At 48.6% G+C, this 277892-nt stretch overlaps 1 protein-coding gene across 1 annotated transcript; it reads right to left on the reverse strand.

The window, feature by feature from the left end:
• Positions 1 to 52024: 52024 nt before the first annotated feature.
• Positions 52025 to 159209, reverse strand: col6a1 (collagen, type VI, alpha 1). The gene is made up of 35 exons (XM_085985445.1): positions 158865 to 159209; positions 158247 to 158376; positions 142763 to 142966; positions 140858 to 141017; positions 138771 to 138884; positions 136575 to 136595; positions 136447 to 136467; positions 136293 to 136337; positions 131113 to 131166; positions 127634 to 127678; positions 127503 to 127529; positions 117417 to 117443; positions 117249 to 117293; positions 113816 to 113869; positions 110942 to 111004; positions 105688 to 105750; positions 104750 to 104803; positions 103879 to 103914; positions 101639 to 101701; positions 100798 to 100860; positions 97742 to 97804; positions 96359 to 96421; positions 92191 to 92241; positions 90500 to 90535; positions 88079 to 88141; positions 77920 to 77985; positions 72826 to 72861; positions 72652 to 72688; positions 71680 to 71688; positions 70645 to 70778; positions 66871 to 66980; positions 62468 to 62648; positions 58037 to 58208; positions 57842 to 57871; positions 52025 to 55305 (listed from the first exon to the last, which is right to left on the reverse strand). The coding sequence occupies exons 1-35, from the start codon at positions 158950 to 158952 to the stop codon at positions 54704 to 54706; spliced, it is 3030 nt and encodes a 1009-aa protein (XP_085841571.1). The 5' UTR covers positions 158953 to 159209; the 3' UTR covers positions 52025 to 54703.
• Positions 159210 to 277892: the final 118683 nt, after the last annotated feature.

A 277892-nucleotide genomic window follows, 5' to 3' on the forward strand; every position in this document is an offset into this window, starting at 1 on the left:
AACACGGCAGGCCTAGTGAGGGACAAAACACCCTAACCGCCGAAGAATATAAGGAATGACAGGAATATAAGCGTAGTAGTTGATGTCCGGTGGCCCCCATAAAAGGTAAAAGGGAGGGGAGAATTTATGCGTCTGCACTAGTAGGGGGCCGACAATGTGAAATGCTGGTGGACACAGGCGCATCAGTTTCCGTCACTAACCTCCCCCTCCCCACGACTAGTAAGTCAATACTCCTGCGAGGACTCAATGGCACTAAAGTGCCAGCTCACTTGAGCACCACGCAGCTGGTGGAAATCGATAATGTATACCTCCCCATGAAATTTTATGTGTGTAAAAATAATGAAGGTACAATATTAGGTAATGATATAATGAGGGAGTACAAAGCAATAATTGATTGTGGCAAAGGAAGGTTAACATGGCCAAAGGCGGATGGCCGTAAGGAAAAGATTAGACAACTGGCAAATAACACTGGCACCCTTGGGGTGGCCACCGTAACTACCAAGGACTGGCACGAAGATACGGGAGGATACGGCGCCATTTGTGATTCCGTGATTGGGGTATGGGCTGAAACAAAGTTAGATACAGGAAAAGCTAGTATCGACCCTATTAAGATTCCCGGACCAGAACACAAATCCCACCGCCAGTACCCAATAAAGGCGGAGGCCAGGAAGGCAGTCATGGACATAGTGAAGGGGCTAGTAGAAAGGGGTATCCTGAGGGAAACCACGAGCACTACTAATTCCCCCACATGGCCAGTAGAGAAACCTGATGGGAGCTATAGGTTGACTATAGACTATACGGCCCTCAACAGGGTCACTCCTAAATTACACCCCATCGTTGCCAGCCCCTCAACAATTTTGAATGGGCTATCCCCTGAACAGAAGATATTCACCGTTTTAGACATAGCTAACGGATTCTGGGCACTCCCATTAGATCCGGAATCACAAGAGAAATTTGCATTCACAGTAGGGGATAAACAATATACGTGGACCCGATTGCCACAGGGATTCCATAATAGCCCAGCTATTTTTCACCACGTCATGAGTGATATCCTAAAACAGATAGAAGTACCTAAAGGAAGCACTATTTTGCAGTACGTCGACGACATACTAATAGCCTCGGAAACGAAGGCAGACCATCTGGCAACCCTATATTTAGTACTAAGGGCCCTAGAGACGGCTGGCCTCAAGGTAAGCCCTAAAAAAGCATAGATAGGAAAAACTCAGGTCCTATACCTGGGACATCTAATCTCCCAAGGACTTAAAGAAATGCCACAAGACAGGAAGCACGCTGTCCAGGGCATGCCGAGACCCGTAACAGTACGCGGAGTCAGGAAGGTACTGGGGCTCTTTAATTACAGTCGAAATTTTATCCCGGGGTTCGCTAAATTAGCAGAACCTATACAAAGATTAGTGAAAGGGGGTAAACCCGCGTTGGAACCGATAGATTGGGGACCGGAACAAGAGGAAGCTTATACTCAACTAAAGTCTGAGCTAGTATCAGCCCCAGGGCTAGGACTGCCAGATATGAGTAAGGACTTCCACATACATTGCAACAATGAAGAAAGGTTTTACACAGCAGTAGTAGGAGGAGGGGTGGGCTCTGATGAGGATGTCAGGAGGCTACAGTGCGATTTGGACAGGTTGGGGGAATGGGCGGATACGTGGCAGATGCACTATAATGTGGATAAATGCGAGGTTATCCACTTTGGGGGTAAAAACAGGAGGGTAGATTATTATCTAAATGGCAATAGATTGGGAGATGGGGAAGTGCAGAGGGACCTGGGTGTTCTTGTGCACCAGTCACTGAAGGAGAGCATGCAGGTGCAACAGGCGATTAAGAAGGCAAATGGTATGTTGGCCTTCATATCAAGGGGGTTCGAGTATAGGAATAGGGATACCTTACTACAGCTGTACAAGGTGCTGGTGAGACCGCATCTGGAGTATTGTGTACAGTTTTGGTCGCCCCATCTGCGGAAGGATGTTCTTGCCATGGAAAGAGTGCAACGGCGATTCACCAGGCTGATACCTGGAATGGCGGGAATGACCTACGAAGAGAGATTAAATAGTTTGGGCTTGTACTCACTGGAGTTTAGAAGATTGAGAGGGGATCTCATCGAAACATATAAAATTATGGCAGGCCTGGACAGGCTGAATTCAGAGAGAATGTTTCCAATGGCCAGGGAGCACAGAACCAGGGGCCACAGTCTAAAAATAGCGGGCAAATCATTTAAAACAGAAATGAGGAAGAATTTCTTCACTCAAAGAGTGGTGAGCCTGTGGAATTCCCTGCCACAGAGGGCTGTGAAGGCTAATTCAATAAATATTTTCAAGAGAGAATTGGATATATTTCTGAAGGCTAAGGGGATTAAGGGTTACGGAGAAAAGGCGGGGACGGGGTACTGAACTGGTAAGATCAGCTATGATCTCAGACGAGGATCAGCCATGATCTCATTGAATGGCGGAGCAGGCTCGAAGGGCCGAATGGCCTACTCCTGTTCCTATCTCTATGTTAGTTACACAGGATCATGGGGATAAAAGAAGGCCCGTCGCCTACTATTCCACAGCGGAGGGACCGGTAGTCACAGGGCTCTCCCGGTGCATAGCTGCATTGGATTGTGCGGCTTGGGCAGTAAAGGTTAGTGAGCCGATAGTAATGACAGGAAACATTATATTGCACACTAAACACACTCTGGTAGAGATGCTGAATACCGGGAAATTAAGATCCGTCTCGAACATGAGACGTGCCAAGTGGGAGGCCGTCCTCCTCCCTCCGAGTAAAGCAGTAACCATTGTTAGAGACACAGGGGAGAACCCGGCAGAAGGAATACTGGGAACTGGGGAGCCCCACAACTGTGGGGACGTAGATATGAACCTGGAAGAAGATAGGATAAAAGACACCCCTTTAGCGACAGCGGAAGAGACGTTGTACGTAGATGGTTCACGCAAGTATATAGATGGGCTGCCCCGAACGGGGTGGGCGGTGGTTAATGGCGAATTAAAAACCGTAGAGTCAGGACGGATTGATGGAGGCCTATCGGCCCAAGTAGCAGAGCTAGTGGCTCTCACCAGGGCACTAGAGTTGTCAGAGAATAAAATCATGAACATTTACACAGATAGTAGGTATGCCTTTGGGGTGGTCCATGATTATATGACTGTAGGAGGGGATTCATTACTACGGGAGGCAATCCCATAAAACACCAGCTGAGGATAGAAGCCCTCCTAGAAGCTAGCGACAAACCCCAACAGGTAGCAGTAATTAAGATTAAGGCACATCAGAGGGAACCGGACTGGACTAGCCCGGACTGGTTAAATCACCAGGGGAACCAGGCTGCGGACCAAGCAGCACAAAGGGCGCTAGAGCAAGAAAGGATCGAAGAAGTACCAATAGCCGCTGTGAGCAGCTCAAAGGACGAGATAAGTATTGACGAACTCCATGAGGACACCCCCGACGTCGAAAAAGGTACGTGGGAAGAACAAGGCGCAAAGCGGGGAAGCGATAATGTCTGGCGAAAGGATAACAGGGTAATGGCCCCCAAGTGCATTCAAAATACGTAATTAGAACTCCACCATGGGCTTGTACACTCAGGGAGAGAAGCGATGATGGGAAGCCTCAGCAAAGAATGGTGGTGGAAGGGGATGGGAAGAGATATCGCGAGATACTGCCATCGATGTATCACCTGTGCGCAGTATAACCCCGGGCGACCCATAAAGGTCAAAATGGGACATCAACCAAGGCCACGAGGGCCCTGGGAGCATATACAAATAGACTTCACAGGTCCCCTTCCACCGTCACACGGCAAAGCATACTGCCTCGTGGTCACAGACCAATTCACCCGCTGGGTAGAGGCTTTCCCCACGCGAAATTGCACCGCTTTGACGGTTGCCAGAGTCTTAGCTGAAGAAGTAATCCCCAGGTGGGGAATACCAATTCAAATGGACTCTGATCAAGGTACCCACTTTACCGGGAGTGTCATAAAAACGGTATGCCAATTAATGGGAATTAAACAAAAATTCCACATCCCATACCACCCTCAAAGTTCGGGCATGGTGGAACGAATGAACCGAACCCTTAAAAATGCATTGGCAAAGGCAATGCAGACGTCGGGGAAAACCTGGACTGAAGTATTGCCCATTATCCTAATGAAGCTGCAAGCCACTGAAAACCGAACGACAGGCTTGACCCCTTATGAATTGATGACAGGAAGGGCGATGCAATTGCCAGAAGGCATCATAACAGGTGGGGCCGATGTAGGCCCTTTAAAAGATAGACTAAAACGATACGTTCTGGAACTTAGCACTCAATTAAAGGAGATGCGAAAGAATGTCCGCGATAATCAGGAGGACAAGGATCGGGCACAAGAGCTCACAATGACGGCTTATGTTCCCTCAGCGGGTAGCAAAGTCATGGTGAAAACTCTGCCCAGCAAACCAGGGTTCGCCCCAAAATGGAGTGGGCCATATGAAACCATAATCAGTGGGGATACCTGTGCCTGTCTAGACATAAGGGGTAAAGGAGTATGGAAGCATTGGACACAATTGAAAGTATATAAAGACAACTGACTGGCTACTTTCTGAATCTGTTTTACAGGTGATCTGCATACCCTTTGTCATAAAATTCCTGTAAAGACTGGACTGTAGTGATATATTAATCATGTTTAGAGTATTATGGGTAATGGTGTTATTTCATATTGTCACGGGAAGCGCGGTACCCCATTTACGTAAAGGGAGAGGATTGCATGTAAATACCTTTCTGTATATGTCATATGTCTATGCGAAAAAAATGGGCCAAGGCTCCTGCTGGGTGTGCGCCCATGTGCCCACCCATACGGGGGGAGGAATCCCATTAAGGCCTATCCCCTTTAAGGTAGAGGAGATGGTAGGGTGGTTATTATACTCTAATACCACCTGGAATAAGGAGGATACCATACAAACCCAAAATAGCTTGAATCCAGATCAGCTGGAACATGAGTGGAAACAGGCAGGGTATAACCCCACGAACTTTAAAGGATGGTTTCATCCCCAGTACGATAATCAAAGGTATCCAGAAGAGCTATTAGTCAGCGCAGGGGGAAAACTAAACAATGCAGAGGGGGAAGTCTGCTTGGTAAACTATGACAAGACAGGGTCAGTGGTTGGATGGAGCAAGTATAATTACACTTTAACCAAAACCAGTACTAAACCACCAGGTGCCCTAGAATGGCCCTACGTGGGAACGTTTAATTTATCCGAAGTGCTAAACCGGACTAGCAATCTACCCTGGAGGGGAATACCTGGGATCATGTACCAACTTTGGAACAAATTTGAGGCCTATAATAATACCTATTTCATTTGCGGATATAAGGCGTATCCATGGCTTCCACGAACCTGGACTGGGTCATGCTATATAGGATACGTAGTACCATACATCCATTATTTATCCTCCCTGGCCCACCACTACGGGTACCAGTCGTTATGGCAACCAGCCAAGCGTGTTAAGAGAGCTATTACGGAAACCGAAAGATTCTGGGCTATAGCATTCCCCTGGTACGGAACAGGAAAAATAGCAAGGGAATCCATAAACATGGCAGCAGTGCTCGAACAAATAGCCAACGATACGGCTGAGTCCCTGAGAGACATGAGTGCCGAAATGGTGGCGATCCGGACCACCGCCTTACAGAATAGGATAGCCCTAGATTATCTGTTGGCGGCGCAAGGAGGCACCTGTGCCCTGATCGGGACAGACTGCTGTACATATGTCCCAGATAGCTCCGAGAATATCACGAGCCTAGCAAATCATATCCAAGAAGAAATAAAGAAGCTCCATCAACCCACAAGCACAGGGTGGCTTGATTGGTTGCTAGGGAAAACCGGGTGGGGAGCGTGGATGATGCAAGGGATAATAATAATAGTTGTAATTTGTATGTTGATGTGTTGTGCGCTGAGCCTTATAAAGTTGTGTTGCCAAACTGCTATGAAAACCGTGATGCCGATCGCCTCTATCGAGGAGGAACACACCAACCTGCTACCAAGGGACGAAGAACACCAATACGACACTGTCGAAGGAACAACCGAACCCCCGGACATAAGCCAGTGGCTGTAAGCACCGACGAAAGGGGGACCGAGGGTGGTAATCTGGGAGCAAATGAATCGTGCTCCAGGACCAAGAGGAGGGATTGTTAGAATAAAATTTTGCTGGACAAGATTGCTGGACAAGATTTTGCTGGAAAAGACACAAACAACAAATTCGCTGACTGGGACTAATTGAATCACTGCACAGTGAGACATGCCACGCTTATGCATAGCTGGAACAAAGTTCGTCTCGTGTCCTGACTGGGACTAATTGGATCACTGAGGACTAACAAGGTTCACTGGTATCCTATCATCGAACTAATCACTTGTATCCTATTATCGAACTAATCACATTCCGCTGGGGAACAAGACGGAACGAAGACCTGAAGAGGCAGAATTGGCAACACAAGTGTGTAAACTCCTGACTGGAGGAAAATAACGATATGCGCTAATAAACGAATTGATTGGATGAATGTAAATGATCTAAAACCAACTTCTTGGAATTGTATATAAGCTCGGCACGTACTACAATCGGGGAGAAGGTGCTCTCGCAGACCGTGTGGTTGCAGACTCTTCTCCCAGAGCTCTGTCATTTAATAAAGTCTAGTTTCCGAGGAATCATTTTTCCTACAACACCTGTTTTTTAGGCACTGTGCGGACACCTAAAGCCCCAAAATGGCAACCAGAAGTGCACCGACCGCCATATTGGGTAAGGATCAACAAGAGGCTTCCTTTACCCACGCCTGAAGCAGGCGTTAGTCCCTTTGCATATGCAAATAAGGGACCTAACACTGTTTGAAGCCTCCACTCCAACATTGGTTTGAGGCAGCAAGTGCCATCGTGAGCGGCACTCAAGGAAACCAGCGCTAGGGATCCACTGTAACACATAAGGTAATTAACTTACATGAATATAAATACTGCTGCTCCTCCTGACCCTTAATCCTCCCCTCCCGATTGGCGTCACTCCCGAACCCCGAACTACCCTACCCCCTGCACCCACCCACCCCCAATTGTGGATGCCCCGGCCTCCTCTCCTGGCCTCCGATCACCCTCCCCCAAGGCCCAGACCCCCGATCTCCCTCCCCACTGATCTCCCTCTCCCACGGTCCTGATCACCCAACCCTGAACCCCTAATCTCCCTCTGCCTCTCAGCCCCGACCCCCAATTTCCCAGGCTCCCGGCCCCCCTGACCCCTGTCCCCGTATTGTCTCGCTCCGCCTTACCTACCATGATCGCAGGACCCACTTACCCGAGGGCCATTGCGCCGCACAGGCTCCGTGACAATGAGGTCCGAGGCCCAATAACCCAGGAGCCTTGGAGTTCACCACATTTGCACCGTGTACTTGCCCTTTGCCCCGAGTGTCCATAAATGGCCCTTGCAAATATCTGTGCCATTGCTTCTGCTGAATATAAATTCCTGTTGGAATTCATTCTTGAGACACTTTCATTGCTGTAATTGGAGTTACATAGGCAATGGCTTAGCATTTTTGTTCGAATATATTACTGTAAATTTATAATATAGCTGGAACTCTCTCCTCATTTGCCTGCGCAGAAACTGTCTTCCCCTGGGGATGGGGAGCAGGGAAAGAGAAAAATTAATCTCAGCCAAGCTGTCACAAGTGTAATGGGTGATGATCGGACCTTTAACCATGCTTAGTGAGCCAGACCCTACATCTCTCTCTCTCTCTCTGTTAAAATTGAGGCATTGCTCAACTGGGAGCCAATGTAGATCAACGAGCACAGGGTTGAAGTTTGACTGAGACTTGGATATGGGCAGCAGAGTTTTGGTAAATTGAATTAGGTCTTGGCTGATCTGCACCTCAACTCCATTTTAATCAGTAGCTAATCCAAGTTTGAATCATACTTCCAAATTGAGCCAAGTCTTCATACCTTAACATAATCTTAAACATCTCCTTGGGTGTAAGAGGTAACATTCTAGAGCTTTTTTAAGAAACTGGTTTCATTTCAATCGTGACTGTTGGGTGAGCAGTTTATCTGTATCTAGGTTTATGAAACAACCACCAGTGGGACCTCCTGAAGCAAGGAGCCCCCATAGAACAGAGGCCTAAAACTGGCCCCTTAGCAGCAAGTTATTTTCTGGAAAGAAACGAGTTTGTACTGACAGCTTCACACCTCCCAGTGCTGCTTGGCTGACACACAGTTAACATTGTCTGGCTCCATTGCATTCTATGTCATTCCTGGCAGCCCAGTGTGCCATGAAAATACATAGGCTGTCGCCGGGGATTCTGCCAACATCCCGCTTTGGATTTGGCAAAAGTGACAAACCAAGCAAAGAGATTTAGGAACATGAATAAAAATTAATGCTGTAAACGTGTCTTTACCTTACCAAGCTTATCTGAGGGCCAAGTTAAATAGTACAGCTCCATGAAGCACATACCTGAACATAATCTGCACCTGACCTAATCCAGTAAACGGTGTCTTCCATTCAATAATGGATCTGTGTTACAAAGACACCTTCCTGATTTCGCTCATGAACAAGCTAGCTCTAATTTTAAGATTGTAGGCCTAGAAATTCAATAACGCTAAAAAACGGCCGCAGGTACCACGATACGAGATATGCCTGCGCCCGTTCAAAAAGCACAGACAGCACGTCAACTTTGTGCTGCCTGTTAATTATCATGATTGCAGCATAGAAAAATAGAAACATAAACATAGAAGATTGGAGCAGGAGTAGGCCATTCGGCCCCTCGAGCCTGCTCCGCCATTCAATGCGATCATGGCTGATCATCCAAGTTCAGTACTAGGTACCTGCTTTCTCACCATACCCCTTGATCCCTTTAGCCTAAAAGGGCTACCACTTATCCTTAGACTGTGACCCCTGGTTCTGGATTCCCCGACCATCGGGAACATCCTCCCAGCATCCAGTCTGTCCAGTCCTGCCAGAATTTTATAAGTTTCAATGAGATCCCCTCTCATTCTTCTAAACTCCAGCGAGTACAAGCCCAATCGACCCAATCTCTCCTCATACGTCATTCCTGCCATACCAGGTATAAGCTTGGTGAATCTTCGCTGAACTCCTTCCATGGCAAGAATATCCTTCCTCAGATAAGGCGACCAAAACTGCACACAATACTCAAGATGTGGTCTCACCAAGGCCCTGTACAACTGTAGCAAGACATCCTTGTTCCTATACTCAAACCCTCTCTCTATGAAGGCCAACATACCATTTGCCTTCTCAACCGCCTGCTGCACCTGCATGCTTACCTTCAGCGACTGGTGCACAAGGACACCCAGGTCTCGTTGCACTTCCCCTTCTCCCAATCTATTGCCATTCAGATAATAATCTATCTTCCTGTTTTTGACACGAAAGTGGATAACCTCACATTTATCCACGTTATATTGCATCTGCCATGCTTCTGCCCAATCACCCAACCTGTCCAAATCATCCTGTAGTTTCTTGGCATCCTCCTCACAGCACACATGTCAACCCAGCTTTGTGTCATCTGCAAATTTGGAGATATTGCATCTAGTTCCCTTGTCCAGATCATTAATATATATTGTGAATAGCTGGGGTCCAAGGACCGATCCCTGCGGCACCCCACTAGTCACTGCCTGCCACTCGGAAAAAGACCCGTTTATTCCAACTCTTTGCTTTCTATCTGCCAACCAGTTCTCTATCCAAGTCAATACCTTGCCCCCAATCACATGTGCCTTAACTTTACACGCTAATCTCTTATGTGGGACCTTATCGAAAGCCTTCTGAAAGTCCAAATACACCACATCCACTGGTTCTCCCTTATCTATTTTACTAGTTACATCCTCAAAAAATTCCAGTAGATTAGTCAAGCACGATTTACCTTTTGTAAATCCATGTTGACTTTGTCTGATCCTGTCACTGTTTTCCAAGTGATCTGCTATTACATCTTTTATAATGGACTCTAGCATTTTCCCCACTACCGATGTCAGGTTTACTGGTCTGTAATTCCCCGTTTTCTCTCTACCACCTTTTTTGAACAGTGGGGTAACATTAGCTACCCTCCAATCCATGGGTACTGTTCCAGATTCCATCGAATGTTGGAAGATGATCAGCAATGCATCTACTATTTCTAGGGCCACTTCCTTAAGTACCCTAGGATGTAGATTATCAGGCCCTGGGGATTTATCGGCCTTCAATCCCATCAATTTCCCTAACACCATTTCCCTACAAATACTGATTTCTTTCAGTTCCTCCTTTTCATCAGACCCTATGTTCCCCGACATTTCTGGGAGGTTATTTGTGTCCTCCTTTGTGAAGACAGAACCAAAATATGTATTTAATTGGTCTGCCATTACTTTGTTCCCCATTATAAATTCCCCTGATTCTGACTGCAAGGGACCTATGCTTGACTTCACCAATCTTTTTCTCTTCACATATCTATAAAAGCTTTTACAGTCAGTTTTTATGCTCCCTGCAAGCTTAATCTCATATTCTATTTTCCCTTTCTTAATTAATCCCTTTGTCCTCCTTTGTTGAATCCTAAACTGCTCCCAATCCTCTGGATTACTGCTTTTTCTGGCCAATTTATATGTCCTCTCCTTGGATCTTATGCTATCCCTAATTTCCCTCATTAGCCACGGTTGAGTCACCTTTTTTGTTTTATTTTTATGCCAAACTGGGATGAACAAATTCTGTAGTTCATCCATGCGGTCTTTGAATGTTTACCATTGCCTATCCACCGTTAAACCTTTGAGTGACATTCCCCAATCAATCCTACCTAATTCGCGCCTCAGACCATTGTAGTTTCCTTTATTTAAATTCAGGAACCTAGTCTCTGAGTCAACTACTTCATTCTCCATCTTAATGAAGAATTCGACCATAATATGATCGCTCCGACCCAAGGGGTCTCGTACAACAAGATTGCTAAATAATCCTTTCTCGTTACATAATACCCAGTCTAAGATGGCCTGATCTCTGGTTGGTTCCTCGACATATTGGTCCAGGAAACCATCCCGTAAACACTCCAGGAATTCCTCCACCACAGTATTGTTACTAATTTGGTTAGCCCAATCTATATGTAGATTAAAGTCACCCATGATGACTACTGTGCCCTTTTTGCACGCTTCTCTAATTTCCCTTTTAATGCCATCCCCAACCTCCGCATTACTGTTTGGAGGGCTATATACCACTCCCACGAACGTTTTCTGCCCCTTGGTATTTCTCAGTTCTACCCATACAGATTCCACATCATCAGAGGTAATATCCTTCCTTACAATTGTGTTAATCCCTTCTTTAACCAGTAATGCTACCCCACGTCCCTTTCCTTTTTGCCTATCTTTCCTGAATATTGAATACCCCTGGATGTTGAGTTCCCAGCCTTCGCCACCCTGGAGCCATGTTTCCATAATCCCAATCAAATCATGTTCGTTTACCTCTATTTGCGCAGCTAATTCATCCACCTTATTACGAATGCTCCTCGCATTAAGACACAAAGCCTTCAGGCTTGTTTTTTGAACGCTCTTAGACCTATTAGAATTATTATTTACTGTGGCCATGTTTGATTTAAACCATTGATTTCTCTGACTGCCACTTTTGTTTTTCTCCTTCCTATCTTTTGCTTTTATCCTCATTTCCCTTTTCTCTGTCCCCCTGCTCAGGTTCCCAAACCCCTGCCATTTTAGTTTAAACCCTCCCCCAGAGCACTAGCAAACACTCCCCCCAGGACATCAGGCCCAGCCCTGCCCAGGTGCAAACCTTCCGGTTTGAACTGGTCCCACCTCCCCCAGAACCGGTTCCAATGTCCCAGGAATATAAATCCCTCCCCCTGGCACCATTCCTCTAGCCACGTATTCATCTGAAATATTCTTCTATTTCTACTCTGACTAGTACGTGGCACTGGTAGCAATCCTGAGATTACTACCTTTGAGGTCCTATTTTTTAATTTACCTCCAAACTCCCTATACTCAGCTTTTAGGACCTCATCCCTGTAATGTATGTACCTTTAAGGGGGGGAACTACTTTTTACAGCTCATGTATACTGTAGTACTGGCAGTGACCACACCTGTATATAATGTTGAGTAGTAATCTGTACAGATCAGTTGCAGTCTGAGCCACGTTGAGTAAACACTGTTTGTACCATTCTCCGCAGTCTGTGTCTCATTATACACGGACGTAACATTGGCGACGAGGCAAGTTCGAACCTACCTGCAACTCTGCATCACCTCCCGGGGATTCCTTCCTGAAGATCAGTGGATTGGAGGTCAAGCCCAGAGACTCGGGCGTCGACCACGGGCAACCTCCCAGTCATCCAGCAGAGACTCGAGCATTGCGGGGGAGGCTGTCGAGAGCCAGGCTTGGCTTTCCAGTCGAGGTGGTCCAGCGAAACGGGCTGGCAACAGGTAGTGCGCAGACCCTTCCCAGACAGCGGTGGGTTAGACCCCGACCGAGTGGCACAGCAAAGGGCCGAGCAGCGTCGACGGGGGAGAGAGAGAGAGGGCAGAGCGCACAGGGCACAGCCGGTGTTCAGGGGCCGAGCAGCGTCGGAGAGAGGGAGAGAGAGATGTGCAGAAACCCGCGAGGTGCCCCCATTGCCACGAGGACCGCCGAGAGCGGCGTTGGCAGCAGCGCAGGAGAAGCGCGCGAAACCTACAGGGTGCCGCCATTGCCATGAGAACCAGCAGCAGCGGGGGAGGAAGGAAAGCGCGGGAGACGCCATTTTAAACCACACCCAAAATGCCGAAGAGTGGCAGTATCACCGCATTTGACAATGAAGTCGAAGATTGGACTACATATGTCGAACGAATAGAGGTGTACTGCAAGGCAAAAGAGGTGTTAGATGACAAGAAAGCGTCGGTATTGTTGAATTTAATGGGTGCAAAGATGTATGGGTTATTGCGAAATCTAGTAACACCAACGAAGCCAATGGAAAAGAGTTTTGAAGACATAGTAACGATACTAAAGGAACATTTAAACCCCACACCGCTGCTGATAGCAGAAAGGTTCAAGTTTCACAAACAGAACCAGCATAAAGATGAAAGCAATGCTGATTATTTAACAGAACTGCGCAAACTATCGAAACACTGCCAGTTTGGAGTGGGACTGGCAGATACCTTAAGGGACAAGTTTGTGTGTGGGCTCCAAAGTGAAGGAACCCAGCAACGGCTTTTAACTGAAAAGGACCTTACGCTGGAAAAGGCTTTCAGCATTGCGGTATCATATGAAGCAGCAGCACGGGGCGCTGCAGAGATACAACAGAGACCGCAAGAATATGGCACAAACGAAATGTCATATGGAACAGAGAAGTGCTATCTCTGCGGCAGAACAATACATGACCAGAATGATTGCTGGTACAAAGACAAAGTGTGCAGACAGTGTGGAAAAGTAGAACACATAGCACGAGTCTGCAGGTCGGGAAAGAAAACCAGCAATAAGAAACCGACCAAAGGAAAGTACAAGAAGGTACATAAGATAACGGAGAATAGTTCAGATGAACAAAAGAGTGGTAACGAATCCGAAAGCAGGGAACTGAGTTGTCTGAAACTACATAATGTGATCACAACAGAGGATCACCGAACCATTTGGGTCACTCTCAAGATAGCAGGAGTTCAGGTAAAGTTGGAATTGGACACAGGATCAGCCCTAACAGTCATAAACCGACGGGGCTACGAGCGGCTATTCTCACACATACACTTGAGAGACACAAAAATAATTTTGAAGACGTACACGGGGCAAAAAGTCTACCCCAAAGGAAAAATAAGGGTGACCGTTATATATAACGGTAAGGAAACACCAAAACTAGATCTGTATGTATTGCAAGATGGAGGACCACCATTACTGGGACGTGGATGGATCCGGAAAATACAACTGGATTGGCATTCCATACAGGCACTGACTGTGGCTGACAAAAAGGATGACAACGTCACACCTGGGCGACTGTCAAAGATCCTAACTGACGCGAAAGAAGTGTTCCAGCAAGGACTCGGAACATTAAAAGGCATGACAGCGACGATTAAAATTGAAGAAAACGCAAGTACAAAATTTTTTAAGGCCAGACCGTCGAAGCAGAGCTGGAGAGTCTGGAACGTTCAGGTGTACTGTCCAAGGTAGACTGGAGCGAGTGGGCTACACCCATCGTCCCTGTGATGAAAAAGTCGTTGAGCAGCACGCCTGGGGAACCAAGGATGGTTCGCATCTGTGGGGACTTTAAGGTAACAGTGAACCCGGTCCTTCACACTGTACAATATCCACTTCCGCGGATTGAAGATATTTTCGCCTCGCTATCTGGAGGGAAACGCTTCACTAAGATTGATTTGGCCCAGGCGTATCTGCAAATGGAGGTAGAAGAAGCATCAAAAAAACTACCTCACAATCAACACCCATAAAGGTCTCTACCAATACAACCGGCTGGTATTCGGGGTAGCATCAACTCCGGCTATTTGGCAGAGGGCAATGGAACAAGTCCTGCAAGGGATCCCAGGGACCCAGTGTTATTTGGACGACATCCTGGTCACGGGCGAAAATGACAGTGGTCACCTTGCCAACCTGGAGCAGGTGCTCACTAGATTGCAGGAATATGGGCTCCGAGCTAACCGCCCCAAATGCGAGTTTTTTAGAAAACAGATCTCGTATTGTGGCCACGTGATCGATAAAGAGGGGTTACATAAGTCCCCAGAGAAGATTGAGGCAGTAATCAAGGCTCCAGCACCAGAAAATGTGTCAAAACTGAGGTCGTTCCTCGGGCTGGTAAACTACTACTATAAGTTCTTGCCAAATTTGTCTACAATACTACACCCACTGAACACCCTACTGCAAACTGGGGTGCCATGGAAGTGGAGTGACGAATGTAGACGAGCTTTCCAGAAGAGCAAAACACTAATCACATCGAAAGAGGTATTGGCCCATTACAACCCAGCATTACCAATTCGGTTGGCATGTGATGCGTCACCCTACGGCATTGGAGCGGTGCTGTCGCACAAATTCTTGGACGGCTCAGAGAGGCCAATAGCCTTTGCGTCACAATCACTAACCTCAGCCTAGTGTGGGGAGTGAAAAAGTTCAATCACTATCTGCACGGGCAGAAATTCACCTTGCTGACTGATCACCAGCCTCTTGTCTCCATTTTTAATCCAAAGAAGGGCGTTCCGGTGATGACTGCGCAACGACTACAAAGATGGTCACTTTTTCTAGGGGCGCACCACTATGAGATTGAATATAAGGGCACAAAACAGCATGGAAATGCCGATGGGCTATCACGCCTGCCACTGCCTACTGCGGAGGAAGCACCAGCAGTGGATCCTGTCGAAATATTCCATTCGACTATAGTTGAATACCTACCGGTAACTAACGCTTGTATCGAAAAGGAAACCCGAAATGACCCGACATTGTCTCGGGTATATGATTTGATGGTGAAGGGATGGCCAGCACACGGCGACTCACTGTTGCCAGCATTCTCGACAAGGAGAGAACAGCTGTCAGTGTGCCGGGGGACCTTGATGTGTGGATCCCGAGTGGTAATTCCACCCAAGTTAAGGGATAGAGTGCTCAATGAGCTTCATGAGGGTCATCTGGGAGGGGTAAAAATGAAAAGCCTAGCCAGGGCTTATGTGTGGTGGCCGGGAGTCGATAAATAAATCGAGGACCTGACCAAGAGCTGCTCAGGATGCCAGAAAGTCCAAAATGCACCACCACAGGCCCCTCTACACCCATGGGAGTGGCCCTCATCTCCATGGCAACGGGTGCATATTGATTTTGCTGGTCCATTCATGGACTCAATGTTTTTAATAGCCGTGGATGCGCACTCGAAATGGCCTGAGGTCATCAAAATATCCTCCACCACCACGGAGAAAACTATTGCAGTCCTATGGACCATTTTTGCCAGGAATGGCTTGCCAGAACAGATTTGCTCCGACAACGGACCACAGTTTGTGTCTGAAGAGTTCCGGAGGTTCTTGAAAAAGAATAGGGTAAGGCATTACACATCCGCCCCGTATCATCCAGCCACAAATGGATTGGCTGAGAGGTTCGTACAAACCTTTAAGAAGGCAATAAAGGCTATGTACAATGACAACATTCCGCTGCAGCACAAGGTGGACAATTTCCTGTTCGCCTACCGGAATGTGACACATGCAGTCACCAACCAGGCCCCAGCCATGATGTTCTTTAACTGAAGGTTAAGATCTCGCCTGGATTTGCTAAGACCAAATGTACGAAGAGATGTTGAGAGTAAGCAATTCCAGCACATCCATGAGAAGCCAACAAGGAGCTTCAATGTAGGGCAACCAGACTTGGCCCGCGACTACCGAACAGAAAAATGGCAGCCAGGAACAATATGCACACGGCAGGGCCCACTAATGTACACAGTGGACGTTGGGGAGAGCATCGTGAGATGCCATGTTGACCAGATCCTAGAGTCACAGGAACAAGTCAACCCCATGCCTTGCCCATACGTACCTGGTGATGAACCCGATGTACAGGTAGCATCTACCCCAGAAACAGTAGCATCGGAAGCTGATGAACCAACCGACGACAGGGGGCCAGAATCGCCTCCACACCAAGAGCAAGACACTTGGGCAAGGCGCTATCCAGAAAGGATCAGGAAGCCTCCCCAAAGACTGAATTTATAAATAGACTATTTTCAGCTAATGTTGCATGTTAAGCGTGTTAATTGTAATTAGTTTGATATTTAATTGTCAAATGAGTGTTTTGGTACTGTTAATCTAAAAGGGGAGGAATTGTAATGTATGTACTTTTAAGGGGGGGAACTACTTTTTACAGCTCATGTATACTGTAGTACCGGCAGTGACCACACCTGTATATAACGTTGAGTAGTAATCTGTACAGATCAGTTGCAGTCTGAGCCACGTTGAGTAAACACCGTTTGTACCGTTCTCCGCAGTCTGTGTCTGATTATACACGGACGTAACAATCCCGTTTTTCACCTATATCGTTGGTAGCTATATGCACCATGATAACTGGCTGTTCACCCTCCCCTTCCAAGATGTTTGCAGCCACTCTGAGACATCCTTGACCCTTGCACCAGGGAGGCAACACACCATCCTGGAGCCTCGTTTGTGGCCGCAGAAACGCCTATCTATTCCCCTTACAATAGAATCCCCTATTACTATAGCTCTACCCCTCTTTTTTCTCCCGTCCTGTGCAGCAGAGCCACCCCTGGTGCCAGGAAGTTGGCTGCTGCTGCCTTACCCTGGTAAGCCACCCCCCCCATCAGTATCCAAAGCGGTATATCTGTTTGAGAGGGGGATGGCCACAGGGGACCTCTGCACTACCTGCCTGCACCTACTACTCTGCCTGTTGGTCACCCATTCCCTTTCTGCCTGTGCCACCTTTACCTGCAGTGTGACCAACTGTTTAAATGTGCTATTCACGACATCCTCAGCATCGCGAATGGTCCAGTATGTATCCACTCGCTGCTCCAGCACCGCAATGCGGTCTGCCAGTAGCTGCAACTGGACACACTTCCTGCACACGCAGTTGTGAGGGACACAGGAAGTGTCCCTGAGTTCCCACATAGCGCAGGAGGAGCATACCACGGCATCAGGCTGTCCTGCCATGACTTACCCTTTAATTAATTTAAATTAAATCAAATCAATCCCACCAATTACACTACAGTTAAATTATATACTTAAGGGCCCTGGTTTACAAAGAGTCCCTGCTACACCACAGAGACTTTAGAAATTATAAATCACAGAGTTAAGGTTTAAAAAGAGAGAAATTGACCCTTAGTGTTAGGGGGGATTAAATATGTGGGGTTACGGGGATAGGGCTTGGGTGGGATGGCTGTCGGTGTAGGAACCGGGTGCTAGGGTTTGGATGATCAACCATGATCTCGTTGAATGGCGGAGCAGGCTCGAAGGGCCGAATGGCCTACTCCTGCTCCTATCTTCTATGTTTCTATGTTTCTAAACACTCACCAGCCAATCACTTACCTGCTTTCTGGTGACGTCACACTTCGATTACTTTTTACTTCTCTCCTTCCCTCTGAGTTCCAAGATTGGAGACTGGTAAACTGTAAAGTCTGTGGGTTGTTTAGTTAATTAATACACAGACTCCAAGAGTAACTTAAAACAGGACTTTACTATTCGAAGGTCAGGGCGAATCTGCCCAATAAATCCTGACACAGCACTTATATACCGGTGTGGTCACCGTCGGTATTACAGTATACAGAAGCCAACAAAGCAGTGCAACACCTAAAGTAGTTCTATTAAAGGTGGACGGTTACATACAATAGTTCTCTTAAAGGTAGACGGGTACATACACTACAATCCTCCCTTTTTAGCTTACAACATACTGATTCCCCATTAAACATACATTATAACATATATACAACTTTATGCAAGACAGTTCACAGATTCAGTCTCTCTGGAGGTTTCCGGACTCTGTCCGGATAACGCCTCGGTGGTGTCGTAACTTCCGGCGGGGTAGTAGGTGCTTCTGGCAAGGTCGATTTGGCTTGAAGGACAGTGTCAGGTTCATCTGATTCCAGTATTACCAGATCGGAGGTAGGTGTTCTGGGTATCTCTGTCTCAACATTAACCGTGTAAGGTGGTGGAGTAGGTTGGCCATTTGTGGCTGACCCTATGATCTGGTCAACAAGGCGCCTTATTATACTGTCCCCAATGTCCACCGTATACATCAACGGTCCTAGCCTTTTTCCAATAGTTCCAGGCTGCCATTTCTCGGTACGGTAGTCCCGGGCCAAAACTTGTTGACCTATCTGAAAAGATCTAGTTGGCCTTTCATTCATGCCCTGGAATTGTCGGTTCTCTACGTCCCTTCTGACGTTTGGCTCAAGCAAATCCAGCCGGCATCTTAGTCGTCTATTAAAAAACATCATGGCGGGAGTTTGATTTGTGACCGCATGTGTTGCATTCCTGTACGCCAACAAGAAGCTATCCACCTTATGTTGTAAGTTAATGGCTTCATTACCCATGGCCTTTATGGCCTTCTTGAAGGTCTGGACAAACCTTTCAGCCAATCCATTGGAGGCGGGATGGTATGGGGCTGACGTGTAGTGCTTAACCCCATTGCTCTTTAAGAATTTCTTGAATTCTTCGGACACAAATTGCGGTCCATTATCAGAACAGATCTGTTCCGGCAGCCCATTCCTAGCAAACATGGTCCTTAACACTGTGATGGTTTTTTCCGTGGTGGTGGTGGACATCTTTATTACCTCCGGCCACTTGGAGTGTGCATCCACCGCTATTAGAAACATTGAGTCCATAAATGGACCAGCAAAGTCGATGTGTACCCTTTGCCAAGGAGATGAGGGCCACTCCCATGGATGCAGAGGAGCCTGTGGTGGCGCGTTTTGGACCTTCTGGCATCCTAGACAGCTCTTAGTGATTTCTTCGATGTCCCCATCAATGCCTGGCCACCACACAAACGCTCTTGCTAGGTTCTTCATTTTTACTCCACCCAGATGTCCCTCGTGCAGCTCCTTTAACACCTTCTGTTGAAGTTTGGGTGGAATCACCACTCTAGATCCACACATCAGGGTTCCTCGACACACTGACAGCTGTTCTTTTCTCTGCGAAAATGCTGGCAGCGTTGGTTCGCCCTGTGCTGGCCATCCCTCCACCGTTAAATCATAGACTCGTGAGAGAGTCGGGTCATTTCTTGTTTCGTTTTCGATCATCGAATTTGTTACTGGTAGACATTCCACTATGGATGAGTGGAACATCTCTACCGGGTCCACTGTAGTCGCTTCTTCTACTATCGGCAATGGCAAGCGCGATAACCCATCAGCATTTCCATGCTGTTTGGACCTTTTGTATTCGATGTCATATTGGTGTGCCCCAAGTAACACGGACCACCTCTGTAACCTTTGCGCTGTCATGGTGGAAACAGCCTTGTTAGGGTTGAATATGGACACCAACAGCTGGTGGTCTGTCAGTAATGTGAACTTCTTGCCCTGCAGGTAATGATTGAATTTCTTTATGCCCCACACAAGGCTGAGGGCCTCCCTATCTATTTGAGCATAATTTCGCTCCGCGGAGGTCAATGATCGGGACGCGAATGCCACTGGCCTTTCCGAGCCATTTGGTAACTTGTGTGAAAGTACTGCTCCAATTCCATAGGGGGAAGCATCACAAGCTAGACGAAGAGGTAATGTTGGGTTGAAATGAGCCAACACTTCTTCAGAGGTAATCAGCGCCTTGCTTCTGCGAAAGGCCTTTTTACATTCCTCACTCCACTTCCATGGTACTTCTTTCCGCAACAGAGCATTCAGCGGATGCAGCACCGTGGATAGATTCGGCAGAAACTTGTGATAATAATTAATCAACCCCAAGAATGATCTTAACTGTGATACGTTTTCCGGAGCGGGGGCCTTCACGACAGCTTCTATCTTGTCAGGTGACTTGTGCAGCCCCTCTCGGTCAATGACATGACCGCAGTACGAGATCCGTTTTTGGAAGAACTCACATTTCTTGCGATTAACTCGAAGGCCATATTCCTTCAACCTAGTGAGCACCAGTTTCAAATTTGTGAGGTGTTCTTCCTCGTCTTGTCCCGTAATCAGGATATCGTCTAAGTAACACTGCGTGCTTGGAATTCCTTGTAATACCTGCTCCATGGCCCTCTGCCAAATTGCTGGAGCCGAAGCTACCCCAAAAACCAGTCTATTATAACGATACAAGCCTCTGTGTGTGTTGATGGTGAGGTACTGACGCGACTCTTCCTCGACTTCCATTTGTAAGTATGCCTGTGCCAGGTCTATCTTGGTGAAGTGTTTCCCTCCAGCCAACGAAGCAAAGATGTCTTCAATCCACGGAAGCGGGTATTGTACCGTGTGAAGCACCGGATTCACTGTGATCTTGAAGTCTCCGCAGATGCGGACCTTCCCCGGTCCCCCTGGCTTGTTACTTGGTGAAGACTTCATGACGGGAACAATGGGCGTGGCCCACTCACTCCAGTCCACTTTTGACAGTACCCCTGATCGTTCAAGTTCTTCCAGTTCTGCCTCCACAGCAGGTCGTATCGCGTAAGGTACCGATCTGGCTTTGAAAAATTTTGGGCTTGCATGTCCTGCAATCTTAACCTTTGCTTTAATTCCTCGCAGTGTTCCCAGTCCTTGCTGGAATACCTCTTTAGCTTTGTCCAATATTCTGGACAACCGTTCAGGTTTGACATCTTCCTTTCCGGAATCTACCATCATGGTGTTTAGTGAATGCCAGTCTATCTTTATTTTCCTGATCCACTCCCGTCCCAGAAGTGGTGGACCTCCCTCAGGCAACACATACAGGTCCATCCTTTGGTGATCTTTGTCCTTGTATCTCACCTTGACTTCTATCTTTCCGATGGGGTATACTTTGTGCCCCGTGTATGTCTGCAATACTAGTTCCGTATCCCGTAGGGGAAAATGCTTGAATAACTTTTTATAATCATGCTTATTCATGACCGTCAACGCTGATCCGGTGTCCACTTCCATTTTCACTTCGACTTTTGCAATCTGTAGTGTGATCCAGATAGCTTGTCGGTCAGCTTCTTTACTCACATTATGACTCCTCAGACTACCCAGTGCCTTGCTGTTGGAGTCTGAGTCCGAATTCTGTTCATCTGGACTCTTCCTAGTCACCTCATGTACCTTCCTGTACCTCTTTTGTGGTGACTCATTATTGTTGGTCTTCTTTCCTGACCGGCATACCTTAGCTATGTGACCCAGTTTGCCACATTTCCTACATTCCTGGTTCTTAAACCAGCATTGGTTCTGGTCGTGTGTTGTCTTCCCACAACGATAGCATTTTGTTGTTGTCGAGGTAATTTGATCCTCACTGAGTGCCGCTGTCTTTAGCTGCATTTCCGCAGTTCCCTTCGCTGCGGCTTCGTGCGATGCTGCAATAAGGACAGCCCTGTCAAGTGTAAGGTCGTTCTCTTCGAGTAGTCGCTTTTGCGTTCCTTCCTTTGCCAATCCGCACACGAACTTGTCTCGCAATGCCTCTGTCAGATTCCCTCCAAACTGGCAGTATTTCGCTAGTCTACGCAGTTCGACCAAGTATTCTGCGTTGCTTTTGTCTTTCCGTTGCGTTCTCGCATAGAATTTGAATCGTTCCGCCAACATCAACGGTGTGGGGTTCAAGTGATCCTTCAGAACAGCCACAATATCATCGAAAGTCTGATCCGCCAGTTTAGCTGGTGCTAGTAGATGCTTCAAGAGCCCGTATGTCTTCGCGCCCATCGAGTTTAGCAAGGTTATAGCTTTGTCATCTTCTTCTATTTTATTGGCCTCACCATAGATCTCAATGCGTTCCACATACGTGGCCCAGTCTTCTACCTCGGAATTAAAATCGTTGATGTTACCACGCTTAGGCATCTTCCTCTCTTCCTGATAACACCACGGATTATTTCTTTAAATTTTCTTTTTTTTTCAAGATGGCGGTTCCCGCGAAAATGGCGGTTTCCCGCGCTTATCTCCTCTCCCCGCCCACTTCAATGGCGGTTCCCCGCTTCTGTCTTCTTCTCCGCCTAATGGCGGCTTCCCACGTTTCTTCCCCTGGCGGGAGGGGTACACTTTCCCCACGGGCGACGGCCGCTGGCTTTCAGGTTCACAGCCTGCGCGTCGGCTTCAGTGCTTTCCCTTTTCTCGGCAGGGCAACCGGCGCTGGGTACACCCCGTTGACGGCGAACAGTTTCAGCCGCTGGGCTGGCTCTCGCTCAGTTCCCCTTGCTCGGGCTCTGTCTCTCTCCCGCTCGCTCGGCTCTACCGGCGCTGGGTACACCCCGTTGACGGAGAACAGTTTCAGCCGCTGGACTGGCTCTCGCTCAGTCTCCCTTGCTCGGGCTCTGTCTCTCTCCCGCTCGCTCGGCTCTACCGGCGCTGGGTACACCCCGTTGACGGAGAACAGTTTCAGCCGCTGGGCTGGCTCTCGCTCAGTTCCCCTTGCTCGGGCTCTGTCTCTCTCCCGCTCGCTCGGCTCTACCGGCGCTGGGTACACCCCGTTGACGGAGAACAGTTTCAGCCGCTGGACTGGCTCTCGCTCAGTCTCCCTTGGTCGGCTCTGCCTCTCCCGCTCGCTCGGCTCCCAATCGCGCCTCCCAGCCCTCTCGCAGTCCGGTGCTTCCCTCCCCGGCTGCGGCTGAGTTTATCTCTTCCCGCGCCTACGCTCCCAGTCGCAGCGCTTCGTGGCTTCGGTCGCTGCCTGGCCTTTTTCGCCGGTCGCGGTCTAGCTGTCTCACGACGCCGTTGCGTCCCCCAGCCTGTCTGTACCGCGGCTTCCTTGCTCCACGCTGCCCCAGTCTCAGCGCCTCTGGACCCAACTTCTGTCCGGCTCCTTTCCCCCTCGATCGTGGTCGAGTGCACCGCCCTTATCCTCCGGTTATTCTTTTTACTTTCCCTTACTCACAGTCACCGTGGCCGCCTTGCTTCTCGTGCTGATCGGCTCACTCCTCACCGTGGCAGAAGGGACAGTCAGTGCCTGTTGCTGATGGAAGTCTTTGTCTCTAAATTCTTCCTCCTTTCTAGTTCTGCAGCCTCGAGTTTTCTCCCAGCAGAACGACGAGGGTGGTTGCCTCTTCTCGACGCTCGTTAACTGCTTCGGAAGTATTGTTGCCGCAGGGTACGATCAGACTCGTCGCCACTGTAAAGTCTGTGGGTTGTTTAGTTAATTAATACACAGACTCCAAGAGTAACTTAAAACAGGACTTTACTATTCGAAGGTCAGGGCGAATCTGCCCAATAAATCCTGACACAGCACTTATATACCGGTGTGGTCACCGTCGGTATTACAGTATACAGAAGCCAACAAAGTAGTGCAACACCTAAAGTAGTTCTCTTAAAGGTGGACGGTTACATACAATAGTTCTCTTAAAGGTAGACAGGTACATACACTACATAAACCTACCTGGTCTCTTGGAGCCTTTTATACTCGCCGCTCCTCTCCGCGATTCCCGCCGACTCTCGCTCTGCACTGAGGCCTACCTGGTCTCTTGGAGCCTTTTATACTCATTCCACCGCTCCGAGATTCCCTCTGACTCGCGCGCCGCACTGAGGCCTACCTGGTCTCTTGGAGCCTTTTATACAGCTGCCGCTCCGCGATTCCCGCCGACTCTCACGCCGCTGACAGGCTGTGTGCTCAGCAGTGGGCCAAAGTTTGCGTTGCTCGAGCGAGGCTAGCTTTACTTAAAACTAGCCTGCTCCTCTTAAAGGCAGTCTGCACCTCTTAAAGGTGAACTGCCTTCTGCAGATGAAAATTTTAAAAGTGATTCAGCGCTAACAAAATGGCTCAACAGGCCAGGGTCTCAGACGTAGCACTCGAGCTTTGTGCAAGGGGTGAACCCTGGAACCACAGGAGGTGAGGAAGCCCTCCAGAAAGAAGGATGTGGGACCAGATCGCCGAGGCGGTCCCTGCCAGCAGTGTCGCCCCCAGGACCTGGCTCCAGTGCCCAATGATGTTTCATGCACCACTAGCCTCACACACTGCTCAATACACGACCCCACCCCATCACCCACCTACCAACAATCTCTACCAAACATGAGGCACTCCTCACATTCCTAGCTTCGCCTCACCCCCTTGGAGGAGACGGTGCTGGCCATTCTTGGCAGGGGCATGACTGAGCCCTTGGTCCATGGCAGGGCTGAAATAATACAAGATGCCGGTATCCTCATATGTTTTCCTCCTTCTCACATCGCACTTCCCCTTCTCACATCGCACTTCCCCCTCATCCCACAATTTCTTATGATTTACAAGCTGCACATGGTGTAAACATGCACATCTTGCTTTACCCCCCTCCCCTCACCACAACTCTCCCCTTGTGCCTTCCTCATTTCAGATACCCAAGAAATCCAACCTGCCCAGCCAGTGGGTGACCAAGAAGAGGCAGAGGAGAGTGAAGAAGAAGAAGAAATACCATTACTCGATTTCACACTCCCAGCCACCAGCTCTTCAAGGTCGACCAGCAAGGCCATTTGTAGCATCCCCCACTGAAAATCAGCAGCCTTCCATCAGACATGCTGCAGCCACTGAGGTAGCACAGTGTGACATCAGTAGGAGAGGCAAAGGCACACACAAAACAATCACTAAGGGAATGCATAAGGGTGATGAGTTAATTTCTTGATGTCATATTGGATGGATGGATGTATAAAGTTGGATTGGAAAGTTTGCTTTGTATTTCAGCATTGTGACCAAGAGGATGCTGTGATGGTCAATAACAGAGGGAAGGTAAGGTGTGGGACAAATGTTGAAAGAGGAATTGGAGTTGTGGTCACTGGTACCGCAGGTGGATGATTCCATCTCAGATATCCCGGCCAGAAAGGAGCTGTCTGGGTTTCATCCTTCCTTCCGCTTCCTCCTCTTCTGCTTCTTCCTCTTCCTCCTCTTCCCCTTCCTCCTTCTCCTCCTCCCTCTGTGAGCAGCTTGTCCCCTTTGCTGTCTCTGCTCCATCTCCATTTGATGTTGCAGCCCAAGGGGAACTGCAACTAGAGCCCCCAGGATTGGGAGCAAGTGGTCTTCTCAGAGGCTTTCCTTTAAGAGCCAGAACCTTACAAACGTCCAGTAGCACTCCCTGCACACTTTAACAACTTTTAAATGTATTGCACCAAGCCACTACTCCAATAAAATGTAAAGAAACCAGTACAAAAGCAAAAATCTAAACTTACCTGAAAGTTGCGTTTGTCCCTTTATGAAGTGCTGGCAACAGGTCTGTCATACTGCTGCACGCACGTTCTGCCATGCGTGCTTAGGGGAGGCATTAATAAGAGCGGTGACTTCCTAAATAGTAGATCATGTGTCAATTCAGCATTGCACGTCGATTGATGTCACGATCTGGCTCATCTAAATATGTAAAGTGAGTGCAGGCAGCGGCAGTGCTGCTGACCTGCCCAAAATGGTGGCCATCGCATTCCGTGCCCAAAGCAGGTGGAAGCGAGGCTGCCACTATTCCCCAGTCTCCCTCTCTCCCCAAGCCCTCATCCCCAGTCTCCATCCCTCTCTCTCTGAGCTCCCATTCCCCAGTCTCCATCTCTCCAGAGCCCTCATTCCCCAGTCTCCATCCCTCTCTCTCTGAGCTCCCATTTCCCGGTCTCCTTCTCTCTCCCCGAGCCCCCATTCCCCAGTCTCCATCTCTCCCGAGCCCCCATTCTCCAGTCTCCATCTCTCCCATGCCCCCATTCCCCAGTCTCCATCTCTCCCGAGCCCCCATTCCCCAGTCTCCATCTCTCCCCGAGCCCCCATTCCCCAGTCTCCATCTCTCCCATGCCCCCATTCCCCAGTCTCCATCTCTCCCGAGCCCCCATTCCCCAGTCTCTATCTCTCCCGTGCCCCCATTCTCCAGTCTCCATCTCTCCCGAGCCCCCATTCCCCAGTCTCCATCTCTCCCGTGCCCCCATTCCCCAGTCTCCATCTCTCCTGAGCCCCCATTTCCCAGTCTCCATCGCTCCCGTGCCCCCATTCCCCAGTCACCAGCTCTCCCGAGCCCCCATTCCCCAGTCTCATCCCTCTCTCCCTAAGCCCCCATTCCTCAGTCTCCATCCCTCTCTCCCCGAGCCCCCATTCCCCAGTCTCCATCCCTCTCTCCCTAAGCCCCCATTCCTCAGTCTCCATCCCCCTCTCCCTGAGCCCCCATTCCCCAGTCTCCATCCCTCTCTCCCCAAGCCCCCATTCCCCAGTCTCCATCCCTCTCTCCCCAAGCCCCCATTCCCCAGTCTCCCTCTCTCCCCAAGCCCCCATTCCCCAGTCTCCCTCTCTCCCCAAGCCCCCATTTCCCAGTCTCCATCCCTCTCTCCCAAGCCCCCATTCCCCAGCTTCCATCCCTCTCTCCCCAAGCCCCCATTCCCCAGTCTCTCTCCCCAAGACCCATTCCCCAGTTTATAGCTCTCTCTCCCCGAGCCCCCATTCCCCAGTCTCCCACTCTCCCCAAGCCCCCATTCCCCAGTCTCCCTCTCTCCCCGAGCCCCCATTCCCCAGTTTCCATCCCACTCTCCCCAAGCCCCCATTCCCCAGTTTCCATCCCTCTCTCCCCGAGCCCCCATTCCCCAGTCTCCCACTCTCCCCAAGCCCCCATTCCCCAGTTTCCATCCCTCTCTCCCCGAGCCCCCATTCCCCAGTCTCCCACTCTCCCCAAGCCCCCATTCCCCAGTTTCCATCCCTCTCTCCCCGAGCCCCCATTCCCCAGTCTCCCACTCTCCCCAAGCCCCCATTCCCCAGTTTCCATCCCTCTCTCCCCGAGCCCCCATTCCCCAGTCTCCCACTCTCCCCAAGCCCCCATTACCCAGTCTCCACCCCTCTCTCCCCAAGCCCCCATTCCCCAGTCTCCCACTCTCCCCAAGCCCCCATTCCCCAGTTTCCATCCCACTCTCCCCAAGCCCACATTACCCAGTCTCCACCCCTCTCTCCCCAAGCCCCCATTACCCAGTCTCCACCCCTCTCTCCCCAAGCCCCCATTACCCAGTCTCCATCCCTCTCTTCCTGTGCCCCCATTCTCCAGTCTCCATCCCTCTCTCCCCAAGCCCCCATTCCCCAGACTCCATCCCTCTCTCCCCGAGCCCCCATTCCCCAGTCTCTATCCCCCCCGAACCCCCATTCCCCAGTCTCCATCCCTCTCCTTGTGCCCCCATTCCTCAGACTCCATCCCTCCCCCCGTGCCCCATTCCCCAGCCTCTATCTTTCCCCGAGCCCACATTCCCCATCTATTCCCCCATTCCCCAGTCTCTATCTTTCCCCGAGCCTCCATTCCCCATCTATTCCCCCATTACCCAGTCTCTATCTCTGCCCGAGCCCCCTTTCCCCATTCTGCATCTAATCCCCCATTCCCCAGTCTTTATCTCTCCCCGAGCCCCCATTCTTCATCTATTCCCCCATTCCCCAGTCTTTATCTCTCCCCAAGCCCCCATTCCTCAGTCTCCCTCTACTCAAGCCCCCATTCCCCCTCCCTTCCCCCATTCCCCAGTCTCTCTCCCCAAGCCCCCATTCCCCTGAGCCCCCATCTCTCTCCCCGAGCCCCCATTCCCCAGTCTCCATCTCTCCCGTGCCCCCATTCCCCAATCTCCATCTCTCCCAAGCCCTCATTCCCCAGTCTCATCCCTCTCTCCCCAAGTCCCCATTTCCCAGTTTCCATCCCTCTCTCCCCGAGCCACCATTCCCCAGTCTCCATCCCTCTCTCCCCAAGCCCTCATTCCCCAGTCTCATCCCTCTCTCCCCAAGCCCCTATTCCCCAGTTTCCATCCCTCTCTCCCAAAGCCCACATTTCCCAATTTCCATCCCTCTCTTCCTGTGCCCCCATTACCCAGTCTCCATCCCTCTCTCCCAAAGCCCCCATTTCCCAGTCTCCATCGCTCTCTTCCCGTGCCCCCATTTCCCAGTCTCCATCCCTCTCTCCCTAAGCCCCCATTCCCCAGTCTCTATCTTTCCCCGAGCCCCCATTCCCCATCTATTCCCCCATTCCCCAGTCTTTATCTCTCCCCGAGCCACCATTCCCCATTCTTAATCTATTCCCCCATTCCCCAGTCTCTATCTCTCCCCAAGCCCCCATTCCCCATTCCCCATCTATTCCCCCATTCCCCAGTCTCTATCTTTCCCCGAGCCCCCATTCCCCATCTATTCCCCCATTCCCCAGTCTCTATCTTTCCCCAAGCCCCCATTCCCCATCTATTCCCCCATTCCCCAGTCTCTATCTTTCCCCGAGCCCCCATTCCCCATCTATTCCCCCATTCCCCAGTCTCTAACTTTCCCAAGCCCCTATTCCCCATCTATTCCCCCATTCCCCAGTCTCTAACTTTCCCAAGCCCCTATTCCCCATCTATTCCCCCATTCCCCAGTCTCTATCTTTCCCCGAGCCCCCATTCCCCATCTATTCCCCCATTCCCCAGTCTCTATCTTTCCCCGAGCCCCCATTCCCCATTCTTCATCTATTCCCCCATTCCCCAGTCTTCCTCTACTCAAGCCCCCATTCCCCCTCCCTTCCCCCATTCCCCAGTCTCTCTCCCCAAGCCCCCATTCCCCTGAGCCCCCATCTCTCTCCCCGAGCCCCCATTCCCCAGTCTCTCTTTCCCTGAGCCCCCATTCCTCAGTCTCCCTCTACCCAAGCCCCCATTCCCCATTCTCCATCCCTTTCTCAATTCCCCAGTCTCGCTCTCGCCAAGCCCCCATTCCCCTGAGCCCCCATCCCTCTCTACGAGCCCCCATTCCCCAGTCTCTATCTTTCCCTAAGCCCCCATTCCCCAGTCTCCAGACTCTCTCCAAGCCCCCATTCCCCAGTCTCCAGACTCTCCCCGATTGCTGAGCCAGACTGCTAGAGGAAGTGTTCGGGAGAACCGTACTGCAGTCAGTGCTCCTCCGCTCCACAGCAGCTCCACACCGTGCTGTAATGTGTCAGTGCCCATGACCTTACACACTTGGCACACCCAGGCAGCCGCTCCACACCGTGCTGTAATGTGTCAGTGCCCATCACTTTGCACACTTGGCACACCCAGGCAGCCGCTCCACACCGTGCTGTAATGTGTCAGTGCCCATGACCTTGCACACTCAGCACACCCAGGCAGCAGCTCCACACCGTGCTGTAATGTGTCAGTGCCCATCACTTTGCACACTTGGCACACCCAGGCAGCCACTCCACACCGTGCTGCAATTGTGTCAGTGCCCATGACCTTGCACACTTGGCACACCCAGGCAGCCGCTCCACACTGTGCTGTAATGTGTCAGTGCCCATGACCTTGCACACTCAGCACACCCAGGCAGCCGTTCCTTCCAATACAAACTTCTGGAAGTGTGGCAAACAGCGGTGGGGAGGTGCTGATTTGTTGCAGCGCCGATGCGCCTAGGTGACTTGGTGTTGCGACGAACTTTTATCCCGAGTTGCCAACAACAGAGCTAGAGAGACAATTCACCGATTCTAGTAGACTCCCGCCAAAACTGGGAGGGTTAGGAACCCTATAGAAGCTAACGAAAAATATTTCTCTGAATATCTGACTGAGTGGTTCAGATGCTTCCTGGAAAATTGGTTTCGATTGCACAATCCAAATTCAGCTCAAACATCACAGTACTGGGCAAAAATATCAACTCCAAGCTCAGGCTTTTGGAAGGTGCTGAGGCCTTCAAATAAAAAAACCTTAATGAAGACATTAAAAGATACAAAATACAATCTGATGGATAACATTAATCACCTTTTTGTAAAATACATAATTTTTTAATTTTGGTTAAGTTGCTATGGAAAAAAATGTCTGGAAATAAAAATTCAGATATCATTTGGTGAGAATTCTGGGAACCCAGTGGACAATCAAAGTGATGGATTTATGTAAGTGTTTTCCGTCATCAATGTGGGCATAGGAACTCATAATAGAAATTTGGCACAAACAATGCGGGCTGGATTTTGCCAATGGGGAGTTTTTGGAGGTGGGACTCCCACTTGTTGGGTTTTAGTCCCACCTCCATCAACTTCTGGCCAACCCTCACTATTTTCCCTTGATTGACCTTGTTAAGCCCGCCCAGTGGGAAGCCCACTTAAGGGAAAGCTGGTTACAGAGAATGTCAACGTATGGGGCAGGATTTTCATTGGGCCGTGGAGGCGGGATTGGAGGCGTGTGGGGGGTTAAAATCCTGAAATCGGGGGGCACGAACCCATCCCACCCCCTACCCGCCTCCATGCCAGTTTCAAAGGAGGCGGGTACCCGACCTGTGCTGGGACCCGCCTCCCCGAGGCAGGAAGGGGATTAGTGCCAATTAACTGCCTGTTAACAGGTAGTTAACAGGCAGTTTTTAGCCTAACCCCTATTTTCATTCTTGAAGTGTGGGATTCCCGATGGCTCCAAACCATGCCAAGTTAGCGAGGCGGGTCGTCAGGCTGAAGGGCTTGAAGGGGTCGAGATGTTCGGTGTTCAGATGAGTGATGGGTGCATGAGTGCAGAGGTAAGTGTGTTTGGTGTGTTTAAAGCGTTTAAAGAAGTTTTACTTACCTTTACAGCCTTCCTTCCTTCAGGTCTCAGGAGTCCCTCATCTCACCGGCACAGAAAGCAGAATGGCCGCGATCTGTCAAAAATTGCGGCATTCAGCTTTCTGCTCTGGAGAGATCTCTAAATCATCCTCAGTGGAAGGAATTAACTTAGAGTACAGATTGTCAGTGTTTGCTGTCAAATGCTGATAGTTCATCTGTCAAAAGGTCTTGACAGATGAAATATCAATCTGTGGCATCACCTGTTGCCGGGTGGCCCTTAATTGGCCTGCTGAGCCCGCTGGGCGGACTCAACAAGGTCAGTCAAGTCAAAATCGCGTGGGCTGGCTACAACTCGATGGAGGCTGGACTACAACCCCGAAAGTTGTAGTCCCGCCTCCTATCCGCCCCCTCAATGAAAATCCAGCCCATGATGTTTCATCTGTCAAAAATTTTTGACAGATTGACTGTCATCGCTTGACAGCTCTGTGAAGCTGTCAAACACTGACATTCTCTGTTGTTTGATGAGGTCTTGAATTCAAGACCTCATCAAACCTCTTTCTTTTGCAGAAATTAGATGGTTGCTGCATTGGAGAATGCAACGGCCATCTGTCATCTTTGTCGTGGAGGTGCGAGACTCTCCGCATACCCACCGACTGAAGCCTGCAGGAAGAAACAAAGGTAAGTAAACTTTTTCTAACACTTTCCACTTACCTCACATACTCACCTCTCCACACTTGCACCCATCACCTACCTTCACATCGCACATTTGCACCCTTCCGACCCCCGCAGACCCACTACTCGCCTCGGTAGCCCTGGTGGGGTTCGGAGCCTTCAGGAAGCCCACACTTGTGTGGGCAAAATGGGGATAATCCTCTTATCTGCCTGTTAACTACCTGTTAACAGGCAGATAAGTGGCACTAATCCCCTTCCCGCCTCCAAGGAGACAGGACCTGGCGTGGGTCGGCTACCCGCCTCCTGGCAAGATTGTATGGAGGCGGGTTGGGCACCCACCCCCAGATTCTGCCATTTTCCCGGCAATCCCGCCTCCAAAGCTGCCTCCCCAGGGCTGGCAAGATCACACCCTTGGACACAAATGTGGCAACAGGAAGTCAAGTGGTGCAGACAGGAAGTGCGTGCAGGTATAACATTTTTAATGCATTATACATTAATATACCTCGATGAAGTATAAACTATTCCATTTCTAATCTGTAGAAATTGAAGTTTAAACTTCCCTTACAGCTCATCCCCTTACACTTGAGATCATTCTTGCTGATCTTCTCCAGGCCCACTCTATCCCTTTTTTCGTACGGTGACATTCTCTACTACTACCCATGTCAAATCTCTCTTTTAATATTAGATCTTGCATATCTGCCATCTCCTCTCCACTCACAAACTGACTGGATTTAGTTCTTCTCTTACTTCTCGGCCAGCTGAGTCTACTCTTCCCTCCTACTATCGGTTAATGTTTTTGGTGGTTATTGTAAGTACATAGTTTATTGGTTAGTTGTTGCATCCGTGTGTTAATGGAGACACGGAATGCAGGAGTTGGTTTAACAGGTGTTTACTGAACAAAGTCTGGAGGTGAACTAAAAGATACAAGACGCTATACAGGCTTATATACCCAAGTGGTCACTACTGGTATTACAGTACACAGGGGCTCTTAAAGGTACATACACTACAATTCCTCCCCTTTTAGATAATTAGTACATAACATTTTAAGTAATTATTAATTAACATGTTTACAAGAACAATAATCTACACATTTGCTGCAGTTAATCAATTATAAGTCAGTCTCTCTGGAGGCTTCCTGACTCGGTCCGGATAACGCCTCGGTGGTGTAGTAGTTTTCGGTGGTGTAGTAGACTCTTTTGGCAAGGTCGATTCGGCTTGAATGCCAGTGTCGGGTTCATCTGGTTCCAGTATCACCGGATCGGAGGTAGATACTATGGGTATCTCTGCTTCATCATTAGGCGTATAGAGTTGTGGTGTAGGTTGTCCCTTTTCGGATGACTCTATGATCTGGTCAGCATGGCGCCTTATTATGCTTTCACCAATGTCCACGGTATACATCAGCGGTCCTAGTCGTGTGCAAATAGTTCCAGGCTGCCATTTCTCGGTATGGTAGTCCCGGGCCAAAACTTGTTGACCTATCTGGAAGGTTCTAGTTGGCCTTTCATTCATGCCTTGAAATTGCCGGTTCTCTACGTCCCTTCTGATGTTTGGCTTGATCAAATCCAGCCGGCATCTTAGTCTTCTATTGAAAAACATCATGGCGGGAGTTTGGTTTGTAACCACATGTGTTGCATTCCTGTATGCAAACAAGAAGTTATCTACCTTATGTTGTAGATTTATGTCTTCATTACCCATGGCCTTTATGGCCTTCTTGAAGGTCTGGACAAACCTTTCAGCTAATTCATTGGTGGCGGGATGGTATGGGGCGGACGTGTAGTGCTTAACCCCATTGTTTTTAAGAACTTCCTGAATTCTTCGGACACAAATTGCGGTCCATTATCAGAACAGATCTGTTCAGGCAGCCCATTCCTGGCAAATATGGTCCTTAATACTGTGATGGTTTTTTCCGTGGTGGTGGAGGACATCTTTATTACCTCCGGCCACTTGGAGTGTGCATCAACCGCGATTAAGAACATTGAGTCCATAAATGGACCAGCAAAGTCGATATGTACCCTTTGCCATGGAGATGAGGGCCACTCCCATGGATGTAGAGGGGCTTGTGGTGGGGCGTTTTGGACCTTCTGGCATCCTAGACAGCTCTTGGTCATTTCTTTGATGTCTCCATCGATACCTGGCCACCACACAAACGCTCTGGCTAGGTTCTTCATTTTCACTCCACCCAGATGCCCCTCGTGAAGCTCCTTTAGCACTTTATCCTGGAGTTTGGGTGGAATCACCACTCTGGATCCACACATCAATGTTCCTCGGCACACTGACAGCTGTTCTCTTCTTTGCGAGAATGCTGGCAACAGTGGTTCGCCATGTGCTGGCCATCCCTTCACCGTTAAATCGTAGACTCGTGAGAGAGTCAGGTCATTTCTCGTTTCCTTTTCAATGGTAGAATTTGTTACTGGTAGACATTCTACTATGGTTGAGTGGAACATCTCTACTGGGTCCACTGTAGGTGCCTCTTCTACCGTTGGCAACGGTAGGCGCGATAAACCGTCAGCATTCCCATGCTGTTTTGATCCTTTGTATTCTATGTCATATTAGTATGCCCCTAGGAAAAGGGACCACCTCTGTAGCCTTTGCGCTGTCATAATGGGAACGCCCTTTTTAGGGTTGAATATGGAGACGAGGAGTTGATGGTCAGTCAACAAGGTAAATTTTTGTCCGTGTAGGTAATGGTTGAATTTCTTCACTCCCCACATCAGGCTGAGTGCTTCCCTGTCGATCTGGGCATAGTTACGCTCAGCTGAGTTCAATGAGCGTGACGCAAAAGCTATCGGCCGCTCCGAGCCATCAGGGAATCTATGCGATAATACTGCTCCTACGCCGTAAGGGGATGCATCACACGTCAGTCTGATTGGCAGTGATGGGTTGTAATGAGCCAACACTTCCTTGGACGTGATCAAGCCTTTGCATTTATGGAAGGCACGTTTACAGTCTTCACTCCATTTCCAAATTACTCCCGTTTGTAGCAGTGCGTTAAGAGGGTGCAGAACAGTTGACAAGTTCGGTGAAAATTTATGATAGTAATTTATCAATCCCAGGAACGACCTTAATTGTGAGACATTTTCAGGTGCTGGGGCTTTTATGACCACTTCAATTTTTTCAGCTGACTTATGCAACCCTTCTTCGTTAATTATGTGACCACAATATGATATTTGTTTCTGGAAAAATTCGCACTTGGGGCGATTTGCTCGTAGGCCCCATTCTCTCAGCCTAGTGAGCACCTGCTCCAAATTGGCAAGGTGCTCGTTGTCGTTTTCTCTTGTTACAAGGATGTCGTCTAGGTAGCATTGAGTCCCCGGAATCCCTTGCAGGACTTGCTCCATAGCTCTTTGCCAGATAGCTGGAGCTGATGCCACTCCGAAAACCAGTCGATTGTACTGGTACAGGCCTTTGTGTGTGTTTATCGTGAGATACTTTTTAGAGGCCTCTTCAACCTCCATCTGTAGATATGCCTGTGCCAAGTCAATTTTGGTGAAACGATTCCCTCCGGATAGTGAGGCGAAAATATCTTCTATCCTCGGAAGAGGATACTGTACCATGTGAAGGACCAGGTTTACAGTCACCTTGAAGTCCCCACAGATGCGAATTTTTCTCTGTTCTTCAGATTTATCATTATTCAACGTTTTCTTCATGACCGGGACGATGGGTGTTGCCCACTCGCTCCAATCTACCTTGGATAACACGCCTGCTTTTTCCAAATTCTCCAGCTCTGCCTCGGCTGCTGGACGAATTGCGTATGGCACCGGCCTTCCCTTAAAAAACTTGGGAATTGCCGCATCTTCCACTTTTATTGAGGTGGTGACGTCTTTCAAGGTTCCTAGTTCCTGTTGAAACACTTCTTTGGCATTAGCCAAGATGTCTTTCAATCGTTCAGGTATGACATCATCATCATTTTTTTTCTTACTGGTCACCGTCAGTGCCTGAATGGAGTGCCAGTCTAAACGTATCTTCCTGTTCCATTCACGTCCCAACAACGGTGGACCACCATCTTGCAGAACGTATAAATACAACTTCTGTATTTCCTTGCCGTTGTATACAACAGGCATCTTTATTTTCCCTCTGGGGTATACTTTCTGCCCCGTACATGTCTTCAAGATAATGGATGTGTCTTTCAAAGGTATATGCGGAAATAGCCGCTCGTAATCCCGTCGACTTATGACGGTCAGAGCTGATCCTGTATCTAGCTCCATTTTAATTGGGGACCCCGCTATCGTGAGGGTAACCCAAATGGTCTGGTAATCTTCTTTGGCAATTACATTATGTAATTTGAGACAGCTTAGTCTCTTGTTTCCGGAGTCGCTATCGCTCTTCTGGTCTTCGGAGCTACTGTCCGTCATCATTTGTACCTTTCTGTACTTTTCCTTATTGATTTTTTTTCTGTCAGTTGATTTTTTGTTTCCAGATCGGCATACACGTGCAATGTGTCCCATCTTTCCGCATTGCCTGCATGATTTGTCCTTGAACCAGCAGTCCCTCTGGTCGTGGGTGGATCTGCCACAGCGATAACATCTCTCGAAACCCGTGTCATTTCATGGGTGCCGAAGTCCTGTGGCTTTTGCTGTATCTCTGCAGCTCCTCTTGCTGCTGCTTTGTATGATACAGCCACACTGAAAGCCTTGTCCAGTGTCAAATCTTTCTCAGAAAGTAGCCTTTTCTGTGTTCCTTCGCTTAGGAGACCGCAGATGAATTTGTCTCGTAGAGAATCTGCCAGTCCTGCCCCGAATTGGCAGTGCTTTGACAGCTTTCTTAATTCGGTGAGGTAATCAGCGTTACTTTCATTCTTGTGCTGATTCCTCCTGAAGAATTTGAATCGCTCCGCTATCAGCAGCGGTGTTGGGTTTAAGTGCTCCTGTAGGGTATCAACAATCCCATTCTCGTCATCACTGTTGTATCCGTGTGTTAATGGAGACACGGAATGCAAGAGTTGGTTTAACAGGTGTTTACTGAACAAAGTCTGGAGGTGAACTAAAAGATACAAGATGCTATACAGGCTTATAGACCCGAGTGGTCACTACCGGTATTACAGTACACAGGGGCTCTTAAAGGTACATACACTACATTAGTGTTTTTAGTGGTTAGCATGTTTTTTAGTGGTTAGAGGTTTAGCCTTAAACTGTTAAATAGCCTTAAAGCAAAAACAATATGTGACAGGACAGCTGGGACCTGTTGCATGTATATCCTGTGCCATGTGGGAGCTCTAGAACACATCATGTATCCTGGAAAACCACATATGCAGAGTTAATACTCAGAGAGTTTCTGAGCTTGAGGGGCGGGTGGCATCACTACAGTACATACAGGAAGTTGAGAGTTTTGTGGATAGCACGAAAGAAAAGAAAGAAAGAATTGCATTTATGTAACTAATTTCACGACCTCAGGATGTCCCAAAGCGCTTTACAGCCAATTAAGTACTTTTTTTTAAAGTGTACTCACTGTTGTAATGCAGGAAATGCAGCAGCCAATCTGCTCACAGCAAGGTCTCACAAACAGCTGAGATAATGTCCAAATAATCTGTTTTAGTGATGTTTACATAGGATTACATAGGATATACGGCACAGAAACAGGCCATTCGACCCAACCAGTCCATGCCGGCGTTTGTGCTCCACTCGAGCCTCCTCCCATCTTTCCTCATCTAAATCTATCAGCATAACCCTCTATTCCCTTCTCCCTCATATGCTTGTCTAGCCGCCCCTTAAATGCATCTATACTTTTTGCTTCAACCACTCCCTGTGGTAGCGAGTTCCACATTCTCACCACTTTTTGGGTAAAGAAGTTTCTTCTGAATTCCTAGTTGGATTTCTTGGTGACTTTCTTATATTGATGGCCTCTAGTTATGCTCTTCCCCACAAGTGGGAACATTCTCTTTGTATCCACTCTATCAAAACCTTTCATAATTTTAAAGATCTCGATTAGGTCACCCCTCAGCCTTCTTTTTTCAAGAGAAAAGAGACCCAGCCTGTTCATCCTTTCCTGATATGCATTTCTGCTATCATCCTTGTAAATCTTCTCTGCAGCCTCTCCAGTGCTTCTATATCCTTTTTATAATATGGCGACCAGAACTGCATGCAATACTCTAAGTGTGGTCTAACCAAGGTTTGATACAGGTTTAGCATAACTTCCCTACTTTTCAATTCTATCCCTCTAGAAATAAACCCTAGTGCTTGATTTGCTTTTTTATGACCTTGCTAACCTGTGGCGCAACATTTAGTGATTTGTGTATTTGTACTTTGAGATCCCTTTGTTCCTCTACCCCACCTAGACTCACACCCTCCAAGTGATAAGTCTTGACAAAGGGTTTGATTCAAAACGTTGACTCTATTTTCTCTCCACGGATGTTGCCTGGCCTGCTGAGTTTTTCCAGCATTTTCTGTTGTTATTTTGGATTTCCAGCATCCGCAGTTTTTTGCTATCGATAAGTGACCTCCCTATTCTTCCTACCAAAATGTAATACCTCACATTTATCTGTGTTTAACTTCATTTGCCAATTATATGCTCATTCTGCAAGTTTATTAATGCCCTCCTGTAATTTGTTGCAGTCCTCCTCAGTATTGACTATCCCCCCCAATTTGGTGTCATTCGCAAATTTAGAAAGTGTTTTTGATTCCAAAGTCTAAATTGTTAATATAAATTGTGAACAACAGTGGTCCCAGCACTGATTCTTGTGGAACACCACTACCTATCTTCTACCACTGCGAATAGCTACCTTTTACCCCTACTCTCTGCTCTCTGTCATGAACCCAGCTAGCTATCCATTCTGCTACTTGTCCCCTGACTCCGCATTCTCTGACTTCGTTCATTAGTCTATTATGGGGTACCTTATTGAAGGCCTTTTGAAAATCTAGATATATTACATCTACTGCATTACCATTGTCTACTCTCTGTTACCTCTTCAAAAAATTCAATGAGGTTGGTCAAGCAAGACTTTCCCTTTTGAAATCCATGCTGACTATTCATTATTATGTTTTTGGTTTCTAGATGTTCTTCTATTTTCTCCTTTAGTAGGGATTCCATTATTTTTCCTACCACCGATGTTAAGCTGACTGGTCTATCTCCCTTCTTAAATATAGGTATTATGTTAGCTGTCCACCAGTCCTCTGGCACTACACCTTTTTCTAACAAATTATTAAATATGTGTAGTAATGCCTCTGCTATCTCTTCCCTAGATTCTTTTAATATGCGTGGAAGCAATCCATCCGGACCGGGGGTTTTATCCTCTTTGAATTTGATTAGTTTATTTAATATATCCCCTCTTTTTATTTTAAATGCACTTATCTCATTACTAATCTCATGATCCAATGTCATGTCCACCTGTTCTATCTCCCTGGTAAATACTGAAGCAAAATAATGATTTAATATTTCTGCCATCTCCCTATCGTTACCTGTGGTATTGTCCTGTCTATCGCTTAATGGCCCTATTCCCATTGCAACCTTCCTTTCTTTATTGCTGTGCCTGTAAAATATTTTACTATTTTGTTTTATGTTCCTTGATAATTTAATTTCATAGTTCCTCTTTGCATCCCTATTCGTTGATTGAGAGATAAATATTCGCCAGGATACCAGGGATAAATCCCTTGCTCTACTTTGAAACGGTGCCATAGGAGTGCAGATGGGTCCTCATTTTAATGCCTCATTCAAAAGACTATGCAGCACTCCACTGGAGTGGTAGCCTCGATTCTTGTGCTCAAGTCACTGGAGTGGGACTTGAACCCACAACCTTTTAATTCAGAGGTAAGGGTGCTACCAACTGAGCCATGGCTGACACTTAGGTGGGCACCCTGTAGCTACAGAGAGTTCAGGGGTTGAGGGAGTGAGTGACCACCAGTCAGATTAGGAGGTGTTGTGTATGTACCTTTAAGAGAATAACTGGTCTCAGACTGCAGTACCGGCAGTGACCACCCCTGTATAAAAGGCACTAGTAAGCCTCTGTAGTTTCAGTTTCCCGATTGACTTCATTCAGTAAAGACTTGTTTTGTTCAACTCCTGCTGTCCGTGTCTCAATCATACACGGACATAATACTGGCGACGAGCAGATACGAACTTACCTACAGTCTGCACCACCTCCTGGGATCCATTCCTGAAGCGAAGTGAGCAGAGGTCGAGGCCAGAAGGAAGAAAGAAGCAGTAGAAATGGGCGTCGACCGTGGGCATTCGCCCCTGAGTCAGCAGAGTTGAAGGTTGCTGGAGAAGCTGTCGAAAGCGGGGCCTGGTTCCTGTCGACGGTGCTTCAGCTAATCGGGCTGGTGGCAGGTAGTACACTGATCCTTCCTGGGCTGCGGCGGTCACGAACTCGAGTGGGTGGCTTGCAACGGGGCCGAGCAGCATTGTCGGGAAGAGGAGCGAGAGAGAGTGGAGCACAAAGGGCGCGGCCGGTGCTACGAAGCCGGGCTGCGTACAGACCCGAGAAGAGGGAGGCAAGAGTCCCACAGGGTTGTTCCATGATGGGAAAATAATAAAAAAAGAATTATTAAACGCGCAGGAAACCGCGAGGAGCTGCAGGTTACAACGGAAACCACGGAAAGCAGCGCTAGCAACAGCAGGGAAGAAGGCAAAGCGCGGGAGGCGCCATCTTAATCAGCGGGGAAGAAGGCAAAGCGCGGGAGGCGCCATTTTGTTAAATCAGGGAAGAAGGCAAAGCGCGGGACGCGCCATTTTAGATTTTCAAGATGCCGAAGACTGGCTGTATCACTGCCTTTGATAATACAATAGAGGACTGGACCACGTATGTGGAAAGAGTCGAGGTATATTGCGAGGCAAACGAAATAGCCGATGAGAAAAAGGCATCGGTATTGCTAAACTTAATGGGCGCTAGAACGTACGGCCTATTGCGGGACCTGATTACTCCAGCCAAACCGAAGGCGGAGAGTTTTAACGAAATTGTTGCTATCCTACAGGAACACCTAAATCCTACACCGCTGCTGATAGCAGAAAGATTTAAATTCCACAGGAGAACTCAGCATAAAGATGAGAGCAATGCCGAGTACCTTACGGAACTACGCAAGCTATCAAAGCACTGCCAGTTCGGAGCAGGACTGGCAGATACCCTATGGGACAAATTTGTCTGTGGACTCCTGAGTGAAGGAACACAGAAGAAGTTACTCTCAGATAAAGAGCTGACGCTAGATAAAGCTTTCAGCATGGCAGTAGCGTACGAAGCAGCAGCCAGGGGAGCTGCGGAAATACAACAAAAGCCACAGGAATACGGCACCCACGCAATGACACGGGGATTTGCAAAATGTTATCGCTGCGGCAGAACAAACCATGACCAGAAGGACTGCTGGTCCAAGGGCAAAATATGCAGGCAATGCGGAAAGATGGGACACATTGCACGAGTTTGCAGGTCTGGGAAGAAGACCAGCGACAACAAAAAGGCTACTAAGGAACCGTACAAGAAAGTACAAAAGATGACGGACAGTAGTTCCGAAGACCAGATGAGCGATAGTGAATCCGGGAACAAGAGACTAAGCTGTCTCAAACTTCACAATGTAATCGCAAAAGAGGATCACCGAACCATTTGGGTCACCCTCACGATAGCAGGGTCCCAAGTTAAAATGGAATTGGATACAGGATCAGCGCTAACCGTCATGAATCGACGAGACTACGAGCGGCTATTCTCACACATACCCTTGAGGGAGACATCCATCGTCTTGACGACGTATACGGGGCAAAAAGTATACCCCAGAGGAAAAATAAGGGTGCCTGTCGAATACAACGGCAAGAAAATACGGAAATTGTATCTCTACATACTGCCAAATGGTGGACCACCATTATTGGGATGTGAATGGATCAGGAAGATAAACTTAGATTAGCACTCCATTCATGCAATGACGGTGGACGGTAAAAAAGATGAAGACGTCACTCCTGGACGATTGTCAACAATCTTAGCTAACGCCAAAGAGGTATTTCAACAAGAACTGGGCACGCTTAAAGGCGTAACCGCCTCGATAAAAATAGAAGAGAATGCAATTCCCAAGTTTTTCAAAGCAAGGCCGGTACCATATGCAATTCGCCCAGCCATCGAGGCAGAGCTGGAGAATCTGGAGAAGGCAGGCGTGTTGTCCAAGGTTGACTGGAGCGAGTGGGCGACACCCATCGTTCCTGTCATGAAGAAAACGTTGAGCAATAAGTCTGGGGAGCCAAGGAAGGTTCGCATCTGTGGGGATTTCAAGGTGATGGTGAACCCAGTCCTTCACACAGTACAATATCCTCTTCCAAGGATAGAAGGCATCTTCGCCTCACTGTCTGGAGGGAAGCGTTTTACAAAAATTGACCTAGCACAAGCACATTTGCAGATGGAGGTTGAAGAATCCTCTAGGAAGTATCTCACGATAAACACTCACAAAGGTCTTTACCAGTATCATCGATTGGCATTCGGAGTAGCATCGGCTCCGGCGATATGGCAAAGAGCGATGGAACAAGTCCTGCAAGGGATTCCGGGGACTCAGTGTTACTTGGACGACATCCTTGTGACAGGTGAAGATGACAGTGAACACCTTAACAACCTAGAACAGGTGCACACTAGACTACGGGAAAATGGGCTGCGAGCCAACCGCCCCAAGTGCGAGTTTTTTAAGAAACAGATATCGTATTGTGGCCACGTGATTGATGAAGAGGGGTTACATAAGTCCCCTGACAAAATTGAAGCGGTTGTTAAGGCCCCAGCGCCTGAAAATGTGTCGCAACTGAGGTCATTCCTCGGATTGGTGAATTACTACCATAAGTTTTTGCCGAATTTGTCGACAATTCTGCACCCACTGAACGCCCTGCTGCGAACGGGAGTAGCATGGAAATGGAGCAATGACTGTAAGCGGGCCTTTCAGAAGAGTAAGGACTTAATCACTTCAAGAGAAGTATTGGCTCACCACAACCCAGCACTATCGATCAGACTGGCGTGTGATGCGTCTCCCTACGGCATTGGGGCGGTACTGTCACATAAATTCCTTGATGGTTTAGAGAGGCCGATAGCTTTTGCGTCACGCTCGTTAACTTCTGCCGAGCGTAACTACGCCCAGATTGACAGAGAGGCCCTCAGCCTAGTGTGGGGGGTGAAGAAGTTCAATCACTACCTGCACGGTCAAAAATTTACTCTACTAACCGATCATCAACCTCTTGTCTCCATTTTCAACCCTCAGAAGGGCGTACCGATAATGACAGCGCAACGGCTGCAGAGGTGGTCCCTTTTCCTAGGGGCACACCAATATGACATCGAGTACAAAGGAACTAAACAGCATGGGAATGCTGATGGATGTCACGCCTACCGTTGCCGACGGTGGAAGAAAAAGACCTTGCAGTGGATCCAATGGAGTTATTCCACTCGACCATAGTCGAATGTCTCCCTGTGACGAATGCAAACATAGAAAAGGAAACACGGAATGACCCGACACTATCACGAGTCTATGATTTAACGGTGAAGGGATGGCCAGCCCATGGCGAACCACTGCTGCCAGCATTCTCGCCGAGAAGAGAACAGCTGTCAGTGTGCAGAGGAACCTTGATGTGTGGATCCAGAGTAGTAATTCCACCTAAGTTGATGGATAGAGTGCTCAATGAGCTTCATGAGGGTCATCTGGGTGGGGTAAAAATTAAGAACTTAGCCAGAGCGTTTGTGTGGTGGCCGGGAATCGATAGAGAAATCGAAGAGATGACCAAGAGCTGTGCAGGATGCCAGAAGGTCCAAAACGCCCCACCACAAGCTCCTCTACATCCATGGGAGTGGCCCTCATCTCCATGGCAAAGGGTGCACATTGATTTTGCTGGTCCCTTCATGGACTCAATGTTTTTATTTGCGGTGGATGCACATTCAAAGTGGCCAGAGGTAATAAAAATGTCCTCAACCACCACAGAAAAAACTATCACAGTTTTACGAACCATATTCGCCAGGAATGGGCTGCCTGAACAGATTTGCTCTGACAATGGACCACAGTTTGCGTCTGAAGAGTTCCGGAGGTTCTTAAAGAACAATGGTGTTAAGCATTACACATCTGCCCCATATCATCCAGCCACTAATGGATTGGCCGAGAGGTTTGTCCAAACATTCAAGAAGGCTATCAAGGCAATGTGTAATGAAGATTTACCCCTACAACACAAGGTGGACAACTTCTTGTTTGCCTACCAGAATGCGACACATGCGGTTACCAACCAAACTCCAGCCATGATGTTCTTCAATCGAAGACTACGATGCCGCTTGGATTTGGTTAAGCCAAACGTCCGAAGAGATGTGGAGAACAGGCAGTTTCAGGATATGCATGAAAGGCCGACCAGGAGTTTTAAGATAGGTCAACCAGTTTTGGCCCGGGACTACCGCACTGAGAAATGGCAGCCAGGAACGATTTGTACACGGCAAGGACCTCTCATGTATACCGTGGACGTTGGAGAGAGCATTGTAAGACGCCATGCTGACCAGATTCTAGAGTCACTGGAAAACGTCAACTCCACACCACGATCTGATACACCTGACAATGAAATCGACGTACCAATTGCAGCTACCGCAGAATCGGTGATATTGGAAGCAGATGAACCAAACAACGACATTGATCCCAACTCAACCTTGCCAGAAGAACCTGATACCCCAAAGAGGCGTTATCCAGACAGAATCAGGAAGCCTCCTCAAAGACTGAACTTATAATTGCTTAAACTCAACCAATGTATCTAGCAACCGTAATTGTGATTGCAATTAGTTATCATTTAGTTGTTAAATGAATGTTATGTACTGTTTATCTAAAAGGGGAGGAATTGTTGTGTATGTACCTTTAAGAGAATAGCTGGTCTCAGACTGCAGTACTGGCAGTGACCACCCCTGTATAAAAGGCACTAGTAAGCCTCTGTAGTTTCAGTTTCCCGATTGACTTCATTCAGGAAAGACTTGTTTTGTTCAACTCCTGCTGTCCGTATCTCAATCATACACGGACATAATAGGAGGAACAGGCAGGCAGTGCAGGAATCCCCTTGGAGTGTGGCACTCAGTGCTAAATACCAGTGACTTGAGGTACTGAATGAGTACTTTGCACCTGTCTTCACAAAAGAAAATGAATTTAACATGTGATTAGAGGAAGAAGGAGCAGAGATATTGGACAGGATAAAAATAGATAGAAAGGAGCTGTTAAATAAGTTAGCTTCACTCAAAGTTAACAAGTCCTAGGTTGCATCCTAGGTTGCTAAGGGAAGCTAGGGTGGAGATAGCAGAAACTCTGGCCACAACTTTTCAATTCTCTTTGGACATGGGAGTGGTGACAGAGGACTGGAGGATTGCAAATGTTACATCTTTATTCAGAAACCGGAAGCGAGATGAACCTGGTAACTACAGGCCAATCTAACCAAGGACCATTGTCAAGGACATAATTGTTGTGTATGTACCTTTAAGGCAATAACTGGTCTTTGACTGCAGTACCGGCAGTGACCACCCCTGTATAAAAGGCCCTAGCAGGCTTCTGTAGTTTCAGTTTCAAGCTGCCTCTTGTTCAGTAAAGTACCTGTTAAACTGTTCTCCCGAAGTCCGTGTATTATTGAGGCGCGGACTTTACAGTGGCGACGAGTAAGTTCGAACTCACCTGCAGTGTGGCATCATCTCACGGGGATCTCGCCTGAAAGGAAGGTCCTGGAAGGTCGTAGTCTGAGCAACGGGCGTCAACCGAGGGCAACCGCCCAAAGAATCCATTGGTGTTTGGAGAATTGCGGGAGAGACTGTGGTTCCAGCGAATCGTGCTGGTAGCAGGTAGCTCGCTGACCCTTCCGGACTGCGGCGGGCTCAAGCTCGATCGAGCGGCTCTACAAATCGGGCCGCGCAGCGTCGCCGGGAAAAGAAAACAAGAGACAAAGGGTGGAACGCACAGGGCGTGGTCGGTGCTCGAGAACAGGACAGCGGAGAGAAACTAAACGGGGGGCAAGGAAAGCGAGACGCGCCAAAGCTGCGGGTCGCCGCCATTACCCCGTAGAACGCTAGGAGCAGCGTGGCAGTAAGGGGAAGAAGCAAAAGCGTGGGAGGCGCCATTTTATCCCATTGGGGAAGAAGCAAAAGCGCGGGAGGCGCCATTTTAAATCACCCAAGATGCCGAAAAGTGGCAGTATCACTGCTTTCGACAACGAGGTAGAAGACTGGACCACATATGTGGAAAGAATTGAAGTGTACTGCAAGGCAAATGAGGTGGCTGATGGAAAGAGGGCGTCGGTATTATTAAATCTGATGGGTGCGAGTACGTACGGCCTATTGCGGAATTTAATTACCCCAGCTAAACCAATGGAGAAAACTTTTGAGGAGATTGTTCATATATTACAGGAACACCTAAGCCCTACACCACTGCTGATAGCAGAAAGATTCAAGTTCCATAAAAGAAACCAGCACAAAGATGAGAGCAATGCTGACTATCTTACGGAACTACGCAAGTTATCGAAGCACTGCCAGTTCGGAGCAGGACTGGCAGACACCTTACGGGATAAGTTTGTCCGCGGGCTCCAGAGTGAAGGAACCCAGAAACGACTACTTTCAAAAAAGGACCTGATGCTAGAACAGGCTTTCAGCGTGGCAGTATCCTACGAAGCAGCAGCACGGGGAGCTGCAGAAATACAACAGAAACCACAAGAATATAGCGCTAACGAAATGGCGTATGGAGCCGAAAAGTGCTATCGCTGCAGCAGAACAACCCATGAGCAGAAGGACTGCTGGTTTAAAGACAAAATATGCAGGCAATGCGGGAAAATGGGACATCTAGCAAGAGTCTGCAGGTCGGGAAAGAAGACCAACACGACAAGAACTGCTAAGGAACAGTACAGGAAAGTAAAGAAACTGACAGATAGTAGTTCAGAAGATCAGGAGAGTGATAAGGACTCCGGGAGCAGGCGACTAAGTTGTTTAAAGTTACACAACGTGATCACAAAAGAAGATCACCGAACCATTTGGGTCACCCTCATGATAGCAGGGTCCCCAGTGAAGATGGAATTGGACACAGGATCAGCCCTAACTGTCATGAATCGACGAGACTATGAGCGGCTATTCTCACACATACCCTTAAAGGACATGTCCATTGTATTGAAGACATACACGGGGCAAAAGGTCTACCCCAGAGGAAAAATAAGGGTGCCAGTTGAATATAACGGAAAGGAAACACAGAAACTATACATGTGTATACTACGAGATGGAGGACCACCATTATTGGGACGTGAATGGATCTGAAGACTACAATTGGATTGGCATTCCATTCTGGCACTAACTGTGACTAACAAAAAAGATGATGGCGTCGCACCTGGATGTCTGTCACATATTCTATCTGACGCGGAAGAGGTGTTCCACCAAGCACTTGGGACTCTAAAAGGAGTAAAGGCAACCATAAAGATTGAGGATAACGCAACCCCAAAATTTTTAAAGGCCAGACCGGTGCCATACGCGATACGCCCAGCTGTGGAAGCTGAACTGGAGAGTCTGGAGCATTCGGGGGTGCTGTCTAAGGTGGACTTGAGCGAGTGGGCCACACCCATCGATCCTGTAATGAAGAAAGCATTGAGCAGCACGCCTGGGGAGCCAAGGAAGGTTCGCATCTGTGGGGACTTCAAGGTGACTGTGAACCCAGTCCTGCACACAGTACAGTATCCGCTTCCGCGGATAGAAGATATTTTCGCCTCACTATCTGGAGGGAAACGTTTTACAAAGATTGACCTGGCTCAAGCGTATCTACAAATGGAGGTGGAAGAAGCACCTAGGAAATACCTCACGATAAACACTCACAAAGGCCTTTACCAGTACAATCGACTGGTATTTGGGGTAGTATCGGCCCCGGCTATGTGGCAGAGGGCAATGGAACAAGTCCTGCAAGGGATCCCGGGGACCCAGTGTTATTTGGACGACATCCTGGTTATGGGCGAAAATGACAATGAACACCTTGCCAACCTGGAACAGGTGCTCACGAGATTGCAGGAATATGGGCTACGAGCCAACCGTCCCAAATGCGAGTTCTTCAGGAGACAAATCTCGTATTGTGGCCACATGATTGATGAGGAAGGGTTGCATAAGTCGCCAGACAAGATTGAGGCTGTAGTCAAGGCTCCAGCACCAGAAAATGTGGCGCAACTGAAGTCGTTCCTCGGGTTGGTGAACTACTACCATAAGTTCTTGCCGAATTTATCTACAATTCTGCACCCACTGAACGCCCTCCTTCAAACTGGTGTAACATGGAAATGGAGTGATGAGTGTAAGCGTGCCTTTCAGGAATGTAAATGCCAAATCACTTCAAAAGAAGTATTGGCCCACTACAATCCAACACTACCAATTCGGTTGGCATGTGATGCGTCACCTTACGGCATTGGAGCGGTGCTGTCACACAAATTCCGTGACGGTTCAGAGAGGCCAATAGCCTTTGCATCGCGCTCGCTAACCTCAGCCGAGCGTAACTATGTTCAGATTGACAGGGAGGCCCTCAGCCTGGTGTGGAGGGTGAAGAAGTTCAATCACTATCTGCACGGGCAGAAATTCACCCTACTGACTGATCATCAGCCCCTGGTCTCAATTTTTAACCCAAAGAAGGGTGTTCCGGTGATGACGGCGCAACGGCTGCAAAGATGGTCACTTTTTCTAGGGGCACATCAGTATGACATAGAGTACAAAGGTACAAAACAACATGGAAATGCTGATGGGCTGTCGCGCCTACCGTTGCCTACGGTGGAAGAAGCACCTGCAGTGGACCCTGTGGAGATATTCCATGCGACCATAGTTGAATGTTTGCCTGTTGCAAACGCAAGTATTGAGAAGGAAACCCGAAATGACCCGACACTCTCTCCGGTCTATGATTTGACGGTAAAGGGATGGCCAGCATATGGCGACTCACTGTTGCCAGCATTCTCGCCAAGGAGGGAACAGCTGTCAGTGTGCCAGGGAACCTTGATGTGTGGATCCCGAGTGGTAATTCCACCCAAGTTGAGAGATAGAATACTCAATGAGCCTCACGAGGGTCATCTGGGAGGGGTAAAAATGAAGAGCCTAGCCAGGGCGTTTGTGTGGTGGCCGGGAATCGATAAAGAAATCGAGGATATGACCAAGAGATGCACAGGATGCCAGAAGGTCCAAAACGCTCCACCACAGGCCCCGCTACATCCATGGGAGTGGCCCTCATCTCCATGGCAACGGGTACACATTGATTTCGCTGGTCCATTTATGGACTCAATGTTTCTAATCGCTGTGGACGCCCATTCGAAATAGCCAGAGGTCGTTAAAATGTCCTCCACCACCACGGAGAAAACTATTGCAGTCCTAAGGACCATCTTCGCCAGGAATGGGTTGCCAGAACAGATCTGTTCCGACAATGGCCCACAGTTTGTGTCTGAGGATTTCCGGAGGTTCCTGAAGAATAATGGGGTGAAACATTACACATCTGCCCCATATCATCCAGCCACAAATGGATTGGCTGAGAGGTTTGTTCAGACCTTTAAAAAGGCCATAAAGGCAATGTATAATGACGACATACCACTGCAACACAAGGTGGATAACTTCCTGTTTGCTTACCGGAATGCAACACATGCAGTAACCAACCAAACTTCAGCCGTACTGTTTTTTAACCAGAGACTAAGATGTCGCTTGGATTTGCTCAAACCAAACATAAGACGAGATGTTGAGGATAAGCAGTTCCAGCACATAAATGAGAAGCCAACCAGGAGCTTCAAGATAGGGCAACCAGTCTTGGCCCACGGCTACCGAACAGAAAAATGGCAGCCAGGCACGATATGCACACAGCAGGGACCACTAATGTACACAGTAGACTTTGGAGAGAGCATCGTGAGACGCCATGCTGATGTGCACCTGGTAATGAGCCCGAAGTACAGATTGCGTCTACCTCAGAAGCAGGGGTATTGGAAGCTGACGAACCAACCAGTGACAATGAGCCAGAATTGACTCCACCGCCAGAACAGGATACTCGAGAAAGGCGCTATCCAATCCGGATCAGGAAGCCTCCTCAAAGACTGAACTTATAAATGACTATTTCAGTTGATGTATATATTACTGAGAAAATTGTAATTAGTTATTATTTAGTTGTTAAATGAATGTTATGTACTGTTTATCTAAAAGGGGAGGAATTGTTGTGTATGTACCTTTAAGGGAATAACTGGTCTTAGACTGCAGTACCGGCAGTGACCACCCCTGTATAAAAGGCCCTAGCAGGCTTCTGTAGTTTCAGTTTCAAGCTGCCTCTTGTTCAGTAAAGTACCTGTTAAACTGTTCTCCCGAAGTCCGTGTATTATTGAGGCGTGGACTTTACAATAATTACTTCATCAAAGAACTCAATTAGGTCAGTCGGACATGATTTGCCTTTAACAAATCCAAACTGGCTATCCCTTATTGACCGATCCTTCTCCATGTGAGAATTAATTATATCTGCACTTATGTCCAGAGAGGCTTGATGAAGGTAGTGCAGTAGATGATGTAGATATGGACTTTCAAAAGGCATCTGATAAAGCACCATATAACAGACTTATTCGGAAAATAGAAGTGCATGGTATTAAAGAGACAGTGGTAACTTGGGTACCTAATTGGCTAAGGTATAGGAGGCAAAGAGTAGTGGATAAATGGTTGTTTTTCTGACTGGAGAGTGATATGCAGTCGGGTCCCCCAGGGGTCGGTATAAGGACCATTGCTTTTCTTGTTATATTGGACTTGGGTATAGGAAGTACAATTTTGAAGATTGTGGATGATGCAAAACTTGGCAATGTAGTAAATAGTCAGCAGGGTAGTCGCAGACTTCAGGAGGACATATGGGTAAACTAGTGAAATGGGTAAACACATCTCAGATGCAATTTAATGTGGATAAGTGTGAAGCAATGCACTTTCGGAGAAACAACATGGAGAGGCAGTATAATCTAAATGGTACTATTTGGAGGGCGGTGGGGGTGGCGGTGGAGGAGGCGAGGGTGCAAGAGCAGAGCGACCTGAGGGTGCACATTCACAAATCATTGAAGATGGCAGGGCAAGTTGATAAGGCTTCTGGGACACTTTTGAAGTAGGGTCATTGAATATAAAAACAAGGAAGTCCTGCTGAACCTTTAAAAATCACTGGCTAGGCCTCAGCTGGAGTATTGTGTATAATTCTGGGTACCACACTTTAGGAAGGATGTGAAGAGCCTTGCAGAGGGTACAGAGGAGGATTATCAGGATGATACCAGGGATAAGGGACTTCAGTTATGTGGAGTGATTGGAGAAGCTAGGATTGGTCTCCTTAAAGCAGAGAAGGTTAAGGGGGGAGTATGGAAGTATTCAAAATAATGGGGGGTTTTGATTGAACAAGTAGGGAGAAAGTGTTTCCTCTGGCAAATGGGTCGGTAACCACAGGACATAGATTTAAAATAATTGGCAAAGGAACTAGAGGGGAAATGAGGAGAAATGTTTTCATACATGGTGTTATTATGATCTGGAATGCACTAGCTGAAAGGATGGTGGAATCCGATTCCATGGGAACTTTCAAAAGGCAATTGGACATGCATTTGAAGTTATGGGAAAAAAGCTAGGGTGTAGAACTAAATTAGATAGCTCTTTCAAAGAGCCAGCATAGGCACAACGGGCTGAATGGCCCCCTTCTGTGCTGTAACGTTCTATACTTTCCAGCACCAAGAAGCAGCAGATGTGGATAACTTCCACCTCTGTAATATCGCCCATCTCCACCCCTGCCTCAGCCCATCTGCTCCTAAAATCCCCATCCATGCCTTTGTTACCTCCAGACTCGACTGTTCCAATGCTCTCTTGGCCAGCCTCCCATCTTCCACCCTGCGTAAACTTCAGCTCATCCAAAACTCTGCTGCCCGTATCCTGACTCACACCAAGTCCCGTTCACCCATCACCCCTGTGCTCGCTGACCTACATTGGTTCCTGGTCTGGCAATGCCTTGATTTTAAAAATCACATCCTTGTTTTCAAATCCCTCCATGACCTCGCTCCTCCCTATTTCTGTAACCTCCTTCAGCTCCACAACCCCCCAGAGATCTCTGTGTGCTCCTCCAATTCTGGCCTCTTGCGCATCCCCGATTTCCTTTGCCCCCTCCATTGGCGGCCGTGTCTTCAGCTGTCTTGGCCCTATCCTCTGGAATTCCCTCCCTAAACCTCTCTGCCTCTCTCCTCCTTTAAAACACTCTTTGCAAACTCTTTTGCCCAAATATCTCATGTGGCTCGGTGTCAATTTTTGTCTGATAATACTCCTGTGAAGCACCTTGGGACGTTTTATTACATTAAAGGCGCTATATAGATGTAAGTTGTTGTTGTTGTGGTAAGAACATGAAGAATAATTTGTTCCAAGGAGCATTGGGTTGGCAGCAATCTGCTGGGTTAAGATGGATGCTCAACCATCTTATTCATGAGGACAACAGTCAGTTGAGCAATAAGTCCGCAACGAATGACTTAACACAAAGGATTGCTCCGTTAAAATACCGCCGACAGTATTTTAACACGGATGTGTTAAAAAAGCACAAGGAGAAATTTAAATGCCAAAGGAAAGTGCAAGACAGTAACATAATGGCGGTGAACGTGAAAACCTTTTATTTAGTGCTGATGACCCAATCCATATATGATCCCCAATTGTGTCATCACAAATGCGATTGCAAACATGATACAGATCACGTAAAAAAAAGTCTATATTTTACAAGTACAAAATACAAATAGATTAAAGCAGGTTTTACCTCACACATGGTCCAAAAAGTGACTTGTGTTGCAAGTTTCATTTGGGTCACCCTCTATACTCATAGCACCAGTATAAGATTACTTTAAAGTAACATTTATTTACATTCAAAACTTGTTGATCATGACATTAAAAGAAAAAAGTGGAATGGTTAGGTCTCAGCATGAATACAGCTTCCAAAGCATTCTCCTAGAATCATTTCCTGCGATGTTACACACCCACCAAGGATCCATTTTTTGGTATCCGTTAAAAGTTATATTTTCATTGTATGGAAATCTTAAATAATCTATTGAGTAACTTTTTCTCTCTTTCTGCAAAAGCATTTGTACTCATGATCTTCCATGGCAAATATTTGGGTGAGGAAAAGATCACAGCCCATGTACTACGTACTAGTCATGGCAGCATGCAAGCTCCTACCTGCTTTATATTGAAGGAATGACGACAGATCTGTCAAACTTTTGTTTCTGAAGCACATTAAAACAAGAACATTTGGGAATTGTTGCTAGACCCAACAAGCCTGTCCCCGCTCCATAAATCAACCCTAACTAGTCTCCTTCTCACTATAACCTTCAATCCCTTCTCCCTTCAGAAGGATATCCAATTGTCTCTTGATCCCCATTTGTACACATCCAATTTTCCCTTGACCTCATTTATAACTGTCTGTTTCAATGGCCTTCCCTGGTGCTTATTCTACACCTGTTACCCGTTGGGTCTAAACAGCTACTTTATTGCACATAAAAAAGCAGAGGCAGTCTATTTTTCTCAAATATTTATTTCCAATTCATTATCTACAAGAATAATTGTAGGAGAATGACTAAAACCGCACTGCCGCGTACTGACATTTTAAATATTTAGGGCATATCGGTGGGCTATAAACAACGAATTGTTTAATCACAAAACCTCCATCCATCTTCCTTGTTCAACATATGGGCTGAGCAGCTAAAAGCACGAATGGCTTCAAGGTCATGTGACCTGAACCTATGGATCACATGACCTGCACTCAATGGCTGGTGGAAAATCTGACCATTAATGTCTTAAATTCAGTCCAAGGCTTGGGTTGAATTTTAAGGACGTTACGGGAATATTTTCAACTAACGTTTTGTCACAAGGTTGCAGTACAACACAGATCCCTTGTGATCTAGTGGAATCGCTGTTGAGAGGCTCGTTTCATATCACAGGTGTAAGTTCAGTGCTATCTGTCCATTCTACTAACAGTCGACTACATTCTGTTGCTTTTTGGCTTGCCTTAGTTTTAGCTACTTTGCCCCTAAAAGAATTCACTCCGACTGTTAAGATGTGCACAGAATATCTTATCATGGGACACCAAAGAGTTTGGGCCCTATTGGGACTTCCAGAGGAATAGAGCTGTCTACTGAGTCCCACTTCTTTCATGAGTTCAGCTCCTATGAAGGCCGCACAAGGGAGTAAATAGCCAAGAACGAAATAACCCTTCTAAAAGTAGCAGCTGCGTCTAACAAGGCTGGTGGGCGTCTGGTATGTTTCACGTAAACTGGACTCGGGGTAGCAATTCTTTGGAGACCGAATCCCAGGTGTGAAGGCCACAAAGCCAGAGCAGCACGTGCCCAAACTGGGAGACCCCGAGGCCGGCCCATGATTGGGCATCGGGCCTTAGCGAGATAACCTGGGCGAGTTGCCCGCTCCTGCTGCGCCACCACAGGCAGCTCGCCCATGTGCAGGCAAGTGAATTGCAGGCTGTCTGCCACGCCAGCAGCTGCCCTCAGGTAAGTGCTCAGGTGGGCTGAGGGGAGGGGTGGGGTGGACGACGGGGCAATGACAGCAATGGGGGGTGCTGATCGTGACCGGCGAGAGTACTGTGAACTCACCTTTTGGGTGGCGGCCACGCCGGGATAACCTGAGCAGAACAAGCCCAGCGCCCACTCGCTCAGGACAGCCCAGTTTCTCAGAGGGGTTCCAAGACAGGCCTTAGGTCCCTCATTGGCACATGCCAGGGGCAGAACGCCTGTTTTAGGTGGCTGCCCCAGACGCCTGAAAATCAACCCAGGCCAATACAGTGTCAGCCGTTTTTTAGGCATCCATGGCGCGCTGTGAAATTGGTCATTTTTACCCCCATTTTACTTCCAGAAAACGGGTGCAACGGTGGCCAAATTCTACCCCGTGGTTCTTTTTCTCAGTTAACCACAGGCAGCTCACTGGGCTACTGGGTGTGACATGCCAGGAAAACCACCTTGACTCACCTTAACGTCGGGAAACTGTGCCTCTTGCTGGCTGAGTAGAGAGCAACCACGGGAAGGCAAAGTCTACCCACCCTCCCGGTCGAAAGAGAATAGATGGGGGTATGGGGCCTACAAGGGGAAGAGGAGTACACATGGAAGAAAAATTGAATGTGCAGGGACGCTGGGGAGTAGAATTCCCAAAAGCAGATTCTCTTCATAAAAAAAATACAAATTCTAAGAAAGCAAATTCTCAAAGACAGTAACCACCTTATCAAAATGCGTAAAATAGAAGAGCTTAGAGGGCTTAAGAATTTCTTCATTGTTACTCAAGTGACATTTGTTTGGTAATAGTTTGGTAAAATACACCTTTCAAAAGAGAGGGGTAGTCCTTCACCCGGAAGAGATGGCGAGCACCGCGATCTACATCATAGTCAATTGCCCTGCCGGCTACCAAAGCCCGGAGATTGTTCTCGTGGACCTGGTCGCCTACGGCAATGGCGTACACATCAATTTTACCCGCTCTTGCTGCTTGTGCCTGACGTTCTATGGTGTGCACCAGGTCTCCCTGGGATCTGCCATCAGTGAACAAGAGGACTTTCCTCTTGGCGTTCTGGCTGTTGGTCTGGTAATTTGAAATCACACGACTCAGGGCGGCTCCCACATCAGTCGCGTCATTCATGAATGCCATCTGGTCTATCCTTTCCGCAACTTGCGTGTAGTTATTGGAGAACTGCAACTCGATCTCCTGGCTTTTGCTGTACTGAATCACTGAGACGCGCACCGAGCTGCCACTTTTGACCTTGGCCTGTAAGAACCGGTCTGCCAGCCGCTTGACTAAGGTCTTGGTGGTCTCAAAGTTCTTGCTCCCAACACTGGTGGAACTGTCAACCAGGAAGGTGATGTCAGCTGAGGCGTTGAATTGAACTGCGGAGAAAACAGCAACTGTTAACGGTTTCACCAACAAAACAATGCTGCGGCCATTAAATCTTGGGGTGTCCAAGTTACTGCCCATGGGTCATGTGCCTTGGCAATCTAGTCCACAAATCTGAGGCCACTCAGTTTCTATTTCGTCCTAGCTGGTTTGTCCTGTTTGTTGCATCGAAACCCGTTCAACCATCACCTCTGTGCTCGATGACCTACATTGGCTCCCGATCCAGCAATGCCTCGAATTTAAAATTCTCATCTTTGTGTCGAAATCCACCGCGGCCTCGCCTTCCCTATCCCTGTAACCTCCTCTGGCCCTACAACCCTCCAAGATCTCTGCACTCCTCCAATTCTGGCCTTCTGCGCATCCTCGCAGTTTGATAATGCTCTTTGATAATGCTCCTGTGAAGCATCTTGGGATGTTTTACTATGTTGAAGGCGCCATGTAAATGCAACTGATTGTTGCAGTGCAGGCAGAGTAAATGGTGGGGCGCAACAGCACTAAGGAATTTTTTTAAACGGGCTTTAGTTGGGTTTTGTAAAGTACACATACTTTTGCTGGATGATGGAAAAGGCTCCCCCCGCCGCCCCCAGTAGAACAAATTTGTAACTTCGGCCCTATAATATTAGCAGAGTTTTGGATGAGCTCCAGTTTATGGAGGGTGCAAAGTGAGAGGCAGGCTAGGAGAGCGTTGGAATAGTCGACTCTGGAGGTAACAAAGAAGAGCAGGTCAGTCTCCATTTGAATCACCAGTACCAATGCATCAGTGACTGTCATCAACAGGTGGTAAGCTGTTTTATCTCTTCCTGAGGAATGACCTTGTGGATGGTGCTCCATCTGGGGAAAAAACACTCAGCCAACTGGATTGGACTTTAACACACAAGACTCTGGAGTGGAGCCCATCACCACTCAGAGGCAGTTCAGAGAAGGTTCACGAGGTTGATTCCGGAGAAGAAGGGGTTGGCTTATGAGGAAAAGTTGAGCAGGTTGGGCCTATTCTCATTGGGGTTTAGAAGAATGAGAGGGGATCTTATTGAAACATATAAGGTTCTGAAGGGGCTTGACAGGGTAGATGCAGAGAGGATGTTTCCCCTCGTGGGGAAATCTAGAACTAGGGGGCATAATTTCAGAATAAGTGGGCACCCATTTAAATCGGAAATGAGGAGGAATTTCTTCTCTGAGAGGGTGGTGAATCTGTGGAATTCTCTACCCCAGAGAGCTGTGGAGGCTGGGTCATTGAATATATTTAAGGTGGAGATAGACAGATTTTTGAATAGTAAGGGAGTCAAGAGTTATGGGGGCGGGCAGGGAAGTGGAGTTGAAGCCAAGATCAGATCAGCCATGATCTTATTGAATGGCGGAGCAGGCTCGAGGGGCCAAATGACCTACTCCTGTTCCTACGTCTTATGTTCTTATGTTCTAACACCTACAGACAGAGAGACGTCTACAGATCCAACTGCTGTCGCATGAAGATCAATGGGTCAGACGTCAGCTGCCCGAGGGCACAAAACATGTTGTTTCATACCCAAAGCCCTGGTAAGGTGGGCACCAGCATTGGTAAGAGGTGCTTTGGAAGAACTCATTCAACAGCACTTTATACCATCACCCAGGTAAATGGGCTATGAATATAGCAGAATTACCTCATTGTGTTCAACAGAAATCATTGAGTCAAACTGCTTCATTGCAGTCATTGAGAATGAATGTATTCCATCGCACTGTTTCCACACACCCTGGGGGAGAGGCAACTCACCATTTCACACCATCGCGCGAAAGTTTCAGATCAGCAAAGCCATTCAACTACCCTAGCTCATCCGTCGAGAAAAACCCACATCGTAGAACCCAGCTGCCTCTGCAATGATTCCAGAGTATTTACCTTCACTGTGCTTCGCAGCAGCTTGCTCCACGCGCCAATCCTGCTGTGTGAAGAAGCTCCTGGCACTGTCGGCCGAGGCCCCCACCACAGGCAGGCAGGGGCTACTTTAAATTCCAAAGTTGCGGCCTGACGCAATTTTAACATCGTGTTGGGGGTGGGGGAGGAGGCCCACCCGGTGTTAACCCCGACAGCCGAACCAAGGCGGGAGGAGCCGACTGGCCAGAAGAGGCCAAGGTAAGGTTTTGAAAAATGATTTATGCGAGACCTCCTTGTGGGCCCGGAGGAGCAGGTGTGCTTCCCCCAAGCCCCGCACCGAGAGCTTGGGCCTCCCAAGTTCCGGCCTCCCCCTCCCTCGATAGTGGCTGCAACACCGCCCCCCGACATCCCACCCCACCCCACTGACTTTTTATTAAGAAACACATTAGAAGTATACTTAAATAAAAACAGAAAATGCTGGAGAAACTCAGCAGGTCAGGCAGCATCTGTGAAGAGAGAAACAGAGTTAACGTTTCAGGTCAGAAAGGTCATCGACCTGAAACGTTAACTCTGTTTCTCTCTTCACAGATGCTGCCTGACCTGCTGAGTTTCTCCAGCATTTTCTGTTCTTATTTCAGATTTCCAGCATCCGCAGTATTTTCTTTTTGTATTAGAAGTGTACTTACTGGGGCAGGAATAGTCTGGGCACTTCTTATCTGTAAAAGTAAACACAAAATGTTAATGAAAAGACAAGATGTACATTAACGATCGCATTTAGTTAACAACCCAATAAAAATAAGCACGGGGCCTGGCTCTTCAGGAAAGGCCTCGGGCCTGAGAAACAAATGAACGGTTGTCTTCCAATCGGGACGGTGGGCTACCTTTGCAGATGAATGCCGTCACATTTTCCAGGAAGGTTTCTTCCAGCAGCTCCAGGAAGTTGTCGCGCTGTAAACTCAGCCCAGGAGTTGGAGAGGTTTCGCAAGCGATCTGTTTCAGGGTTTCAGAGGCTGGTGCATTGCGGAAAATGTCACTCACCCCAACTGTGACCACCTGTAACGCAAGAAGGAGCCAATGAGTGACCTAGGTAAGAATGCAAAAGTGGTTTTAGAAAAGGATTGTCAGAGGGCAGTGCAGTGATGGCAGAAGCGACTGCTAGAATGGTGGGGTGGGGCAGGGCAGGGGAGGGGAGGGCATGCATGGTTGATTAGGGTCAGAAGACCAGTTGGACGTAGGGTTGGAGAAGATTGCAGAAGTATGGTGGGGTGAATCCATGAAAGGATTTGTAAATCACCAACAACAACTTGCATTTCATGTAGTAAAACGTTCCAAGACACTTCACAGGAGCGTTATCAGACAGAATTTGAACCGAGCCACATAAGGAGATATTAGGACGGGTGACCAAAAGCTTGGGCAAAGGAGTAGGATTTAAGGAGCATCTTAAAGGAGGAGAGAGAGGTGGAGAGGTTTAGGAAGGGAATTCCAGAGCTTAGGGTCTTGACAGCAGAAGGCACGGCCACCAATGGAAGGGCGAAGGAAATCAGGGATACATAAGAGGCCAGAGTTGGAGGAGCGCAGAGATCTCGGAGGGTTGTAGGACTGGAGGAGGTTACAGAGATAGGGAGGGTTGCGGCCATGGAGGGTGACATGAATCTTATCATTCATGTGGAAATGACTTATGAAGTAATACTGGGCGGCCTGCTGGTGGCACTGTCCAGGGAGCGTATAAATACTCGGGCATGGGCCCAGCTTGCTCAGGACATTCTTTAACAGGAACTAGTGAAGGACACAACTAGATCTCCATGTTAAAAAACAGTTGATTAAAGCCTTGTTTAATACTCAGACCAAGTACCTAGTAGTTTTCTTATGTCAGAGGGATTTGTAAATAAGGATGAGAATTTTAAAAATCGAGGGGTTACCAGACTGGGAGCCAATGTAGGTCAGTGAGCACAAGGGTGATGGGTGAGCAGAATTTGGTGTGAGTTGGGATACGGGCAGCAGCGTTTTTGATGAGCTCAGGTTTACGGAGGGTGGAAGATGGGAACCTGGCCAGGAGAACATTGGAATAGTCAAGTCTGGAGGTAACAAAAGCATGGATGAGGGTTTCAGCAGTTGGCTGAGGCAGGGGCAGAGACGTGGAGGATTGTGAAACCAATATGTTGGGCAGCATGGCGACAAGGAAGTGTGGGTTGTACAGGAGTGATAGATGAGTAGGACTTAGTATGAGGCAGGATAGAGAGGGCAGAGTTTTGGATGAGTTTTTGTGGAGTGGAGTTCAGGAGGACAATGAGGAGAGCATTGGAGAGTTGAGCCTTGAGGTGACAACACATTGATAAGGCAAGCCTTGTTATGTAGGTAGAAGTAGATGGTGATGGATAGGACATATGGGGTTTGAAGCTCAGCTCGTGGTCAAAACAAGATTTACCATTTTATTCTCTTTCCCTCACCTGATACTGCTGACTCATCCTGGGTATTTAGCAACCCTCCACTTCCTCACTGAAGCGAGCATTCCTCATGTGTGAGTCTAGACAGTGAGTGACGGGAGGCTATTCAGCTATGGAGAGCATTGCAGCTGAGTCAGATTCGGTCCTCACCTGAAGCTTGAAATTACTATTGGCTACATTAATGGATGAATGCTTAACGTGCTTGTCTGGCATTCCTCTGTCCACTACCTTAATGGAAACATTGTGCTGTTTATTTTAAATAGGTAGTGCTCAGAATTACAATAGTGGACAAACGAATATCAGATGGCCCCCACCCCAGCCCTCCCCCCAGAACTCGCCACTCCTCTGATTCTGGGCTCTTCTATACCTCCCCTCCCTTCGCCCCACCATTAGCGGCTGTGCCTTCAAGCATTTAGGCCCCACAGTGTGGAATTTCCCTCTCTAAAGTTCTCCTCTGTTACGACCTTCCTTAAAACTCACTTTTTTGGTCAATTCTCCCAATATCTTTCTTTATCTCAGCATTCTTTCATGTCTGATTACATATCTGTGACGCACGTTGGGATGTTTTTCTATGTTAAATGCAAATTGTTGTTGCTGGGTTCATTAGGCATTATTTTACTAAAGTCACCTACTGTAATGTCTACCTTCTGATGTCATAGAGTCATAATGGCACAGAAGGAGGCCATTCAGCCCATCGAGTCCATGCCGGCTCTCTGTAGAGCAATCCAGCCAGTCCTATTCCCCCGCTCTATCCCCGTAGCCCTGCAAGTTTATTTCCCTCAAGTGCCTATCCAGTCTCCCCTTGAAAACATTGATTGTCTCCGCTTCCACCACTTCCGTCGGCAGCGAATTCCAGATCCTCACCACTCACTGCATAAAAATGTATTTCCTCACGTCCCCCCTGTATCTCTTGCCCAAAACCTTAAATCTGTGTCCCCATGTCCTCGTACCATCAACTAGTGGGAACAGCCTTTCCCCATCTTGTCTATCCAAACCCGTCATAATCTTGTACACCTCTATCAAATCACCCCTCAACCTCCTTTGCTCTAATGAAAACAAATCCAGCTTCTCCAACCTGTCCTTGTAGCTAAGATCCCCCATCCCCGGAACCATTCTGGTAAATCTCCTCTGCACCCTCTCAAGGGCCTTCACATCCTTCCTAAAGTGTGGTGACCAGAACTGGACACAATACTCCAGTTGTGGCCTAACCAGCGCTTTATAAAGGTTCAGCATAACTTCTCTACTTTTGTACTCAGTACCTCTATTTATGAAGCCCAAGATCCCATATGCTTTGCCAACCACTCTCTCAATATGTCCTGCCACCTTCAGGGACCTATGCACATTAACTTCCAGGTCCCTCTGTCCCTGCACACTCTTTAAAACTGTGCCATTAAGTGTATATTGCCTCTCCCTGTTCCTTCTGCCAAAATGCATCACCTCACACTCCTCTATTAAATTCCATCTGCCACTTGTCTACCCATTCTGCGAGCCTTTCTATGTCCTGTTACAGTCAATTGGTATCATCCTCACTGTTTGCCACCCCCCCACACAAACCAACAACAACTTATACTTCTATAGCACCTTTAACATAGTTAAAACGTCCCAAGGTGCTTCACAGGAGCATAATTTGACACCGAGCTACATAAGTAGATATTAGGACAGGTGACCAAAAGCTCGGTCAAAGAGGTCGGTTTTGAGGTGTGTTTTAATGGAGGAGAGAGAGGTGGAGAGGTTTAGGGAGGGAATTCCAGAGGCTAGGGCCCAGGCAGCTGAAGGCATGGCTGCCAATGGTGGGGCGATGAAAATCAGCGATGCGCAAGAGGCCAGAATTAGAGGAGCGCAGAGTTCTTGGAGGGTTGTAGGGCTGGAGGAGGTTACAGAGGAGGGGCAAGGCCATGGAGGGATTTGAAAACAAAGATGAGAATTTTAAATTCGAGGCGTTAACAGACCTGGAGCCAGGTCAGTGAGAACAGGGGTGATGGGTGAACGGGACTTAGTTCGAGTTAGGATGTACACACATACAAAACACATACACAAAACACACACACACACTTTTCAGTAAGCGGTCGCTGACTAGCAGCAGAAATGAGCACACTGGATGACTGGTTCTCCCCTCCTGTATTTTGGTGCCAACTGCCGTACCCAACCTACTACTCCAGCTGGAGATCAGCTAGCTCAACGCAGTCCGGAAAAATCAAACCTTCGACCTTAACCCACTGACCAGCTGGGTTAAGGTCCCAGCGGGTGAACGGCTTAACACTATGCCTGGCAGGCGTTTCACTCAGTGGGCCAATGAAGGGGGGATCTTACCTCCTTGTAATACATGTGATCAGACAACAATATTGTTGCAAGGATAGAACGATAAGAGAAAAATGGATAGAACCAAGGCATAGAACTAGAGAATGATACAGCACAGAAGGAGGCCATTTGGCCCATTGTGCCTGTGTCAGCTCTTTGAAAGAGCTATCAATTAGTCCCACTGCCCGCTCTTTCCCCATAGCCCTGTAAATGTTTCCTTTTCAAGTATTTATCCATTTGAAAGTTACTATTGAATCTGCTTCCACCACCCTTTCAGGCAGTGCATTCCAGATCACAACAACTCGCTGCGTAAAAAGAATTCTCCTCATCTCCCCTCTGGTTCTTTTGCCAATTACTTTAACTCTGTGTCCTGTGGTTACTGACCCTCCTGCCAGTGGAAACAATTTCTCTTCATTTACTCTATCAAAACTCTTCATGATTTTGAACACCTATCAAATCTCCCCTTAACCTTCTCTGCTGTAAAGAGAACAATCCCAGCTTCTCTCCACATAACGGAAATGAAAGATAACATTGATTATAAAAGTAGGGAATGAAGGAAAGGAACCGTACATTGGCCGTGTTACAGAGAGACGACAACGATTTGGGATCTCTCAAAATGTCTGTTCGCCCATCTGTTAGTACCAGGGCAACCCGCACTTGGTTAATTGATCCCTTGAAGGCTGTCTTCGACCAGTCCAGTGCTGTCCCAGTAAATGTTCCTCCAGCAATCCATTTGAGGTTCTTGATGGCGCTATGGACAACAAAAAATCCACGCTGTTACTTTATGCTTTTTCCAACCGTTTTTCCATTTTCTTCCCCCTTCCCTTTGCCCTCAAGGCCAGAGTTCAGTTCCACGGACATCCGCTGCCCTCCAGTGCCATACCCAAGTGGCCGGTTACTCATGTCCGAGACTTGACAGTGGCTAATGGCAGGTTGCCCAATCGCGCAGGACTTCAGAACCCTGATTTCACCCGCTATCCTACAGGAATCCCTGGACAACCTTCAGGAGATGGAACCCTAGCTGATCTTCCCTTCCCTAACCCAGGGGTCCTGTAGCCTAGAGTGGCACAGCTGCTGCTCTGGTTGAGTCCTGCTTGAGTACATTGAGCAACACTATAATGATCTGGCCAGGAAGTAGGAACATAGGAACAGGTGGAGGCCATTCAGCCCCTCGAACCTGTTCCACTTTTCAATTAGATCATGACCGATCTGTATCTTAACCCCATTTACCTGCCTTGGATCCATATCCCTTAATGCCCTTATCTAAGAAAAATCTATCAATCTCAGTTTTCAAATTTTCAATTGACCCCCAGCCTCAACAGCTTTTTGGGGGAGAGGGTTCCAGATTTCCACTACCCTTTGTGTGAAGAAGTGCTTCCTGACATCACCCCTGAACAGCCTAGCTCTAATTTTAAGGTTATGTCCCTTGTTCTGGACTCCCTCACCAGAGGCAACAGTTTCTCTCTATCTACCCAATCAAATCCTTTAATCATCTTAAACACCTCAATTAAATCACCCTTTAATCTTCGATTCTCAAGGGAAGACAAGCCTAGTCTATGCAACTAGTCCTCATAATTTAATCCTTTTAGCCCTGGTATAATTCTGGTGAACCTGCGTTGCACCCTCTCCAAGGCCAATATATATCCTTCCTGAGGTGTGGTCCCCAGATCTGAATGCAGTGCACCAGATATGGTCTCACCAGAACTTTATAAAACTGTAGTATAACTTTCATCCTTTTGTATTCCAAAACAAAAAGCTGACTTGGCTTCCAGCAGAGAAATGTCAAACCTCAACCCCATGAGAGTCGCAGATGGGAGTGTCAGGCAGTGACAGGGATTCAGTTACGTAACCACAAGAACATGAGACTTTGGGGACAACAATGCAGCCCATGCGATGCACCACTATGTGGGACGCACACTACCAATGAGCTGACCTCCACTGGATAATGCAAGGTCAAGCCCATTCGCATACTTTCATGGCGTTCTGGGCGAATTGCTCGTGTATCACCTAGAGTGCCAGGTGTTGAATCCGTGATTCTTTAAGTATGATGTTTTCCAATAACTACACGGAGGCTGTAACTTAACAATCAACAGGTGTTTACTGGAGGAGGGTAGTCTAAAGACTGACAGTACAGAGGCATGCTCAAGGCTTATATACAGGTGTGGTCACTGCCGGTACTACAGTATACAGGAGCTGTAAAAGTAGTTCTCTCTTAAAGGTACATACACTACACCAGGGCAGCATTATCGGGGCAACACTGCATCGCAGCACCACTCCCTACGGCCTTCCAACTCCATCCTACCGTACTGCCCCTCACTTGGTGGCAGAGCTCTCAGCTATCTCAGTCCTTCCTCCTTTTCAACCGGGCTTTTGGTTTTATTTATTCATTCATGGGGTGTGGGCGTCGCTGGCAAGGCCAGCAATTATTGGCCATCCTTCATTGCCTTCGACAAGGTGGTGGTGAGCTGCCTTCTTGAACCGTTGCAGTCCGTGTGGTGAAGGCACTCCCACAGTGCTTTTAGGGAGGGAGTTCCAGGATTTTGACCCAGTGACGATGAAGGAAGTCAGAATGGTGTGTGACTTGGAGGGGAACTTGGAGGTGGTGGTGTTCCCATGCGCCTGCTGCCCTTGTCCTTCTAGGTGGTAGAGATCGCGAGTTTGGGCGGTGTTGTTGAAGAAGCCTTGGTGAGTTGTTGCAGTGCATCTTGTAGATGGTACACACTGCAGCTACGGTACGCCGGTGGTGGAGGGAGTGAATGTTTGAGGTGGTGGATGGGGTGCCAATCAAGCAGGCTGCTTTGTCCTGGATGGTGTTGAGCTTCTTGAGTGTTGTTGGAGCTGCACTCATCCAGGCAAGTGGAGAGTATTCCATCAGACTCCGTGCTTTGGTGGAGGTTGACCTTCCTATTTCTTCTGTTATCACCTGACCTATCTCTCTGCTATGTGAAGTGCCTTCATAGAATCATAGACACTTACAGCACAGAAGGAGGCCAGTCAGCCCATTGTGCCTGAACTGGCTCTTTGAAAGAGCTGTCCAATTAGTCCCACTCCCCTGCTCCTTTTCCCATATCCCTGTAATGTTTACCTTTTCAAGAATATATTCAATTCCCTTTTGAAAGTTACAATGAAATCTTCTTCCACCCTTTCAGGCAGTGCATTCCAGATCATCATAACTCGCTGTGTAAAAAATCTTCTCCTCATCTCCCCTCTGGTTCTTTTGCCAATTACCTTAAATCTGTGACCTTTGGTTACCAACCCTCCTGCCAGTGGAAACAGTTTCTCCCTATCTACTCCATCAAAGCCCCTCATAATTTTTAATACCTCTATTAAATCTCCTTAATGATCTCTGCACTAAGGAAACAATCCCAGCTTCTCCAGTCTCTCCACATAACTGAAGTCCCCTCATCCCTGGTACCATTCTGGTAAATCTCCTCTGAACCCTGTCCAAGGTGGTGACATCCTTCCTAAAGTGTGCTGCCCAGAATTGGAGACAATACTCCAGCTGAGGCCTAACCAGTTATTTATAAAAGTTTACCATAACTTCCTTGCTTTTTTATTCTATGCCTCTATTTATAAAACCCAGAATCCTTTGTGCTTTTTGAACAGCCTTATTGACTTGTCCTGCCACCTTCAATGATGGCAGGACAATGCCTTGGGATGTTTTATTATGTTAAGGGTGCTCTGTACAAGCACATTGTTGTTGTTGATCCCCAAGTTAACTAAGCAAAATTCTAGAATATCCATATATCTGCGCATTATACTATTAAAATGCTTCTCCTCCACAGAGCATAGGAACCACTCTCTCAGATTTGATTATCTCAGTTAATACTTCTCCATATAATCTTCAATCCCATTCCCAACTAGATATTTATCCAGCTGTTTTTGGAAGGAGTTATCAATACAACATTAATTATTGAAAACAAAAACAAACAATGCTCGAAAAGGCACAGCATGGCAGTCAGTACTTGCAGCAACAAAAGGTTAAAGTTCGGGCTGTGTCCTTCAATAGAGTGGATGTGAGACATTGTCCAACACATTAATCCACCCTGTGTAGAGAGACATTGTCCAACACATTAACCCACCCTGTGTGGAGAGACATTGTCCAACACATTAACCCACCCTGTGTGAAGAGACATTGTCCAACACATTAACCCACCCTTTTCTATCTCCAATTCAGAATTCTTGCGCATCCCCAATTTTCATCACTTCAACATTAATCTCGGGTGTTGCTTGATGTGAGTCTCCTTCTTGCTCGCAGCCTAAGTTAAATAGGCATCTTAGGGTAAATATTAGGTAGTGCCCCCTTTGGAGGAGTGCCGGGCTCATGGAGAGCAGCTGGCACTCCACGGGAGCCAGGGACAGCAACGGGGGCAGGTGCTGGCAGGCGGCCAGCAACAAAAATGGCCGCCCGCCACCTCCCCTTTAACTCGCACCGCCCCAGCCGCAGGTAAGCCCCCCTGACCCCGGCGGGCATAGCGCCTGGCGGTAAGTCGGGGGGTTGCAACCCAATATTATAGCCGGGGCACGAGCGGGGCTCTGACCACGGCGATGACCTCATCACCGGCCGTGCAGCGCCACGTGGCGCTAATGTTTAGCGCCGCCGCTAGCCTCCCGCTGAATTTCGCAGGTGGCGTTAGCGGCGCCGCGCCCAGGCGCTAGTTGATTTGCTCTTAGGGCACTAACGGGAGGCGCAAATCAACCGAATTTAGCCCCCCTTATATCTACAATATCTGTACCTTTCAGTATTTTATTGAATTGGATCATGACCCCCTCAACAAAAAACTGCACTGCAATGAATCCCTGAGTCTCCCTTCAAAACTTAGAGGCCCATGTGTTGTAATTGCCCTTTTCCCTGAAGCCTTTCTAATGCACCAATGTCAATTTGGAGGGAAAGGCATTGACCACACCAGCTTTTGCAACCAGGGCACGTAAAACAAAGAACTAGACCATTATTCAGGACACATGACACATACGCTTTCAGCTCAGTTAGAGAATTAATATTGGAATCGACCATGGAGACCAACTCCTCAGTTCCCGCATGACTGTACTGGACAACTCCAATGTTGGACTCCTTGCCATCAAACTACAAAAGCCAAAGAAAGAGAAGAGTTAGTACATACAGGCTACTGCATTTAAAGCAGGTTTAACATGAACAAGCTTCATATAAGATAAAGTTCAATGTGGGCAAGTGTGAGGCCCTCCACATTGGACCCAAAAAAGATAAACCTTCTAAATGGTGAGAAATTAGGGACTGCAGAGGAGTAAAGAGAATTGGGAGTCTCAGTACACAAATCATGAAAAGACAGTAGACAGGTACAAAAAGCAATCAAAAAGGCCAATGCAATGTTGGCCTTTATCTAGAGCTGGATTACAAAGGGGAAGAAGTTATGCTTCAGTTGTACAGAGCCTTGGTCAGACCTCATCTGGAGCACTGCGTTCAGTTCTAGGTGCTGCACCTCAGGAAGGATATTTGGACCTTGGAGGGGGTGCAGCGCCGATTCACCAGAATGATACCTGGGTTAAAAGGGTTAAATTATGAGGACAGGTTGCATAAATGAGGCTTATATTCCCTTGAGGGGTGATCTAATTGAGGCATATGAAATGTTAAAAAGATTCCACAGGATAGATAGAGAGAAGTGATTTCCTATGGTGGGGGAATCCAGAACAAGGGGGCGTAACCTTAAAATTAGAGCTAGGCCATTTAGGAGGGAAATCAGGAAACACTTTTTCATAAAAAGGGTAGTAGAAATCTGGAATTCTCTCCCTCAAAAGGCTGTGGATACTGGGACAATTAGGGTTTTTAAAACTGAGATCAATAGATTTTTGTGAGGTAAGGGTATCAAGGGATATGTAGCTAAGGCGGGTAAATGGAGTTGAGGTGCAGATCAGCTATGATCAAATTGACTGGCAGAGCAAGCTCGAGGGACTGTTTCTATGTTCCTAAGGTTACTCTTATTAAAAGCAAATGGGTTTGAAACAAATTTTTGCAGTGTACAAATTTTGGATTAACATTATTGTGAATTCCTACTAAAAATGCAATGGTGCTTTTTCTGGTTTAAGTTGTCAATGATGTGTTGTCTCCTGATGGTAAGGGGCAGCATTTTTGCATTCCCAAGTCTAATCTAAATCATTGTTATATCTGCTGCGGTGTGTCTCCTATCGAAACATGTAAATAAACTACACAAAGGCTGCAAGTAGCAGAGGTTGGAACTTATACTCTACGCTGTTCTGTACTCCACGTACAATTGGTTTTAACCTGTCTTGTATTTAAACAAGACATGTAGAATACCAGCCGACACTGAGATAGGATTTAACGCTCCCACAACACTCTTAAAGCAACATTACTGGTATGTTGGACATTACAGTCATGAACTCCACTCTTTGATTGGAGTAGATCCAATCATTTCATTGTTATTTAAACATCCTGCCAATCCATCCAAGGATGTTAACTAATCTATTCCCTTTAATTTACCTTTACATTATAGCTACGAACAAGGATAAATTCTGCAGTGCCGTGAAAATATGACCTAACTTAAAGACTTTTACAACTTCAAACCCAAATCTAGCCACACTGAGGTAAACATTTTCTGGATTTCTGCTTGTTTGCGCTCTATATACTAAAATAAAATTCAAATCTAAGATCATGTCCCATAAATATTTGCATATCTGTGGTCTGTTCTAAATACAACATGGATGCCAAAAATGCTGCTGTGACGAAAGGTCATCGACCTGAAACATTAATTCTGTTTCTCTCTTCACAGATGCTGCCTGACCTGCTGAGTGTCTCCAGCATTTTTTGTTTTTATGCCAAAAATGCTGTTTCCTTCGGGGTTGTCTTTTTTGGTGTTTTGTGGTGTTTGGTGTTTTGGAGATTGGACAATTTGGTTTCAAATTAAAACACAAAGATACTGGTGAGTAAAAACCATTCGGTGCATAGTGGCATAGTGGTTAGCACTGTTGCCTCACAGCGCCAGAGACCCAGGTTCGAATCCGACCTCGGGCGGCTGTCTGTGTGGAGTTTGCACATTCTCCCCGTGTTTGCGTGGGTTTTCTCCGGGTGCTCCGGTTTCCTCCCACAGTCCAAAGATGTGCGGGTTAGGTTGATTGGCTATGATAAATTGACCCTTAGTGTTAGGGGGATTAAATACATGGGGTTACGGGGATAGGGTGGGATATGTGTTGGTGTGGGGGTTACGGGGATCGGGTGGGATATGTGTTGGTGTGGGGGTTACGGGGATCGGGTGGGATATGTGTCGGTGCAGGCTCGATGGGCCGAAATGGCCTCTATCTGCACTGTGGGGTTTCTGTGATTCTGTGATCTCACTGACCATCAGGCTGCCGAATTCTCCCACAATTGTGGTGCAATTGAGATCTGCTGTCTTCTTGACCTCAGGACTGCACTCTCATGCAGAGAGTGACTGCAGTTGTTAATTCTCTCTATTTCCTTCATGAGCTATAGTTTAATAGAGGACCTCCACTGCCGCTGTGAATCTTGGGATGACCCCACCTCCATGGGCGTCTCTTGCTTACTCTGGCGCTTCCAAGAGAAGAAGCAAAAGAAACTAGCTTTAAATTCCACAACCAGGCGTTCTTTGAAGAAAGGGAGTGGTTATACCTGGGCGAGGATTATGGCCTTACACTAATCAATATAACTTAGAAATATCCTGGGGGGGGGGGGAGGGGAGGAAGGTTTCATGTCCTTTGGTAGCGCACTGATTAACTTGTACGTGTAAAATTCCTCTCTGTGCTACTCTTACACAGTCATTAGCCAATTCACTTTTATAAAATTTGGCATTAATGCGCATTATTGGGATTGAGAAGAGGGAACTTTACTTTGCGTCTAACCATGTTATATTTGTGCTGAGAGTGCTTGACGCTGCCTTAAATTTCCCAGCCCTCATCTAGATGAGCAAAAAAATTCACAACAGAAGTAATTTTTTTAAGCATCACCCCAGGCACCCATTCCGGAAGATTCTCTGGACTCAATGGGGGAAAAATTCGGTTGCTTTGCGCCTCGTTAGCGCCCTAAGAGGGCGCTAATGGGGCGCAAAGCAACTAGTGCCCGGGTGCAGCACCACCAAATGCCTTCCGTGAAATTCAGCGGGAGGTTAGCGGCGGCGGTAACCGGTTGTGTCCCGTGGCGCTGCTGGCATCGCCGTGCGCAGCGCCCCGCTCGCGCCCCGGCCGCGATCTTTGGTAGCGTCCCCTGACTTACCGCCGGACGCTATGTTCCGACAGGGTCAAGGGGCCTTCCTGCAGCCGGCATGGCACTAATTAAAGGTGAGGTGCTGGGCGGCCATTTTTGTTGCTGGCCGCCTGCCAGCACCTGCCCCCGTTGCCATCCCCAACCTCCTCTGCAGCTCCCCCCGCAGGGTGCCAGCTGCTCTCTGATCCCTGGTGGCCCAGCTGGGCGCGGGGATGTGCTGCGCCAGGCCCCTCCCCTTTAATAAGGGGAGGAAGGCCTGCAGTACCGCGGCACGTAGCCCTCTCGGGGCGCTACTGATGAATTTTGGCTGCGGGGGGCGCTAATTTTTTCAGGGCGCCTAAAGTAGCGCCCCGGCGAAGTGAGCACCCCAAAGGGGGCGTGACTTAATTTTTCTATCAATGATTTTTGATTTTTGAAACATGAAAACAACATGAAGCAATGCCGCAAATTACTGAACAATTAATCACTGGAATGTATCATATAAAGAAATCCAGTCAGCCTTTCTATTGGTAGATCATCACATTCAATGATTTGATCTCACCTTGATTTTTTCATCCCTGCTCAGTCTTTCGATCACTGTGATTATAAACTGCTTGGCTAAGCGGAAGTTTTGGTCCCCGATACTTTCTGAGCTGTCCACTATAAAGAGGAGGTCGATGGGCCCACACTTACACTCTGCAAGGAAGAGAATTGGTCAATAATCTTGGACATGACTCTCTCTGAAGTGGCTTTCAGTCACCATCAGGCTTCATATTTCTCCCACAGATTTTGTGGAATCGAGATCTCCCATCGTCTCACCTCAGTTTTGTTAACTCTGTATTTCTTTGCTGCACTTTAGTTTAATAGAGAGCTTTCACTGTCGCTGTGGATGCTGGGATATGGAACCAAGGAGGGTGGATTGAATTAAGATACAGATTAGCCGTGATCAAATTGAATAATGGAATACGCTCGAGGGGCTGAATGGCCTCTTCCTGTTCCTATGAGAATGAGAATGAATGCCAATTGGCCCATCTTTCCAGTAAAAGTCTTACTCCCCACATCAGAGCATCCAACTTTTTTGCCATAAATCTCCCTTCTAATATTTCCCTGCTGTTGAGACGTCTGGAAAAAACAGGAAATAAGCTCTTTCATGTCAGCTACATTCCTCCTTTAATTGACTGTTTCAGTGTATTTCCTTTAATGTACTAGAATTGTTTAAAAATGAACATAGATGCCTTGGGGTCGTTAATAGAAGAAGAACTCTCCACAGTAAAGTCCACGTTTTGAACTTGCGCGAGAGATCACTGTAGTTGAAGCTTGAATGTGAAGGAGTAGCTTTGTTAAGGTCTGAAACCTCCATCTCCAGTGCACTGTCTGAAGCAGTCTGCTTCACATTGATTGTGAAGGGAGCATCTCTAAATTGCAGTCAAACTGATATGAAGCACTGACACTGACTGAAGTAAAGGAACATCTGACAACTCATGCTATATCATTTCACTAATGGCAAAATCAAGTCAACTTAAAAAGATAGAGATTGACAGTGATAAATGGCAACCAATAACAGCCTTTCCTGTATCAAATAATTCAATCTACTCACCGCAGCAAGCTGTGAAAAAGAGGAGAAAGGAAAATTAGCAAACCAATTTTAATCATTATTTGCGAGCTTATTAATAAGATAAACAGGGGTGAGAAATAATCATTTTATTCTGTATCCAGCCAATCGGTCACCTCATTCTGCATCCAATCATTGTGTTACACATTCCCATGTAAGGCCCTCTATGACGGAGAGTGCGGGTTTGGGAGTGGCAGCTCCACAGTTTCTGGTTGCTTAATGCAAAAGCTTTAAGGGGCACTTGCCTCCGACTTCGCTCTCCTGATAGCTGAGGCTTCCCACCAGGAACGCATGTTAGAAAGCTGAGCATGGACTGCACGGGAATTTCCAATCGTTTGTGGTCAGGAGATCATGAGCCATGTGCAGTTGAATTTGCGGTATGTGCTCCCACTGGACGAGGCTCCCCAATAGGAGAACGGTGTAAAATAACCCCTTGTCTTATTATTGAATGACTACATTTATAATAGATGTGCCATCTTGGGAGTGGATCGAGGGATTTGTGGCAGGGCTCTACTCCCTGTCACCCCATGATGCCATTCATTGCCACACCAATGAACCTACATCAATAAGGTTGCTATGCAGAGCACAGTAGGGGTGCTAGGCTGCCTACGAACGTTTGGTACACAGTAATAAGGGAAGGAGAGACACGTTTTATATAACAAGTCCTCAGTGTAGCAGAAGATGTTTAATAGCAACCAGAAACAGGAACCTTAGTTGATTTTTCCCATCCTTAGCCCAAGAGTGCTGAGGCCAACTGGAGCCCCTGACTGCTGCCCTGGCTGAGGTCAAACCTAAGACCTTCATGGCCCATACAGCTCAGTACCACACGAGGGCAGTGCACTTATCAGCTCAGCCTTAAGGTAAGAAGTTAATACCTCAGCACTTTCTGTTGGGTCTGTTACCGAGTCCAGACACACAATTAGCTGATGTGAAAAGTCTGAATGATTGTCTACTTACAGCACATGCGCTTAATGATATCCAATATTTCACATTCCTGCAAAAAAGAGGATTAGGAATCTTAGGCCACACTTCTATTCCATTCCAACCTTCTACCTTTATTCAATGATTTGAGGGTGTATTAAGATATCTCTGTTGATATTAATATGTTAAAAGAGTTTGCCGTATACATACAGAAGGTCCTGGTGGTCCAGGGGGTCCGGGAAGTCCCTGGAAATACATTAGAACAAATAAGACAAGACTGTTATTACTCATAACCGCAGTGGTTATTTGATTGATTTTGCTTTTACAATTTTGTACATCTACACATCATTTTAAACTTTACGTTAAAAGGCTGTTTCATCCTCATTGGGAAGAAGTAGTGAAATAAAGGCTGAATGTCACAAAAACGTCACTTCATACCATGATTCTTTAATCTCTTCGAGTAAACTTCTAATTTGCTGGTAACTCATTAACTTTTTTGTCCCAATCCCACTGGCTGGTTTGAGGACCATTTTCAGGAGTGCTCCAACATGCCCATGCCACAGACTGATGGGATGTGGGCCAACACCCAGGTTGTTTACACCAGGAACTCTAGCCTTGTGGCCCTTTCACCCATGCTATGATTGCTGGGATAGCCTCGCCTCCTATCGCTGTTCCCTTGTTTCGCCTCTCCAGGGTGCAACAGAAGGAGAGGGAATAATGCAGGTCCGGCAACAGTCCACAGCCATTGGGCCTGAAATGGAAGCCTAGGTAGATATGGAGCAACATCTGGCAAGGCCATCAGGTGAAGATTAGCACTTCAATCTTACATGACCTTTGAGGTGGCTTAAAGGAATGAGATAGATGATGGCATCGCAGGGGGAATGAGTGATGCAAGAACAACGCAAAATAAAAGGGATTCTCAATCAGAGCTGGACTCAAAGGGAAGCCTTGCCTGACACCAGCAATATTGGAACAAAACTGTTACAAGCCTACTTTGTGATAAACCAGTGTTTCATTTAGTAATGACAATTTATCTTCAGGTTCTGATTTAGCTTGGTGCACCCGTTAGAAAGGATCCTTCAATATGTCAGCTTGTGGTACATGCCAATGTATCCCTCCAAAGAACCACAAAAGAGTTGGAGAGCTGAACTGAAACATATCTCTATGGATTTCAGTAGGTTGAACACTTGTTTATACTACTGGATGGTTTTACCAACAAGAGGGGGGTGAATGATGGCTGTGGTGTTAAATATGGCTGATGCCAGTCCACCACCTCTGCCCTTTAACTTACGTCCTGGCTGTGCATGTACCAGGGAACCTATTTCTTCCCTACCGAGCTTCAAAAACTGTTCATGTGCCAACATCTTCACACACATTCTATCCTGGCGCACATGCAGTTATTTCCTTTTCCTTTATTTTTTTTCTTAGCCAAGTCCTGTCCTGTGAAAACCGCACTGATGGCAGGTGGGCAGCTGGATTCCTTTGTGGCAGCCAAGGAGGTGCCTTGGGCCAACAACAGTGTTTGAAGCCAAGTTTTGGAAACCCACCACATAAGCGGGTTTACCTTGAGCTGCGTTTGTTAAACTTGGGCCGTTCAAAATCACATTCAGGCGCAAGCTCCTGGTCTAAAGGCAGGAGTGCTATCAACTGAGCCAAGCCAAAACTATTACTTACTAAATGCGTTAGTAACCTACTGTTATCTTTTATTACACTGGTGAGTCTTCTATGGTATTGCCCATGACCAAAGAGAAGGGAAGCAACATCACGCCGTGTAAAGCAATGCAGGATGCAGGTTATTCTTCTGTTAAATTGTAGATGCATGCCTACGAAGCTGAATCGATATTAAATAAACATTAGGCACGTTGGCTCAAAGGTAAATTGGGGTTAGGAAAAGGGACTCATTGGATAGTCCTTTCAGAGAGCCGGCGCAGTCATACTGGGCTGGATAGCCACCTTCAGTGCTTTAAAACACTTTGATTCTGACTTTGCTTGTGGTAAGGTCAAGTAAGAGCCTGCAGACATTGTGGCCTGGGAGTAAGTGTGTGGCGCACAAGCTTTCCAACCACGCGAGGTAGTGGGCTCAGAGCTTGAGCAATATTCCGAGGTCAGGTCCATTTATATATTCGGGGGGGGGGGTGGGGGGAGCTCACCGCTGAGGTGGAGGGGAAGAAATGGCGGCTGCTGCAGGAATGGGACAGGTGCAACATCTTAAAGGACTAGACAGCTGCCAAAGAGAGACCCATATTGCTACCTCTGATGAAGATTGCACATTAAAACAAGGTGGAACTGTCAGTTTATAGTCTCTCTATCGGTTTTAGATGCTGCTCTAGCCATTTAAATCTCTTTCCATGTCAGGACACGGATTGACTTCATGCCTGTTGTATACAAGCATGAGTAATATCTAGCATCACTGAGGTGCTATGAACTAAGCCACCATTTTAAAGGCACTTGTCAGTTTTTGGGCAGAAACATCCTGGCCTCCCACTGCTGCAAAAAATGCACGGGGATCCAGATGTGTGCGTCCCCGACCGATTTTCCACTGCTGCCAGGGGATCGGGCAGTATTCACCAAATCATCCTACCCTGTGGCGCTGGTGCCCTTGGGTTAGTTTTTCTCTTCATTGCCACTAGCAACATAGTGCAATTAAAGTGGGACAAGTTTACATCAGCAGGTTCCATTCTGAGTATGGACATAAACATTTATAATGGAAAATATCGACATAAAAGTGTGGCGGGCAATGGAACCAACGGTGGCGGGGGGTGGAGGGAAGATTGGGAAGGGGAGGAGCTAAATAGGAAGGGGGAGGGGAGAGGGGAAGTGATTGTGACAGAGGTGGAGAGGGGGAGGTGGGAGAAATGGGGGGGTAAGAGAATAAGGATGAGGAGGTGCGGGGACGGAGGAGGAAAAGGAGTAAGGTAGAGGGAAAGGGAGGAGGAGGAGGGAGGGGGTGAGAAGAGTGGGACACAAGAGGAAGGGGAGAAAAGGGAAGGAGGGGAGGGAAGGGGAATGGAAGAAAGGAGGGGAGGGGTATTAAGATGGATGGGGAGAGGAGCACAGGAGGGTGCTGTTCAATGGACTGTGTCACTGCCTAGGTAAGCTTTTCAGAGCATGGGATTGGGGCGCTGCTAAGTACTGGAAAATTCAAGCAATGGGTGAGTGGTGCGGGGGCGGGGGGTGGTGCTGGACGGCTGATGACAGCAGGGATTCAGATCAATGGGATGGGTCGGTTGTGGGAGGGGATTGATGCATAGGCAGACAGCCATTGGGATAGGAGAACCAGACTGTTTGTCGGGTGCGTGCTATGAATGGAAAATGCAATTGATGGGCGGTGGGGGGGGGGTGGCGGAATGACCTTGAATGGGGAAAGGAAGCAGGGAAGACCTAGCCCAGAGTGGGAGCTTCAGCCAGTGGGGGGCTGGGAGGGAACGGGATTAGCTGCCAGAGGGTGGGTTAGAACAGGAAATGCTGCCAATGATGGAGAACATGTAGCCAGCAGTGAACTAATGTGAATTTGAACCAGCAGCAGTTATTTTCAGACAAAATATTTCATTCTTCCCCTTCTGAAGTTTTTCTCCAGCACTCCATTTGGTTTCCCTTGGGTCCTCCACATTCATTTCTCTGTCTGTGGTCAACCATATTGGATTCAGCTGCTTTACATTTCCAATGAAACAGGCTTCCTTTGATGTTTTCTGTCCCGCTTACTTTGTGGGCTCAATCAAGGTCTCGGTTTGGCTGTCAGGTAATGTTAGGCTGTTTCCACTGTTGGGGCACTCCCGAATTTCTCGACCTAAGAGTTTACAGGAAGACGCCCCCTGGATTGTAGTTGGATGGAATCTTCAGTTTCGGGATTCTTGATTTCCACCATGATTTTTGACCAAAATGTTCTGAGAAAGGGACACAGCTGGAATGTGTCAATGAGAATGTTCTGGAATTGCTTTAGTGGCAGTATTGATGGATGATGGTAGTAGCACGACCACACCTGCTGCTTTGTCGCGTGTCCCGTTATACCCAACACACTAAGCCCATCCTGAATGGCGTGGATATCAAACTTTGTACTTGGGAATGTTGACTACCCACCGACAAGGCTAAGAGTCTCCTACTTTATTCGCAGCTGTGTCGCTGATGCACGTAACATGATGTGAGTCAGGAACGACCAACATCAACTTCTCAGGGTAACTACTGATGGGCACTAAATGCGATGTGATGATGTGTCGCGAACTATTAGGGCAGTAGGACCATGAGAAGTGGACGGTGGCCACCATCTAGGCTCCAATTAAGTGGTCACAGGTATCCCAGCTTAAGCAAACAGGTAAGGAGGTTTACCTACAGCAAATATGTCTGATTAGGGGCGGACCATCAGGGTGGAGAGACGTCAGTCATTGGCGAGCTTGGAGCAAGTGTATTTTGTTTGGTGACTCTGACAATAAAAGTGAGCAGGAGCTGAACTGCCGTTGGCCGACTGGAGTGAGTGGGTTTCGAGAATACAGAGCGACACAAATGCTGGCCATCCTGAAACGAGGGGTACCTAATCACAGCGATCTCTGCCAGCGGCGCCCACATCCCGAGAACACATCAAGCCAGTTGGGACCTCGCCAGGTCCCACAGACGGGCACATCTGTCCACATCACCGGATGTTACCAGGTACAGCACTTCCTCCGCAGAGTCAAGTAACCGGCCACAGCTTAAGCTTCTCTTCTACTTACCTTTGCCTGCGTGGAGAAAGGCGCCAGACCAGCACGCGGGCAATGCTCCACTGCGTGTACGATGGTTCTGGTCGCTACACCGGGTGAACCTGAAGTCGGGGACCTGGACGGCACTATGGTTGCCTTTTGCATCCGTCTAAAGGCAGGGCGGTTGCAGGCCTGCCTAGAGGAATGAAGCGCTGATCCCGTGCCCAGTGTGCGGGCATCATCGTGATCCTTTCCCATCGGGGTGCGCAAGCTCGGCACATTCAACGATGGCGGAGGTTGGCTCTCCAAGGCTGGACATGGTGCTCGGGATCAAAAATGGGTCTGTACTGTGAGTGCCACTCCACTTACAGGTGGCAGTGCCATCGGCCGTGTGAGACCTCATGCAGCGGGAGTCAATGGCGCGTGGCGGGGTAAAGCAAAACACCGTTCAAAATAAAATGGAGCGCTACGCGGGAGTGATTTTGCGGTCTAAACGCAATCTCGTATTGGTGTAGAAAAATATGCCACCCATGCCCTGACCTGCATTCCCCACTTAAGCTGCGTCACGCTTTACCAGGCTTCCCTTCACGTAAGCAAACTTGTCCAAGGTGCAACGAGGTGTGAAACTCCTTACCTCATTCCCCTCTGGTCCTCTGTAACCTTTGGCCCCTTTGCGGCCTCTTTCACCGGGAACGTTATTCTGAGAAAGAAACACAGAGAAGAGAGTTCACTCGGTCAGTGCTATATATTTAATACGGAACCACAAGCTACTAAGCTAAACGTAAGATCACAGTCACTTCTGCCTTTAGAACTATTTCAGACAAATCTCTCGTCTGGGGAAAACAAAATTGTTTTTACCCCTCCACTCCTGAAAGTGCTGAGCAACCCTCTTTGCATGAGCAGCCATTCTTCAGTTTTGTTTCCTGACGAACGGTTATTGCTGTACTCATGCTGTGGTTCAGTTGGTAGCACTCTCTCCTTTGAGTCAGAAGGTTGTGGATTCAATGCCCACTCCAGAGGCTTGAGCACATAACCTAGGATGACACTCCCACTGCAGTAGGGCAAGGGAGTTCTCCCCAGTGTCCTGAGCAATATTTATCCCTCAACTAAGATCGTTAAAACAGATGATCTGGTCATTATCACATTGCTGTTTGTGGGCTCTTGCTGTGCGCAAATTGGCTGCTGCGTTACAATGGTGACTGTACTTCAAAAAGTACTGTAAAGCACTTTGGGATGTCCTGAGGTTGTGAAAGGCGCTATGGAAATGCAAGTCTTTCTTTAAATTCTCTTGAACAAGATAAGAGCACGCCCAGATTCTTGTCTCCTTGCGTGAGCTCTTGAACGGAGAATGCTTTCGCATTACTGGGCAGTAACATCATGCTGAACTTCTCACCCCATCAATTTTCAACGCTGTCACACTCTGGTATGGTCAAATAGGGCATATATCATCATTTAGTGCTCATTACAAGGGGAAACTGTTTACAAATGCAGGCCAGATAGTTTACAAAGTTGTCGTCGGCAGTATTCGCTGATTTGGATATTATATATACAGAATGTACAGTTTTCTTGGAATCACCCGCAGATTGTTTATCTGTAGAAACAGAATGAGCTCGCTGACATCGTTGCCAGTGCCAAATGGGGAGTAAAACAGAGTTAAATGGGTTCTTAAAAGCCAAGCCTCAGAACCGTTGCTAAACAAAACTCCGCCACATGTAAAATTGAGCAGGGGGGGCAACTTGGTTTCAGAGGACGCCACCCAGTAACTAGGGTTGCAAACCTTCCAGGAGTCGCCAGGAATTAAAGATTAATCTCCAGGACACTGCTGCGATCAACCCCGTGAGTTGTAAAAAATTGTGTGTTTTTTTCATTTTCTTTGAACACTTTTGTTTGTTAATTATAAAAATATGAGAAATGAGGAAAAAAGGCTGTTTGACTGATAGTCAAGTATCAACCAATCGGGTAACGAAGAGCGTGTTTGCTTTCCGATTGGCAGGGGAGGTGGGGTGCCACGAGGATGGATGTGTCGGGCGACCAATGGCAGGACTGTGGGGGCGGGGCAGTTGGAGGTGGGAGGTCATGTGATGACACCTCCAGGAATACGTCCAACCAGAGTTGGCATCCCTACCTGTAACTGAGGAGCTAGCTGATATTGTTAATGGTTCCCTCTCCACAGGAACTGTCATCAAATCTGCCGTCTTCATCTCTCTTCCTCAAAAAACCCACCCTTGATCCCTCTGTCCTTGCAAACTACCGCCCCATCGCCAACCTCCCTTTCCTCATCAAAGTCCTTCAACGTGTTGTCGCTTCAAAAATCTGCACCCATCTTTACCGCAATTCCATGTTGGATTCCCTCCAATGAGGTTTCTGCCCCGACACAGTGCTGAATCAGCCCTAATCAAAATCACAAATGACATCTTCTGTGACTGTGACCATAGTGAACTATCTCTCCTCATCCTTCTTGAACAGTCTGCAGCCTTTGACACCTTTGTCCTGCTGAGTGGACTGCACTCGCCTGGTTCCATTCTTATCTATCCACTCGTGGTCAGAGAATTACCTGCAATGGCTTCTCTTCCCGCTCTCACACCTTTACCTCTGGAGTTCCCCAAGGATCTAACCTCAGCCTCCTCCTAGATCTCATCTACATGCTGCCTCTCAGCGACTTCGTCCGAAAACGTCAGGTTCCACATTTACGCTAGCTCTTAAGCTCTGGAATTCCCTCCCTAAATCTCTCTGCCTCTCTACCTCTCTCTCCTCCATAAAGTCGCTCCTTAAAACCTAACTCTTTGATCAAACTTTTGGTCACCTATCCTAATATGTGGCTCAGTGCCAAATCTTGTCTGATAACACTCCTGTGAAGCCCCTTGGGATGTTTTACTATGTTAAATAAGGTACTATGAATGCAAGTTGAGTGAGAAAACCGCATTTTTATTAATAAAAGGCAGTGTGCTTTGGATACATGAGGAGACCAGTTTCCAAGTACACGATGGGGCCCTTTTCCAGCAGGTGCACAGCCCACCCTCCCCCTGCAGGGCCCACCCCCAGCACCCCCACCCTGCACCCCCACCCCCACCCCGCCCTCAGCACCCTCGCCCCCCCCCAGCCCACCCTCCCCCTGCAGGGCCCACCCCCAGCAGCCCCACCCTGCACCCCCACCCCACCCCGCCCTCAGCATCCTCGCCCCCCCCAGCCCACCCGCCCCCTGCAGGGCCCACCCCCAGCACCCCCACCCTGCACCCCTACCCCACCCCGCCCTCAGCATCCTCGCCCCCCCCCAGCCCACCCTCCCCTGCAGGGCCCACCCCCAGCACCCCAACCCTGCACCCCAACCCGCCCTCAGCATCCTCGCCCCCCCAGCCCACCCTCCCCCTGCAGGGCCCACCCCCAGCACCCCCACCCTGCACCCCAACCCGCCCTCAGCATCCTCGCCCCCCCAGCCCACCCTCCCCCTGCAGGGCCCACCCCCAGCACCCCCACCCTGCACCCCCACCCCACCCCGCCCTCAGCATCCTCGCCCCCCCCAGCCCACCCGCCCCCTGCAGGGCCCACCCCCAGCACCCCCACCCTGCACCCCCACCCCACCCCGCACTCAGCATCCTCGCCCCCCCCAGCCCACCCTCCCCATGCAGGGCCCACCCCAGCACTCCGCACCCCACCTCGCCCTCAGCATCCTCGCCCCCCCCAGCCCACCCTCCCCCTGCAGGGCCCACCCCCAGCAATCGCCCCCCCCCCCGCCTCGCCCTCAGCATCCTCGCCCCCACAGCCCACCCTCCCCCTGCAGGGCCCACCCCAGCACTCCGCACCCCACCTCGCCCTCAGCATCCTCGCCCCCAGCCCACCCTCCCCCTGCAGGGCCCACCCCCAGCACCCCCACCCTGCACCCCCACCCCACCCCACCCTCAGCATCCTCGCCCCCCCCAGCCCACCCTCCCCATGCAGGGCCCACCCCAGCACTCCGCACCCCACCTCGCCCTCAGCATCCTCGCCCCCAGCCCACCCTCCCCCTGCAGGGCCCACCCCCAGCACCCCCACCCTGCACCCCCACCCCACCCCGCCCTCAGCATCCTCGCCCCCCCCAGCCCACCCTCCCCTGCAGGGCCCACCCCCAGCACCCCCACCCCACCCCGCCCTCAGCATCCTCGCCCCCCCCAGCCCACCCTCCCCTGCAGGGCCCACCCCAGCACTCCGCACCCCACCTCGCCCTCAGCATCCTCGCCCCCAGCCCACCCTCCACCTGCAGGGCCCACCCCCAGCAACCGCACCCTGCACCCACACCCCACCCTCAGCATCCTCGCCCCCACAGCCCACCCTCCCACTGCAGGGCCCACCCCCAGCAATCCCCCCCGCCCCGCCTCGCCCTCAGCATCCTCGCCCCCCAGCCCCCCCTCCCCCTGCAGGGCCCAGCCCCAGCACCCCCGCCCTGCACCCCCACCCACCCCGCCCTCAGCATCCTCGCCCCCCCAGCTCCCCCCCCTTGCAGGGCCCTCTCCCACCCCACCCCGCCCTCAGCATCCTCCCCCCCCAGCCTCCCCCCCCCTGCAGGACCCACCCCCAGCACCCCCACCCTGCACCACCCCCCGCCCCCGCCCTCAGCATCCCCGCCCCCCCAGCCCACCCTCCCCCTGCAGGGCCCACCCCCAGCACCCCCACCCCGCCCTCAGCATCCTCGCCCCCCCCAGCCCCCCCCCCTTGCAGGGCCCTCTCCCACCCCACCCCGCCCTCAGCATCCTCCCCCCCCAGCCTCCCTCCCCCTGCAGGGCCCACCCCCAGCACCCCCACCCTGCACCACCCCCCCGCCCTGCCCTCAGCATCCTCGCCCTCCCCAGCCACCCTCCCCCTGCAGGGCCCACCCCCAGCACCCCCATCCTAAACCCCCCACCCCACCCCGAGCATCCTCGCCCCCCCCCACAGCCTCCCTCCCCCTGCAGGGCCCACCCCCAGCACCCCCACCCTGCACCCCACACCGCCCTCAGCATCCTCGCCCCCCAGCCCACCCTCCCCCTGCAGGGCCCACCCCCAGCACCCCCACCCTGCACCCTCACCCCGCCCTCAGCATCCTCGCCCCCCCAGCCCACCCTCCCCCTGCAGGGCCCACCCCAGCCCACCTTCCCCCTGCAGGGCCCACCCCCAGCACCCCCACCCTGCACCACCACCCCACCCCGCCCTCATCATCCTCGCACCCCCCCAGCCTCCCTCCCCCTGCAGGGCCCACTCCCAGCACCCCCACCCCGCCCTCAGCATCCTCGCCCCCCACCCCGGTCCGTGTAACAATTATGGCCTGAAGCAAAGGATGCGGGCCTAGTACTGTGTACCGTGGGCCGGATTCCTGGGAGCAGGTGAAGTCACTCGTCTACACTTAATATGGAACCTAGAAAGGAGAACAGCGATCATCCTGCCCCTCTATTACAAAAAAACCAACAACAAAATAATAAAACAGGAGAAGTAAAATGGAGGTCTTGTTGATGAATTAGGTGCCTGTACTTTGGCCAGGCCCAAGCATCTGGGACTTGAGTTGGTTAAGTTTTGCCAAATAAAGGTTTAAAATTAGCCATCGTTCAGGGGTCTGAACAGAAACAGCTGTTTCAATGGTCCACTCGCTGAGGACAGCAGCGCACATCTGGTGCGCGCTGTTTACATTTAGCACAGTGAGGTTTAGTGCGGAGAGCAGCCGATCACACACTAGGCAAGGCTAGGGTTGCCACCCCTCCAGTATTGTCCAGGCGCCTCCAGGAATTAAAGGTTCATCTCCTGAGAACAGCTTCGAGCCCTCTCAGGTGGACGGAAAAGATCCCACAGCACTATTTCGAAGAAGAGCAAGAGAGTTTGCCCTGGTGTCCTGGCCAATATTTATCCCTCAACCAACTTCACTAAAACAGATTATCTGGCCATTATCTCATTGCTGTTTGTGGGAGCTTGCTGTGCACAAATTGGCTGCTGCGTTTCCTACATTACAACAGTGACTACACTCCAAAAGTACTTCATTGGCCGTGAAGCGCTTTGGGCCATCCTGAGGTGGTGAAAGGCGCTATATAAATGCAAGTCTTTCTTTTCTTTGTTTCCTCCCTTCCTCTCCCAAAGGCACCGACTGTTGGTGGTGTCTGGCTCCGCAGGTGCAGTCAACACTCCGGTACCTCAGCCAGGTGGTCATTCGTCATGTGTGAGCTTAGGCGGTGAATGCTGGCAGGTTATTCGCTAATGGGTGGGGGGTGGTGGGAGGGTGGCAGTGCGGTGGATGGAGCCAGTGCCAAATCTGATTCTGTGTTCTATTGTCCATGCAAACATGCCCTCAGGAGCTCTGGCTGATCATTCCGCCCTCTCTGAGAGAATGAGAGGTGATCTCATTGAAACATATAAGATACTGAGGGGGCATGACAAGGTAGATGCAGAGAGGATGTTTCCCCTCGTGGGGAAATCTAGAATTCATGGGCAGAGTTTCAGAATAAAGGGTCGCCCTTTTAGAACTGAGATGAGGAGGAATTTCTTCTCTCAGAGGGTCGTAAATCTGTGGAATTCTCTGCCCCAGAGAGCCGTGGAGGCTGGGTCATTAAATACATTTAAGGTGGAGATAGACAGATTTTTGCAAGATAAGGGAGTGAAGGGATATGGTGAGCGGGCGGGGAAGTGGCTTTGAGCCCAAGATCAGCCATGATCTTATTGAATGGCGGAGCAGGCTCGAGGGGCCAAGTGGCCTATTCCTGCTCCTATTAAGATGTTCTTATGTTCTCCTCTCTAGCTGCAGTGATGCCACGGCCCATTGCAAACCCCTTGTTGCTGCACTGGCCGAGTCTGATTGAGGTCTTCTGGTCTGCCTGGCTATTCACCAGGCACTGCACTTACCACGGCGGGGGCAGGTGCGGGGGCGGGGTGAGGGTGTTGGGGAGTGCCGCATCGCGTTCTTGGAAACTGGTCTTGTGTAGCCAAAGCACACTGCCTTTTATTGCCAAAGAAATAAGTTAATGCCAAGGTTAATGCTCCCTTTTGGTACCCGTTAATCCTGATCAAACTTTAGGTCCCGCAGAATCGCTTGAAGCACGAAACGGCCCAGAACTTGGTGTCGGGGGCTTGCCGTGCGTGCAAGCCCCCGATGTGCACTTACCCGGCGCGCCGACATCTGAAACCTGGCCCGCAGTGGATTTCCTGTCAGTGGCCAGGTTCTGATCTCGGCGTGCTGTGCTAACCTGACCCAGCGGCGTAGTTAGTGCGATGTGCCGGCTGGGATCAGGTGAGCACTGTTCAGCCAATCAGGGGAGGGGAAACTTCATTCATAAGTTTGAGAGTGAGAACTGTCAAACTCATGAAAAGTACTGCACCCCAAAACACTACTTAAACTTTAAATGAAATTTTAAAAAGCATCCCAATAATTAAATTAACTATGAATAACTTTAAAAAACTATTTTAAACAATTAATCAAATTTTTGAAAAAAATAAATTTTTTAAAAATAGGGTCTAAAACTAAACTTACCTTACTGTAGATTCTTTAAAAATAATAAACCTGTGGGAAAAAAATTCTAAATTGTACTAAAAGACCACTTACCTGTAAAACTAAGTACTTACGTGTGGTTTTTCAATGCGTAAAAACCGGAGCCCTTTACACATGCGCAAATCTGTAAAAATACAGGAAATCCAAGTCGCACGCGCTGCCCAATACCGCGCATGCGTTCAGCCTCTTAACCCCTTGGGTCAGAGGACAGGAAATGCCGGTTTTCAGCGCATGCGCTGTGCATGCTGAAAACCGGCAATTCCTCCTGGCACACGCGTGAGTACCCCGTCCGTACTCACACGTTGTGACAGGAATTACTGGGCCAATCTGGGGAAAATGATCGTTGCCAAGAAACAAGCTGAATCATTAGGAAGATGTGACATCCTGAAGCTGAAGTAGAGAAGCCAGCTCAGCTCAGCTGCTTCGTAACCTTGGGGCTATATGGCAGCTTTAAAAATACCAGAAACAAGTTTCTAAGCCCATTTGACATTATACTGCTCACAGCTGCTCCCCTAATGAAGAGAGGCAGTAGACAGTAAGCTACTGAGCCACACATAGCTGATCTCAGCCAACAACAACAACTTGCATTTATCTAGCGCCTTTAACGTAGTAAAACGTCCCAAGGTGCTTCACAGGAGCGTTATCAGAGAAAGAGCGACATCGAGCCAATGAAGGAGCTTTTAGGACTGGTGACCAAAAGCTCAGTCAAAGAGGTAGGTTTTCAGCAGAGTCTTAAAGGTGGAGAGGCGGAGAGGTTTAGGGAAGGAATTCCGCAGCTTAGGGTTTAGATAGTTGAAGGCATGGCCACAATGGTGGGGCGAAGGAAGTTGGGGATACATCAATCGGAGGAATGTACAGCTCTTGGAAGGCTAGGGCTGGAGCAGGTTAAAGAGATAGCTGGGGGCGAGGCCATGAGGGATGTGAGCACCCCAACTGTTACCTGGGAAATCAGTCAAGGTTCCTCTCGTTATCCAGTGAGCCCTGTGGGGATGTCGGGGGAGCAGATTGGGACTGCGATACCCTCTGCAGTTGGATAGGTTGCCGATATATAGGTAGACCAGTTGAGGTGAGGTAAGACCGCCTGCTTCCACCTCTGCAACATTGCCCATCTCCGCCCATGCCTCAGCTCATCTGCTGCTGAAACCCTCACCCATACCGCTGTTACCTCTAGACTTGACAATTCTAATACTCTCCTGGCCGGCCTCCCATTTTGCACCATCCATAAACTTCAGCTTATCCAAAACTTGGCTGCCCGTGTCCTAACTCATACCAAGTCCCATTCTCCCATCACCCCAAAGCGTGCTGACCTACATTGGCTCCCAGTCCAGTAATGCCTCGTTTATAACATTTTCATCCATGTTTTCCAATCCCTCCGTGGCCTTGCCCCCCCCTATCTCTGTAATCTCCTCCAGCCCCACAACCCTCCGAGATTTCTGCGCTCCTCCAATTCTGGTCACATGCGCATTCCCGATTTTAATCGTCCCACCATTGGCGGCCGTGCCTTCAGCTGTCTAGGCCCCAAGCTCTGGAATTCCCTCCATCTCTCCAACTCTCTCTCCTCCTTTAAGACGCTCCTTAAAACCTACCTCTTTGACCAAGTCACTTCTCCTAATATCACCTTATGTGGCACGGTGTCAAATTTTGTTTGTTAACACTCCTGTGAAGCTCCTTGGGAAGTTTTACTACGTTAAAGGTGCTATATAAATACAGGTTGTTGTTGTTGTAACTGAAGGCTGTTGGTGCCTGTGGAAATGTACACAACCTTCGGGAGAGGAGAAGAGGAATTTGGTAAAAAATCAGAGCCCCGGTCACCCCGCCTCATCCCTCCTTCCCTGGCTCTCCATCTGTTTTCCGTACACCTCTCTGTGAAGTGCCTCGGGATATTATATTTTTACATCAATGGCATTATGTAAATGGAAGTTGTTTGTTGGGGAGTCGATGTCTACCTGCTGTGTGTTCTAAAGAGGCCTGGGAGTTGGATGGAGTCACGAAAATCAGGGGCTTTAATGTGTTCACCAGATCTCGATGCAACATTTTTAGCTCTTGAATTACCGGGGGTGCGTTCCAAAATATGGCCTCACATCAGCTGAGAAAATACTTAAAGTTTCAGTCAGTTTCGGAACTAAAATGCAGTCTTTTTTCTCCCCACCACCACCATCCCTGCCCCCCAGCTCTTGTTGGAGTTTGATTCCAACAGGGGGAAGGGGCCAGAAGGAGGAGGAAGTCCACCCTCTCGTGAGCCGTTCTCCACAAGTGAGCCTCATGACTGTCAGCGGGCCATTCCACCGGGGCGGCATCACAGCTAAGCACAATTCTCCCCTTCCATCAGTAGGAGGGACTCTGGCTGGTTTCTCGACTCTCGGGCCACTGAGGCCAGGTGCACTGGTTCCTCTGCGGTTCCGACATGAGACTATCTCACCCAGTACAGACTAGTAAGGGATATGGAACCAAGGCGGGTAAATGGAGTTGAGGTACGGTTCAGCCATGATCTGATTGAATGGCGGAACAGGATCTAGGGGCTGAATGGTCTCCTCCTGTTCCTATGACCAGAGATCAAACCTGGGGCCTTTGGCTCTTTATTGGCTTGTGGTAGAATGAGCAGTTATCATATCCACTTATGGCAGCTCAATGATGCCATATTTGGATTGGTGAAATACCACCCCTTGACTGAGAAAAACATGATGCAATTAAAGGGTTGGCATCCATGTGTTCAGCAAATCTTTTTTTTGAGTGGGGGGGGGTGGGGAAGTTTTGTTTCAAAACGTGTAGCACATTTATATAAATCCCATTAAAACCTAGCCTCAGCAAATCTAGACAAAGATGCTATGATATTATATGCTTAATTACCCCCTCTCCTTAAAGGGTTACCAATTCTGATTGGATGTTTTCGTGGAGGTTATCACATGACCTCTCGCCACCAACCGTCTCCCATCTCCAATGTTTTTAGAACTAATAAATGCACTTGTTAAAGAGAAAATGAAAAATACACACAATTTAAAAAATAACACCCCAATGATTTGTACACATGCCTAGAAATCCGGTCGTGTAGCGCCCGTTTTTCAGGCACTTCACAGCCTCCTAAGACCCCAGAATCACGGGCAGGAAGTTCAAGAATGGGCGCTCCCCAATTTCTAAGCCACAGACACAGCTGATAGAGATTAGGCCCCTTGATGGAAAGCAATGTTACTTCACCTCAATAGGCTAAATGATATTCGGATCAGAGTTCCATTCAAAACCTGTCCCTCCGAGTAGGGAAACAACCCAAAAATCGGCAAACACCCCTCCCTGCCGCTTCTCTTCACGAGTCGTCACTTACATCAGCACCAGGGTCTCCAGGTTCACCATCATCACCTTTTGGGCCTGGGAAGCCGCTTGTTCCCTAAGAGAGAGAAAGAGAAACATGAGACATGAAAGGGGTCATTTTCATCTCTGGCTTCATACACACTGAAGAGCTTCTGAATTCCTGTCAGAATCTGCCACAAAAAGGAGATAAGGAACAACTCATGTGCATTGAGGAAATAAGAAGAGACAGTTTCTTTCTGCGTTCCTTTTTAAAAAATCATGCGTCGCACTTTTGGAGATCTGGTAAAGCTTCTCAAACAGCTTGTAAACACAGGCATCCATTCCATGTTGGTCAGGAGTGTCAAGTTCAACTTATAGCTTGCAAATCCTAAACATGATGTTTCACTTTCTGTAAAATATCACTGCCCTGGCTGTCGGCCGTCATTTTCACAACAGGAGTGTCAGCTCTTGTGCCAGCCTGCACCTTCTGCAGACCTGTGGGCTCCATTTAGAGGGGATGACCCCCTTCCTCATACATGTGAGATGCCTCGCAATCATGGAGGTTGGGGGCGGGCAGCAGTGGCCCACATTATTTTCGTGGGGTCATGGAGATGTGCTCCTTCGAGGCCCACAGAGATAATTCAAGACTTATCGTTGGCAGGCCTCTTCTCTTCCATCGCCCGGGGAACCAGTCAGAGTGTGCACGACACAGGCTCTGACCAGTTCCAACCTAGAATAGCAATCGGGGTCCCATTTACATCATAGTACCCCGATTCCCATATTAAAAAGGACTGATCGCCTGAAACAGGCCGAGGTTTCGAACACCCTTTCAAACTGGAGCCGCTGTGTCACCGGTGTTACCGAGCCGGTAAGGAGACCGACCCCACTTTGAGGTCGTTACTGCCCCGTTAATGCCAGGCAAGGACACTCAAAATCCATCCCATTGTTTTCTATACATGCCCAGGGTTTATCCTGCATCCCCCAGAGTTTCGTGGTTAACTACTAACATTTCACGAGAGACTTTGTCAAATGCCTTTTGGAAGTCCTGGTACATCCTGTCAGAGAGATTGCTACAGTCCACTTGGGATGTCACTATCTCAAAGTCGAGGAGCTTGATCAGACGGGATCCTCCGATTCTGAATCCAAGTTGCCGATTGTTTATTGGACTCTGGTGCAGATATTCAAGTTTACTCCTGATAATCAGTTCCATTCTTTGACATGGAATGGAGGTGAGACTAATGGGTCTGTACTTGTCTCTGTCTGTTTTATCCCCCTTTTTAATATGGGCATAAGTTAGCTTCTTGCCATTCTACTGGTATCTCCCCAGTGTCCAGTAACTCCCCCAGAGTGCTTGCCAAATCTCCTCCCTAGTCGCTTTCAGCTCTTTGGGACAAATACCATCTATCCTTGGCGAAATATTTCTTCCACTCTTAGCCCGTCTATAGCATCCATCCCATTGCTATCAAGGTAATTAATTTAGCCTTGACTCTCCCTGTTTGGGGAAGACACAGTACTCATTTCTTCCCTTCTCAGCACTTGAAGGAAGTAATCATTCCGAATATAGGGTGGCACATTCAGCTTCAGCAGGGAAGGGAGGGGACGTGGTGGGGGCTATAACTGGCGATATCCGATCAACCGCCCGTTATACCCCCCTTTAGCGGAAAGGAAAATTGGGCGGCGGGGCAGTGTATAATGGGTGTTGCTCCAATATCGTCCATTTTATGCCCTCTGAAAGTTGAAAGTTCTGGCGAGTAACTATCTTGTGCGCACCCTCAGTATTAATTCTGTTTGCATTGTTTATGGTCCTCACCTCTTTTCTGACTGCTCTCTTAACATGTGAAAGAATGTTTTACTGTTACGTACAGGCTCTGCTGCCATGCTTTATCTCGGTGTCTCCTTGCTCTTCTGATCACCCTTTGAACTCATTCCTGCATTCTCTTATGCTCAGCCCAGGGAACCTCCTGCCTCTCTCTCAGCGGGATTGGGAGAGATTACTATTCCTCTTTATATCTGGTCAAACAAAATTCCGTGGGTTTACTGCCAGCTCCCAGGCTAACGGGAGCATATAGCCGAAAGCCGGGATAAAAAGTGCCTTTGTCGTCAAGGGCCAGTCCCAATCAGCTCACTGAGCAAGATGGAGAATTACCCGAATCATAGAGGCGTGCAGTCACGAGAAGCCAACTCCTTGCGACTAACTTGCAGGACAAGAAGCACTTGACCTGATTGCAGACTCAAAGACCCGTGGTGGGTTACAATGCTGTCGGCTTCTCGCAGGTCCTTGCAGGTGATGGTGGGATGGTCTTGAGTTGCTGTTAGCCACTCTTCTAGTAATCAAAACGCCTTCACTGACATAGGTGATGGTAACTGAAAGAAACATGCAAACTGCCTAACCCAAACTTGAGCAGAGTATATAACATGATCTATGGTAGCCTAGCGGTTAGGAACAGCAACTTACATTTTCTCCAGAGGCTCCTTGTATACCTGGAATACCCTGTGGGAAGAGGAATAAAAAATTTATCAGATTTATCACTTTATATTAGAATGCATCAGCGCAGAAGAGACAATGCAACTCAAACTACCTCGTCTAGCAGCCAGGTGGAGAAGATTTAAACTATTCCCATTTCACCTGGACAATTATAATGATATGATCGATCTACTACAATAGGAGTCCTTCCAGTTGACGGGGGAAAGGGCAGCTCTAAGTCTGAAGACCTTGAGTCGAATGGGTTTCGTGTCCCTCACATACTTTCTACCCTCTATCGCCAGACTGCTGTCCCAACATCCGAGGCCAAAGGCTTTAAGCTGCGACTCCCCTGATGGCTCGGTGAGTTTCTCCAGTGAGTAGCTGCATCCATACCGGTCAGGGATGTCCCAGTTTCAATCCCTGGCTTGTGTCGTGTTGTCTGCTCTCAGGCAGGCCATAATTTGGAATATTACAACAGGCTCTCGTGCTCCTGGACTAAGGATTGGGGAAGTAAGCTCCTCTGTTAGGGGAGGATAGGTTCTGTAGTTTATTGATCCATTCCATATTGTGTATCTAACACTTCACGTAGTGTATTTGACCATTATATGTTCTGTCTTAAACCTGAAGTGGTGTATTCATCCATGACATGGAGTGCTGGAGTTCCATTTTGAAAATTTCAGCCTAACTTTGTAGAACAAGTTCATAGGATGTTACAGAGTGTACCAGCCGTGGGTCTAAATTTCAAGATTACTTCATGATTAAACTCTAGATTTTTGTGGCTACTCTAAGTAGGTGTTAGGCATATATACTGTGTCCCACCTGTCTCTCCCAAAGGCTGGGGTTTGGCTGTGCAAGCAACCATTCTTAATGAGTGAGCAGGATATTCAACTGGAAAGGAAACCACAGCCTATTCTTGCCCCATAGCCATGCAGCTACACTTCTCAGCAGAGTCACGGATAGCGATCAGGAGCGGGGCCCCTCTTCATCTGGGGTGGGGCGGTGCTATGGAGCCAACTGGATTCATTAACTCAGCCCAGACTGATTGATGGAACTTTCTGACATTAGTACATGATGTAGTGTCTTGACCCATTAGAACATCCCTTTTAGTGTACATAGGTACATGATGTGTGAAAGGTTCAGTGGTAGCACTCTTTCCTCTGAGTCAGAAGGTGGTGGGCTCAAGTCACACACCAGAGACTTGAGCACATAACCTATGCTGACACTCCCAGTGCAGTACTGAGGGAGTGCTGCACTGACAAAAGTGCCGCCTTTCGCTTAAGACATTAAACCGAGCCCCATCTGCTCGCTCAGGTGGACGTAAAAAATCCCATGGCACTTTTTTGAAGAAGAGCAGGAGAGTTCTCCCCGGTGCTCTAGCCAATATTTATCGCTCAACCAACATCGCTAAAACTAATTATCTGGTCATTATCACATTGCTGTTTGTGGGACCTTGCTGTGCACACATTGCCTGCCGCGTTTCCTACATTACAGCAGTGACTACAGTTCGAAATACTTCATTGGCTGTAAAGTGCGTGCGATGTCGCAAGGAGCATGAAAGGTACTGTGTAAACACAAGTCTCTCTTTCTTTACTTTTGATAACCTTATAAAACACAGAATGAAGGAGGTGAGAAGCAGGAGATAATGATTAAGCCATCGAGTGAAACAAGTACTCCTCACTTACGGGTAATCCTGGTGGTCCCCTAGACCCATTCCCTGGACTTCCAGCTTCTCCCTGTCATCAATAAGAAAAGAAGAGTTAGAAAAAGATGAGCAAACTATCCAAAAAAAATAAACAGTTCAAGTGAAACTTCAAACAAGTCTAGTCTTGTTGATTTGGTCTATACCTGTCGAACTGTGCAATGTTACAACAACAACAATAGGGTGCATTTAACATTGCAAAACATCCCAAGGTGCTGAACAAGAGTGATAGCAATAAAAACATTCTGGCACCGAGCCACAGAAGGTGATATTTGGACAGATGACTAAAGATGGTCAAAGAGGTCGTTTTTAAGGAGCATCTTAAAGGAGGAGAGAGAGGTAGAGAGACGGAGAGGTTTAGGGAGGGAATTCCAGAGCTTAGGGCCAAGGCAGCTGAAAGCACTGTCGCCAGAGGTAGAGCGATTAAAATCAGGAATAGGCAAGAGGCCGAAATTGGAGGAGCGCAGAAATCGTGAAGGCTTGTGGGGCTGGAGGAGGTTAGAGAGATAGGGAGGGGCAAGGCCATGGAGGGATTTGAAAACAAGGATAAGAATTTTTAAATTGAGGCGTTGTTGGACTGGGAGCCAGTGTAGATCAGCAAGCACAGGGGCGATGGATGAATGAGACTAGAAGCAAGTTAAGATACGGGCAGCAGAGTTTTGGATGAGCATAAGTTTACATAAGGTGGTAGATGGGAGAACGGCCAGGAGAGCATTTGAATAGTCAAGTCTAGCAGTAATAAAGGTATGGATAAGCATTTCGGCAGCAGATGAGGCAGGGACGGTGTTATGGAGGTGGAAGTAAGCAGTCTTGGTGATGGAGCGGATATGTGGTCAGAAGCTCATCTCGGGGGTCAAATACAACACCAAGGTTGCGAACGGTCTGGTTCAGCTTCAGACAGCTGCCAGGGACGGAAACGGTGGTCAGGGAACGGAGTTTGTGGCGGGGACCAAAGACATTGGCTTCAGTCTTTCCAATATTTAGTTGAAGGAAATTTCTGCTCATCCAATATTGGATGTCGGATAAGCAGTATGACAAATCAGAGACAGTGGAGGGGTCCAGAGAGTTGGTGGTGAAATAGAGCAGAGTGTTGTTAATGAGTTACATGCAAAAACATTCAGCCCATTAAAGTCTTCACTGATGTTTCTCTCCACATGAGCCATTTAGACTAATCCCGTGCTTCTGCTTGCTCCCCATATCCTTAAATATTCCTCTTTTTCCAGAAATTATCTAATTCCCTTATAAAAGTGCTTCACCAATGTTTTGGGGGCAGGGAATTCCAAATTCTAAGCACTCTCTGTTGAAAGAAATGTTTTCTAACCTTCCATTAGCTTTTTTGTGATTAAATTGGTCACCTCTCATATCACCTCACCCACAATCTAGGACCACTTGCCTCATCGTAGCCCTTTATAATCTAGATGAAGCTGCCCATAACCGCCCAGCCCAAGTACAAAAAGGTCCAACTTCTCATGTAATCCCTCATCCCTGGCAACATCCTGCTGAACCTATGGGGAGTAATTGTAACCTGAGCTGCTGGGCGGGAAACCCACGGGATCAGGTGAAACGTCAGTTTTACAGCTCACCCAATATTACTCTCCACTGACTTCAATGAGACTCATTTAAATTCGCCTGGTGAGCTGGAGGCGTCTCAACACAACTCGGCAAATTGAAGACTGGAAATCGATCTGGAGTTGTCCGTGAGCAAGGTAGGTTGCAGGGTGGTGGGGGGGGTTGGGGGGTCGGGGGCGGGGTGGAGGCGCGTCCTGGGACGTCAGCGGCCCACATAATTTGTGTGGGTCCCAGAGGCACACGTCTGTTCCTCCAGGGCCCACAGCAATAATTCCAGACTTTGCTCTGTATGGGCCTCTTTGGTTCCAATGCACCTGGGACTGGTCGGAGTGTGCACTGATGCAGGCTCCCACCAGTTCCTACCTAATTTGTCAATTGGGGTCCTACTTACGACACTGGACCCCATTTCCAATTCCCATATTAAAAGGAGCCGATCGCCTTTGGACCTCTTTCAAATGGAGCCGGTTGCATCGCCTTCAACGCCAGGCGAGGACACTCAAAGTGTGGAATTGGACTTGGCACGTAGGCCAGGTTCCCTTCCCTGCAGGCCATTCGTGAACCAGTTAGGCTTTTACAGCAATCCAACAGTGTTCATGGTTCCTTTGTCAGCTCATAGATTACCAGAATTCAATTTCACAACTAGCCATTGTTGCGTTTGCAAAGATAATCCAGAGACCGTAAGCAGAGTTCAGTTCGCAAGGATAATCCAGAGACCGTAAGCAGAGTTCAGTTCATGCTGCTTTTATAATGGCTGCCACACACACACACTTCCAGGCACAAGCAATCAAATACCTATACACAATACAATGATAACAGCACTCTCAAACTCCATGTGCTCAGGCCAAGGCAATCGAGTACCTAGCACCAATGTCAGACATAACAGCCATGTCAGGATTTGAACTCATGACCCTTGCATTGCTAGTCCAGTTACCATAACCCTCCCCGGGCTACCGTGCAACTATTTTTCTACTCATGTGGCCACATGCCCCTTAATTCCATTATCTTGCAGAGGAGCCTGGCGTTTATTCGCTGACCTTCCCAATTCTATAAGGGTGTATAAAGGATGTCTTGACTCATTTCCCTGCTTGTGCAATTCCTGAGGGAAGGGTTGGTGCAAGAATCTGTGGCTCACTCGCGTTTTATCCTGTAAGGGAAGCTGTGCGAGGGAGTCCAAACATCTAGCGAGCTGAGGCATTCAGCCCATCAAGCCTTCAGCTGAAAATCCTCTGTCTGAGGAATTCCAGGGAACAGAATCACTTCCTACCCAATCCTACTCTATAAAATTCCCCATCCGGACATAAAACTTGATTCAGGGCTCAGCACTGACATTAACATTCCTTTTGGGGCAGCTCTCAAAGATTATTAAGCAGCTGAATTCCTACTTGAGTTCATGGTGAATAATGATAAATTCCTTACTTATCGTAAACCCAACTGAAGTGCGGACTCCTTTACAGGAGTTACGATGTATCTATCTTGGGGAACACTACCAAACGTGCAACTTCACTTCTTGGGGTAAATGATAAAGAGCACACTGACTCATTATTTTCTCCTTCCAAATCTTCCATTGCTCTTATCCTCCACTCCATCTAACTCCGATTTCCCTTCCTTCAAATATCTTTGACGTTCTCTCAGTAACTTTGATGCTGTCTCCTCCTCCCCCAACCCAAATGTGCTTCCAAATCTCTGTAGACTCCTGATGTGGGACCAGGCCCTCCTTCCTGAGACAGAACAATTTGATGAGGCAGGTGGGAAGAAGGGTGGACTCAGGGCTGCAAGTAAAGCAGAACTCAGGACCCCAGTGACAGAGGGAATTTCGATCCAAATCATAAGGGTGAACAAGTAAGAAGTGTGATGGAATACTCTCCACTTGCCTGGATGAGTGCAGCTGCAACAACACTCAAAAAGCTCGATACCATCCAGGACAAAGCACTCCGCTTGATTGGCACCCCATCCACCACCTTAAACATTCACTACCCCCACCATCGGCATACCGTGGCTGCAGTATGTACCGTCTACAAGATGCACTGCAGCAACTCGCCAAGGCTTCTTCAACAGCACTTCCCAAACCCGTGACCTCTACCACCTAGAAGGACATGGGGAACAAGTGCATGGGGACACTATCACCTCCAAGTTGTCCTCCAAGTCGCACAGCATCCGACTTGGACATATATCGCCATTCCTTCATTGTTGCTGGGTCAAAATCCTGAGAATCTCTACCTAACAGCATTGTGGGAGTACCTTCACCACACGGACTGCAGTGGTTCAAGAAGGCGGCTCACCACCACCTTCTCAAGGGCAATTAGGGATGGGCAGTAAATGCTGGCCTTGCCAACTATGCTCACATCCCAAGAATCGATGTAAAGAAAAAACATTTTCACGCTAAAAGCACAGTGTAATTTCAGGGTCCTGGTCCTTTAACCATTTCCATGGTATCCAGGAGGAAGTGAGGTGTTAATTTTGGTTCAGTCAAAGGGCCTCCACCTGAAAGGTTATTTTGACTTTTCTCTTTCAGATACTGTCAGGCCTTCTGTGTATGAATGACATTTTCTGCTTCTATCTCTGGTTATTGTGCATTTTCTTACCATTCCACCCATAGGACCTGGGTCACCGGGGTATCCCTTTGGACCTTTTGGTCCCCTGGATCCCTGCAGGATGGATGAAACATCAATTAGCCCTTGAAGAACCATTAGTTACACACTCAGAACTGAGCGACTATCATGAAGAAAATATATAGGGTGAATCAGAGGTGCCATTAATTGAATTATCGAGGGCTCGGTCACTGCAATTCCTGCTTGCTGCACATTACATTCACTACTTCTCAGCGGGTCTATTGAGTAATATTTCTCGCAGAAGTGAAGTGTCTCAACTTGCCGGGCAGCTCGACTTGGGTTTGCATTGCCTCTTGGCAAATATTCCTCTTGTCTGCATTGGTGACACGACCAGGGATCATTTCGGTTTATACCCATAAGAAGTTGTTCCTGGCACAAACTAAGGTTCAGGCGGTTTTTAAGGGTTAATCCTCACAGGTCCAGCATCCTCTCTGTCCCCTTGATGGAGAGGCAGACTGGTGCCATTGAGGCAAAGGTGCGCTAAAGAGCTCAACTGGGAATAAACGAGTGAGCCATTGTCCATGATGATCCGGGAAAATGGGCATTCATTATAGGGATGGTGGGCGCCCCCGTACAGTCCGGCAACTCCCGCCTGCCAGTGTCTGATACGGATGAAGGTAAGTCTATGGGAGGGGGAGGTCCAACATCTGGAGGCAGTTGGGCGGTGCGGGGGGGGGACCCAGACCATTAGTAGCCCAGGCTAGTCTTCAGGAGTCTGAAGGAGAACTTCTGCTCCCCTCAACCCCACAAAAATAAAGAGCAACTTTCGTTTGGAAGCCTCTCCGGCTGGGCTGCCGGCCAATATTGGTCGGAATGTGCGCTGTCCGGTCCAGGCCAGTCCTAAAATGGCAATCGTGGTCCTGTGTATGTGATAGGGTCCCGAATTGCATTTTAAACGGGCCTGGTGCCTGACTCGTGGCCACCAATCAACCGGCAGGTGTTACATTGGTGCCCACCATTTGTGGGGCGCTACCGCCCCCATAGCCATGGAGACCAGAGACCTGAAAATTCACTTCATGATGTTTGTGGAAGAGCGTCTGTCAAACTCCATGAAGGGAGGTGAGCAACGCGATCATCTGTGAGACATTCCTACCCGCTTCGCATTGTTTGTTTTGGAAGTGAGCAAAAACAGGCCTGGTTTGGAGGGGGGGGCAGACTGTAAGGTGAAACTGTGTCCAAGTGCTGCTCACCCAGGTTGTGCATCTCCACTTAACATCCACAGCCCCACAATTCACCCCACAGTGTATGAGTGGGTCTGGTTGCTGAGGTTGGGCCCAGACTTTAAAGGTCAGCAGTGAAGCGCCAGACAATGTACATCGACCATCGAATTAAATTGTTAAAGAAAATGATACAAACCTCTTGTCCTGGACGTCCCATATCACCTTTAAATCCCCTAGATCCTGGTCGGCCAGACTCACCCTGAAACAAAAGAAAGCAAAGGGTTTAGGAGTCGCTGGAGAGCACAGCAGGCAGGAGAAGGAGTGCACGTGGGGATAGCTGACCATTCCACCCTTGTATTGAGTTAACAAAAATACCAAATTGATGGAATACTCTCCACTTGCCTGGATGGGTGCAACTGCAACAGTCAAGAAGCTCAACACCATCCAGAACAAAGCAGTTCACTTGATTGGCACCCTATCCACCACCTCAAACATTCACTCCCTTCCCCACCAGCGCACCGTGACTGCAGTGTGTACCATCTACAAGATACACTGCAGCAACTCGCCAAGGCTTCTTCGACAGCACCTCCCAAACCCGCGACCTCTTCCACCTAGAAGGACAAGGGCAGCAGGTGCATGGGAACACCACCACCTCCAAATTCCCCTCCAAGTCACACACCATCCTGACTTGGACACATATCACCGTTTCCTTCATTGTCACTGGGTCAAAATCCTAGAACTGTACTTCACCACTGCAGCGGTTCAAGAAGGTGGCCCACCATCACTTTCTCAAGGGCAACTAGGGATAGGCAATAAATTGCCAGCAACGCCCACATCCCGAGAAAGAATCATTTAAAAACATTGCGGTATTTTCCAGCACGGGTCAAATTATGTTGACCAGGAGCTGAAACCGTGGCTGATTATTCCCTCTCTAGCTCTGATGTTAAGGCTAATTGTAGTGTCTCAAACTACTGCCCTCAGCTATCTCCACACAGACGTGTGTGTACCCAATTACTTGCAGGGACAGAGCTGTCTCCTAAATGTTAGAGATATGGGGAAAAAATTTGGTTGCTTTGCATCTCCCATTAGCGCCCGAAGAGGGTGTTAATGGGGTGCAAAGCAACTAGCGCCCGGGCGCAGCGATGTTTGCACCGCTCGCGAAATTGACCAGACATTTTGCAGCGGCGCTAAACACTACTGCCACAATCTCCTGCGCCCACAGATTGTGACGGCAGTCGAGCGTGCAATGCCCCAGTAGAGCCCCGGACCGGATATTGAGTGGTGCCCCCTGCCTTACCGCCTGCCGCTAGCAACGACAGGTTGAGGGGAGCGTTTTGCAGTCGGGAAGGGACTGGGGGAGCACTATTTAAAGGCGACCGCTTCCTGCCTTTTTTGTCGGCGACATTTTTGCACCACGAATTCTGAGAGAGAGAGAGAGACTTCTGGAGAGATTCAATGCTGTGTGAAGGAGTTTTGGGTACTGAGCAGCACTTTGCAGGTTCTTTTTGATTTGACCTTCCTTGCATCGATTTAGAAGAGACTGTGGGGGCTGCACTCTGAGCTGTTTCCCTGAACCTCTCCTTTGTTCTTTCCAACAGATTTGATGTACAGGTCTCTCCAGGCTGAGATTCAAGGCTGCAATGAGCAGGGTGTGGATGGAGAGCAAGATCGACCCTCCCCTTTAAGAACTGGCCGGAACCAGTGTGTCTCTGTTCCACTGCTGACTGACATCACATGAACTTTGCCAGCGCTCTGAGGTAGCGCCTCGCTCCTCGGCGTTAGCGCCTTAAGAGAGGTGTGTAGCGCCTGATTTAGTGTTCCAATCACCTCCGGGGCGATAGAAGCCAAGTTTTCAGTCGGAGGCGATAATTAGCGCCAGGCGCTAAACTTTGCGCCCGGCCGATAATTGCACCCCAAACGGGGCGATACCGAATTTCTCCCCCTATTTAAAAGTTTAGAAATCGGGGACAAGAGAATCAACGCTCTCTTGAGTGATGAAATTGAGGTCAGATAGGTTTGCAAAGTGAGTCCAACCTGTTTGGCAGCGCATTGGATTTACACTCCACACGGCGTCAAGCTGAAGTGGTGTGAGATGAGTGCTTTACTTTGGAATCAGGTCAGGTCAGACTGTAACTCAGAATCTACACTGCCAGTTCAGGGTTGTGTGAAGCAGAAGCCACTCGAACTAACATAAACTTGCATGCCCGGAATCTCTGCTGGCTACTGTAACCTTGGCAGAAATCTTTCAGTCTGCTTACACCATTCCCGTGGGGTGTCCGCCCGGGTTATGGCGGGAGGTTGGGAAAACTCTGTCCCACAGTGTAAATGCGCCCGCAATTCCCATAATAAAATACAGGGGAGATGGCACTGCCACTTCTTACTATTCACTATCACTTTGAGATATATCGCTAACTCTTACAGCAAATTTCCTGAGCTTCTGTTAAACGCACTGCTTCAAGGCTTGGCAAACATCAGTTAAAAATATGGACACATCCGCTCTTGGATATTTCCATACATCTGATGTGTGTTATGCTGTTGAAATTTCCAGAATGGTCTGGTTACCATAGTTTCTGATCTTTATTAGCTATATTAAAATATAGAACATTCTACACTTACTGGGTTCCATAAGTTGTGTTAAACACCCTGGGGCAAAAATTGATTATGGCCTGTTTTATGGATGCGCATGGATTACACGTCTTCCTTCCCCTCACCGCCCCCCCCCACCCCGCAACCCAAACAGGAGGCCCGAGGTCTGAAACTGGGCCTCAGGCCTCATTTGAATAATTTGGACAAGATGTCGACACCTGTTGGGCCTCCAGAAGCAGTGGCCCTCAGGTGTACTGTGGAGCTGGGAGGAGCACTCCTGCCGCTCCTGCTCCACATCAGACAAAGTAGAAGTATCGCCCTCTTCAAATTGTTTCTATGTTGAGGCAAATCGGCAACTGTTTCGCAGCAGAAAACCCTCCAAAAAGTGTATTCCAGACATTAAGAAGCCCTTAACAAGCTTCATTTTCTGCCCAGTATTGTATGAATGAGAGCGATTCACCTATGGACAATAATAGCACAGTTTGAGGGGAACCTATGAACAGGATCATTTTTCTGGCCACATAGTTACACCATGAGAGAAACATAAGCCGTAATGTTAATTAGTGAGTAGCAATCGATGGGCTAAGATCCACTGAACAATGAGCGGAGGTTCCATCTAAACAGTCCTCTATTTCAGTAAGAGATATCAGCTAAGAATATATTTACCGGATCTCCACTAAGTCCAGGAGGACCCTCATGTCCTGGTTGACCCTCAGGCCCGATATCTCCCTGTAGAGCAAATTAATAAGAAATATGTGTGACATCACTGCAATTTACATCAATGCTGAGCATTTCATCTGCTCTTTTCTTCACTATTTCTCAGCCCTTCTCGTGTTGGCCTTCACACACGATACACAAGGTGAGGCAGGATGGAAAAGGCCTAGTTCCAACCAAAGGGCGGAATGTGGCATCAATCGCCAGCCATTCTTTCAGTAACTGCGTAACTATTGACGGAGAAAGGCTTCAGACACCAAGCCAATTCTTCCTTGTAACCGAGACTACCAGAGCCTCCATAATGTGAACTCCATTTGATCAGTTATCCACTTTAGTAGAAACATTGAGTATAGAAGATTAAGGGGTGATCTAATTGAGGTGTTTATGATGATTAAAAGATTTAATAGGGTAGATAGAGAGAACCTATTTCCTCTGGTGGGGGAAATCCAGAACAAGGGGGCATAACCTTAAAATTTGAGCTAGGCTATGCAGGGGTGATGTCAGGAAACACTTCTTCATACAAAGGGTAGTGGAAATCCAAAAGCTGTTGAAGCTGGGGGTCAATTGAAAATTTCATAACTGAGATTGAATAGATTTTTGTTGAGTAAGGGCGGATAAATGGAACCAAGGCAGATAAATGGAACCAAGGCGGATAAATGGAGTTAAAATACAGATTAGCAATGATCTAATTGAATGGTGGAACAGGCTCGAGGGGCTGAATGGCCTCCTCCTGTTCCTATATTCCTACATTCTTTACAGTCGCTTCTTTACAATGCCTTTTAATCTTAGTTACCTTAGATCCCCTGACTCCTCTTAAACCTGGAGGTCCAGGCAGTCCTGATTCACCGGGAGGACCCTAGAGAATGGGAGAAGTAAGTTGGAATATTATTCAGGTAAACATCTGGATGGCTAAGTGGCCATCTTGAGTGGTACAGGTGTGTTAGTAATGGTGATACATCAATACAAGGAACATTAGCGTAGATTTTGTCCTCTCCCCACCACCCCACCTCAGCACTAATTAGGGGCAGCTCACATAAAGTCTAGTCCCAGAATCACTGGGATTACCTGCCGCAGATTATTTATGCAGCCAAGGGACACCCCACCAAAGGCCCACCCCCTTAGAAAGGCCGAGTGCTGGCAAAAGAGGCCTATAGCTGGATGTTGGGTTTCATAGATTGGGATCTTTAGATCGGCAGCTAGAAGGTCTTGATTGGACTTTATCATCCTCGGGGGGCATTGAAAGATTTGAGGTGTTCTCATCCTAATTCTTTAATCTATCCCCAGGGACCCCGCTCAGGAATCGATCACATTCCCCTTGGGGCCTGTGCAGGGCCCTCGGCGGGACAGCTCTCAGCTGGCATGAGTTCCACTGATGATTATAAAGGGGCTTACTGGGTGGAATTTGTGGGGTAGAATCAGAAGTCACTCAGTGACGCCCCCTTGGTGTAGGAGGGGCAGGTGGAAGAATAACCCCCTCCACTAGAATTTATCTGGCCACTGCAAATGGGGCAGAGTCCCCACAGAACCAGTGGGAGGGAGAAATGCCCATTCCCTGGCCTTGGCCCACATCCGAATTTCTGGCCCATTCTGTTTATGTTTAAACAGATAGATCACGGGATAGCAACTTCATTGTAGGATACTTTTTACGAATGAACTGTTTCCTATATAAACTAATGCACTCATATTAAATTCCTCTGGGTGCTTTTTTTTTAACATGGGCTTTGATCCATTTTAGATGCTGGTATGAAGGCTGTGTTAAACAGCACACAGGGGAATTTAGCAAATGTACATTGAAGGATTCCCTTGTGCACTATTTTAACACAGTTGCACCCAGAGGAAATTAAACTCCTTAGGTTATGTGTAATAAATACATTGCCTTCCCATTTTCATTGATCTCTTCAGAGGAAGCAAGTTAGATAGTTCTTAATGGGTAACTGTCGATGAAGGGATTTCCAGAGTCCCTGCTGACTAATGAAAGCAGTACACACACACATCAAACACAAGAAATTCGGCATTAAATTATGTGAGGGACATAACATGCAAAGAAGAATAAATCACACACACATATGAGAAGTAAAATATATGACAGAGTTTGTGCGGTTCTTTCTGTTGCATAACTCAAATATACTAGGAATTTCAGCATTCCGAAGGGACCGCTCCCTCCGTGACACCCTGGTCCACTCCATCACCCCACAACACCCGCTCCCCTTCCCACAGCACCTTCCCGTGCAAGCGCAGAAGATGCAACACCTGCCCTTTTACCTCCTCCCCACCGTCCAAGGCCCCAAACACTCCTTCCAGGTGAAACAGCGATTTACTTGTACTTCTTGCAATTTAGTATACTGTATTCACTGCTCACGATGCGGTCTCCTCTACATTGGGGAGACCAAACGCAGATTGGGTGACCGCTTTGCGGAACACCTCCGTTCAGTCCGCAAGCATGACCCCGAGCTTCCGGTCGCCTGTCACTTTAATTCTCCAATGAAGCTCAACATAAGCTTGAGGAACAGCACCTCATTTTCAATTAGGCACTTTACAGACATCTGGACTCAACATCGAGTTCAACAATTTCAGACCATAATCTCGGCCCCTATTTTTTCCAGATGGCAGCTGTTGATGATTCTGATATCCCCATTTACACCACCTCTAGACCCATCTTTTGTTTCTTTACTTGTCCCATTACCATCCCCTTTTGCCCTGTACAATCAATTCTTTTGTCATTTAATCTCTCCTGTCTTCCATCCTATCACAGACCTTCCCCTTTGTTCTTTCCTCCTGTCCCACTTTCCCTGCCTTTGTACTTGCTTAAAATCGGTTATATCTCTAACTTTTTCCAGTTCTGACGAAAGGTCATCGACCTGAAACGTTAACTCTGTTTCTCTCTCCACGGATGCTGCCTGACCTGCTGAGTGTTTCCAGCATTTTCTGTTTTTATTTCAGATTTCCAGCATCCGCAGTATTTTGCTTTTATACAAGGAATTGATTGAGTTGACCCCCTTGGTCGAATAACTACTGAAAAACCATTCCACTTACCGGCTCGCCATTTTGTCCATCACCTCCTGCAGGTCCCTGTGCAGAAAACCAAACATTTATCAACTACAAATCGTACAAGATTGGAACTTAAAAACAAAAACTCACCTACTTGTGTGTGAGTGAACGCAAGGGAACTCATTATTTCACATGACCCAGTGAAGATGGCTGTTGTCGGTTTTCGTATCTTCCCTCGCTTCCCTTGAAGCACAGTGCGAAGCAGTGGAAGCATTCGCAGGCTGATTAAGAGTGAGACATGGACACTCCTTCCGTGGCCGTAACCATCTTTATACCAGCTAATAGGTTGGTTAGTCCTATACGGCTCCCATAACCCACACGGTGAGCTCACTGAACACGATAATCCCGGTTGATATCAACCCAGAGTTGAGAGCCGGAGCCAGAGCGGGACTGTCCAGAGAGGGGTTCGAGTCCTGCACCTTCTGACTCACAGGTGGGAATGCTACCTTCAGGCCAAAGGCTTGCTCCCATTGAAGATGGCACCCATGGGTTAGTTACATTGTTGCCCCTGATTCCAGCCATGCCAGTTACATGTTGGGCCAAAACTGTGCCAACAAGACTACTGCCATGAGGAAAGATTTATTTCCAATTTTCCCCCTCTCTCCTGAAGGTACTGACTCTTGCTTCTGTATCCATAGATACGGTTCCACAGATGCTAGCAACCCTCAAGTGCCCATTCTTGACCAATGATGATCATTACAATTATATGTATCACAAATTAAACGATATATAGTTCTAGTCCTGTAACACTGTGCAGTAATATGAAGCCCTAATACAAGGCCACTCCAAGCCAGGATTCTCCTGTCCATTGCTACGGGGGGGCTGAAAGAAACAGGAAGAGGAGAAAATTACTTACATCATCGCCTCGCTCTCCGGGATCTCCATTACTTCCTCTGAGGCCAGGATTCCCCTGTTCACACAAAATGTAAATGCCATATTTCAGTGTTTGTGACAGTTCAACACAAGAACTGCTCTATTCACCAACTTGTAAATGTGCTGATGAAGATTCCCCATTGACCAGTAGCAAAATCGCAATGAGTTTTCAAAGGAGATAAATCATCAAGAACAGAATTACAATGTCAAAGGAACCAGGGCTATTTTCCCCTCCTTGTTAATAGATCAATCTTTTTATTCCCTTTTGGCCTGAGCGCTGATCTAACCATCTCTCTCTACAGTCAAATTGTTGGATGGACAGAGCCTCGGCATTAATCCCCTCGGTACTGGCTACTGAACACAATGACATGTGATGGGCGATGATTATCCCCTCGGCTCTTAATGCCACCTTATTAATAGCAAACTGATTACTGAACAAATGGGGAAAAGAATCTTCTTGTTTTTTGAGTGAATTGTGGGTTGGGCAAGGTATGTTTATGGAGGAACATCATTATGAGTGTCAGCATTGAGCACCACTGGTACATAGCAGAGGCAACTGCAGCATAAAGCTTCCTCTACTCTGCCTCACCAATATGTCTCAGGCCCAACCTTAGAGGAGCACCTTTTCCCACACCAGTAACAATGTACAGGTCCCACACCAGCCATCTTCTGCTCTCTCTGAGTGAGACTGCCAATTTAGTACTGATTAACCGCAGGTTAGCGGCACTTTTCTGCTGCGGGCCCATATTCAAAATGACCGAAGAGAGAGAAAAAACTGGCCCTGGATTGACACTGCATAAACTCATATCATAGAAACAACACACACAAATGACTTTGATCCCAGAAATCTGGGGTGGATTTGAATGAACTCAGTTCTCTGAGGTGAAAGGTCAGCCTCTCTAATTAACAGTAGTAACAGACCTTATCTCCTGGTCTCCCCACAGGTCCATGTCGTCCTGCCTCTCCATCTAAGCCAGATTCACCCTGAAAAAAAGGAAAGACTTGCATTTATATAGCATCTTTCACGGCCTCAGGATGCCCCAAAGCGTTTTACAGCCAATAAAGTACTTTTGAAGTGTAGTCACTGTTGTAATGTAGGAAACACGGGAGCCAATTTGTGCACAGCAAGCTCCCACAAACAGCAATGTGATACTGACCACATCATCTGTTTTTAGTGATGTTGATTGAGGGATAGATATTGGCCAGGACACCAGAGAGAACTCCCCTGCTCTTCTTTAAAATGGTGCCATGGGATCTTTTATGTCCACCCGAGAGCAGACAGGGCCTCGGTTTAACGGCTTATCCAAAAGACGGCACCTCCGACAGTGCAGCACTCCCTCAGCACTGCACTGGAGTGTCAACATAGATTTTTGTGCTCAAGTCTTTGGAATGGAATTTGAACCCACAAGCTTCTGACTCAGAGGCGAGGGTGCTATCCACTGAACCACTGGCTGACATGCCGTGGATATATAATCAACCAGACAGTTATTCCATAAAACAAAATGTTGCCATGTATTTTGACGTATATTGCTGCAAGTTTAGCATTGGTGCAACGTAGATTTCCTTCACACGACAGGCTGCCAGCTCGTGCGGTGGATGCCGATTCGTTGCATTCCTTCTAGCAAGAGCTGGACCTGTTACTGGCTGGGACGGAGATCATCTTGTACAGGAGGTATGTACCTGGCAACGTTAATCAGGGCCAGTCGTCTCCTGGACTAGGCTTGATCACCTAAGAGGGTTGGAGAGGAGATTTCCAGATAATTTTTCCCTCAATTTGGATTATTATCTGGTTTCTCACCGCCCTCGTGAGATCACGTGGTTTTGAGTGGGGTGGAGAGTGTATATGTTGTGATACACAAGGCATCCCAGTTACGTGGGATAAGGCTGGATGGACTAGAGGGTCTTTTGTTCGTAGGTTTGTAGGTAATAAAGTGGTACGGTGCAAACCGGATGCGAAGGCCCAAACTGACACCAAAGCAAAGTGAATGCAAGGTTATCTCCTCCAAGGCCTTGCTGCAATATAATGTCTGACTCGGGATTTCTGCTGCATTTATAAATTTTGCGCCAGCACTACCATTGCACCCTTGTTCTTACAATATTTTCATTTTTCTATCCTTCAAAGATGTCAGTTCCACTCAGCCTCTCTCAGCTGGATGGAGGAGCTGGTAGTCAATTTTAATTTCAAGATATGGGGTGGGATTGGGATCATAGGTTACATTAATCAGGGCTGTGTCAGCAACGCTGTAATATTTGTATACAACAAGCCCGTGTCACGTTACAAATTCTACAATTTGCCGAGTTGGCAAGCCAGGTTGACTTTATAGCTTTTGGGTTTTTTTTAGGGGGGGGGCCGGAAAACAGACCCCGGTAATTTGTGCATTTTTGATGTCAGTGAGCACTATTGCGTTGTAATGTTGAACCGGTGTATCTTTGGGGGCCACCTATTCATTATTCTGTGGTGACCCCTGGCCTGTCACTTGATCAGGTCTCATGCCAAGGTCGGCCATTTTATAAAAAAAGCAAAACCAATATATTCCTCAAAATGGCAGCTGGTTGAGGGACGAACAACAGAAATGTGCAGGGCCCCTCAACTGGTTCTGAGCTCCCGCTACAAGGAGATAGGATTTCTTTAACTGCTTTTAATGAGGCCTGTTTCATTCCTGCATAACCATAGCCTGTGGGCTATTGACTCACGTTGTGCTAATCTCTTAGCAAAACTTTCATTTTGCCCGATCTTTTTCAAGACCCAGAGGCCTTTTTAAGATTTAGAAAAATATAAAAGAAAATGAGGCCATTTTAGTGTCCCGCTGGAGCAGCCCAGGCCTGGCTCATGAATTAGGAATCCCCTTCTAACAAGAGTTTACACAATGACTCCTTAAAGTCTCCTTGCATATATCTTACGCACTCAAATATGTGACATTGGCGTGTGCTCCATCCAAAATCAGCAACAAATCGCATCCCCTATTAAATTCTGCTCAGTATGAATGTTCTAAAAATACCAAATTTCAATACGTATTTATTACAATAGTTCTCCACACTCAATGGAAATACAGATAAGCTCAGTGCTGCGCTGGTTTTGGGGGAAGCTGTCGAGACTAGGTTAAGAATTAGCAAGTGTTTACTGTGCATTACTAGGTGGATTCAGCAAATGAAACTTGACAGTCAAGGGGCTTGACAAGGTGGATACTGGGAGGATGTTTACCCTGGCTGGAGAGTCTAGAACTAGGTGTCACAGTCTCACAATAAGGCGTTGGCCATTTAGGACTGAGATGAGGAGAAATCACAAACATCGGTTAGCTCAGGGGCGGTCGGTTAGCTCAGGGGCGGTCGGTTAGTTCAGGGACTGTCGGCTAGTTCAGGGACTGTCGGCTAGTTCAGGGACTGTCGGTTAGTTCAGGGGTGACTGGTTAGCACAGGGACAAGTGGGCAGCTTTGGGGTGACCGGTTAGCTCACTCGGTTGGTGCGTGATGCCAATACTGCCCAGGCCCCAGGTTCAATACCTGTACCCTGACGAATGGTGGGTTGCCTAAGACATAGCAGATGCAAGCAACAAGTTATGGGCATATATTGTGGGCTGCCCACAGCTGTGAATCGCTTCAACGTGTTTGCAATGGTTTGCTCTTCTGCCGGTGCATTTTCCTAATGTTTGGGTTTCACGAAACATTTTCCAAAATCTCTGTTGTGAGTTTATAAACCCGGTCCCCGGACCGGGCCAGTGTCAGGCCAGGGTGCGAGCCAGCCTCCCCGAGAGGATCTCTCATCACTGCTCCATCACGTGCCAGAAGCACACTGAGGCTGGGTTCATGCTGCCAACTTCCTCTCATCAAGCTGCCCAAATCGGTGAAAGAGTGAAAGTATACTTTTATTAGTTTATGGGATGTAGGCATTGCTGGCAAGGTCAGCATTTATTGCCCATCCCTAATTGCCCTTGAGAAGGTAGCGGTGAGCCACCTTCTTGAACCGCTGCAGTCCGTGTGGTGAAGGTTCTCCCACAGTGCTGTTAGGTATGGAGTTTCAGGATTTTGACACAGCGACGATAAAGGATCGGCGATATACTTCCAAGTCAGAATGGTGTGTGACTTGGAGGAGAACTTGGAGGTGGTGGTGTTCCCACACGCCTGCTGCCCTTGTCCTTCAAGGTGGAAGAGGTCGCAGGTTTGGGAGGTGCTGCTGAAGAAGCCTTGGCGAGTTGCTGCAGTGCATCTTGTAGATGGTACACACTGCAACCACGGTGCGCTGGTGGTGGAGGGAGTGAATGTTTAAGGTGGAGGATGGGGTGCCAGTCAAGCGGGCTGCTTTGTCCTGGATGGTGTCGAGCTTCTTGAGTGTTGTTGCAGCTGCACTCATCCAGTCAAGTGGAGAGTATTCCATCACACTCCTGACTTATGCCTTGTAGATGGTGGAAAGGCTTTGTGGAATCAGTAGGTGAGACACTCGCTGGAGAATGCCCAGCCTCTGACCTGCTCTTGTTGCCACAGTATTTATGTGGCTGGTGCAGTTAAGTTTCTGGTCAATGGTAAACCTCAGGATGTTGATGGTGGGGAATTAAGCGATGGTAATGTCATTGAATGTCAAGGGAAGGTGCTTAGACTCTCGCTTGTTGGAGATATTCATTGTCTGGCACTTGTGTGGCACAAATGTTACTTGCCACTTATCAGCCCAAGCCTGAATGTCGTCCAGGTCTTGCTGCATGCGGGCATTGACTGCTTCATTATCTGAGGAGTTGTGAATCGGACTGAACACAGCGCAATCATCAGCGAACATCCCCACTTCTGACCTTATAATGGAGGGAAGGTCATTGATGAAGCAGCTGAAGATGGTTGGGCCTAGGACACTGCCCTGAGGAACTCCTGCAGCGATATCCTGGGGCTGTGATGATTGACCTCCAACAACCACAACCATCTTCCTTTGTGCTAGGTATGACTCCAGCCAGTGGAGAGTTTCCCCCCCAATTCCCATTGACTTCAGTTTTACAAGGGCTCCTGTATGCCACACTCGGCCAAATGCTGCATTGATGTCAAGGGCAGTCACTCTCACCTCACCTCAGGAATTCAGCTCTTTTGTCCATGTTTGGACCAAGGCTGTGATGAGGTCTGGAGCCGAGCGGAACCCAAACTGAGCATCGGTGAGCAGGTTATTGGTGAGTAAGTGCCGCTTGATAGCACTGTCGACGACACCTTCCATCACTTTGCTGATGATTGAGAGTAGACTGATGGGGCGGTAATTGGGCGGATTGGATTTGTCCTGCTTTTTGTTGACAGGACATGCCTGGGCAGTTTTCCACATTGTCGGATAGATGCCAGAGTTGTAGCTGCACTGGAACAGTTTGGCTAGAGGCATGGCTAGTTCTGGAGCACAAGTGTTCAGCATGACAGCCGGGATGTTGTCAGGGCCCATAGCCTTTGCTGTATCCAATGCGCTCAGCCGTTTCTTGATATCACGTGGAGTGAATCGAATTGGCTGAAGACTGGCTTCTGTGATGGTGGGGACCTCAGGAGGAGGCCGATATGGGTCATCCACTCGGTACTTCTGGCTGAAGATGGTTGCAAACACTTCAGCCTTGTCTTTTGCACTCATGTGCTGGGCTCTGGCATCATTGAGGATGGGGATATTCATGGAGCCTCCTCCCGTTAGTTGTTTAATTGTCCACCACCATTCACGACTGGATGTGACAGGACTGCAGAGCTTTGATCTGATCCATTGATTGTGGGATCGCTTAGCCCTGTCTATAGCATGCTGCTTTTGCTGTTTAGCATGCAAGTAGTCCTGTGTTGCAGCTTCCCCAGGTTGGCACCTCATTTTTAGGTACACCCGCTGCTGCACCTGGCATGCTCTTCTGCACTCCCCATTGAACCAGGGTTGGCCCCCTGGTTTGATGATGATGGTAGAGTGAGGGATATGCCAAGCCATGAGGTTGCAGATTGTGGTGGAATACAATTCTGCTGCTGCTGATGGCCCACAGCGCCTCATGGATACCCAGAGGTCACTCTGACTCACAATCCTCCATTTCATTTCTTTGTATGAGGCATTAAACCAACAAATGACTCAATATTAAACAGGTTCACAACCAGATGAGGTCAGGGGTTATGCAGCTGTGACGTTATTTGAGGTATGATTGGTGGAGAATCCTTCCTTTACAAAAATGTCCCTGTAACCCTCTTTATAAAGTCATACCTTTTGTCCTTTATTTCCAAATGGACCTGGATCTCCTTTGAGGCCTTGTGCTCCTGCTGGACCCTAGGAAGGAAAAGATTTCAAAAGATTTGAAGTCAATCCCTCTCTTGCTATTAAATGACGAAAAATGCAGAACCATATTTTAATCTCCATTTATTTATTCTAACTGGAAACAGGCACTTCTACCCGAGGGCATCTGATACAGGACGCAGGAAGCGTTGTAACAATGCCACTGAAGTAATCCAGCCAGATATCAAGTAGGATTGCCCACTCTGGCTGGACATTTACCTGGAGGTCTCATCACGTGACTTCCACCTCCAAATGCCCCGCCCCCACTCTCCCACCATTGGTCACATGACACGTCCATCCTCACGGTGCACCATCTTCCCAGCCAATTAGAAAGCGAACAGATTTTTTGATACCCAATTTGATGATTCTTGACTGTCAGCCAGTCTTTTTTCCTCAGCTCCAATATTTTTATAATTAACAAACAAAAGTGCTCAAAGAAAATGAAAAATAATCCACACAAATTTTTAACGACCCTGTGAATTTTCCCTCTAGTTTGCTCACAGCAGTGTCCTGGAGATTAAACGTTCATTCCTGAAGACACCAGGACAGAGGGTTGGCAATCCGAATATCAATTGGTAGTGGTGCTTGCCATACATCTAAGCCCCTCCCCACCGCATACCCAAGGGCTCCCAGATGTTTCGAGTTGATGGTGTGAAGCTTGAGCTTCAAGATGGTCTTGACTGACCCATCCAAGTGGTGGCTTCCCAGTCCATCACACAGAGGAGGATCGGTCCTCTCTGTAGACAGTTGGTGCAGATCCAGCAAGCTCTGGTTAACAGTCTGCATTCGATGGATGGAGGAATCTCCAGAAGCTTAAGTCCATCTAGCAAGGTCTGAGAACGTTGGAGGATATGGAGAAGTATGGCAAATGATGAGGCTAAACCTTTACAACTCCTCCGGCAAACTACAGCATCCACGTGGAGGTGTGTGGAATGATTGAGTTACCTTCTCTTTGGGGGTGGAAATGTCCATCATCAATGGTGACAGTGTAAACATCAATATGGGACTCTTTCCCCATTGAGTGATGGAGGAAGAAGACAGGCTGAAACCTTAAAGTGTCTGCATTGTGCAACAAGGACAATGTGCCCAGACAAAGGGGAGAATTAGGATCAGATACTTTACTAAAGTTGCTTTACAATTTCACATGGTTTAAGGTTTGGGGATAAATTATATAACAGTGGGAGATTTTTAAAACACAATTCTGAAAAGGAGTTCCAGTCTCTGCAGTCAATAACCGAGCTTTGCCTTTGAACCCTAGCCAGCACGTTCACCCACATTAGCTGAGCTGTTTCTCCAAACTCCCCACATTTGTAAAGACCTGTATTTTTTTTCATATTACTTCTCGGGATGTGGGCATCACTGGCAGGGCCGGCATTTATTGCCCATCCCTAGTCGCTCCGGAGAAGGTGGTGGTGGGCCTTCTTCTTGAACCACTGGTAGCGGTGTAAGAATTCGCAATAATTTACAGTTCTGAAGATCAATTTTTTTGATTAAAGAATCCCTGGGCATTGTGCTTTTAAATTTCCAGGGATAAAAATGGCTGTCACCACATGGCCGAAGACAAAGGACAATGCTTTGTTTACAAAGCAATCGAATGCTATTAGCATTTGTTTGTATATCGAGTGGATACATCTAAACTGCAGAAGAGACTTTTGTACCTTGAATGGGAAACGTTTAACAATTGAATGGGTCTAAATCACTTAGCATTCTGGACAATAGGGCTGTTGCATTCTCTTTTGTTTCAGCCCAGGGAGCTCCGGAAGACACATTAACCCAGTCTAACCACTTTGAGTTAGCCAATCACAGCTTTCTCTTGTGTATTGGACTCTTTGGGCGGGGAATTTTGCACACAGCCCTTGCAGGGCAGAACAGCAGGACCTGACCAGGTATAAAGATAGCTGCTGAGAAGCTATCTGGCCTCTTACTTCACTGGACCACAGGTGAGCAGGGTGTTCTGACTTCTCAACAAGGCAACCTAGCAGGAGTTTGGGGTGGTGATTTGAGGGTAATTGCTAAGATTGTTTAAATAACATTGTAGTCATTTTATCCCTCGTTTTCGCCGTCTACAACCCCCCTGTTATATAGTTTTAATGTAATTACTGTGTTCGTGTGGTATAGTTTATTCTTTTGATTGTAGTTTATTTAGGTAAAAAAACGTGATTTTTCTCTCACCCAAACCACTTGTTCTGTTTTAATATCATTAATTATAAGTTCCTCCACTCAGAACTAAAGGTGGGGTAGCGATTCGGTACCACTGTTTTAAAATTGGTTTTATTGGAATTGATCTGAGTGCAGGCAAAGGCTGCAAGACCAGGAAAATTACTTTAAACCAGTTTAAAGAAGCTCCCAACCTTTACAGCGGTTTGATAAAACTGAGTGGTGCGCTAGACCACTTCAAACAGCAGTTAAGAGTCAACCGTTGATACCAGCTTTTTATTTTGAACTGAAATCACATTCTCAAACTGCTGTAGTGAGATGTGGATTCCCGCTCCCTGGATTATTAGTCCAGGCCAATTGTTTTTCTGCAAACTCTGCAGAGCGTAATCGTTTTCTCTTTCAGGGCCGTGTGTTTGTTCAGTGCCCGTATGTCAAATACAGGCCCAAGCCACACACCATGCAGTTCAGGCCCTTACTCACACAGACTTGTATTTCACCTCCAGTGGAGATGCTGCTTTCAAATTCACAAGCTAATACTCAGACCGGAAAGAAAAAAAGTCAGCAACATTGTGTCATGGATCAACAACCGAGACCAAATATTTGAAATGTCTTCATAAGAAAAAGAGCAAAGTAGAGCACCGTACTTACAGGAGGTCCCGCAGACCCAATGCAGCCTGGCAGACCAGCATACCCAGCCTCACCCTGATGAGAGAGGAAGCATTAAAAAATTCAACTCTGTGTCGTAATAATATTTTAAAAAATCCATCCCTGTCTAATATACGATTATTTCTTCTGTAGGTGCACTGTAGGCCATGTTTTAAAATGTCAGCTAATCCGTGTAACACTAAAGAAAGGACTTGCATGTACAAAGCATTCTGGTATATCTTTATTAATCTTCATTCTCACAGTGCGGGCGTCCCTGGCAAGGCCAGTTTTTTCTTACCCATCCCTCGTTGCCCCGAGCAGGTGGTGGTGGAACTGAGTAGCTTGCTCGACCACTTTGCAGGATAGTTAGGGACGGCGGGCTTCCTTTCCTAAAGGACGTTAGTGAACCAGTTGGGTTTTAACAACAATCAGACCATTTCCTGGTGAATTTTACCGATGCCAGCTTATTACGTCCAGATTTTTAATGCTGAATTCAAATTCTCAAACTGCCACGCTGGGATTGGAGCTTTCGTTCTACTGGACTATCAGTCCAGGCCTCTGGATTTCTAGCCCAGTAACAGAACCACTGCACTATCGAACTTCACTGATTACACAGCACAGAGCAAGTTCCCAAAACAGCAGTGAGACAAACGGCCAGTTCATTTGTTCTGCTGGTTCCACATTCTAACCACCCTCTGGCTAAAGAGCCTTCTCCTGAATTCTTTAATGGATTTATTGGTGACTATCTTATATTTATGTCCCCTAGTTTTGGTCTCGCTACAAGTGGAAACATCTTCTTTGTGTCTACGCTATCGAACGGGCATTAGCAAGGTTGATGTGTGCCTTCATATTATTAAACTGAGAAGCCAATTCGATGCAATCAAATCAATGCTATGTCTATCAGCTAGACGATTCTTTAATCTTGATGGTTAAGAATTAGAAAAAACTCCTATGAGAAAAAAAGCAGCTTTTTTATGGATTTCTTAAAAAACTGTTTTAAGAATGTAAGAACATAAGAAGTAAGAGCAGGAGTTGGCCATACGGCCTCTCGAGCCTGCTCCGCCATTCAATAAGATCATGGCTGATCATCGACCTCAGCTCCACTTTCCCATCTGAGCTCCATAAACCTTGATTCCCCTAGAGTCCAAAAATCTATCGATCTCAGCCTTGAATATACTCAAAGACTCAGCATTCACAGCCCTCTGAGTGAAGAAATTCTTCCTCATCTCAGTCTTAAATGGCCGACCCCTTATCCTGAGACTATGCCCCCTAGTTCTAGATACTCCAGCCACTCTAACCTCTCAGCATCTCCCCTGTCAATCCCCTTCAGAATCTTGTATGTTTCAATGAGATCACCTCTCATTCTTCTAAACTCCAGAGAGTACAGGCCCATTCTACACAATCTCTCATCGTAGGACAGCCCTCTCATCCCAGGAATCAATCTAGTGAACCTTTGTTGCACCGCCTCCAAGGCAAGTATATCCTTCCTTCGATAAGGAGACCAAAACTGTGCACAGTACTCCAGGTGTGGTCTCACCAAGACCCTGTACAATTGTAGCAAGACTTCCTTACTCTTATACTCCACACCCTTGCAATAAAGGCCAACATGCCATTTGCCTTCCTTATTGCTTCCTGAACCTGCATGCTAGCTTTCTGTGTTTCTTGCATGAGGACACCCAAATCTCTCTGAACACCAACATTTGAAAGTTTCTCACCATTTAAAAAATACTCTGTTTTTCTATTCTTCCTACCAAAGTGAATAACCTCACATTTCCCTACATTATACTCCATCAGCCACCTTACTGCCCACTCACTTAGTCTATCTATATCCCTTTGCAGGCTCTTTGTGTGCTCACAGCTTACTGTCCCACCTAGCTTTGTATCATCAGCAAATGTGGATACATTACACTTGGTAATGTGATCAGATTGTAAAATTCAGAGTGCACTAGTAACATTTTGGAAATAGGCTCTCCTGCATTCACAGATCAAATTACTGGCCTTAAGATATTAGCCAGTAAAATGGGTTATAATTTTTTGATACAATGAAAGTCCTTTGAACTTTGTCAGCCGTGGCTCAGTGGGCAGCACTCTTGCCTCTTGCCTTTGAGTCAGAAGGTTGTGGGTTCAAGTCTCACTCCAGAGACTTGAGCGCAAAAAAAAATCTAGGCTGACACTCCAGTGCAGTGCTGAGGGAGTGCTGCACTGTCGGAGATGCCATCTTTCAGATGAGACGTTAAACCAAAGCCCCGTCTGCTCTCTCAGGTGGATGTAAAAGATCCTATGACACTATTTTGAAGAAGAGCAGGGGAGTTCTCCCCAGTGCCCTGCCAATATTTATCCCTCAACCAACATCACTAAAAATACAGATTACCTGATCGTTATCACATTGCTGTTTGTGGGAGCTTGCTGTGCACAAATTAGCTGCCGCATTTCCTACATTACAACAGTGACTACACTTCAAAAAGTGCTTCATTGGCTGTAAAGCATTTTGGGACATCTGGTGGTCGTGAAAGGCGCTATATAAATGCAAGTCTTTCTTTTTTCCTTCTAAGCTGCAACCTTTCACCAGAAAGGTCATTGACCTGAAACGTTAACTCTGTTTCTCTCTTCACAGATGCTGCCTGACCTGCTGAGTATCTCCAGCATTTTCTGTTTTTATTTCAGATTTCCAGTATCTGCAGTATTTTCTTTTCCTCACTATCTAATCCCTGGGTATGAGTATCCTACACAGAGACATGTTAAACTGCACAAAAGCTGGGGGTTAGATGGTTTACTCACCGGGGGTCATTTTAACCAAACTCACCCAGCGGGAAACAGAAACTGATGTCAATGGACAGTAATATTGGGCGGGATGTAAAACCGACATTCCACCCGATCCCATGGCTTTCCCGCCCGCTCCGTACATATGTTTTGGACCTGTTCTCTCTGGTGATTATATTTAGGTAGAGCATGCGGATTAACAGTGCAACCACCAGGAGGGATGTAACAATCCTAAAGCATTCTTAACAGCAAAGGTAAATGATCTAACAGACAGCTATACAACATGCATTGGAACGTGTCTGTGTAGTGCAGGGACACTTGCCTTATCCTATTTGAATGGCGATTGCTGTTCAAGATAGTGTGAGCAGGCGGGCACAACTACCTTTATGCTGAAATGCATTACATGTCAGGGAAATAAAAACCTCAATTATCTCATAAAAGTGCGCAAGAAAAATACAAATCTCTATCTATTTTGCTTGTAATCTATTATATAATCAGGACTGCTTATTATTAATGCATCCAACGTAAACCCAGTCTATAACAGCTCCTTCGGGGTGGACTTTATTCGACCGCCGATCATTTAATGCTGACTGTGCCTGATTGAAGGACAGTTGCTTTCTCTGAGCGAGAGGTCTTTAAAGCAATATTGGGTCCCACTGTACTCCGTCTCTCTTACCTTGTGACCATCTTTCCCATCTCTTCCAGGGAATCCCTTTGTACCCTAAAATCATCAGGCAGAACAGAACGAATTAGTACAGGGAAGAACACAAGTGAGAATTTTTAATGCATGCCATTAGGACAACAAACTCTTTCAAATCCTGAAATGATTCAAAGCTGTTCTAACCTTGCCTCCTTTGTATCCTCTGTCACCCTGGAAAAGAAAAGACACCGATTAGCAAGTACATCCTGTCTTGTCAGCTTATTTGATATCCTGAACTAGATTGCGTTAACACTTCATTATACAGTAGACATGTAAAGAAGCAAAGTTCTCTCACCCACTGGAATCTGGTGATACTGGATCCCCTCTGCTGGTGATACTGGATTCCCTCCCCTGGTGATACTGGATTCCACTCCCCTGGTGATACTGGATTGCCTCCCCCAGTGATACTGGGTCCCCCTCTCCTGGTGATACTGGATTCCCTCCTCTGGTGATCCTGGATTCCCCTCCCCTGGTGATACTGGATTCCCACCCCTGGTGATACTAGATCCCCCCCCCTCTGGTGATATTGGATTCCCCTCCCCTGGTGATACTGGATTCCCCTCTCCTGGTGATACTGGAATCCCTCCTCTGGTGATACTGGATTCCCCTCTCCTGGTGATACTGGATCCCCCTCTCCTGGTGATACTGTATTCCCCTCCCCTGGTGATACTGGATTCCCCTCCCCTGGTGATACTGGATTCCCTCCTCTGGTGATACTGGATCCCCCTCCCCTGGTGATACTGGATTCCCCTCCCCTGGTGATACTCGATTCCCCTCCCCTGGTGATACTGGATTCCCCTCCCCTGGTGATACTGGATTCCCTCCTCTGGTGATACTGGATCCCCCTCCCCTGGTGATACTGGATTCCCCTCCCCTGGTGATACTCGATTCCCCTCCCCTGGTGATACTGGATTCCCCTCCCCTGGTGATACTGGATTCCCTCCTCTGGCGATACTGGATTCCCCTCCCCTGGTGATACTGGATTCCCCTCCCCTGGTGATACTCGATTCCCCTCACCTGGTGATACTGGATCCCCTCACCTGGTGATACTGGATCCCCTCACCTGGTGATACAGGATTCCCTCACCTGGCGATACTGGATTCCCTCCTCTGGTGATACTGGATCTCCCTCCCCTGGTGATACTGGATTCCCCTCCCTTGGTGATACTGGATTCCCTCCTCTGGTGATACTGGATTCCCCTCCCCTGGTGATACTCGATTCCCCTCCCCTGGTGATACTGGATCTCCCTCCCCTGGTGATACTGGATTCCCCTCCCTTGGTGATACTGGATTCCCTCCTCTGGTGATACTGGATTCCCCTCCCCTGGTGATACTCGATTCCCCTCCCCTGGTGATGCTGGATTCCCCTCTCCTGGTGATACTGGATTCCCCTCCCCTGGTGATGCTGGATTCCCCTCTCCTGGTGATACTGGATTCCCCTCCACTGGTGATACTGGATTCCCCTCCCCTGGTGATGCTGGATTCCCCTCCCCTGGTGATACTGGATTCCCTCCTCTGGTGATACTGGATCCCCACCCCTGGTGAGACTGGATCCCCCCCTCTGGTGATACTGGGTTCCCTCCTCTGGTGATACTGGATTCCCCCTCCCCTGGTGATACTGGATTCCCCTCCCCTGGTGATACTGGTTCCCCCTCCCCTGGTGATACTGGTTCCCCTCCCCTGGTGATACTCGATTCCCCTCCCCTGGTGATATTGGATTCCCCTCCCCTGGTGATACTGGATCTCACTCCCCTGGTGATACTCGATTCCCCTCCCCTGGTGATATTGGATTCCCTTCCCCTAGTGATACTGGATTCCCTCCCCCTGGTGATACTGGATTCCCTCCCTCGGTGATACTGGATCCCTATCCCTGGTGATACTGGATTCCCTCCCCTGGTGATACTGGATGCCCTCCACTGGTGGAACTGGATTCCCCTCCCCTGGTGATACTGGACCCCCCTCCCTGGTGATACTAGATCTCTCTCCCCCCTGCTGTTACTGTATCCCCTCCCCCCGGTGAGACTTGATCCGCTCCCCTGGTGGTACTGGATCCCCATCCCCCAGTGATACGGGATCCTCCTCCCCCAGTGATACTGGATCCCCCACCCTCGGTGATACTGGATTCCTGCCCCTGGTGATACTGGATCCCTCTCCCTCAGTGATACTGGATTCCCATCCCCCCATGATATTGGATCCCCTCCCCTGGTGATACTGGATCCCCTCCCCTGGTGATACTGGATCCCCTCCCCCGGTGATACTGGATAACCCTCCCTTGGTGATACTGGATTCTCTCCCACAGTGATACTGGATTCCCTCCCCTGGTGATACTAGATCCCTCTCCCCCAGTGATTCTGGAGTCCCTCCCCTAGTGATACTGGATTCCCTCCCCCTGGTGATACTGGATTCCCTCCTCCAGTGATACTGGATTCCCTCCCCCAGTGATACTGGATTCCCTCCCCAGTGATACTGGATTCCCTCCCCTGGTGATACTGGATTCCCTCCCCCGGTGATACAGGATTCCCACCCCGGTGATACTGGATTCCCATCACCATTGATACTGGATTCCCTCCCCCGGTGATACTGGATTCCCTCCCCCAGTGATACTGGATTCCCTCCCAATGTGATACAGGATTCCCACCCCCGGTGATACTGGATTCCCTCCCCCAGTGATACTGGATTCCCTCCCCCAGTGATACTGGATTCCCACCTCCGGTGATACTGGATTCCCTTCCCCAGTGATACTGGATTCGCTCCCCTGGTGGTACTGAATTCCCTCCCCCGGTGATACTGGATTCCCTCCCCAAGTGATACTGGATTCCCTCTCCCCGGTGATACTGGATTCCCACCCCTGGTGATACTGGATTCCCTCCCCTGGTGATACTGGATCCCCCTCCCCCTGTGATACTCCATCCCCTCCCCCAGTGATACAGGATCCCCCTCCCCTGGTGATACTAAATCCCCTCCCCTGGTGATGCTGGATTCCCTCCCCCGGTGCAACTGGATTCCCACCCCCGGTAGTACTGGATTCCCTCCCCCAGTGATACTGGGCCTCCCTCTCTTGGTGATACTGGATTCCCTCCTCTGGTGATCCTGGATTCCCCTCCCCTGGTGATACTGGATCCCCCCCTCTGGTGACACTGGATTCCCTTCCCCGGTGATACTGGGCCCCCCTCTCCTGGTGGTACTGGATTCCCTCCTCTGGTGCTACTGGATTCCCCTCCCTTGGTGATATTGGATCCCCACCCCTGGTAATACTGGATAACCCCCTCTGGTGATACTGGATTCCCTCCTCTGGTGATACTGGATTCCCCTCCCCTGGTGATACTGGATCCCCACCTCTGGTGACACTGGATCTCCCCCTCTGGTGATACTGGATTCCCTCCCCCAGTGATACTGGGTCCCCGTCTCCTGGTGATACTGGACTCCCCTCCCCTGGTGATACTGAATCCCCTCTCCTGGTGATACTGAATCCCCCTCCCCTGGTGATACTGGATTCCCCTCCCCTGGTGATACTGGATTCCCCTCCCCGGGTGATACTCGATTCCCCTCCCCTGGTGATACTGGATTCCCTTCCCCAAGTGATACTGGATCTCTTCCCCTGGTGATACTGGATTCCCTCCGTCGGTGATACTGGATGCCCTCCCCTGGTGATACTGGATTCCCCATCCCTGGTGATACTGGATCCCTCTCCCCCGGTGATACTAGATCCCTCTCCCCCCTGGTGATACTGTATCCCCATCCCCCGGTGATACTGGTCCCCTCCCCTGGTGGTAATGGATCCCCATCCCCCGATGATACTGGGTCCCCCTCCCCCAGTGATACTGGATCCCCCTCCCTCAGTGATACTGGATTTCCTCCCCCAGTGATACTGGATTCCCATCTCTGGTGATATTGGATTCCCTCCCCCAGTGATACTGGATTCCATCCTCTGGTGATATTGGATTCCCTCCCCCAGTGATACTGGATTCCCTCCCCCAGTGATACTGGATTCCCTCCCCTGGTGATACTGGATTCCCACCCCCAGTGATACTGGATTCCCTCCCCCAGTGATACTGGATTCCCTCCTCTGGGGTTATTGGATTCCCTCCCCCGGTGATACTGGATTCCCTCCCCTGGTGATACTGGATCCCTCTCCCCTGGTGATACTGGATCCCTCTCCCCCAGTGGTTCTGGATTCCCTCCCCCAGTGATACTAGATTCCCTCTCCCCGGTGATATTGGATTCCCTCCCCCAGTGATACTGGATTCCCTCCCCTGGTGATACTGGATTACTCCCCTGGTGATACTGGATCACCCTCCCCCGGTGATACTGGATTCCCTCCCCCAGTGATACTGGATTCCCTCCCCTGGTGATACTGGATCCCCCTCCCCCTGTGATACTGGATGCCCTCCCCCAGTGATACAGGATCCCCCTCCCCTGGTGATACTGGATTCCCTCCCCTGGTGATACTGGGTTCCCCTCCCCCGGTGATACTGGATTCCCTTCCCTGGTGATACTGGATTCCCACACCTGGTGATATTGGATTCCCTCCCCTGGTGATACTGGATTCCCACCCCTGGTGATACTGGATTCCCCTCCCCGGTGATACTGGATTCCCTCTCCTAGTGATATGGGATTCCCTCCCCCCCGGTGATACTGGATTCCCTCCCCCGGTGATACTGGATTCCCTCCCCCTGTGATACTGGATTCCCTCACCTAGTGATACTGGATTCCCTCCCCCAGTGATTCTGGATTCCCTCCCCTGGTGATACTGGCTCCCCTCCCCCAGTGATACTGGCTTCCCTCCCCCAGTGATTCTGGAGTCCCTCCCCCTGGTGATACTGGATTCCCTCCTCCAGTGATACTGGATTCCCTCCCCCAGTGATACTGGATTCCCACCCCCGGTGATACTGGATTCCCTCCCCCGGTGATACTGGATTCCCACCCCCAGTGATACTGGATTCCCACCTCCGGTGATACTGGATTCCCTTCCCCAGTGATACTGGATTCCCTCCCCAAGTGATACTGGATTCCCTCTCCCCGGTGATACTGGATTCCCTCCCCTGGTGATACTGGATTCCCTCCCCTGGTGATACTGGATCCCCCTCCTCCTGTGATACTCCATCCCCTCCCCCAGTGATACAGGATCCCCCTCCCCTGGTGATACTAAATCCCCTCCCTGGTGATGCTGGATTCCCTCCCCCGGTGTAACTGGATTCCCACCCCCAGTAGTACTGGATTCCCTCCCCCAGTGATACTGGGCCTCCCTCTCTTGGTGATACTGGATTCCCTCCTCTGGTGATCCTGGATTCCCCTCCCCTGGTGATACTGGATCCCCACCCCTGGTGATAGTGGATCCCCCCCCTCTGGTGACACTGGATTCCCTTCCCCGGTGATACTGGGCCCCCCTCTCCTGGTGGTACTGGATTCCCTCCTCTGGTGCTACTGGATTCCCCTCCCCTGGTGATACTGGATTCCCTCCTCTGGTGATACTGGATTCCCCTCCCCTGGTGATACTGGATCCCCACCTCTGGTGACACTGGATCTCCCCCTCTGGTGATACTGGATTCCTTCCCCCAGTGATACTGGGTCCCCCGTCTCCTGGTGATACTGGATTCCCTCCTCTGGTGATACTGTGTTCCCCTCTCCTGATGATACTGGATCCCCCTCTCCCGGTGATAATTGATTCCCTCCTCTGGTGATACTGGGTTCCCCTCTCCTGGTGATACTTGATTCCCTCCTCTGGTGATACTGGGTTCCCCTCTCCTGGTCATACTGGATCCCCCTCTCCTGGTGATACTTCATTCCCTCCCCTGGTGATACTGGATTCCCCTCCCCTGGTGACACTGAATCCCCTCTCCTGGTGATACTGGATTCACCTCCCCTGGTGACACTGAATCCCCTCTCCTGGTGATATTGGATTCCCCTCCCCTGGTGATACTGAATCCCCTCTCCTGGTGATACTGGATCCCCCTCCCCTGGTGATACTGGATTCCCCTCCCCTGGTGATACTGGATTCCCCTCCCCTGGTGATATTCGATTCCCCTCCCCTGGTGATACTGGATTCCCTTCCCCAAGTGATACTGGATCTCTTCCCCTGGTGATACTGGATTCCCTCCGTCGGTGATACTGGATCCCCTCCCCTGGTGATACTCGATTCCCTCCCCTGGTGATACTGGATGCCCTCCTCTGGTGATACTGGATTCCCCATCCCTGGTGATACTGGATCCTTCTCCCCCGGTGATACTAGATCTCTCTCCCCCCTGGTGATACTATATCCCCATCCCCCGGTGATACTGGTCCCCTCCCCTGGTGGTAGTGGATCCCCATCCCCCGGTGATACTGGGTCCCTCTCCCCCAGTGATACTGGATCCCCCTCCCTCACTGATACTGGATTTCCTCCCCCAGTGATACTGGATTCCCATCTCTGGTGATATTGGATTCCCTCCCCCAGTGATACTGGATTCGATCCTCTGGTGATATTGGATTCGCTCCCCCAGTGATACTGGATTCCCTCCCCTGGTGATACTGGATTCCCTCCCCCAGTGATACTGGATTCCCTCCCCTGGTGATACTGGATTCCCACCCCCAGTGATACTGGATTCCCTCACCTAGTGATACTGGATTCCCTCCCCCAGTGATTTTGGATTCCCTCCCCCGGTGATACTGGATTCCCTCCCCCAGTGATACTGGATTCCCTCCCCCAGTGATACTGGATTCCCTCCTCTGGGGTTATTGGATTCTCTCCCCCGGTGATACTGGATTCCCTCCCCTGGTGATACTGGATCCCTCTCCCCCGGTGATACTGGATCCCTCTCCCCCAGTGGTTCTGGATTCCCTCCCCCAGTGATACTAGATTCCCTCTCCCCGGTGATATTGGATTCCCTCCCCCAGTGATACTGGATCACCCTCCCCGGTGATACTGGATTCCCTCCCCCAGTGATACTGGATTCCCTCCCCTGGTGATACTGGATCCCCCTCCCCCTGTGATACTGGATGCCCTCCCCCAGTGATACAGGATTCCCCTCCCCTGGTGATACTGGATTCCCTCCCCTGGTGATACTGGATTCCCCTCCCCCGGTGATACTGGATACCCTTCCCTGGTGATACTGGATTCCCACACCTGGTGATATTGGATTCCCTCCCCTGGTGATACTGGATTCCCACCCATGGTGATACTGGATCCCCTCCCCTGGTGATACTGGATTCCCTCCCCCCCGGTGATACTGGATTCCCTCCCCCAGTGATACTGGATTCCCTCCCCTGGTGATACTGGATCCCCCTCCCCCTGTGATACTGGATGCCCTCCCCCAGTGATACAGGATCCCCCTCCCCTGGTGATACTGGCTTCCCTCCCCTGGTCATACTGGATTCCCCTCCCCCGGTGATACTGGATTTCCTTCCCTGGTGATACTGCATTCCCACGCCTGGTCATACTGGATTCCCCTCCCCCAGTGATTCTGGATTCCCTCCCCTGGTGATACTGGCTTCCCTCCCCCAGTGATACTGGATTCCCTCCCCCAGTGATACTGGATTCCCTCCTCTGGGGTTATTGGATTCCCTCCCCCGGTGATACTGGATTCCCTCCCCTGGTGATACTGGATCCCTCTCCCCCGGTGATACTGGATCCCTCTCCCCCAGTGGTTCTGGATTCCCTCTCCCAGTGATAATAGATTCCCTCTCCCCGGTGATATTGGATTCCCTCCCCCAGTGATACTGGATTCCCTCCCCTGGTGATACCGGATTCCCTCCCCTGGTGATACTGGATCCCCCTCCCCCTGTGATACTGGAACCCCCTCCCCTGGTGATACTGGATTCCCTCCCCCGGTGATACTGGATTCCCCTCCCCCGGTGATACTGGATTCTCTTCCCTGGTGATACTGGATTCCCACGCCTGCTGATACTGGATTCCCCTCCCCTGGTGATACTGGATTCCCTCTCCTAGTGATACGGGATTCCCTCCCCCCCGGTGATACTGTATTCCCTCCCCCAGTGATACTGGATTCCCTCCCCCAGTGATACTGGATTCCCTCCCCTGGTATACTGGATTCCCTCCCCTAGTGATTCTGGATTCCTTCCCCTAGTGATACTGGATTCCCTCCCCCCGGTGATACTGGATCCCCCTCCCCCTGTGATAGTGGATTCCCTTCCCTGGTGATACTGGATTCCCACGCCTGGTGATATTGGATTCCCTCCCCGGTGATACTGGATTCCCACTCCCGGTGATACTGGATTCCCCTCCCCCAGTGATACTGGATTCCCTCCCCTTGTGATACTGGATTCCCTCCCCTAGTGATTCTGGATTCCTTCCCCTAGTGATACTGGATTCCCTCCCCCCAGTGATACTGGATTCCCTCCCCCAGTGATACTGGATTCCCTCCCCTGGTGATACTGGATCCCCTCCCCTGGTGATGCTGGATTCCCTCCCCCTGTGATACTGGATCCCCTCCCCCCGTGATACAGGATCCCCCTCCCCTGGTGATACTGCATTCCCTCCCCTGGTGATGCTGGATTCCCTCCCCTGGTGATACTGGATTCCCCTCCCCCGGTGATACAGGATCCCCCTCCCCTGGTGATACAGGATCCCCCTCCCCTGGTGATACTGGATTCCCCTCCCCCGGTGATACAGGATCCCCCTCCCCTGGTGATACTGGATTCCCCCTCCCCTGGTGATACTGGATTCCCCTCCCCCAGTGATACAGAATCCCCCTCCCCTGGTGATGCTGGATTCCCTCCCCTGGTGATACTGGATTCCCCTCCCCTGGTGATAATGGATTCCCCTCCCCTGCTGATACTGGATCCCCCTCCCCCGGTGATACTGGATTCCCTCCCCTGGTGATAATAAATGCCTGTTTCCCTGGTAAATCTGGGTTCCTCCGTCCGCTGCCAATACTGAGTCCACCACGCCTCCAGACCTTCCCTCCCTTTTTCCCGCTACAATGAATTGCAAGCCAACCAGATAACCCCAGAAGGAGGAATGTTTAGAATGTTTCAGTGCCTCTGCGTGGAGTAGGTGGGGTGGGTGGGGTTTGCAAACGGCATTGGTCCACTCACCTCCCCCCTTTACATTGGCGCTGCAACCGCTGTCATCTTCGACAGGGCCCTAAGAAGGGTGGGCATAGTGCCTGACTTCTTCTGGTGAGACGGCACTTGTAAAGGTGACGTACATTAGGACCCCGATGGCAATTTTTAAGTCCAAGTGGGCGGTCCTGGCATTGAGTTGCCCAGCCAGCTCCGACTGCTGGCCAGGCCCATGTTGAAACCAGCTGATTTCCCACCCTCCCTATCCGCAGCGCGCAGGCTGCATGTAAATCAGGCCCGGGTCTCAAAATGGCTCGGGCCTCAGAGCAGCATCAACGGGCAAGGGTCAGTGACCGATTTGATGTCTAACACCTCCATTTCACTCCAAATGATTATGGTCTGGATGAGGCTTCTGTTAACCGCACCGGGGCCCATCACTGTTTAGTTAGGTTTCCTTGCAAAAGAGCTGGTAAAGCTTGTCCAGTGAGCAACAGGTAAGCTTGAAGGCCTACAGGGGCTTGGATTTTTGCAGCTGACCTTCGGGCCCAGGTTGCACAGGCTGGTAAAGCAGAATACTAAGGGCACTGAGACTTGAAGCCTTGGTCCTCGCGTGGGGAAGAAATGATCTGATTTGGGTTATGTAGAATATAGAATCACACAGCACAGAAGGAGGCCATTCAGCCCATCGTGCCTGTGCCGGCTCTTTGAAACAGCTATCCAATTACTCCCACTCCCCTACCCTTTCCCCATTAACCTGCAAATGTTTCCTTTTCAAGTATTGATCCAGTTCTCTTTTGAAAGTTATTATTGAATCTGCTTCCACCACCCTTTCAGGCAATATATTCCAGATCATAACAACTCGCTGCGTAAAAAAAATCTCATCTCCCCTCTGGCTTTTTTGCCAATTATCTTAAATCTGTGTCCTCTGGTTACCGACACTTCTGCCATTGGAAACAGTTTCTCCTTATTTACTACACCAAAACCCTTGATAATTTTAAACACCTCCACTAAATCTCCCCTTAACCATCTCTGTTCTAAGGTGAACAATCCCAGCTAGGATTCTATATTATATATACAATATTATATATAATAAGAATAGAAGCTGGGATTGATATGTATATATTACATATTCTACAATATCTGTAATAATAAGGGGCCTCTATCACTGAAATCACAATGGATAATAGGAATCAGATCTGAATTTACTGATAAAATTAATTGAGAACCTTACCTTACCACCACGCTCTCCTTTGTCACCCTGTTGTCAAAAAACAAAGATACTGTTAGTTAAAGGAAGATTCAGACGTCATACTGTGAAACAAGACATTAAATCCTCGTGGTTACTGCAATGCAGATAAATACCTTCATACCCGGATGACCAGCTGGTCCAACATCGCCAGCGTTACCCTGGAATAGAGAAGAAAAGTTGGTCAATGGTAAGAGAATAAATTCAAACAAATACTAGGTTGAACTGAAAAGTAAGGGAGCGCAGTCTATTGTTTCTATTTGCTATTGCTGGAAGTTATTCTTACAGTTATCATTTGATATTCGCCTGTGCTGTTTTAATGCAGGGGTTAATCCATTTAAACTAAGCAGATCAACCATTTCCACTAAAATAAGGGGAGTGGCCCAAGAGTCGGTCCGCTGATACGATCGCCTCTAGTTCTCGGGCTGTACCAACACTGAGGGGGCAGGAATCGGAACAGGCAAAACAATGGCGGGTGGGGGGTGAAATTGGAAGCTATTACAAAAGAGAAAGGGAAATGAAAACGTGAAATTGAAAAACAAAAAGGAAAAGAAAAAAAGAATGTGATCTGACTAAGTAGGGTAGATTGTGAGATCTTGTTGAAACGGTTTGTGTTTGGTATTGATCAGCCATGATCTAATCAAATGGCAGAACAGGTTTGAGGGGTAGAATGACTTCCTCGTGTTCCGACGTTCCTATATTCACTGTCCTGTAATGGCCACAATGTCAGCTGTAGATCCCTGCTCCCTATCGATGTGAGCATGAATATATTCATGTGTGTGCATGGGTTAAAGCTGCCCTTTGGCAGCCGTGCTTACACTACATTTGAGCGTATAGCTGCACAATGCTCGCTCACACTGTTCAGGGCTCTTTGTTGAGTTTACATCAGGACCTGCTTGCTGTAAACCGATTACACTATGAGGTAAATGTTAGCGGTTTTGCATTCCCAGTTTGAACAGCAGGAACACATATTCAGGCACAAAGGTCAGCACTCTCGATTTGCAGCCTCCACGGTTTTTACAGATCTGTGTCGGGAGCACAGAAGTTACCCCAATACCAGAAGACTGGCAAGGATCAAGAAGGCCTTTCAGCCCATTTGGTTTAGTCCTTCTTGACGACCAACCCATTTTAGCGCACAGTTTAACATCTCAGCCAATGGATGGTACCTCAGACGAGCCCCTCAGTGCCAGCCCTGAAGGGTCGGCCTAGATAATTGTGCTCACGTCCTGGAATAGGGCTTGAACCACACATTTCTGGGTGCGCTGAGCACAAGAATATCCAAATGACCCAGAGGACCCAATAGTGAGAGTAGAGTGAAGTGTTTTTGACTTAGAGGAACTGGGACTGACAAATTTTAAAATGTGCTAACATCTGTGTGAAAATAGCACAAACAGGAATGACACAAGAGTGCGTATTGTAGAGGGAGAATGGTAGACATCAGTACTGTACAGGATGGGTGGATATCAGTACTGTACAGGATGGGTGGATATCAATACTGTACAGGATGGGTGGATATCAATACTGGACAGAATGGGTGGGTATCAGTACTGGACAGGATGGGTGGATATCAGTACTGGGCAGGATGGGTGGATATCAGTACTGGACAGGATGGGTGGATATCAATACTGGACAGGATGGGTGGATATCAGTACTGGACAGGATGGGTGGATATCAGTACTGGACAGGATGGGTGGATATCAGTACTGGACAGGATGGGTGGATATCAGTACTGGACAGGATGGGTGGATATCAGTACTGGACAGGATGGGTGGATATCAGTACTGGACAGGATGGGTGGATATCAATACTGGGCAGGATGGGTGGATATCAATACTGGACAGGATGGGTGGATATCAGTACTGGACAGGATGGGTGGGTATCAGTACTGGACAGGATGGGTGGATATCAATACTGGACAGGATGGGTGGATATCAGTACTGGGCAGGATGGGTGGATATCAATACTGGACAGGATGGGTGGATATAAATACTGGACAGGATGGGTGGATATCAGTACTGGACAGGATGGGTGGATATCAGTACTGGACAGGATGGGTGGATATCAGTACTGGACAGGATGGGTGGGTATCAGTACTGGACAGGATGGGTGGATATCAGTACTGGACAGGATGGGTGGATATCAGTACTGGACAGGATGGGTGGATATCAGTACTGGACAGGATGGGTGGATATCAGTACTGGACAGGATGGGTGGATATCAGTACTGGACAGGATGGGTGGATATCAATACTGGGCAGGATGGGTGGATATCAATACTGGGCAGGATGGGTGGATATCAATACTGGACAGGATGGGTGGATATCAGTACTGGACAGGATGGGTGGATATCAGTACTGGACAGGATGGGTGGATATCAATACTGGGCAGGATGGGTGGATATCAATACTGGACAGGATGGGTGGATCAGTACTGGACAGGATGGGTGGATATCAGTACTGGACAGGATGGGTGGATATCAGTACTGGACAGGATGGGTGGGTATCAGTACTGGACAGGATGGGTGGGTATCAGTACTGGACAGGATGGGTGGGTATCAGCACTGGACAGGATGGGTGGATATCAGTACTGGACAGGATGGGTGGATATCAGTACCGGACAGAATGGGTGGATATCAGTACCGGACAGGATGGGTGGATATCAGTACTGGACAGGATGGGTGGATATCAGTACTGGACAGGATGGGTGGATATCAGTACTGGACAGGATGGGTGGGTATCAGTACTGGACAGGATGGGTGGATATCAGTACTGGACAGGATGGGTGGATATCAGTACTGGACAGAATGGGTGGGTATCAGTACTGGACAGGATGGGTGGATATCAGTTCTGGACAGGATGAGTGGATATCAATACTGGACAGGATGGGTGGATATCATTACTGGACAGAATGGGTGGATATCAGTACTGGACAGGATGGGTGGATATCAATACTGGACAGGATGGGTGGGTATCAGTACTGGACAGGATGGGTGGATATCAGTACTGGACAGGATGGCTGGATATCAGTACTGGACAGGATGGGTGGATATCAGTACTGGACAGGATGGGTGGATATCAATACTGGACAGGATGGGTGGGTATCAGTACTGGACAGGATGGGTGGATATCAGTACTGGACAGGATGGGTGGATATCAGTACTGGACAGGATGGGTGGATATCAATACTGGACAGGATGGGTGGATATCAATACTGGACAGGATGGGTGGGTATCAGTACTGGACAGGATGAGTGGATATCAGTACTGAACAGGATGGGTGGATATCAGTACTGGACAGGATGGGTGGGTATCAGTACTGGACAGGATGGGTGGATATCAGTACTGGACAGGATGGGTGGGTATCAGTACTGGGCAGGATGGGTGGATATCAGTACTGGACAGGATGGGTAGATATCAGTACTGGACAGGATGGGTGGATATCAGTACTGGACAGGATGAGAATGAGGTTCCTGCAAGGCCACAATGGAAAGGCTTGGAGCGTGAAACATTGCACAGTATTGGACCCATTCTGATGCAGCGCTTACAGGAATGGTGCAGGGGAGGAAAGTGTGAAGATGGAATCTGGTTCTGTACTTACCGGCGGTCCATGTGGGCCTATAGGGCCATGAGGGCCTCGACGTCCATCTGAACCCTGTTGGTAAATAAGATATAGCACATTTTAGCTTTTAGATGGAAAGTGTTACGTATATTGTACAATGTGTGCTGGCAGCTCCCTAGGGAGCTCCTTTGTCATCCTTGGCCATCCGTTGCCATCCTTTGCTCTCTTTTCCCCCAGTCTCCTCTCTTCTGCTGTTTAAGTTCCCCTGGCTCTAATAGTGGGTGCATTTTATCCCTAACTGCAAATTCAAGCTGCAAGTTTAAAGTTACCTGAGCCCACTGCCCATCGCCCGACCATGCCTGTTCTTTGTTCTCAGTGAGCACTGGCTCTTCACTTAAACTTAGCTCCCAAATTCCCAGACCCCTCTGCCTTCAAGACTACCCTTCTCCACTAGACTAGTGATCTAGTGACTAGTGGATCGCGAGTGGAGCTCGGGACCAGGGATCGTGAGAATATCAGTGCTAATTTGATCCTGTGAGAGACAACATCATTCATGTCTGAGGCCGGGACCCAGGTACGAGGACGAGCCCAGCAGCGAGGTCAAGGCCCAGGAGTGGCGCAGCGTGGATCAGCAGCGGGGTCAGGGCCCAGGAAAGGTGCGGCATGGGCCAACAGCGAGGTCGGGAGGACCACAATGCATCCTATGAAACCCAAGCAGAGAGGACCTGCAGGAAGGAGGGAGGAGGACAGTAGCAATATGTTTGTGTGTGTGTGTGCTAGGCCGTTGTAGCAGAGCCTGGTCTCCAATTGTCTTGGATCCCCTTGCCATTGGACCAAGACCTTGCTCTTTCAAGCCCGTGTGGTAGCTGGTGTGCAACGGCCACCCCACGTTAAAAGAATTCACACACAGGCATCTTCCAAAATGAAGTTCGGGACCTGGAATGTCAGGGCACTCATAATATAATATAATCAACTTTATTGTCATTGTTAGTGCACAAGTGCAGTAAAACGAAATGTAGGTTTGCGGCTCCCGAGAGTGTACATTTTGATTAAGACATTTAACATTCAACATTCATTTGGCTTGTAACACATAAACATAAACATAATAAAGTGCGTTGGCAGATGTGCAGGCTTTAGAGTTTATTTGTAGAGTTCAGTAGGATGACAGCCCTGGGAAAGAAGCTGTTCCTAAATCTGGTCGTTCGGGTGCGAATGCATCTGTAGCGTCTCCCAGATGGCAGGGGGGCGAACAAACTGTGGCTGGGGTGGGTAGGGTCTTTGATGATGGTCTTTGATGATGGTCAGTGACCTCCGTAAACAGTGACAGACCGGAACGCCGTACTGCTATCGTTGACTGGGAGCTCAGACATTTCGACATTGACATCGTCGCCCTAAGTGAGATCCGGCGGGCAGGGGAAGGCCAGCTCAAGGGGCAAGGTGGTGGCTACACCTTCTTCTGGAAAGGCAAACCTGCAGAAGAACGCCGCCTCCATGGGGTAGGCGTCGCCATAAAAAATGAACTAGTTGGGCGTCTCAGAGACTGTCCTAGCGGTATAAATAAGCGCCTCATGACTCTTTGACTCACCCTAGCCCGGAACCAGTGCGCTACGGTCATCAGTGCGTACGCCCCAACACTGGAAGCCACAGACGAGACCAAAGAGGAATTCTACTCCAGCCTCGAACAATCCCTGTCTCGAGTCCCAATGGGCAACAAGCTGATCCTCCTTGGCGACTTTAACGCCAGAGTTGGAAAGGACACAGACCTCTGGGGAGGTGTGATCGGCAGAGAGGGGGTAGGGAAAGCCAACTCCAACGGTACCCTCCTCCTATCAAAATGCTTAGAACATGGCCTCGTCATAACCAACACCTTGTTCCGTCAGAGAGACAAGTGCAAGGCTTCATGGCAGCACCCTCGTTCCAAGCACTGGCATCTGCTGGACTACGTCATCGTCCGAGCGAGGGACCGCGAGGACGTCCGCATCACCCGCGCCATGACAGGAGCTGATGACTGCTGGAGAGACCACCGCCTAATCCACTCTGTCACCTCCATAGCCCCAAAACAGCGGCGGCAACAGAAACAATGCCGCAGGAAAATTAACGCTGGAGCACGTAAAGACCCCGCTAAGAAAGCCCTATTCAGCCTGCACCTCACAAACAACCTGACGACTCCCAGTGATGCAGAGACACAGAGTGCCCACAGCATCTGGTCTGCACTCAAGGCCTCCATAATCAGCACCTGTGAAGAGACGCTCGGTCACTCGACCAGGAAACACCAAGAATGGTTCAACCAGAATGACCAGGAGATCCAGGAGCTAATAAGCCGCAAGCGCAAGGCATTCCTGATCTGGAAACAGCAACGGAACTCGAGAGCAAGAAAGCAGCTCTACAGAAGCCTGAAGGCTGAGGTCCAACAAAAAACTCGCGACCTAAAAAACAGATGGTGGGTGGAGAAAGCGCAGGAGATCCAGCAGCTAGCCGACAACCACGACGTGCGTGGATTCTTTAGCGCAGTCAAGACCATCTATGGCCCAAGCACCCAAGGCCCTACCCCACTGCGGGCCAAGAACGGAGAGGTGCTCATCAAGGACAGAGAGGCAGTCAGTGCCCACTGGAAGGAGCACTTCGAAGGTCTCCTTAACCACGACTCTGTCTTCGACGTGAGTGTCCTCAACTCCATCCCACAGCATGCTACCTGCCACCATCTCAGCACAACCCCAGCCCGGCATGAGGTTGAAAAGGCCATCCAACAACTGAAGAACAACAAGGCCTCAGGAGCAGATGGAATCCCCGCCAAGTCACTAAAGCATGGCGGAGAAGCACTACTGGTGCAAATTCATGAACTCATTTCTCTTATCTGGAAGGAGGAGAGCATGCCAGGGGATCTCAGAGATGCCGTAATTGTGACCATCTTCAAGAAAGGTGACAAGTCCGATTGCGTTAATTACAGAGGAGTTTCCCTGCTGTCTGCCACAGGGAAAGTCATCGCAAGAATCCTCCTCATTTGCCTTCTCCCAGTGGCCGAAGAGCTCCTCCCAGAGTCGCTATGTGGATTCCGCCCACTAAGGGGCACAATGGACATGATCTTCCCCGCATGTCAATTACAAGAGAAATGCAGGGATCAGCACCAACCACTGTACATGGCCTTCTTTGATCTCACAAAGGCCTTCGACACTGTCAACCATGAGGGATTATGGAGTGACCTCCTCAAATTCAGCTGCCCTCAAAAGTTTGTCACTATCCTCCGCCTGCTTCATGACGACATGCAGGCCGTGATCCTGACCAATGGTTCCACCACAGACCAAATTCACGTAAGAACCAGGGTCAAGCAAGGCTGTGTCATCGCACCAACGCTCTTCTCGATCTTCCTTGCTGCAATGCTCCATCTCACCCTCAGTAAGCTCCCCACTGGAGTGGAGCTAATTTACAGAACAAACGGGAAACTGTTCAACCTCCATCGCCTCCAGTCTAGGTCCAAGGTCGTCCCATCCTCTGTCGTCGAATTACAGTATGCAGACGACGCTTGCATCTGCGCTCACTCGGAGGTCGAACGCCAAACCATCGTCAACACCTTCACCGAAGCATACGAGAGCATGGGCCTTACACTAAACATCCGTAAGACAAAGGTCCTCTACCAACCTGCCCCCGCCACACATTACTGCCCCCTGATTATCAAAATCCACGACAAGGCCTTGGACAATGTGGACCACTTTCCATGCCTCGGGAGCCTACTGTCAACAAGGGCAGACGTCGACAACGAAGTCCAACACCGCCTTCAGTGTGCCAGTGCAGCCTTTGGTCGCCCGAGGAAGAGAGTGTTTGAAGACCAGGACCTCAAACCCGGCACTAAGCTCATGGTCTACAGAGCAGCAGTGATACCCGCCCTGCTGTATGCCTCAGAGACATGGACCATATACAGCAGGCACCTCAAAGCACCAGAGAGGTACCACCAACGCTGCCTCCGCAAGATCCTGCAAATCTATTGGCAGGATAGGCGCACCAACGTCAGTGTTCTTGCTCAGGCCAACATCCCCAGCATCGAAGCTTTGACCATGCTCGATCAGCTCCAATGGACGGGCCACATTGTCTGCATGCCCGATATGAGACTCCCAAAACAAGCGCTCTACTTGGAGCTCCGGCACGGCAGGAGAGCCCCAGGTGGGTAGAGGAAACGCTTCAAGGACACCCTCAAAGCCTCCTTGGAAAAAGTGTAACATCCCCACTGACACCTGGGAATCCCTGGCCCAAGACCATACAAAGTGGAGGAGAAGCATCCAGGAAGGCGGCAAACACCTCGAGTCCCTTCGCTGGGAGCAAGCGGAAGCCAAGCGCAGGCAGCGCAAGGAGCGCACGTCAACCCAAGCACCCCACCCACCTGTCCCTTCAACCACCATCTGCCCCACCTGTGACAGAGACTGTAGGTCCCGCATTGGACTCATCAGTCACCTGCGAACTCATTTTTAATGTGGAAGCAATTCATCCTCGGTTCCGAGGGACTGCCTAAGAAGAAGAATGAAGATTGCTATTTTAAACTGAAGTTCTTTCAGTTAACAGAAAATTGAGTACCTGAACTAAATTTCAATGTAAATTCATGAAATCATTCCCGTTAATTGAAAAGGTGGGAGGTCTTTCATTACTGAATGACTCTGGCACTTTGTTGGATTTGACTTTGATTGATGACAACATCGATATTCTCAGTTGAAGTTCATATATCTGATATTTTCAATCAGGGTGACATATGCAACAGCTTTTGTACTCTATGCCTCTATTTATAAAGCCTAGGATCCAGTATGCTTTTTTAACAGCTGTATCGACTTTTCCTGCCACCTTCAAAGACTTGTGTACGTACACCCAGATCTCTCTGTTCCTGCACCCCCTTTAAAATGTGCCTCGCTGCGTGTGCGGCGCGTTTTACTTCAAAAATACGACTACCTGTGTAAGTTGAGCAGCGAGATTAAACCGCAAAAGACACATGACAGCTACCAGCAGACTCTCGCCCAGACCATCCTGGGAGAAGGCCTGTGATTCCTGCATTGGGCTCATTGGTTACTGGCGAACATCTCGGAAGACCGAGGAAACTTGGGATGATCCAGTCATTCTTGAAATGAGGGACAGCCATCACACTACCAATGCTGTAACTGTTAGCTACAGCTACATCCACCCCGCACCCACTCCCCACCGCCCCCCCCCCCCACACAGATCATAAAACCCGAGATACTAACCCTTTCTCCTGGATCACCAGGGGTCCCAGGCGATCCTCTCAGTGGCTGTAAGAAACAGAAATAAAATGTTTCCATGTAAATAGGTCCCCTTAAGGCAGCAAGGTAGAAAACAATTGTTGGTATTGCAAAGATGCTTCTCTTGAAGAGAACCTACCTGACACTCAAAGGAACAACACTGCAGGTCAAAAGAAAAATTGAATTAATATGAATACACACACAAAATACATGCTAATAAATCCATGCAAATAATTTGAAACCAAATACTGAGTCGATGCAACATACCACTGGCTCCACTTCATCATACTGTAAATGAGAGAGAGAAGAGATTAGACCGATTGGATATTTAGGTAATGAGAGGTTACAATACACTGGGGAAAGGCAAATGGATTAGATTTAAGTTCAGGTCAGAAATTCAATTGTATCAAATATCTGTTATATATATTCTGACCATTGGAATCAACTATTTAGTAGTCTTCCTCTCGTCACTCTGTATCAGTAACATGGTGGACATAGTGACCATCTCCGATCACTATTTCTGGTGAAATCATAAATGCTTTTATTTTGGAAATAGTGAGCAACAGTCAATATAGCAAACGGTGAGCATAGAGAACAGCGAACATTAAGATTATTAAGCGTTAGGAATCAGTGCGTGTAGGAATGGTGAGCATAATGGACAGTGAATGTAGGAATAGTGAGAATAAGGGTCAGTGAATGTAGGAATAGTGAGAATAAGGGTCAGTGAATGTAAGATTGGACAAAGTCAACATGGATTAACAAAAAGGTAAATCATGCTCGACTAACCTACTGGAATTTTTTGAGGATGTAACTGGTAGAATAGATAAGGGAGAACCAGTGGATGTGGTGTATTTGGACTTTCAGAAGGCTTTTGATAAGGTCCCGCATAAGAGAGTAGCGTGCAAAGTTAAAGCACATGGGATTGGGGGTAAGGTACTGACTTGGATAGAGAACTGGTTGGCAGACAGGAAGCAAAGAGTTGGAATAAACGGGTCTTTTTCCGAGTGGCAGGCAGTGACTAGTGGGGTACCGCAGGGATCGGTGCTAGGACCCCAGCTATTCACAATATATATAAATGATCTAGATGAGGGAACTAGATGTAATATCTCCAAGTTTGCAGACGACACAAAGCTGGGCGGGCATGTGTGCTGTGAGGAGGATGCAGAGAAACTCCAGTATGATTTGGACAGGTTGGGTGATTGGGCAGATGCATGGCAAATGCAGTATAACGTGGATAAATGCGAGGTTATCCACTTCAGTGGCAAAAACAGGACAGTGAATGTAGGAATAGTGAGAATAAGGGACAGTGAATGTCAGAAACAGTGAACATAGTAAATAGTGATATAGGAAACAGTGAATGTAGGAAATCCTGCTGCTACATTCACAATGTTAACACAAAGCCTGGAACGGCTGCGAGTGATAATATTGTATGCAAGCTTAACACATTGGCAAAACATTCCTCTATCTATTTTAATGCAGGTGAGTTAATATAAACAGGTTAACACCTCTGGTAACAGTGGACAGGGGAATGTGATCTGAACGCATTAAGAATTAATCTGCTGATATTGCTAAGTGTAACTTTCACCCTATAGAGACTGAAGGATACATCCCCCTGTAGAGGCTACAACCCCCTTGGGGATATTATCAAATATTAAACATAAATTACACATTTTCTATTAGACTTAAATATTGTCAACTCTAATTTGGGAACAGATTGAAGCACAGACAATTTTGAAGAAGCTGTCACCCTAATATTTGTCACAATAACAGTGCAATTTCTACATGTAAACCTCTCCTGATATTGCATTAACAGAGTATTTCAGTTGTTAGGCCTTGTACAAAACAAAAGTTGCTAGGATTCTTTTCTTACTGTGAATTCTGCATTGATAATGGTGAGGGATGTCAGTGCTGAGGCACCCAGCGTCAGAATCCTAGGCCAGATATAGCACGGGTGGGCTCAGAGTAACACTCCCTCTTGTCAACTCCAAGGGCCCCTATTCTCGAAAGAGAGACCCCTGAAAGAGGCATTGCAACATTAATCCAAGTACCACATGGGCCATACTGCGGCCTCCTGGAGGGAGATTGCCAATTCAAGGTGGTTATGTTCCATCACGCCTCCTAGGAGCTGGATCTGGTTTGGCCCGAACTCATTTCATACAGAACCATGACCGCTTGGGCTTATTTCAGTCGTGACACACAATGGTCAGTGAGTGGAGACTTTGATCACCACACAGCTGGGCTGTGGCACATCAGGACTCTCTGAAGGTGAAGTCCAGCATTGTAGCCGTGTGGTGAGAGACCTCTATCTACATTGGTACAGAGGGGCTGGTTTTATGAATGGGCACTGCCAGGAGTCCCAGTGGGGAATTGGGTCTCCCTGCTGGGAGCTCCTATTCATAAAGTCAGACCTGAAATGTCATTGTGAAATACATTCCCCAAGATTGTACAACATGGAATACTCACAATTGTTTGGAGAATGCTGTCGATTGTTTTGTTTAACTCCACCTCACTGAGAATGGTTGCTGTGTAGTTACGTCGATATCTGGCATCAGTAGCAATCAGATTCAGCCTCGCTTCCTAAAGCAAAATTAAATTTACAATCTCAAACTGAAAATGTTGAAGAGAATCCAACATTTTAATCTTGCGAGCCACAGGTTCCTATTAGTTCATCTTTCATTACTCTTCATTGTAACCTTGCATCCTCTTCCTGTTTGTGTCTGGAATTTGCAGCAGGAACAGTGAACACATGGGGCCTAAGGCTGGTCCAAATAGCATTTACGCTGGATTTGAATCCAATTTGTAGCCAAACAAGAGTCTCTTATAGGCACAGCCAGACTGCATAATAAGAAGCCACTGTGTTTCCTTTGCTGTAAGATAAACCAGCTTTCCCCTCACTATGTGGAAACCAAGACTCGAAGCATAGTCTATTACTATAATTCATTCTTTTCATTCCCTCAAAGCTGTGGAACTCCTTACCCGCCTTACGCCCTCCGACAATCTCCAGTCTTTTGAACACTCAAACTGGATGTCGCCTAATCATAATGCCCTGATTTACCTCATCTTTTCTTCCAATCTGTTCAACCTTGTTGGTACCCTGTACTGTGGGCCTCATTTACACAGTAACATAGGTGTGTATTGGACCAGAAAGGACCACTGGGTTACATCTGACCTTTCTTAAGGTTTCTAAAGACTGGTACAAATTATCTTCCCATCTCCCCATTACCTCCCTTCATTAAACCCCCCATTCTCCAGCAATAGAGGGCAAATGGGTGACCTGCTCCAGGTATCTTCTAACACTACGTTCTAACCACCCACTGAGAGCGGTAAGGCACGGTTCTCTCCCCTTCCTATTCTGCAGTGCTCTACTTGAGAGCTGAAATGGAGAAAATGCACCTGGCCCAGTGCATCATTACACCGTGGCACTGAAAACCCGCTTGAATTTAGATTTTCTCTCTTGTTCCTTTTCCAATTATACTATCCACACATTCTTCCTCCACTCCCCACCATGCTTTGTTAAAAGTAGGATTCATTGCGCCACCTCCTCCTCGAACACAATCCTTCCCAGGAGCTCTGAGCAGCGGAACTCCTTATCTCCCTCAGTCTTTCCTTCCTTCTACAATCTAAAGGCTTTTAAGAAGTTTTAGGCGACACGATGACCTCAACCCGTTTGCTCTTTTCAATCTTGGTGGTGTGTTGCGCTATGGGTTTTGGCCCTTGATATCTCAAGCCCATGCCCCATTGTTTATGTTGGGCCCCTCCCTGCTGCCGGCAGTGGTGGATTGTCTTCTCTCTGTCCTCATGACCAGCCATCGGGAGTTGTATCCCCACAGGCCACAGCTGGTCCCGCCAACGCTTCCTTTTCCCCACGTGTGCTTCACTTCACAATTTGCATCTGCTTTGATCTTTTTGTGTTCACTTCCTGCTTTATTACAATTTATGCTTCATATTAACCGCCATTACCAAGTGAGTACATTTAAGAGCATTTAAGATTTACAAGAATGATACCAGAACTGAGAGGTTATATCTATCAGGAAAGACTGATCAGGCTGGGGCTCTTGTCTCTAGAAAAGAGAAGACTGAGGGGTGACCTGACAGAGGTGTTTAAAACTATGAAGGGGTTTGATAGGGTAGACATAGAGAAGATGTTTCCACTTGTGGGGAGTCCAAAACTAAGGGTCCCAAATATAAGATAGTCAGTGATAAATCCAATAAGGAATTTAGGAGAAACTTCTTTACCCAGCGAGTGGTTAGAATGTGGAACTCGCTACCACAGGGAGTAGTTGAGGCAAATAGCAGAGATGCATTTAAGGGTAGACAAATACTTGAGGGAGAAAGGAATAGAAGGATATGTTGATAGGGTGAGATGAAGTAAGTGGGAGGAGGCTCGTGTGGAGCATAAACACCAGCATAGAACAGTTGGGCCGAATGGCCTGTTTCTGTGCTGTAAATACTATGTAAAACTACAAGAAATATTTAAATAAAAGTGTAAGTCTTGGGGCAGCAGTATAGGAGAGAACGAAAGATTGTATCATGAGTGATTAGAGACGTACTAGGTGATCTGGAGTGATGGCCACAGAAAATATCTTTATCCCCTGGTTCTTTGCATCGGACGCTGCATTGTCCAACCCTCCACATGGCTCCTTGTATCCTTCGATTGGATGTCCATCTGTTACTACAATCATGTACTTGTTCTCCCGGTGATGAGAGCCACTAAAATGAGAGACATTTTACAGTATTTTCTCCCTTGCAAGCGCAAAAATACAGAGGACCCTGAATCATCTGTGCTCCCGTTGGTCTGCATGCTCATTATCTGCCAGAACTTACTAAACAAAGGAAGGAGCATTCAATTTGAAACAAAATACCGTAGAGACATTCACAATGTTTATTTTAAGCACCTACTGAAAGGAGATTGGGGGAACTATTGATAGTCCACTGGAAGGGGGAGGGACGTCCCCACCATTATGGCAGGTAATCAAGGTCCAGTGCCAGGTCTACCTCCTCATGGTTGTGAGATAGCAATTGAACTGAACCTCTGACCAAAATAGCCTGGGTTATCCCAGGATGCACCAGATGCCACAGGCAACCCAAGATCAGCTGGAAAAATGTAGGTTTCCCCATACCATCAATAATCTTTGTTTTACAAATAGGAAAAGTGCATCCGTAAGCATGTTGATGAGGTGGTGTAATCACTCAGCAACAACAGGAGATTCAGCCTAGCCCCTGCAGAAGTCTGAAAAAGAAGGGCTACAAGCAGCCATCTTTCTCTGCTTTTCTTTACAATGCAAAGCAATATACATTATACAAGAAACCTGTGTACAATGGATGACCACTTACAAAGGTGTTGAAGGAATAAAGGGCATGGATGAACCATTGACTTAAAGTGCCCGGGCTCAATCCAACATTGGGTTGCATTCAAAAGGGATTTGATTACAAGTTAGCATAGGCTATTTAGTCAAGTCCTAACTCATTGGTAAGATCACATTTGGAATGTTCTATCTTATTTTGGGCAATTTAGCTGCAAAAGGGCAATGTTGCATTGAAGATGGTTTAGGGAAGGGTGGCAAGGTTAATTCTGGGATTCAAAGTGCAAAAGTATGAGACCGTACTGAGAAAATTGAACCTGTATTCATTTTGAGAAAATAAAATCAAGATGGGGCATGATCCAGGTCTTTAACAATCTAGAATAACATAAATATAAGTATATTATTTAACTTAGAAAGTGCCAGGTGACAGTAGGACCAACCCATTGATCCATTTAATAAACTTTCATACAATGCAATGGTTGCTATGTTAATGAACTCCTTTAAAAAACAGTTGGGAGATATTTGGTAGGAAATGGATTGAAGTTTATAGAGGTACAGATAGTTATACAGGGATTGCCCATATATATAGAACAGAACTCATCAGAGCTATATTGACATTCTGGACATCTTGTCCAATTATCCTCTTATTAATCGGCAATTATCCATCGAAGATTAAATATGTTTATGGGGAGGCCCTGACAGTGCATATTGCACATGTCCATTGGAAGGACTAGGCTTGGGAAGTCAAAGCCTCTTTCCTTATGATACACCTGTTATAGCAGTGTCAGTGTAGATCTACCACCAAGACATCTGGCACTGATGACTGCGCTGATCTGATAATGAGAATCAATGTGGACATAGTCTCAATGTAACTCATCATAGTGGTAATGGCACGTCTCCCTGGCATAGCAACTGCATGCTCCTTTGGCAATAGCATGCGTACAGCGCTGGTACAAGTACCCCTCGAACTAAGGGCTGTACAGTTCTGATGTAACCTTGCTACTGGCATCATTATAGGGTCAACATTGATGTGAGACCCTTGTTCTGTCACTTACTCTTGAACCCACGTAGAGCTTGCATAGACACAGCAAATTATTTATATATTTCCCTGTCTTAGTTCCCTGATGGTACAATTCTTAAAAGTACTCTTACCCCAGCAGAAGTTCCTCAGCTCCCTCCCGTATGGCACAGTCTGTGTAGGTGCCTTTGCCAATGTAATCCACTTGATTGACATCCTGAATCATAGTTATCTTTCCCTTCTGGTCCATAAAACTGAGAGGGTGGATCTTCCTCACGACGTCGCTGTAGTGCAGCGCTCCAGCATTCCATTCCAATGTCTGGTCACATCGGTAGTACCTGCAGTAGACAGACACCTGGTGTTATTTACATCCGCTTGATTGACACATTTCTCTGGCCCCATTATCCGCTTGTCTTCCCCTTTCGAAAAGCTCCTTGGGGGTCCTTTTTGAACCTGAGTGCAGTCAATGAAAATAAAAATCGCGAGAGAGAGCGATGTAAAACAGGCTGGCAATTCGCGATCATCCGTTTTACACTCTCGCACAAAGTCAGCGCAGCGGGGGTAACTTTGACTTTTGCCGATAGTGTAAGATGGGCGATATCGAATTGTCTTAATGCCATTGCACCCTGGCAAGGAGTCAGAAATAGATGATGGGACATGTGAGAGATTATTAATAACACTTCTGACAATCTACAGTTGCACTGCAGGAGAGAGAGCCCCGCCCAGCCTCGGGTTTCACTTCCTCAGGTAAACCAATAGGATTAAACTGGATTAAGAATTGCTGTAATATGAGTGCACGGAGGGACATTATGCAAATGTATTAATCAGTGCAGCTACCATAGCAATCTAAGGCCACTGGTGAGTTAAAAGCTTCAACTGTATCGATGAGGTGGTGAAGAAAATTGCACTGTGGGGTGGAGGGGGCGGGGGGTGCAGTTAAAGGAACTTGATCCTTGCTTATTCCTAGAAAATGTCTCTATAAGAAAATCCTAACCATATAGAAAGGTATTTGCTAGAGCAATCCAAAATTGATCCCACTGCCCTGCTCACTCCCTGTAGGCCTACCTTTGCTTCACAGTTCTATCCTATTTTCCCTGAAAAGATGCCATGGTCTGTGTTAAATCTGTGAGTTGTTCAAGTAATTAATACTCAGACTTAATCAGTAACAATAAAACAGGTCTTTACTGGTTGGAGGTAGGGACTATACGTAGGTCTTTACTTCATGCCCACAGGCGGGAACTGAGGGGAGATCAGTACCCACAGTACTATTTATACCCCTATGGCCAGGAGTGGTACTGCGTATCACTACGCCCAACAAGTAGTGCAGTCCTGTCCATAGGTTCAAAGTAGCACACATATTACATACACAACATTCCTCCCTTCCTAGCTTTACAGTCATCTCCCCATTTAACATAACGTAATAACATATATACATATATAACTTCAGGTTTACATAACAGAATAACATAGATACATAGATAACTTCATGTCAAAACAGATCACAGATTCAGTCTCTGCGGAAAACAGTTCACAGATTCAATCTCTGTGGTGTAGTCGGTTCACGTTGCTGGAGTGACTCATTCAATAGTCCTTCCATGGATTTAACAGTTTGAACTTCCGAACTGAATTGGCTCCGTTCGGAGGGACCACGTGTGTGATCTGGTAGAGGTAATAATGGTTCAGATGGGTCATCTTCTGTTTCGACTTTTCCTTTTCTGCTTCTTGGAGACTCTCTGGGCTCCACTGTCAGCTGCCAGCTGCATGCGCAGTTCCTCCTTCTCTTCCTCCTTTTTCCGTAGTAGAGCCACCTTCTCCCGATGTTCCGTAGACTTTCGGTGCTCCTCCATGATTTCTGTATGGTGGGAGTCGAAGTTACAAGTTGGGCAGGACAGGACATAGTAATATTCGGTGTCGTCCTGATCTAGGCCAGCGAGAGGGTCTTCTATTTCCTCCATACCCAGCTGGGCGTTAGCCAGCTTTTGTTCCAAGTCCAGACATCTTTCCTGAAGAGACTTCTTCATGCGTACCTCTTCATCCAGCTTTTTCTGGGCTTTCAGCAAGTCGTTTACTAATGACCTCATTTGAGATTTTACTACTTCAACTTCTTTTGGAGATTGATTGATCGGACTATTCAATCCCTCTACCGGAGCAGCTGTTTCAGCGGTCTGTTGTTCTATGTTGACGTGAGTCAGCGTACTTTTGGCATCCAAGGGCTGCTCTGTTGCAGTCATCTCAGTCTGTGTTGCCACCTCAGCTCTTCCAATAACCTTTGAGAGCTCCGAACCCCTTTCGTTTGAATATTGAAGTTCGTGTTCAAGTTTTTCCCATTTCAGAGTCCTGTCCTTCAGCATATGCAGGAGTTGGCTGACCGTTAACTCCTCTGACATCAGACGTTTTGTGTGCTCCTGTTCCATTTTCTCCATCAACTGCTTCTGTTGTCTTTCCAGATTCTCCAACTCTATATCAAAGAACTCTTTCGTTGCATTCAACTCTTGCTCACAACGGCGAAGCATTTGTTCTAATTGCTGTTGTAGTTTGAAATGGAGTTGAGTTCGAGCCCGGTGTCCCTCAGAAATGGGCACATCAGTAGACTTGCCAGACGCAGAATCCACAGTTAAACTATGTTGTTGTTGCTCAGTGGAATTCTGTGCTGAAACTTTGTCTTTTGCACCTGAGTTGGGCTTACCATCATCCGTTCCAGAGTCTGGGCCGACTATCTTCACCGAGTTCTCACTCGTTATTGTTTGTAGGAAATGCCAGTCCATATTCATTTTCCTAATCCACTCCCGTCCTAGTAGTGGAGAACCTCCTTCAGATATCACATATAAGTCCATTATTTGACTGTCTTCGCCCTTGTGGACCACTGCAACCTCTATTTTCCCGATGGGGTACACTCTTTGCCCCGTGTATGTTTTCAATATAATCCCCGTATCCTGTAGGGGAATATGTTGGAATAACTTTCCGTAATCTTTCTTATTTATGACCGTCAATGCCGATCCAGTGTCCAATTCCAGTTTTACTTGGACTCCTTCTATCTGAAGAGTGACCCAAATTGTCTGGAGGTCTGCACCCTTACCAGCGTTGAGTACTCTTAAGCTAGCCAGTTCATTACAGCTTAAGCTAGCCAGTTCATTACTGCTAGCGTCTGAATCGGACTCCTGTTCAGTCACCTTGTGTACCTTTGCGTATTTTCCTTGCAGTGACTTCTTGTTGCTGGTCTTCTTCCCTGACCTGCATACTCTAGCTATATGTCCAAGCCTACCACAAGTTCTACATTCTTGGTTTTTAAACCAACACTGGTTCTGATCATGCGTTGTCTTTCCACAACGATAACATTTGCCAGACTCACACCCAATTTGTGTGCACTGAGCTCCGGTGACCGTAGCTGCATTACTGCCGTGCCTCTCGCTGCGGCTTCGTGTGCTGCTGCCATAGTGACCGCCTTCTCAAGCGTCAGCTCATTCTCCTCGAGCAGTCGCTTTTGTGTATCCTGTTTAAATAAACCACACACAAATTTGTCTCGAAGTGCCTCTGTCAGTCCCGTTCCAAACTGGCAATATTTCGCTAATTTACGCAATTCCAGCAAATAATCAGCATTGCTTTCATGCTGTAGCTGCCTTCTGTCGTAAAATTTAAATCGTTCCGCTAGCATCAGCGGCGTGGGGTTTAGATGATCTTTCAGGACAGTAACAATCTCATCGAACGTCTTATCCGCCGGTTCATCTGGTGATAACAGGTGTTTCAATTGCCCGTATGTCTTCGCACCCATTAAATTTAATAATGTTAGAGCTTTATCTTGGTCACGAATTTTATTGGCCTTACAATAATTTTTTACTCTTTCAACATATATGGCCCAATCTGCGAGGTCACTATCAAAGGTGCTAATATTCCCGTGTTTAGGCATTGTAGATTTGCAATTTCTCAGATTTTATTTTCTTTACTTGTTATCAAAGATGGCGGCTTCCCGCTCTTGCCGTTGTCCTCCGCCCACAAAATGGCGGTTTTCCCGTGCTTGGCGGTCTTCACCCGTCCCCCGACGCCGTCTCCCTTCAGCCCCCGAGTGCGGCCCTTATCTTCGCCGCGATCGCCCGAGTGCGGCCCTTATCAGCGGATGCGATCGCTGGATCGCGAAGCGGCTCTCGGCTCTTATCAGGAGATGCGATCGCTCCGTTGAAACGCCTCCCGCTCGAAGCGGCTCTCGCGCCCTATTCCTCCAGCTCCCCCAGCCCCGTTCGTGCGGCCAACGCGGTCGACTGCCTGTCGCGTCGCTGCCCGGCTCAGACAACGGCTTACCCACCACCAAGCTGGAGAAGAAGCTGACGGTCGCCGATGGAGGCTCCGAGGTCAGGATGTCTTCCAGTGGGGTGGAGAGGGTGGAAACCTCTCTGCAACGTCCTGGCTGTGGACGAAGCTGCCGTGGAGTGACTGCCGCAGGGTCCGAATCAGACTCGTCGCCAGTGTTAAATCTGTGAGTTGTTCAAGTAATTAATACTCAGACTTAATCAGTAACAATAAAACAGGTCTTTACTGGTTGGAGGTAGGGACTATACGTAGGTCTTTACTTCATGCCCACAGGCGGGAACTGAGGGGAGATCAGCACCCACAGTACTATTTATACCCCTATGGCCAGGAGTGGTACTGCGTATCACTACGCCCAACAAGTAGTGCAGTCCTGTCCATAGGTTCAAAGTAGCACACATATTACATACACAACAGTCTGTGCTTCAGCCTGTCCCTTGGGAAAATCATTCCACGTTCTAACAGCCCACTGTGCAAAGAAACTTTTCCTAACCTCTCTCCTCGCGCTCTTTGTGTCATATTTTAAACTGCTAACCCCTTGTCACTGACGCCACAACTACAAGAAGTAGCTTTCCCTATTTGCTCTACCAAAACCTTTCGTCATTTAAAATTGTTATTAAATCTCCTCTTAGCCTTCTCTGCTCCAGTGGGACATAGGAACAGGAGTAGGCCATTCAACCCCTTGAGCCTGATCCGCTATTCAATTAGATCATGGTGGATTTATTTCTCAACTCCATTTACCCGCCTTGGTTCCATATCCCATAATACCCTTGCCTAACAAAAATCTATCAATCCCAGTTTTGAAATTTTCAGTTGACCCCCAGCCTCAACAGCTTTTTGGGGGAGAGAGTTCCAGATTTCCACTACCCTTTGTGTGAAGAAGTGTTTCTTGACATCACCCCTGAACAGCCTAGCTCCAATTTTAAGGTAATGCTCTCTTGTTTTGGACTCCGCTACCAGAGGAAATATTTTAGTGCTAGTATCTCAAGTCTCTCCTCATAAAAGTAGTTTGCTATTCCTATCATCATCCTGGTGAATGTACGCAGTATGTGTTTATGACCTTTCTAAAATGTCCCCTCCAAGGAGTACCACCCTCAATGGGCTGGGCGATCCAAGCCTGGAACACCGTGGAACAAAGCTTGCACTGTAGATTTGCCCATGGAAAGCATTTATCTATTTAGCCACCCAAAAATAATGGCCTCAGGGTTCCTTATATCAATTCCAAATATCCTATTCCAAATTCCACTTAGACATCAAGATGTGATTCCCACTCCTGCACCACAAAGACAGATCAGCTACTATGGAAAATGAGCCCCGTGCTTAACATTAGCATATTAGGTCAGTTGGGTTGGTCTGTTACTCTCAGTCTTGCACTGGCAAGGTCCCACAACAGCTTTATCACACTGCTGCTCTCAGACCTGTACCTACACCATAATGGAGCAATGCTACAAGGCCATTGCAATATCTATATATCATTAGTAAAGAGAAAGACTTGCAGTTATATAACGCCTCCTAGAAGAGAGTCACGCTTGATACTCAACAAATTGGATAGCATACCAGAAACGCCCATACACACACCATGAGAAGATGATTCACAAACTAGGTGGAGCGGTATTTCATTTTCTACCATGAAGTAATATTGAGTGACATTTCATTTCAAAAATGTAGTAAGCGTGGCAGGCAATTTGCGACCAGCAAGGGCCCACAAACAGCAATGAGATCATCTGTAATAGGTGTCGGTTGAGAGATATACATTCACCAGGACACCAGGAACATAAGAATATAAGAAATAGGAGTAGGAGCAGGCCATTCGGCCCCTCGAGCCTGCTCCGCCATTCAATAAGATCATGGCTGATCTTCTACCTCAACTCCATTTTCCTGCACTATCCCCATATCCCTTGATTCCCTTAATATCCAAAAATCTAGTGATCTCGGTCTTGAATCAGTGATTCGTGTACAAGGACACCCAGGTCCCTCTGAACAGCAACATTTCCCAACCTCTCACCATTTAAAAAATACTCTGCTTTTCTATTTTTCCTACCAAAGTGGATAACTTCACATTTCTCCACATTATATTCCATTTGCCATGTTCTTGCCCACTCACTTAGCCTGTCTATATCCCCTTGAAGCCTTCTTGCATCCTCCTCACAACTTACATTCCCACCTAGCTTTGTATCATCAGCAAACTTGGATATATTACATTTGGTCCCCTCATCAAAATCATTGATGTAGATTGTGAATCGCTGAGGCCCAAGCACTGATCCTTGCGGTACCCCACTAGTTACAGCCTGCCAACCCGAAAATGACCCGTTTATTCCTACTCTCTGTTTTCTGTCCATTAACCAATCCTCAATCAATGCTAGTATATTACCCCCAATCCCATGAGCCCTAATTTTGTTTAATAACCTCTTGTGTGGCACCTTATTGAATGCCTTCTGAAAATCCAAATACACCACATCCACTGGTTCCCCCTTATCTATTCTGCTTGTTGCAACCTCAAAAAACTCTAACAGATTCGTCAAACACGAGTTCCCTTTCATAAATCCGTGTTCACTCTGCCCAATCCTATTATTATTTTCTAAGTGCCCTGTTACCACGTCCTTAATAATAGATTCTAGCATTTTCCCTACTACTGATGTCAGGCTAACTGGTCTGTAGTTCCCCATTTTCTCTCTCCCTCCTTTCTTAAATAGTGGGGTTACATTTGCTATCTTCTAATCCGTGGGAACCGTTCTAGATTCAATGGAATTTTGGAAGATGATAACCAATGCATCCACTACCTCTATAACCACCTCTTTCAAAATGCTAGGATGTAGGCCATCAGGTCCGGAGGGTTTATCAGCTTTCAGTCCCATTAATTTCCCCAGAACTATTTTTTTACTAATACTAATTTCTTTCAGTTCCCCATTCTCGATAGACCCTTGGTTCTCCACTATTTCCGAGAGGTTTATTGTGTCTTCTCCCGTGAAGACAGACGGAAAGTATTTGTTTAATTTTGCTGCCATTTCCTAATTTCCCATTATAATTTCTCCTGTCTTAGCCTGTAAGGGACCCACATTTACTTTCGCTAATCTTTTTCTTTTTACATTCCTATAGAAGCTTTTACAGTCTGTTTTAATGTCTCTCGCTAGTTTACTCTCATTCTATTTTCCCTTTCTTTATTAATTTCTTGGTCCTCCTTTACTGAATTCTAAAATCCTCCCAACCCTTAGGCTTAGTGCTCTTTCTGACAACATTATACGCCTCTTCCTTTGATCCAATACTATGTTTAACTACTCGTCAGTCGCGGTTGGACCACTTTCCCTGTGGGGTTTTTGTGCCTTAAAGGAATGTATATTTGTTGTAAATTATGTATTAATTCTTTAAATGCTAGCCATTGCTTGTCTACCATCATACCTTTCAATATAGTTTCCCAATCTACCTTAGTCAACTCGCCCCTCATACCCACGTAATTTGCTTTGTTTAGATTTAAGACCCCATTATTGGATTTAACTAAATCACTTTCAAACTCAATATAAAATTCTATCATATTATAGTCACTCTTCCCTAAAGGCCCTTTTACTACAAGGTTATTAATTAACCCTTTCTCATTGCACAATACTAGATCTAAAATAGCCTGTTTCCCAGTTGGTTCCTCAACATACTGATCTCTCCTGTTCTTCTTTGAATACTGGCGTGGGGTTATTTATGTCCACCTGAGAGGGCAGACGTCTCATCCAAAAGATCGCATTGCGCCCTGAGTACGAGCACTGGAGTGTCAGCCTGGATTTTGTGCTCAAGTCTCTGGAGTGGGACTTGAACCCACAAAGCCTGCTGATCTCAGAGGGGAGAGTGCTACCCACTGAGCCATGGCTGACACAGATTAAAGTAAGTGAGCAGTCCAAGATGGCAGTGATTAAATCATCGTACAATCTCACTTTCTGAAAAGGATCATCATTTAATAATGGGAATAAGAATCGGACCACACCTCATACATTGACGAATGAACAGCCAGTCTTGTGTCTGCGTGGGCCCCGGAGTGGCAGACCTACCACTGGGCAAGGAGCTCCAGCTAACCCTGCCTAATGTCCCAGTGGTAGTCCTCAGTGGACCAACAGCTGGAAGTTCTGTGCTAGTTAAACAACAGCTGGTTAAATTCCAGCAGCACGCCTGTGCACACCTACGGGTTCCTAACTCTTGGCTCGTACCAACCTGAACCTTAGCTAAGTTATAGTTAATTTCTGGTCTGGCTGGGTCCCTACAGGATCTTATGGGGGCAAACAGAAAATCAATATAGGTCTCCCAGTAGTTTGGAGACTCCGGGTGCATCAGACACCAAGCTGATCTGATCATAACCTCGGCCCCTATTATATTTTTATATTTTTTATCCACACTTTTGGTTTGTGCCTTTTCCTTTTTTCTCTCTCTCTTTCTCTTTCTCTCTCTCCCACATGACAGCTGTCTTTCACTCTGTCGGCGCATTTCACACCTCATTTAGAGCCACTGTCTGTTTCTTTACCTATCCTATTACTATCTCGTCTCACCTTGAATATCTCTTACGTCTCTTCTTTCATCCCCTCCCCCATGTCCCAGCCCCCAAACTGCCTTTTGTTTCATTTCCTGCCTTTTCTCTCAGTTCTGTAGAAGGGTTTCGACCCGAAACGTTGACTCTATTTCTCTCTCCACGGATGTTGCCTGGCCTGCTGAGTTTTTCCAGCATTTTCTGTTGTTATTTTGGATTTCCAACATCCACAGTATTTTGCTATCGTAAAAGTAAAGCTCAGCTTCAGCCTAATATCTAATGTCCCTCCAGCAACTTTCACTGCAACCACGTTATTAGAGATGGGCCATTCATTTTAAATGGTTAAAGCCTGCATGAAGTTCTGATAAGTTTTCCAAGTGGGTGAGTCTCCCTGCTGGGAGTGCAGGGTCCCACAAACAATGTGATAATGACCAGATCATCTGTGTTTAGTGATGTTGGTTGAGGGACAAATACAGCAAAGAATAACAAAAAGATTGATTAAGAAAGGGAAGATAGATTATGAAAGTAAATTAGCAAAAAATATAAAAACAGACAGTAAAAGTTTCTATAGTTATATAAAAAGAAAAAGGGTGGCTAAAGTAAATGTTGGTCCCTTAGAGGATGAGACCGGGAAATTAATGGTGGGAAACATGGAGATGGCAAAAACACTGAACAATTATTTTGTATCAGTCTTTACAGTAGAGGACACTAAGAATATCCCAACACTGGACAAACAGGGGGCTCTAGGGGGGGAGGAACTAAATACAATTAAAATCACTAAGGAAGTGGTATTTGGTAAAATAATGGGACTCAAGGCGGATAAATCCCCTGGACCTGATGGCTTGCATCCCAGGGTCTTGAGGGAAGTAGCGGTAGGGATTGTGGATGCATTGGTAATAATTTTCCAAAACTCACTGGACTCAGCAAAGGTCCCGGCAGATTGGAAAACTGCTAATGTAACACCATTATTTAAAAAGGGTAGTAGGCAGAAGGCTGGAAACTATAGACCTGTTAGCCTAACATCTGTGGTTGGTAAAATGTTAGAGTCCATTATTAAGGAGACAGTAACGGGACATTTGGATAAACATAATTTAATAGGGCAAACTCAGCATGGTTTCATGAAGGGGAAGTCATGTTTAACAAATTTGCTTGAGTTTTTTGAGGAAGTAACATACAGGGTGGATAAAGGGGAACCAGTGGACGTAGTGTATTTAGACTTCCAAAAGGCATTTGACAAGGTGCCACACAAAAGATTATTGCTCAAGATAAAAAATCACGGGATTGGGGGTAATATTCTGGCATGGGTGGAGGATTGGCTCTCTAACAGAAAGCAGAGAGTTGGGATAAATGGTTCGTTCTCAGATTGGCAACCAGTAACTAGTGGTGTTCCGCAGGGGTCAGTGCTGGGTCCCCAACTCTTTACAATCTACATTAACGATTTGGAGGAGGGGACCGAGTGTAACATATCAAAGTTTGCAGATGATACAAAGATGGGACGGAAAGTAGTGAGTGAGGAGGACATAAAAAACCTGCAAAGGGACATAGACAGGCTAAGTAAGTGGGCAGAGATTTGGCAGATGGAATACAATGCTGGAAAGTGTGAGGTTATGCACTTTGGCAGGAAAAATCATAGAGCAAGTTATTATCTTAATGGCAAGAAACTGGAAAGTACTGAAGTACAAAGGGATCTGGGGGTCCTGGTGCACGAAACTCAAAAAGTTAGTATGCAGGTGCAGCAAGTGATCAAGAAGGCCAATGGAATGTTGGCTTTTATTGCTAGGGGGTTGGAATATAAAAACAGGGAGGTATTGCTGCAGTTGTACAAGGTATTGGTGAGGCCGCACCTGGAATACTGCATACAGTTTTGGTGTCCATACTTAAGAAAAGACATACTTGCTCTCGAGTCAGTACAAAGAAGGTTCACTCGGTTAATCCCGGGGATGAGGGGGTGGTCATATGAGGAGAGGTTGAGTAGATTGGGACTCTACTCATTGGAGTTCAGAAGAATGAGAGGCGATCTTATTGAAACATATAAGATTGTGAAGGGGCTTGATCGGGTGGATGCGGTGAGGATGTTCCCAATGATGGGTGAAACTAGAACTAGGGGGCATAATCTTAAAATAAGGGGCTGCTCATTCAAAACTGAGATGAGGAGAAACTTCTTCACTCAGAGGGTGGTAGGTTTGTGGAATTTGCTGCCCCAGAAAGCTGTGGAAGCTACATCATTAAATAAATTTAAAACAGAAATAGATAGTTTCCTAGAAGTAAAGGGAATAAAGGGTTACGGGGAGCGGGCAGGAAATTGGACATGAGTCTGGGTTCGGAATGGTCATGGCCCTGTGGGTAGTGGAGCGGGCCCAGGGGCCGTGTAGCCTTGTTCTGCTCCTACTGTGTTCTAATTCTGTTAGATTTCAGGAGATGGTTTTATTCCTGTTCCTGGCTGGGGTGGAGATCGCCTTTACAGAAGGTAAGTACTGTAGAAAATATAGGGACAGAGTGATCTCCTGGAAGAATTTCGATCGCCTAGATGGGTCGGAGAGGAATTTCCCAGATTTTTTTCTCCCAAATTGGCCATTGGGTCTTTATCTGGTTTTTCGCCTCTCCCGGGAGATCACATGGGTTCGGGTGGATGCAGAGTGATAGAAGATTTGAGGTTAGGATCAGATCAGCCATGATCTTATTGAATGGTGGAGCAGGCTCGAGGGGCCGATTGGCCTACTCCTGCTCCTATTTCTTATGTTCTTATGTTCTAACACCGGGGAGAGCTCCCCTGCTCTCCTTCAAAATAGTACCATGGGATCTTTTACATCCACCTCAGAGGGCAGATGGGGCCTCAGTTTAACGTCTCATACAAAAGACAGCACCTCAGTACTGCACTGGGAGTGTCAGTCTAGATTTTGTGCTCAATTCTCTGGAATGGAGCTTGACCCCACAACCTGCTGACTCTGAGGTAAAGAGAGCTACCCGCTGAGCCACTGCTGACAGCTAATCAGCTTGACTGGAGGTCCACTCACCAAAAAGTATTAATGAGCTTGGATTTCAGCGTCCAAGTGTTTGACTTTAAGCCCTAAATTATTCATCCTTGACCATTGTACAAGCACAAACACAATGATCTGTCACTGTACCTGATGCTAAGGTACCAGAAGCTCCGAGAACAGAGTCACACTGGATACTCAGCACATTGGATAACAGACGGTATGTCAACTGCACCGCCATAGACCGCAAGGCTCTGCAGATGGTGGTGAAAGCTGCACAACATACTATAGGAATTAAACTACCTGCTGTCCAGGATATCTACCCCGAGAGGTGCCGGGGGAAGGCCCTGAGAATCATCAAAGACGCGAGCCACCCCAGCCACAACCTCTTCGCCCTGCTCCCGTCCGGTAAGAGATACCGAAGCATACGGTCTCGTGCCAGCAGGTTTCGAAACAACTTCTACCCCCAGGCCATAAGACTCATGAATGAATAATTTATTATTATTTATTATTGTTGTTTTTATTTATTATTACTGTATTTCTATTAGTATTTTTATCATTGCTATGCCATATTTATTCCAATGTTGAGAGGACTCGTAAAAATCAACATTTCATTGTGCAGTACACACGTTTGTTGCATATATGACAAATAAAATTGAATTGAATTGAATTGAATTGAATTGAATTGACCAGAGACTCCCACAAGAAGATGATTCATGAAACCAGGTGGAGCGGCATTTCATTTTCTACCGTGAGATAAGCTTGAGTGAAATTTCATTAAAATAAAACTGGTTCTCCGCCAGGCTTAAAACATTGGCCCAGAAATTGGTGTTGGGGGCTTCCCGTGGGTGCAAGCCCTCGACCTACACTTACATAGCGCACCGACAGTTGAAGCTTGGCCCTGCATGGATTTCCTGTCAGTGGCCCGGTTCAGCTCCCGGCGCACTGTGCTTGCGTGATCCAGCAGCGTAGTTAGTTCGATGAGCCGGCTGGGATCACGTGAGCACTGGGCAACCAATCGGAGGTTGCAAAAGTTCATTCATGAGTTTGATAGTAAGAACTGTCAAACTCATGAAAACTCCGGGTGCCCAAAACAGTACTTAAACTTCAAATAAAAGTTAAAAAAAATCCCACGAATTAAATGAACTATTAATAACTGTAAAAAACTAATTTAAACAATTATTCAAATTTTTGAAAAAAATAATTTTTTAACAAATCGGGTCTAAAAATACACTTACCTTATGTAAAGTCTTTAAAAATAATAAACCTGTGGAAAAAAAATACTAACTTTAATTGATAGACCACTTACCTTTTAAAACTAAGTACTTACGTCTGCTTTTTTCTCGCGTAAAAACTGGAGGCCTTTTCGCACGGGCAACCCTGTTAAAAGAAAAGGAATTTCAACGCGCACGCGCAGACTCCTGCGTGCACGCGTTCCACCTCTGAACCCCTTGGTTCAGAGGAAAGGAAATGCCGGTTTTCCGCGCATGCGCTGTGCATGCTGAAAACCGGCACTTCCAACGGGCCCACGCGTGAGTACACAGTGCTTACTCACGCATTGGGACCCGAATTACTGGGCCATTGTAAATTTAGAGGCTAGTGTAATATTTTAACATACTTCAAATAGGAATTGACCTTGAGGTGTCTTGTGCACCTACAACTAGTTCTGTGCTCGTGAAACAAAACCCCCTTCACAGAACGGGTAACAATTACCCTGCATCATTTCTAAGGAAACAAGGTGTCAGCCATGGCTCAGTTGGAATCACTCTTGCCACTGAGTTAGAAGGTTGTGGGTCCAAGTCCCGCTCCAGTGACTTAAGCACATAATCCAGGCTAACACACCAGTGCAGTACTCAGGGAGTGTTGGAGTGTGTCATCTTTTGGATGAGATGTTTGAACTGAGGCCCTGTCTGCCCCTTGATGTCAAAGTACTTTGGGATGTCCTGAGGTTGCAAAAGGTGCTAATTAAATGCAAGCTCTTCAAATATCACTTGTTATGTGCCAGCTGCTTCTGTGGACTATTTAATATGCGTAATTCATGCATCTTTGACTAAACCTGGAGAAGCACAGTAAGCAGTGAGAGAATTAATGCCTTCAATTTATTGCAAGCAGGGCCAGGCCTATGGTGAAGTCACATTGTGGTGCACAGATCATCCCGGAGCTGTTATAGCGATGGCACATCGTGCATGGGGTGGGGAGGGGGCAGCAGCTGCAGTGATGAACCAGCCACCGGGAGCCAAATATGTTGGTAATCCACTTTTAAGAGCTTTATCATCTAGAAGGGCACCGTGGTCTGCCATCTTGAGTAGGCCCGATCCTAAAACGAACATCTTGTTGTTAGGCTCTTGGGCACTTTATTTGGGTCACACATTAAATGATACGTGCCATCTCCCTCGTTTCCTACATTAGGGATGAGGGACTTCAGTTACGTGGAGAGATGAGAGAAGCTGGGAATATTCTCCTTAGAGCAGAGATGGTTAAGGGGAGATTCAAGAGAGGTGTTCAAAATTATGAGGGATTTTGATAGAGTAGGTAGGGAGAAACTGTTTCCACTGGCAGGCAGATCAGTAACCAGAGGACACAGATTTAAGGTAATGGGTAAAAGAGCCAGAGGGGCGATGAGGAATATTTTTTTTACTCAGCAAGTTATGATGATCTGGAATGCACTGCTTGAAAGGGTGGTGGAATCAGATTCAATAGTAACTTTCAAAAGAGAATTGGATAAATACTTGAAAAGGAAAATAAATTGCAGGGCAGTGGGGAAGGAGCAGGGGAGTGGGGCTAATTGGATAGCCCTTTCACAGGGCCGGCACAGGCACGATGGGACAAAAGTCCGTCTGTGCTGTATCATTCTATGGTAATAACAGTGATTACATTATTTTTTTTTTAAAGTACTTCATTGGCTGTAAAGCACTTTGGGATGTCCTTGGTCATGAAAGGCGCAATAGAAATGTCATTCCTTTATTCTATTATTATGCCCGTTATTTTGATAAGCATTGAAACGTTCCACAAGACAGTTTACTGTAGCAACAATTTTCTTTTCAAATTGACAAAGCTACAGGAGAACTAGCATGGTGCGTGATTTGCTATCCCTTTGTGCATCCCTGATTTTCATTGCCCCACCATTGACAGCCACACCTTCAGTTGCCTAGGCCCTAAGCTCAGCAATTCCCTCCCTAAAACTCTCCACCACTCTTCCCTCCTTTAAGATGCTCCTTAAAACCTAACTCCTTGACCAAGTCTGTCCCAATATCTCCTTATGTGGCTCGGTGTCAAATTTTGTCTGATAATACTCCTGTGAAGCGTCTTGGGACGCTTTACTATGTTAAAGAATGCAAATTGTTGTTATCACTTTGATCGGCAGGCAAGCCAACGTATTCACCGCCATGATGCCAAACTGTGGGACCCGGGCCGCAGATTGTGCTGCACGTGTTAAAGGCAGAAATCTGTTCGATTGGTCACACCAAATCCCAGCCCCGCTGAACAGATAGCATCGCAATTAAAATGGCCACTTGGCCACTGGTAGCAGGTTCAAATCCCCTCCCCACCTCTCCCAACAACTGGTAATAGAGCCATTATTGCTGTCACTTTCGACATTAGGAAGGAAGCAATGCAAAGGGGCGAGATCACAAACGATATCTATATGTATATACATAGAAATTTTTTAAAATGGAAGATTTTGGGGAATGAACCAGTTTTAGGGGAGGTAGCCATTTTCACACAACCTGCAGCGCCACCTTCAGGCACAAAGGGAATTACAAGTAGCCACTTCTTTCCAGTTTTGCCGTTTAGTTGCAGATATGTAGAGTGAAAGGATATAATAGCAAAGAATGCAATGATTACCAGTTATGCAACTTGTCGACGAAATTTGTGGTAAACTTCTTCACAAGATCTACAAGGGATCCATAGGGCTGCACTCTTAAAGCGACACTCTCAGATGTGTCCAGCACAAAGAATAAATCGGCAGGGCAATCTGTGGAAACAAGAGCATGATTAGAATGTCTGACACTTGAACGTATCAACACTAGGCTTAAAGCTGTCACCCTCTTAAAGGTTCAGCAAAATTTCCTTGTTAAAATTTACAATTGAAAAATCACCGTCTTGAGAGGCAAGCAACCATTTCCACATTTGTTTTGCATATCTTGCAAATCTGACTGTTTTACACTGGAGAGGAGCCCATAAACAAACCAGAGGCATATGGCAAAGCAAAAAGGGAATCACCCACAACAGGCACAAGATTTCAACATCACGTCTTAATTTTTATTTTGTACACTTTAAATCCAGGCTACAAGTTAAAATTGCACACTTTAAAAAAGAGCGTATGCAAAGTATTCGGTTAACGTTGACTTAACGGGTCAGCCTGTAATGAACTTTAACAAAACAAACCCAGTCTGTCATTTCTAAAGAATTCTTCTGCAAACGGTTGGAAATGTCTCTGTGAGGAAGATTGCAAGCACCCACCTGAATGATAGACTATGTCCTTTTGTGCCAATAGGAAGTTCCATGTGCAGCAAAGTTCAAAAAGGATGAATAATATTTTCAAAGCCATGGCTTCCACCGCTGTAGCGGGCTTGTGTGCTGAGCACACGGAGACTGAGGGAGAATCAGGACAGGAAAAAGGGCAGTGAGAGAGACAGCGAGGCTGAGGAGAGGAGTTGAAGCCTTCGTCTCTGCTTCAGACAGAGATCAACTGTGAAGTAGGCTGGCCCTAAGCAGCCAGCCAAGACCTAGGAACGGGATAAAAGTATGTGGTCTCCATACAGCTGTGCTGCGATCTATCCAGCTGCCAACAGCCTTACTCTAATAAAACAATTAATCTCAACTTATACGTGCCAGGTGACAAGATTGCATTTTTGCACACACACATTTGAAGCATACATGTCTATATGTTCATTAAATGAACATGAAAGTTTTATATTTAATCTGCAAGAATTCAATGTCGAGAACCCCCTTGATTCCCCCCACCCGCTTCAAGGACACACCCATCAATGTTGGCAGTTTTAGCTCACAGTGTACTATATGTGTGTGTGCATATTTAAACGGGTTCCATCACCACCCTTACATCACTGCATGCACTTCCATGGAGAAACAAGTTTCCACAGGAGGGTCGGTAACCAGGGAACATAGATTTAAGATAATTGGCAAAAAAAACCCATTTTTACACAGCGAATTATCATCTGGAACACACTGCCAGAAAGCAGACTTAGTAGAAACTTTCAAAAGGGAATTGGATATATAATTGAAAAGGAAAATTTTGAAGGGCTATGGGGAAAGAGCAGAAGAGTGGGACTAATTGGAGAGCTCTTTCAAAGAGCCGGCATAGGCATGATGGGCCGAATGGCCTCCTTCTGTGCTGTGTAATTCTATGATTCTATTACATTGGATTCTGCGACTTTTACCAATTTTGTTATTGCAATTCCTCCCATTATTACATGAAAACAGAAATCCAGCGCACTTGCAATAATGTAATGTCAGCCTTCAGTTAGGGCATTTTTAGGAGTGGGGAAAGGCCATTAAATCCAACAGGCCTATCTTTCTTTCATAAATCAACCCTCCCTCACACAAATTCTTCCCAACCCTTCATTCTACAGAAACACGTTGCACTGAAACTAGAAAAGTAAAATATTGCGAATGTTGGAAATCTAAGGAAAGGTCACTGACCGGAAATGTTGGCTCCGATATTTATGGGGAGGTGGGAAGGCAGCACAATAGCGGCAGGAGGGCGGGGAGCCCAGAAATCCCGGGGACGTGGAGGTCCTGCCAAATTTAATGGCAGAATGTCATTATGGTTTTTAAAATTCCGTTTCCCGCCAGGCAGCCGGCCAGATTGACAGGTTGGGGGGGAGGTGGTGTCGGACCAGTAATCTGGAGGGAGGGAAAGATCACGGGTTGGATGGGAGGAGGGTTGGCCACTCTAGGAAGCGGGGAGAGGCTGCAATTGACAGGAGGTTTGCTTGAGGGGCTGAGGGGGGGAAGCATTCCTGCTGCTCCTGGCCCACAAGCAGTGCTCTAAAAAGCACTTCCCTTCTGCAGCCAGCAGCTCCCGTCTCCATTTTGCTGCCGGGTTTCCTGAGCCCTGCGAAACATGGCCCGCAACCGTTAAATTTAAATCAGCCTCCCAATTGCACTGTGGGAGCCTGATTTAAATATTATAATGAGGTGTCTCGCCTCTCCAAAATGGGACACAGGCAGGCTACACAACCCATTGCCGTAAAAATGGCAGCAAGCACATATGTGGTGGGTTGGGGTTGCATTTCAGGACTTTTAAGTATTAACGCCCTCCTGATCCTCTCCCGCCTGTCATGGGAGGGGTAAATATTGACCCCGTTAACTCTGTTTACAGTGAATTATGTAGAAATTACAGCACAGAAACAGGCCATTCGGCCCAACTGGTCTGTGCCAGTGTTTATGTTCCACACGAGCCTCCTCCCACTCTACTTCATCTAACCCTATCAACATATCCTTCTATTCCTTTCTCCCTCATGTACTTATCTTGCTTCCCCTTAAATGCATCTATACTATTCGCCTCAACCACTCCATCTGGTAGTGAGTTCCACATTCTAATCAACGAAATTTCACCTGAATTCCCACTGGATTTATTAGTGACTATCTTATATTCATGGCCCCGAGTTCTGGTCTCCCCCACTTGTGGAAACAACTTCTCTACGTCTAACCGTTCGAACCCTTTATTTATCTTAAATACCTCTATCAGGTCAGTTGTAACTGAAAACTAGCCAAGGTGTAATTCTAAACCATTCACTGAATAAAATGTTATAATCAGTAAGGCTGATCCAGTATAGAGACATATTTCAAAAGAAGTTATATTAAACTTGTACAACTAATCAGTAGTATTTCCTCATGAGATTTTAAAACATCAGCGCAAATCTAAAAGTGCTTTTCCTGTGCCTGGCTGGTTTTGGAATAGCAATGTTGTACCGTCTTCCATGTCTGTGTCAGCTGTGGCTCAGTTGGTGGCACTCTTGCCTCGGAGTCAGAATGTTGTAGATTGAAGCCCGCCGCCCCCACCAGTGATTTGAATACAAAATCTGGGCTGACACTCCAGTGCCCACTGAAGGAGTGCTACACTGTCCGAGGTGCCATCTTTCGGATGTGTTGAAGCCCTGACTGCCTGCTCAGGTGGCATTATTTAAAGAAAAGCAGGGGAGTTCTCCCCGGTGTCCTGACCAATAGTTATCCCTCAATCAACATCACTACAACAGATTATTTGGTCATTTGTCTCATTGCTGTTTGTGGGAGCTTGCTGTGTGCAAATTGGCTGTCGTGTTTCCTACAATACAACAGTGACTACACTTCAAAAGTACCTCATTGGCTGTGATCGCTTTGGGATGTCCTGAGGCCATGAAAGGTGCTAAGTGCAATCCTTTCTTTCTTTACTCCTGCTTCTCAATGACACATGAAGGGCAGTATAATTGTACTCTAAACCTCCCTCAGTAAACATTGAGCATAAAGTAACAAGAGTTACAATTTCTCGTCTAGTGCAGAAATACTGTGGGAGTCCTCAGTGGACCACTGCTCTTGTGTCTTGTCCAATTCTATTACAGATGGGATGTATCTGAATGCCAAACAAGTACTGAACAAACAGTAACTGGGATGGTGTCCATGTGCGTAGGTTGCAGGAAAGCAGACAGTTCTATTAGACTTACTCATTGAATACTTCGGAAAAAAAATGTTACCATTAAACATATTTCAATGCCAAGTAAACTTTCAACAGCAACTCATCCCGAGCATCCAGCTTCATTCAGCCCCATTCTTCTTCTTCCCTGCTTACTGTCAAGATGTTCCATTGCATAGCTATTTGCAGTTGACTACTGGACTGTTGAACTCCATCTTGGATGGTGCATATTGGAAAGACATTTTTTTCAGGCAAAGCTGTCTCCTCCTCATCTATAGATTCATCAGCTCTCATCTGTAGGGATACAGATGTTCCAGTGATTCATGAAGCTGGACGGTAGTCAGTCAAAGAAAGTCATACTACTTTGTATATTAATTAATCAAAGTTACCTTTAATGATTTAATATTGCACATCGCATTTAAACTGTTTACACAAGTTTAAGGACGGCATCAATAAATGCATACAACCAATTAAACCAAGGATCTCGGCACCAAGGCAGAAGAGTGATCCGAACCCTCGTAGCTCTTGAAGGTTCTTCATCTTGGATGTCCTTCCTCTAGGTGAAGCTTCTCAAGGCTCCTGCAACTATAGTAAAGCATTTGCCATGATGTCCCATTTTTATATGGTTTTTGCCAGTTGGGGTGTAAGTTAAAGTCAAGAGAAGGACCTTTTTGGCCACTCACCCACTGTTGCATTAATGATGGGTGGTTGGCTGGGCCACACAAAACTGTGTGAACCCAGGTGCAGCCAGTGTGTGAAATCTTCTGTAGCCTCTTGTCCCTGTGAAACCAGGTGCTGTATTTTAGTTGTCATTCTCAAGGATTTCTGACTGTCTCAGCACTGTTTTTCCAAGCCAAAAGGCATATTCGAAGTTTCTGCACATTGCTGCCTTTGCAGTTTAAACTTACAATGTCCAAATGTAATGTCCAAAGGGGCAAAGTTAATCCTTTCCTTCACAGGTTCATCTAACCCCAAAAAACAGGTGGGGTTCGGTTGGGTGGGAGGTTAAAGTTAAAAATCTGAATCCCGACCCCAATCCATCTCCAACCAGCCCACCTCCGGTTTTAACGAAGGTGGGATGGGGGACGGACAGCCAACCCCGCTTCCAGGAGGCGGGTTGGCATTTTAAATATGACAGTGAGGCTGCAAGCCTCGGATTTAACCTGCTTTGTAGGTTTAACTGTGGCCGGCTGGGGTTCCCGGGCCTCGGGAATCCAGCCAGTTGCAGCGAGGCGAGGACTGCCTTGGGGAGCACTCCCTGTGGGCTGGGAGGTACAGGAGAGCTTCCCCCCCACGGCCCTCCAAGCTCCCCCACCATTGCCACCCCCCATACAAACACCCTCTCCTCCCTGGTATTGGACTTCCGTTCGGGATCGAACCTCCCCCACCGGGATCGGGTTTCACACCTACCTGGGGTTGCGGCAATTTCTCCAAAGTTCCCCACCTGACTGGAAGCCAGCCTGTCAATTAGGCTGACTTCCGGGTGGGGAGCCTGTCCGTGACGTTAAATTCACAGCATGTGGGGTTCTGGGTTTCCTGAGCTCTCCCACCTCCCCCACCCCCACCACCAGCAAGTCGCCAGAATAAATTTCCGGCCATCAGCTCTCATCATCTATAGCGTCATTTTCAGCTCTCTCAGCTTCATCTACAGATTCAACTCTCTCAGCTTCATGTACAGGTCCACCCACCCAGATATCGTTTTGTGTGTTTAGTATCTTTAGTGGCTGGTGTTCAGTTTGAGTTAGTAAGGATTTAATATTAGTGCGAGTAAGTGTAAGTCAAAGAAAAACGAGCCAAGTGATTAAGTAAAGAAATTAAGGATAGTATTCGACTAAAAACAAGGGCATATAAGGTAGCCAAATCTAGTGGGAGGATAGAGGATTGGGAAAACTTTAAAAGACAGCAAAAAATAACAAAAAGATTGATTAAGAAAGGGAAGATAGATTATGAAAGTAAATTAGCAAAAAATATAAAAACAGATAGTAAGAGTTTTTATAGTTATATAAAAAGAAAAAGGGTGGCTAAAGTAAATGTTGGTCCCTTAGAGGATGAGACCGGGAAATTAATGGTGGGAAATATGGAGATGGCAAAAACACTGAATGAATATTTTGTATCAGTCTTTACAGTAGAAAACACTAAGAATATCCCAACACTGGACAAACAGGGGGCTATAGGGGGGGGAGGAGCTAAACACGATCAAAATCACTAAGGAAGTGGTACTCGGTAAAATAATGGGACTCAAGGCGGATAAATCACCTGGACCTGATGGCTTACATCCTAGGGTCTTGAGGGAAGTGGCGGTAGGGATTGTGGATGCATTGGTAATAATTTTCCAAAACTCCCTGGACTCAGCAAAGGTCCCGGCAGACTGGAAAACTACTAAAACTGCTAATGTAACGCCCTTATTTAAAAAGGGCAGTAGACAGAAGGCTGGAAACTATAGACCGGTTAGCCTAACATCTGTGGTAGGTAAAATATTGGAGTCCATTATTAAGGAGACAGTAACAGGACATTTGGATAATCATAATTTAATAGGACAAAGTCAGCATGGTTTTATGAAGGGGAAGTCATGTTTGACAAATTTGCTGGAGTTCTTTGAGGAAGTAACATATAGGGTGGATAAAGGGGAACCAGTGGACATAGTGTATTTAGACTTCCAAAAGGCATTTGACAAGGTGCCACACAAAAGATTATTGCTTAAGATAAAAAATCACGGGATTGGGGGTAATATTCTGGCATGGATAGAGGATTGGCTATCTAACAGAAGGCAGAGAGTTGGGATAAATGGTTCATTCTCAGACTGGCAATCAGTAACTAGTGGTGTTCCGCAGGGGTCAGTGCTGGGTCCCCAACTCTTTACAATCTATATTAATGATTTGGAGGAGGGGACCGAGTGTAACATATCAAAGTTTGCAGATGATACTAAGATGGGAGGGAAAGTAGTGAGTGAGGAGGACATAAAAAACCTGCAAGGGGGCATAGACAGGCTAAGTAAGTGGGCAGAGATTTGGCAGATGGAATACAATACTGGAAAGTGTGAGGTTATGCACTTTGGCAGGAAAAATCGTAGAGCAAGTTATTATCTTAATGGCAAGAAACTGGAAAGTACTGAAGTACAAAGGGATCTGGGGGTCCTGGTGCACGAAACTCAAAAGGTTAGTATGCAGGTGCAGCAAGTGATTAAGAAGGCCAATGGAATGTTGGCTTTCATTGCTAGGGGGATAGAATATAAAAATAGGGAGGTATTGCTTCAGTTGTACAAGGTATTGGTGAGACCGCACCTGGAATACTGCATACAGTTTTGGTGTCCATACTTAAGAAAAGACATACTTGCTCTCGAGTCAGTACAAAGAAGGTTCACTCGGTTAATCCCGGGGATATGGGGATGGACATATGAGGAGAGGTTGAGTAGATTGGGACTCTACTCATTGGAGTTCAGAAGAATGAGAGGCGATCTTATTGAAACATATAAGATTGTGAAGGGGTTGGATCGGGTGGATGCGGGGAGGATGTTCCCGATGATGGGTGAAACTAGAACTAGGGGGCATAGTCTTAGAATAAGGGGCTGCTCTTTCAAAACTGAGATGAGGAGGAACTACTTCACTCAGAGGGTGGTAGGTCCATGGAATATGCTGCCCCAAAAAGCTGTAGAAGCTACATCATTACATAAATTTAAAACAGAAATAGACAGTTTCCTCGAAGTAAAGGGAATTAAGGGTTACGGGGAGCGGGCAGGAATTTGGACATGAGTCTAGGTTCGGATCGGTCATGGCCCTGTGGGTAGCGGAGCGGGCCCAGGGGCCGTGTAGCCTGCTCCTGCTCCTATTTCGTGTGTCTAATTCTGTTAGATTCAGGAGATGGTTCTGTGATAGTAGATTGACGGTTAGGATCAGATCAGCCATGATCTTATTAAATGGCGGAGCAGGCTCGAGGGGCCGATTAACCTACTCCTGCTCCTATTTCTTATGTTCTTATGTTCTTAAATTCTAACTGCACTTAAATACTTTAATAGCTGATAAATAGCTAAGTAATTAATCACAGTAACTAATTACTAGTTTATGTAACATCAAGCTAAATCCAACTATTTAATAAATCTAGATCTCAAGTGACCAATTAGTTCAAGAAATAAACTACAGCTAACTAACAAATAAATAAATAAATTGATTAAGACACAGTAGTGCAGGCAGTGTGTGGGGATTGTAGTACCTGTATGTGGGAGTTTGCAGACAACGAGACTATCCCAGACTATGCCACATCTGCAAGAAATGTCTCTGTCTAGAGACACTCAGAGGCTCAGAGTTGTTGAGCTGGAGTCCGAGCTAGAGACACTCCAACACAAGAGGGAGGAGGAAAAGGAATCACTAGAAAATTTACCCCAGAGTACAGTCACACACCAGAGGAAAGTAGGAGTTTAGGAAGGGGAGAGTGTGACTGTCAGTCAGCCGGGTAAGGGAGACATAGGAGAGGTAGTGAAGAAGGTTCAGCAGACACTGCTCCTGTCTAACAGGTACAAAATACTCGATAATGATGAGAATATGGAGAAAAACTGTGGGAAGGACAGACAGAATGCTGAATGGCACAATGGAGCAGTAGGCTGTCCAAGGGGAGGAGGTGCAAAGTAGAAAGGTTATATACAAAAAGGGAGACAGAACAAAACCTGGGAATGATAGACCAGTCAGCTTAATATTAGTGATAAGAAAGATACTGGAATCTATACTAAAATAAGTGATAGAAGAACATCTAGAGACAGAAAATAGAATAAAAAATAGTCAGCATGGACTCCGAAAGGCTATGCCATGTGTAACTAACCTGATAGAGTCCTTTGAAGAACTAATGGAAAGAATAGACAAGGGTAATGTAGTACATGTCATATGCTTGGATTTTCAAAAGGCCTTCAAAAAGGTACCATATGGTAGGCTCATGACAAAGGTTAGGGTGTGTGGAGTCAGGGGACAAATAGCTGAATGGATAGCAAATTGCTAAAAATAGAAAGCAGAGTGTAGGGTGTGATATCCGAGTGGTAAGGTCAGAAACTGAGAGAAGCGAGATATTAGGAACAAAACCCAACTGTTTATTTACACGGTGTAGCAGAGAGACCTAGCTCTTACAAGCTGGAGGCAAGCACACAATTCTTACTGCACAAGCCAAGATGGAGGATGAACCTCTGAGTCATACCCATAATGTAATGCCACATTACCGTATAAACTGGTGTACCAGGACATTGAATACATGACCCATTACCTTAAATACTGGTGAATGTGAACCCTTAATATTTGGCTCCATCTGGTGGATAACTTAAACATTACATCCCAGATTACTATATAGGGCTAAAGGGTAGTTATTCAGATTGGAGGAAGGTAGGAAGTGGTACTCCACAAGGATCAGTGCTGGGGCCACTGTTATTCATAATTTACATTAACAATTTGGATTTAGCAACAAGTAACTGAATATCAAAAATTTGCAAACTGAGGTGCATAACTAACACTGAGGAAGAATGCAAAATAATACAAGAAGATATTTGAAAACTTTCAGACTGGGCAGTTAAGTGGCAAATTAATTTTAACATAGATAAATGTATAGGAAAAACAGAAACATCACCTATGCTTTAGAAAATAAGAAACTGAATGGGGTAGAAGAGCAAAGGGATCTAGGGATACAGGTGAACAAATCATTAAAAGCAGCATCGCAGGTCAGCAAAGCAAAGAAAAATGCTGATGAAGCATTGGGATTTATTTCTAGGAGTATAGAATTCAAAAGTAGTGAAGTTATGTTAAACTTGTATAGGACCCTGATCAGACCGCACTTAGAGTACTGTGGACAGTTCTGGTTGCTGTACTATAAAAAGGGCATAGAAACACTGGTGAAATCACAACCATCATCCCTTTTGCCATTTAATCTCTCCTGCCTTCCACCCTATCACAGACCTTCCCTTTTGTTCTTTCCTCCCCTCCCCACCTTTTCCCTGCCACTTGCTTAAAACTTGTTACATCTCTAACTGCTGCCAGTTCTGACGAAGGGTCATCGACCTGAAACGTTAACAGTCCAAAGATGTGCGGGTTAGGTTGATTGGCTATGATAAAAATTGGCCCTTAGTGTTAGGGGGGATTAAATACGTGGGGTTACGGGGTTACGGGGATAGGGCTTGGGTGGGATGGCTGTCGGTGTAGGGACCGGGTGCTAGGGTTTGGATGATCAGCCATGATCTCGTTGAATGGCGGAGCAGGCTCGAAGGGCCAAATGGCCTACTCCTGCTCCTATCTTCTATGTTTCTATGTTTCTCTCTCCACAGATGCTGCCTGACCTGCTGAATGTTTCCAGCATTTCTGTTTTTATAATTAAAATGTAGTGGTCGGGTACAAAAAATAATCAAAAAGACGAATGGAATGTTAGCCTTTATAACTAGAGGGCTAGAATATAAAGGGGAGGAAGTGTTGCTACAGCTAAACAAAGCCCTGGTTAGACCACACCTGGAGTATTGTTTATAGTTCTGGGCACCGCACCTTAGAAAGGATATATTGGCCTTAGAAGGAGTGCGGTGCAGATCCACCAGAATGTTACCGGGTTCCAAGGGTTACAAAGATGGGAGGGAAAGCAGTGAGTGAGGAGGACATAAAAAACCTGCAAAAGGACATAGACAGGTTAGTGAGTGGGCAGAGATTTGGCAGATGGAATAAAATATTGGAAAGTGTGAGGTTATGCACTTTGGCAGAAAAAATCAAAGAGCAAGTTATTATCTAAATGGAGAGTGTGATGAAATATATGCCTTCATCAGCCCCTGTGTTTTACCTGCATTGTATTGTGTGTACCGCCCCCCCTTTTCCCCTATTGTGTGTATTGGCTCCGCCCCTGTCTTTTGTCATATAAAGGTCTCAAGAGCTGTATGAGTCATTCTGCCAGACGAATCCGATGTGGAATGACGTGCAATGTTCTTAGTGATTAAAAGCCTTCAGTTGAATCCTTTAACTTCTTGTCTTTGAGTTATTGATGGCACATCAATTTTAATCGCTAAAACACCAAGATGGATCGACTCCTGAAACCAGAGCGCTTGGATCTGGACCCCCATGCCACAGACGCAGCCACACAGTTCGGACACTGGTTCCAATGCTTCGAATTTTTCATCGAAACCTCAGCCACCGCCATAGCAGCCGCGACCGCCACCGGAGACGTGAAACTGGGAATCCTGCGAAACCGGGTGAGTCATCGGGTCTCCCCTCTCATCCGAGATGCCACCAGCTACGAGGATGTCTGCACCATTCTGAAGGCCCACTACGTGCGGCCAATAAACGAGGTGTACGCCAGGCATCTTCTGACTACTCGCACGCAGCGGCATGGTGAGTCACTAGAGGACTTCATGCTAAGCCTAAAAGTACTGGGCAGAGACTGTAACTGTAAGGCTGTGTCTGCCACCGTGTACACAGAGGAGCTGATCCGAGACTCCTTTATTGCGGGCCTCAGTTCAAATTACATTCGGCAGAAACTGTTTGAAAAGGAGGGACTGGACTTAAAACAGGCTATAGATATAGCGCAATCGCTGGATATGGCCCAGAGGAACTCTGAATCCTGTTCCTCAGGCCACGCGGCCCACTCCACCTCGTGCGCGCCGTGGGGGCCGCTATCTTGGAAGCCATCTTCACCTCCCAGGTCTCAGGCCAGCCCAGTACCGTCGGAGCCCCAGCCTCCACCCAGGAGCCCCACTACTGCCGCGATGCATCAGGGCCTGAAATGCTACTTCTGCAGCTAGGACAAACACTCCAGGCATCTGTGCCCAGCGAAGGGCACCACCTGTTTTAAATGCGGGAAGAAAGGACATTTCAGTAAAGTCTGCAGAGGGAACCCCGCCTCCAACTCCGCCACCGCCGCGTGCGCGCTGTGGGGGCGGCCATCTTGGACGCCATCTTGTCCACCCTCATGGAGTCCACCATCTTGTCCCGACTACACGGACCCCCAGGACCCACTGGTGGCCTCAATCACAGTGGATCAATCCAGGCCGCATCCGTTTTCTAGATCGATGATGGACATAGAGATAAACGGGAACAAGGTTAAGTGCTTGATTGACTGCGGGAGCACCGAAAGCTTTATTCATCCTAGCCTGGTAAAACGACTTTCACTAACGATAGTCCCTACACAGGGCAAAATCGCCATGGCTGATAAGACTCATACCTCAAAAATTACAGGTTTCTGCGCGGTTATGTTGTCGGTAAAAGGCACTGATTAAAGAAATTTTAAACTGTTGATAATGCCAGATCTCTGTGTGAGCGTGATCTTGGGTCTGGACTTCCAATGCCACCACCAAAGTATCACGCTTACCTACGGTGGGTCCCAGCCGCCCCTCACAGTGTGCGGTCTGGCTACCCTGAAGGTCAAGCCGCCCTCTCTGTTCGCCAACCTCGCACCCAACTGTCGACCCATAGCGACCAAGAGTAGGCGGTACAGCTGGGAGGACAGACGGTTCATTGCGTCTGAAGTAGAAAGACTCAAGCGGGAGGGTATCATCGAATGCAGTACCAGCCCGTGGCATGCCCAGGTAGTAGTGGTTAAGGGTAGCGAAAAGAAGCGGATGGTGATAGATTATAGCCAGACGGTTAATCTATACACCCAGCTAGACGCCTACCCTCTGCCCCGCATAGCGGATATGGTTAACCAAATTGCGCAATACCGGGTGTTTTCCACCATCGACCTAAAATCGGCATACCACCAGCTCCCCATTAGGCCGGAGGACCGTCCATACACCGCCTTCGAGGCGAACGGACGCCCCTACCACTTCCTCAGAGTCCCCTTTGGGGTAACGAATGGGGTCTCGGTCTTCCAGCGGGAGATGGACCGCATGGTTGATGAGAACCAGTTAACAGCCATCTATCCATACCTAGACAATGTCACCATCTGCGGCCACGACCAGCAAGACCACGACTCGAACCTCGCGAGATTTCTGAAAACTGCCCTCAGACTCAATCTCACCTACAACGAGGATAAGTGTGTCTTTAGCACCATGCGCCTCTGTATCCTGGGCTGCGTGGTGGAAAATGGGGAAATCAGTCCGGACCCCGACCGATTGCGCCCCCTACGGGAGCTACCCCTACCAAACACTCCCAAGACCCTGAAAAGGTGCCTGGGGTTTTTCTCCTATTACGCCCAATGGGTCCCCAATTATTCCGACAAGGCCCGTTCCCTCCTGAAATCAACGTCCTTCCCGCTCACGGCCGAGGCCCACGCCGCCTTCAACAGCATTAAACACGACATTGAGAAGGCCGCGCTGCGGGCAGTGGACGAAAACATCCCTTTCCAGGTCGAAAGCGATGCGTCCGACTTCGCTTTAGCAGCCACCCTCAACCAGGATGGGCAGCCCGTAGCTTTTTTCTCAAGAACCCTCCAAGGGCCCGAGATCAGGCACTCCTCGGTAGAGAAGGAGGCCCAGGCCATAGTGGAGGCAGTGCGGCACTGGAGGCACTACCTAGCCAGCAAACGCTTCACCCTGCTTACCGACCAGCGGTCGGTAGCCTTCATATTTAACAACAAACAGAGGGGGAAGATCAAGAACGACAAAATTCTCAGGTGGCGGATCGAACTCTCCACGTTTGAGTACGACATAATATATAGGCCGGGGGCCCTCAGCGAATCCCCCGACGCCCTATCACGAGGGATGTGTGCCAGCATCCAGGGGGACAGGCTACAGGGCCTCCACAATAGCCTCTGCCACCCGGGGGTCACCCGGCTATTTCACTTTATAAAATCCCGTAACCTGCCCTATTCCATCGAGGAGGTCCGGTCTATGACCAGGGACTGCCGCACCTGTGCGGAATGCAAGCCCCGTTTTTACAGGCCCGACCGAGCCCACCTGATCAAAGCTACATGGCCATTCGAGCGCCTGAGCTTAGATTTCAAGGGACCACTCCCCTCCACCGACCGCAATGTGTACTTTCTCAACATTGTGGACGAGTACTCCCGCTTCCCATTCGCCTACCCCTGCCCAGACATGACCAGTGCCAAGGTCATCAAGTGCCTCGGCAGCCTGTTTTGCACATTCGGCATGCCGAACTACATCCACACTGACAGGGGGGCGTCGTTCATGAGCGACGAACTGCACCAATACCTGCTGTCGAAGGGGATAGCCACGAGTCGGACCACTAGTTATAACCCCCGGGGTAATGGGCAAGTGGAGAGGGAGAACGCGACGGTGTGGAAGGCGGTCACCTTAACACTAAGGTCTAAAGGCCTCCCTACCTCCCGCTGGCAAGAGGTCCTCCCAGACGTACTCCACTCGATAAGGTCGCTACTGTGTACTGCTACTAACGCCACTCCTCACGAGAAGATGTTTGTTTTTCCCCGCAAATCAACCTTGGGAGTGTCCCTACCTTCGTGGCTCTCCACCCCAGGGACAGTCCTATTACGGAAGCATGTGAGGGGCCACAAAACGGATCCCCTCGTGGAGGCAGTACACCTACTCCACGCAAACCCACAGTACGCGTACGTCAAGCACGCCGACGGGCGTGAGGACACCGTGTCCATAAAGGACCTCGCCTCGGCAGGAAGCGACGACGACCCATCCTCACCACCCCCAGAAGAACCTCCACCATCCCCAGAGGTATCCTCACCACCCCCAGAAGTACCTGCAACACCCCCAGCACATGGGTATGCCCAGGAGGGCACCACGGACTCCCGGTCGGAACCCGAGGTACTGTTGCGACGTTCAGGAAGGACTATCACACCCCCGGACAGACTAAATCTGTAGAAGGGGTGAATGTGATGAAATATATGCCTTCATCAGCCCCTGTGTTTTACCTGCATTGTATTGTGTGTACCGCCCCCCCTTTTCCCCTATTGTGTGTATTGGCTCCGCCCCTGTCTTTTGTCATATAAAGGTCTCAAGAGCTGTATGAGTCATTCTGCCAGACGAATCCGATGTGGAATGACGTGCAATGTTCTTAGCGATTAAAAGCCTTCAGTTGAATCCTTTAACTTCTTGTCTTTGAGTTATTGATGGCACATCAGAGAGAAACTGCAAAGTGCTACAGTACAAAGGGATCTGGGGGTCCTGGTGCATGAAACACAGAAGGTTAGTATGCAGGTGCAGCAGGTGATCAGGAAGGCCAATGGAATCTTGGCTTTTATTGCAAGGGGGATGGAGTATTAAAACAGGGAAGTCTTGCTGCAGTTATACAGGGTATTGGTGAGGCCACACCTGGAATACTGCGTGCAGTTTTGGTTTCCATATTTAAGAAAAGATATACTTGCTCTCGAGGCGGTTCAGAGAAGGTTCACTCTGTTGGTTCCGGAGATGAGGGGGTTGACGTATCAGGAAAGGTTGAGTAGGTTGGGCCTCTACTCATTGGAGTTCAGAAGAATGAGAGGCGATCTTATCGAAACATATAAGATTGTGAGGGAGCTTGATCGGGTGGATGCGGTGAGGATGTTTCCACTGATGGGTGAGACTAGAACTAGGGGGCATAATCTTAGAATAAGGGGCTGCCCTTTCAAAACTGAGATGAGGAGAAACTTCTTCACTCAGAGGATAGTAAATCTATGGAATTTGCTACCCCAGAGAGCTGTGGAAGCTGCGACATTAAATAAATTTAAAATGGAGATAGACAGTTTCCTAGCAGATAAGGGAATTAGGGGCTACGGGGAGAGGGCAGGGAAGTGGACGTGAGTCTAGATTCGGATCAGCCATGATCCTATTGAATGGCGGAGCAGGCCCGAGGGGCCGTATGGCCTACTCCTGCTCCTACTTCTTGTGTTCTTATCATGAGGAGAGATTACATAAACTAGGTTTGTATTCCCTGGAATCTAGAAGGTTAAGTGGTGATTTGATTGAGGTTTTTTGGATTTTGAAAGGAATTGATAGGGTAGGTAGAGAGAAACTTTTTCCCGCTGGTGGGGGAGTCTAGGACAAGGGGACATAACCTTAAATCAGAGCCAGGTCATTCAGGAGAGAAGTTCAGAATCACTTCTACACACAAAGGGTGGTATTAATGTGGAACTGTCTCCCAGATGCTAGCTCAATTAATAATCTTAAATCTGAGATCGATAGATTTTTGCTAGACTAGGGTATAAAAGAATATGGAGCCAGCCAAGGCGGGTGGGTGTAGTTAAGATACATTTTGGTAGGAAGAATGAGGAGAGGACATATAAACTAAATGGTACAATCCTGAAGGGGGTGCATGAACAGAGAGACCTGGGTTTATGTGTGCACAAATTGTTGAAGGTGGCAGGGCAGGCTGAGAAAGAGTTAAAAAGGCTTATGGGATCCTGGCCTTCATAAGTAGAGGTATAGGGCTCGATTTTAATAGCCCTGAGGAGGCAGGTTTGGAGGCGGGTGGGCAGCGAAAATTGGGAAAAATGTCTTCAGACTGCCAACCCGCCTCCGTCCCGCCCCCACGTGATTTGCGTGAGTGTCGGGTCAGCCGCTCCCAAACTGACCTGACGGGAACCAGTGGGACAGGTAGTTAAGGCAGTTAACAGCCTGTTAACAGCCTTGCTAATCCTATTTTTATAGTGGTTTCCCATTGTCGTGCTTCTGGCTCCTGTTTCCCGTCTTGTCAGAAACACGCCAGCTCCAAGGAGACGAGTTTCTCAAGGACATGATTTGCAGTCATTGGTGCAGCACTTTAAAAGCACTGCTGCAACATGGCTGACATTCAAATGCCACAACTTTGTTGTTGGAGGTTTGGGATAAGATTTGGCAAATCTACTGACCTTGTGTCTGTTCAAGCTGACACCCATCTGCAGTGTTACCTGATTGGAATAATTTCAGGCCACTTTGAGTTTGCGCTTGCAAGCTTCTTGCTGCAACTGAAATCTATAGCAACGGGATGGGAACCATTTACATCCTCTCATTCTGGTCATCAGATTCAGAGGAAGAGCAGCCGTGGTAGAACCACAACCAGCCACAACAGCAGCACCAGCATCAGGAGCGACAACCTCCTCCTCACCCACCTGATGCTGCACTGGACACAGGGCATTAGCCCCTGACAAAATTGCTGGCCGGGAGGCCAGCGATGGCATCACCATGGCCAGATTTTCTTCACTTGATGATGTAAACCCTGGCTGCCACATGATGAGCCAGGTTGACACCATCCCACACCAGCACCGTTAAGCATCCCTTTAATATCCAAACCATTTCATGCACAAATCACTATAGCAGGGTGGGGTGGGTGGGGGGGGGGGCGTGGGGGGGGGCAGTTATGAATGAACAATCACTGGAAATTAATAAGACACTTCTCAATGTGTGCTCAGATCTGTCCAATAAGGGGCATTTTTGGAAAAAGATATTACACTCTATGACAACACATTACCAGAAAATTCACATGGACATTGGCTAAATCTCTCAAGTGCCTACCCTTGTGTGTTGTTAGTTAATATGCTTGCAGTAGGATGAGGGTGAGTGTGAGGGGTGGCTCATGAGATGGGGAAGTGGTAATGTAGATAGAGAGGATTGGGTGGAGGTTCAAGGTAAGTTGCTGTCCTGGGGAGGTCTCTTCCGCCCTTGGAAGGGAAGAGAACCTCCCTGCATATAAGCATATGGAGGGAGTCATTGGAGAGCCTGGGTGCAAGTGTTCACCTTTGTGCAGCAATTGTCAGTGTTTGCAGCACCTCAATGCTGTCAAATACTGACAGAGCAACTGTCAAAATAAAAGTGTGCATGGTCCCTTTAAGGAAACCAGCAGATGATGCATCATCAAATGACGTTATCAGACCCGGTTCCTGTTAATTGGTCGGGAAGCCCGCAGGGCGGGCTTAACAAGACCAATCAAGGGAAAATCACGTCTGCAGAGCGGAGGCAGCTGGGGGTGGGCCCGGAACCCGGAAACCAGCTGATCCGCCCCCATCCCACCTCCAGAATTAAATTCGTGGCCATATAGTACAAAAATATGGAAATTATGATGAACTTGTATAAAATACTGGTTCGGTCCCAACTGGAGTATTGTGTTCAATTTTGGACACCGCACTTTAGGAGAGATGTGAAGGTCTTAGAGAGGGTGCAGAAAAAATTTATGAGAATGATTCCAGGAATGAGCGACTTCAGTTATGTTGATAGACTGGAGAAGCTGGGGTTGTTCTCCTTGGAGCAGTGAAGATTGAGAGGAGATTTGATAGAGGTGTTCAAAATCATGAGGGGTCTGGACAGAGTAGTTGGAAAGAAACCGTTCCCATTGGCAGAAGGGTCGAGAACCAGAAGACACAGATTTAAGGTGATTGGCAAAAGAACCAAAGGCGATGTAAGAAAAAACTTTTTTACGCAGCGAGTGGCTAAGATCTGGAATTCAATGCCTGAGAGGGTGGTGGAGGCAGACTCAATCACAGCTTTCAAAACGGTGTTGGATAAGTATCTGAAGGAATTAAATTTGCAGGGCTACAGGGAAAGGGCGGGGGAGTGGGACTAGCTGAAGTGCTCTTGCAGAGAGCCTGTATGGGCTCGACAGGCCAAATGGCCTCCTTCCATGCTGTAACCAGTTTATGATTCTATGATTCTATACCGATCAGCCATGATCTCACTGAATGGTGGAACAGGCTCAAGGGACTGAATGAGCTACTCATGTTCCTCTGCTCTATGTTGTTCCTAAGGGGTTGTCAGGAAGAATGGTTGAGGACAGGACACCAGGCTCATTTAAGAGGTAGAAATGCCATAATGGAAAAAGGGCATTCTTGATGAGATCAAATGGGTTGAAGAACCTTCTGCACCCGAATCTATCTAAAAGAAATGGAATTAGGCTCTCTAATGGGCAGTGCCAGTGGGTTTGGGTTATCGAAGCACTGGGTAACCATGTAACTACAGATGCGACCCGGTCTCCTTATCTAAGGAAGGATATACTTGCCATAGAGGGAGTGCAACGAAGGTTCACGAGATCGATTCCTGGGATGGCGGGACTGTTGTATGAGAAGAGATTGAGTAAACTAAGCCTCTCAACAAAAATATATTCCAGTGAGAAAGAAAGATTTTAAGAGAAGGGAGCACCATGGCTAACTAAGGAAGTAAAGGATGGTATCAAATTGAAAATGAAGGCATACAATGTTGCTAAGATTGGTGGGAGACCAGAGGATTGGGAAATTTTTAAAAACCAGCAAAGGATGACTAAAAAAATAATAAAGAGAGAGAAGATGAATTATGAGTGTAAGCTGTCAAGAAACATTAAAACAGATAGTAAGAGCTTCTACAGGTATATAAAAAGGAAGAGGGTAGCTAAAGTAAATGTTGGTCCTTTAGAGGATGAGACTGGGGAATTAATAATCGGGAACGGGGAACTGGCAGAGACTCTGAACAAATGTTTTGCATCTGTCTTCACTGCAGAAGACACTAACAACATCCCAATAATGGATAATCAAGGGGCAACAGGGAGTGGGGAACTAAAGACAATCACTATCACTAAGAAAATAGTACTCGGTAAAATAATGGGACCAAAAGACGACAAGTCCCCTGGACCAGATGGCCTGCATCTTAAAAGAAGTGGCTGCAGAGATAGTGGATGCACTGGTTGCAATATACCAAAATTCCCTGGACTCTGGAGAGGTCCCAGCAGATTGGAAAACCGTTAATGTAACACCCCTATTTAAGAAAGGAGGGAGATAGAAAGCAGGAAACTATAGACCAGTTAGCCTAACATCTGTTGTTGGGAAAATGCTGGAGTCCTTCATTAAGGAAGCAGTAGCAGGGCATTTAGAAAAACATACTGCAGTCAAACAGAGTCAGCATGGTTTTAGGAAAGGGGAATCATGTTTAACAAATTTGCTGGAGCTCTTTGAGGATGTAACAAGCAGGGTGGACAAGGGTGAGCCAGTGGATGTGGTGTATTTGGATTTCCAGAAGGCATTCGATAAGGTGCCACATAAAAGGTTACTGCATAAGATAAGAGCTTAACATGGATAGGGAATTGGCTAACTAACAGAAAGCAGTGAGTCAGAATAAATGGGTCATTTTCTGGTTGGCAAACGGTAACTAATGGGGTGCCCCAACTATTTACAATCTATATTAATGACTTGGATGAAGGGATCGAGTGTAATGTAGCCAAGTTTGCGGATGATACAAAGATGGGTGGGAAAGCAAGTTGTGCAGAGGTCTCAAAGAATCTGCAAAGGGATGTAGACAGGCTAGGTGAGTGGGCAAACATTTGGCAGATGGATTATAATGTGGGAAAGTGCGAGGTTATCCACTTTGGCAGGAAAAATAAAAAAGCAAACTATTATTTAAATTGAGAGAGATTACAAAATACTACAGTACAAAGGGACCTGGGGGTCCTTGTGCATGAAACACAAAAAGTTAGCATGCAGGTAAAGCAAGTAATCAAAAAGGCAAATGGAATGTTGGCCTTTATTTCAAGGGGGTTGGAGTATAAAAGCAGGGAAGTCCTGCTACAACTGCACAAGGTATTGGTAAGACCACACCTTGGGTACTGTGTACAGTTTTGGTCTCCTTATTTAAGGAAGGATATACTTGCATTGGAGGCAGTTCAGAGACGATTCACTAGGTTAATTCCAGAGATGAGGGGGTTTGACTTATGAGGAAAGGTTGAGCAAGCTGGGCCGATACTCATTGGAATTTAGAAGAATAAGAGGTGATCTTATCAAAACATATAAGATACTGAGGGGGCTCAACATGGTAGATGCAGAGAGGATGTTTCCCCTCATGGGGAAATCTAGAACTCAGGGGCACAGTCTCAGAATAAAGGGCCGCCCTTTTAGAAATGAGATGAGGAGGAACTTCTTCTCTCAGAGGGTCGTAAATTTGTGGAATTCTCTGCCCCAGAGAGCTGTGGAGGCTGGGTCATTAAATTCATTTAAGGTGGAGATTGACAAATTTTTGCAAGATAAGGGAGTGAAGGGTTATGGGCTGGGAAGTGGCTTTGAGCCCTAGATCAGCCATGATCTTATTGAATGGCAGAGTAGGCTCGAGGGGCCAAGTGGCCTATTCCTGCTACTATTTCTTATGTTCTTATACTATAGCAAAATACTGCGGATGCTGGAAATCTGAAATAACAACAGAAAATGCTGGAAAAACTCAGCAGGCCGGGCAGTATCCGTGGAGAGAGAAACAGAGTTAACGTTTCAGGCCTGGGACCCTTCATCAGAACTGGAAAAAGCTGGAGATGTAACAGATATTAAGCAGGTGCAGAGACGGGGGGGGGGGTGGGGGTGGTGGGGAGGGGAGGAAGGAATTGAAGGAACATACTGTGCTTTTGTAAGAGGCAGGAAAGATAAAATGTTGCAAATGGGAATGACAAAATCATTCAGCATGAAAAATGGGGGCAGGGGCTATAGTTTGAAATTGTTGAACTCAATGTTGTGTCCAGAAGGCTGTAAAGTGCCTAATCGAAAGATGACGTGCTGTTCCTCGAGCTTACGGTGAGCTACATTGGAACAATGCAATAGGCCGAGGACAGAGAGATCAGAGTGGGAGTGAAGCGGTGAATTAAAGTGACAGGCGACCGGAAGCTCAGAGTTACTCTTACGGACTGAATGGCGGTGTTCCGCAAAGCGGTCGCCTAATCTGCATTTGGTCTCCCCAATGTAGAGGAGACCACATCGTGAGCAGCGAATACAGTATACTAAATTGCAAGAAGTACAAGTAAATCACTGTTTCACCTGGAAGGGGTGTTTGGGGCCCTGGACAGTGGGAAAGGAGGAGGTAAAAGGGCATGTGTTGCATCTCCTGCGCTTGCACGGGAAGGTGCCAGGCGAAGGGGAAGGGCTGTTAGGGGTGATTGAGGAGTGGACCAGGGTGTCGCGGAGGGAGCAGTCCCTTCAGAATGCTGAAAGGGCAGGTGAGGGGAAGATGCATTTGGTGGTGGGATCACGTTGGAGGTGGTGGAAATGGCGGAGGATGATCTGTTGAATGTGAAGGCTGGTGGGGTGAAAGGTGAGGACAAGGGGAACCCTATCATGGTTCTGGGAGGGAGGGGAAGGGGTGAGAGCAGAAGTGCGGGAAATGGAACGGACACGATCAAGTGCCGTGTCAACCACAGCAGAGGGGAATCCTCGGTTGAGGGCAAAGGAAGACATGTTGGAAGCACTGGTGTGGAAGGTGGCACCGTCAGAGCAGATGTGGTGGAGACAGAGAAACTGGGAGAATGGAATAGAGTCCTTGCAGGAGGCGGGGTGGGAGGAAGTGTAGTCCAGGTAGCTGTGGGAGTCAGTGGGCTTGTAGTGAATGTTGGTCAATAACCTATCCCCAGAGATGGAGATGTTTGTCGAAAGTTGCTCGCCAGAGGACTCAGAGGAGAAGTTGTTCAATGTGAGAACGAGTTCAGCCAGGCGGAGGAGGGTGGTGGCGGATGGGGACTGGTTGGGCCTCTTTTCATGGAAGAATCAGCGCGCCCTCAGGCCATCCTGGTGGGGGATGGAGGTGTAGAGGGATTGGACGTCCATAGTGAAAAGGAGACGGCTGGGGCCAGGAAACTGGAAACTGTTAAAGTGACGGAGGGCGTCGGAAGAGTCAGGAATGTAGGTGGGAAGAGACTGGACAAAGGGATAAAAAATAGAGTCAAGTTAGGAAGAGATAAGTTCCGTGGGGCAAGAACAGGCTGAAACGATGAGTCTACCAGGGCAGTCCTGTTTGTGGATCATGGGAAGGAGGTAGAAGCGGGCTGTGCGGGGTTGGGGGACTATGAAGTTGGCGGCCATGGAGTGAAGATCTCCAGAGGAGATGAAGTCAGTAACAGTCTTGGAAACAATGGCTTGATGTTTGCTAGTGGGGTCATGGTCCAGGCGGCGGTAGGAGGAGGTGTTGGAGAGTTGGTGTTCAGCTTCCGCACGGTAGAGGTCGGTTCACCAAACAACAACAGCACCACCCTTATCAGCAGGTTTAATGACAATGTTGGGGTTGGATCGGGGAGAACGGAGTGCTGCAAGTTCAGAGGGAGGTAGGTTGGAGTGAGTGAGGGGAGCAGAGAAATTGAGATGGCCGATGTCACGCCGGCAGTTAGCAATGAAAAGATCTAGAGAGGGTAAGAGGCCAGAGGGAGGGGTCCAGGTAGAACGAGAATTTTGAAAGCAGGAGAAAGGGTCAACTGTGCGGGGGGAAGACTCCTGGCCAAAGAAGTGGGCATGCAGACGAAGGCGACGGGAAAAGAGCTCAGCATCGTGGCGAGCTCAAAATTCATTGAGATGGGAGCGTAAGGGGATGAAGCTCAGGCCTTTGCTGAGGACTGATCATTCGGGGTCAGAGAGGGGAAGGTCAGAGGGGATAGTGAAAACACGGCAGGATGCGAGATTGGAAGAAGGGATGGGGGTCAGAGGAAAGTGAAGGGGAAGAAGGTTCCGGAGGGGCGTTGGTGTCCAAGAGTTGATGAAGCTTGCGATCCTTGACATCAGAAAGGAAGAAAAAAAGTTTTTTGTTGAAGCGTCGGATGAGTCGAAGGATGAAATGGCACTGTGGACCCGAACAGCTTTGAGATAGAGTGCGTCAGTGCTGCTGAACAGAGGTCGAGAGTGTTCAGGTGGCAGCGCATGGCGTTGAGCGTGGATCTCAGGATACGGCGAGAGCAGTAGTTTGAGGAACGATGAATATCTTGGAGATATTTGTAATCCTGGGTGGATCTGAAACACGAAGAGTAGAAATTTAGTTGGAATCCAGGTGGAATAAGTCGGAACTGGAGACATGTTGCTGAGGAAAGAGATGTGGCTGTGAAACCGAGTCTTGGCAGATACCTGATCAAACACAAGAGGGGAAACTGAAAGCAATGAAGACGAACAAGGTAAAAGAGACAAATGGAAATCCCGTCGGAGAGAAGAGCAGAACTTCTTCAAGGTGGGCATTCCTAGAAGAGAGGCGGCAGTGAACCAAACACTAATACAATAGCAAAATACTGCGGATGCTGGAAATCTGAAATAACAACAGAAAACGCTGGAAATACTCAGCAGGCCAGGCAGCATCTGTGGAGAGAGAAACAGAGTTAACGTTTCAGGTCTGGGACCCTTCATCAGAACTGGAAAAAAGCAGGAGATGTAACAGATATTAAGCAGGTGCGGAGACAGGTGGTGGGGGGGGGGGGGGGGCGGGGGAGGAAGGAATTGAAGGAACATACTGTGTTTTTGTAAGAGGCAGGAAAGATAAAATGTTGCAAATGGGAATGGCAAAATCATACAGCATGAAAAATGGGGGCAGGGGCTATAGTTTGAAATTGTTGAACTCAGTGTTGAGTCCAGAAGGCTGTAAAGTGCCTAATCGAATTGGGTATATTCAAAACGGAAGTCAATAGATTTCTGACTAGTAAGGGCATCAAGGGATATGACGATACGGCTGGTGAATGGAGTTGAGGCAGAAGATCAACCATGATCTCATTGAATGGCAGAGCAGGCTCGAAGGGCTGAATGGCCGACTCCTGCTCCTATTTCTTATGTTCTTATAACCCGATCTTACTCCTTTTCCACCACCTTCAGTTCTTGGTTCCTAAACTTAGCATTTCTCTCTCTCTCTCTCTCTCTCTCTCACACACGCCCTCTTTCTCTCCATCTCTCTCTCTCACACTCTTTCTCCGTGTTGCTCTGTCCTAACCCGTGTCTCTCCTTCTCTCTTTCTTCCTCTCTCCGTCCCATTCTATCTCTTTCTTGTCTCTCTCTACTTCCTTACTCTCTCTTTCTCTCAGCAGTCCAGACAGTAGCTGAGAGAGTCACACTTGAACTACGCTTTACGCTATTGGCTTGCTAACCAGTTGCCTTGTTTTAATTAAAAACCAGAACAGAAAAGGCTGAAGACACTCAGCAGGTCAGGCAGTCTCTGTGGAAAGAACAGATAAGTCGACATCTTTGGGTCTGCAAACTTTTTGTCAAGACTGGAAAGCATAGGGTTGCCAACCCTCCAGGATTGCCCGGGAGTCTCCAGGAATTAAAAATTAATCTCCAGGACACTGCTAAGAGCAACCTGGGAGAAAAATGGTGAACGCATTAAAAAAGAAATGTGTGTTTTTTTCATTTTCTATGAACAGTTTTGTTTATTAGTTATCTAAAAATATTGGAGATCTGAAAAATAGGCTGCTTGACTGGGCGGAGCAGTTGGAGGTGGGAGGTCATGTGATGAAACCTCCAGGAATACTCCCGACCATGGTTGACAACCATAGGAAGATATTACCAATGAGCAGAACATGGAGAAGGGGAAAGGACTCCGTGTCTTGACAATATTCATGCTTCCCCTTGTACCTGCCTCTTCCCTCCGCCCCCCCACCCCACCTCTTTCGCTATTAACACACCCACTGCCTCATATATGTCTATTATTTGTTTTCTTTCTCGCATTGCCTCCTATTGCCTCATGGTATTATCACTTCTACCACATAATCATCTCCTGTCCTCCACTTCAACACTTTACTGGGTCTGCAGGTCATGGGGTCAAGTCCCACTCCAGAGACTTGAGCACCAAATTGAGGCTGACACTCCAGTGCAGTGCTGAGGGAGTGCTGCACTGTCGGAGGTGCCGTCTTTCGGATGAGACATTAAACCGAGGCCCCGTCTGCCCTCTCAGTTGGACTTAAAAGATCACATATGCATGTAGGAGGTATGACCAGTAAGTTCGCAGATGACACAAAAATTGGTGGAGTGGTAAATAGCGAGGAGGGAAGCCTGAGGCTGGGTTGGTTAGATGGGCAGAACAGTGGCAAATGGAATTTAACCCTGAAAAGTGTGATGTGAGGTGATGCATTTTGGGAGGACTAACAAGGCAAGGGAATACACAATGAATGGTAGGACCCTAGGAAGGACAGAGGATCAGAGGGACCTTGGTGTGCATGTACATAGATCCCTGAAGGCAGCAGGACAGGTAGATAAGATGGTTAAAAAGACATATGGGATACTTGCCTTCATTAGCCAAGGCATAGAATATAAGAGCAGGGAGGTTATGATGGAGCTGTACAAAACGCTAGTTAGGCCACAGCTGGAATACTGTGTGCCGTTCTGGTCACCACACTATAGGAAGGACGTGATTGCATTGGAGAGGGTGCAGAGGAGATTCACCAGGATGTTACCTGGGCTGGAGTGCTTCAGCTATGACGAGAGACTGGACAGGCTGGGGTTGTTTTCCTTAGAGCAGAGAAGGCTGAAGGGGGACCTGATTGAAGTGTACAAAATTATGAGGGGAATAGGTAGGGTAGATAAAAAGGCACTTTTCCCCTTAGTAGAGGGGTCAATAACCAGGGGCCATAGTTTCAAGGTAAGGGCAGGAGGTTTAGAGGGGATTTGAGGAAAAACTTTTTCACCCAGATGGTGGTTGGAATCTGGAACTCACTGCCTGAAAGGGTGGTAGAGGTAGGAACCCTCACAACATTCAAGAAACATTTAGATGAGCGCTTGAAACGCCATAGCATACAAGGCTACGGACCAAGTGCTGGAAAAGGAATTAGAATAGACAGGGCTTGATGGCCAGTGTGGACACGATGGGCCGAAGGGCCTCTTTCTGTGCTGTATAAATCTATGACTCTATGGCCTAGAAATTCAGTATAGCCACGTTTGGGGCGCTAAAGCCGGGCGGCCGCTAAAGTTTGCGCCCGGCGCAAAGTCGCGCCACCTTCGCCGATATTCAGTTGCATCGCCCCAAGAGGTTGCTGCTGCGCTAAAACAGGCGATGCGCGACTATCTTTAGGCGCTAAGCCGGCGGTGCTGAGCGATACCCCCGAGGCCAGGCGCAGCGCAGGTGCGGCGAGTTGTTGATTGACGGCAGACACTCTGGCGCCGGTCAGCTCTTAAAGGGGGAGGGTGGATTTGTTTGCCTGCCACGCCCTGCACACTGCAGCCCTCAACCTAGGCCTGACCACTTCAGCTTCATCTGCACAACGCCCAGGGCTATGGAGAAGGCCAGGGAGAGAGCGCAGCGCTTCAGCGACGGTGACCTGAGGGTGCTGGTTGGCGGAGTGGAGCGCAGGCGCCATGTTCTGTTCCCAGAAGGTGGCAGGAGGCCACTGCCCAGTGCCTACCAGAAAGCCTGGAGGGAGGTCTCAAACAGGGTGTCTTCCAACAGCGTGGTTGCCAGGACTCCTGTGCAATGCCGGAAAAAGTTCAACGACCTCACTCGGGTTGTCAGGGTGAGTACCCTTTCCAGTGTCCTCCTCATCCTTGCATGTGCACCTCACTTTATGGGCAAAGGGACCTGAAAGCCCTAATGGCCAGCCCTCATCCAGCAGCTATGGGACTGTCATGAAAATCACTTGCACATTCAGCACTTTACACACTGTGCAAGCTATTCGACCATGGGAGGCATTGCAGACAAGATCAGGGCTTTACAATGTCAGGGCCAGTCCACCATGGGAGGCATTGCAGACAAGATCAGGGCTTCACACTGTCAGGGCCAGTCCACCATGGGAGGCATTGCAGACAAGATCAGGGCTTCACACTGTACAAGCTATTCGACCATGGGAGGCATTGCAGACAAGATCAGGGCTTCACACTGTACTTAGAGGCCGTCCTTTCTCTTGCAGGCCAAGGTGGCGCACAACCGGCGGAAACTAAGTGAGACCGGGGGAGGCCGTCCTGACGTCAAAGAGCTCTCCGACCTCGACCAGCGTGTGGAGCGCATTATGGCAGGCCGGCTGATTGGCCCCGTCGCCAGTGGAGATGCCGACCCTGTTCTGGGCACCAATGGTAAGGGCATCACCTTTTGGACCTCTCTCTTTCCACTTGCACCTCAGATCAGCATCCTTTGCCACTGTCCGACCAATGCAGTGAATGGCAGCACTCATGCCTCCCTCGCTGCCGCCCTGTCCTCGCTCTAAAGCTACTCTTGTGCCTTCCTGCTTTCAGATGGTGAATCGCCAGGTGAGGAGGCGGGCCCTCAAGCTGCCACTGTCAGCGATTCCGAATTCGAGGAGGAGGAAGAGGAAGCCGGCCCATCAGTGCCACCCTCAGCCGCGCCAGCCCATGGCGATGTAGGGGACACGTCTTCCCTGGATGGGAGCCGGGAGGAAGGGTCGGAGGAGAGTGAAGCTCCGGGGCCCAGCGGCCTGCAGCAACGCGGGAGGGGTGGGGAAGCTCAGCGGACTTCTCCCCAGAGGGTGAGTGCGGCTTCCAGTCCTGCGACGGTGAGCGCAGAGGAGGTGCGGCTCCTGGAGGAAATGGCCGTCCAGGCTGAGCGCAGGCACAATGAGCTCATGGCTGCAGTGGCAAGGATGCCTGACTCCATTGAGTCTTTGTCAAGGAGTGTGCAGCAATTTGGAGCAGCACAGGCCAGGAGTCTACAGGACTTCACGGCAGCAGAGGCGGCTTCGAGCCAAGTGCTCAGTCGTGCCGTCCATTCACTGGCTGTTGTCATGCGGACACAGACCAGGGCCACACGGGCACTAACTGCTACCACCCTCGCTGGATCAGCCAGGCATCACCAGGGCACTCGCCGCGCAGCAGCAGCCCAGCAGTCTGTTCTTCAGCTGTTTGCTGTGCATGCTGCAGTGCTGGCCCGTGCGAGTGCCAATGTATCAGGCGACCAGGGAGCACCTGCGATCTGTCAGATTGGCACCATTCCTGCAGCCGACACTGCCACTCCGCCATTGCAGCTGCCACGAGCCGCTGGACAGACTGCTGCTGCCCAAGCAGAGTTGGAGCAGTCAGCAGCCGGCCCCTCCAGGGCCAGAGCTGGTGCAGGTCGACCCCCAAGGGCATCTGCCGTCTCGCCATCTGACCCTCAGCAGCCTTCCCCCAGCCTTGCTGCAGCCACTGGGCTCCCATTGAGGAGGAGCTGCAGGGCGGGCAGGGGCCAGGCAAGGATGCGAAAGGCATCGCCCTCGCAGGGCAAAAAGTAGAAGGTCTGCACAAATGCTTTGTGGTTGTTGAAAGGCCGAGACTGGTGTAGTTGTGTTTTTGTAAGGCCGAGACTGGTGTCTTTCTTTGTTTTTGTAAGGCCGAGACTGGTGTCTTTTTTTGTTTTTGTAAGGCCGAGACTGTTAGTTTTGTGTTTTTGGAGGAGGCTTCTCCACATGAGGTTGTAATGTGGGAAGGGCAGAGGTTTGCAATAAATGAATGTTCTTAAATCGCACTGTACATGTTTTTTTTGCCAAGTCCTAGTTGCCCTGCTCGGCTGAGGGCTTGTGGAGCGGCTACATTCATCTGCTGACATTGGCACAAGCCATTCCCTGTGAGGCGGCCTAGAACCGATGTTCAATAAGCCGGCGACGGGTGGCCCTTGCACTTTCTGCCTCCCTCCTGTGCTGGTCCTCCTCCTCCTCCTCCTCCTCCTCCTCCTCAGGTGGTCCTCCAATCTCTGGTGGCAGTGGCTAAGTCCTGCGGATAGCCAGGTTGTGCAGCATGCAGCACACGACCACGAAATGGGAGACTCGCTCCGGCGAATATTGTAGGGCTCCACCGGAACGATCCAGACAGCGGAACCGTTGCTTCAGCACGCCGATTGTTTGCTCAATGATGTTCCTGGTCGCTTGATGGCTGTCGTTGTATCCCTCTTCAGCAGGGGTGCTGGGCGCACGGAGCGGGGTCATCAGCCAGGTACACAAAGGATAGCCTTTGTCCCTGATAAGCCATCCTCGTGGGTGAGGCTGGGCCTGGAACATGTCTGCCACAGAAGTCTGGCGCAGGATGAAGGCATCGTGGCTGCTGCCTGGAAAGCGGGCATTGACAGCTAGGATGAGCTGCCTGTGGTCACACACCAGCTGGACGTTGAGCGAATGGTAGCCCTTCTGGTTGCGGTAATCCTCGGAATTCTCCAGAGGTGCCCGCAAAGCCACATGCGTGCAGTCAATGGCGCCCTGCACCATGGGGAAGCCCGCGAATGCTGCAAAGCCCATTGCACGCTGTTGCTGCTTGGCAAGGGCCATGGAGAAGGAGATGAACTGACGTCTCCTTTTGAAAAGGGCATTGGTGACCTGGCGGATGCAGCAATGCACGGCGAACTGGGAGATGTTGGAAATGTCCCCAGTAGCGGATTGGAAGGAGCCGGTGGCATAGAAGTTGAGAGCCACCGTCACCTTCACTGCCACTGACAGAGACGTCCTGCTCCTCAGATGTGGCTGCAGATCACCGCCAAGCAGGTGGCAGATCTCTGTGACCACCTCCCTTCGGAATCGCAGCCTCCGAACACACTGCTCGTCAGACATGTTGAGATAGGAGAACTGCTGGCGGTATACCCTGTGTGGGTAAGGCCTCCGTTCCCGACGCCTGTTGCCCCCTCTCCGTCTAGCCAGGACTGCCACTCTCTCACGGCGTCTGTGAGCCCTTTGGATGCAATGGAGAAGGCCAGCGTTTGCACCCATTGCAGCCCCCATTATATGTTAGCAAACAATGATATGTCAATGAAGGCAAAGACAAGTGGAAAGCTGTGGCCTGAAGCCACAAGTACCTGTCCGAGTGTTGAGCCAAAGCAGAAAGCTCTCTACCTTGGTCTCTCTGCAAAGATCCGTCTCTCAAGAAGGAGTGCTGCGAAATGGCAGCCTTTTCTAGTGCAGGAGGAGTGCCCTTTAATTTGCGCCCCCCCGCGCCCCGCATCGACTGAGCACCGTTCCACTCTACCAGTCGCTAGGGGTGCCAGGCGCACAATAGGGTGTCGCGACTGAATTTCCGGTTTGGGGCGCACAAAGGGCGTTGCACGAGGAAATGACGTCAGGATCTGCGCGCGCAGCTGAGCGCGCGCAAAGACTTTGCGCCGCTAAATCGTGAGTGAAGTTGGGGAGAGGCGCAGATCGCGCTGCGCCCGGCCGCTAGCCGCCTAGCGCCCGACATCTACTCCTCCTAAGGCGCTACCGGCTGGCGCAACCAACTGAATTTCTAGGCCAAAGTGCTGGAGAGTTCTCCTCAGTGTCCTGGACAATATTTATCCCACAACCAACATCACTGCAACAGCTTATCTGGCCATTATCACATTGCTGTTTGTGGGAGCTTGCTGTGCACAAACTGACTGCTGCATTTCTTACATTACAACAGCGGCGACACTTCACTGTACTTCATTGGCTGTAACGCACTTGTAAGTCCTTTCTTTTCCAGTATGTGTAAGCGTGCGTTTATCTCTCCCCATCCCCATGTTCACTTCCTTTACGAACATTGCTCTTTGGAGATATTGTACCAGTCTTGACCAAGGGTTCACACATCTGAAACACTGGGGGAAAAATTCAGTTGGTAGCGCCCGGGCGCGGCGCTATCTGTGCCTCTCGCGAAATTGACCGGACATTTTGCGGCGGCACTAAACAATACCGCCCGATCTCCTGCGCATGCAGACCTTGACGTCATTCGAGAGTGCAATGCCCTTGTGACGCCCCGGACTGGGAATTGAGTGGCGCCCCCCTCCTTTCCGCCTGGCGCAACCATCGACAGGTTGACTGGAATGCTTCCCAGTCGCTGTGGGACTGGGGAGGGCGCTATTTAAAGGAGCCTCTTCCTGGCTTTTGTGTGGTAGCCATTTTTGCACCACTCGTTCTGAGAGAGAGAGAGAGAGAGAGATTTTGAGAGAGAAAGAGCAACTTCTGCATTGAGTCAACACTGTCTGAGGTAGTTTTGGCTTCTGACCGTAACTTTGTGTAGTGTATGTACCCGTCTATCTTTAAGGGAACTATTGAATGTAACCGTTCACCTTTAAGGGAACTACTTTAGGTGTGGCACTATTTGTTTGGCTTCTGTATACTGTAATGCCGATAGTGACCACACCAGTATATAAGTGTTGTGCCAGGAGTTATTGGGCAGATTCACCCGGACCTTCGAATAGTAAAGACCTGTTTGTTTGTTACTTCTGAAGTCTGTGTATTTATTAACTGCACAACCCACAGACTTTGCGGTGGCGACGAGTCTGATCGTACCCTGCGGCAAGATTACCTAAACAAGAAGAGCGTCGAAGAGAGGCAACCGCCCTCGTCGGGCTGCTGGAAGAAAACACGAGGCTGCAGCAGGAGAAAGGTGGAAGACTTTAGCAACAAAAGCTTCCATTAGCAACAGGCACTGACTACCCTTCTACCACGGTGCGGAGTGAGCCGATCAGCAGGGAACAAGGTGGCCGAAGAGACTGTGAGTAGGGGAAGGTGTAGAAGTATCCGGAGGATAAGGGCAGAGCACTCGACCTCGGTCGAGGGGGAGCTGTGCCGGCCAAAAGTCGGGTCCAACGGCGTCGGGTGACAGCCGGACCGCGATCGGCGGGAAAAATCCGGGCAGCGACCACAGCCACGAAGCGCTGAGCCTGCGAGTAGGCGCGGGAAGAGAAACCCAGCCGCAGCCGGGGAGGGAAACACCGGTCTGCGAGAGGGCTGGGGAGGCGAACGGGAACCGTGCGGGTGAGAGCCGGGTGCGGAGAGAGAGACTGCGAGGAGCCAGTCCAGCGGCTGAGCTGTTCTCCACCAACGGGGTACTCAGAGCCGGCAAAACCGAACGTGTGGGAGTGGGTGAGAGACACAGCCGAAAACGGGGTGAGAGACTGCGCGAGAGCCAGTCCAGCGGCTGAACTGTTCTCCACCAACGGGGTACCCAGGGCCGGTAGCACCGAACGTGCGGGTGAGAGAGCGACAGAGCCAGGTACGGAGAGAGAGACTGCGCGAGAGCCAGTCCAGCGGCTGAACTGTCCTCCGTTAACGGGGTGTACCCAGCGCCGGTTGGGCCGTGCGGGCGGGAGGAAAAGACATAGCCGAGTAAGGGGAGCTGTGCGGAAGCCAGCCAGCGGCTGAACCTGTCCGCTGTGGGGGAAGCGTACCCCTTCCACCGGGAAGAAACGCGGGAAGACGCTATTAGGCGGAGAAGACGCCAGAAGCGGGAAACCGCCATTGAAGTGGGCGGGGCGAGGAAGGAAGAGCGGGAAACCACCATTTTCGCGGGAAAACCGCCATCTTGATTGACATACCGCCATTGAAGTGGGCGGGGAGAGAAGGAAAGAGCGGGAAACCGCCGATTTTGCGGGAAAACCGCCATCTTAGAAACAAATAAATAAGAATACTTAAAGAAATACTGGTGCTGCTCCCAAGGGAAGAAAAATGCCTAAGCGAGGGACTATTGATGACTTTAATTCGGAAATAGAAGACTGGGCCACGTACGTGGAACGCATAGAGATCTATTGCGAAGCCAACAAAATAGAGGAAGACGACAAGGCGATAACATTGCTAAACTCGATGGGGGCAAAAACATACGGGCTCTTGAAGCATCTAATAGCACCAAATAAACCAGCGGATCAGACCTTCGAAGAGATTGTGGCTGTGCTGAAGGATCATTTGAACCCCACACCGCTGATGCTGGCTGAACGATTCAAATTCTACGCAAGAACGCAGAAGAAAGACGAAAGCAATGCGGAATACTTGGTCGAACTGCGTAGGCTAGCGAAATACTGCCAGTTCGGAGGGAATCTGACAGAAGCGCTGCGGGACAAGTTCGTATGCGGATTGTCCAAAGAAGGGACGCAGAAGCGACTACTGGAAGAGAACGACCTCACACTGGACAGGGCTGTCCTTATAGCTGCATCGCACGAAGCCGCAGCGAAAGGAACGGTGGAAATGCAACTAAAGGCGACGGCACTTGGGGTGGACCAAATTACTTCAAGCACAACACAATGCTACCGTTGTGGGAAGACAACGCATGACCAGAATCAATGCTGGTTTAAGAACCAAGAGTGTAGGAAATGTGGCAAACTGGGTCACATCGCGAAGGTATGCCGGTCCGGGAAAAAGACCAATAATCAAAGGAAGCCACCACAAGAAAAGTACAACAAGGTACACAAGGTGGCTGAGAAGAGTTCAGGCGAACAGAATTCAGACTCAGACCCAAACAACCAGGAGCTGGGTAGGCTGAGAATCCACAATGTGGGTAAAGAAACGGATCTACAGGCCATCTGGGTCATACTAAAAATAGCTGGAGTCCAAGTAAGAATGGAGCTGGACACTGGATCAGCTCTATCAGTCATCAACCGAAGGGACTACCACCGGCTATTCTCTCACATACCTTTAAGAAATACCAAGTTCGTATTACAGACATACATGGGGCATAACGTATACCCCGTGGGGAAAATAAGAGTCAAGGTGAGAGATAAGGGTAAAGAACACCCAAGAATGAACTTGTACGTATTACCTGAGGGAGGACCACCACTTCTAGGACGGGAGTGGATTAAGAAAATAGACATGGAATGGCATTACCTAAAAGCCATAATGAGGGAGGACTCGGTGCAAGCTATTAGCTCAGATTCTGAAATGGATGATGATAAGACCAAGTCGAATATGGAAGACAAGGCTAAAAGGGACTTGCCGACGATGGGAAAGAAAACGAAGACATGCAGAAGGACTTATGGTACCAAGAAGAATAAAGCTGCAGAGCAGAACTCCAGGTTGACAGAGAATTCTGAGCCTGTTCAAGCAAAGGATTCATCCATGACGGAAGAACACCGAGCTCGGACGCAAACTTATGTCAAAGTACGACAACAATTAGAACAGTTGAGTGACCGTCTCGTACAAGAGATGAAAAATATGGAAAGGTTCTGGGACACCGAATGGGAGAACCTGGAAAGACTACAGAGACAGCTAGCTCAAGCAGAGAGCGACCATAGAGCCATCGTGGTCAAATACCAATCACATTCCCCTGATGCTGTTCAGGAACTAGAATATTTACAGAATGAACCAAAGGAAGAGGAATCTTCAGGGAGCCAGGATTTTATTCCAGTTCTGCTCTACGACTCCTTACAAGCAGAGTGTGAGAAGTTGAAAGAACAGTATGAACAGGCCCAGGCTACAATTCTGGAGGGGATTAACTCGGCAGCCTCCGAAAAGCTAGTTTCAGTAGAAGCATATGAACAACTAAAGGTTGAACATGAGCAAGAAGTCCAACGGCTGCAGGAAATTCTTGCTGAGCTCAAGGCCAAGACAGACTCATCGGTAGGAGATCCATCCATAGATGAGAAATTAGAGGTGAAAATCATGGCAGAGCATGAAAGACAGGATGTCCAAGAACTTATAAAAACATTGAAGGACACCCAAGACAAATATAAGGCGGCAATGACTGAGGTTCAACAACTTGAAGAACAGATTCAACTGGGAATCCTTTCAGTGGAAGAACAGGACACTGTAAGAATGGTCCCTGAACATGAACTAGAGAGCATCAGGGCGCAACTTTTCCGAGCGCTGAAAGCCAAAATTCAAGAGGAACGTAAGGTGGAAGTATTGGAGAAAGAGGTGGAGGAAATGGAGAAGACTCTGATCCACCGTGTTCCCAGGGAAGAGTTAACGGTCGGCCAACTCCTTCATATGCTGAAGGACAAGACTCTGCAAGGGGAACAATCTGAACACGAGCTTCAATCTTCAGGGGGAACGAGTTCGGAGCTCTCAAAAGTCACGGAGATAGCTGAGGTGGCAACACAAATTTTACAAGGATGCCAAAAGTACGTTGAATCACGTCAAGGTGAACAGAAGAATGTGGAAACCGTTACTTCAGTAGAAGGGTTAAATAGCCTGATAACGCAATTACCGATGGAAAGGAAGGTATTGAACTCACAAATGAGGTCCGTCGTGAAGGAATGGCAGATAACCCAGGAAGAGCGGGATGAATATGAATGCATGAAGAAGGCTTTTCAAGAAAGATGTTTAGGGAAGGAACCACCGTCAGCTAACGTCCAGACGGGTGAGGAGGAAGAAGAAGTCTCTCTCGCTGGCCTAACTCAGGACGAACCCCAATATTACCATGACCTGTTGAGTGACACTGAATATTACGAGGATGTGGTCTGCCCAGCTTGTGATGAAAACTCTCAAAGTGCTGAAATCCGGAGGAAGCACTTAAGGTCTAAGGAACATGGAGAGTTGGTGGCGCTACAGCTGGCAGCCGAGAAAGGAGCTCCGAGAGTTTCAAAAAGGCAGAAAAGAAAAAGAAGAAGCAGAAGATAATAACTGTCTAGAATATTAGCACTTCTACCATTCCAGGCGGGACATTACGAAAGGAGCTAAATTAGTTGAAAAACTGGAAAATGTCAAGACAGCCAGTTGGTTGTAAAAGTCCGCACTACTGGTTCAACAGGACGAAGGTTCAAACTGTTCCGTCAAGAAAAAGGCTATGGAGGAGTCACGCTGGCCAGGTAATCCGGCTACGCCAAAGAAATGTTGTTCGGAACGAGTCAAGATCAGAGACTGAATCTATGAACTGTTTCCGCAGAGACTGAACCTGTGAACTGTTTCCACCGAGATTATATTTGTAAATTGCTTATATGACATTGACTCCACCGAGATTATATCTGTAATTTGTTTTATAGGAAGTTGAAGATATGTATGTTTAACGGGGACTCTGTAAGTAATAAGCTAAAAAGGGAGGATTGTAGTGTATGTACCCGTCTATCTTTAAGGGAACTATTGAATGTAACCGTTCACCTTTAAGGGAACTACTTTAGGTGTGGCACTATTTGCTTGGCTTCTGTATACTGTAATACCGATAGTGACCACACCAGTATATAAGTGTTGTGCCAGGAGTTATTGGGCAGATTCGCCCGGACCTTCGAATAGTAAAGACCTGTTTGTTTGTTACTTCTGAAGTCTGTGTATTTATTAACTGCACAACCCACAGACGTTACACTTTGCAGGTACTTTGCTTTTTGACCTTCATAACTTTGATTGCCTAGATACTATGGGGGCTGCAATGGATGGGAACATCGTCCTTCTCCATCACATTCAGAGGGCACAGAGATGCAGAGAGAGAGTGGCAATCATGACCAGACGTAGGAGGGCCAACAGGCCTCTGTACAGGAGACCTTACCCTCCCAGGGTTTTTCGCCAACAGTTCTCCTACATTAATATGTCTGAGGAGCAGTGTTTGCAAAGGCTGCACTTCAGCAAGGAGGTGGTCACGAAGCTCTGCCACCTGCTTCAGCCAGATCTGCAGCCTCAACTGAGGAGCAGGACGTCTCTGTCGGTGGCAGTGAAGATAACAGTGGCTCTCAACTTTTATGCCACCGGCTCATTTCAATCAGCTACTGGGGACATCGCCAATATCTCCCAGTTCGCGGTGCATTGCTGCATCCATCAGGTAACAAATGCCCTCTTTAAAAGGAGATGAGAGTACATCTCTTTCCCCATGACCCCAGACAAGCAGCAAGAACGCGCAACGGGCTTTGCGATGATAGTGGGCTTCCCCATGGTGCAGGGCGCTATTGACTGCATGCATGTGGATTTGCGTGCACAGGCGAGAGAATGCCAAGGATTTCCGCAACCGAAAGGGCTTCCATTCCTTAAACATAGAAGCAGGAGTAGGCCATTCGGCCCTTCGAGCCTGCTCCGCCATTCAACGAGATCATGGCTGATCATCCAAACCCTAGCACCCGGTCCCTACACCGACAGCCATCCCACCCAAGCCCTATCCCCGTAACCCCGTAACCCCACGTATTTAATCCCTCCTAACACTAAGGGCCAATTTTTTAATCATGGCCAATCAACCTAACCCGCACATCTTTGGACTGTGGGAGGAAACCGGAGCACCCGGAGGAAACCCACACAAACACGGGGAGAATGTGCAAACTCCACACAGACAGTCACCCAAGGCCGGATTTGAACCCGGGTCCCTGGCGCTGTGAGGCAACAGTGCTAACCACTATGCCACCGCGCTGTTCAGTTGGTTTGTGACCACAGACAGCTGATATTCGCTGTCAATGCCCACTTTCCTGGCAGCAGCCACGATGCCTTCATCCTGCGCCAGACTTCTGTGGCAGACCTTTTCCAGGCACCGCATCACCCAGGAGGTTGACTTGTCGGGGACAAGGGATATCCTCTGTGCACCTGGCTGATGACACCGCTCCGTACGCCCAGCAGCCCTGCTGAGCTACGATACAACGAGAGCATGCTCAAGCAACGGTTCCGCTGTCTGGACCATTCTGGAGAAGCCCTTCAGTACTCGCCTGAGCGAGTCTCCCACTTCATTGTTGTGTGCTGCATGCTGCATAACCTTGCAATCCTCAGGACCCAGCCAATGCCACCAGGCATTGGAGCACCAGCAGAGGAGGAGGAGGAAGAGGAGGAGGAAGATGAGGAGGATGATCATCAGCAGCACCAAGGCGGGAGGGAGGCACACAATGTACAAATTGGAAGGGCTGTCCGTCAAAGGCTCATAGCAAGTCGCTTCTAGGCCCCCTCTGAGGAAATGGCTTCTGCCATTCAAACAACCTGAATGAAACCATCCCGCAACCCCTAAGCCGGTCAAGGCAACAATGATTGCAAAGACCAAACATGTATATTTTGAATACAGACAATTCTTTATTTGACAAACTCTGTGTGTCTCATTTCTGGATGACAAACTAATAGAAAGAAACACAAAAATAGCAGTCATTAATATAACTGGCTCTCACAACCTGGAGACTATGTCCAAAACAGTTACAAAAATTTAACCACGAACCTCAGCCTTCAATAAAACAATGAAAAACATTTTGTCACACCTCCTACTTTTTGCCCTTCGAGGGTGATCTCCTTCCCTTGCGAAATTCCCCCCTTCCCACCCTGCAGCTCCTCCGTAATGGGACCCCAGTGGCTGGAGCAAGGCTGGGGGAAGGCTGCTGATTGTCACAAACTGAGACTGCAGATGCCCTTGAAGGATGGCCTGGACCAGCTCTGGGCCTGGAGGGCCTGGCTGCTGACTGCACCAACTCTGCATGGGTGGCAGCAGTCTGTCCTACAGGTGGTGGCAACTGCAGTGGAGAAGTGCCAGTGGTGGCAGCAGGAATGCTGTCATCTTGAGAGAGGACAGCAACTCCCTGCTCGACTGACACACTGGCACTCCCACGGGGCAGCACTTCAGCATCCGGAGCAATCTGATGGAGCACAGATTGCTGGCCTGCTGCGGCGCGGTGAGAGCCCTGGGGAAATGTGCCCGATCCAGCGAGGGTGGCAGCAGTCAGTGCTCGCGTGGCCTCAATCTGCGTCTGCATGAGACCAGCCACTGACTGCATTGTAGCACTAAGCATTTGCGTGGCAGCCGCCTGTGCTACACCAAAGTACTCCACACTCCTTGCCAGTGATTCAATGGATTCGGGCATCATTACCACTGCAGCCATGAGCTCAGTGTGCCTGTGCTCCGCCTGGGCGCTCACTTCAGCGAGGACCCGCTCCTCCTCTGCGTCCAGTGCAGCAGGACTCGAAGCCATACTCTCCCTCCGGGGAGAAGGCCCCCGAGCTTCCCTACCCCCATTGCGTTGCTGCAGCCCGCTGGGTCCTGGAGCTTCACCCTCATCATACCATTCCCCCCTACTCCCCTCCAGGGAAGGCGTGTTCCCAGTGTGGGCATGGGCTGCCTCGGTAGAGGGTGGCGCTGATGCTCCGGCTTCCTCTTCCTCCTCGCCTTCAGCTTCACTTCCACTGGCAGCTTGAGGGCCCGTCTCCTCACGTGGTGAATCACCATCTGAAAGCAGGGAGGTACAAGAGTGGCTTTAGCATGAGGACAGGGTGGCAGCAAGGGAGGCATGAGTGCCGCGATTTAGTGATTTGGATTGAAAGTGTCAAAGGCTGCTGTTGTGAGGAACAAATGGAAGGAGAGAGGACAAAAAGGTGATGACCTTACCATTGCTGTCCAGAACGGGGTTGGCATCTCCAGTGGCGACGGGACCAATCACCCGGCTTGCCACAATCCTGTGGACGCGCTCCTCAAGATTGCTGAGGGGTTGCAGCTGAGGCCGCCCCCCACCGGTCCATTGCTGCTGTCTCCTATTATGAGACAGCTTGGCCTGCAAGAAAAAGGATGGCGTCTGAGTAAATATGCAGCCATGGTCTTGCCTGAAATGCCTCCCATGGTTGATTAGCCCTTACTGTATGCAGCCATGGTCTTGCCTGAAATGCCTCCCATGGTTGAATAGCCCTTACTGTATGCAGCCATGGTCTTGCCTGAAATGCCTCCCATAATTGAATAGCCCTTACTGTATGCAGCCATGGTCTTGCCTGAAATGCCTGCCATAGTTGAATAGCCCTTACTGTATACAAAGTGTGGAATGTGCGTGTGTGTTTCATGAAAGGGCCATAGGTGTTGGATGAGTGTTGGGCATTGGGGCTTTTAAGACCCTCTGGCCATAAAGTGAGTTTGAGATGGAGGGATGGAGAGGTTTTGAAAAAAAGTCACTCACCCTGACGACCTGAGTGAGGTCGTTGAACTTTTTCCCACATTGGAGATGGGTCCTAGGCACCATGCTGCTTGAGGAGACTCTCTGAGCCACCTCCCTCCACACTCTTCTGTACTCGTGTGGCAAAGGCGTCCTGCCACTCTCTGGGTACAGAATGGATCTTCTGTGCTCCACCGCACAAACCAGAGCCTCCAAGGCCCGCTCGCAGAAGCGCTGTGCTCGCTCCCTGGCCCTTTCCATAGTGTCTGGCTGCTAGATTTAGCCACAGGTCTGCCCAGGCCGAGATTCAAGGCTTCAGTGAGCAGGGTGTGGCTGCAGAGCAAGATTGACCCTCCCCTTTAAGAACTGACCGGCGCCAGTGTGTCTGTGTTCAATCGCTAACTGACAGCACCTGCGCTGCGCCCGCCCTCTGAGGTAGCGCCTCGCTCCTCGGCCTTAGCGCCTTAAGAGAGGTGTGTAGCGCCTGATTTAGCGCTCCAATCACCTCCAGGGGTGATAAAAGCCAAGTTTGCTGTCGGAGGCGATAATTAGCGCCAGGCATTAAAATTTGTGCACCGCCAATAATGGCACCCCATATGGGGCGACACCGAATTTTTCCCCCATTGACTTGTCTCAGTGTCAGTCTCATATCTGAGTCAAAATGTTGTGGGTTTCAACCCACAGCTATATCAGCCTAACTGGTGCCTGGTTCAGATCAGCTAAATCCACACTGACCAGGAAATTCATCCAGAACCTTTAGACCTGTATGGCTCAGTACTGCATTAGATGCCATCATCCAAAGGGTCATCAGTAGGGTGGCCGTGCCTTCAGCCATCTAGGTCTTAAGCTCTGGAATTCATAGAAACATAGAAGATAGGAGCAGGAGAAGGCCATTCGGCCCCTCGAGCCTGCTCTGCCATTCAATGCAATCATGGCTGATCATCCAAGTTCAGTACCCGGTCCCTGCTTTCTCCCCATACCCCTTGATCCCTTTAGCCTTAAGAAATATATCCAACTTCTTCTTGAATACATTTAATGTATTGGTCTCTACTGCCTTCTATGGTAGAGAATTCCACAGGTTCACCACTCTGGGTGAATAAATTCCTCCTCATTTCTGTTCTAAAAGGCCTACCCCTTATCCTTAGACTGTGACCCCTGGTTCTGGACTCCCCGACCATCAGGAATATCCTCCCTGCATCTAGTCTTTCCAGTCCTGCCAGAATTTTATAATTTTCAATGAGATCCCCTCTCATTCTTCTAAACTCCAGCGAGTACAAGCCCAATCGTTCCAATCTCTCCTCATACTTCATTCCTGCCATCCCAGGTATCAGCCTGGTGAATCTTCGCTGAACTCCTTCCATGGCAAGAATATCCTTCCTCAGATAAGGCGACCAAAACTGCACACAGTACTCAAGATGTGGTCTCACCAAGGCCCTGTACAACTGCAGCAAGACATCCTTGTTCCTGTACTCAAACCCTCTCGCTACGAAGGCCAACATACCATTTGCCTTCTTAACCACCTGCTGCACCTCCATGCTTACCTTCAGCGACTGGTGCACAAGGACACCCAGGTCTCGTTGCACTTCCCCTTCTCCCAATCTATTGCCATTCAGATAATAATCTGCCTTCCTGTTTTTGCCACCAAAGTGGATGACCTCACATTTATCCACGTTATATTGCATCTGCCATGCTTCTGCCCAATCACCCAACCTGTCCAAATCATCCTGTAGTTTCTCGGCATCCTCCTCACAGCACACACGCCCACCCAGCTTTGTGTTGTCTGCAAATTTGGAGATATTACATCTAGTTCCCTTGTCTAGATCATCATTAATATCTATTGTGAATAGCTGGGGTCCAAGGACTGATCCCTGCGGTACCCTACTAGTCACTGCCTGCCACTCGGAAAAAGACCCGTTTATTCCAACTCTTTGCTTTCTATCTGCCAACCAGTTCTCTATCCAAGTCAATACCTTGCCCCCAATCCCATGTGCCTTAACTTTACACGCTAATCTCTTATGTGGGACCTTATCGAAAGCCTTCTGAAAGTCCAAATACACCACAACCACTGGTTTTCCCTTATCTATTTTACTAGTTACACCCTCAAAAAATTCCAGTAGGCTCGTCAAGCATGATTTACCTTTTGTAAATCCATGTTGACTTTGTCTGATCCTGTCACTGTTTTCCAAGTGCTCTGCTATTACATCTTTTATAATGGACTCTAGCATTTTCCCCACTACCGATGTCAGGCTTACCAGTCTGTAATTCCCCATTTTCTCTCTACCACCTTTTTGAATAGTGGGGTAACATTAGCTACCCTCCAATCCATGGGTACTGTTCCAGATTCCATCGAATGTTGGAAGATGATCAGCAATGCATCTACTATTTCTAGGGCCACTTCCTTAAGTACCCTAGGATGTAGATTATCAGGCCCTGGGGATTTATCGGCCTTCAATCCCATCAATTTCCCTAACACCATTTCCCTACAAATACTGATTTTTTTCAGTTCCTCCCTTTCATCAGACGCTATGTTCCCCGACATCTCTGGGAGGTTATTTGTGTCCTCCTTTGTGAAGACAGAACCAAAATATGTATTTAATTGGTCTGCCATTTCTTTGTTCCCCATTATAAATTCCCCTGATTCTGACTGCAAGTGACCTAGGCTTGACTTCACCAATCTTTTTCTCTTCACATATCTATAAAAGCTTTTACAGTCAGTTTTTATGTACCCTGCAAGCTTACTCTCATATTCTATTTTCACTTTCTTAATTAATCCCTTTGTCCTCCTTTGTTGAATCCTAAACTGCTCTCAATCCCCTGGATTACTGCTTTTTCTGGCCAATTTATATGTCCTCTCCTTGGATCTTATGCTATCCCTAATTTTCCTCGTTAGCCACGGTTGAGTCACCTATTTTGTTTTATTTTTATGCCAAACTGGGATGAACAAATTCTGTAGTTCATCCATGCGGTCTTTGAATGTTTGCCATTGCCTATCCACCGTTAACCCTTTGAGAGACATTCCCCAATTAATCCTACCCAATTCGTGCCTCAGATCATCATAGTTTCCTTTATTTAAATTCAGGACCCTAGTCTCTGAGTCAACTACTTCATTCTCTATCTTAATGAAGAATTCGTTCATATTATGATCGCTCCGACCCAAGGGGCCTCGTACAACAAGAATGCTAATTAATCCTTTCTCGTTACATAATACCCAGTCTAAGGTGGCCTGAGCTCTGGTTGGTTCCTCGACATATTGGTCCAGGAAACCATCCCGTAAACACTCCAGGAATTCTTCCTCCACAGTATTGTTACTAATTTGGTTAGCCCAATCTATATGTAGATTAAAGTCACCCATGATGACTGCTGTGCACTTTTTGCACGCTTCTCTAATTTCCCTTTTAATGCCATCTCCAACCTCCGCATTACTGTTTGGAGGCCTATATACCACTCCCAATAACGTTTTCTGCCCCTTGGTATTTCTCAGTCCTACCCATACAGATTCCACATCATCAGAGCTAATATCCTTCCTTACAATTGTGTTAATCCCTTCTTTAACCAGCAATGCTATCCCACCTCCCTTTCCTTTTTGCCTATCTTTCCTGAATATTGAATACCCCTGGACATTGAGTTCCCAGCCTTCACCACCCTGGAGCCATGTTTCCGTAATCCCAATCAAATCATATTTGTTTACCTCTATTTGCGCAGCTAATTCATCCACCTTATTACGAATGCTCCTCGCATTAAGACACAAAGGCTTCAGGCTTGTTTTTTTAACGCTCTTAGACCTATTAGAATTATTATTTACTGTGGCCATGTTTGATTTAAACCGTTGATTTCTCTGACTGCCACTTTTGTTTTTCCCTTCCTATCTTTTGCTTTTATCCTTGTTTCCATTTCCTCTGTCCCCCTGCTCAGGTTTGTAGGGGGTTTCTCTTGCTCGTTCTGGTCTCCTGCCAGGCTTTGTGCAATAATTACCCTTGAGTGGTTCGACCCACTCTCCCCTACGGTTCTAGACCTTGGACTTAGATGCAGAGAACTGTAGTGCAGAGAAAGGACTCAATAGACCAGGTTGAATAGCACGAAATGGATGCTTTTATTTTTAAACAGTTTGAAGCATTACAAAATACATGTCATAGGCACAGATTAAAGTAACTACAATCATGCACAAATTTATGAACTTGACTCTATGGAAATGGGGAACACACGGCACGTCGTAAAAGGGGAAACACATTACGATTTAACCTTACTCCCTCCCCTAATACCTAAACTAAGTTTCGACTTGAGGAACTCGGGATCATGCTCACCACTATCAGAATCGCAAAAGGAGGGGTTCGCAGCCTTTCTGGCACAGCTTTCCGTCGTCACGTGGATTTGGAAACTTCTGGCGCAGCTTGTTTTTTTCTTTCTCTCAGGCGATGAGGCAGTGGACACAGCCTCAATGAGCGCTCGTCATGGCTGAAATCCACCAAGTCTGTTGTGGATTTGGGTTCATGGAACAGTCCCTGCCACCAATGTGATATTGAAGAAATGGATGCACGTGTCGAGGCCTTGCCTGGCTAGGCTCGGAATGTCCTTTTTATCCGACCTGGATCGTCGGTTTTCCCGAGGGTGTCTTCTCCTTCGGCCTGGGTCGTCGATGATCTCCCGACAACAGCACCCGGGCCACCCTCGTCGTCTTCCCGTCGTGGCCGAGCCTTGTCTGGCTGAACACCGACCACGTTGTCTTATTTCCCGAAGTTGTCCGTCTGAAGCGTCTTTATCGATTCCGAAGCTACCGAGGTGGAAGAGAGGGCAGGGCAGGCTGATGGACTTTTCAAAATCCATATTTATACCCTTTTGGGCCAGCCTTATCTCCCGCCAGATCATAGTCCAGTCTTTGTAATATTTTGGCGGGCAGAAATCTCTGCAGGGGCGCTTTGTCTTGTAACGGGAGCCGGTGATAACTTAACTGGCCTTCCTGGCCGATAATGTCTTTTAATGTCTTTTACATTGTCACCGTGACTCGGTTCGCATATTGATCGGTCTGGAGATTTCCCTTGATGGCTGTTAAACGGTTTCTCCTTTGTACATTAAATGGGTTTAAGTGTTCATGCATTGTCCGCCCATATCTTGATGGGCCCCATCCTGTTTGCCTGAAACTGTCCTGTACTTAGAATCCATTGAATATGTATGCTGTTTCCCTGAGTTTCGTTTTCCTGATACTGGCTTTCGCGGGCTTACTGTCTTCAATCCACAAGCCTGTCTGGCTTGCAGTAACAGAAATCAAATGGTCCAGAAACTGATCACGAGGCCCGGCGGCCATTTTGTATGCCCTTTTATCAAAGGTTTTTCTGTGCAAGCTTACTTTGGTCAATAAACTGTCTTATTTTATCCTGTTTTCTTGCGTGATTATTGCTGAAAATTTCGAATCTTACAGGTTCCCAACCCCCTGCCATTTTAGTTTAATCCCTCCCCCAGAGCACTAGCAAACACTCCCCCTAGGACATCGGTCCCGGCCCTGCCCAGGTGCAAACCGTCCGGTTTGAACTGGTCCCACCTCCCCCAGAACCGGTTCCAATGTCCCAGGAATTTGAATCCCTCCCCCTGGCACCATTCCTCTAGCCACGTATTCATCTGAAATATCCTTCTAGTTCTACTCTGACTAGCATGTGGCACTGGTAGCAATCCTGAGATCACTAGCTTTGAGGTCCTATTTTTTAATTTATCTTCTAACTCCCTATATTCAGCTTTTAGGACCTCATCCCTTTTTTTACCTATATCATTGGTACCTATATGCACCACGACAACTGGCTGTTCACCCTCCCCTTCCAAGATGTTCTGCAGCCGCTCTGAGACATCCTTGACCCTTGCACCAGGGAGGCAACACACCATCCTGGAGACTCGTTTGCGGCCGCAGAAATGCCTATCTATTCCCCTTACAATAGAATCCCCTATTACTATAGCTTTACCCTTCTTTTTCCTCCCGTCCTGTGCAGCAGAGCCACCCCTGGTGCCAGGAAGTTGGCTGCTGCTGCCTTCCTCTGATAAGCCATCCCCCCCAACAGTACTCAAAGTGGTGTGTCTGTTTGTGAGGGGGATGTCCACAGGGGACCCCTGCACTACCTGCCTGTGCCTAGTACTCTGTCTATTGGTCACCCTTCCCTTTCTACCTGTCCAACCTTTGCCTGCGGTGTGACCAACTGATCAAACATGATATCCACGACGTCCTCAGCCTCGCGAATGGTCCAGTATGTATCCAATCACAGCTCCAGCACCCCAATGCGGTCTGCCAGTAGCTGCAGCTGGACACACTTCCTGCACACGTAGTTGTCAGAGACACAGGAAGTGTCCCTGAGTTCCCACATAGCGCAGGAGGAGCATACCACGGCACCGGGCTGTCCTGCCATGACTTACCCTTTAATTAATTGCAATTAAATTAAATCAAATCAATTCCACCAATCACACTACAATTAAATGGTATATTTAAGGGCCCTGGTTTACAAACTGTCCCCGCTACACCACAGAGACTTTAGAAGCTATAAGCCACAGAGTTAAAGTTCAAGTAAAAGAGAAATACTCACCAACCAATCACTTACCTGCTTTCTGGTGACGTCACACTTCGATTACTTTTTACTTTTCTCCTTCCCTCTGAGTTCGGAGATTGGAGATTGGTAAACCTACCTGGTCTCTTGGAGCCTTTTATACTCACTCCGCCGCTCCGCGATTCCTGCCACTGCTCACGCTGCAGTGAGGCCTACCTGGTCTCTTGGGGCCTCTCTTATACTCACTCCGCCGCGCCGTGATTCCTGCCGCCGCTCGCACCGCACTGAGGCCTACCTGGTCTCTTGGAGCCTCTTTTATACTCACTCCGCCGCTCCACAATTCCCACCGCCGCTTGCGCCGCACTGAGGCCTACCTGGTCTCTTGGAGCCTTTTATACTCACTCCACCGCTCCGCGATTCCCGCCGCTGCTCGCGCCTCACTGAGGCCTACCTGGTCTCTTGGAGCCTTTTATACTCACTCCGCCGCTCCGCAATTCCCGCCACTGCTCCCCCCCTAAACCTCTCCACCTCGCTACCTCTCTCTCCTCTAAGATGTTCCTTAAAACCTACCTCTTTGACCAAGCTTTTGGTCCCCTCTCTGTGTATGTATCGCTCTGTATCTCGGTGTTAAATTTTGTCTGATAACGCTTCTATGAAACACCTTGGGACGTTTTACCACGTTGAAGGCGCTGGATAAATGCAAGTTGCTGTTGAGTGAACTTTAGTAATTGAGGAGCTAACAATCTAATTGCCCTGCAAGAAACAAAGCTCCTTGCAGACAGGAACGTTTTTTTTTAAATGATCCTGTGCATTCCCCAAGTGTAAAGGGCAAAATGACTCTGTACATCTCCTGACTATTAATGATTATTGAATGCCTTTTGTTAACTGGCAAGATTGAGGGAAATGGGAGATTTTAACAAGAATCCATCCAGTTCACAAAAGTAGCACTTATAAATATCTGGGCCACTGCACATTTCCAAGTACAGATCTGGGTCTGTTGTTGTTTGAAGTCACATACAGGAAACTTGGAATTATTCCCAGTCCCAATGCTTTTTTTTTTAACCAAACAAGGGAATTGTAATGACTCTGGTTTCAACTGTAGAGAGAGGGAATGTGAGATAATTGAAGGGAATGATTTTCTGGCAAGCTTGTCAAAAAGCAGCCAACAGTACAGGCTCATCATCCAGCAAGCAAGGCTTGAAGGCGGACCCACAATCGCACAGGAATACACGCGCGTTGCTGCAAACACAGACACATGCGTTCAAAGATTCAGGTGTGTACACAGAGCCGTGAGAAAACATGTAAGGACACAGAAAATTTGCACATGCAGACACTCAATAGTGTGCACATACCACACACACCCACTGATATAGAGTAAACTACACAGTAGTCGGCTGTGGCTCAGTGGGCAGCACCCTCGGCTCTGAGTCAGAAGGTTGTGGGTTTAAATCCCACTCCCGAGACTTGAGCACAAACATCTAGACTGACACTCCAGTGCAGTACTGGGGGAGCGCTGCACTGTTGGAGATGCTGTTTTTCAGATGAGATGGTTAAACCGAGGTCCCGTCTTCCCTCACAGGCGGACATAAAAGACCCCATGACAGTATTCAAAGAAGAGCGGGGGAGTTCCCCCCGGTGCCCTGGACAATATTTATCCCACAACCAACCTAACTAAATATCTGGTCATTATCACATTGCTGTGTGCGGGAGCTTGCTTTGTGCGGATTGGCTGCCACGTTTCCTACATTACGACAGTGACTACACTCCAAAAAGGTACTTCATTGGCTGTAAAACACTTTGTGATGTCTTGAGGTTGTGAAAGGTGCTGTAGAAATGAAAGTCTTCCTTTACCTTTTCATGTCAGTAGTGTTGGCATTTTCCAAGTGCACTGTTCCAATCCTATGGGAAGTCTCACACACCCAAGGGATTGTGGGGAAAAAACAGGTTGCGCTGTTGCCATGCTTCCTGCTGCTCCATTTTGCCCTGCCTTTGCTCCGCTGAGTGTAGCGTGCAGACTGCCTCGCCCTCCCAGTTCCTGCTGTTAACGGAGGGCAGCACTCACTTAATAACAAACTCCATCAGTTAGCGTCAGGCTAATCAGGACTGTTCTTTCCTTCCCTCCCCTCCTCCTTTTCTCTGCCCCTACACTTGCTTAAAAACCTGTTCCATCTCCAGCTTTTTCCAGTTCTGACAAAGGGTGATCAACCTGAAATGTTAACCCTGTTTCTCTCTGCACAGATGCTGCCTGACCTGCTGAGTATTTCCAGCATTTTCTGTTTTTAATCAGGACTGATATTCCTGGAAAGCATTTACAGCCAAGCCAATTCACTCCACGTTTATGGGAAAGAAGGAGGAAGGATAGGTTCCCCTGGGGAGAACTGTTTGCGTAACTATTGATGCAACAGATGGCTGGCACGAGCCAGCGATGGTCTCCTATTGGCATTTGTCATGTGGTTTTAAGGACACCTGAAGTATCTCACAACATATCTCCTCTACATTTAGAATAACAACCTTCCAGGATTATCCTGCTAAAGATTAGTGTCCCATACACTGTTGTGAGCAAAACCCCCTGGGAGAAAAATCATGGAAGCATTGAAAATAAAATGGTATGTTTTTTCTTTCATTTTCTTGGAACACTTTTGTTTCAATGGTTATAAATATTTTTGGTGATGGAAAAAAAAGTAAGACTGCTTGACTGACAGTCACAAATCATCCAATCGGGTAACAATGAGTCTGTTCGCTTTCCAATCGGTGCGGGAAGGCGGATCGCCACAAGGCTGTGCGACCAATGGCGGGAGCATTGGGGAGCGGGGGTGGTTGAATGCGGGGGAGGTATGTGACGAAACCTGCTGGAATACATCCAATCAGAGCTGGTGACCTTATCAGCTTAGGGTGAGATGAAGTAGGGTGGGAGGAGGCTCATGTGGAACATAAACACCGGCACAGACCAGTTGGGCCGAATGGCCTGTAACCTCTATGGGATAGAAATTCGGGTCGGGGGCTTCCCGCGGGTACAAGCCCCCGACCTGCACTTAGCTACCGCGCCGGCCGTTGAGCTGTGGGCCCGCGTGGGATTCCGATCCTGGGCCTCCTCCAACCGCCGGCGCGCAGTGCTTGCATATCCCAGGGGCGCAGTTAGTTCGATGTGTCCCCTGGGATCACGTGGGCCATAGAGAGCCAATGGTAGCAGGGAATGCTTCATTCATAAGTTTGACAGGAAGAGCTGTCAAAACCATAAATACTATAAGCCCCAAAATATCACTAAATCTTCAAATAAATTTAAGAAAAACATCACATTTTTAAAATAACTATAAATTACATGAAATAACTATTTTAAACAATAATTAAAATTTTTGAAAAAATTAATTACATTTTCTAACGGGGCCAGAAATAAACTTACCTTTCTTTAAAGTATTTAAAAATAATAAACCTGTGGAAAAAATGTTTTAATTTTTATTAATTCACCACTTACCTTGTTAAAAGCAGGCCTTACGCCTGCTTTTTATATGTGTAACTCCTGGAGACTTACCCTCCCGGAAAAACCTGGAAAAAAAACGCAAGTTCGATGCGCACGCGCTGCCTCTCCTGCGCACGCATTCCACCTCTCAACCCCTTCTTTCAGGGGAACGGAAGTGCCGGTTTCCCGCGCATGCGCAGTGCATGCAGGAAACCGGCACTTCCATTGGGCTTACGGGTGAGTACCCCATGCGTACTCACCCGTGGAGACCCGAATTTCTGGGCCACCTATAATTCTATCCACATAGAGCAAAAGAACATCCGCTTTAAGGATCTCAAGCTGGTGATAATAATTTTGCTTTGAGGAGGGGCCTATCTTATAGGTATAGAGAAGGATCCATATTACCACTGTGGCTGAGAGGACTTGAGTAATAGAGATCAGGAAAACTCCACGGGGCTTAGCACAGCCAAAGAAATAACACCATTCCCATAGAAAGAGAGAGAGTGCTCCCGTCAGACAAGGACATTTCACAGCCAAAGTCATCCTCGGGTTGGACCAATTATGCTAAGCTGGCCATCAACGAGTCAAGGAACTGGGGGCATCTGACTTGAACAAAGGAAGGTGATTGGTGCAAATAATGCAACCAAAACATTCCTGGCCATTGTGTAAGCCTCAGTTATTTTTACCAGAAGAACATAGTACATTTTTTTTGCCTGAATATACTTCCATAGAATCATAGAATTATAGATTCTTGCAGCACGGAGGGGAGCCATTCAGCCCGTCGTGCCTGTGCTGGCTCTTTGAAATTTAGTCCCACTCCCCAGCTTTCTCCCCATAACACTGCAAATTAGTGCTCTTCAAATACATGTCCAATTGCTTCTTGAAAGTTCCCATGGAATCCGATTCCACCACCCTTTCAGGTACTGAGTTCCAAGTCTTATTAACCCACTGTGTGAAGAAATTTCTCCTCATTTCTCCTCTAGTTCTTTTGCCAATTATTTAAAATCTGTGTCCCATGGTTACTGTTGAATCGGTGAATGTTACTGTATGGTATCTATATATATAAATCGGTACATCTGTCTGTCTGTCTGTCTGTCTGTCTGTCATTCTGTCATTCTGTCTGTCATTCTGTCTGTCATCGCCTGTGCGTCTGTCAGGCTATGCGCTCGAAAGTTACAGGGCATACCTACGCGCGCGTTACCTCCAAAGAAAGCTTACGCTTCCGAGACGGTTTTAAGCGTATTTACGTTTCGGCCGGGCTAAAATCGCGCCCGCGGTATCTGAAAAACCTTCAACGTTCCGCTCATTAGCATCTCATTATCCGCTCATTAGCGACAGAGTGACCTCGAGGTCGACCAATCGTACGGCGGCTTGCTGCCGCGTGCGGCCGGGCCCTCCTACGGTTGAGTGATGGGACGATTGACCAATCCTACGCTTTGGTGACCTGACGGTCGTGTGGGCGGGCCTTATCGTTCTGAACCGAGGTGAGTCGCTGCCATCTTGCTTCCATTCTTTTTCCTGCTTTCTGCGCCTTTCTTTTCAAATATACATTTCCAGCAAAATAAAATTCAATTTATTAAATTCTTTTAAAATAAATCACTCATTTGTAAATATTTTATCTAACCTGAACATTCTTTTTCCTACCTTTGCCCGTTTTTTTCTTAGGCCTGAAAGCCTGGGCCTTTCTTGCCCAGCCAGGCCCGAGCTAGGTAACTGGGCTGCTGCTAAGCTCCTCACCACCTCCCCCACCCCCCCCCGCCGTGTCATGTTACCCGGGGCAACGGCGTCAGCCACGAGGGTCAGGGTGCGCGCGCAGCAGGAGCAGGTGAGACTCTGTTCCGTGCTCGGCTCGGGCGGGGGGGGTGGCGGGGCTCTCGAGAGTGCGGATCGGGTTACCCCGGCAACGGGAGTGCGGGCCGGCTGGGGCTTGGAGAGCGCGGCTCTCGGCTGGGGGGGCGGGGCTTGGAGAGCGCGGCTCTCGGCCGGGGGGGCGGGGCTTGGAGAGCGCAGCTCTTGGCCGGGGGGGCGGGGCTTGGAGAGAGCGGCTCTCGGCCGGGGGGGCGGGGCTTGGAGAGCGCGGCTCTCGGCCGGGGGGGGGCGGGGCTTGGAGAGCGCGGCTCTCGGCTGGGGGGGGCGGGGCTCGGCTTGGAGAGCGCGGCTCTCGGCCGGGAGGGGCGGGGCTTGGAGAGCGCGGCTCTCGGCCGGGGGGGCGGGGCTTGGAGAGCGCGGCTCTCGGCCGGGGGTGCGGGGCTTGGAGAGCGCGGCTCTCGGCTGGGGGGGGGCGGGGCTCGGAGAGTGCGGCTCTCGGCCGGGGGGGGCGGTGCTCAGAGAGCGCGGCTCTCGGCCGGGGGGGGGCGTGGCTCGGAGAGCTGGGCTCTCGGCAGTGCGGGGCGGCGCGGCAGGGTTACCCCGGCAACCGGGCGTGGCCGTGCCTGTCTCTCAGCCTCAAGCCCTCCTTCCTCCCTCCCTGCCCTCCCTTCCCCCCGCCCCCCCTTCCCCCCCGCCCCCCTTCCCCCCTCCCACCCCCCGCCCCCCCCGCCCTCCCTTCCCCCCCTTCCCCCCTCCCTTCCCCTCCCCGCCCTCTCTTCCCCCCGCCCTCCCTTCCCCCCACCCGCGCTCTCTCTCTACCCCCCAGTTGCTCTCTCTCTACCCCCCAGTCGCTCTCTCTCTTCCCCCCCCAGTCGCGCGCTCTCTCTCTCTCTCTCTCTCTCTCTCCCCCCCCCCCCAGTCGCTCTCTCTCTCCCTCTCTCTTCCAACAACAACATGCCCTCGAAAAAGCCTCGGCACCGCCGGGCACTTCAGCTAGTCTATATATATAAATCGGTCGATCTGTCTGTCTGTCTGTCATTCTGTCATTCTGTCATTCTGTCTGTCATCGCCTGTGCGTCTGTCGGGCTATGCGCTCGAAAGTTACAGGGCGTACCTACGCGCGCGTTACCTCCAAAGAAAGCTTACGCTTCCGAGACGGTTTTAAGCGTATTTACGTTTCGGCCGGGCTAAAATTGCGCCCGCGGTATCCCAAAATCTTCAACGTTCCGCTCATTAGCATCTCATTATCCGCTCATTAGCGACAGAGTGACCTCGAGGTCGACCAATCGTATGGCGGCTTGCTACCGCTTGCGGCAGGCACTCCTACGGTCGAGTGACGGGACGATTGACCAATCCTACGCTTTGGTGACCTGACGGTCGACCAATCGGTGCGTGTGTGAGCGGGCCTTATCGTTCTGAACCGAGGTGAGTCGCCGCCATCTTGCTTCCATTCTTTTTCCTGCTTTCTGCGTCTTTCTTTTCAAATATACATTTCCAGCAAAATAAAATTCAATTTATTAAATTCTTTTAAAATAAATCACTCATTTGTAAATATTTTATCTAACCTGAACATTCTTTTTCCTACCTTTGCCCGTATTTTTTCTTAGGCCTGAAAGCCTGGGCCCTTCTTGCCCAGCCAGGCCCGAGCTAGGTAACTGGGCTGCTGCTAAGCTCCTCACAACCACCCCCCCATGTCACGTTTCCCGGGGCAACGGCGTCAGCCATGAGGGTCAGGGTGCGCGCGCAGCAGGAGCAGGTGAGACTCTGTTCCGCGCTCGGCTCGGGCGGGGGGGGCGGGGCTCTCGAGAGTGCGGATCGGGTTACCCCGGCAACGGGAGTGCGGGCCGGCTGGGCTTGGAGAGCGCGGCTCTCGGCCGGGGGGGGTGCGGGGCTTGGAGAGCACGGCTCTCGGCCGGGCGGGGCGGGGCTTGCAGACCGCGGCTCTCGGCCGGGGGGGGGGGGCGTGGCTTGGAGAGCGCGGCTCTCGGCCGGGGGGGGCGGGGCTTGGAGAGCGCAGCTCTCGGCTGGGGGGGCGGGGCTTGGAGAATGCGGCTCTCGGCTGGGGGGGCGGGGCTTGGAGAGCGTGGCTCTCGGCTGGGGGGGCGGGGCTTGGAGAGCGCGGCTCTCGGCCGGGGGGGCGGGGCTCGGAGAGCGCGGCTCTCGGCCGGGGGGGTGGGGCTCAGAGAGCGCGGCTCTCGGCCAGGGGGGTGCGGGGCTCGGAGAGCTGGGCTCTCGGCAGTGCGGGGCGGCGCGGCAGGGTTACCACGGCAACCGGGCGTGGCCGTGCCTGTCTCTCAGCCTCAAGCCCTCCCTTCCTCCCTCCCCCCGCCCTCCCTCCCCCCCTTCCTTCCCCCCGCCCTTCCCCCCCGCCCCCCTTCCCCCTTCCCTTCCCACCCGCCCTCCCTTCCCCCCTTCCCTTCCCCCCCTCCCTTCCCCCCCTTCCCCCTCCCTTCCCCCCCGCCCTCCCTTCCCCCCACCCGCGCTCTCTCTCTACCCCCCAGTCGCTCTCTCTCTACCCCCCAGTCGCTCTCTCTCTTCCCCCCCAGTTGCTCTCTCTCTCTCTCTTCCAACAACAACATGCCCTCGAAAAAGCCTCGGCACCGCCGGGCACTTCAGCTAGTCTATATATATAAAAGGATACTTCTGTCTGTCATTCCGTCTGTCTTTCTGTCTGTCTGTCTGTCTTGATTTAACTCGAAAGTTATAGAGCGTACCTACACGTGCGTTACGTCGAAAGAAAGCTGACGATTCCGGAACCGTCCTAAGCATATTTACGTTTCGGCCGGACAAAAATTGCGCCCGCGGTATCCAAAAAACGTTCAACATTCTGGTCATTAGCATCTCATTATCCGCTCATTAGCGACAGAGTGACCTCGAGGTCGACCAATCGTACGCCGGGTTCCTGGCGCATGCGGGTGGGCCCTCCTACAGTCGAGTGACGGACGACTGACCAATCCTACGCTTTGGTGACCTGACGCTCGACCAATCGGTGCGTGTGTGGGCAGGCCTTATCGTTCTGAACCGAGGTGAGTCGCCGCCATCTTGATTCTAAACTTTTCATTTCTTTTCCCACTTTCTGCGTGTTTCTTTTCAAATCTACATTTCCAGCAAAAAAAGAAGTTGCTTTTAAAACACAAATTGTTTTTAAAAAATGTTAATTAATTTGTAAATCTTTTCTCTAACCTCTATAATTCTCCTACCTTGCACCGTTTTTCCAGGCCCGGGGCCTAGGCTTCTCCAACTGCCAGCAGTGCAAATCTAGACCCAGGCTCCCGCCTAGGCAGAGACAAACACTGGCAGAGGAGAGAGGGTGTGCTGCCTCAGCTCCATTCCCAGGGTCAGTAGGTGGGGAGGCTTCATAAGCAACTGGGGCAGGTCGCAAGCCCCGAATAATAATCTGAAGATCCTGTGTTTGCAGCTGAGGAAATTTCTTCTGCTGACAGCCCCAGATTAACGGCAGCCATCTTTGTCAAGGAGGGCGAAAAGTTTCAGTGCGACGCCATTTTGAATCAGTGTGCAACAGAGTGCCTGCGCGGCCAATCTTAGTACAGGAACATAGAGTGGGTGGGGCTTCTGTGCTCCAAATCGGGTCCTGGTGACCGAGACAGACAATCGACTGTGTGGGCGGGGCCTAATCTTTCCAACTGAAAAGCAAGCGGCGGCCATTGTTTGTGGTACAACACTGAGAGGTGAGGACCCTTTTTTAATAAAAAGATTGGTGAAGTTGTAAAGTGTATGTTATAGAAAGATTTACCAAAAATGTTTTATAAGTACAGGAAACTTTGTACTATCCGGAGGTGAGCTATCGGCAATCTGGAGCCACCACAAAAATCAGCAGCCGTTTTTTATTCTTTGTTTGTTTATTTTCCTTTGTTTGAACAGTCAAGCTGTGCAAGGTCTGTAGCTATAGCAACAGCTTCAGCTGTAGAGCTTTAGGGCCACACCCGAAGCTGTTGCTAAGCAACAGTGTTTGTTGTCAAATACGGAGATAAGAATCTCCGTATCTCTCAACATTAACTCTGGAGAGTAGGGCAGTTTTAAGGCAAGGCAGCAGCTCGGTCCCGTGGGTGCCGGATAGCACAAGTTTCCTGTACTTTAAGTATATCTCCCCCATCCCTTTCCACCCCCCAACACCCCCCACCCAACCTCCCCCCCACACACCCCCTTCCCCCCCACACCCCCCCACCACCCCCTTCCCCCCACACCCCCCACCACCCCTTCCCCCCCACACCCCAAGCCCCTTCCCCTCCCCACAACCCCCTTCCCCCACACACCCTTCCCCCCCACACCCACATCTCCCCCACCCCCCAACCCCCCTTCCCCCCTCACAACCCCTCTCCCCCACCCACCCACAACCCCCCACACCCCCTTCCCCCCACACCCCCCACCCCTTCCCCTCCCCTCCTCCCCCCTCCCCTTCCCATCCGCTCTCTCTCTCTTCCCCCAGTCACTCTCTCTCTTCCCCCCAGTCGCTCTCTCTCTTCCCCCCAGTCGCTCTCTCTCTTCCCCCAGTCGCTCTCTCTCTTCCCCCCCAGTCGCTCTCTCTCTTCCCCCCCAGTTGCTCTCTCTCTTCCCCCCAGTCGCGCTCTCTCTTCCCCCCAGTCGCTATCTCTTCCCCCAGTCGCTCTCTCTCTTCCCCCCGTCGCTCTCTCTCTTCCCCCCAGTCGCTCTCTCTCTTCCCCCCCAATCGCTCTCTCTCTTCCCCCCCAGTCGCTCCCTCTTCCCCCCCAGTCGCTCTCTCTCTTCCCCCCCAATCGCTCTCTCTCTTCCCCCCCAGTCGCTCCCTCTTCCCCCCCAGTCGCTCTCTCTCTTCCCCCCCAGTCGCTCCTTCTCTTCCCCCCAGTTGCTCCCTCTCTTCCCCCCCAGTCGCTCTCTCTCTTCCTCCCCAATTGCTCTCTCTCTTCCCCCCCAGTCGCTCCCTCTCTTCCCCCTCAGTCGCTCTCTCTCTTCCCCCCCAGTCGCTCCCTCTCTTCCCCCCCAGTCGCTCCCTCTCTTCCCCCCCAGTCGCGCTCTCTCTTCCCCCCCAGTCGCTCTCTCTCTTCCCCCCCAGTCGCTCTCTCTCTTCCCCCCCAGTCGCTCTCTCTCTTCCCCCCCAGTCGCTCTCTCTCTTCCCCCCCAGTCGCTCTCTCTCTTCCCCCCCAATCGCTCTCTCTCTTCCCCCCAAGTCGCTCTCTCTCTTCCCCCCCAGTCGCTCTCATTCTTCCCCCCCGTCACTCTCACTCTTCCCCCCCCGTCGCTCTCCCTCTTCCCCCCGTCGCTCTCTCTCTTCCCCCCTTCGCTCTCTCTCTTCCCCCCCATCGCTCTCTCTCTTCCCCCCCATCGCTCTCTCTCTTCCCGCATCCCTCTCTCTTCCCCCCCAGTCGCTCTCTCTCTTCCCCCCCAGTCGCTCTCTCTTCCCCCCCAGTCGCTCCCCCTCTTCCCCCCAGTCGCTCTCTCTTCCCCCCCAGTCGCTCACTCTCTTCCCCCCCAGTCGCTCTCTCTCTTCCCCCCCAGTCGCTCTCTCTCTTCCCCCCAGTCGCTCTCTCTCTTCCCCCCCAGTCGCTCTCTCCCTTCCCCCCCAGTCGCTCTCTCTCTTCCCCCCCAGTCGCTCTCTCTCTTCCCCCCCAGTCGCTCCCTCTCTTCCCCTCAGTCGCTCTCTCTCTTCCCCCCCAGTCGCTCTCTCTCTTCCCCCCCAGTCGCTCTCTCTCTTCCCCCCCAGTCGCTCCCTCTCTTCCCCTCAGTCGCTCTCTCTCTTCCCCCCCAGTCGCTCTCTCTCTTCCCCCCCAGTCGCTCTCTCTCTTCCCCCCCAGTCGCTCTCTCTCTTCCCCCCCAGTCGCTCTCTCTCTTCCCCTCAGTCGCTCTCTCTCTTCCCCCCCAGTCGCTCTCTCTCTTCCCCCCCAGTCGCTCTCTCTCTTCCCCCCCAGTCGCTCCCTCTCTTCCCCCTCAGTCGCTCTCTCTCTTCCCCCCCAGTCGCTCTCTCTCTTCCCCCCCAGTCGCTCTCTCTCTTCCCCCCCAGTCGCTCTCTCTCTTCCCCCCCAGTCGCTCTCTCTCTTCCCCCCCAGTCGCTCTCTCTCTTCCCCCCCAGTCGCTCTCTCTCTTCCCCCCCAGTCGCTCTCTCTCTTCCCCCCCAGTCGCTCTCTCTCTTCCCCCCCAGTCGCTCTCTCTCTTCCCCCCCAGTCGCTCTCTCTCTTCCCCCACCAGTCGCTCTCTCTCTTCCCCCCCAGTCGCTCTCTCTCTTCCCCCCAGTCGCTCTCTCTCTTCCCCCAGTCGCTCTCTCTCTTCCGCCCAGTCGCTCTCTCTCTTCCCCCCAGTCGCTCTCTCTCTTCCCCCAGTCGCTCTCTCTCTTCCCCCCAGTCGTGCTCTCTCTTCCCCCGTCGCGCTCCCTCTTCCCCCCAGTCGCGCTCTCTTCCCCCCAGTCGCTCTCTCTCTTCCACCCCAGCCGCTCTCTCTCTCTCTTCCCCCAGTCGCTCTCTCTCTCTCTTCCCCCCAGTCGCTCTCTCTCTCTCTTCCCCCAGTCACTCTCTCTCTCTCTTCCCCCCAGTCGCTCTCTCTTCCCCCCCCCAGTCGCTCTCTCTCTCCCCCCCCCAGTCACTCTCTCTCTTCCCCCCCCCCAGTCGCTCTCTCTCTCTCTTCCAACAACAATATGCCCTCAAAAGACCCTCGGCACCGCCGGGCACTTCAGCTAGTTCTTCAATAAATCGACAGAGACTGCAGAGGAACAATTAACAGGTGTTTACTGGATGCAGGTTACTCAAAAACTAAAGTACAGATCCCTACTCAGGGTTTATATACCGGTGTGGTCACTACCGGTACTACAGTATACAGGAGCTGTAAAAAGTAGTTCTCCCCTTAAAGGTACATACACTACAATTCCTCCCCTTTTAGATTAACAGTACCATAACATTCATTTAACAATTAAAACTTTTAACATGTAACATTAACGGCAAATAGTCCATTTATAAATTCAGTCTTTGGGGCGGCTTCCTGATCCTTTCTGGATAGTGCCTTTCCTGAGTGTCTTGCTCTTGGTGCGGAGGTGATTTTGGCCCCCTGTCGTCGGTTGGTTCATCAGCTTCCGATGCTAATGTTTCTGGGGTAGATGCTACCGGTATGTCGGGTTCATCACCAGGTACACGAGACCTGGGGTGGACTCTTTCCTGTGACTCTAGGACCTGGTTGACATGGCGTCTCACGATGTTCTCCCCAACATCCACGGTGTACATTAATGGCCCCTGCCGTGTGCATATCGTTCCTGGTTGCCATTTCTCTGTTTGGTAGTCGCGAGCCAAGACTGGTTGCCCTACATTGAAGCTCCTTGTCGGCTTCTCATTGATGTGCTGGAATTGCTTATTCTCAACATCTCTTCGCACATTTGGTTTGAGCAAATCCAGACGAGATCTCAACCTTCGGTTAAAGAACATCATGGCCGGTGTTAAGTCTGTGAATTATTTAGTTAATTAAGACACAGACTAATGAGTAACAATAAAAACAGGTCTTTACTGGTTGGAGGTAGGGACTATACTGAATACAAGATTACTGCGCAGTGCTTATATACCGGTGTGTTCACCCCCGGTATTACGTCTACAGCAGCCTGAGAAAGTAGTACATCTCTTAAGGTGGAACAGGTTACATACACAACACTCCTCCCTTCTTAGCTTTATAGTCATCCCCCCATTTAACATAACATAATAACATATATACATATATAACTTCATGTTTAACGTAACATATCACAGATTCAGTCTCTGCGGAAAACAGTTCACAGATTCAATCTCTGTGGTGTAGTCGGTTCACGTTACTCATTCAATAGTCCTTTCATGGATTTAACAGCTTGAACTTCCGAACTGATTTGGCTCCGTTCGGAGGGACCACGTGTGTGATCTGGTAGAGGTGATAATGGTTCAGATGGGTCATCTTCTGTTTTTACTTTTCCTTTTCTGCTTCTTGGAGACTCTCTGGGCTCCATTGTCAGCTGCCACAGCTGCCAGCTGCATGCGCAGTTCCTCCTTCTCTTCCTCCTGTTTCCGTCGTAGAGCCAGCTTCTCCCGATGTTCCGTAGACTTTTGGTGCTCCTCCATGATTTCTGCACTTTGGGAGTCGAAGTTACAAGCTGGGCAGGACAGGACATCGTAATATTCGGTGTCGTCCACCAGGTCATGGTAATATTCGGTGTCGTCCTGAGCTAGACCAGTGAGAGGGTCGTCTATTTCCTCCATACCCAGCTGGACGTTAGCCAGCTCTTGTTCCAAATCCAGACATCTTTCCTGAAGAGACTTCTTCATGTGTACCTCTGCATCCAGCTTTTTCTGGGCTTTCAGCAAGTCGTTTACTAGTGACCTCATTTGTGATTTTAATACTTCAACTTCCTTTGGAGATTGATTGATCGGACTATGCAATCCCTCTACCGGAGCAGCTGTTTCAGCGGTCTGTTGTTCTACATTGACGTGAGTCAGCGTACTTTTGGCATCCAATGGCTGCTCTGTTGCAGTCGTTTCAGTCTGTGTCGTCACATCAGCCATCTCAATGACTTTTGAGAGCTCCGAACCCTTTTCCTTTGAAGATCGCAGCTCGTGTTCAAGTTTTTCCCATTTCAGAGTCTTGTCCCTCAGCATATGAAGGAGTTGGCTGACCGTTAACTCTTCTGACACCAGATTATGGCACGCACCTTCAGAACCTGAATCAGCTTTGATTCGTTCGGCCTCCTCGCGCAGATGGTTGGTGTGCTCCTGCTCCATTTTCTCCATCAGTTGCTTCTGTTGCCTTTCCAGATTCTCCCACTCTGTAACAAAGAACTTTTTTATTTCATTCATCTCTTGCTCAAAACGGCGAATCATTTGTTCTAATTGCTGTTGTAGTTTGAAATGGAGTTGAGTTCGAGCCCAGTGTCCCTCAAAAATGTGCATATCAGTAGACTTGACAGACTCAGAATTCTCTGTTAAACTATGTTGTTGTTGCTCAGTGGAATTCTGTGCTGAAACTTTGTCTTTTGCACATGGGTTGGTCTTACCATCATCAGTTCTAGAGTCTGGGCTGATTATCTGCACCGAGTTCTCACTCTTTATGGCTTTTAGCGAATGCCAGTCCATATTTATGTTTCTAAACCACTCCCGGCCTAGTAGTGGTGGACCTCCCTCCGGTAGCACATATAAGTCCATTATTTGACTTCCTTCGCCTTTGTTGGCCACTGCAACCTTTATTGTCCCGATGGGGTACACTCTCTGCCCCGTGTAGGTTGTCAATATAATCTCCGTATCCTGTAGGGGAATATGTTGGAATAACCTTCTGTAATCTTTCTTATTCATGACCGACAATGCCGATCCAGTGTCCAATTCCATTTTTACTTGGACTCCTTCTATCTGAAGAGTAACCCAAATTGTCTGGAGGTCTGCACCCTTACCAACGTTGAGTACCCTTAAGCTAGCCAGTTCAATACTGCTTAAGCCAGCCAGTTCATTACTGCTAGCGTCTGAATCGGACTCCTGTTCGGCCACCTTGTGTACCTTTGCGTATTTTCCTTGCGGTGACTTCTTGTTGCTGGTCTTCTTCCCTGACCTGCATACTCTAGCTATGTGTCCAAGCCTACCACAAGTTCTACATTCTTGGTTTTTAAACCAACACTGGTTCTGATCATGCGTTGTCTTTCCACAACGATAACATTTGCCAGAACGCACACCCAATTTGTGTGCACTGAGCTCCGGTGACCGTAGCTGCATTACTGCCGTGCCTCTCGCTGCGGCTTCGTGTGCTGCTGCCATAGTGACCGCCTTCTCAAGCGTCAGCTCATTCTCCTCGAGCAGTCGCTTTTGTGTATCCTGTTTAAATAAACCACACACAAATTTGTCTCGTAGTGCATCTGTCTGTCCCGTTCCAAACTGGCAATATTTTGCTAATTTACGCAATTCCAGCAAATATTCAGCATTGCTTTCATGCTGTAGCTGCCTTCTGTCGTAAAATTTAAATCGTTCCGCTAGCATCAGCGGCGTGGGGTTTAGATGATCTTTCAGGACAGTAACAATCTCATCGAACGTCTTATCCGCCGGTTCATCTGGTGATAACAGGTGTTTCAATTGCCCGTATGTCTTCACACCCATTAAATTTAATAATGTTAGAGCTTTATCTTGGTCACGAATTTTATTGGCCTTACAATAATTTTTTACTCTTTCAACATATATGGCCCAATCTTCGAGGTCACTATCAAAGGTGCTAATATTCCCGTGTTTAGGCATTGTAGATTTGCAATTTCTCAGATTTTATTTTCTTTACTTGTTATCAAAGATGGCGGCTTCCCGCTCTTGCCGTCGTCCTCCGCCCACAAAATGGCGGTTTTCCCGCGCTTGGCGGTCTTCACCCGTCCCCCGACGCCATCTCCCTTCAGCCCCCGAGTGCGGCCCTTATCTTCGCCGCGATCGCCCGAGTGCGGCCCTTATCAGCGGATGCGATCGATGGCCCGGCTGCGCCTCGCACTTGAAAGCGGCCCGGCCCTTATCAGTGCTTGCGATCGATGGCCCGGCTGCGGCTCGCACTCCAAAGCCCTTATCTCCCGATCCCGATCGATGGCCCGCGCTGTGCACCGCGGCTCTCGCGCCTTCAATTTCTGCAGCCGCTGCCCTTTCAGCCCGAGTGCGGCCCTTATCGGTGGTTGCGATCGATGGCCCGGCTGCGCCCCTCACTTCAAAGCGGCCCGGCCCTTATCTGCCGATCGCTATCGCCCTGTACCTCTGTCTTCCCCAGCCCTGTCTTCTACTCCGGTTCACAAGCTGATGGAGGCTTCAGGGTCCTAATGCCTATCGCTTCCAGTGGGGAGAGAGAATTGCAGACGGAGTGAATACACATGCTGAAGATGGGCTGCTGAGATTTTAGTGTTTTTAGTGTCTAAAGTGGGGAAAAAAAGTTTCATTTCATTTCAATTTTTAAAAAAAGGTTTTAAAATTAAATTTAGTTCTAGTTAAGTTAGTTTAGTTTAGGTTAGTTTAAGTTTAGATTAGTCTCGACAAAGTAGAGAAGGAAAAGACCGCCAGAAAGACTACCAAAAAAAAACCCAGAGGAAAATAGAGGAAAAAAAAAAGCCAAAGCAAAAAAAAAAGAAACAAGAGAAGAACTACACAAACCAGTGAACGGCAGCCATACGGGGCTTCAGCAGCGGTGGTTGAGTCGGCGGCATCGGGACCGAGTTCGAGGAGGCGAGGTGACTCGGGCCGCAGCCCAGCGGTCCAGCAACCGGCACAGCCGAGGGGACTCGGGCCGCATCCCAGAAATCGGCACAGCCGAGGAGATCCGGAACGCAGCCCGGCAATCGGCACAGCGGAGAGGACTCGGGCCGCATCGCAGAAATCGGCACAGCCGAGGAGATTCGGAACGCAGCCCGGAAATCCAGCAATCAGCACAGCCGAGGGGACTCGGGCCACAGCCCAACAATCCAGCACGGGAAAGGCCCGAGGAGCCAGGCCAGCAGGCACAGAGACCTCTGAGGAGAAGGAGAGCAACCAGAAGGCTCGCAACCAAGACCGTGAGTACAGGGCCCAGGGAGGGAGGCCCAGGGAAAGGCCCGAGGAGCCAGGCCGAAACAGAGGCCCAGAGACCTCTGAGGGGGAGGGGAACAGCCCGAAGGCACCGGGAAACAGTGGCTCACAGACTCAGACCTGAGAAGGGTGAACCCAGGAGCCGAGGCCCAGGGACCACGGGGTCGGAGAGGGGGACCGGGAAAGTTCGCGAACAGGGAGAGGGTAACACCAAACCCGGGGCCCCAGAAAAGCTTCTTCTAAGATCAACAATACTTTACCAAAAATGAGCGAATCAGAAGATCCACAGCAGCCCCGCTTCCAGATTCCCCCCAACACCACAAAAAAAGCTATAAAAGCGATCAAGCATGCTCAGATGAGAGAAAAACCAGAAACTCTCTTTACTGACTGTTACAACAATGGGACAAAAAGTAACCTCATATTCTACTCAGATCAGCCAGCGGCTTGGATCAGAGCAATAAAATCACACTATACCAGTGTTAAGCTAAAAAATACCGCAAATGGGTCCATAATGAAAATTAACACACCAGGAGACAGTTCAATCACGACTGTCAACGCGTACAATACCGGAACAATATTAGTGCAAGGCAACCTCGACAAATTTGCAACGGCCTTCAGGACACTGAAAAGATCAACTACGAGGGGAATGAACAGCCCCAGAGTGGCCCGCACTCCCCCCAACATTGACAACTTACCAGGAGAAAATCTGCATGGTCAAGGGATGAACGAGCCACACAGTTCAAACCAGACACTAACCCCGGGGAACCACAGCCACACGATACAACTGACAAACCCCAGCATAACTACCACGGAGGAAGCCACACATAGTTCCCCTACCATTCCCAGCCCACCAAGAGAAGAGCCGCATAGCCAGGAAGTGAGTGAGCCTTCCAGGGCCGACCAGCTTAGCCAGGAAGTGAGTGAGCCTTCCAGGGCCGACCAGACACATACCCCGGGATCACACAGCCAGATACAACCAAAAGATAAATTTTATCAATTAGAGATAGAGATGGTTAAACTTAGAGAGGAGGTCCTCAAATTGAATGACAAACAAAAGCAGGAGAGGGAGAGACACAAGAGAGAGCTGAATAGACTTGATAACCAGGTGAATCTACTTAAGAATCAGGTGAAAGAGCTGCAGGAAAAAGAAGAGAGCCATAGAGGAGAGAAAACACCATTAGACCAGCAACCAGAGACTAGAGATAAGACAAGACAGAGCCGGACGGAACGGCTGCACTCCCACACGGAACAAAAGCAACAGACACACAATACAAGGGGTGCCACACAGACCGACCAGCATGCTGACTCGCAATCTTCCCCCACCACCATGGAACCACAAGCGAGCCGCTCACAAGAGGTACGCACACACCAGACACCCCAGCCCAGCACACACACTATGAGTCCAGGCGAAAGCCACCAGACAGTAAACACAAACAAGGCTGACGTCGTAATACTCATAGACTCAAATGGGAAATTTCTATGGGAGAAAAAGCTCTTCCCTAGAAGTAAAGTAGAAAAGATTTGGTGCCCAACAACAGACAGAGCCATGGGATGGCTGACCAAAGCCAGATTAGGCTCCCCCCAACACATAATAATACACACGGGCACAAATGACCTAAAGGCCAAACAGAAAGAGGTAGCAACATCGCTCAGAGCAATGATTAGGAAGGCAAGCAGTACATTTCCAAACACTAGAATCACTGTTTCCACAATATTGCCGAGAACAGACTTCAACAACAACACAATTCATGAGATAAATGCCAGCATAGCAACAGAATGCGAATCAAACCACAACGTACACCTGGCCCAACACCCCACCCTCGATGAGGAATGTCTTTACGACCACGTCCACATCCAAAGGCAAAAAATATCGATCTTTGCTAAAGCCCTGAAGGACGTCGCTTTTAACCGGGTCCATACCCAGACTCCAAGAGGACCCCCCCCCGACCACCAGAGATCAGCGGGGTACATATCAGGAACACTACAAAGACCACCACCACACCAACCGAGACCGGAGAGGATCCCCATGCAAAACAACATTATCAGACCTGCACCACTCCTGTCCCACAGGGGAATAGGACCGCTACCAGCCAGACAGAGGGAGAGATGCACAGGACGTACGCAATACCTCAGACAGAAACAATCCATTAAGAGACAATAAGCAGATGTGCAGCAGCATCTACTTCCGCCTTATGGATCAAGGACTAATTAATAGAAAGAACTGTAACCAAATTGTATTAACTTTTGTAGACAACTGGGGTGATCTTTTTTTCCCCCACACTTAGACACGACAAACACGTACCACTCTTTAACCTATCATAGAAAAAGATAAAACTTAACATGAAATCCTTATATATTTCGACCTGGAATATCCAAGGTCTACGCTCTTCACTGCGAGAAGTGAAGAGTAGGACCCCAGAGTTCATAGAGGAAACTAAAGATCTAGATATTATCATTTTACAGGAAACTTGGTATAAAGGAAAAGGACACACCGGCTGTCCCCAAGGGTACACTGAGCTAGTGGTCCCCTCCAATAAATTACCAAGTGTAACCCAAGGCAGAGACTCCGGAGGCATACTGATCTGGTTTAAAACAGAACTTAAGAATTACATCAAATTTATAAAAAAGGGCGAAAACCATATGTGGCTCAAACTTGAGAGGGAGATTATCTCAAACACCCAAGATGTTTACATTTGCGCACTTTATATCCCTCCAATCGATTCCCCGTACTACAAAGAGGACACCTTCTCCAACATGGAGGGGGAAATTATCCAATACCAGGCCCAGGGGAACGTGTTGATCTGTGGGGACCTCAATTCAAGAACGGGCGAAGAACCAGACTTCACCAATAATCAGGGAAACAATTACGTATTCGGGAATAACCACTTTGACATCCCTTCCCTTCCATACAGGCATAACTGCGACAAGCAGTCAAATACCAACGGTAAACAGCTACTACAGCTCTGTCGAAACCTGGGTCTGTACATTGTCAATGGTAGGTTCATAGGAGACCTCCTAGGAAGATCGACCTACTGCTCACCTCTTGGCTGCAGCACAGTAGACTATATGATTACAGACTTGGACCCATCCTCTTTCAGAGCATTCACAGTCAAACCACAAACAACACTGTCAGATCACAGTCAAATTACTATGTTTCTCAAAAAGACAGAAACAAACAACATAGAAACACAACCCAGTAAACTGTACAACACCAAAAAATCGTACAGATGGGCCAAAAACGACACGGAAAAATACCAGAAAACAATTAGCAATGCATCAACTCAAGCTCTCTTAGACACCTTTCTGGATAACATATACACTCACAATAAAGAAGGCGTAAACCGGGCAGTTAGTAAACTAAACAATATTTTTGATAATTTGGCAACAAATGCAAACTTGAAAGCTCGCAAGAACAAACCCAAAACAAAAAACTATGAAAAATGGTTTGACCATGATTGCCATAACATGAGGAAAAAACTTAGAAAACTATCAAACCAAAAACACAGACATCCAGAAAACGAGGAATTACGCCTTACTTATTGTCAGACGCTAACACAATACAGAAACACACTCAGGACCAAAAAAGAGCAATTTATTAAGAATACACTCAGCTCCATGGAGGAATCCATTGAGTCGAATTGTTTCTGGGACAACTTGAAAACACTACACAAAAAACAACACGACGATTTGTCCATTCAAAATGGGGACACATGGGTAAACCACTTTGAAAAATTATACCAGAAAAACACACTAGGACCAGAGCAACACCAAATACGCAAAAAACTTGAAAAGCTTGAAATGGCCATAAAAGATAACCAAAACCCGCTAGACGCCATAATAACAGAAAAAGAACTTCTTGAAAAACTCAAGGACCTGCGACCAGGAAAAGCTTGCGGGACAGACGGCATACTAAACGAGATGATTAAACACGCAGACGACAAACTGAAACTGGCTATCCTAAAACTCTTCAACTTGGTTCTGAGTGTCGGTTATTTCCCTGACATCTGGAACAAAGGACTCATAACACCCATATACAAAAGTGGGGACAAAATCGACCCAAACAACTATCGAGGCATCTGTGTAAACAGTAACCTGGGGAAGGTATTCTGTAGCATCATAAACAAAAGACTTATAAACTTCCTTGAAGAGCACAATGTCTTGAGTAAAAGCCAAATTGGATTCCTGCCAAACTATAGAACATCCGATCATATCTTCACCCTACAGACCCTAATTGACAAACACGTTCACCATAACAAAAGCAAAATCTACGCATGCTTTGTAGATTTCCAGAAGGCTTTCGACTCCATCTGGCATGACGGTTTATTCCTGAAACTTATCGAAAGCGGGGTAGGAGGGAAAACATATGATGTAATTAAATCAATGTATACAAACAATAAATGTGCAGTTAAAATTGGAGACAAACAAACAAAATACTTCCCACAGGGGCGGGGGGTGACGCAGGGCTCGCCAATCTCACCGACACTCTTTAATATTTACATTAATGGATTGGCAAAACTACTTGAACAATCTACAGCACCCGGCCTCACCCTATATGAATCCAAGGTTAAATTCCTCCTCTATGCCGACGACCTGGTTCTGCTGTCACCAACTAAGGAGGGTCTACAGCAGAACCTGGACCTGCTGGAGTCGTACTGCCAGACTTGGGCCCTGACAATAAATCCCCAAAAAACCAAAGTCCTTGTGTTCCAGCAAAGATCCAAACAACATGGACCCACAATAAATTTCACAGTAGGAACAACCAAAATTGAACAAACCACTCACTACACATACTTGGGCTTAAAAATCAGTTCTACGGGAAACTTCAAACTGGCTGTGAATGAACTGAAAGAGAAAGCAAGAAGGGCTTTCTATGCCATCAAAAAATCAATCCAAATAGAAATCCCAATTAGCATTTGGATCAAAATTTTCAAATCAGTAATTGAACCAATTGCACTCTATGGCAGTGAGGTCTGGGGACCACTAACACAACAAGATTTTGCAAAATGGGACAAACACCCAATTGAGATCCTACATGCGGAATTCTGTAAAAGTATCCTCCGGACTCAAAGGAAAACAGTAAACAACGCATGCAGGGCGGAACTAGGCCAATACCCATTAATAATCACTATCCAAAAAAGAGCCACCAAATTTTGGAATCACCTACAAATGAGCAACCCCCAATGCTATCACTACGACGCCCTGAAATGCCAAGAGCTGACCATAAAGAAGAATACCCTCAGTCAACTAGTCCTGGGACTCAATAAAGTAACTAATAACAATACTAACAATAACCAGCCCCAGGACAGTGACAGGGTAACACAAAGAATTCGACCCAACACAATCGTCGCTAAGCAAAAGGAAAAATATCTGTCATATTGGGCAGAAACAACAAAAACCCAAAGCAAACTCAATTGCTATTTGGCCCTAAACAGACAATACAACATAGCTGATTACCTGACCATGGTAAAGGATAACAAACTGAGAAGAACCTTGACAAGGTACAGACTTAGCGAACATAGCCTAGCGATCGAAAAAGGCAGACACAGGCAGACCAGGCTGCCAAGAGAAGACAGGATATGCTCTCACTGCAGTCAGGGAGTAGTTGAGACAGAGATGCACTTCCTCACAGCCTGTGGAAAATATCAGGGCATCAGAGAGAATTTCTATCAAAAATTCTCACAAATATGCCCTGAATTCAGAAATCTGACTGACAACCAAAAACTCCCATTCCTACTGGGGGAGGAGAGAAGCTGTGTAACACTGGCGGCACACTATGTTACAGCTTGCCATGAACAGAGGGACAACCAGTAAACTAAGACAAGAGTATATATAAACAAGGAGAAAATATATTTATAAACTCAGGGATATACCTGTTTATACACTGTATGAATGGAACCGCGTTTATGTGTTCAACCATAAATGTATTTTGATGCTTTGGCAACATAAGATGTACCTTATCATGCCAATAAAGCGACTTGTATTGTATTGTATTGTATTGTGTGGTTTGAAACCTCTCTTCAACCGCCGTGGAATAACTGCCGCAGGGTAAGAACCTGACTCGTCGCCAGTGTTAAGTCTGTGAATTATTTAGTTAATTAAGACACAGACTAATGAGTAACAATAAAAACAGGTCTTTACTGGTTGGAGGTAGGGACTATACTGAATACAAGATTATTGCACAGTGCTTATATACCGGTGTGTTCACCCCCGGTATTACGTCTACAGCAGCCTGAGAAAGTAGTACATCTCTTAAGGTGGAACAGGCTTAAGCTCTCTTAAGGTGGAACAGGTTACATACACAACAGCCGGGGTCTGGTTGGTGATTGTATGTGTCGCATTTCTGTAGACTAACAGGAAATTGTCCACCTTATGCTGCAGTGGAATGTCATCATCGCACATGGCCATTACTGCTTTTTTAAAGGTTTGTACAAACCTCTCAGCCAATCCATTGGTGGCTGGATGATACGGAGCGGAGGTGTAATGCCTTACCCCATTCCTTTCCATAAATCTTCGAAACTCTTCGAACACAAACTGTGGTCCATTATCAGAGCAAATCTGCTCTGGCAAGCCGTTCCTGGCAAAGATGGTCCTTAGGACTGCAATAGTTTTCTCCGTGGTGGTGGAGGACATTTTGATCACCTCAGGCCATTTCGAGTGCGCATCCACAGCTATTAAAAACATTGAGTCAATGAATGGACCAGCAAAATCAATATGCACCCGTTGCCATGGAGATGAGGGCCACTCCCATGGGTGTAGAGGGGCATGTGGTGGTGCATTTTGGACCTTCTGGCATCCTGAGCAGCTCTTTGTCAGGTCCTCAATTTGCTGATCGATCCCCGGCCACCACACATAAGCCCTAGCAAGGCTTTTCATTTTCGCCCCTCCCAGATGGCCTTCGTGAAGCTCATTGAGCACTCTCTCCCTTAACTTGGGTGGAATTACCACTCGGGATCCACACATCAAGGTCCCCTGGCATACTGACAGCTGTTCTCTTCTGGATGAGAATGCTGGCAACAGTGAGTCGCCATGTGCTGCCCATCCCTTCACCGTCAAATCATATACCCGAGACAGTGTCGGGTCATTTCGGGTCTCCTTCTCTATACCAGCATTAGTTACTGGCAAGCATTCAATTATAGTCGAATGAAATATTTCGACAGGATCCACTGCTGGTGCTTCCTCCGCAGTAGGTAGTGGCACGCGTGATAGCCCATCAGCGTTTCCATGCTGTTTCGTACCCTTATACTCGAAATCATATTGGTGCACCCCTAGAAAAAGGGACCATCTTTGTAGCCGTTGCGCAGTCATCACTGGAACGCCCTTCTTTGGGTTAAAGATGGAGACAAGTGGTTGGTGGTCAGTCAGCAAGGTGAACTGCTGCCCGTGCAGATACTGGTTGAACTTTTTCACTCCCCACACTAGGCTGAGGGCCTCCCTGTCAATCTGGGCGTAGTTGCGCTTGGCTGAGGTTAGTGACTGAGACGCAAAGGCTACTGGCCTCTCCAAGCCGTCCGGGAATTTGTGCGACAGCACCGCTCCAATGCCATAGGGTGATGCATCACACGCCAACCGAATTGGTAGTGCTGGGTTGAAATGGGCCAACGCCTCTTTTGACGTCATCAATTCTTTGCTCTTCTGGAAAGCTCATTTACATTCGTCATTCCACTTCCATGGTACCCCCGTTTGCAGTAGAGTGTTCAGTAGGTGTAGAACTGTAGACAAATTCGGCAAGAACTTATGGTAGTAGTTCACCAACCAGAGGAACGACCTCAGTTGTGACACATTTTCCGGTGCTGGAGCCTTGACTACTGCCTCAATCTTTTCAGGGGACTTATGTAACCCCTCTTCATCAATAACATGGCCACAATACGAGATCTGCTTCTGGAAAAACTCGCATTTGTGGCGGTTAGCTCGGAGCCCATAATCCTTCAATCTAGTGAGCACCTGCTCCAGGTTGGCGAGGTGATCACTGTCATTTTCGCCCGTGACCAGGATGTCGTCCAAATAACACTGGGTCCCTGGAATCCCTTGCAGGACTTGATCCATTGCCTTTTGCCAAATAGCCGGAGCTGATGCTACCCCGAACACCAGCCGGTTGTATTGGTAGAGACCTTTATGAGTGTTGATCGTGAAGTACTTTTTCGAGGCTTCTTCTACCTCCATTTGCAGGTACGCCTGGGCCAGATCAATCTTAGTGAAGCATTTCCCTCCAGATAGCAAGGCGAAAATATCTTCAATCCGTGGAAGTGGGTATTGTACAGTGTGAAGGACTGGGTTCACTGTCACCTTAAAGTCCCCACAGATGCGAACCTTCTTTGGTTCCCCAGGCATATTACTCAACGACCTCTTCATTACAGGAACGATGGGTCCACTTTGGATAGCACTCCTGAATGTTCCAAACTTTTCAGCTCTGCTTCGACGGCTGGGCGGATCGCATAAGGTACCGGTCTGGCCTTAAAAAACTTTGGGCTTGCATTTTCCTCTATTTTGATCATTGCTGTTATGCCTTTTAGTGTTCCGAGTCCCTCCTGGAAAACTTCTTGTGCGTCAGTTAGCATTTTTGACAGTCGTCCCGGTGTGACGTCGTCATCCTTTTTGGCATCTACAGTCAGTGCTTGTATGGAATGCCAATCTAGCTGTATCTTCCGGATCCATTCACGCCCTAGTAGTGGCGGTCCTCCACCTGGCAATACATATATATCCATTTTTGGTGTTTCCTTGCCGTTGTATATCACGTTCACCCTTATTTTTCCTTTGGGGTAGACTTTTTGCCCCGTGTACGTCTTCAAGACAATCCCTGTATCTCTCAAGGGTATATGTAAGAATAGCCGCTTGTAGTCCCTTTGGTTTATGACTGTTAGGGCTGATCCTGTGTCCAATTCCATTTTCACTTGGACTCCGTCTATCTTGAGCGTGACCCAGATAGTTTGGTGACCCTCCATTTTGATTACATGATGTAGTTTCAGACAACCCAGCTCCTTGCTTCCGGAGTCTGTATCACTTTTCTGTTCGTCTGAACTACTCTCCGTCACCTTATGTACCTTTTTGTACATCTCCTGTGGAGATTTCTTGCTGCTGGTTTTCTTTCCCGACCTGCAGACACTTGCTCTGTGTCCTACTTTTCCACACTGTCTGCACACTTGGTCCTTGAACCAGCAGTCCTTGTGGTCGTGTGTTGTTTTGCTGCAGCGATAACACTTTACTGTTCCATATGACATTTCATTTGTGCCATATTCTTGCGATCTCCGTTGTATCTCTGCAGTGCCCCGTGCGGCTGCTTCATGTGATACTGCCATGCTGAAAGCCTTGTCCAGCGTAAGATCCTTTTCTGATAGAAGCCGTTTCTGGGTTCCTTCACTTTGAAGCCCACACACAAACTTGTCCCTTAAAGTATCTGCTAGTCCCGTTCCAAACTGGCAGTGTTTCGATAGTTTGCGCAGTTCCGTTAAATACTCAGCATTACTTTCGTCTTTATGCTGGTTCCTTTCGTGAAACTTAAATCTTTCAGCTATCAGCAGCGGTGTGGGGTTTAAGTGGTCCTGTAGGATTGCCACTATGCTTTCAAAATCCTTTTCCACTGGCTTCTCTGGGGTTATTAGGTTTCGCAGTAAGCCGTATGTTTTTGCACCCATGGAATTCAACAATACCAGTGCTTTCCTGGCATCTGGCACTTCATTCGCCTTGCAGTACACTTCTACACGTTCTACATATGTTGCCCAATCTTTGACTTCATTATCGAATGCTGTGACACTACCACTCTTCTGCATCCTTGGGTGTGGTTAGACTGGCTAAAAATGGCATCTCCCGCGCTCTCCCTTCTTCTCCGCCGGCTCAAAATGGCATCTCCCGCACTTCTTTCCTCCCCCGCAGACGCTGCTCAGCCCTTGAAACCCCGGCCGCGCTCTGCGCGTTTTCCCTTCTCTCGATGATGCTGCTCGGTCTTCAACCCCAGCTGTGCCCTGTGCGCTTCACCCTCTCTCTTACACCGTCGACGCTGCTCGGCCTTTTTGTGTGCCATCGATCGGCTCCAGCCACTGCCGTCCGGGAAGGGCCTGCGCCGTACCTGCTGCCAGCCCGCTGTACTGGATCATCTCGACTGGGGAACCAAGCCCAGCTCTCCACAGCCTCCTCTGCGATGTTCAAGTCCTCTCCGGATGGTCGACGCCCGCACTGGTGGAATCGGCCTTCTTTTACAGAATTGCAGGTAGGTTCGAATCAACTCGTCGCCACTGTTGAATCCGTGAATGTTAATGTATGGTATTCTTCAATAAATCGACAGAGACTGCAGGGGAACAATTAACAGGTGTTTACTGGATGCAGGTTACTCAAAAACTAAAGTACAGATCCCTACTCAGGGTTTATAGACCGGTGTGGTCACTACCGGTACTACAGTATATAGGAGCTGTAAAAAGTAGTTCTCCCCTTAAAGGTACATACACTACAGTTACCGACCCACTTGCCAGAGGAAATAGCTTTTCCTTAATTGTTCCATCAAAACCCCTTATAATTTTGAATACCTCTATTAGGTCTTCCCTTAACCTTCTCTGCTCTAAGGGGAACAATCCCAGCTTCTCCAGTCTCTCCATGTATCTGAAGTGCCTCATTCCTGGTATCATCCTGATAAACCTCCTCTGTACCCTCTCCAGGGCCTTGACATCCATCCTAAAGTGTGGTGCCCAGACTGGACACAATACTCCAGCTGAGGCCTAACCAGTGATTTGTAAAGGTTTAGCATGATTTTCTTGTTTTTATATTCAATGTCCCTATTTACAAAGCCAAGTACCCCATGCGCTTTCTTAACTGCTTTAGCAACTTGCCCTGCTACCTTCAAGGATTTGTGAATATGCACGCCCAGGTCCCTTTGCACTTGCACCCCCTTCAAAATAGTACATAAGAACATAAGAAATAGGAGCAGGAGTAGGCTAATCAGCCCCTCGAGCCTGCTCCACCATTCAATAAGATCATGGCTGATCTGATCCTAACCTCAAATCTTCTATCACTCTCCATCCCACCCAAACCCATGTGATCTCCCGGGAGAGGCGAAAAACCAGATAAAAAACCCAATGGCCAATTTGGGAGAAAAAATCTGGGAAATTCCTCTCCGACCCATCTAGGCGATCGAAACTCTTCCAGGAGATCACTCTGTCCCTATATTTTCTACAGTACTTACCTTCTGTAAAGGCGATCTCCACCCCAGCCAGGAACAGGAATAAAACCATCTCCTGAAATCTAACACAGAATTAGAACACAAGAGGTAGGAGCAGAACCAGGCTACACGGCCCCTGGGCCCGCTCCACTACCCACAGGGCCATGACCATTCCGAACCTAGACTCATGTCCAATTTCCTGCCCGCTCCCCGTAACCCTTAATTCCCTTTACTTCTAGGAAACTATCTATTTCTGTTTTAAATTTATTTAATGATGTCGCTTCCACAGCTTTCTGGGGCAGCAAATTCCACAAACCTACCACCCTCTGAGTGAAGAAGTTTCTCCTCATCTCAGTTTTGAAAGAGCAGCCCCTTATTTTAAGATTATGCCCCCGAGTTCTAGTTTCACCCATCATTGGGAACCTTGTATGCACCTTTAAGGGAATAACTGGTCTCAGACTGCAGTACCGGCAGTGACCACCCCTGTATAAAAGGCCCTAGCAGGCTTCTGTAGTTTCAGTTTCCAGGTTGTCTCCATTCAGTAAAGACTTGTTATAATCGACTCCTGCAGTCCGTGTCTCAATTATACACGGACATAATATTGGCGACGAGCAGATACGAACTTACCTACAGTCTGCACCACCTCATGGGATCCATCCCTGAAGCGAAGTGAGCAGAGGTCGAGGCCAGAAGGAAGAAAGAAACAGTAGAAACGGGCGTCGACCGTGGGCATCCGCCTCTGAGTCAGCGGAGTTGAAGATTTGCAGGAGAGGCTGTCGAGAGCGGGGCTTGGTTATCCTGTCGACGGTGCTTCAGCTAATCGGGCTGGTGGCAGGTAGTACACTGATCCTTCCTGGGCTGCGGCGGTCTAGAACTCGAGTGGGTGGCTTGCAACGGGGCCGAGCAGCGTTGTCGGGAAGAGGAGAGAGAGAGAGGGTGGAGCACACAGGGCGCGGCCGGTGCTACGAAGCCGGGCAGCGTACAGACCCGAGAAGAGGGAGGCAAGAGTCCCGCAGGGTTGTTCCGACGACGGGAAAATAATAAAAGTAAAATAAAAAATTAAACGCGCAGAAAGCCGCAAGGAGCTGCAGTTTGCCACGGAAACCACAGAAAGCAGCGCTAGCAACAGCGGGGAAGAAGGCAAAGCACGGGAGGCGCCATCTTAATCCAGCGGGGAAGAAGGCAAAGCGCGGGAGGCGCCATTTTGTTAAATCGGGGAAGAAGGCAAAGCGCGGGAGGCGCCATTTTAGATTTCCAAGATGCCAAAGACTGGCTATATCACTGCCTTCAATAATGCAATAGAAGACTGGACCACGTATGTGGAAAGAGTTGAGGTATATCGCGAGGCAAACGAAATAGCCGATGAGAAAAAGGCATCGGTACTGCTAAACTTAATGGGTGCAAGAACGTACGGCCTATTGCGGGACCTGATTACTCCAGCCAAACCGAAGGCGAAAAGTTTTAACAAAATTGTTGCTATCCTACAGGAACACCTAAACCCTGCACCGCTGCTGATAGCAGAAAGATTTAAATTCCACAGGAGAACTCAGCATAAAGATGAGAGCAATGCTGATTACCTTACGGAACTACACAAGCTATCAAAGCACTGCCAGTTCGGAGCAGGACTGGCAGATACCCTACGGGACAAATTTGTCTGTGGACTCCTGAGTGAAGGAACCCAGAGGAAGTTACTCTCAGAGAAAGAGCTGACGCTGGATAAGGCTTTCAGCGTGGCAGTATCGTATGAAGCAGCAGCCAGGGGAGCTGCGGAAATACAACAAAAGCCACAGGAATACGGCACCCACGAAATGACACGGGGATTTGCAAAATGTTATCGCTGCGGCAGAACAACCCATGACCAGAAGGACTGCTGGTCCAAGGACAAAATATGCAGGCAATGCGGAAAGATGGGACACATTGCACGAGTTTGCAGGTCTGGGAAGAAGACCAATGACAACAAAAAGGCTACTAAGGAACCGTACAAGAAAGTACAAAAGATGACGGACAGTAGTTCCAAAGACCAGATGAGCGATAGTGAATCCGGGAACAAGAGACTAAGCTGTCTCAAACTTCACAATGTAATCGCAAAAGAGGATCACCGAACCATTTGGGTCACCCTCACGATAGCAGGATCCCAAGTCAAAATGGAATTGGATACAGGATCAGCTCTAACCGTCATGAATTGACGAGACTACGAGCGGCTATTCTCACACATTCCCTTGAGGGAGACATCCATCGTCTTGAGGACGTATACGGGGCAAAAAGTATACCCCAGAGGAAAAATAAGGGTGCCTGTCGAATACAACGGCAAGAAAATACGGAAATTGTATCTCTACATACTGCAAGATGGTGGACCACCGTTATTGGGACGTGAATGGATCAGAAAGATAAGCTTAGACTGGCACTCCATTCAGGCAATGACAGTGGCTGGTAAAAAGGATGACGACGTCAGTCCTGGACGATTGTCAACAATCTTAGCTAACGCCAAAGAGGTATTTCAACAAGAACTGGGCACTCTTAAAGGCGTAACCGCCTCAATAAAAATAGAAGAGAATGCAATTCCCAAGTTTTTCAAAGTAAGACCGGTACCATATGCAATTCGCCCAGCCGTCGAGGCAGAGCTGGAGAATCTGGAGAATGCAGGCGTGTTATCTAAGGTAGACTGGAGCGAGTGGGCGACACCCATCGTTCCTGTCATGAAGAAAACGTTAAACAATAAGTCTGAGGAACCAAGGAAGGTTCGCATCTGTGGGGGCTTCAAGGTGACGGTGAGCCCAGTCCTTCACACAGTACAATATCCTCTTCCAAGGATAGAAGATATCTTCACCTCACTGTCTGGAGGGAAGCGTTTTACAAAAATTGACCTAGCAAAAGCATATTTGCAGATGGAGGTTGAAGAATCCTCTAGGAAGTACCTCACGATAAACACTCACAAAGGTCTTTACAGTATCATCGACTGGTATTCAGAGTAGCATCAGCTCCGGCGATATGGCAAAGAGCGATGGAACAAGACCTGCAAGGGATTCCGGGGACTCAGTGTTACTTGGACGACATCCTAGTGACAGGTGAAGATGACAGTGAACACCTTGCCAACCTAGAACAGGTGCTCACTAGACTACGTGAACATGGGCTACGAGCCAATCGCACCAAGTGCGAGTTTTTTAAGAAACAGATATCGTATTGTGGCCACGTGATTGATGAAGAGGGGTTACATAAGTCCCCTGACAAAATTGAAGCGGTAGTTAAGGCTACAGCGCCTGAAAATGTGTCGCAGCTGAGGTCATTCCTCGGATTGGTGAATTACTACCATAAGTTTTTACCGAATTTGTCCACAATTCTGCACCCACTGAATGCCCTAATACGAACGGGAGTAGCATGGAAATGGAGCAATGAATGTAAGCGGGCCTTTCAGAAGAGTAAGGACTTAATCACTTCAAGAGAAGTATTGGTTCACTACAACCCATCACTAACGGTAAGACTGGTGTGTGATGCGTCTCCCTATGGCATTGGAGCGGTACTGTCACATAAATTCCTTGATGGTTTAGAGAGGCCGATAGCTTTTGCGTCACGCTCGTTAACTTCAGCCGATCGTAATTACGCCCAGATTGACAGAGAGGCCCTCAGCCTGGTGTGGGGGATGAAGACGTTCAATCACTACCTGCACGGTCAAAAATTTACTCTACTAACTGATCATCAACCTCTTGTCTCCATTTTCAACCCTCAGAAGGGCGTACTGATAATGACAGTACAACGGCTACAGAGGTGGCCCCTTTTCCTTGGGGCACACCAATATGACATCGAGTACAAAGGAACTAAACAGCATGGGAATGCTGATGGATTGTCGCGCCTACTGTTGCCGACGGTGGAAGAAGAACTTGCAGTGGATCCAGTGGAGATATTCCACTTGACCATAGTCGAATGTCTCCCTGTGACGAATGCAAACATAGAAAAGGAAACACGAAATGTCCCGACACGATCCTGGCTCTATGATTTAACGGTGAAGGGATGGCCAGAACATGGCGAACCACTGCTGCCAGCATTCTCGCCGAGAAGAGAACAGCTGTCAGTGTGCAGAGGAACCTTGATGTGTGGATCCAGAGTAGTAATTCCACCCAAATTAAAGGATAGAGTGCTCAATGAGCTTCATGAGGGTCATCTGGGAGGGGTAAAAATTAAGAACTTAGCCAGAGCGTTTGTGTGGTGGCCGGGAATCGATAGAGAAATCGAAGAGATGACCAAGAGCTGTACAGGATGCCAGAAGGTCCAAAACGCCCCACCACAAGCCCCTCTACATCCATGGGAGTGGCCCTCATCTCCATGGCAAAGGGTGCACATTGATTTTGCTGGTCCCTTCATGGACTCAATGTTTTTAATTGCGGTGGATGCACATTCAAAGTGGCCAGAGGTAATAAAAATGTCCTCAACCACCACAGAAAAAACTATCACAGTCTTACGAACCATATTCGCCAGGAATGTGCTGCCTGAACAGATTTGCTCTGACAATGGACCACAGTTTGTGTCTGAAGAGTTCCGGAGGTTCTTAAAGAACAATGGTGTTAAGCATTACACATCCGCCCCATATCATCCAGCCACTAATGGATTGGCTGAGAGGTTTGTTCAAACATTCAAGAAGGCTATCAAGGCAATGTGTAATGAAGATATACCCCTACAACACAAGGTGGACAACTCCTTGTTTGCCTACCGGATTGCGACACATGTGGTTACCAACCAAACTCCAGCCATGATGTTCTTCAATCGAAGACTACGATGCCGCTTGGATTTGGTTAAGCCAAACATCAGAAGAGATGTGGAGAACAGGCAGTTTCAGAATATGAATGAAAGGCCGACCAGGAGCATTGTAAGACGCCATGCTGACCAGATTCTAGAGTCACTGGAAAACGTCAACTCCACACCACGATCTGATACACCTGGTGATGAAACCGAAGTACCAATTGCATCTACTGCAGAATCGGTGATATTGGAAGCAGACGAACCAAACAACGACATTGATCCCGACTCAACTTTACCAGAAGAACCTGATACCCCAAAGAGGCGTTATCCAGATAGAATCAGGAAGCCTCCTCAAAGACTGAACTTATAATTGCTTAACTTCAACCAATGTATCTAGGAACCGTAATTGTAATTGTAATTAGTTATCATTTAGTTGTTAAATGAATGTTATGTACTCTTTATCTAAAAGGGGAGGAATTGTTGTGTATGCACCTTTAAGGGAATAACTGGTCTCAGACTGCAGTACCGGCAGTGACCACCCCTGCATAAAAGGCCCTAGCAGGCTTCTGTAGTTTCAGTTTCCAGGTTGTCTCCATTCAGTAAAGACTTGTTATAATCAACTCCTGCAGTCCGTGTCTCAATTATACACGGACATAATAATCCTCACCGCATCCACCCGATCAAGCCCCATATGTTTCAATAAGATCGCCTCTCATTCTTCTTAACTCCAATGAGTAGAGTCCCAATCTACTCAACCTCTCTTCATATGACCACCCCCTCATCCCCGGGATTAACCGAGTGAACCTTCTTTGTACTGACTCGAGAGCAAGTATGTATTTTCTTAAGTATGGACACCAAAACTGTATGCAGTATTCCAGGTGCGGTCTCACCAATACCTTGTACAACTGAAGCAATACCTCCCTATTTTTATATTCTATCCCCCTAGCAATGAAAGCCAACATTCCATTGGCCTTCTTAATCACTTGCTGCACCTGCATACTAACCTTTTGAGTTTCGTGCACCAGGACCCCCAGATCCCTTTGTACTTCAGTACTTTCCACTTTCTTGCCATTAAGATAATAACTTGCTCTACGATTTTTCCTGCCAAAGTGCATAACCTCACACTTTCCAATATTGTATTCCATCTGCCAAATCTCTGCCCACTTACTTAGCCCGTCTATGTCCCCTTGCAGGTTTTTTATGTCCTCCTCACTCACTACTTTCCCTCCCATCTTAGTATCATCTGCAAACTTTGATATGTTACACTCGGTCCCCTCCTCCAAATCGTTAATATAGATTGTAAAGAGTTGGGGACCCAGCACTGACCCCTGCGGAACACCACTAGTTACTGATTGCCAGTCCGAGAATGAACCATTTATCCCAACTCTCTGCCTTCTGTTAGATAGCCAATCCTCTATCCATGCCAGAATATTACCCCCAATCCCGTGATTTTTTATCTTGAGCAATAATCTTTTGTGTGGCACCTTGTCAAATGCCTTTTGGAAGTCTAAATACACTACGTCCACTGGTTCTCCTTTATCCACCCTATATGTTACTTCCTCAAAGAACTCAAGCAAATTTGTCAAACATGACTTCCCCTTCATGAAACCATGCTGAGTTTGTCCTATTAAATTATGTTTATCCAAATGTCCCGTTACTGTCTCCTTAATAATGGACTCTAACATTTTACCAACCACAGATGTTAGGCTAACAGGTCTATAGTTTCCAGCCTTCTGCCTACTACCCTTTTTAAATAAGGGTGTTACATTAGCAGTTTTCCAATCTGCCGGGACATTTGCTGAGTCCAGGGAGTTTTGGAAAATTATTACCAATGCATCCACAATCCCTGCCGCCACTTCCCTCAAGACCCTAGGATGTAAGCCATCAGGTCCAGGGGATTTATCCGGCTTGAGTCCCATTATTTTACCAAGTACCACTTCCTTAGTGATTTTAATCGTATTTAGCTCCTCCCTCCCTAGCGCCCCCTGTTTGTCCAGTGTTGGGATATTCTTAGTGTCCTCTACCGTAAAGACTGATACAAAATATTTGTTAAGCGTTTTTGCCATCTCCATGTTTCCCACCATTAATTTCCCGGTCTCATCCTCTAAGGGACCAACATTTACTTTAGCCACCCTTTTTCTTTTTATATAACTATAGAAACTTTTGCTGTCTGTTTTTATATTTTTTGCTAATTTACTTTCATAATCTATCTTCCCTTTCTTAATCAATCTTTTTGTTATTTTTTGCTGTCTTTTAAAGACTTCCCAATCTTCTATCCTCCCACTAGATTTGGTTACCTTATATGCCCTTGTTTTTAGTCGGATACTATCCCTAATTACTTTACTTAGCCACGGATGGCTATCTTTTCTTTTACACCCTTTTTTCCTCAGTGGAATATATATTTTTTGGAAGTTGTAAAATAACTCCTTAAATGTACACCACTGATCATGTTCCGTCTTACCCTTTAATCTATTTTCCCAGTCCACTCTAATCAATTCCGCTCTCATACCTTCATAGTCTCCTTTATTCAAGCTCAGCACGCTTGTTTGAGATCCAACCTTCTCACCCTCTACTTGAATATGGAATTCAACCATGTTGTGGTCACTCATTCCAAGGGGATCCTTTACTAGGACATTTTTAATTAATCCTGTCTCATTACACAGGACCAAATCTAAGGTTGCTTGCCCCCTGGTCGGTTCAGTTACATACTGCTCAAGAAACCCATCCCTAATACACTCAATGAACTCATCCTCAAGGCTGCTCTGCCCAATTTGATTTGTCCAGTTAATATGATAGTTAAAATCCCCCATAGTTATAGCTGTTCCCTTATTACAAGCCTCAACTATTTCCTGATTAATACTCCGTCCAACTAAGTTGCAACTGTTAGGAGGGCTATAGACTACACCCACTAGTGTTTTTTTCCCCTTATTATTCCTTATCTCCACCCAAACTGTTTCACTATCCTGATCCTTTGACCCAATATCATTTCTCTGTATTATAGTGATTCCTTCCTTTATTAACATAGCCACCCCACCTCCCCTCCCTTCCTGCCTGTCCTTCCTGATTGTTAAATAACCTGGTATGTTTAATTCCCAGTCATGGTCACCCTGCAGCCATGTTTCTGTAATGGCCACAAGATCATACCCATATGTAGTTATTTGTGCCGTTAACTCATTCATTTCGTTACGAATGCTACGTGCATTCAGATAAAGAACTTTCAAATATGTTTTGTGACACTTAGTTCCTGTTTTTGCCCCTTTTACTACTTTACCTTTTACTCCATACCTTCTGTCCCTTCCTGACACGTTCTGTTTTTTAATTTCCCCACTGCTACCTAAGTCTATGACCTTCTCCGTTGTCATTTCTGTTATTTGCTCTCTAGAAACCTCCCCCCCACTACCATTTAGATTATACTGCCTCTCCATGTTGTTTCTCCCAACGTTCATCACTTCACGCTTATCCACATTAAATTGCATCTGCCATGTGTCTGCCCATTTCACCAGTCTGTCTGTGTCCTCCTGAAGTCTGCTACTATCCTGCTCACTATTTACTACATTGCCAAGTTTTGAATTGTCCACAAGCTTTGAAATTATTCTCCATATACCCAAGTCCAGGTCATTTATATAAAACAAGAATTGCAATTGTCCTAATATCACCCCCTGGGGGACCCCACTGCACACTTCTCCCCAGTCAGTAAAACACCGGGCAGCACGGTGGCATAGTGGTTAGCACTGTTGCCTCACAGCGCCAGGGGCCCGGGTTCGAATCCAGCCTCGGGCGACTGTCTGTGTGGAGTTTGCACATTCTCCCCGTGTTTGCGTGGGTTTCCTCCGGGTGCTCCGGTTTCCTCCCACAGTCCAAAGATGTGCGGGTTAGGTTGATTGGCTATGATAAATTGACCCTTAGTGTTAGGGGGATTAAATACGTGGGGTTACGGGGATAGGATGGGATATGTGTCGGTGCAGGCTCGATGGGCCGAAATGGCCTCTATCTGCAGTGTGGGGTTCCTGTGATTTCCTGTGATCTGTTCACTACCACTCCCTGCCTCCTAACTGTAAGGTTCTTAAAATTCCAACATTCCCCAAAGTTATTAATCAAAAGGGACCCTGGATGGACTTGATTTTAAAACCAGGATACCCAAAATGGCTGCGGTAAACCTCGTGGCCAGGCCAAATGGGATTTTCTGCAAAACAAGCAGGTCAAGGAGTTCAAGTTTTAAACTAATCAAAGACTTTGTAAGGACTGATAAAATGAACAAAAGACTGTACATTCTAGTCATTAAGTTGGAATGGGCTCCATCAAGCCATTAGGCTTTCTGCATTTTAAATCGGGAACCGCTCACCAGAGACATTAAGCCTGAATGGGAGCAATTCACAACTTGTCTTTAACAACGGCTAGGGTTTCGAGGCTGCTTTAGACATAATGACTATCACTCTACAGGTCATTTTTATAAACGTTTTTAAACATTTAAACGAGCTCACCCAAATCGGACAAAGAACTGAACTGATTTGCTGCACAGATAAGGGCTCCCGATGGGGGTATAACTATGGGCCCATCAGGAAGCCACTCTCTCTTGCCTCTTCTCTCCTGCCTCCTGCCTCTCAACTCGCTGCCAGATTACAACCAGGACGGGTTGTATGAAGAAGACTGCATGGGGCTTCAAATAAACGGGCCCTCAGTCCAGCTCATTCAACCCAACAGGATCAACCAAGGAAGAACATCAACTGAAGAAAGCCCATCCTGCGAGGTAAAATACCCAGGCAGAGGCTTTAATATTGGGGTATTTTACCTGGACGGCACCCTTGCAGCGTGCTGGAACCACGTGACGTCGGCAGGCCACAGAGTGCACAAGGAGTGAACCCAAAACCTTCAACTGTTTTTTTTCAATGTAACAAGTTCTTGGATTGGTGAGCATGAAGTTCTGGCCCCTCATAGTCTAATCTAGTTAGGTATAGGGGGTGGGAATTAAGGGGATTGCTAATATAGTTGTTTTCCCTCGATTGTGCTGTGTGTTCCCCATTCCCTTTAAGTATAAGCATTTTATGTCTGTAGAGTGCTGTACCAGTAATTTTCTCTTGTAAGATCGTTATAATTTTTCAATTCAATAAAATCTTGGTTCTTTTACACCAAACCACTTGTCTACTTGATTTTCTGTATCGCTGCCTGTATCTAAGTCCGGTGTCCAGAACCCAGGGAGCGCAGCAGGTCACTGGCAACAGGGTTGTGATACAGTAGACAATGGTTTGGATGAGCGAACCGTGATGGAGGAAAGGATTTCAGATTATGTGTTTAAGAAGGTGAACATCACCAAAAGGTGGATCACCACTCTGTTAAGGGCTGGGCATCCGGTAGATGCCTTAGCCAAGTGGGCAGAGGGGAAAGTGTAGTGTATGTAACCTGTACCACCTTAAGAGGATACCTTAAGGTGATGGACTACTTTTTGATGGCTCCTGTACATTGTAGTACCGGTGGTGACCACACCGGTATATAAACCCTGTGGAGCAAAGTGTATTCCAGTTCAGCCCTGACCCTCAGTTACCAAAGACCTGTTTAAGTATTTCTGTAGTCTGTGTCCAGTTATTCAGCATAACTACATTTGAAAGCACAGACTCAACAGAAAGAGCATAAGAAATCCATAGAAAAGACAGTCTGGCTGATGTGCTGCAAAAAGCAGGTCCAGCTTTTGGACGGAGTTGTTGCAGCACAGGCAGCCAAGATCAAAGTGTCAGCCCTGGAGAGTCAGGATAAGGCCCTAGCAGGGGAGAAATTATTGGTAGCGCTCCAGGCTTTAAATCAGGAAAGGGTGCAATTAATGGGGAAGCACCAGGCCAAGTTAGAGTACCTGGAGTGCCAGGTCACCGAGGCCAAGAGTAACGAAGTGAGGTTGCGGGAGAAAAATGCCCGCCTCGCACAGCAAATGAGAGAGCAGGAGGAGAAAGTTAGGGAAGTTAAAGCAGCTTACAAGTTAGCATGTGATCAGGGTTTTGAGGAAACGGATCATGGCCCCTGCAGAGAGGAAATTGAAAGTCTAAGTATGGCCCTAGTAAGGGCAAAAGGCATGGTGTGCCTCATAAGCCCAAAGGCAGGTCAGGCAGATTTCATGGGGAACCAGGGGAGAACAGTTCCACAAGAACCAGTTGGGGAAACGGAGGCTTCACAGCCACCACCCATAGCGCTGAGCTTTAGAGAGGCCTGGCAGCAAGGTGGGGTGGAAACAAAAGTAGAAGCGGAGGTAGAGCAACCCCCATTAGAAAGGTCGGAGCCGGGACCAATGTGCCCTGCCCGGCATCGGAGGTTCGGCCCGCCCGTTGAAGGCGACGGTGACGGACCCCTCCAAAACCAGCTCGTGTTACCACATAGCGCCCAACAGCTTAGGGCCATGGTGGGCAACATTCCCAAGCTCTCCAAAAAGGGAGACCCCTCGATACACTTCAGGGGAATAGAGCAGGCAGCCTGCGTCAACGAATGCGATGATGCTGAGCAGGCCAAAATGCTGTTATTCTCCCTGGAGAGTAGGCTCCTTCAGTCCCTCTCCGATGAGTGTAAAAGTGGACAGAAAGGGTATGCGGATCTCCGTGACGAAGTTCTGGAGGCGATGGGGATGAACGAGGGCAGTCCTTTCTCCTGCGTGGAGAGGACCGTGCAGCTCGCAGGGGAGGCCCCGCAGGCTTTCGCGGACAGGTTGTGGCCGGTTTACAGGAGCGCCTGTCCGGGAACGCCTGATCGGACAATCCTGACCCGGGATCAATTGACCTACTGGCTCTGTTGCCTGGTGGCGAACAGCCTACCACTGGCCCGGGCCAAGGCAGAGGTCTGGTTCAATCCCCGAAATCCCCAAACCACCGAACTTACGATGATCCGACAGCTTACCCTAGCCTATAAAAATGGCAGAGGTACCGATGCACCCCAACCTAAAGGGAAAGTGCACGAGATAAAACCCGGAATGCAGAGTAGGAAAGAATGGCACCAGGAAGGGAATCGCCCTCCCCAAGCCAAGTTCAATTGCTATGGGTGCGGGAAAGATGGTCACTGGAGAAAAGACTGTAAGAATCCCTGGAAAGACAACAAGGGAAAGAATCCCACAGCCCCAGTCCAAAAGGTAGAGACAGGAATTCCTCCCGCCTCGGTCGAGTCACTATTGGAGGCAATGCGGTCTCTTCTGACTGGCCAGGGGAGAGTAGCAGCCACCACCGGTGCTTTACCCCATCTGCCCCATCCCACTCCCAGCAATTACTAGAGCCAGTGCAGCCTGTCGACCTGTGTCCCCGCGAAAACGCTGAGGGGAGCAGGCCCTATGTTAGGATGGGGGTGAAGACGGTGCATGGGAGATATTCGGTGGCCACTGGAGTTTCCAGCACGGTGGTCCATTCGGAAGACCCGACCAATTCACCCTGGTCTAACAAGGTCCCATTTAGTTTAATGGGACCCACAGGGAACGAGCAGGCTGGGGAAAGGTCAAAACCTTTGGCCATAGGTTTAGGATCCCTCCATACCACGTGGGAGGGTAACCAAAAGACCGACGAGGTGGCCAAGCAGGGTGGCAGGGAAAGAGAGTTCTGGGATCCCTGTAGAGCAGGCCCGGTAGCCGCAATCTGGGACAAGGGAGGCACACAGGGGGTAGCTTTGGCCCCGGACCAAAAGCAGGTCCAAGCCAAAGATCCCGCCTTTAAGGCCGCTCCGGTAAGGAGAAAGAATTTAGAACAGGGTTACTGTCAGGCTGCTAGTTATATTAAACAATGTAAGTTGTTTAAATCCGAAAAGAAAGAGATTGGGACAAGGTCTGAGGGTAGAGATCCTCAGCCCGCAGCGGGAACAAGCTCACAGGCTGCACAGGCAGGCGCTATGGCTTGTGTTAGGGGAGGAGCCATTCCGCCCACCGTTCAGGACACTCCCCCAATTTTTTGGGATTCAGATGGGGAGGAGCCCGAACACGAGAATCTCACCCCCAACCCAGATTTGGAACCTGGGGGCGGAGACTCTCAGCCTGCAGCGGCAGGCGGCGAAAGGTTACCTGCCATCGACCCAAGTTTAGGAGAGGTGAAATCTGAGGGAGAGGACCCCCAGCCAGCAGTCATGGAAAACCCACAGACCGCACTAGCGAAGGCTGCGGTCCGAGCAAAAGGTCCACCCGCCAAGAAAACCCCACCCGTAGCACCTCCTAAAAGGTCCCCTTGGATACCCTAGCCTAGGAAACCATGGTCACCGGCTCCCCAGTTTAACAGGGCAGCCTCCCGAGTTAGGGATAAGTCAAAGGATAGGGGTCCCCAGCCAGCAGCCACAGGCTGTGAGGGACCGGAAGTGCAGGTCAGTGCGACCACGCCGCAGGAAGCGGCATGCAGCAGCCCAAACAGGGATTAGGCTGGCCGCCCGGAGACAGGCGGTGGATGTATATAGTTTAGGTAGTTTAAGTTTTAAGTTTATATAGTGTTAAGTTTAGGGTGTTTAATTTAATTCTAATTAAGGTGATGGTTAATTCAATAATATAGAGGTCCCGTCGTGGATCAGACTGGCCTCCCACATTCTTGTGGTTTGTCAGTTAGGGATAGTGCTGTACCTAGTATGTATCCAGTGTAAGAGAAAGGGTCACATACGGGAGTTTAGAAACCAAAAGGCTTGGAAGGAACATTACGTTCGGGTGGAAGGAGATACACCCGTTTAAGTTCTGTTTTGTATCATTAAAGCATCATTGTTGTTTTGCCGTGTTGTAATGCTTAAAGGTTGTTTTTGCATGTTCCTTTTATTAATTTTAATAAAGATGTTTGAAGTATGGTGTTTTAAATAAAGATATGTGTGTACCAAGTGGTGCAGAGGTGTTGGACCCCCTCCACACTTGGATGTGTGTAACTGACTGTATTCTATCTATGGATGCTTAATGTACACTATGTTTTTTTCTAGAATGGGAAATGCATGTGTCGTGGGATCGTAGATAGGTAAATACAGGGGAAGGTTGATTATGGAGGGTCAGAAATTTTGCTCACCTGGTAAGTATGATACTTCAAGCAAGTTTTAGTATCACAGGGGGACTGTAAGGTTCTCAAAATTCCAACATTCCCCAAAGTTATTAATCAAAAGGGACCCTGGATGGACTTGATTTTAAAACCAGGGTACCCAAAATGGCTGCGGTAAACCTCATGGCCAGGCCAAATGGGATTTTCTGCAAAACAAGCAGGTCAAGGAGTTCAAGTTTTAAACTAATCAAAGACTTTGTAAGGACTGATAAAATGAACAAAAGACTGTACATTCCAGTCATTAAGTTGGAATGGGCTCCATCAAGCCATTAGGCTTTCTGCATTTTAAATTGGGAACTGCTCACCAGAGACATTAAGCCTGAATGGGAGCAATTGTAACGGCTGCAGCGGCACTTCCCTCTGCTCGCCGCCTGAGGGTGGTTTTTGAGGCCTCGGTGCACTGCTGCCGTGCCTTCTGGGCACCTCTCCTCACCTGTTTCTCGAGTAATTGATCTCATCAGAGTAATTAGGCTAGTTAATAAAGTTGTTCCTCTTTTGTCCTCTTTTTATAAACCCAAAAATAAACCCTTAAACAAATAAACCCTTTAAATGACCCGATTAATCAAATTAAAATTTGGCCTCTTAAATCGATTACGCACTCCAGTCCCCGCGGCGCCCACCGGTCACGAAAGAGCTCGAGCTCGCCGGCGGACACCGCGTGCTCCATCTCCAGGGCCACCCGGCCGCGAACATGGCCGCGGAAGAGAGGGAGGCAATCCGGCCGGACGACCCCCTCGGCCGCCCGCTGCCTGGACCAATTAATGGCTTTCTTGGCCAGGCCCAGGAGCAGGCCCACGAGGAGGTCCTCCGACCTGCCCGCTCCCCTCCGCACCGGGTGACCGTAGATCAAGAGCGTGGGACTGAAGTGCAACCAAAATTTGAGGAGCAGCCCCTTCAAATAGTGAAAGAGGGGCTGCAACCTCCCACACTCGACATACACATGGAACACGGACTCCTCCAGACCGCAGAACAAACAGGCGGCCCGGGAGTCCGTGAACCTACTTAAAAACCTATTGCACGGGACTGCTCTGTGCAACACCCTCCAGGCCAAGTCCCCAATAGAACAAGGGAAGACTCCCGCATAGAGAGCCCCCCATTGGGGACCTCCGCCTCCGCCGGAAGGTAAAACGGCACGCCACGGCGTGTCCGGACGGCAGGCGAAGATGGCAAAGTGGAAGGTGTGCAAGAGCAGCCCGTACAGGAAACCCCTCCGCACAGAATGGAAAGGCACGGAGGGCGTCTCCTCGAGACGGCTCAAGTTGTGAGGCACCAAACCCCTAGGGGAGCTTTGGGGCAGGGCGCTGATATGGAATTCCGTCCGAACGGGAGTAAGCCCGGGCGGGATCGCCCCACGCGCTTGAGCCGCCTCGATACACCTCGTGGCACCTGGGCGCAACCTCGCCTTCACCGCCTCGATGGCATCGACCGCGAGCCGGACGTTGCCCCACGACATACGCCGCGCCAACTCCTCCGGCGCCATCCAGCCCGCTCCTCCGCCATCGAGTAGGTCCCTGACTCTAGTCACCCTGCCAGGCACAGCCCTCCGCTCTGCCAGCCGCCCGAACTCACGGACGCGGAGGTGCGGATTCCTGAACAGCGGCTCTCGAAGGACAGCCGCCATTCCTGACGGGGGAGAGCTCCGCCTGGAGGCGACGGAGTTCCAAACCCATAGCAGTTCCTGGTAAAAGACAGGCAGCTCCTGCAGGCTGGCACGCCTGCTGCCCACTTCCAGAAACAGGAGCTGCATGTCGTAATTGAGGCCGTGCAGCTGGCGGAAGAAATACGTCGCCAGCGCACACCATCTGGGAGGATTCTCGACGTACAGGTATCTCTGCAGCGTCTGAAGACGGAAAGTCGCAGCCTGGGTGCGAAGGCACACCAGCGCCTGACCGCCCTCCCTAAGCGGGAGACTCAGAACCGCGGCAGCGACCCAGTGTATCCTATTGTTCCAGAAGAAGTCGACGAGCTTCTTCTGTATCTTGGCGACAAACGCAGGGGGGGGGGATCAGAGTAACCAACCGGTACCACAACATGGCGGCCACCAGTTGGTTTATGACCAACGCCCGACCCCTGTAGGACAACACTCGGAGCAATCCTGTCCAGCGTCCTAAGCGAGCGGTGACTTTGGCCTCCAGCTCGTGCCAGTTCGCCGGCCAGGCGTCCTCGGCCGGGCTGAGGTAGACTCCCAAGTAGAGGAGGTGCGTCGTACTCCAGGCGAAGGGCCTGAACTCCTCCGGCAGAGAGTCCACCTGCCACTGACCCACCAGGAGTCCAGAACATTTCCCCCAGTTGATCCTGGCGGAGGATGCGTCCGAGTAAATCTGCTGGCATTCCCGCATCCTCCGCAAGTCAACGGGATCCGTGACCATGAGGAGCACGTCATCGGCGTAAGCCGAGAGGACCACCTCCACGCCCGGCCCTTGCAGAGCCAATCCCGCCAACCTCTTCCGCAAGAGGCGCAGGAAAGGCTCCACGCAAATGGCATATAACTGGCCGGACATGGGGCATCCCTGATGCACCCCCCTCCCGAAGCGAAGGGGCGCCGTCAAGGACCCGTTAACTTTAATCAGACACTCCGCGGCAGCGTACAGAAGTCGGATCCGGGCGACGAAATGCGTCCCGAACCCGAATGCGCGCAGAGTCCCGAAAAGATACTCGTGATCCACCCTGTCGAACGCCTTCTCCTGATCCAGGGAAAGGAAGGCGACCGACAGACCAGCCCTCTGGGAATGGTGGACCAGGTCCCGGACCAGATGGATGTTATCGTGAATGGTCCGGCCCGGGACCGTGTAGGACTGGTCGGGATGGATCATGTGGGCCAGCACGGTGCCAAGGCGAACGGACATGGCCCTGGCAAAGATTTTGTAATCCGTGCTGAGGAGGGAGACCGGGCGCCAGTTCTTAAGGAGGCGGAGATCACCCCTCTTAGGCAGCAGGACGATCACCGCCCTGCGCCACGAGAGGGGCATCTCCCCGGTCGCCAAACATTCCCCCAGGACCCGCACGTAGTCGCCCCCCAGGATGCCCCAGAACGCCCTGTGGAACTCCACGGTCAGCCCGTCCAACCCCGGGGACTTCCCCCTAGAGAGCTGGCGGAGGGCGCCGGACAGCTCCTCCAAACTCAGAGGAGCGTCCAATTTTTCGGCGCCCTCCAGGCCGACCTTCGGCAGGTCCTCCCACAAAACTCTGCGCGCTTCCTCGCTGGACGGATCCGGAGAGAACAGAGCCCCGTAATAGGCGCGGGTCTCCGCGCGGATTCCCTCCGGATCCGAGACCGGAGATCCGTCGTCGGCCAGCAGCTCCAAAAGCTGCTTACGGACCCCCCGTCTTTTTTCCAGCGAGTAGAAGAAGGGGGAGCCGCGGTCCAGGTCCCGCAGGAACTGGATCCGCGACCTCACGTACGCGCCTCGGGACCCGACGAGCCGCAGGTCCTTCAGCGCGCCCTTCTTCTCTTCGTACGCCAGCCGCAGGGCCGGGTCCTCGGCGACTTGACCGAGACGGGACTCCAGGTCGAGCACCTCCTTCTCCAACTGCCCGACCCGGGCCTCCCGCCTCTTGGTCGACCCCTTCGCGTACTCCTGACAGAAGAGACGGATGTGAGCCTTGCCCACATCCCACCATAGCCTCAAGGAGGGGAAGCCCCCCTGCTTCCTTCTCCAGCCGGCCCAGAACCGACCGAACGAATCCCGGAACCGCGCGTCCTCCAGCAGCAGGTTGTTAAAGTGCCAGTACGCGGACCCCCCCCGGCGCGCGGCGGCACGAGCTCCGCCCACACCAGGTGGTGGTCCGTGCACGGCACCGGCCGCACGGAAGCCGCCGGAACGCAGGAGACGTACGCACGGGAAATGTAGAGGCGGTCGATCCTGGACGCTCCTCCCCCAGACCTCACAAAAGTGAAGGCGCTGGAGTCGGGATGGAGATTACGCCAGACGTCCACCAAGTCGAGGGACCCGACCAGGTCCCTCAGCTTCCCCATCGCCGCTGGGCACGGCTGGGTACCCGTGCGGTCCCTCGCCTCGAGGGTACAATTAAAATCCCCCCCGAGGATGACGCACTCGCCCGCGTCGATGGAGCCCAAAAGAGTGGACACTTCTTCAAAGAAGCGCGCTTGCTGCGCACCAGCCTGAGGGGCGTACACGTTCACTAGATGGAACGGCACGCCCCCCAGGCGAACAGTGACCTGGAGCAAGCGGCCCGGCACGAGCTTCTTGACCCCCAAGATCTCCGGCTGAAAATGCGGGGCCAACAAGATAGCCACCCCACTGGAAACACTGGAGAGGTGACTCATGTTGACCCCTCCTTGCCACTCCAGGAGCCACGTGGCCTCGTCTCCCGGAACGGTGTGGGTTTCTTGCAGGAAGCACACCGCATACTTCCCGTCCTGAAGGACCGAAAAGTTATTAAATCTGCGGCTAGCCTCCCTGCTGCCGTTGACGTTGAGGCTGGCTATGGTTATCTTCATTTCAGAAGCACAACCAACCCCTACTTAAACCTAACGGGGGAAGGGAGGGCGGCCGCTAGCCGACCGCCACTCCCTTAGCAGCCCGGTGAGGAATGCCCGGAACCGACACAGCTCGGACGGGCTCACGCCCGCGTCCGCACCCATGGTCTTGTAGGCGACGCGGGCCGACCCGATGAGCAGCGCCAGCCCCGACCATCTGTCGAGGGCCTGCTGGGTCCTGCGGCGACCCTGGCTCGTGATCACAAATTCCCGGAGCTCCCTGATGGGAATAAGAACGAGGGGGGTCCCGGCGAGGGGCGCGAGGTCATCCATCGCCTCGTCGGCGACGGACTCTAAGTCCTCCTCCGCCCCCACCACCGAGTCCCCGTCCTCCTCCGGGGGGTCGCCACCGGCGGCCGAACCGTCCACCACGCAATGCGCATCGGGCGGCCCGGCCGCGACAGCTGGCCCCGCCTCCGCCCGGATCCCACCCCCAGGATCGGTAGCGGAGGATTCCCCCCCGGGCTCCTCTAGGGGGGCCGGGCCAGCAGGCGGCGGCGGTTCGGAGACCCCCTCCGCCCCAGGCGCCGGAACGAGCGGAGAGGCCGGAGAGACCGGAGAATACAAAAACCGGACCTCCTCCAAGTCGCCCGGCGCCGGAGACACAGACCGAGGGCCCTCCTCAGCGACGCCACCGGCCTCTGACCCAGCAGACGGGGGAAAATTCTGACACACCTCGACGAGGTCGAGCAGCACCTGGGAAAAATCCGGGTCGTTCTGGGCGAGCTCGTCCTCAGACGACTCGCCCGACCCGGTCCCCTGGCCGCCCGACCCGTCGAGGGGCAATGCCACCAGCAATGGCTCAATAACCGCCGCGGGTTGTTCCGCGACCCCCCCCACGGGCAGGGTCTTGTCCCCATCCCCGGGAGGCACGAGCTGGGCAGACGCTTCTGCCTCAGCCTCCCCAGGGACAGGCGACCCCTGCCGTTCGCCCGTAATGGTGTTAGCGGTGGGGTGGGGCGCAGTGCCCGTGGCGGGCGACGACTCCCCCTGACCGGAGGGACCTTCCTCCTCCCGGTCCTCCTCCTCATCCAGGGGGTCGCGCCTTCTTTTCAGCGCGGAGGGGTAAAGGGAGGCCTCCATTTCCTCAGGGGCCTCCCCTGCTCCTTCTGGTGGAGCGAGTTCTTTGGGTCCCCCGGGCCCGAGCCCGGCCGCAGGTTCTGGCGTGACCGCCTCGGCGGTCGCGGCCACAGGCTCGGGCACGAGGCCCCCCCCACCTCCGCACTCCGCGATTATCGCGATTACGCGCTCGGGCGTCAGGGCCTCCAAATTCAGGGGGACGCCCTCCGCGGGGGGACCCACCCTACGGTTTCTGGTCTTGTCCCGCGCCTTCTTTCTGACCGGACCTCCCTCCTCCCCCCCGCCGGAGACCTGGATGTCGTTGGCCTCCGACGACGACCGCGCCCCGGTAGCATTCGATTGAGCGGGGGCGCGGCTAGACCCGGAAGGAGGAGCGGCGACGGCGCCAGCCTTGGCCACGCCAGATGACTTGGCGGCCTTGGAGGCGGGGCAGTTTTTCCGCACGTGCCCCACCTCCCTACAGGCGTGGCACCGCACGCCGTCCGACGTCCAGAAGACGCGGTACGAGGTCCCCCCGTGGAGGACCGTGAAAGCCCCGTCCGTCTCCCCCTCCCGCGCCAGCTGGATAAAGGCCTGGCGCCGGAAGGAGAAGACGTGGCGAAGGCTGCTCTCCCGGAGTCCGAGCGGGATCGGGGAAATCCCCGACCTCACCTCCCCGAGTTGGTGTAGGTGGGGGAGGAGGAGCTCACAGGTGATAAAGGGCGGGACGTTTGATAAAACCACCCTCTGCGCGGTGGCCTCCAGCGGGTCCACCGGCAGGAAAGTCCCGCCCACGGTGAGCCCCTGAGCGATGGCCAGGGCCACCGCCCGCTCGGACTCCAGGAAGAAGACAGCCTTCCCGTACATTTTTGAGGCGGCCACTATGGCCGGAGGGCTGACAACCCCGGCCATAGCCTTAACGCACGCCTCAATTGTCATATTGGGGTGGGTGTAGCTCTTCACCCCAAGCTTTTTAGTAATAAGTTTAAAAGGTGACGGGGCAGCAGAAGAAGCGAGAGAGGCTGTGGCTGCGGCTGCCACTCTCGCGTAGGTCCTGACTGACCCCGCCACCGGCGAAGATGTAGTCGCCATTATGGGGTGGTCCTTTTTTTAAAAGAAAAAGCTACACTCACCCCAAGTCACAGGCCTGAAGGAGTTAAAAAGGCCTCCGTTTTTTAAAGTCTTCCCTTGAGCAGAGGGAGCTGTTAAATTAAAGGCCCGCCTCTCCCCTTGTTGAAAGTAATTGGGAGGGGGGCCTTCTTCCCTCGGCTCAAGTGGCAATTAGTATAAGTTTGGAGAAAGAGGTGTCTCCTGAGAGACAGGGAGAGAGAGAGACAAAGAGAGGGGGGGGTGGGAAGGAGGGAGGCCGCAAAGGCAGGGGCGCCACTCAGGATGGCAGGTGGGTGGGTGGGTGTCGGCAGGGGGTGCACTCCCCGATGGTAAAAATAAATAAAGTCTCTGCGGGTGGTCTTCAGGCAGGGGGAGAAGATGTCTTCACCTGGGGAAGCTGGAGAAAAGCCCAGGCTCAGCCCCACACCAGGTTTTCTTGATGTGCTGGAAAAGCTTCACCCGGGCAGCTCCAGCTAACCCAGGCCAGGCAATGGAAGGGGCTTTTGACACCCCTTGGTCTTCCGGCCCGGTCTTCCTTCCTCCCCCTACCCACAATACAAAGTCTTTGGGGAATGCACCGACTGACACCCCCCTGCAGAAGTTCAAATAGAAAAGGAAGTTGCTCCTACCCTCCTTCCAAGCAGTGGGTGTTGAATGCAGCTCCTCTCCCCTCTCCTGGAAAGGAGGCCAATTTGGGGAGGCAGTGATGGAAAGGCCTCTCCAGTTGTAAATGCTGGCCCCCTCTTCCCCTCTCCTCCTCTCTCTCCAGGCACCTCGGTAAATAAAGTTGGTTGATGGCAGTGGTGGCCTGGGGTCTCTCCTTCCCCTCCACTCCCTGGTCAAGGTGACCACCACTTTCCACTCTGCTGCAGCTCCAACCAGCACCACAGACAGCAAGGCAGAGAATGAATAAAGCTGTAAGGTGTTGTCCTTGTCTTGTCCTCTGTGCCTCTGGCCTCACCTGTGTGTTGTTAAAGTATTTGTCTCCTGTCTCATTTGAATAATTGTCACGTGACCACTCTGGCCTGTATTTAAGCTTCCTGTTTCCTGTCCTCTTTGCTCAGTCCTGGGTTCGCCTGCCTGCAGGTAGCAGCTCTCTCTCTCTCTCTCTCTCTCTCTCTCTCTCTCTCTCTCTCTCTCTCTCTCTCTCTCTCTCTCTCTCTCTCTCTCTCTCTCTCTCTCTCTCTCTCTCTCTCTCTCTCTCTCTCTCTCTCTCTCTCGAGTCTCTCTCTCTCTCGAGTCTCTCTGTGTTTTCGAGTCTCAAGTGAATCTCCTTTCGAGTGTTACCCTGTTTCTATGTTCTCGAGTCTCAAGGAAGCATCTTTCAAGTTCTACCTGGTCTCGAGTCCTTGGATAGGGTTCCTGCGCTTGGGTCCACTACCGAAACCCTAGCAAAACAGCCCTGTGAATGCACTGCCCCGTGACAGCAATTCACAACTTGCCTTTAACAACGGCTAGGGTTTTGAGGCTACTTTAGACATAACGACGATCACTCTGCACCTGCTTAATATCTGTTACATCTCCAGCTTTTTCCAGTTCTGATGAAGGGTCCCAGACCTGAAACGTTAACTCTGTTTCTCTCTCCACGGATGCTGCCTGGCCTGCTGAGTATTTCCAGCATTTTCTGTTGTTATTTCAGATTTCCAGCATCCGCAGTATTGTGCAATTATATCACTCTACAGGTCATTTTTATACATGTTTTTAAACATTTAAACGAGCTCACCCAAATCGGACAAAGGACTGAACTGATTTGCTGTGCAGATAAGGGCTCCCGATGGGGGTATAAATATGGGCCCATCAGGAAGCCACTCGCTCTCTTGCCTCTTCTCTCCTGCCTCCTGCCTCTCAACTCGCTGCCAGATTACAACCAGGACGGGTTGTATGAAGAAGACTGCATGGGGCTTCGAATAAACGGGCCCTCAGTCCAGCTCATTCAACCCAACAGGATCAACCAAGGAAGCACATCAACTGAAGAAGAGCCCGTCCTGCGAGGTAAAACACCCAGGCAGAGACTTTAATATTGGGGTATTTTACCTGGACGGCACCCTTGCAGCGCGTTGGAACCACGTGACGTCGGCAGGCCACAGAGTGCACAAGGAGTGAACCCAAAACCTTCAACTGTTTTTTTCAAATGTAACAAGTTCTTGGATTGGTGAGCATGAAGTTCTGGCCCCTCATAGTCTAATCTAGTTAGGTATAAGGGGTGGGAATTAAGGGGATTGCTAATATAGTTGTTTTCCCTCGATTGTGCTGTGTGCTCCCCATTCCCTTTAAGTATAAGCATTTTATGTCTGTAGAGTGCTGTACCAGTAATTTTCTCGTGTAAGATCGTTATGATTTTTCAGTTCAATAAAATCTTGGTTCTTTTATACCAAACCACTTGTCTACTCGATTTTCTGCATCGCTGCCTGTATCTAAGTCCGGTGTCCAGAACCCAGGGTGCGAGCGATTCGAACCACTCAAAGAAGGTAGTCAGAGGCAAAGCTGACTGACCAAACACGCCTGTGCAAACCCCCTACATATCTCTTAGCCAATTTTGTGCCTAAGTAACTATCGTCCCATAATACCATGTGCTTCTATTTTCAGAATAAGTCTGTTATGTGGTAGTTTATCAAATTCCTTTTGAGCTTTATCAAATGGCTTTTGACTTTGTACTTGTAAAAAAAAGCCTTTCACATCTGCTAGGTAATGGTTATAACAGAAAGAAGACAAATGGAATCTTCTTCTAATTACAAACAGAAACTACATCGAACCAAGACGAGAGATGTGCCGAGCGCCCTCTTTATAGACCCTAAATTAAAAGGAAAACTCCATTCCATACTATGAACCAATCTGGGTGACATGTATGTTTGAAGGGTTCACCTCTTTTGGTGTCAATCACTTCAAATAGACACTGAGGCTGGAAATTGCTGGGTCATCTATTCCATCAGCATGGCTGCCATTTATACTGTCTCACCCTGGTCCTCAGAATCTGACCACGATCAGCCCCAACACCAGAAGCACCAGGCACACCAGCAGCACCAACAACAACACCAACATTCTCCTCAATCACCTAATGCTGCACAGGACCGAGGGCATCAGCACCTGAGCAGATTGCTGCCCAGGAGGCCAGGGATGGCCAGATTTGCTTAACTTTATGCTGTACACCCATATGGCTGCCACATGCTGCGCCAGGTTGGCACCATCCCACACCAACACCATAAACCATCCCCACAATGACAAAGCCATTCACCATTGGTGGAGGTACCGTTATGTCTCAGCAACTCACTAAACCATTTCTAAAGGTGCACACAAATTTCTCCAAGACTGGAAAGTGGTGAAAAAAAGATTTTTATGGTTGAGATTGTGGCGGAGCCACCAAAGGACTCAAAGCAGTTCTACATAATTCCTTTAGCAGCAATGCAGTTATAGCCTGTGTCTGTACCTTTAATTACACTGTTTAACTGTACTCTGCCTAGTTACCTTTACAACGCGGTTTTAACGTGATGACTTCATGCCGTTCGTCACGTGATCCCCCAATGGCGGGAAGAACGTGATGATGTCATGACATCAGCCATCAGACCAGCCCAGCAGTCCTCGTGGAGCCTTCAGAGAGAACAGACCTGTATTCGATGTATCCCAGCAGTTTCCAGTTTAAACCTGTTTTGTTCCATTAAAGTTCGTTGTTTTAATTGCCTGAGTCGAACTCAGTCTTTTCGTTAGGAACCTCCGTTCCTCCATTGGTGACCCCGACTTCTACGATCGGTTTTCGTGGAAGATATTTATCATGGATACGAACGCCGTGACCCTGAAACTGACGCAATTCTGGGAACAACAACCAGCTGTGTTGTAGTGTATGTACCTTTAAGAGAGAACTACTTTTACAGCTCCTGTACTGGCAGTGACCACACCTGTATATAAGCCTTGAGCATGCCTCTGTACCCCAGTCTTGAAACTACCCTACTCCAGTAAATACCTGTTGATTGTTAAGTTACAGCATCCGTGTGGTTATTGAAAAACATCATACTCTCAGAATCACGGATCCAACAGTGGCGACGAGTGTCGATTCGAATCTACCTGCAACTCTGCATTTCCCTTCGAGGATTCACTCCGGGAGGGCGGTGGAAGAAAGTCGAGGCCAGAAACACGGGCGTCGACCATGAGCAACCGCCAGGTCGTCTGGCAGAGAGTGAACATCGCAGGGGAGGCTGTGGAGAGCCGGGCTTGGTTCCCCAGCCACGACGATCAGCAATAGACTGACGACAGGTACAGCGCAGACCTTTCCTGGACAGCGGCAGCTGGAGCCGACCGATGGCGGAGAGAAAGCCGAGCAGAGTCGACGGGATAAGACAGAGGGTGAAGTGCACAGGGCGCGGCCGGGGGTTGAAAACCGAGCGGCGTCGAGGAAAAACAAAATGGAGAGAGAGAGGGTAAAGCAACAGCCGGGTTCAGGACCGAGCGGCGGAAACGGGAAAGGCGCACAAAAAAAAAAGAATGTGCAGAGCACAGCCAGGGCTCAAGGGCTGAACAGTGTCTGCGGGGTGAAGAAGGGAGAGCGCGGGAGATGCCATTGAGCAGTGGAGAAGAAGGAAGAGCGTGGGAGATGCCATTTTTAGAAGCCACAGCGGAGAAGAAGGGCGAGCACGGGAAGGAAGGAAAGCGTGGGAGACGCCATTTTGTGCCAGCGGAGAAGAAGGGGAAGCGCGGGAGACGCCATTTTTGACAGTTAAATCACACCCAGGGATGCCGAAGAGTGGCAGTATCTCTACGTTCGACAATGAAGTCGAAGATTGGGCGACATATGTGGAACGTATTGAGGTGTACTGCAGGGCGAATGAAGTGCCAGATGCTAGGAAAGCACTGGTTTTGTTAAATTCCATGGGTGCAAAAACTTATGGGTTACTGTGAAACCTAATAACCCCAGAGAAGCTGGTGAACAAGAATTTCAAAAGCATAGTAGAAATCCTACAGGACCACTTAAACCCCACACCGCTGCTGACAGCAGAACGATTTAAGTTCCATAAAAGGACCCAACACAAAGACGAAAGCAATGCTGAGTACCTAACGGAACTGCGCAAGCTATCGAAACACTGCCAGTTTGGAGCGGGACTTGCAGATACGTTAAGGGACAAGTTTGTGTGTGGGCTGCAAAGTGAAGGAACCCAGAAATGGCTTCTATCAGAAAAGGATCTTACGCTGGACAAGGCTTTCAGTATGGCAGTATCACACGAAGCAGCCGCAAGGGGCGTTGCAGAGATACAACGGAGACCGCAAGAATATGGCACCAATGAAATATCCTATGGAACAGGGAAGTGCTATCGCTGCGGCAGAACAACACATGACCAGAAGGATTTTTGGTTCAAGGACCAAGTGTGCAGACAGTGTGGAAAAGCAGGACACATAGCAAGAGTCTGCAGGTCTGGGAAGAAAACCAACAGTAAGAAATCTCCACAGGAGAAGTACAAAAAGGTACACCAGATGATGGACAGTAGTTCAGACGAACAGAAAAGTGACACAGACTCCGGGAGCAAGGAGCTGGGTTGTCTGAAACTACATAAGGTAGCCAAAATGGAGGATCACCAGATTATCTGGGTTACACTCAAGATAGATGGAGTCAAAGTGAAAATGGAATTGGACACAGGATCAGCCCTAACAGTCATAAACCAAAGGGACTACAAGCGGCTATTTTCACATATACACTTGAAAGCTACAGAGATTGTCTTGAAGACGTACACGGGGCAAAAAGTCTACCCCAAAGGAAAAATAAGGGTGAAAGTGATATACAAAGGCCAGGAAATACCTAAAATGGATATATATGTATTGCCAGAATGAGGACCACCACTGCTAGGACGTGAATGGATCCGGAAGATACAATTAGATTGGCATTCCATACAGGCACTGAAGGTTGAGGCCAAAAAGGATGACGACGTCACACCCGGACGACTGTCAAAAATGCTAACTGATGCAAAAGAAGTGTTCCAGGAGGGACTCGGAACACTAAAAGGCATAACAGCAACGATTAAAATAGAGGAAAATGCAAGCCAAAAGTTTCTTAAGGCCAGACCAGTGCCTTATGCGATCAGACCAGCTGTCGAAGCAGAGCTGGAAGGGTTGGAACGTTCAGGAGTACTGTCCAAAGTAGACTGGAGCGAGTGGGCTACACCCATCGTTCCTGTAATGAAGAGGTCGTTGAGTAATACGCCTGGGGAACCAAAGAAGGTCCGCATCTGTGGGGATTTTAAGGTGACAGTGCACCCAGTCCTTCACACGGTACAATATCCGCTTCCACGAATTGAGGATATTTTCGCCTCGCTATCTGGAGGTAAGCGCTTCACCAAAATTTATCTAGCCCAGGCGCACTTGCAAATGGAGGTAGAAGAAGCCTCGAAACAATACCTTACGATTAACACTCATAAAGGTCTTTATCAATACAACCGGCTGGTGTTCGGGGTAGCATCGGCTCCGGCTATTTGGCAAAGGGCGATGGATCAAGTCCTGCAAGGGATTCCAGGGACCCAGTGTTATTTGGACGACATCCTGGTCACGGGCGAAAATGACAGTGATCACCTCGCCAACTTGGAGAAGGTGCTCACCAGATTAAAGGAATATGGGCTATGAGCTAATCGCCACAAGTGCGAGTTTTTCCAGAAGCAGATCTCGTATTGTGGCCACGTCATCAATGAAGAGGGGTTACATAAGTCCCGTGAAAAGATTGCGGCAGTAGTCAAGGCTCCAGCACCGGAAAATGTGTCACAACTGAGGTCGTTCCTCGGGCTGGTAAACTACTACCATAAGTTCTTACCAAATTTGTCCACGGTATTAGACCCACTGAGCACCCTACTGCAAACAGGGGTACTATTATGTCCGTGTATAATTGAGACACGGACTGCAGGAGTTGATTATAACAAGTCTTTACTGAATGGAGACAACCTGGAAACTGAAACTACAGAAGCCTGCTAGGGCCTTTTATACAGGGGTGGTCACTGCCGGTACTGCAGTCTGAGACCAGTTATTCCCTTAAAGGTACATACACAACAATTCCTCCCCTTTTAGATAAACAGTACATAACATTCATTTAACAACTAAGTAATAACTAATTACAATTACAACTATGGTTGCTAGATACATTGGTTGAAGTTAAGCAATTATAAGTTCAGTCTTTGAGGAGGCTTCCTGATTCTGTCTGGAGAACGCCTCTTTGGGATATCAGGTTCTTCTGGCAAGGTTGAGTCGGGGTCAATGTCGTTGTTTGGTTCGTCTGCTTCCAATATCACCGATTCTGCGGTAGATGTAATTGGTACTTCGGTTTCATCGCCAGGTGTATCAGATCGTAGTGTGGAGTTGACGTTTTCCAGTGACTCTAGAATCTGGTCAGCATGTCGTCTTACAATGCTCTCTCCAACGTCCACGGTATACATTAGAGGTCCTTGCCGTGTACAGATTGTTCCTGGCTGCCATTTCTCTGTGCGGTAGTCCCGGGCCAAAACTGTTGACCTATCTTAAAACTCCTGGTCAGCCTTTCATTCATATTCTGAAACTGCCTGTTCTCCACATCTCTTCTGACGTTTGGCTTAACCAAATCCAAGCGGCATCGTAGTCTTCGATTGAAGAACATCATGGCTGGAGTTTGGTTGGTAACCGCATGTGTCGCATTCTGGTAGGCAAACAAGAAGTTATCCACCTTGTGTTGTAGGGGTATATCTTCATTACACATTGCCTTGATAGCCTTCTTGAATGTTTGAACAAACCTCTCGGCCAATCCATTAATGGCTGGATGATATGGGGCGGATGTGTAATGCTTAACACCATTGTTCTTTAAGAACCTCCGGAACTCTTCAGACAAAAATTGTGGTCCATTGTCAGAGCAAATCTGTTCAGGCAGCCCATTCCTGGCGAATATGGTTCGTAAGACTGTGATAGTTTTTTCTGTGGTGGTTGAGGACATTTTTATTACCTCTGGCCACTTTGAATGTGCATCCACCGCAATTAAAAACATTGAGTCCATAAAGGGACCAGCAAAATCAATGTGCACCCTTTGCCATGGAGATGAGGGCCACTCCCATGGATGTAGAGGGGCTTGTGGTGGGGCGTTTTGGACCTTCTGGCATTCTATATAGCTCTTGGTCATCGCTTCAATTTCTCTATCAATTCCCAGCCACCACACAAACGCTCTGGCTAAGTTCTTCTTTTTTACCCCTCCCAGATGACCCTCATGAAACTCATTGAGCACTCTATCCTTCAATTTGGGTGGAATTACTACTCTGGATCCACACATCAAGGTTCCTCTGCATACTGACAGCTGTTCTCTTCTTGGCGAGAATGCTGGCAGCAGTGGTTCGCCATATGCTGGCCATCCCTTCACCATTAAATCATAGACCCAGGAGAGTGTCGGGTCATTTCATGTTTCCTTTTCTATGTTTGCATTCGTCACAGGGAAACATTCGACTATAGTCGAGTGGAATAACACCACTGGATCCACTGCCAGTTCTTCTTCCACCGTCGGCAATGGTAGGCGCTGTAATGATATCAGCAAATAGTGATATTATATGCCTGTTCGATTATGATGCCTACCAGCATGATTGCATGTATTGATTGCTTGTGCCTGACCAGCAGAGGTCATGCGACCGAGACAAGCAAGGCAGTCTAGTTTAGTTTCAGTTTTGTTCCAGATGCATCACTAGCATAATGGTATCTCCTGAATGCTGTATAAAGAGTTGAACAGACTTTACATTAAAACTCATTCTCTTTCATAAATGTCTCATCATTGAACCCACAAAGAAATCAATACATGGTGTCAGAAGTGGCTGAAAGAGCTGAAGAGAAAAAATCTGAAGTTAAATCAGCTCTCCACAGATTAGCAAGCCAAAAGAAAACATCGTTGCTTACCATTGGAGAATAGCTAACGAAGTGAAAAAATGGAAGGTTTACTCCCACCGGCGATGCTTCAGTTAACAGGTAATGTGGCTGAAAATTGGAGGAGATTCAAACAACGTGTGGGGTTGTATTTAGCGGCAATCGGAGCTGACGAGAAAAGTAATGAAAGGAAATCGTCACTGTTCTTACATGTCGTGGGTGATGAAGCGCTGGAGGTGTATAATAACTTTACATTCACTGCTAATGGAGACAAAATGAAGCTAGATAAAATAATGGAACAGTTTGAGGCCTACTGCATACCTAAACGTAACGTGATGTTTGAGAGGCACAGATTTTTCACATGTGTTCAGAAAACGGGTGAGACTATTGATCAGTATGTGACTGAACTGAGAAACAGAAGCAAATCGTGTGAATTTGGGGGACTGACAGACTCGCTGATAAAAGACAGGCTGGTGTGTGGTATTCCGGATAATGGTCTAAGGGAAAGACTGCTAAGAGAGCAAGATCTAAACCTGGGAAAAGCCATAGCACTGTGTAGGGCTACAGAGACTGTGAAGTTGCAGGCAAAGGAGCTGTTCAGTGACAGTAGCTGCAACGTGGATGCAGTGAGTAAGAACGGACACAAACCGTTTAACAAAAAGGGCGCCAATGTGAAAAAAGAGGCGTGGCCAGCGAACGAAAATGAAAGGGACAATCAAAAGTCATGTAGTCGATGCGGTACACAGCATCCACCAAAAAAGTGTCCAGCATATGGTAAAAAATGCAATAGTTGCAACAAAAACAACCATTATGCCCGTTGCTGTAAGAACCAAGCGCAACAAAGCAAGGTCCATGCAGTAGATGAAAGCGACATAGAGGACTTCAATGTAGATGTTGTGTCTGAAAACAAAGAAGAAGAAAGAGACTGGATGTTGACACTAAAAGTGAATGACATACACATTCCATTTAAATTGGATACTGGAGCACAAGTTAATGTGATATCAGAGACTGATTTTAAGAAAATTAGACCCAGACCAAAGATACATGGAATAAAGTGAAAGTGACAGGATACACAGGTACTGATATACCAGTGAAAGGAAGATGCATTGTCAAAGTAACACACAAGGACAGAGAGCACACGCTAGCATTAATCGTGGTGCCAAAGGATGTGCAAGCCATACTAGGTTTAAAAGCCTGTGAGAGACTGAACCTGGTAAAGAGAGTCCTCATTGTGGAAAGCGAAGGAGAGACAGTCTATGATGAACTGAATGTTGCGTACACACCAGGTAAGCTGATGTATACAGCAGACACGTTGTCCAGAGCTGTTGACCCAGGAGAGCCCGCAAACACAGTGAAAAGACTGATGTACAAGGCAAAAGACAGTGGAACTGACTTCTACCAGAGCATGCTTGTATACCGCACAACGCCGCTCGAGTGTGGTATGTCACCAGCCCAACTCCTGATGGGACGTCGGCTAAGGTCAAACCTACCCATCCCGGAGAACCTCCTGAAAACAAAAGAGGGGGAGAAAGTGAGGAAGTTCAAAGAGCAACAGAAAGAAAAGCAAAAGTACTACTATGACAGAGGAACACAAAACCTACCTGAACTCCACACTGGTGACCAAGTAAGGTTCAAAGACAAAACAAACACATGGACTCAGAAGGGAACTGTCCTGAGTGAAGTTCAACCAAGATCATACACCATTCAGACAGATGAGGGTACTGTTCTGAGAAGAAATCGTCGAGATCTTCTCATGGGACCAGCCACAGCAGGTCAAGAGACTGATACTGTTGAACAACCTGATCACACAGCTGAGAACCAATCATCTGAGGCAACAACTCAGATTCAAGGACAATCAATCAGAAAATCCTCAAGACACGTGAAGCCTCCTGAGAGACTCATTGAGCAAATTTAAGGACTATTGTTATAGAAGGAAGTAATGTTATCTTATTCTTTCTTCAAGTTCTAGTGTAGTTACATATTTCATGTGAACACACAAAGCAAGGTTAAAAAACCTTGATCATGATAATGATAATGTAAGTTCATTAAGTGTTACAGTTAAAATGCAGATTAATACAAAGACAACATGTTGTTAGTTAAAAGTAAAATACTTTTGTTTTAAGAAAAGGAGATGTAATGATATCAGCAAATAGTGATGTTATTTGCCTGTTCGATTATGATGCCTACCAGCATGATTGCATGTATTGATTGCGTGTGCCTGACCAGCAGAGGTCATGTGACCGAGACAAGCAAGGCAGTCTAGTTTAGTTTCAGTTTCGTTCTAGATGCATCACTAGCATAATGGTATCTCCTGAATGCTGTATAAAGAGTTGAACAGACTTTAGATTAAAACTCATTCTCTTTCATAAATGTCTCATCATTGAACCCACAAAGAAATCAATACAGGCGCGACAATCCATCAGCATTCCCATGCTGTTTAGTTCCTTTGTACTAGATGTCATATTGGTGTGCCCCTAGGAAAAGGGACCACCTCTGTAGCCATTGTGCCGTCATTATCGGTACGCCCTTCTGAGGGTTGAAAATGGAGACGAGAGGTTGATGATCAGTTAGTAGAGTAAATTTCTGACCGTGCAGGTAGTGATTGAACTTCTTTACCCCCCACGCCAGGCTGAGGGCCTCTCTGTCAATCTGGGCGTAGTTACGCTCGGCTGAAGTTAACGAGCGTGACGCAAAAGCTATCGGCCTCTCTGAACCATCAAGGAATTTATGTGACAGTACCGCCCCAACACCGTAGGGAGACGCATCACACGCCAGTCTTATCGGTAGTGATGGGTTGTAGTAAGCCAATACTTCTCTTGAAGTGATTAGGTCCTTACTCTTCTGAAAGGCCCGCTTACATTCATCGCTCCATTTCCATGCTACTCCCGTTCATAGTAGGGCGTTCAGTGGATGCAGAATTGTGGTCAAATTCGGCAAAAACTTGTGGTAGTAATTCACCAATCCGAGGAATGACCTCAGTTGCGACACATTTTCAGGTGCTGGAGCCTTAACTACCGCTTCAATTTTGTCAGGGGACTTATGCAACCCCTCTTCATCAATCACGTGGCCACAATACGATATCTATTTCTTAAAAAACTCGCACTTAGGGTGATTCGCTCGTAGCCCATGTTCACGTAGTCTAGTGAGCACCTGCTCTAGGTTGGCAAGGTGTTCACTGTCATCTTCACCTGTCACTAGGATGTCGTCCAAGTAACACTGAGTCCCTGGAATCCCTTGCAGGACTTGTTCCATCGCTCTTTGCCATATCGCCGGAGCTGATGCTACTCCGAATATCAGTCGATGATACTGGTAAAGACCTTTGTGAGTGTTTATCGTGAGGTACTTCCGAGAGGATTCTTCAACCTCCATCTGCAAATATGCTTGTGCTAGGTCAATTTTTGTAAAACGCTTCCTGCCAGACAGTGAGGCGAAGATATCTTCTATCCTTGGAAGAGGATATTGTACTGTGTGAAGGACTGGGTTCACCATCACCTTGAAGTCCCCACAGATGCGAACCTTCCTTGGCTCCTCAGACTTATTGTTTAATGTTTTCTTCATGACAGGAATGATGGGTGTCGCCCACTCGCTCCAGTCTACCTTAGATAACACGCCTGCCTTCTCCAGATTCTCCTGCTCTGCCTCGACGGCTGGGCGAATTGCATATGGTACCGGTCTTGCTTTGAAAAACTTGGGAGTTGCATTCTCCTCTATTTTATCGAGGCGGTTACGCCTTTAAGAGTGCCCAGTTCTTGTTGAAATACCTCTTTGGCGTCAGCTAAGATTGTTGACAAATGTCCAGGAGTGACGTTGTCATCCTTTTTACCAGCCACCGTCAGTGCCTGAATGGAGTGCCAGTCTAAACTTATCTTTCTGATCCATTCACGTCCCAATAACAGTGGTCCACCATCTTGCAGAATGTAGAGATACAATTTCCATATTTTCTTGCCGTTGTATTCGACAGGCACCCTTATTTTTCCTCTGGGGTATACTTTTTGCCCCGTATACATCCTCAAGACAATGGATGTCTCTCTCAAGGGTATGTGTGAGAATAGCCGCTCGTAGTCTCGTCGATTCATGACGGTTAGAGCTGATCCTGTATCCAATTCCATTTTGACTTGGGACCCTGCTATCGTGAGGGTGACCCAGATGGTTCGGTGATCCTCTTTTGTGATTACGTTGTGAAGTTTGAGACAGCTTAGTCTCTTGTTCCCGGATTCACTATCGCTCATCTGGTCTTCGGAACTACTGTCCGTCATCTTTTGTACTTTCCTGTATGGTTCCTTAGTAGACTTTTTGTTGTCGTTGGTCTTCTTCCCAGACCTGCAAACTCGTGCAATGTGTCCCATCTTTCCGTATTGCCTGCATATTTTGTCCTTGGACCAGCAGTCCTTCTGGTCATGGTTTGTTCTGCCGCAGCGATAACATTTTGCAAATCCCCGTGTCATTTCGTGGGTGCCGTATTCCTGTGGCTTTTGTTGTATTTCCGCAGCCCCCCTTGCTGCTGCTTCGTACGATACTGCCACGCTGAAAGCCTTATCTAGCGTCAGCTCTTTCTCTGAGAGTAACCTCTTCTGGGTTCCTTCACTCAGGAGTCCACAGACAAATTTGTCCCGTAAGGTATCTGCCAATCCTGCTCCGAACTGGCAGTGCTTTGACAGCTTGCGTAGTTCCGTAAGGTAATCAACATTGCTCTCATTTTTATGCTGATTTCTCCTGTGGAATTTAAATCACTCTGCTATCAGCAGCGGTGTAGGGTTTAGGTGTTCCTGTAGGATAGCAACAATTTCGTTAAAACTCTTCGCCTTCGGTTTGGCTGGAGTAATCATGTCCCGCAATAGGCCGTACGTTCTTGCGCCCATTAAATTTAGCAATACTGATGCCTTTTTCTCATCGGCTATTTTGTTTGCCTCGCAATATACCTCGACTCTTTCCACATACGTGGTCCAGTGTTCTATTGCATTATCGAAGGCGGTGATATCGCCAGTCTTTGGCATCTTGAAAATCTAAGATGGCGCCTCCCACACTTTCCCGCCGCTGCCGCTGCTGCCAACGCTGTTGCTGGCGATTATATTTATTTTACTATCCTGTAATGGCGACGCCCTATGGTCTTCACGCCTCCCCGATCGCTGCTGCCAATGCCGCTCTCCGCGGTATTTTTATTTTTCTATCGCGCTTCAATGTTTGCTCCGTTAATTGAAGAACCGTTCCCGTCGTGGAACGGACCCTCTGGGATACTTCCCTCCCTCTTCTTAGGTCCGAACGCTGCCCGACTGCGAAGCACCAGCCGCGCCCTGTGTGCTCCACCCTCTCTCTCTATCTTTGCTTCCCGACTCGCTGCCCGGCCCCGTTGCAGAGCCACCCGATCGAGCACTAGCCCGCCGCAGCCCAGGAAGGATCAGTGCACTACCTGCCACCAGCCCGATTAGCTGGGAAACCACAGACTGGAGACCAAGCCTGGCTCTCGACAATCTCTCCTGCACTTTTCAATTTGATGATTTGGAGGGCGGTTGCCCATGGTCGACGCCCGTTTCTCGAGTTTCTTTGGATTTTTTTTTTTTTCTTTCTTCTGGCTTCGACCTTCAATAACGTCGTCTGAGGTGCTGCTGAGTTGCAGGTAAGTTCGTTTCTTACTCGTTGCCGGTGTTATGTCCGTGTATAATTGAGACACGGACTGCAGGAGTTGATTATAACAAGTCTTTACTGAATGGAGACAACCTGGAAACTGAAACTACAGAAGCCTGCTAGGGCCTTTCATACAGGGGTGGTCACTGCCGGTACTGCAGTCTGAGACCAGTTATTCCCTTAAAGGTACATACACAACAGGTACCATGGAAGTGGAATGACGAACGTAGATGAGCTTTCCAGAAGTGTAAAGAATTGATCACATCAAAAGAGGTGTTGGCCCATTTCAACCCAGCACTACCAATTCATTTGGCATGTGATGCATCACCCTATGGTACTGGAGCGGTGCTGTCGCACAAATTCCCAGACAGGTTGGAGAGGCCAGTAGCCTTTGCGTCTCGGTCACTAACCTCAGCCGAGCGCAGCTATGTCCAGATTGACAGGGAGGCCCTCAGCCTAGTATGGGGAGTAAAAAAATTCAACCACTATCTACATGGGCAGAAATTCACCTTGCTGACTGACCACCAACCACTTGTCTCCATCTTTAGTCCTAAGGAGGGCGTTCCAGTGATGACGGCACAACGGTTACAAAGATGGTCCCTGTTTCTAGGGGCGAATCAATATGAAATAGAATATAAAGGCACGAAACAGCATGGAAACGCTGATGGGCTATCGCGCCTGCCACTGCCTACTGTGGAGGAAGCACCAGCAGTGGACCCTATCGAGATATTTTATTCATCAATAATTGAACGATTGCCAGTAACGAATGCGGATATAGAGAAGGAGACCCGCAATGATCCGACGCTGTCTCGGGTATATGATTTGACGGTGAGGGGATGGCCAACACATGGCGACTCACTGTTGCCAGCATTCTCATCCAGAAGAGAACAGCTGTCAGTATGCCAGGGGACAGTGATGTGTGGATCCAGAGTGGTGATTCCACCCAAGTTAAGGGAGAGAGTGCTAAATGAGCTACATGAAGGTCATCTGGGGGGAGTGAAAATGAAAAGCCTTGCTAGGGCTTATGTGTGGTGGCCGGGAATCGATCAACAAATCGAAGACCTAACTAAGAGCTGCTCAGGATGCCAGAAGGTCCAAAATGCACCACCACATGCCCCTCTACACCCATGGGAGTGGCCCTCCTCTCCATGGCAACGGGTGCATATTGATTTTGCTGGTCCATTCATGGACTCAATGTTCTTGATAGCAGTGGATGCTCATTCGAAGTGGCCTGAGGTGATAAAAATGTCCTCAACCACTACAGAGAAAACGATTGCAGTCCTACGGATCATATTTGCCAGAAACGGCTTGCCAGAGCAGATTTGCTCTGATAATGGACCACAGTTTGTGTCCGAAGATCTCGTCTGGACTTGCTTAGACCAAATGTGCGAAGAAATGTTGAGGATAAACAATTTCAGCACATCAATGAGAAGCCGACAAGGAGCTTCACTGTAGGACAACCAGTCTTGGCCCGTGACTACCAAACAGAGAAATGGCAACCCGGAACGATATGCACACGGCAGGGGCCATTAATGTACACAGTGGATGTCGGGGAGAACATTGTGAAACGCCATGTCGACCAGATCTTAGCGTCACAGGAACGAGTCAACCCCATGTCTTGCGTACCTGGGGATGAACCCGACATACCGGTAGCATCTACCTCCGAACCAGTAGCTGTGGATCCCGATGAACTAACCGATGAAAAGGGGCCAGAATCGCCTCCACACCAAGAACAAGAACCTCAGGAAAGGCGCTATCCAGAAAGGATCAGGAAGCCGCCCAAAAGACTGGATCTATAAATGGACTATTGTTGTTTAATGTACATGTTAAAGTGTTAATTGTTATTTGAATATTATGGGTACTACTAATCTAAAAGGGGAGGAATTGTAGTGTATGTACCTTTAAGAGAGAACTACTTTTACGGCTCCTGTATACTGTAGTACCGGCAGTGGCCACACCTGTATATAAGCCTTGAGCATGCCTCTGTACCCCAGTCTTGAAACTACCCTACTCCAGTAAATACCTGTTGATTGTTAAGTTACAGCATCCGTGTGGTTATTGAAAAACATCATACTCTCAGAATCACGGATCCAACACGCGTGGTTTATCCAGGCTGAAGCTCAATTTGCCATCCGGAACATCATCGCGGATTCGACCCGTTACTACTACGTGGTCTCCGCCCTCGACAGCGCCACAGCCTCGCGGATCGTCAGCCTCCTCAGTAGCCCACCGGATGATGGCAAGTACGATACTTTAAAGGCGCGGTTGCTCCAGGTCTTCGGCCTCTCGAAATCAGAGCGAGCTTGCAGACTCCTCGCTATGCCCAGCCTCGGGGACTCCAAACCGTCCGAGCTCATGAGCCAAATGCTCACGCTCTTGGGTGCAGAGCCCGAATGTTTCCTTTTTTGGGAATTGTTCCTCTGCCAGCTGCCAGAACCAGTGCAAACTGCCTTAGCCAGCTCTGCGATCACAGACTGTGCTGAACTCGCGGCAGAGGCGGATAAGATATTCACGGTAACCCAACAGTGCTGCATGGCCACGAGGCACCCAACCCCCACAGACGCGTCTCCAGCTCCTCAAGCGGCGGGCTGGTGCTGCTACCACGCCCTTTTTGGCGCGAAAGCCAGACACTGCCATCCGCCCTGCAGTTTTTCGCCCCCCAAAAAAAACAGCTCCGCTCCCGCAGCGTTTTTCGCGAAGGAGGACCGGTTCTAAGGGGCGCACCGCGGCTGCGATGTCCATCGGATCTTCAGGGAAGCTTCTTTATATCACAGACTCCTTTTCGGGTCGCCGTTTTCTTTGTGACACCGGTTCGCAGTGTAGTATCTTGCCTGCATGGAGGTGTGATCTCCAAACTGGGAGCCACGGCCTTCCCCTCGAGGCAGCTAATGGCGCGGCCATTCATACCTTTGGGAAGCAGCGTGTCCAACTGTGCTTCGGCGGTCAGCGCTTCTGCTGGGAGTTCGTCATGGTCATGGCCAAGGTCTCTCAGGCCATCCTAGGGGCGGATTTTCTGTGTGTGAACGGGTTCCTCGTAGATGTCTGGCACTGCCGCTTGATCAACGTGGCCACTTTCCATTCGATCCCCTGCCACCGCAGCACCGCCGTGTCGTGGTCCGTTGCCTGCGCATACCCATCGTTGGATAGTTTCACTCGGCTCCTCGGGGAGTTCCCGGAGCTGACCAAGCCCACCTTCTCTTCCTTGGTCACAAAGCATGGGGTGGAGCACCATATCACCACGACGGGCTCCCCGGTTTACGTACGGGCTCGAAGGCTGGAATCTGGCAAGCTCGCGGCTGCGAAGGCAGAGTTTGACACTATGGAGCGACTGGGAATTATTCGACGGTCAAATAGTCCCTGGTCTTTGCCTCTCCACATCGTTCCAAAACCTGGTGGCGGCTGGCGGCCATGCGGCGACTACCGACGTCTGAACGAAGCTACTACTCCCGATCGGTACCCAATCCCACATATAGAAGATTTTTCAGCTCATTTGGTGGGAAAGTCCATCTTCTCTAAGGTCGACCTCGTCCGTGGGTATCACCAGGTTCCCGTTCATCTGCAAGATGTCCCAAAAACCACTGTGATCACACCGTTCGGGCTTTTCGAGTTCCTGCGAATGCCGTTCGGTTTAAAGAACGCAGCACAGGCTTTTCAGCGACTAATGGACTCTGCGCTCCGTGATCTGCCGTTCATATTCGTCTATCTCGATGACATCCTCATCGCCAGTGCTAGCGAGGAAGAGCATATCGGGCATCTGCGTGCTCTTTTCACACGCCTTAGCCAGCATGGGTTAATCATCAACCCGGCCAAGTGCCAGTTTGGCCTGCAAATCATCGATTTTCTGGGACGCCGCATCACCTCGGATGGCGCCGTCCCCCTAGCAATGAACGTGGAAGCCGTCACGTCTTTCCCGCGCCCGCGGACCATCAGGGCCTTCCAAGAGTTCCTGGGGATGGTAAATTTCTACCACCGCTTCATCCCCAGGGCGGCTCTACTTATGCAACCTTTGTACGAGGCCCTCAAGGGCAAATCTGGCAAAGACCCACTCGACTGGACGGCCGAGATGGATCAGGCATTCGGGAACACCAAGAGTGCCTTGGCTGATGCGACCATGTTGGCGCACCCTCTTCCAGGTGCCACCATCGCCCTCACTACGGACGCGTCCGACTACGCCATAGGTGCTGTACAAGAGCAAAGGGTCAATGGCACGTGGCAGCCGCTGGCGTTTTTCAGCCGTCAGCTTAATAAAAATGAAAAAAAATACAGCCCCTTTGATCGGGAGCTGCTGGCCCTTTTTCTGGCTGTCTGCCATTTCAGGTTTTTGCTAGAAGGACGTCTCTTCACGGCTTTTGTCGACCACAAGCCGCTTACCTTCGCCATGTCAAAGACCACAGAACTGTGGTCGGCTCGTCAGCAACATCACCTGACGTTCATTTCGGAGTTCACTACGGACATTCGACATGTGTCTGGTAAAGACAACCTGGTGGCAGATTGCCTCTCCCGCGCGATGGTCCAAGCGGTTCATCTGGGAATTGATTACGCTCGCATGGCTGAGGATCAGATTTCGGACCCAGAGGTTCAAGCATACAGAACCGTCCCGTCGAGTTTCCAACTGGCCGACGTCAGCTTTCGGGCCGTGGGCACCACACTCCTTTGTGATGTCTCCATGGGCGTTCCCCGACCTATTGTGCCAGCCACGTGGCGCTGGGAGTTTTTCGACGCAATACACGGATTGCCGCACCCTGGTATGCGGACTTCACAATGTCTAATGTCGACGAAGTTCGTCTGGAAGGGTATGCACCTGGATGTCCGTGACTGGGCCAACACCTGCGTGGTCTGCCAGAAGGCCAAGGTCCAGCGGCATGTCAAAGCTCCAGTAGCGCCATTCGTCGTTCCGGAGCGTCGTTTCGACCACGTACATGTGGACCTTGTGGGACCACTACCGCCTTCCCGTGGTTTTACTCATCTCCTCACTATGGTGGACCACACCACCAGGTGGCCAGAAGCAATTCCTTTGGTTTCCACCACCTCAGCGGACGTCGCTAGGGCCTTCATCTCCTGTTGGGTGGCTTGTTTCGGAGTTCCGGCCGACATCTCCTCCGATCGTTGGCCGCAATTTACCTCGGAGCTGTGGAATGCTGTAGCTCAGGGGCTCGGCGCCAAACTGCATCGCACCACCGCCTATCATCAGGCAAACGGCCTGTGCGAGCGATTCCACAGGTCGCTTAAAGCCGCTTTACGGGCCAGTCTTCAAGGTGTGGGCTGGGTGGACAGACTCCCTTGGGTCCTGTTAGGTCTTCGCACGGCGTCCAAGGATGACCTGCAATCTTCTTCAGCAGAGCTTGTTTACGGTCAGCCAATCCGAGTGCCTGGTGATTTTCTCCCTTCTCCCACGGAGTCATGGTCTGCCTCCCAGCAGCTCGTCAACCACCAGGAAGTGGCCAAGTGTTTTGTCCCGGTGCCTACATCCAACCACAGCCTGCAGAACTCTCACGTACCGGTCAACCTGAAGAGCGCCGAGTACATTTTCATTCGGCATGATGCTCACCGGGACCCGCTCAAGCCTCCTTATACCACCGGTCCCTTCTGAGTCATCGAACCAGGAGGCAAGTCCTTTGCGGTCGATATCGGAGGGAAGCCGGATCACATTTCAGTGGACAGCTTGAAGCCGGCTCATTTGGACTTGGATAGCCCAGTCGTCATCGCTCAGCCACCAAAACGTGGCCGTCCGCCCGCAGCTGCCGTGCCGGTTCAACCACAGCCGCCTGCCAGTTCGACTGCACCCACCGCACCTGTCCAGCCACAGTCGCCTGCTAGCTCGACCACCGGTCCTCAACTTCCTCTGCCAGGCTATCGAAGTCGATCGGACAGACTGGTCAGACCTCCGCCTCGGCTCACCTTTTCTGTTAAAGACAATTCTGGGGGGGCATATGTGGCGGCGCCACCAAAGGACTCAAAGCAGTTGTACATAATTCCTTTAACAGCAATGTAGTTATAGCCTGTGTCTGTACCTTTAATTACACTGTTTAACTGTACTCTGCCTAGTTACCTTTACAGCGTGGTTTTAACGTGCTGGCGTCATGCCGTTCGTCACGTGATCCCCCAATGGCGGGAAGAACGTGATGACGTCATGACGTCAGCCATCGGACCAGCGCAGCAGTCCTCGTGGAGCCTTCAGAGAGAACAGACCTGTATTCGATGTATCCCAGCAGTTTCCAGTTTAAACCTGTTTTGTTCCATTAAAGTTCGTTGTTTTAATTGCCTGAGTCGAACTCAGTCTTTTCGTTAGGAACCTCCGTTCCTACAAGATCACATTAATGGAAACTTGACGTTAACATTGAATAAAAAATCCAAGTGGCTACCCTTGTAAATCTACTTGTGTGTCATCTTTCTCTTACACGTGCTCCTACGAGGTGCTACCCCTGTGGCTTCAGCAGAGGTAGAGGCAGCCTGCTCACTTACCTGCTGCGGCTGCCTAGACACTCATGGCGGACGTCCTTTGGGTTTTGGAGCCTCTGATGGCTCCGCCAAAGTCTGCTCCTCCTGCGCCTGTGCAGGGGCATACTCGGCCATCGCTGTCCAAGGAGGCATCTGGGGCTCTGACTGAGGGGGTGGCAACAGGGGAGAAGTGTAAGCACTTTGAGAGGAGCCCACACTTCCATGTCCCCTTTCACCGTCATCCCACTCATGGGCCACCCGCACCTCCCTGCTAGCAAGGAGCTGGAGAGCACCTTGCTGCACATCAGTGGGGCCATGAGGACCCAGATCTACATTGACATCCCTTCTAGAGAGGAGGTCTATGAGCCTCTGCCATCTATTCTCCATAGATAGTCATCTATCCTCCATAGAGACCATGTGCTCCTGTGAGTGGCGCATTAGCCGCTCCATGCAGGTGACCATCCTATCCATGGAAGAGTCTACAGTCGCCATCGCCTACGGCACGGTGATGCTCATGTTGGAGATGGATTCCTCCATTCTCTGAATATTCGCGTGGGACACACCCAGGTGTGCGTATCTGTGCTGGTGCTGGGTGCGCTTATATTTGGTGATGGTGCACCCTCAGAGGATGGAGGCTCCTCCAAGGAGTCGTCTTCCTCTTCCTCCTGGACAGTTGGGGTTGGGAGGGTGGGGGGCTCTTGATGGACCTGTGGGAGAGTAAAGAAATTAGATATGTCATATGAAGAATGGGTACAGATACCATTAAGCACATGATGACCATTCAGTGGCTGATGGCATCAGTCCCCACATGAGTGACTGATTTATGCAATTTAGCTGTATGAGATGTAATTCTGTCACCAGGTTGCTGAGATGTTCCCCTCTCTTCGTCTCCCACCTTAAGCTGCTCGGCAAATCCCGATACTTCTAATGCAGCCTCCTCTGCTGTTGTGAGGGTGGCAAATGATGGTATTCCTCCTCTGCTTCTCTGCCTCTCCCTCTTATTTTGGGCTCTCTTTTCCTGCAAGGAGGGAAAGAAGAAAAGGTTGAGTGAGACTGATGGAATGAGTGTAAGGACTGGATGGGTTTGATCTATAGAGGGTGACAATGATGGAGTGGGGTGGCAATGCCATGTGGCCTCCTTGTGGGTTGTTAGTTGGTATGATTGCATTAGGATGAGGGGTGGTTAGTCAGATGGGGATTTGATAATGTAGAGAGAGAGGGATGGGTGGACATGCAAGGTATGTGGGTGTGAGTAATGATGTGCAGGAGTAGGCTCGGGAAGGCAGAATGATGGGGATGTGTTGACAGGCACAGCAGGATGAAGTTGAGTGTGGCTTTGTACTCAGCTTCCCTAATCTAATGAAATCATTGAAACGTTTCCAGCACTGCATCCACGTCCTCCTGACCACATCCCTACTGTTGACCTCCTCTGCTATTTGGAGCCAGGCTCTTTTTGTCTCCTGGGGGGGGTCTCTTCCGCCCATTGGAGGGAAGAGGACCTCCCTGCGTGCTCTCACTCCCTCCACAAGCGTATAGAGGGAGTCATCGGAGAGCCTGGGTGCAGCCCTCTGCCTCTGTGCAGTCATGTGTAGTCATGATTCCAAGTGTTTGGAACAATCAAAAGCTCCAATACAGTGCCTGCACAATCCTAAATGAGCCTTTAAATCTACTGGCTGAACACGCATCATGGGTGATGTCATCAGACCTGCACCATTTAATTGGGCTGGGTAACGCGCTGGGTGGGCTTAATAGGCCCCATTGATGCAAAGTCATTTTCTGCAGCGGGATGGAAGCAACAACGGGGTCGCGACCCGCCACGCTGGCCGCTCGCACCCGACCTGCCCAGGTACAGACAATTCCGGCCTCCAAGCTTCTTGATGATGTCAAAGTTAATGAGGCGTGGATATCTGGCCATGTCAAGCACTACATTTTACTCTTTTGGATGAGACGTTAAACCGAGGCCCCATCTGCCCTCTCAGGTGGACATAAAAGATCCCATGGGACTCTTTGAAGAAGAGCAGGGGACTTCTTCCGGTGTCCTGGACAATATTTATCCCAAAACCAACATCATTAAAACAGAATATCTGGTCACATTGCTGTTTGTGGGAACTTGCTCTGTGCAAATTAGCTGCCTCGTTTCCTACATCACAAGAGTGACTACACTTCAGAAAATACTTCAATGCGCTTTGAGACGTCCTAAGGTCATGAAAGGCGCTGTATAAATCCAAGTTCTTTCTTTGTTCTTTCCCCTAACTTTCCAATCTTTCTTTCTCAAAAGGTCCTACAGGGTTATATGTGACACAACATATTTATGTCCCATTAACAAGCTATTCCAGAGCCAGTACTTAATGCTAGATATTTTTATCACTGATAAAGAATATTTGTTTAAATAAACAGCTTCAGTTTCGTTTTTTCCCAGCCATTTCCCAGCATATAGTGTGGGCCACTTTTACTAAACCTCTATTTTGAGAACACAATCCAAGCAATTTACAGGGCATTTCCCCTACGTGACACTCGTGCAGAATGGTTGTTATGTTTGCTGACATAAGAACAGTCACTGGAAAAATGTAATTCACGGGGGATCATTTTGACTTTGGGCGATAGTGTAAAACTCTGTTCTGTGGGAACGAAAATCAGGAGAGGTAATTAACAGACGGCTGATCCGAAATCACACCTTCTACACTATTGCACAAAGTCAAAATCCCCCACAATGTGTGATACATTTAAGGCATTCAATTGCGTGAAATGTCAATGATATAACGTATTACAAAAATCCAAGCATTTATTTTTCCTATTTCTTTCTATATGAAACAACCACAACAGCAACTTATATTTCTATAGTTCTCGCTACAGTTAAAAAGACATCGCAGATACGTCCAGTCTCTTCCCACCTACATCCGTGACTCTTCCGAAGCTCTCTATCACTTTAACAGTTTCCAGTTTCCTGGCCCCAACCATCTCCTTTTCACGATGGACGTCCAATCCCTCTACACCTCCATCCCCCACCAGGATGGCCTGAGGGTGCTCCGCTTCTTCCTTGAACAGAGGCCCAACCAGTCCCCATCCACCACCACCTTCCTCCGCTTGGCTGAACTTGTTCTCACGTTGAACAACTTCTCCTTTGACTCCACTCACTTCCTCCAAATTAAAGGTGTTGCTATGGGAACCCGCATGGGTCCTAGCTATGCCTGCCTTTTTGTGGGATATGTGGAACATTCTTTGTTCCAGTCCTACTCAGGTCCCCCCCCTTCACCTCTTTTTCCGGTACATTGATAACTGTATTGGCGCTGTTTCCTGCTCTCACCCTGAAGTAGAAAATTTCATTCACTTTGCTTCCAATTTCCACCCTTCCCTCACCTTCACATGGTCCATCTCCAACTCTTCCCTTCCCTTCCTTGACGTCTCTGTCTCCATCTCTGGGGATAGGCTATTGACAAACATTCACTATAAGCCCACTGACTCCCACAGCTACCTGGACTACACTTCCTCCCACCTCACTTCCTGTAAGGACTCTATTCCATTCTCCCAGTTTCTCCGTCTCCGCCACATCTGCTCTGACGATGCCACCTTCCATACTACTGCTTCCATACTACTGCTTCCATACTACTGAGGCCGGTGTCGGGAGCAGCAGGAGAGTACAATGAGTATTTAAACTCACTTTCGCAGGCTTTTTTTCAGAGGCCAGTGTTGGGAGCAGCAGGAGAGTACAGTGAGTAGTTAAACTCACTTTTGAGCACTTTTTTCCAGAGGCTTACCAATCTCGCAGACCGGCGGCGGCATTCCAGAGCCACGTTACGATTCAAAAAGTGACGCGGGCAAGAGGAAGCAGCTGATTGGGTGAGTACGGCCAGGTGAGTATTTATACTACACTATAGTTTGACAGTTAAGGTTAATAGTTTATAAAGTTTAGAAGGTCTTAATTTTTGTGGTTGTAGTTTCTAAGGTCTCTGTTGTGTAGCGGGGAGTGCTAGTAAACAAGGGCCCTTGAGTATATCATTTAACTGTAGTGTAATTAGTGGTATTGATTTGATTTAATTTAATTTAAATTAATTAAAGGGTAAGTCATGGCAGCACAGCTCGGCCCCATGGCATACTCCTCCTGCACTGTGTGGGAAATCAGGGATTCTTCCTGTGTCCCTGACAACCATGTGTGCAGGAAGTGTATCCAGCTGCAGCTACTGGCAGACCGCATTGCGGCACTGGAGCTGCAAATGGA

The sequence above is a fragment of the Somniosus microcephalus genome, chromosome 4, assembly GCF_052327205.1.
Source record: "Somniosus microcephalus isolate GS21.2 chromosome 4, FLI_Smic_1.0, whole genome shotgun sequence".
Lineage (NCBI taxonomy): Eukaryota > Metazoa > Chordata > Chondrichthyes > Squaliformes > Somniosidae > Somniosus > Somniosus microcephalus.

What these genes read in the sequence shown, in the direction of transcription:
- col6a1 (XM_085985445.1), bottom strand. Translation starts at nt 158,952, where the DNA reads ATGGCTTTGAAAATATTATTCATCCTTTTTGAACTTTGCTGCACATGG. An exon ending in CTCTCTGTAACACGGCCAAT is followed by an intron (nt 58,209 to 62,467) that starts GTACGGTTCCTT and finishes CTTGCGTTACAG; the next exon opens with GTGGTCACAGTTGGGGTGAG. An exon ending in GACGGCATTCATCTGCAAAG is followed by an intron (nt 57,872 to 58,036) that starts GTAGCCCACCGT and finishes TTACTTTTACAG; the next exon opens with ATAAGAAGTGCCCAGACTAT.